Below are 288,358 nucleotides of genomic sequence, written 5' to 3'. Positions count from 1 at the left end.
GAATTTGGGATGCCCTTTGGGTTATGGGACCCAGAGGAAATTGCCTGGCCTTCTGTGGGAGTTACTGTGCTAGAAGGACCCCTAGAGAATTTTGATTGACCTTATGCACCAAGGGAATCATTGGAAGAGTTTCCACCAAGCACAGTTTTCTTATCTGAGAAAGGGGCAATGCCAAGTTGACCCCAGGTCCCAAATCTCTGTGGGTAGAGTAGCATGTAGTTTGGAAAGCTCAAGGTGAAGTAGGAAGATATAGATATAGATATAGATATAGATATAGATATAGATATAGATATAGATATAGATATAGATATAGATATAGATATAGATATATAGATATAGATACATAGATAGATAGATAGATAGATAGATAGATAGATAGATAGATAGATAGATATAGATATATATATAAAATATTGTCTCTATCTCTGCTCCTTTTTTCTTATGGGTTGAGAAAAGTTCTATAAGGCTAAATAAGCAGAAATATATGGCAAACTTTGTGAAATGTTCCTTGTTTCTTTTTTATTTATTTTTTATTTTTAGTTTACAACATTCAGTTCCACAAGTTTTTGAGTTCCAAATTTTCTCTCCCTCCTTCTCCTCCCCCTTCCCCACTAAGACAGCATGTAATATGGCGTAGGTTCTACATATACCTTTGCCTTAAACTTATTTACATAATAGTCAAGTTGTAAAGAAGAGTCTTAACCAACGGAATGAATCATGAGAAAGAAGAAATGAAACCAAAAAGAAAAACAGAAGAATAAAAAAAGAGAGAGCAAATAGTTTGCCTCAGTCTGCATTCAGACTCCATAATTCTTTCTCTGGATGTGCATAGCTTTTTCTATCATGAGTCTTTTGGGGCTGTCTTTGAACCTTGAATTCACAAGAAGAGCCAAGTCTATCAAAGTTAGTCATCACAGAAGCAATGTGTTTGTTGTTATGTACAATGTTCTCCTGGTTGTGCTCCCTTCACTCTCCAGGTTCTTATGAAGTCCATCTGCTCCTCATTTCTTTAGCACAATAGTATTCCGTTACATTCACATACCACAATTTGTTTAGCCACTCCCCAAGTGATGGGCATTCCCTTGATTTCCAATTCTTTGCCACCACAAAAAGAGCTGCTATAAAGATTTTTGTACCTACTGGTCCATTTCCCACTTGTGTGATCTCTTTGGGATACAGCCCTACAAGTGGTATTGCTGGGTCAAACGGTATGCACATTTTTATAGCCCTTTGGGCATAGTTCCAAATTGCTTTGTCCTTACTGGATGTGTTCTCACTTGATAGCTTCTATAATAACAGAGCTCCTAGTAATTCAGGAAGAGCATTCAATTAACTTCTAAGCTACAAGCTACCCATGTCCCTCTGTCGGAACACTCTTCCATGCTCCATCATCCTACAAGGGTCAAACATCCCCTCCTCCACCTTAGATACCATTTTTCCTCATTAAAGCCTTAAATCTGTTTCCTTTAGAAGCCTTTCATTCTCCTTAACCTTGAGTGTGGAGTGGTGTTGGAGTCACTTCACCTTCCCCTCTAGGAGAGAGATCAGCTTACACAGATAACTTGGCTGCGACAGAAATAGAAACATCACACAATGCATGTCACGGAACAGTTTTCCCTAATCTCCATAATGGTTGCGATTTCCAGCTTTATTTCTTGAACTATTGGTAACTGTTTTTAACTCAACCTTAAGTACCTGGTTAAAACTTTTTACAATCAATCATCTCTTGTTAATAATTTGACTACCTCATTCAAATTCTTTCCTTTGCCTCAACAACTCCACAACCACAACCACACCTACTTGCCCTTAAGGTTTCTACCAATCTAGTCTGTTTGACCAATTTGCCCTACCCACCCATCCACCCTATCAAATTGCCTAACCTAGTAATTGTTCCACTTACCTTATCTCATTTGGATTGGCCCTGAGTTGTATTGGTAGATGGAACTTTCACAACAATGAGATCACAGATCCATTTGAGTATTTCTTATATTAGTACATACCATGAGCCATTTGTTTTCTAATTTGGGAAAGACCACTGCTTATTTCTTTTCTAGCTCCTGCTAAGAGTTATCTAATTTTAGTTAGCACTGGTTAGATTTAATTAAGAAAGCTTGATTCTATAGCACCAAATCCATTGTATGAATTAATTAGGCTATCTCAATTAATCTTTGATCTTCCTAGATCTCAATAGTATCATTATATTTGATGACTAAATGCTGAGAATAAAGTACTACACCAACTACTCAGAAGATTTAGAAAGCATTGGTTATATGCAAACTCTGTCCACAATAAAATTGCAACCATGAGATAAGAAGGTAATAAATTTCAAATTATCCTACAGGGAACCAAGTAAATTGGTAGCCTATCTTTCTTTTTTTGCCTGTGACCTTCCCACAAAGTCATATCAGAGTGGGGCACAGTCTAAGTTTGATCCTTTAGAGTCAAAAGTAACAATGAGTCCCTACTATGCTGCATATCTTAAGGAGTGTGTCCTGCTTGCTGTGAGTTGCAGAGAGAAATGCTGGAATAGAAGCAGAGGCTAGGATTACTTACATCAGGTCTTGACTACAATCTGTTAGTCCTGACTCCACTATTGTCTGCTAAACAGAGAGAGAAAAGACACACCATTTTAGAAAAATCTTATGACTAAGGTTGCAAGATCTCTCCTCTGGTGGGGCTTTCTAGCCAAGGATCTGCAAGAACTACAAGCCAGGATGATGATCAGCCCTAACAGCCTGGTACAGCAAGCAACAAAGTTCAGGAATCAGCTTTCCTTGTACCCCACTGGTCCGGCTAAATGCCATAAATGCATCAAGTAAAGCCACACCCTAGTTAGAAAGCTCTATTACCAAGGAGCAATCTTTCTTAGCATGCTAATAAATTTCCTTTCCTTTCAGTTTGGCTATTCACATTATTTGACCATCAGTCTCTACAGAACCACTGGTGAGTGAAATTCCCCCTGGGTTCTCTAGGAATCCTAGCAGACAAATTTCCCAACAGAAGTCAGTCTACACATCAGTTTCCAGCAAAGTTTCCCTAAAGAAGACTGGTACATAAAAACCTACACTTTTAAAATGTTGAAGTTGCTTTAAAGGTTAAATATTACATTACAAATACTAACTACTCCTCCTCACAATAATAATAATAGCTAGCATTTATATTGCTCTTATGTGCAGGTGTTGTGCTAACTACTTTATAAATATTATTTCACATGATACAACAACCCCTAAGGGTAGATGCTATTATCCTCACTTTTTACAGTTGAGGGAACTGAGACAGGGGTTAAGTGACTTGCCCAAGGTCACACAGCTGGTACGTATTTGAGGTCAAATTTTAATTCAGGTCTTCCTGACTACAGGCCCAGCATTCTATTGCTACATTATATACACTCCAATGCTGGGAATAGCATTGGATAAACTGTATCAGTCTTAGAAAATCCCATAAAATGAAAACATTTGCCAAGTTTATACAATTATTCAGTTTTTCTTCTTGCAACACAGGACACATGTATGACTTCAAATTAGGTTAGTCGTCAAATATACCACCTCTGTAGAGTTCAAACTCCCTAGAACTAGCACAGCAGCCTTGGGAGGTAAGCTAAGGTAATAAAGTCATAGAGCTTTACAATGTAAAGTTTCTACTGTATAATATCTTTTGCCTGAAAAGTCACCCACACTAAAACAAGACAAAATGTTATCCTCAACTCCTCACTATCTCACCCCGCATCCACCCCCACATCCAAGGTGTTGCTAAGTCCTGTTGATTCCATCTTTGCAGCATCTCTCCAGTATGCTTCCTTCTCTCCTCTGACAAGGCCACCACTCCAGTGCAGGTCTCATTACCTCACACCTGGACTATTGTAATAGCCTGCTACTTGGTCTGCCTGCCTCAAGTCTCTTCCCAAACTAATCTATCTTCCATTCAGCTGCCAGAGTGATTTTTCTAAAGTGCAGGTCCGATCTTGTCATCCTGCCCTACCCCCAAAATAAACCCCACTGGCTCCCCACTACCTCCAGGATCAAATACAAAATGTTTTCAAAGCTCTTCAAACCTAGCACTTTCCCATCTTTTTAGTCTTCTTATTGTTGTTGTGTTTGTCCTTCGTTCTCGAAGAGGACCATGACATCAAGGAAATGATGGATGACATGACTTACAGTTGACTGCTTTGAGTGAGGGAAGGCTGTGCAAGGTCACCAGCCTCACTTTCTCCTCCAGAGCCATCTGGGTCTAGTGGCCTGATATTCACTAGGACGACTGGAGATGGCCCAGGATGCAATGGGAGACCCTGGCCCTTTCAGGCTAAGGTCTTTTCAGGTTCTCACCTTATTCCCCAATGCATACTCTGACACTTCATTCCTTGACATTTTCTCTGGCTTTCCCTCCAGGCTTGGAACACTCTCCCTCCTCCGCTCTACCTACTGACCTCCTTGGCTTCCTTTAAGTCCTAACAAAATCTTCTACAGGAAGCCTTTCTTAACCTCTCAATTCTAGTGCCTTTGTTCTGTTAATTATTTCCCATTTAATTTATATATAATTTGTACCTATTTGTTAACTTGTTGGCTCCCCCAATGGATTGTGAGCTCCTTGAGGGCAGGGACTGTCTTTTGCCTCTTTTTGTATCCCCAATATTAAGCACTTCCTGGCACATAGTAGGTGCTTAGGCAAAATGTTTGAATTCAGCTTTTTTCTGCTAGACAAATTAAACAAACAACTGACTTTGTCATGGGATTCAGAAGGCCAGTAGTAGAGAGCTGTCAGGGAGGGTCAGGAGGACCTGTGTCTTTCTTGCCTCTGGTAGTACTGGCTATGTGATCTTGAACAAGTGACTTCACCTCTCTTTGCCCCAGGCAACTCTTAGATTTCCTTTGTTAAAGAGTTTGCTCACCAGGATTTACCAATAATGCTCATATGGAATAAGAAATAAAAATAAAACTACCTAGGACAGTTTGTATGCCAGCCTTGAAGTACAAATCAAAGAATTTGCCATCATGTTTAAGTAGAAGAAAATGATCCTAGTTTTCAGCTGAGCCAAGCTACTCAAAACTTCAACAGTTGGACAACCCAGGACAATCTTTACCCCCAAAACACCTTATGAGTCCTCTCTAGCTAGGTGGAGCAGTGAGTAGAGCTCTTCATCTGGAGTCAGGAAAACCTGAGTTCAAATTCTGCCTCAGATATTTACTAGCTGTGTGATGCTGAGCAAGTCATTTAACCCTGTTTCCCTCCGTTTCCTCATCTGTAAAATAAGCTGAAGAAGGAAATGGCAAACCACTTTAGTATCTTTGCCAGGTCACGAAGTGTCAGACAGGACTGAAACTACTGAACGACAGCCTTATGAGTCTGCCCTATCAGAGATGTCATTAAATGATTTAAGAATGTCCTTTGAAAAACTGAAGACTACAGATATCCCCCTTACATAATTAGTCCCTTGCTAATTTTTTTATTATGACATCTTCTGTTTAACAAAAACAATTTTTAACCCACCTGTATTCTTTTTTTCAAAAAAGAAAATAATGCCACTGTGATTTCAAAATAAATAGACCAGAGTACTTAAGTGAGTTAAACAGTGAAAGGAGAAAAGTCCTCTTACGTTAACAAATATCCTTAAGTTACAGATTCTCAGCTGCAACAAGAAATGACACTGACATCTTTTTGGTAAAGTGCTAAATAGCTTTCCAAGTAACAAACAGAATATACTGTAGTCTTAAAAGGATACATTTAAACTTTTGACATACAAGGATTTTTTATAAACAGCTTTAAAAAGTCCTTCATATCGGTTCATTCAGCAGGAAAGTTTAGCAAATTCTAAGCTGAAAAGAAAAAAAAGGAAGAGGGGGCCTCAAAACGCATTCTCACAGTTAATGGAAAGAATTATATACGCTTGTGTAATATGAAAAAGAGTTTTCCATGTTCTGTCCCTGAAAAATAAAAATTTCCCTATATCTCTGACTGGAGGTATATTCAAAACTCTCCTTAACCAGTAACATAGCTTTTTACACAGCATTCATAGTGGAAGTTTCTCATCAGGCAGGCCCTAAATCAATGAAATCCCAGGTCCTGCCTCTGTCTCTATGGACTGCTTAAACAGATAACATTCCAAAGATGGTGACTGTAGAGCAACACCCCTCTAACTTCCCTCATATAGTCTGGCCTAGTAAATCAGATAACAGTAGATCACTTATTCTCATTTGGCTCAAGTTACTGCTGTGACTCAAGACTTCTAGAATATAGATGAAGTGCTATTTGTTCTCTGTACTGTGAGCAAAATAGATGTATGAGAGTAAGATCCTTTTAAATTGGGAGCTAAAAGCTCATCCTATGGACTGGAAAGAAAATGGGCCTGAGTTCTACAATCCATCTGAACTTTCTGACCCCACTGGCTATCATCCTGTATATAATCTTACATTTTCCTCCCCTTGTCTTTTTGGGATGCAAGGCAAATAGGGAAAGTCAGACAGTTTTAGAGCAGCTGAAAGACATTTGTCTAGGGAAATAGCACATATTTTGAATAACTGAATAATCCAGCTTTCCCAGCAGAAATCTAATCTCTTGATTTGTATTAATCAATAAGTAGCCAGGTAGCAGCAAACTATTCCCAACCTCTAACCTCATTTTCTTTCACCCCCATTCTCTTCAAGCCTACCCCATTCATGTCTTCTCCAGTCATACCCAACCAACTCTTCCACTGCACCCTCTGGAATTCCCATTCCATAGTAAACTAACTTCCCTTCATAATGAACCTTTTTCTCTCACACTTTCCATTCACGAGTCCTCCCTAAGCCTGGCTTCCCCTGATCCTCTCCAGCACTGGATATACTTCTTTCACCCCAACTCACTCATTCTAAAGAGGAAACCAGAATATTTTTGCTACCCACTGACATCTCCAAATTCTCCCTTTACCACCATCATTGGGTAACGTCTCCTCCTTTGAAACTCACTCAATCAAACTTTTCTACCATACCCAGTTCACAGTGGCTATTACATATTGACCCCCAGGTCATTTTCCTACATTCTCAAGGAGTATAGCACCTTCTTCCTCTTCCCCTCAACTCCTGGACTTCATGACTTCAACATTCACAATTATGATCCTTCAAACTTCCTAATCTTGCAATTGCTCAACCTCCCTAAACCCCACTCATTCACTCCTCCTCAGCCATTCTTAGTGATGGTCGCACAATGGATCTTACCCATGTTTGCCTTCCTTAATTAGAAACTGTGACATTTTTCTATCAGACCATAACCTCCTATCATTCCATATTTCCCTATGCTTCATCCCTCCTAAACCTTTTCCTTGCCCTCTTTAACACCTCTAATCCCTCTCCCCCTCAGTACTTCCTCTGACTTCACTTTCATCCCTTTCCAATCTCAACCCTAAAGTTAGCCATTTCAGCTTTACACTGCTCCCTGTTTACTACTACTACTACTTCTATTAATAACAATAATATCTAGAATTTATATAGTGCTTTAAAGTTTGCAAAGTGCTGGAAAGATGATGTGTATGATTCATGAGATCTCAGTATTAGGGTAGTTGAAGGGAATATGCATATATATATATATGTTTATGTATATATATAAGTGAATGTGTATGTATGTATATATCTATGTGTATATGTATGTATGTGTATATATATGTGTGTTTATATATATATATGTATATATATATATATATGTAAAAGAGAGAGAGCAGACACAGGGTGAGTTGAAGAAGAAGAGAAGATATCTAAAAGAAATAAAATGAAATTAAGGGATGAGAGAGCAACATACTGAGAGAGGGAGATAGGGAGAGATAGAATGGGGTGGATTATCTCGCATAAAGGTGGCAAGAGGAAGCAGTTCGGTGGGAGGAGGGGAGAGGGCAGGTGAGGGGGGAATGAGTGAACCTTGCTCTCATCAGATTTGGCCTGAGGGGGGAATACCATACATACTCGGTTGGGTATCTTACCCCACAGGAAAGGAGAGGGAGGAAGATAAAAAAAAATAAAAAGGGGGGGGGATGATGGAGGGGAGGGCAGATGGGGGTGGAGGTAATCAAAACAAACACTTTGGAAAGGGGACAGGGTCAAGGGAGAAAATTCAATAAAGCGGAATGGGTTGGGAAGGAGCAAAATGTAGTTAGCCTTTCACAACATGAGTATTGTGGAAGGGTTATACATAATGATACATGCGTGGCCTAGGTTGAATTGCTCGACTTCTTAGGGAGGGTGGGTGGGAAGGGAAGAGGGGAGAGAATTTGGAACTCAAAGTTTTAAAATCAGATGTTCAAAAAAAAAAAAGTTTTTGGCATGCAACTAAAAAATAAGATACACAGGCAATGGGGCGTAGAAATTTATCTTGCCCTACAAGAAAGGAAGGGAAAAGGGGATGAGAGGGGAGGGGGGTGATAGAGGGGAGGGCTGACTGGGGAACAGGGCAACCAGAATATATGCCATCTTGGAGTGGGGGGGAGGGTAGAAATGGGGAGAAAATTTGTAATTCAAACTGTTGTGAAAATCAATGCTGAAAACCAAATATGTTAAATAAATAAATTTAAATTAAAAAAAAGTTTGCAAAGTGCTATACATATTTTCTCATTTTATCTTCTTAATGACTCTGGGAGGTAGGTGCTATTATCCCATTTTATAGATGAATAAATTGAGGCAAAAAGTGTTTACATGATTTGCCCAATTTCATTCAGCTAATAAGTATATTAAGGCAGTATTTGAACTCAGGTCTTACTGACTCCCAAGCCCAGCACTTTATCCACTATGTCACATAGCTGCCAAATCCCTCCATTCCTTGTGCTATTGCCACTCATCTTTTGTTAGATTATCCCCACCATCCACCTCCTCTGCTCCTATTCATGGGCTGCTGAATGGAGCAGGAGGAAAATACAAAGTCATGGTTACCGAATACATTACAAATTCACTGCATCAAGGTAGTCCTTTTATTCCTCCCCATTTAATTCTCAATCTCATTCCCCACAAAAATTATTCCACACTAAATCTTCCTTCCCCAAGCCTCCCATGCCTCTTTCTGAGCACCTTCTTTCCTTATTTAAGGACCTTGTCAATTATACTAAGAAAACTGAGGCCATTCAAAATACTTTTCCTCTTCTCTCTTCTTCATTTCAAAATTCCTTGACATCATCCCCCTACTCTTTCCTCTTTTTTCCACCATTTGATGATGAGGTAGTTCTTACTAAGGCCAACCTCTCTACATTAGCCCTTAATTCCATCTCCTTCCATCCTCTCCAGCAGAATTCAACTTCAATCCTCTCTCTACTCTTCAACTTTTACCTATCTGTTCTCCCTAACCTTCCCTGCTAACTTTAAACATGCCTTGCTCTCCAACCTTAAAAAAATAAAAACCTTCATTAGAACTTATAAACCCCTCAAGCTATCATCCTCTCTGTCTTAGCCAAACTACTTTAGAGAACTGTCTATATTAGTGGTGTCAAAATCAAATAGAAATGGAGGCCACTAATTCTTACATAAGGATCCCTATAGGCTGCATGTAGCCTTAGTTTTAAAATATAGTATTATTTGTGTTTTAATGTACTTAGGTTTATTTTGTTAAATATTTCCCAATTATATTTTAATCTGGTTCAGGCAACACTTCCTGGTCCATTTAGCCAAGGGTGATCTGTTTGACAACTTAGGTGTACAATTTCCAATCTGGCCTCTAACCTCATTACTCAACTAAAACTGTTCTCTCCACAATTACAGAAATCTCTTCCTCACCAAATCTGATGGTCTTTTCTCATTCATCATCTCCCTTAACCTCTCTGCTGCATCTGACACTGTTAACTACCTTCTATCTCCTGGATACATTCTTTTCTTTGGATTTTTGTGACATTATTCTCTCATGGTATGTATATGACTGCACCTCTATCTCCTTTGCCAGTTCATTATCAATGGCGTTCCCCCTAGCTACGCATATTCCCTATAGTTTTTACCTTGGCCCTTTTCTCTCTTCTTTCTATACTCTCTCTCTCTCTGTCTCTCTGTCTGTCTCTCTTGTCTCTCTCTCCCTCTCCTTCTCTCTCTCTCTCCCATAGTTTTAATTATCAGCTGTATGCAGATGACCAACAAATCTATAAATCTAGTCCCTCTTCCTTTTCCCTTGAGCTTCAGTCCCACATCACTAGTTGCTTGTTGGACATTTCAAACTGGACGTCCCATAGTCATCTCAAACTTAACATCTCCAAAACTGAGCTTATTATCTTGCCCCCCAAAAAAATCTGCCCTCTTTCAAACTTCCCTATTTCTATCCAAGGCACCATCATATGTCCAGTCTCCCAGATTCATAACTGCAAGTGTTATCTTTAACCTTTCACTCTCTCTCACCCCACATAGTGAATCAGTTTGTCAACTTTACCATTTTTATATCCATAATATTTCTTTATTCTGACCCCTTGTCTGTCCTCACAGGCTTACCTCCTTGGTTCAGAGCAGGGGTGGAGCACCTCGAGGTCCTCAAGTACAGCTCTTTGACAGAATCCACACTTCACAAAACAAATTCTCTTAATAAAAGGATTTGTTCTGTAAAACTTGGGCTCAGTCAAAAGGCTGTACTCAAGGACCTGGAAGGCCACATGTGGCCTCAAGGCCAAAGGTTTCGCACCCCTGGTTGAGGACCTCATAGCTTTATGTGGGATGAAAGACCCTCACCAATTAAATTTACAATAAGGAGCCATCTCAGGGTGGAACAGAAATAAATTTTATTCAATTCTCGAGAATTGGGCATACACTGCTAGAACAAATCCAACAAGGGGGGTGCTTTGCAAGTGGCAAAGCACCCGTAATTATACCTAACACAAGGGAATTTCCGCCCACCTCTGACCCTTCTCACCATTGGCTGGGAGGTAGGCTTACAATCTGAGCATGAAAGCTAGACAAAGAACCGGGAAACTGAGGCACAGAAACTCCAATTCCCATTCCCTTAGTTAATGATTACAACTAAGGTGACATCTATAAATCTAAAGAAGGAGAATAGGATAAGGGGAGGGAGAGTCCCTCTCCATTCTTTACAGTAGAGAAACACAGGTCATTATGACCCTGTTCTTACTGAGCAAATCTTTAAACTAGAACCAGAAGAAAGAACAAAAAGTTTCAGGATAAACTTTCCCAGAGGCTGAGCCATCAGACTCTCACACCCTCAGAATTTTTCCACTTCCCTATTTCTTGATTGTTAAACATTTCTTAGTATAGATATAGATATATATATTTATACATATCTTCCCTGTGAAGTCTTCACATTTTATTTACCACACACAACTTCTCACCTAGATTATTTTTTAATCATATATTTTTTCCAATTACACGTAAAGACAATTTTAACATTCTTTTTTAAAAATTTTGAGTTACAAATTATCTCCTTCCCTCCTTCACCACCCCCTCTCTAAGACAGTAAACAGTTTGACATGTCTCATCTCAATTGTTACAGCAACCTCCTAGTTGACCTCCCTGTCTCGTGTCTGCCCACTCCAGTCTATCCCACACACTGCCACCAAGTGACTTAGGTTAAATGCAAATTTGATTTCTTAATTCCTTCATTTACCTTTCAAGTCCTTTACCACTTGGCCCTAACTAATCTTTCAATTTTTATAGAACATTACCCACACACACATACTCGGTAATCTAATCAAACTGGCTTTCTTTCTATTCTTTCTATACATTGCATTTCCCACCTCCTTTCATTTGCACTGGCCATCACCCATCCCTAAAATGCACTCCCTCCCTCCTCATCTCTCTTCCTTCAAAATGTAGTTCAATGACACCTACTGCATCAGGGGTTCTTAATCTGGGGTTTGTACACTCTTAAAAATAAATCTTGAGAAGTGTATTTCAGTATAATTGTTTTCCTTTCTAACCCTATACATGTTGTTTTAGGCATATAAAAACATTTTTCTGAGAAAGGATTACTGGGCTTCACCACAGAGCCAAAGGTTAAGAAACTCTATGTTCTTCATGAAGCCTTTTCTGTTCCCCCAACTTCTAGTGCCCTCCCTCATAACTACTTTATATTTATTCTCTACACATTTCTTCTTAAGTATGTGTCGTTTCCCTCTTTAGAATATAAATTCTTTAAGAGTAGGGATTGTTTACATGACTAATGTGGAAATATGTTTAACATGATTGTACATGTATAACCTATATCACATTACTTGCTGTCTTGGAGAGGGGGGAGGGAAGAGAGAAAGGGGAAAAAAATTTGGAACTCAAAATCTTACAAAAAATTAATGTTGAAAACTGTCTTTACATGTAATGGGAAAAAATAACAACTCTAGTTTTAAGAAAGAGTATTGTTTCATTCTTTCTATTTGTATCCCCAGCATTTAATAAATGCTTGTTAATTGATTGATTTATTTATATTTGATTCTCTCAGTAAGGGCTGGAAGAAGCCTGGAAAATAGCAACAATTTATAGCTGGCATTTCCCTCCTGAGTGATATATGTTATCATATATTGAAACACATTTTGTTTAATTTTCTAAGAAATACCATACTTTAGCCATGAAACTATAAAATAAATAGCCTGCAGCAAGGATAAAGCATATAAAGTAGTAGAAGACATTAAATACCAATTACTAATGGGTGACCTTTCACAAACTAACGTAACACAAAAGAGAAAACTGAGCCAAGAGAGCAAATTACAGGAGATACCCAGCTTAAAAGCACCCATGTACACAAACTGCTGGCTAAAGATAGCATCCAGGAGGAGCTCTCTCTCCGAGGCTTTGAAGCTAGAGAAGTATCTTCTAAGTGGTCTCAAAACTTTTTGGATTGGGCACCTCTATGAATAAAAGTTTGTGATCATGTAGCCCCAATATGTGTATATTATTTATAAATTATAAATGCATACAACCATATCAATGTATAGGATGTGATAAAACATACAGAAAAGTAGACATTAAAAAATGTAAGATAAAAATGATATTTAAAAATTTTTAAATTACATTTAACAGTTCAAAAAATTTTTCGTAAGGAAAGAGTAACGTGATTAAACGTATATAATTATTTTTTTAAATACAGTTTTACACTTTAGCAATGCTTCACAATATACTGAAAGTGAAAAAACAAGGGAGAAAGCCACTGTCAACCCCTCTGTGTTGTGAAGCCACCACTCTTTCCTCAGGATTCTTTGTACCCTGAACTTGACACAAGGCCATTAGCATCAGGATTGACCGAGAGTGTCAGTATCAACCCATATATATTAAATATTAGTCAAGCTTATTAAGCTCTATTTTAGTCTTAATCAGCACTTATAATTTGTTTTTCCAAAATGTACACAGGCACCAATTATATCTTGCTCTTGTCACATCCTGTTAATCAGCAGCAGCTGATTTGCTGTAAATAAACACTGAGAGCTAGGTAGAACCTGGGCCTTATTAAACAACACACGGGGAACACAGGTGCCAACATTCTGCTTGCTTAAGGAAGTTGGGTTATTAGAATTCTAGGCAGGAAAGAATGATTGATTGAAATGTGCCTCACTAATTTATTATGTCAACTCTTGTCTGAAATCTAGAGAGGCAGACTGTTGCAGTGACTGTACTGATTTTGGGATATGCTCATAAATAGCTTTCCCTGAAACATTGCTTTGTTCTGTGTCTCTCCCATCCCCTTTAACCCACCAACGAGTAACAAAGCAAATACAATTCTTTAGGAATTTTTTTTCTTTTAGGACACCATGACATCGAGTTGGTCTTCAAGATCTGTAACCTTTTTGGATGTACTTGTCAATTACTCAGGTTCCAAACCCTTTTTCTCAGTCACAGAGAATTTGGTAGGAATGTTTTTCTCTTTGGCTACCTTTTTTTTCTTTCTTGAATTGGGGATCCTGAGATGTCTGAGCTTTTGGCATCATCTTCCTCTTTTACAGGAGCATCTAAATTGTGCCCCAGATCTCTTTCTTCATCCAAATGGTCCACAGTTGGTTGTAATGAGGGAGTGATTTTTTCTGACAGACTTCTGAACACGGCCTGAGGTCATCTTTACCTGCAGGGCACCAAATGGCTGGCATCATCAGAGATCATATCAGAGACTGGCCACAGATGGTTTTTGGTTTCATCTAGGGGAGCTCTACAGGAATTGTATGTATCCTGGGCTAACTCAGAGGCCATATTTAGCCAGAATAATGGAGGTTGTTCTTAGAGGCTAATGACATAGAAGGCTGAGCTCCATCTAGAGATGAAATTTAAGCATCCCACTCTATTTTTTTTTTTTAGCAAAATGAAACTGAGGAGTCACAAGCAGAGCCAAGAGGACACTGGAACTTATCCCCCTTCGTTTTCTTCCTCTTTCTCAATTCCTTGATATGTCCCAGTTTTTTGGAATAATTTTCCTAGTCACTGTTTTCTTTTTCATAGGTTTTTGCATCACAAAAAGCTCTCTTTCTGGTATTTAAAGCTCTTCACAACCTGGTTCTACCTTACCTTCCCCATATTTTCCCCCTTTATGCATTCTTTAGTCTAACCCAAAAGTCCTCCTTATTGCACTCCATTTGCTATCTCTGTGCCTTTGATCCCTGCCTCTTCAAATTCCTGGTGTCCTTCAAGACTCAGACCAACATTCTATATGAAGCCTTTCCTAATCCCTGACCTACTAGTGCCTTTCCTCTCAAATTATCATGACTTATTTGTCTATAAATATACGTGTTGTCTCCTGCATAGAATGTAAGGTGCTTGAGGGCGAGACTATGTCACTTCTGTCAGTATCACCAGCAGCTTGCATTACACCTGGTTCTGGGTCGGTGATTGGAAAATGCTTGGCAATTGATTGTCACCTTGTGCCACATTGCCACATCAGCCATTCTTGTTACCACTGTACCCTTGCTCAGTCTGTATATGACCCTGCCCTCACAGCAAAGCCAGCTCTAGTGCCAGCTCCAGGCAAACAAGCCTACAATCTTCTAGATTCATAAGAAATGACTATACATGTTAGAGAACAACAGAGCTATGCATCCAGAGGTAGAAAAAAGTGGAAGGTTTTCACTAAGACCTTCTAGGTCATCAGAATTCCACTGTGGGAACTCTAGAAATGACATGTAGGAAATAGGGACACGCAGATCAATATAGCTCTGGCCTCTGATTTCCCTAATAATTTGTCCTGAGATGCCATATAGAACTAATGTGGTTTGGGGGGATTCAGGGAGCCCTGCCAAGGTCTGAAGTACAGGACAAGGTCATCTGGAAAGAATTCATGGACTCAGGCAATCTTTAAGTCAAGTTGGCAAAGGTTTATTTTTACACTATTCAGCGGACAAAAGTTCTTAAGGAACCTTCCACCTTAGAGGGGTACAGTTAAAGTTTATATAGGAAAAACTATAGTAAAACACGGACAAGTATACTAATTAGGTGATTCAAGGCAGGATTAGGGAGTAGTTAAGGAGTGGTCAGTTCTTAAAGGAACAAGCACTTTTTGTATCTATTCTGTAGGCATTTTACCCAGAGTTCACAAGGAAAAGCCCAAAGGGGGCCACAGAGAGGTGTGGATTTTAGGTGTGCTACATCACTAAGTTAACTAGCGGTCAGGGCAGACTGAGGATTGCCAGTCCACCACTAATCAATGTCTTGTTTGACAAGATAGATGTAGGGAATGTACATATATCTTAAGATACACATAACGAGGAGTCCAGGATGCATATAATGAAGTAGGGAGTTGGTATAAATAGTCCGGTGGGTAACGAATATCTTTATGAGCCAGTACAAAGCCAGGTCAAACTAATAATTCTTATAGAACAGGTTGTTACTATACTAGGGAGAGAGATAAGTGTTTTACTGGGGTCCACTCATGAGTAATTGCTAGGCACAGTGTCCTTGGGCTGAGGAGAAACTGATAGTGTTTTTGAGGCTAGGGAGAAATACTGTCTTGGAATTGGGGTTCTAGCACAGGCACCCAAGCACCCCATCAGAACCTCAAAGGGTAGGGAGGCAGGCTGGTGGGACATAATCCAGAAATAAAGATCAGCATGGGAATTAAATGTTCTGGGTAGAGACCAAGCAAGGCCAATCCCCTTACCAAAAAGTACAACAGGAGATAGTAACTGTCCCTGGCAAAAAGCCTCGGTTAGGTAACTTAGGCTGCAGAGATGAGTAAACCAAATAAAACATAGACCAAGATAAAGAATTACTATGGATCCAGAAATGCCCCAAAATCCAACCTAGGAGAAAGTTACAACAATTACAAGCAGAGACTCCAAAAGGGGAAAAATGGATTTTCTACAAAGACTAAATGAATACTTAGAAGAAACAAAGCAAGAGACAAATTAAAGCTCTGGAGGGAAAAATTGGAGAATAAAGAGCTAAGAACGGAAAGTGGCAAATATCCTCCAAGTAACAGACTCACTGACAATTAGGATAGACCAAACAGAAATCAATGACTCTATGAGACAGTAAGAAATATTGGAACAAAATCAAAAGACTAAAAGTAATAGAAGAAAAAGTAAGGTATCTAATATCAGAACCAACTGATCTGGAAAACAAGATTAGAAGATAAATTAAGAATCACCAGAGTCCCTGAAAACTATAATAAAAATGTCTGGATGTCTTATTTTAAGAAATATTAAATTAACACAACCAAAACCTTTAGTACAAAGGGACAAAGGAAAACTAGAAAGAATCCACCTGGGGCAGCTAGATGGCATAGTGGATAGAGCCCAGTCTCTGGAGTCAGGAGAACCTGAGTTCAAATCCAATCTCAGACATTTAAAAGCTGTGTAACCCTGGGCAGGTCACTTAACCCCATCTGCCTTCCCCCCCCCAAAAAAGAAAAGAATCCACCTTAGTATTCTGAAAGAAACCCCAAAACAAAATGTCTCAGTAATATAACCCTTTCTCAAAACAACAGCAACAACACTACAAGCTTCCAGAAAATAAAAGTTCAAGTACCAAGGAATCACACCAGACCTGGAAGCTTCTATTACATAAGAAAAAAGATCTTGGAATACAATATTCCAACAGGCAAAAATATGGGTTTATAGCCAAGAATAACTTCCCATGCAAAGCTGAGTATAATCCCCATAGGGAGAAAAATGATTTTTAATGGAATAGAGTATTTTCAAGCATTTCTGATAAAAATATCAGAGCTGAGTAGGAAGTGTGAAATGCAAACACAAAAGTTAAGAAAAACTTAGAAACATAAATGGATTTGAGCGATGGAAAAAAGTTATATGATGATATAGTGCTAAAATTCTAATAAGAGGAAAAACAAGTATCCCTTCAAAATCTTAATGTCTTCAAATGGTATTGAGAGAGTTAAATAACTTAAAAAAAAAACAGAGGACCTGGGGATAGATTCATTCTGTTCTGAAGGCTTTAGAAGGGGAAAGAGAAAGTATTTTAAAGGAATATACTAGTGTAAAAAGGAAAAAGAAAAAGGTCAAATGAGCTATTTCTCATCATTGGGGAATGTAAGAAGAATATGCAAACATGGAGGAGAGAGAAGAGAGCATTAGATGAATTTCACTCTTACCTAAACTGGACAAAGAAAGGCTAGACACACACTCAGCAGTATGGTGCAGAAATACATCAACCTTAACTGAGACACAAGAAAAGGGGAAAAAGGGAGGTGTTAAGAGAGGAGTTAAGAAAGAGGATAATACTAGGGAGGGAACAGTTGCAATTAAAACAACTTCCTTATCCTGAAGCAGGGATTAAAAGAGGAAAAGAAGTGGAATGAGGTCAGGGCAGCTAGGTGGGGCAGTGAGTAGAACACCGGCCCTGGAGTCAGGAGGACCTGAGTTCAAATTTGGTCTCAGATACTTGACACATGTACTAGCTGTGTGACCTTGGGCAAGCCACTTAACCCCAATTGCCCTGCCAAACAAACAAAAACAAAAAAAGAGAAGAGGAATGAGGAAGAAAAGAAAAGAAAAAACTGGGATCTAATGAGGTGCCTTTCAATTGGGAATTGGCTGACCAAACCCATTTACGAACAGCAAGGTTTTTTTACATTACATCTAAATTTACAATGGATTGCTAACTAAATTCTGGGCACTTGAAAATGATTGCCTCCATCAGATGTAGTTAAAATGACCTTTTAATTAGTAAACTAAAAATAACAATGTATCAGGTTAAACTAGGTTGAATTCTTGAGGGATGTTGTGAATTTTATTCTGAGAAAGGTAATGCTCAGCAATGAATTGGAAGTGTTTAAAACCTAAATACTGTCTTTAATCTTTAGACCAAATTCCATCAAAAAAAACAACAACATAGAATCATAGATTTAGAGCTAGAAAAGCTTTTAGAGGTCCTTGAGTTCAATCCTCTCTTTTTACAGATGAGAAAAATGAGGCCCAGAGAGGGTAAATCACTTCCCCAGGATCACACAGCTCTTAGTGTCTGAGAGACAATTTCAACACAGGTCTTCATGATTAGAAGTTTGGCACTCTAGAGCCAAGAAGGCGGCTGGAAAGCAGGGACTCACCTAGGGCTCTCCCCCAGGACCCTCCAAACACCCATAAAAATGGGTCTGAACAAATTCTAGAACTGCAGAACCCACAAAATAGCAGAGGGAAGCAGGGCTCCAGCCCAGGACAGCCTGGATGGTCACTGGGTAAGTTCTGTCCCATGGAGCTGAGAGCAGAGTGGAGCGGAGCCCAGCGTGGGCTGCGCCCAGACCAACCAGAACCAGGAGCCAGGCAGAACAGGCCCTAGCACCCTGAATCAGTGAGCTGTGGCAGTTACCAGACTTCTCAACCCACAAACACCAAAGACAACAGAGAAGGTTAGTGGGAAAAGCTGCAGGGACAGAATGAAAAGAGTTCGAGGTTCAGCCACCGCCCCAGGGGCAGTGGAGGTGGTGCAACTACAGAACTACAGCTGCAGTTGCTACTGGCCCCAGGCCCACCTGGTGGGAGGAATTAAGTGGCAGATCAGAGCAGGAGTGCAGAGCCTGCTTAGATCTCAGTCACAGTCCAGGTTGGTGGTTCTTGGGGGACAAGGAGTGCTGGTATGGCAAAGCGTGCTGGTGTGGCAGAGCTTTCTGTGTATAAATAGCTCTGAAAACAACAGCGCAGCCCCTCAAGTTTGGGACAAAGTACTCTCTACTCTACAAGCAGTCATACCCCGACAAAAAGCTCAAGGGTCAAGTAGTTGGCTGGGAACATGAACAGGCAGCAAAAATGGACTCAGATTCAGACTCAGACTTTAGAATCTTTCTTTGGTGACAAAGAAGACCAAAATATACAGCCAGAAGAAGTCAACAAAGTCAAACAGCCTACATCAAAAGCCTCCAAGAAAAACATGAACTGGCCTCAGGCCATGGAAGAGCTCAAAAAGGATTTGGAAAAGCAAGTTAGAGAAGTAGAGGAAAAATTGGGAAGAGAAATGAGAGTGATGCAAGAAAATCATGAAAAACAAGTCAATGACTTGCTAAAGGAGACCCAAAAAAATACTGAAGGAAATAACACCTTAAAAAATAGACCCAAATGGCAAAAGAGCTCCAAAAAGCCAATGAGGAGAAGAATGCCTTGAAAGGCAGAATTAGCCAAATGGAAAAGGAGGTCCAAAAGACCACTGAAGAAAATACTATCTTAAAAATTAGATTGGAGCAAGTGGAAGCTAGTGACTTTATGAGAAATCAAGATATTATAAAACAGAACCAAAGGAATGAAAAAATAGAAGACAATGTGAAATATCTCATTGGAAAAACCACTGGCCTAGAAAACAGATCCAGGAGAGATAATTTAAAAATTATTGGACTACCTGAAAGCCATGATCAAAAAAAAGAGCCTCGATATCATCTTTCAAGAAATTATCAAGGAGAACTGCCATGATATTCCAGAACCAGAGGGTAAAATAGAAATTGAAAGAACCCAATGATTGCCTCCTGAAAAAGATCCCAAAAAGAAAACTCCTAGGAATATTGTAGCCAAATTCCAGAGCTCCTAGATCAAGGAAAAAATATTGCAAGCAGCCAGAAAGAAACAATTTGAGTATTGTGGAAACATAATCAGAATAACATAAGATCTAGCAGCTTCTACATTAAGGGATCGAAGGGCTTGGAGTATGATATTCCAGAGATCAATGGAGCTAGGATTAAAACCAAGAATCACCTACCCAGCAAAACTGAGTATCATGCTCCAAGGTAAAATATGGCTTTTCGATAAAATAGAGGACTTTCAAACTTTCTCAGTGAAAAGACCAGAGATGAATAGAAAATTTGACTTTCAAACACAAGAATCAAGATAAGCAGGAAAAGGTAAACACGAAAGAGAAATCACAAGGGACTTACTAAAGTTGAACTGTTTTGTTTATATTCCTACATGGAAAGATGATGTGTATAATTCATGAGACCTCAGTATTAGGGTAGCTGAAGGAAATATACATATATATACATACATATATATATATACACATATACATATACACACACACACACACACATATAGACAGAAGGCACAGGGTGAGTTGAATATGAAGGGATGATATATAAAAAAATAAAATCAAATTAAGGGATGAGAGAGGAATATATTGAGAGATGGAGATAGGGAGAGATAGAATGGGGTAAATTATCTCACATAAAAGTGGCAAGAAAAAGCAGTTCTGTAGGAAGGGAAGAGGAGGCATGTGAGGGGGAATGAGTGAATCTTGCTCTCACCAGATCTGACCTGAGGAGGGAATAACATACACACTAAATTGGGTATCTTACCCCACAGGAAAGAAGGAAGAAGGAGATAAAAAAGGAGGGACGATAGAAGGGAGGGCAGATGGGGGAGTAGGTTATCAAAAGCAAACACTTTTGAAAAGGGACAGGGTCAAGGGAGAAAACTTAACAAAGGGGGACAGGATAGGAAGGAGCAAAATATAGTTAGTCTTTCACAACATGAGTACTGTGGAAGGGTTTTACATAATGATACACATGTGGCCTATGTTGAATTGCTTGCCTTCTTAGGGAGGGTGGGTGGGGAGGGAAGAGGGGAGAGAATTTGGAACTCAAAGTTTTAAAAGCAGATGTTAAAAAAAAAAGTTTTTGCATGCAACGAGGAAATAAGATATATAGGCAATGAGACATAGAAATTTATCTTGCCCTACAAGAAAGTAAGGGAAAAGGGGTTGGGGGGAGTGGGGTGACAGAAGGGAGGGCTGACTGGGGAACAGGGCAACCAGAATATATGCCATCTTGGAGTGGGGGGGAGGGTAGAAATGGGGAGAAATTTGTAATTCAAACTCTTGTGAAAATCAATGCTGAAAGCTAAAAATATTAAATAAAAAAGAGGAAAAAAAATTAAAAAAAAAAGAAAAAAAGTTTAGCACTCTATTTATTAAATGATGCAGCCTGTCAAATTAAGAGAATGAGATATACTACCAGTCATATGTTTGGTAGACCATCTTAATAATTCTTTTTTGAAAAGTACTGTGTAGATAATCTGCAAAGTGTATACTTTAAGTCATTTAATATTAAGCCTTAATATCATTTTTGAGTATAGAATAGGTCAAACCTACATAATCGGGGCAGCTAGGTGGTACAGTAAGTAGAGCACTGGGCCTGGAGTCAGGTGGACCTGAGTTCAAATCCAGCCTCAGACACTTGACACATTCACTAGCTGTGTGACCTTGGGCAAGTCACTTAACCCCAATTGCCCTGCCTTCCCCCCTGCAAAACAAAACAAAACAAAAAAAAAAACCTACATAATCAATTGCACATGATTCATGACACTTATGCCCCAACATTCCAGGGTACCTCTTGTTATCGAGAACAGTCATAAAATTCTCACATTAATGTTAATGAATTTTAACTTTTTTTTAAAATGAGCAGGGAACACTTTTAGGTAAAGGAAATAAAATAAGTGATAGGGGAAGGGAAGAAGCATTCATTAAGTACTTACTGCATGCCATGAACTAAAGGGCTTAGCAAAGTACTTTCACAAATATTACCTCATTTGAGTCTCACAGCAACTTTGAGAAGTAGGTGCTATCATCATACCCATTTTGCATTTGAGGAATCTGAAACAGACAGAGGCTGTTGACTTGCCCACAGTCACACAAGTAGTAACAGTCTAAGTCCAGATTTAAATTCAGGTTTTCCTGACTTCAGTCCCAGCCCTGTATCTACTGCACCACCTAGCTGCTTCTCGATTAGGTTTAGAGATTGTTATAGTGCCATAAAGATGGATAGTCATTGATTTGGGAAGAAAGTTGAGGTACAAACAATAGAGGAAAACAGTTAGCTACTAAATAATTATATTTATTTGACGCTCCCTTTCTCAACTTTTTCCCATTTCCAGTTCATCTTACAGATGTCATTCCCTTATTTATAAAATTCCTGTGTTTTCCACTGCCTAAAGAATAAAGTCCAAACTCATTAGCCTTGTGCGCAAAACCCTTCGGTCTTTATATCTAACCTCTTTCTGTTACCTATTTCTTCCCTTCTTACTTTCTCTGGCCACACTTATCTAATCCTTGTCCCTCAGCATGACATGCTCATTCCTGCCTCTACGTTTTTGCTGCAATGCTCACGTTAAAGCCAAAGCCTGAATTTTACTTTCTTCAAGAAGTATTTCTTGACATGCTCTCCCCACTAACCTTATGGATTACAATGTTCTCTCCTCCTCCTGAACTTCCTTACTTTTATTTCATCCGTGCTATATTTTATTATTATGTTTATATGTATATCCTCCTCCATGAAAGTTCTACTTCAATAGTCCATTGGTGGTGGCCTTGGGTTCTTGAAATCTATATAAACAAAATACAAGCACTGAAAAATTGGGAAGGCTTTGAGTAGCTATCTAGTGAAGGGTTGTGTATCTGTTATCTAAGGGTCCTCCTGGCTAAATCTGGAGAGGTTAGTCACAGTTAGCTACCAAATAATGAACTGTTTGGCCATAGTAAATCATGAAGACTACCTCCCAAAGCACAGAGGAATTATAATCCATATCCAGGGACACAATCTTCACATTAAGTACCAAAGTATATGTATATCTTTTCTCCTCAACTAGATTGAAAGCCCTCCCAAGAGACAGTAAGCTGTGCTGAAAACACTAGATTTGCAATCATTTTACTTGGATTTGAATGCTAGCTCTGATATAAATGATCTTGGGAAAGTCATTAACTTCAATTTGGGCCTCAGTTTCCTCATCTGCAAAATCAAAGGGAAGGGAGACATACATAGCCTGGATTGACAACATGCCCTAAAACTCAAGCCTATGATCCTATATCTTATTTTTTTTTGTATCACAGATGCCTCCCCTATAAGTGCACAATAAAAATGTTAATTATTGTGGTGATAAATATTATTACTACTACCAACACTTAAATATTAACCTTCCCATATATGTCTGATCCAACCTTTTTACATGATCAAAGAACACACAAATATTGAAAATAAACACTATCATTGGAAGTCAATTAAAAATCAAAGGGAATTCTGTTTCAATTAGTTGTATTTATTAATAAACAAAAACTGAACCACAATTTTGATGAATAATCACCCACATTTCTATGATGCTTTAAGATTTGCAAAGCTATCGTACAACAACAATAAGAGGTAGGTAGTACACGTTGATTTTATCCCCAAATCATGGACAAGAAAAGTGAAGCACTGAAAGTATAAGTGATCATTCTGAGGGAGAAGTTGATTGTAGGCCTTCTGCACCCAAGCTCAGTACTCTCTCTGCTGTGCCAGTTTTGGATCTATTAACAAGATCAAAGTGAGAGTTTCCAAATGCACCAAATTGTCAGAAATAGCATAAAATGCCATATACCCAAGGACTTAGGGGAAAAAAGCAGATAGCAAGTAAGCCTAAAAGACATCTAAAACATTTTCCCCCCTTTTTTTCTTTTATTATTTTTGGAGATAGTAAGTTTAGAGGGGGAAGTCCACAGAAATGCTTTGTTTGGGGGGGACAAAAAAGGGGAAACTTAAGGCTCCCTTACTCTATTCTTTGTAAGCTGTTCTTATTGTCCTAACCTAGGAAAGAAGGGACAGAAAGCAGATAGATATATCTTTCAGGAACCTAAGATATTGTGAAATTTTTTCCACTGGAGAATATTCAGGCCTTAGCACTATGCTATGTTAAGATTATCATGCATACCTTTACCCAAATTAGATTTGAGAATTTAATAACTATGCCAATCCAGTCATGTGTCTTAGATGAACAAAACGATCCTTAGTTTTCCAAAGTAAGCATCAAGCAGAGTACAAAGGTCTAATACATAAATTGGAGTCCACCTCTAAAATGAACATGTGCCCCTTATTTGCTGAGACACTCCTGGTTTTAAGCAGTGTATTCTGGTAGCCTGAAAAGCCTCCTCCTTCCACTCCCAATAATTCCCACTTTGAGGTCTTGGCTTTGCCTAGAGTTACTACAAATTTGAGGAGTCCTCTCTCCTCACCCAAATCCCAAAAAGAAACAATGTTTGAACTGTGAAAAGTCAAGGAAGGAGAGAAACAAAAAGTAAAGATATATCGATTGTATTTAAACACTTAAATACAAATTGAAATGGACAGGTTTGAAAATTCCCCAACTGGGGTTAGTTTACTAGGGTGCCCTGGCTCCTATATGAAACTAAGTGGCACCTGAGTTTTACAGGGACTCAAGAAGGCAATATGTGGGAGAGAAGGCAGGCTTCCACCTAACGCTGAAACAGTCCAGAATGTCCACATAAATATAACCTGTATTTGAACTCCAAAGGCCTGGACTCGGCTACTAGCCACTCCTTTCTGTACTTTCCACACACATGCATCAAACCACCTGCTCTACTGCAATGACAACATCCCCCCTTCTATTACCCTTCCAACCTGACCTTAGAACTCACTTTAACCATGTTTTATCTCTAAAAAAGTTAGGCAAGTGGGGTACACAGTGTGATTTGTCCTAAACCCTATACCTCCCAAGGGATGTCCCCATCCTGAGTATTCTTAGAACTGAGTCTTCCACATTTGCTGCTCTGCATAAAGGCCCTCATCCTCTTTCACAGTGACTTAACCTCTAACACATTCAGCTGGCTTTTACCTATTTTCAGGGGTAAAAACTCACTGCTTTCTGAAGATCCTAAACATTAGTAATACTAATTCTTCTCTGGCATTATCAAGCAACAGGAAGCAATATACACAGTGCACATACAACACGTTGGATTCAGTTCAATGGTATTTTAGAGCAGTCATACAATATTTCTCAGTGTTCTTCTGATTTCAGATGAGGGAAAAAAAAACATAAGGTAATATTCCTAGGTACCTAGGTAGATACTTTTAAAAAATGTGTTTCTTATATTTTTTAATAAAAAATGAATTTTTTAAAAAGTACTCTGGGCTCTCACGACATTATATTCTATGGACTTGAATTATAAGGGAATTTCTTTTTTTTATGAGTATTAAAAATTCTTCATTAGTTCTAACATGCAACTCATTAGGTGGTCCATTTTCCTTTCTGTAATGAAAAAAAAGTCCAATTCCCAAAATGGGACCTGAAACTCAAGACTTTAAACTCTAGCTTAAAATATTAGAATTAGCCTCATCTATGTTTTGCTGACATGGATCTCCTTGAAAGTATCAAAAACCTCTGGATATACCTAAATATACACATACATACATGTGTATGTATATACACACATACACATAAATGCATATACACATATGTGCATGTGTACATATGCACGTCTGTATATACATGATCTGGTCATTAGATACACAAGGGAGAAGAAGAGGAAGAAACGCGTTCAACTTTAGGACAAGGATTGAGTGTGTGAAGTATTTTAAAAAATTCTTTGATAATTATATTTCAAAATAATTGGTCTCCTTTGTAATGCATAGGATTATATGTATTTTACTCTGTATTTTATTTTGCATTTAAAACTTTATTTTGAGAAGGGGTCCATAAGCTTCACCAAGACTGACACAGAGGTCCATGCAGGAATGTGCTGGTAAACATTTAATAACTGACTTTCCAAAAACGCACAATACACTTTTAAGTTTAATCTTCATTGTTAACGTTTTCTCCATCAGTTTCTTAAGGCTAGACAATAAACAAGCTGATAGATCAAGCCCTGATTTGTAGATTTTGCCTATTTCTGATGTATAAATTCTCACACTGAGCATTTAACAATGAAAATTTAACAGTTGATTCTCCTGAATTGGTATGGGTTGGCTCCAACAAATCCCTGAGTCCAAGACCCAAGACCCAAGGTAAGAACCTCTGACTTAATATGTTTTCACATATACCTAGAGCATAGCAAAGGAGATCTGTCATCCAAAATAAGTCAGTTATATCTTTGAGATATAGCCCAAGAAGCAATATAGCAGAAAAATCTTAACATTCATAGATTATGTAATAACTTTCACAAAAAAGAAAGCAAAAAAGAAAAAAGATGAAATCTCCAGAGATGAAACTTCTCCAGAGAAGTTTTTACACTGCAGTAGGACTTTTGGGACACCCTGTATAACCTCCACGAAGCCTCAGTTTTCCCATCTGTAGAGACTTGTGGTACTTATTTACCTCATAAGATTTCTTGCAGGCATCAAATGAAATTTGTAAACTATAAAGCGCTATTAAAATATCAGTTATTATTATTAAGATTAGGACTTCGTACATAGTCTTCAAGAGCGGCTGACCAAAAAATTGAATACTATGCAGTCAACCTGCTAATGAGGCTCTCCGAAATCATATCATTTTTAACATATTGGTTATGTCTGCTGTGATTTGTCTTCATACAAACATTCTAGTATTTTTGTAGAACCCTTTAAGCTTTACAAAATGCTTTTCTGACAACCACCTTGGGAAGTAGATAGGGCAAACATTCCCAATGTATGGATGAGGAAACTGGGCTCTGAAAGGTTGTGACTTAACCACAGTCACACAATCAGTAAGTGTCTGAAGTAGGTTTCAAACCCATGTCCAGAACTTTATCTTCTAAACCAGTGAGAGCAAACTCAAATAGAAACATAGGGGCCACATATTGACTTAGAAAACTACGTTGTGTTGTATATTTATTTATTTTGTTTAACATTTCCCAATTGCATTTTAATCTAGTTCAGGCTGTACTTGGGCGTTTTTCACAAGTTTGACACATCTGGACCAAATGACCTTCATCCCACCTTGGTATGAATGATATCGGAAATGTTTCTCTCAAAAAGAAAACGGAAAAGAAGAAAGACTGGAGGACTTAAATTATCTTTTAGTTGAGACAGTCCATGATTCCACAGTTACATTTCACAATGATTTAAATTTCTTTTTAGGAAAATCACAAACCTGTATCTTCTTAACAAGAGGAAATAAAAAATTACACTTTAACATTAGACCTGACAGTCAATAAATCTGGGCTTTCTGAGTGACTCCATCTCCAGTTTCTGTGTCTTTGCATGCCTGGAATACACCTGTGACTCATAGAATCCTTCTCTTCCTTCAAGACTCAGATTAAATATCACCCCTACATGAAGTCTTTCCCGATCTGGCTGTGCTTCCCTCTCAAACTATTTGTCTTTAACTACTTTGTTTTTGTTTGTAGTTGTTCTCTTTGGATTTATTCTGTATAGACATATACCTACACCTATACATACATATATACATATATATATATACATATACATATATATATACACACACACACACACACACACACATACAGAGGCATCTAGGTGGCACAGTGGTTAGAGCACTAGGTCTGGCATCAGGGAGACCAGAGCTCTACACTTACTAGGTGTGTCACCCCTAGGCAAGACAATTAATCTCTCTCTGCCTCACCTACCTCAAGAAGTAGGACCAAATGAGACAATATTTATAAATATATATATATATATTCTTAGCACTGTGCTTAGCATAGAGCAGTTGCTTAACAATTACTATTTCCATCCTTCCTTCTTGATACATGTTCTTTTCTCCTCCATTAGAATATAGAGTACCTGAGGGTAGGGATTATTTCATTCTTTATGTTTGTATCCCTAGTGTTTAGTTCAGTCTAGCACAAGGTGGGTGCTTAACAGGATCACAGATTTAGAGCTGGAAGTGATCTAAAAGGCCATCTGACCCAACTCCCTCAAATTACAGAGCAGGAACTGGAATCTAGAGAAGTTAAGTAGCTTAATCAGCATCAGACAGGTAGTGATTAGCAAGGACAGAATTTGAACTCGGGTCCTCCCCAAATTCACTATGCTTCCAAATGCTTGTTAATTGACTGTTAATTCCCTCTTAGGGAACTCCTTAAGCTGATGAATTCACAGATATGGACCAAAACAAAACAAAAAAGTTTTCCAACAAAGAATAATTTACCTAATATGGACTAAGCACTGGCTTCTACTATATAGCAAAGACCTGGGAAATTGTAAAAGACCTGCAAAATCCTGGGAATTGTAAAAGCCAAAACTAAACTCCATTTTGTTTGGCTCTTTCCATTTTATGATTGTCTTCCATTTTGTGAGCTAAGCCTTGTTTTGCTGTAATATGATCATGAGAAAATTGAGACGTTGATATGACTCTGAGAAATTGGAGTAATAGGTGTTGACCACAAAATATTCCACACATTTTATGTTCTTTTCTTGTAACAACCACAGAAATCACAAGGTTTGTAAAGCTCTGGCCAATCAGAAAGAGAGAATGCCTGTGACTCAAGATTGTGTAAGTTGAGTAATTCCTCATTATTGACTTTAAGAAAACCTTGTTAACTGCCAAATCTATCCTTGTGCTTACTGAAGGGCCTGAGACCCGATTTTCTTATGCTGCTGTGTGCCTTGGTAAGAAATCGATATGCTCAGACTTAATTGCTTCAGTCCTTATCAATTTTATTCACAGCAATATATTATATTCTTTCCATTAATATACACTGTAATTTTAATATGAAAAAGATAAAGGATAGGTTGGTATAGGGAACCCCCAAACGAGGAAACTTCCTCTACCAATACAGGTCAATGCCTGCAACTTATAGTCTTTGATAGTTTTCTAGAGCACTGAAAAGTTGTATTATTGCCCAGAGTCACAGCCAATATGTCAGAGATGGGAAATGAACCCACATCTCCCTGGCTTTGAGACTGACTCTATCCACTACTTTATGCTGCTCTTACTACCAAAACCTAAACAGCAGGAGTTGAAAATATGTGGTTTAAAGCATCAAGAACCTCCCCAGGGCTTCCCTGGCTACCACCACACCTATTCCAATTAAAGTTTGGGTTCCACTTCCCTATGCATATTGTCAGTGGAAGTATGAGGAAAAAGAGACGAGCCACAGTAAGGGGCCATTGGACACCAAGATTTTTATCAACCCCATCAAATGGCTAAAGAGGAAGTATCTGAGGCAGGATTTCAAGTCAGTTCCTCTTGACTTAGTGGTAGTAGTAGTAAGTATCTGAAGCAGGATTTGAACTCAGTTCTTCTTGACTTCAAAGCTAGCACTGCACTAGGAAGACACCTCTAAGTACTCTGGCTAGATGGATTCAGTCAATCCTTCTGGAGTCATTATGCCAATCTATCCAGTGGAACTTAGTGAGTGCTTCTCCTTTTAGGTTCACTCAATTCAAGTTTATCACCCAGACTATATCCTACTAAGCAGTTATTTATTGGGTTTTCTGGGCAGTGAGGTGGTACACTGGATAGAGTGCTGAGCCTGGAATCAAGACTCATCTTTCTGAGTTCAAATCCAGCCTCAGACACTTACTAGCTGTGTGACCCTGGGCAACTCACTTAACCCCATTTGCCTCATCTATAAAATGAGCTGGCAAAAGAAATAGCAAACCCTCCAGCATCTCTGCTAAGGAAACCCCAAATGGGGGGTCGCAAAGAGCCAGACATGACTATAATGACTGAACAGCAATCGGGCTCTCAGGATATTCTCCCTCCTTTCTCAAGTTCAGTACCTGGATCGATCTCCCTCTTCACACCAACTCCTGCTCCTGCTCTCACCCCAGGAGACTTAAACACATGTGTTGATGTTCCCCCAAACACCCTAACTTCCCAATTCCTCCGTCCCTACTTCATTATCCATACCAGTGTTTCATTTCAATGATCTACGTTTCCAAAAGCCCTTTATCAGATCATTACTTCCTATCATCTTCTCTCTCCTATTCCTTACTCCATCCTAAGCCTACATTTCTCTGTCTCTCAGTGCTCTCCCAGACTGTGGTCTAACTTCACTTTCTGCCCTTCTCAATCTCAACCCTAGAGCTTAATCAGGTCAATACTTCATTATCCTTGGCTCTTGAATCCCTTGTCCCCGATCTATCAAAGCTCACACTTTACCAAACCGCAACCTCTTTGCTCCTACTCATGTGTGGCTGAACTGAGTTGGAGGAAATCATGATTCAGACTAGAACCACTACAAATTTATGCTATATGATATCAACAGAGACCTTACCATAGCAAGAAAATTCTATCCTTTTCTAATTATCCAGCCCACTCCCCATGGGAGCTATTCCAAACCTTCTCTCTTTAAGCCATCCTCTCCTTCCTTCCTCTCAGTGGAGCACTTTTGCTTTACACTTCAGTGAAAAAGAGAACATGTTCCATCTTTCTCCTTCCTGTTTATTGATTCTCTACATCCTAAAATGACTTAACATCTTCATACTTCATTCTCTCCTTCACTCTGGTTTCTGATGAAAAAGTGACCCTCCTCACCAAGGCTAACCTCATTAAATGTCCCCTTGATCCCATTCCTTCCTGCCTTCTCCAGAAGACTGTCCCTATAATCAGTCTCCTTCTCTCCGTAATCTTCAGTCTCTCCGAATCTCCTAGTCTCTTCCATACATATTACAAATATGACCAAGTTGCGCTCATCCTGAAAAAAAAAAAGCACTCATTACACCCTACCATCCACTTCTCTCCTCCTTTTCTCAGCCAACTTCAGTAAAGAAGTCTACACTTCCTCTCCCCTTTTCATTCTTCATGCCTTTGCATCTGGCTTCCAAACTCATTACTCAACTGAAATGCTCACTCCGAACTTACCAACAATTTTTAGATTGCCAAATCTGAATGGCATTGTTTCAATCCTCCTTTTTTTTTAACAATTTCTCTCCCTTTCTTCTCCTTGATATTTACTCCTCTCTGCATCTTCCTGACATCGACTTCTTGGTTTTCCTACTGCCTGACCCACCATTTTTGGTCTCCTTTGCTGGTTCATTATCCACATAATACCCCCTAACTGTGAGTGTTCCCCAAGGCTTAAGTACTGAGTCCTCTCGTTTTTTTCTTTCCATACTCTGTTAATACCCTTATGAGCTAGGATTAATGATCATCTCCACAAAATGACTCTCAAATCTATATATCTAGTTCTAGTTTCTCTTTGTAGCTCCAGCTCTAGTCTCAAATCTCTATTAGACATTTTCAACTGGATGTCTCAGACTCATCACATCAAAAACAGAATTCATTATCTTGTCCCTAAGACCCACCCTGCTTCCAAAATTCCCCAATTTTGTTTTAAGCACCAGCATCTTTCCAGTCACCTAGAAGTACTAGTGGATAAAACAGGCACAAGAAATATACTGGTATGGGAGACTGCGAAGCAACCAAGAGAAGTATGATTTCACTAGGTGCCTTGGAAGGATGACCCCCCAACAATCTACAAAAACAGGGAGATAAGAGTACCAAAGACAAATTTCACCATTTTCAACTTCCTATTTTTGTCTAGGGATGGCCCTGGCCAGCTGGGAAGTTTTACTAGAGGGAGGTTAACAAAGAATCCACATTTGACAATCCACCAAGGGCAATCTTAGTAGTTTTGTAGTCCACAGCTTTCCAGATCAACCAAAGGGTTAAGTAAACATGAACTTATTACTCCCCCATTTTGTGCTCAGCATTGTCATGTTTTGTAGCACAAAAATAAGACAGTTTCCATAGGAGGTTACAATATAAGTAAGACTCACATTTACAGAGCACTTTAGGGTGGGGATTCTTAACCACTAGTTTATAAACTTATTTTTAGTATATTTTGAAAATTGTATTTCAATATAATTTGTTTCCTTTGTATTTTATTGGTTTGATTATGTATTGGATTTTATTCATTCAGGAACATCATTCTTAGAAGGGACCCAATGATTTCATCAGATTGCCAAAGAGGTCTATGACACAAAAAGGTTAAGAACCTTACTTTAGAGTTCTTTCCTCAAAACCACCTCTTGAAAAAGAAAATTCTCCCCATTTTACAAATAAGGAAACTGAGGCACCACCAAGTAGAAGTTTTTGCCTAAAGATACACATCTCATAAGTGGCCTGTCTGGGATTTGAGGCCAGGACTTCCAGCTGGAGAGAAAAGATTCACACAGACAGAGCCTATAACACAAGATAAATATTTATTTAGTTCTGGCTATTAAGTGCTATTTGAATGTGGAAGAGATCATCAACAACAGTTATCTGGAAAGGCATGGGAAAGGTGGAAATTCTGCTAAACCTGAGAGATTGGTATGACTTTGAAGGAGAGATGAAAAGAAAGGCAGGAAGGTTAGACTGTTGATGTCAGTTTCTTTGGATAGTTCAGCCATGTGTTTGTCTAGAATAGACAAAATAACCTGGAAAGCAGATAAAGGTCACTGTATTTCTTTTTCTAAATATATTGATTTCAACTTTCAGAAGCAGCATAATTCTGTTATTGTATAGTAGGAATAGTATGTAGCATACTGTCTGGAACATGGCAGGTATTTAATAAATTCTTGTTGATTAATGGATAACTATTATGTTATTGTTAAAAATGATTCAAACACTAGAGTGGTTGTACAAATACACATTATATGTGTTATATATATACATCATATATGTATGCGTACATACACATAGTTGAGTGTATACATACTTCAGAGGCAGCTAAGTGGATAGAGCCCTGGGGCCTGGAGTCAGGAAGACCTGAATTTAAATCCAGCCTCAGACACTTAATAGCTGTGTGACCCTGAGGAAGTCACTTAACCTCGTTTGCCTCAGTTTCCTTATCTGTAAAATGAGCTAGAGAAGGAAAATGGCAAACCACTCCAGTATCTCTGCGAAGAACACTCCGAATGGGGGCATGAGGAGTGAGACACGACTGAAATAAAACTGAACAACAGAAATACATAGTTCCTGTCTTTTCCTACCCAGCCATACAAAAAATTATACTATTTTCTTTAAAACCATGGCAGCGCTAGTTTCTTTACATGGAGGTTTCCTTTCATCTACAACAATCACTGATTCCTACCTCTTCTTTTACAGAGGAGTTGCCTAAGCCCCAGAAAAAAAACAGGGGGCATGCCCAAGGTCACACCTGTGACTGCAGGGCTCTCTGCAAACACGTCTAACACGGTGCCTATAGTTTGGCCTTTAAAGCCCTTCACAACTGGGCCCCAAACGGACTTTCCTAGTTCCTTCATGCACTCCATACGAACTTCTTTCTGGAACTCAGTTTCGGTCTCTGCCCCTTCGCACTGGTGGTGGTCCCCCGCGTCTGTCACGCCCTTCCATTTTATCACACACCCCTCCCCCGCCCCAGGAACGTCCAGGCTACCTGCAACGGGTGAGGCTCTCCTCATGACCCCGAGTCGGCAGTGACCTCCCCCTAACAATTTTCTGTGTAACCTATAGATTTATCTGTAACTACACGTCTTCCCGAAGGAACGAAAGCGTGCCAGAGGCAGCGGCTGCTCCATTTGTGCGGGTGGGTACACACAGACACAAACACAGAGAGACGGCGCTACAGACACACAGAGGGACACACCCACTCACGCACACACGCTCGTCCTTAGCCAATCACTTCATCGTGAAACTGTTCTCTGGCCAATCAGGCTGCACCTCCGCCCCTCCTTCTACAAGTCCTTCCCCCTTTGCCCCTGGACGGCCAAGATTGGCGCAGGCGCAGTAGGAGGCAAGGACGCTCCCTCAGATCCTGTAAGTGAGGGCCCCCGGGCCTGTTTTTATGCTTTACAGGAAGACATTCCGGACAGACTTTAGCCCTTGACCTTTCCAATAAAATTAATGCGGAAAAGAGAAATGCGCGTGAGGTGGGAGCTCTTGGGGCAAAGAAAAGACAATGCCGAGGCCGGTGAAGCCCTCTGACACGCCCCGGCCTCTCAGTCCTCCTCCCCCTCCCCCCTCGGGTCTTCGCTCTGCGCATGTGCAGTCTTGTTTGGTGGCTTTTTGCAGGAGGGCCAGGCTGAGCTTGGGCCGCGCTGTTTGGAGCCGGACCCAGCGGACGTTAACGGGTTATCCGCCCAGACCCGGACACTTAACAGCTGCACCCACCTTAGAGATCTAGCCCGGCTTCCCCATGATATAAGTGGAAGCGTGGCCCAGAAAGGAGATTCATATTAACAGTAGCCATAATAATAAATATCTTTTTTTTTAAGGATGGTCCAGCGCTTCCCCTATGACCAATCAGAGCCTTCCCTCACCGCACCTCCGCGAGATAGATGTCGCTAGTGTCCCCACTTTAGTGGTGAGGAGAGGAGGGCTGGGAGATGTTGGTGCTCTCCCTCTGTGGATTATCTATCTCCTTTTTAGCCTATTTCTGTATCTTGCTTTCTATAGCCTGCTACTCCTGCGTTTCCTCGTAGTGCTGTCATTATAACCTGGTCGTCGTCATTTTATATAAGTGATAGTTTTTGTGTGACTCGTTTTTTTTCTTTTGTCCAAGAAGGAGAGAGTTTGTCCCCTTATCAGAAGGAACAAAAGTTTGTTAAAGGTTATACAAGTGGAGCGCAAGCTCGGTCAGGTCCTGCCAGACTGGAAGGGCTTTGAGATTGTCTCTCTGTCCCCAAGGATCAGACTGGCAAATTCAGGGATGCTTATTCCCAGAAGGCTTACCAGGAGATGAATTTTTATTTTTATTTGTTTATTTTTTACCACGTTTCACCAGTTTTTACAAACTGTCTACTGAATCAAAATTTGTGGAGAGAGTAGCCATGTTGATGAAATTAGGAATTTTTTGAAGTACTAAATAAAGTAAGCCTGCAATATAGTTTATTTTACATAACACGACTGATAAGTGGCAGATGAACTAATAGGAGTTCTTTTTTTGTGTGGCCAGATCTCACGATGCTATTTGGAAAATTTGCACAGCCATTACAGAGCTTAAAGAAATTTCCATGCTTCTGTCACAACAGACACTTCTGGGGGTGGTTGAATGCGGTGTTTAACAAGTAAGTTTCTTGAACCGAATAATCACAGGGATTGTGGCAGCTGAATGAATTCCCAACAGTACTATTTCTTGAATTAAAGAATTTTCCACTGCAGTTTAAAGAATGCTATAAAGCTGTAGTCACTTTTGAAGAGAATAAAAGCCAAACAGCAGTTTCTAAAATTAAAAAGTGAGGTACTTACAAGTAAGAGTTCAGAGATTGATGAAACTGATAATTTATTCTATTTTTTTAGTTAATATCCTATTTTTCAAAGTTACTGTTAACAAAATATGGAATAGGAAAAAAAAATAAACGTGCGCACCTTGAAAAATTCCTGAATGAAGTTAGAGGAGGTGTTTCAGAAGATATTTTTAACCAAAGCTGATCATCTCTGTCACTAAAGATTTATTTTATATTGTATGATAAGTTATATTCCATTTAGCAGTATACTACAGTACAATTCACTTGAAAAATGAAAACATAGGGAGATACCGGATAAGTATCATGCCTTTTTTCTTGAACTTCACTTTCTTTGCTCAGCAATATCTAATAGGGTGTTTTTTGCTGTTATTTTTAGATTTAAAGCATAATGAAATTATAAATGATCATAGGAAGAATTAATCTGTTTGCTTTCCCACTTTTTTTAACAGAGTAGATTATGAACGAATAAAGGCTGTTGGTCCAGACAGGGCAGCATCTGAATGGCTCTTGCGTTGTGGAGCATTGGTACAATACCATGGTCAAGAAAAATGGCAGAAGGACTACAATCATCTTCCAACTGGTCCTTTAAACAAATACAAGATAAAAGCAATTGATGCCACTGACTCTTGTATCATGAACATTGGATTTGACTACCTGGGTAATTACTACATAATTTTATAAGAAGTGGTTGGGAATTTTTCAGATTTGCAGCAGCCAGTACCTAACTTTGTTCATAGATATGGCTTATTGACCATATTTGTTGTACCAGAAGCGAACGAGACACACCACAGAGTATAAGTTTTAAGTGGAGAATTTATTAGCTGGCGGCCATTGGGGTATGGCACCACAAATCAATGGCAATGTGTTGGGGTGATGGCTTAGCTTATATAGGATATGGGGGTACAGAGTGGGGGGGGGGGGAACCAGGAACAAAGGTCCTGGCTGATCAAAAGATTCAGTCAGGTTATAGTACTAGTGGGATAATCTCATTTACATTCCTTGGTGGAGTCACAGAGCCCCAGGGATATCTGCTAGAAAGGGTCTGCCAGGTTATCCTTCAGTGGGATGGTCCTATCTATTGACATTCCTTGGTGGAGTCATGGAATCTCAGGGGGTTTGCTAAATGCCAAAGATATCTGAGTCCATTCTTTCTAGGGGTGCTTGTCAGTAGCTAGGGGTTTCTCAGGGGTTCCTAATTTTCCTTGTATTACATTCCTCACTTTCTTCCATGGGAATTTCAAATCCTTGAAAAAAGGAACGACCTGATGGGGCATAGCAATAAAATTAGGAGGCCAGCCCAAAACGCTAAGCAGGGGTGACAATAAAAGGAATGCTAGGTCGTTGGCCCCAGGGGAAAGCCAGACCTAGTTGGAAGACTCAAGGAGAGTCCAAGGAGCCTCCCCAGGTACTGCACTCCAGAAATTTAAAAAAATGGTATAAAACATCCCACATTTCCCCCTTTTTGGTCAAAGGCAAACTGAAAGTTTTGCCTAAAGACCAATTAAAGGTATGGAAAAAACTCTATTTTCCACAGGGTGAAGTTTTAAAATCCCTATCTAGGTGGAGTCAGGTTTTCCCTTTTCTGTATTTGGACATCCCCAGGGATGGGCAGAAATTGTAAACTAATTGTAAGTAAGGAGAGGAAACATAATAAAAATTCAGGAGAAACAGTCTTGGGAACACAAGGACGCAGAAGGGGAAAAAGCAGGTCTTTGCTCAGGTTCTGGTTCCGGATCCCGTGAGAAAGCCGTCTGCGTCCGGTGCTGTCCCTCTCAGGCTGTTGGAACCGTGGGGCGAGGCTCCTATACGCCCAGATGTCCACTTCTCACACAGGGTTCCCAGAACACATGTAATTTGATGATTAAGAAAGAAACACAACATAGGTCCCAGCCACGCAGGGCTAAGTTCTGCCTCTCTGGTTCAGATCTGGAAATTCTCAGACAATTTTAACTTACTATAACTTACAGATACTTTACAAAGAGGATATATTTTCACTTGTACCATTATCTTATACAATTTTCTTGTATTAGCATCCAAATTTAAGATCTTATTACCAAAACACACTTATCAGCTCGAATTTCCAGAATTGATAAATTTTTAGAGCCAACCATACACATCTGTACATAATTCTTAGGGGAATCAATCTGATCCTATTGCCTTTTTCAAAATTCGCTATCCCTTCCTTTTATTAGACATTTATCACATTACATCTTTGCCTTATTTGCTTTGCCTAATCATTTTCCCTTTTTGGAGGATGTTATCCCTATATTATTTCAATGTTTTATTTGGTCATGAACATAAGTTAAAATTGTAAGCTATTCATACCTATATCCTATTATAATAACTCAGAGATATTTCAATATTCATCTATTACCTAACAGATTTAGCATAGTGCTTACAAAACTTCTTGATAATTTAAATTTGCTATGAAAGAAACGAGGGACTATGCCATATATCTTAACAGAAGGAAAGAACTTCCTTAGCTCTGTTTGATTCCAGGCATGAGTCATATCTGATAGCCAATCTTATAGTCACCAGGTGCTGAAAGCAGGACTTAGGTGTAACCAGGTGGGGACTTTCCTTTTCAGAAAGGAAATAGCAGAGTTGGGAAATAAAGTCAGGAAGATCCTACCTAGACTGTGTCCAAGGTCGTCTTCAAGACTTTTCCCAGGCACAGACCTTTCAAGTTCTCAGCTTGCAATACCTGCCATGCCATTACTGGCTTCATGTGACCTAGTCCTGTAATCAGAGCTTAAGACAATATTAAATTGTAGTCCCATAAAATCTTAAATAGCAAATAAATACCCTTCAGATAAGACTGCCCAAATTTTATTGAGCTAATAATTATCAAATCAAGCTACATAACTTTTCCATCTTCTAAATACTTCCTCACACTCATCTCCAACTTACTTTGACCTTCTGAAACTATCATTCTCAGGACAGGAGAGGTTTAGCTAACTCCCATTTGTCCCCAAACTTTCTTATCTGCCTTTCCTATTTTCCCTCAACCTTAATTTACCTTTCCAAATCTTTCAAACCTAGTACTCAGTCTTCCTTTACATTTCAACCATAAGACAAAACAATTCCTAAGTTAGTACTTTCATTGTCATAACTGTGTATACTGGAATCCCATTCCAGCTTCTTAAACACACAAAGACACAAAAAAAGGGGATTTGTTTTTCGTGATAACTCATTCTAAAAAAAAGGAACACATTAAAAAGATCTGCCCTCTCATCTCCCCCTGAGGGTGGGTTCTTCTCCATCAGATGGCAGACTTCACCAATTAAACTACCAGGCCAAACCCATCTCCAGTCTTAGTCTAATCTTATCAGTTTTTTTAAAGAAGCCAGGTTGGAGGCTTCTTGGCCCCTACCATCCTCTTATTGCTGCCCCTCCCCTTTCCTTCTCTTCTGACAGGTGGGCTAAGGTGAAATTCTTTTCTTCTTATCTAAACTAAGGGCGGGGAGGAGTAAGGAATTCAGACTGTCTTTTGGAACCTCCTTACTCAAAAAAAAACTTGAATAAGACATCAAATGGGCCTTCAACCTCCCTCTCTAGGCTTCTATAGATAAGCAATAATTCTAATAAAGTTCTCACCCAGAAACTCCGAGAACTCACAATAGGTTTGAACTGCAACCAATTGGCTTACGGGTGGAAATTCAGCAGGCCTTCTAAAATTATACAAAAAGATTTTTACAGAACACTTTTCAAAAGTATTTTCCCTTCTTAAAGCAAAATAACCTTTAAACATTTGGATTCATTCACAAATTAGTCCATAAACCTCCAGATTAATATACATAAATACATCTTTAGATGACACAGGCTTGAAAATCATACCACTATATTTTTCAAGGTATTATCAGGTATTTAAAACTTGAAACAGATTCCAATTAATTACCAATCTAGTGATCATAACTGAGTTGGATAAGCAAATCAAATCTGACTCATAACCACTAGTGGTAACATTTTAATTTCTAAGGCCCAATACTCTCTGCATTGAAAAAGAAAAAGGTTACTGTTTATAAAACCACATTTTAACAAAATAGTTGATTTATAACAAGAACAATTTCAACTGAACTTCCAGACAAAACTTGGACGTAATAAATTCTTAGGTTACAGCAATTTTCCAACTTCTTAACCTAATGCACCTCTAACAAAATATTTTTATGTTATAGAAATGTAACGAAGCCCTAAACATTATTATGTATATAAAATTTGAACTACTCATTTCAGGCTAGGTAGATACATTTCTAAACCAAATATGACAGTTTAAAATTACCAACTTTTCATCACATCCTTTAAAAGCATCCAATTCACATATATCAAACTCAAATTAAAATACAGTATCATTTTAGAAATACAGAAACAATAAATTTCAGATGACACCAGTTGCATTTCCAGATACAATATAGGACTTGTTGGTCTTATTACTTCTGATATTATATATTAATGTATTAATATGTAAATACATGTATCACATATATTAATACATTAACATCCCAAATACACTTTATTAGGAACTTTTGCCTGGCCATGAATGAACTTATAAAAGAAAGAGAAACTTAATTTTGCACCCACTTTTTCCAAGCTTCATCTTAAACAAAAATGCCTAAAAGGATTTTTTCAGACTCCCAAGGAAGATAAGAGCAGGAAAAAAATCCCTTTTAGTTTTCTAAAGGCTCCTCCCTAGGTGGGGCCTGGCAACCCTCCCTTGAGGGCAAGGAGCCTACCCTTCCAAGCACTAACTAACCAGCCCTATTTCTTTACAAGTTTCCTTTTGGCTTCAGCTCTGATAACCTTTCAATGTGGAGGGTGGGGGAAGGGTGAGGCCAGGAGCAGCACATGGCAGCCAAGAGGAGCACATGGACTCCTGACTAGACAGGTAATCTCAAGCTGCTATTCTACAACCCCCCTAAATTCCTTATACAGGTTTTCTATCTCTCTCTTTCACAAATTTACATTTTAAACTTTACCACAAGGACGGGCTACAAAGGTACTCAGGGGCACAGGACTGACTGTCAGTCTGTGAATTTCTGTCCCTCTCCTCCTTTTGCCCGGTGGGGACGGCTATTTAAGTTTTTTTTTTTTTTTCCTACTGTTCTCCTGCATTCTCTTCTAATCTGATCTGGGAGGAGAGGAGTTTGATTTAACTGCTCTAACTTTTACTGCAGCCCTACTGAAAAGATCTCAGTGATTGTAATTAAAGTAAACTTCACCCCCTTGCTCACTCCCAAAAACCTCTTTTGTACTTGAATCTAAGGGAATCCGGGACTAAGACAAATGCGGGAGTCCCACTGAAGACTTTAATGGAGGTTTTAGCCAGAAGGCATTTGTTGGGAGGAGGTGTTTTCAGCAAGAGTGAGCTCCTGGAATGGATTTACAATTTCAGGAGTTCTTTCTTCCCAAATTCAACTAACCAATTTCCAAACTTTTTAACAATTTAAAACCCAGAATTTGCCAAATTTTAACCCATTCCCCGTAGTTCCACGTTGGCCAAACGGGAGCCACAAGGAAGGGAGTCTGTTTCCCTAGTGGCAGCCCGATTGGCTGCCTATGTTTCAGATTTTTTTTAACAAAACATAGACATTTCACAATTGACACAGACACGCAAACAGAGATGAACTCAAAACACAACAAAATTCACGGTGTGGATCGAATTGAAGGCTAAACAGGTCCCCTCAGAGGAAAGATTTCCTCCTCAAAGATATGACCCCCAATCTCTCTCACACCTCAACACAAAACAGAGAACCATACAGTGTGGGTGAAATCGAAAGCTAAACAAGTCCTCTCAGAGGAAAGATTTCGTCCTCAAGGATACAACCCCCAATCTCTCTCACACTCCAACACAAAACAGAGACAAACAGTATGGGTTGACTGAAAGCTAAACAAATTCCCTCAGAGGAGGGATAACGACCTCCAATCTCCCCACACCCCAAAACACAAAACAGAAAACCAAATGGCATGAGCTGATTGAAGGCTAAACAGGTCCCCTCAGAGGAAAGATTTCCTCCTCAAAGATACGACCCCCAATCTTCCCACACCCCAATAGGGAGGGTGGCGTCCCAGCCCCCCTAGCTCTGTACCACAGCCTCGTCAGGGTTTGGCATGATAACAGAGACCCAAATGGCTAGCCCCAAACCAGAAACCAAACCAGAAAAACCTTACCTCTAGAGGTCTAAAAAAACCAGAATTCTCCATAGGCCGAAAAGGGACAGGTCAGCAAAGAGCCCATTCTCTGAGACCATCAGTCCACATCAGAGTCCTAGGAAAAGAAATCCCCAGGAGCCAGCCCTCTGAAGTGAAAGAAGGTGGATCGGGGGCAGAGACTCCCTGTTGAGATCCGAAATTCTGTGTGTGTCTCCAGGGCGGTAACACATAATACCGCCTCATCTCGCTGGGGCCTCCAAAATGTTGTACCAGAAGCGAGCGAGACACACCACAGAGTATAAGTTTTAAGTGGAGAATTTGTTAGCCGGCGGCCATCGGGGTACTGCACCACGAATCAATGGCAATGTGTTGGGGTGATGGCTTGGCTTATATAGGATATGGGGGTACAGAGTTGGGGGGGAACAGGAACAAAGGTCCTGGCTGATCAAAAGATTCAGTCAGGTTATAGTACTAGTGGGATAATCTCATTTACATTCCTTGGTGGAGTCACGGAGCCCCAGGGATATCTGCTAGAAAGGGTCTGCCAGGTTATCCTTCAGTGGGATGGTCCTATCTATTGACATTTCTTGGTGGAGTCATGGAGTCCCAGGGGGTTTGCTAAATGCCAAAGATATCTGAGTCCATTCTTTCTGGGGGTGCTTGTCAGTAGCTAGGGGTTTCTCAGGGGTTCCTAATTTTCCTTGTATTACATATTGATGGACTAAAATTTGTTTTTTACTTATATTTGTTATTTAATTTTTAACAAAATTACAGAATATTGGCCTACCTTTAAACATTAAACACCAAAGCCTTTGGCATCCCTGCCAAACTTTAACCAATTAGAAACAGTGAAGACTTAAGGAATTAAGCAGTTAGGATAACTTAATCCGCACAGCTTCAATGTATGGACATTTCTTATACTCAAAATCTGGAGGCAGAATGGCAATTTGTAGTACTGTCTTTTATCAGGTTTCTGGATAATTTATACTTATTGTATTCTTTTTTTCAGAGGGCCTAGAACATGTGGAAGAAATAAAACTGTGCAAATGTCATTATATTGAAGATGATTGTTTGCAGAGGCTTAGTCAATTAAAAAACCTACAGAAAAGCATTTTACAGATGGAAATCATTTCCTGTGGGAATGTCACAGAAAGGGGTATTATTGCATTGCATCACCTAAGGTAGGAGTCACACAAAATTGCAAGGATAAATGTGATTTGATAATGAATAAAATGGTAAAAATTGAAGACCATTGGTGAGTAGAAATAACGTCATCGGATTTATAGCTAGAAGAGATCATCTAGCCCAACCTCCACGTATTACAAATGGGGAAACAAGAACCAGAAATGTTGTCACATAAGTGGTAAATAACATTACTTCTGCTGAGGAGCCCTGATTTTCTGACTCAAAATCCAGTACTCTTTCCACGTTACTAAAGTGGATTTGTTTTATGGAATCTTTATTGTTTTGAGAAATATATGATTTGAAAAACAGACTCAAGACTAACATACAGCATTTTCAAATAAATGAGTATTTAAAATACGTTCTCTGTCTCTTTAAAGTACAGAGGAATTAGGCATTTTAGACTGAAATTTATAAAATTCTGAGCCATAGCTGTCCAATAAGGAAATATTATACTTCAGTTATACAGAATCTCTGGTTAATGCGGAGTACCTGTGATTATGAAATGGATCTCTCAATAATCTCAGTGTCAAAGAAATTTTATCAGAGTTTTACTGAGTTTTATGAAGTTGATAACAAGCAGTAAAGATACTGTGTTGTTCTTAACACTAGGTAAGGTTTCATGTTAAAAAAAATATTAAAATCTGAATTCCTGCAAGAATATATATAATTTATTATTTTCTGGGTTAAGATTTTGTTTACATATTTCTGTGCAAAGGAGTTGTTGAAATTGTCATATAACACACAGGAAATTCTACCAAGTCAAATTCAGCTGACATCAACTATTAGGTTCTGGATTTAAAAAGACGAAAAGGAAATATTCCTCGCTCTTGGAGATCTTGTGTTCAATTTGCATCCATTTGGCAAGATAAATTATCTCAACAGAAGTATTGAGATTTTAAATGACCGTGAATATGTTGCTTCTCTTGTGAAATTTCATTTCAGTAAAAAATCTATTAGATTAATTGGAAAATCATTCAGTTTCTATAAGCAAGTCTTTTAGTAACATTCAAAAGCCAGAATAACATAGATTTGCATTCCAAATATCATTTTTTCAAAATCACTACACCATTCCGAACAATTATTATTTGTATAAGAATAAGTATTCAGGATGAGCCTATGATGATATTCTTTTCTTATTTTATGTTTACAGAAACCTTCAGTATTTACTGTTACAAGACCTTCCGGGAATAACAAACCTAGAACCTGTTAGTCAAATCTTTCGGCGTTCATTACCTTCTCTGCAATTAAAAATTGACCTGAAGTAAAAAAAACCCCAAACACATTAATAGTAGTGTTCACTTCAGCAGTTCATTTGTAATCAATGAATAGGTTGAACAAAAGCATATAAGGACTTGTATCTTTTGAAATTGCTGCTTCTAAGAGAGTAGAATTCACAAGTTAGACACAAGACATTAATAGAAGTCCATTGATTCATTTTTTGAACTTTTAGCGGGGCAAAAGGGATGCCAAGTCTGTTGTATGCAGAAATTCAAAACAGTAAGGTTATCGATTAGTAAGTAAGAATTTATGTATATAAAATTATATTATTCAAGAAAAGTGCAGAGCATCACTTGCATGCTAATATATTTCTCAAAGAAGATATAAAATTATTCACAATGCTATTAAAATATAGCTGCTCCTTATTTTGCATTTCAATCATTTGAATTTCATTGTAACAACTTATTGAATTTGACATAAATTCCACACTTAGAGGATTTTGAAGCAGTACTGTAAAGTTCTCCAAGCAATTGAACAATGTACAGTCTGCTGTTTTTCTTAGCGTGCCTTTCATATCACATGCATCAAATCATTCTCATCCCAGTCTTCTGTATGGGGTTTTTCTTGCTATACTGGCTTCTGCCCTTTGTTCCACCCACACTTTTAGATTATGAATAATCACCTATTTATTGTAAACAGGATTTTCTTTAAGAAATATGTAGGTGAGTAGCCAAACATCCAAATAGCTCAAAATAAATAAAAAGATAAGTATCATGAAGATTAAAGATGGTAAGAGTAACATTCTATTAGGATTTCTGTCAATATAGAATTACATTTATATGTAGGAAATTTTAATATGTTGATTAGAAATCTTTTGCTCTTGGCTACTCTTCCCTTTTGATCTGAGCTGCTAATTAGGATGCCATTAGGCCCAAACAATTCAGTAATAGATCTAGAAAACAAGAGTGAAGAATGATTACCTATACTAAGCAAATGAAAATGTTTTTTAAACAAGTAATTAACTTGAGTGTTTTGTTGTAATTTGCTTGGAGTGCCTAATTCTGTATTTAGTTAGAATGTTAGTTTTATTTAACTTGTGTAGTATCTTTTTTTTGCACTGTATATATATATGAAACACTTTAAAACTATAGACTTTTTTATTAGCCTTGCTTTAAAAGTAAATATGATTCAAGAGAAAAACTGGAGAAATGTGTTCTAGCAGTGTTAAAAAAAACTTTTGGATTAAATATTAATTGATCATAGTCTATCAATACATATTTATTAAGCACATGCTGGGCATATGAAGATAAATATAAAATAGTCCCTGTCCTCAAGAAACTTACCTTCTTTTGGGGAAAGCAACATGAATCTAGGTGAGTAACCAGATGGTTCAGTGAATAGAGTGCTTGACCTAGGTTCAGGAAGATCTGAATTCGTATCCAGCCTCAGATGCTTTCTATAACCTTGTAACCGCTTAACCTCTGTTTGCCTCAATTTCCTCATCTTAAAAATGGACGTAACAATAGTACCTACCTCACAAAGTCACTGTGAGGATAAAATGAAGTAACAAAGCCCTTTGCCAGTCTTAAAGCACTGCGTAAATGCTCTCTGTAGCTGCTGTAAGTAAATATGACCAGTAGGTGCTGCTAGGAGGCAAAATTTGGCTGAGCACTACCACTTTTTGTTTTTTAACTCTCTTAACAGGAGAGCGAAATAGCTAATTTTTTCCAAACCTTGCCCGGGAGAAAGGAGGTTTGCCTGAGGATGCTGTGGCCTAAAACGTCAGGTTTTAAAGACCAAATTGGTCCTGGGCTACCAGTCTTTGCAATTTTAGGACCTTCTAAGTTAAGATAATGAATAAACATCACTGTAAGGTCTCTCACTGTTCACGGAGCCCTTAGGTGAAGACAAACCCTTAGATATTGGACAATGATTCAGTTTGTAACCTGGTCAAATATTGTATGTTTCTTGCCAGCCACTGGCACTGGACATTTGCCCTTTCCCAAGACACACTAAACACACAGACATACAGTATAAAGCAATTATAACTGGCCATGGATTTTTTAATGTAAAACAAAATCAGGAAATAGAAATGATTTAAAGAAATAGCAGGAAAAGTCATAATAGCACCTAGCATCAGGTATCTGATAGAGAATTGCAGCATTGACTCAGTTCTTAAAGGGGTAAGTATCTTCCAGTGACTCCTAGTCCCAGCATCCTGGTTCCAGAGCTCACAGCTCAAGATGACTGCAGAGACTGGGCTGCACTGCCATGCCCTGGCTGCTGTTGCAAGAACGTTCTTTTTCTCTCTGTTTATCTGAGACAGATGACTTAAGACCCCCCATTACTGACTGTCTGCACCTGACTTTACTCCCAGCTCCATACTTGTGATTGTCCCCATAACTTAGAGGTCAGGACAGAGAGAATGCTATCATTTGGGTGCTATGAATTCCAAGATTCCCAGTTAGGATTGCAGAACTTTTTTTCTCCACTCACAGAGAAATCACTTTGAAACTGTTTCATTCTTCCCCAGAGGTTTTCAATCCATTACAAAAATAGCTACTATGTTGAAATTACAGGACACATCATCAAAATGTACATCGATAGTATGAAAAGGGGGAAGGCTAGCATCCCAGGCAGTGTCACCTGAGCCCTTCTTCACAGCAAATATATAGGGGTTGTCCCTACAGTCTTAGTGCAGCTCTAAGCTATTCAAGCCTGTATATTTGTTATTAAAATGTATATATTTGCTGTTGAAGCTGAAAGCTGCACTAAGACTGTTGGGACAGCCCATATAAGAAATACATGTGCTAAACAACACAGGCAAGGCATTGTGTGGCCATCTGCTTCAGGCACTACACGTTTAAATTATATGGAAAACATTACATGCGCATCCATATAACAAAACGGTAAGGTAAAAGTAACAGCAGCAACAGTGCATCCACAAAATTCAAAAACAGTAAAACTATATGCAAACAGCAAGAGTACATATAGACTAAAGTAGCTACAAGTAACTAAAGGAGCTAAAGTAAATGAAAAAATAAAACATGTAGCAATGCAGCTATTGAGTAATGAACATGCACTTCCATGCAAGGCACACATCACGAGTCAATGTTAGCATTGCCACTTGGATTCCTAAGTAACCATTTCACCAGTTTCTCTTGGGATAGTGTGTTTACTGGTCACTGGTCAAATGGTCCTAGATCTGCACCCTGTGACTTAGCTGGGATTGTGGCCTAATCACGATCTTTGTCAAAAATTGTAGACCTTTCTAACTAATCCAGAAATTGTAGAGGACCCAGGCTGATTTGCAGTGTTGTTAGACTCTATGGAGTGTGTCTGGACCCTAAGTATCTCTACTGTCAGAATATTAGGCATGAAAGGTATTGCTTTTGTACTCTGGTCTCTCCCATCCACTTGAACTAATTATTTGAGATAGTCTTTTTGATTGAAATACCTGTTTCTGAGCCATTGTCTGGATCAGGTGGTCTACATGACTGGCAGGGGGTTTCTTTTGCTCAGTGTCCACCGAGGTAAATGTTGATTCAAATCTACTCACTAGGTAGCCCAAATACCTAACAGCCAGCTGATAAAACTGGGTGTGATAAGATTACCTTACCAGGCAGAATCTCTGGGGCTAGTTAATACATCTCTCAACAATTAGGCATGAATAGTTTTCCATTGATCTACCAACTGGTGTGTCTCAATAAACACAAAGATTTTTGAGCAAAACTGTCACCTTATTGAAAGTCTCTTAACTGCCAAATCCAAAGCTTTTTTCAGTTCTCATTCTTAAGCTCTGTGCAGCCTTTGACGCTGTTCACCCTTTTCTGCTTGATTACTCTCTTCTCTCTAGGTTTTCAAACCATACGCAGAAAAAATTAGAGATAATTAACAGAGAGAGAGCATTAGCATTAGGGGGACCAAGAAATGCATCTCTAAGAAGGGAAGGAAGCCAGGGAAGCCAAGAGGCAAGAGATGAAAAGAGAAAGAATTCCAGGCACAGGGAATAGCCAATAAAAATACATGGAATGGGGAATGTAGGCCTTGTTCAAGAATCAGCGATGAGGCTGATGGGGGAAGAGAGTACACGAAAGGAAGCTGAAAAGGGAGGAGTGGGTTGCACCAAAGGGTGCCCTGCTTACGGTACAATGTTGGTTTAGTCAAAACTAAGCAGAGCAGCTGTTAGAAAATGAAGTTAGCCGGAAAGTTCTGATCCCTCTATAAAGAGAAGTGTTGAGCCTTCTCTAAAAGGTATGACCATCTTTGCTTATTCCAGAGGCGGGGTAAAGGAGTAAGCCGTGTAAAATAACTAAGTTAAGGAATTGGAAGGTAAGAGTGTTTGAAGGAGTATCAACATGCGTGTTCGAGCCTAGAGGTTTAAGGGCAGGAGTTAAGGATGAGAAAAAACTGAGCTAGTCACTGAACTCACTGAGGAAAGAAGGGGAGTGTCCTGGAAGTCAGGAGACAAGGGCTACTGGAATTTTGATTGGGTTGTAGATATGGAGAAGGAAAGGCAATATAAATATTTATATAGTAGCTGCTAAATATCAGGCCCTGTGCTAAGTGATTTTTATAAATATTATCCCATCTGATCTTACAACAACCCTAAGAGTTAAGTGCTATTATTATCCCTACTTAATAGTTGAGGAAACTGAGGCAAACAGAAGTCAAGTGACTTTTTGAGTGTCACATAGCTAGAAAATGTCTGAGGCCAGGTTTGGACTCAGTTTTTTCCGAATTCCAGATACAGAACTCTACCTGCTGTGCACACCAGCTGAGCTCTACTCAGTATAGTTTAAGTGAAGCTAAAGAGAGGTTAGTGAGCGATGGTGGTCCAGGGCAGTGTCATCGGGGAGTAAGGAGAATTCCAACTCTCCCACCTCAACTACAGAGTTGGGAGGAAGGAGTGAAAGTACAACTAGAAGACAAAAGATTTACCAAGGAGGCTATTTCATTTGGAGAGAGCCAGGCCTCAGTGAGAGACAGATTGAAGGAATGAGAAAGGAAAAGATTTAAAATGAAAGCAAGTTTGTTACCTGTAGAGCATCATTTTAGAGAGCTCAGTGGAAGGAAGGGTTAGTCTTAATATGGAATGTGGAAAGGGGGAAGAAGAAGTTGGGTTGAGGAAAAAAGGAATGAAAGATAGGGCAGAGGACAACAAAGAAAGGAATTCAAATGATGACCATGGGGGACGGAGGGATTCAGCATTACTAGGCTGGGGCAGGTTTGGCTGAGTGGGAGAATGTTCATCAATGAGGAATGAATTCAGGTAAGTCATGAACATCCTAGGGGTTTGAGGCAGAGGCCTCAGGGTGGAGTTCTCTCAGGGCCTTAGGCAGCTCAGGTGAGGAAACAGGAGACCTTGCAAGGTAGAATGGCATCTCTCCTCTTACCGTGACTGGTGGGTGATGGAATAGCATTCATTTTCTATCCTTCCCACCCACTGCCCAATTTAAAAGAAAACCAACCTAACAAATATGCATAGGCAAGCAAAACAAATCCCCTCATAAGCCACATCTAAAATTGTATTGAATCCAACTATCTTGCAAAGATTTATCTTTACAAAGATATTATCTATCCTCTGAACTCAGAGCCATAACTAGGAATTCTTACTCCTAGGCAAAGTTAGTTGATTCAGGGGATGGGGGACAAGATAAGAGTCAGTCAATAAGCATTTATTAAGTGCGTATTATGTGCCAGGAACTGTGCTAAACTCTAGGTATATCAAGAAAAGCAAAAAATGGCCTCTGCCTTCAGGAAGTTCACATTCTAATTGTGGAGAAACACATGAAAATGACTAGCTATATACAAAATATATACCGAGTACACAGGAGGTAATACAATAGGGGAAGGCAGTAGCTGCCAAGGGAGCAGGAAACGCCTCCTGCTGAAGGTGAGATTTAGAGTAAGTATCAAGCCAGGGAAGCGAACAGGTAGAAGTAAAGAGGGAGAACATTCCTCAAAAGACACACAGATGGGAGATTGAGTGTCATGTGAAAAGAAGAGCAAGTAATCCAGTGTGGCTGGATCCTGGACTTCATGGAGGGGAGTAGAGTATAAGAAGAATGGTATTACTACCCACTCCCTTGCTTTCCAAATGCTTTTTGGTGTTTCCATCCTCCACTAGATTGTAAGCTCCTTGAAGACAGGAACAGTGTTTCTTTTTCTTATTTGTATCCCCAGTGCTTGGCACATAGTAGGCACTTAATAGTATTTATTGAATTGAATTAAAGGGGCCAAGTTGTGAAGAGCTGTAAATGGCAAGCAGAAGACTTTATATTTGATTCCTGAAGTACTAGAGAACCACAGGAGTTTACTGAGCAGGTGTCACAAGGTCAGATCTACACTTAAGGAAAAATCACTTTGGTAGCTGAGTGGAGGATCAGTTGGAGTAGGAAGAGACTTGAGGCAGAGAGACCGAATCCGAAGGTCATTACAATAGTCCAGATGAGAGGCGATGGAGCCAGCACCGGACTGATGGCTGTGTGAGTAGAGAGATGTTGTGAAGGTAGAACTGATTGGATATGTGGAGTAAAAGAAAATGAAGAGTTGAGAATGGTGCTGAAGTTGTGTAGCCAGATGACTGGAAAGTTGGTCGTGCTTCTGATAGAAATACAGAAATTTCAAAGAGGGATAAGTAGGGTGGGGGTTAGGGAAGAAATAATGAGCTCATTTTTGAATATGTTGAGCTTCTATGGGACATTCAATTTAAAATGCCCAAATTTGATGATGCAGCTCTGCAGCTTAAGAGAGAGACTAGTGAAGGTGAATAATATAGAAATTATTTAGAAATAATCACTGAACCAATGGTAAGATCACTAAATTAGAAAGGTTAGCGCAAAAAGAGGAGAGGGCCCAGGACAAAGGCTTGGGAAACATTCATGATTAGTGGACATGACAAGGAGGAATATCCAGCGACAGAGACTGAGGAGTGGCCAGGAAACATGGGCATCCTGAGAACCTAGAAAGGAGAGAGTATCCTGGAGGAAAAATTATCAAATGCTGCTCAGAAGTTAAGAAGATTGGGGATGAGAAAAGACTTTTAGATTCAGAAATTAAGAGATCATGACTAACTTTGGGGAAGGGAATTTCAGTTGAATGATGAGGTTGGAAGCCAATTGCAGAAGTTTTAAAAGAGAGAGGGTTGCAAATGAAAGTACCTGAAGATAGTTTATCAGCAGTGTAGTCATGTCAAGAGATTATGTGGCCATTCTCCCAGAGAGTCCTGATTGACACCCCCACCCCCACCATTCACATAGGCCTATAAGCCTTGATCTCCCATCTCCCAGAAGGAGGCAGAGAAGGGAGGTGGCAGGAAGGGCAGGAGGATTCCAGGAAGGTAAGTCCTCTAAATTGGGCGACAGGGGCCTTAGAAGGGAGGTGTTCCAGGTCTGGGTAAGAGAGCAGGAAAAACATAAGATGTTAGGGATGAAAGGAAATGTGCCCCACTCTACCTTATCCCAATGTTGGTACTCTGGGGCACAGCTGGGGTCACCCTATCTGAAGACTTTGAAATTTGTTCTCTCCAAATATAGGGTACAATTTTGAACTTATATGATTGTAACTGCAAAATACACTACAAGAATAAAAGATGACAGATAATAGTCATTCAAATAGAAATGTGTTCATGGTGTATTGGCAACCAAAAAATGGGCTCCTTAGCACTTAGTCAACAAGTGCCCTTGACTAGTTTGGCTTTTTCCCCTGAACTGAATGCTGTTTGTATGTTGGACTGGAGTAAGCTTGTCGGCCCCTTCACCTTGCTTCCCTTGCTTAAGCTGATGGAAAGAACCTATGCTTTCCCGGTCAACCCCTTCACCTTGCTTAAGCAGATTGAAAGAACCTGTGCTTTCCCCGGCGTACCTTACACCCCCGCAGAAGCTGGATGGTTAAAAGCAGCTCCCTTTGGAGCCAGAGGCTGCTACAGCTACAGCCGCAGCCACAGCTATAGCTACAGCCACAGCTGAAGCAGGAGCTGCCAGTAGCAGAGCTGACCTACGGGAGGAAGCTGAACAAAGACTTCAGGCCAGTGGGTAATCTTTTTACCATAGAGGGGGAAGCATGATTTTGCTTTACGCAATCATGCTTCTCTGTAGCCTCCTGGTTACTCTTTCAAGGCATACTTATTGGGCCTGGAAGCTTTTGATCAATATATCAAAATGGGGTTGCTGGTTCATGGGTTGGTTACTGTGGAGCCTAAATATATGTTTTGATTCTTCTGCCTTCTACTTTGAGAGTTTCTTATATCCGGCGGTTCCGAACCTTTCAGACATGTTTATGATCCTCTTTGAGATTATAAACTCTGCCCTCCTAATACAATGGTTAGGCTGTATTAACATAAAAATGACAGTACAACCTAAATTATTTTAGAGATTTAGTGCTATACTAATCAGACTATGAAGGCATTATTTATAGAACAAGAAAAAATTAGAAAATTCCCTAGAAATAATGAAAGAGTAAGGCAGGAATGAAGAGACCTACCAATAGGCCTTATTCTATATTATAAAGTTGTAATTATACACATTATTTGGCACGTTTCAAACTGGATGATCTATAGGCATCTCAAACTCAAGTCCAAAAAGGAACTCATTTTTTCCCCAAAAAACCTTTCCCTCCACCAAGCTTTCTTATTTTAATCAAGGCCACCGCTGTCCTTGTAGTCTCTCAAATTTGCAAGCTTGCTACACTTGATTCCTCATTCTCCACGTTCCTGATTAATTTCCAAATCTTATCTTTTCTACCTCACAACATACCTTCCTTTCTTCTTGCACAATCACTACTCTAATTCAGGCCCTTGTAGCATCCTATCTGGAGTATTGCAATGGCTTCCTAGTTGGTTTCTCTACCCCTAGTCTCTCCAATACATCCTTCATACAATTATAGTGAGGTGATTTTCCTAAAGCCCAGATGTGACTGTCCCTTCCCTATTTAATAATCTACAATAGCTTGCTATTATCTCAAATACTAACTCTTCTATTTGAGCTTTGAAGATTTTTACTATCTGACCCCAACATACCTTTCCAGTATCGGTATACATTGCTTGCCTTCCTACACTCTTTAGTCCAGCCAAACTGACCTTTTAGCCGTTCCTCACACAAGATTCACTTCTCCCATTTCCATGCTTTTGCACTGGCCATCCACAATTTTAAAAATTGATACCAAAATTGGTATGCTGGAAAACAATAGAACAACCAAATTGGTTTACAGCAATGTGGAAAGAGTTGTTTTGGGGTGTGTGTGTGTGTGTGTGTGTGTGTGTGTGTGTGCATGTAAAGCACAGAGTAATTCTACCATTGGGTCTAAGTTGCAAAGAAGACAAAAGTGTAGGGCATTAATAATTAAGACAATAATCTCACATTTTATTGGTTTTTACATTTTATAAAGTGATTTCCTCACAACAATCCTATGACGTAGATGATACAAGTGTTATCAATAATTTTATCTAGGAATGCTAAGTAGAAACTGTTTATTACCATATGGAGTAATATATACTTGCTCTATGCTCCATAATATCTAACAGAGAAAAACAGAAGTAAATTCTACAGGGTGTTCCTAAAGTCTGGACACATAGGCAAAAATGCATATTTTCAAGAAATGAAATGAATGAAATTTTCAACAACATTTTATTTAATTGGAATATTAACAAATAACATCTTCAATATGATTTCCCTCATTTGTGATGCAAAGGTTGGTGCGTTTTGCAAGATTCACGTGAACGATGCAATAACTCCACATTGCCGTCAATTTTAACATATTCACTCAATCAAGCATGTTGCATCTGTGATTTTCATTGAGTACACCTTCTCCTTTAGCATACCCCAGAAAAAGAAGTCAAGGGGGCTAAGTTCTGTTAATATTCCAAATATTTCAAAATACGTATTTTTGCCTATGTGTACAGACTTTAGGGACACCCTGTATAATGCATCACCAGGCAATATATATCTAATGTCTGCCTAATGTCACTAATGGACCAGTAAAGATTAAGAAGGCAGTCTTTGTATCAAGCCATTTGGTATTGTTTTATGCATTGCATGTAGATAAATAAGCCTATGACCAGATTCAATTACCTCTCACAGAAACATAACTTTGCTCTGTTTCATAGATGTGCTATATTAGGTGAAAGAGTAGAGATGGATTAGTGCAAATCTGTCACCACTACTGGAAAACAACTCTGAATAGCTGTTCTATTGACAATACACTCATGATAGAGTTATATGTATAAGCAGCAACCAACACTTTTCTAAACGGTTTGTCTTTGCGGAGTAAATTAGTCTATACGCTGATTCAAGCAAATCATTTTTCAATGATCAATTTATGGATTATTTATCTGTAGTGTTTGCATTTGTTGATGTTACAGGTGGCCTTTGAATCTGAGTCAGACCAGCACTCTATCATCTACATCACACTGACTCAAGTGAACGCCACCAAATATTCAGATTAATGCCTCTTAATGTCTTTCTTGCTACCTTGTCTGTAACTTGGTCATGGAGGGAGAAAGAAGAAGGAGTTCCAATACTTGGTATTGGTTCTGCTAAAGAAAGACAGTTTGTACAAGTGTATATTTAATCCTAGGTTCCATCTCGGGGGATGGCTTTTGGAGTTGTTAGGCACCTCAAATTTCTACTGGATGCAGAAAGATTAAGTAATGGGACTAACATGGGATAATATCTTGGAATGGGTTGTCTAGGATGCATTGATTGTCATGCATATTAGAAAGATTTGTGGCCCACCAGACATGAAAGAATCATGCAGGTTCTCTCTGATCCAATCATTTGGATCCTTGTAGAATATTTCTATGCACAGTGGGGGTTATTTTTAATAATTCCTGTTTACATATAAGCTTTAGATAGGAGCTGGGCCTGTAGTTTCATTGATACAGGGAACTCTCAGATCAGGAAACCCTCTCAACCTGTGAAGGTTGGCACCTTCTCTGAAATTTCTAGTCTGAGAGAATTGCTTAGGGCACTAAGAGTCTAAGTAATTGACTGAAAAAGTGATACAATTAGAATGAAGCAAGACTGGAACCCAAGTTTTCTTGATTCCAAGGCTAGTTCTCCATCACTACACAATGCTACATCTCATGGTATAACTCCCCTTAAAGCTCTGTCCTCATGACACATTATCTTGTGGGTGATCTCTTAAAATAGATGCCAGCACAATGTGAGCTCCAGGAGGTTCTTACCCAGTGTAACAACAAAGCTACTTGCTGCTACTGTGACTGTGCAAGGTCAACAACACCAGCACACGGGAGGGCTGCTAGCACTGGTTCTTGGATCTGCTTTTCTAAGGAAAGCAACTTTAAGGGGTTAACAGTATCAGTTTAATTAAACATAGATACATCATTCACCTAGTTCAGGGGAAAAAGTCAGCACCCTGAACTTCAGAGCAAATACAAACAGAAATTACAAGCAGAAATTATATAAACAGAGCAAAATAACACAAATCAGCAGACAGGCTCCTAGCCTGTTACCAGAGTTACCAGAGAGAGAAGCACCAACATCTAGGTTTTAAAAGCTTGGGGGCTCCTTAACAACGGCTACCCAGAGTTTTGTCTGGTAAAATCATACAGTGAGCCCCCAAAGCAAAACCTCTCCTCCCACAGTTCTGAGAATTCTAGATTCTTGATTTGCAGTTCTCGATTCTGAGTTCAATGGCTATCCTCTGGGTATATGTACACACACACACACACACACACACACACACACACATACACATATTCCCTTCTTTAGGGCCCAAGAGCTTCACACCTCTCCCAGGCTTCATACCTCTCACAACCTAGTTAGCAAAAGGGTGTGGGCCTTCCTGCAAACAAAGGCAAGATTCACTCAAAGGCACTTGATTGCCTTAGTGCTGAGAAGCACTCTAAAAGAAAAAACAGTGAAAAGTCCCACATTGTTTGCCCTTACACCCAGATAAAACAGCGCTGGGGATGGGTCTAGTTGCAGGTTCCCCACCCCTGGTAGTGACTTTTTAGTTCAGAAACCAGTCTGGTAAAGTGTGGAAAGGTTCATCACCAGGTTGGCAACAAACTTTTCAGCCCCAGCACCTTTCAAAGACTATGTGTCAAGTCATTGAGAGATTGTAATCTGTATTGAAGGAAGAAATTCTCACACTAGTGAAATCATGGGCATTGGAAATAAGTATGTAAATATAAAGAACTAAGAAAGATAATTTGCTTTTTCAGATCCCTGTAATTACTCTTTTCCTCTCATTAATATATTGTAATAGAACATATTGTATTTTAAAAACTTTTTAAAGAGTATTTTAAATTTATTAATACTAAAAGAGTGAAGTAAAACTTTATTTTCTCCTTTAGATGGGAGACTATGGACATATGACATTAATAACATACATTCTATTGAAGAGAAAAATATAATTAGGATACAAACTTTAAATTATGCTAAAATGTGATGTGTCACTGTGTGGGTGTTATTTTTAGCACTACTGGAATTTTTTTTCCTGGACCTATAATTTCATTGGTGTAAATCTTCTATCAAGAGAAGCCAGCACTTTCTTGGCAGCTTAGTGCCTTTAAAAGTCGTGGGAGAGGGGAGGGAAGGGGCAGGCACTGAGAAATTAAGTGACTTGTTATGAGTTATACAGCAATTATGTGTCCGAGGTAGGACTTGAACCCAGTTGTCCTTGACTCCAAGTTCAGCTTTCTGCCCCACTATTAGATACTGCCTCTCCACACCACTGAAATTATGTGAAGTCTTTATAGTTTTTTATTATATTTTCTGCATTTCTGCAAATTCTATTTTGTTTTATTTTTTCTAGGATGCTCACTCTCTCCTTCCTACCCCTCCCTCCCTGAACTGCGAAAAATAAGAAAAACAAACCTCCTGTTAAAAAAAGAAAAGGAAAACGTATTCCCACAATGACTATACTCCAAAACTTTTAAAATTCAATTCTATTTCATTTTTCTGGATTTCTGCCAAAAAGAATTAAACATCAATTCAAAAGCTTCTGAGTCACACGGGAAGGTAGTAATTTCTTTGTGTGGTAAATAATCCTCTTTGGTTATGTATAGGATGTTTTAAATATATATATTTTTTTCTATTTCAGTCATATGTTATATAGATCAGGAAGATTGTCTCAACTGAGAAGGAAGGACAAAGGGAGCTTTCTCTTCCCCTGTTTATTTCTGAGCAGGCAACAACAACATATGTTCTCAATGATCTTAAGCACTTTAGTCCAAATGTGAACTATACTTAACACTCCTACAAAAGAACTTCACAAGTTCTCACCAAAAAAACCAAAACAGAAAACCAAGATCAAGGAGAGAGCGCAACAGGAAATGGATTTTTAAAACATTTGGAATGAGAGGAATGAAAAGTCATTGTGTTTTCAGGTTGGGAGGAGGGGAGCTTCAAGCTAACACAGGCATCAGAGGAACATTTGTTGGTATTTTGAGATTTTTCTTAAAAACATTTGATATCCAACTCCTTTTTGGTATCAAAAGTACAATCGGTCAGTATGATTGCAGTCCTACCTATGAGCATTACTGCTTAGAAAACCCCCCTCATTTACTTGACACAGAACAAACAACAAATTAAACATTGTTCCCTGGTTTGCTCAGGACACTGCCATCAAGCACCCAACTCCCGATCTTCCTTTTCTCTCCATTTCTTGCCAAGTTCTTTAATGATGTACATTCTGTAAAGATGGGTGAGCTTATACTTAGCCTTTTACAAAATTTGTGTTTTCGGGCATGTCCAGTTTCCTGTTACAGTAAGTTGCTTGTTTAATCCATTTTTACTGGGGGTCTATCAACTTCTTAAATGTTGGGAAATCTGTAATGAAGTTTTCTTGTGTTGCAGTGGCATTTTTGCTGGCAGGATTGTATTCTTGGTTAATTGTGGTAAGTACTCTTCTGAAAACACAGTAAAGAGAATAGGTTTATATTCTCAGAAACTTGTATCTGATTTAGATACGTAGATACACAGAGTGACATTCAGAAATGTAAGAAATGGGAGGAGGAGTTTTGTTTCCACAGAACTAAAGGTGTGCTTCCCTGCCCTCCCCCACCCCAGCTTTAGCAGAGACCAGGCCTCAAGGTCGGTCAGGTGAGAGGTCAGAGGCTTGTAAGCATGTGCATACTTTTTGAGAAGGCAGTCTGGGGAATTACAGAGGCCAAACCCACTTGAACCTGTTCAAGCTTATCTAGGGTCTGGTCTTGGTCAAGAATCCAGGCCTACTGATTTGCATCATTTGCATATGTTAAAGAGGGAAAGTAGCGGAAGTAAAAGAATATAGTTTAATACAAGGAAAATCTAACTTCACTTTTGCTTCTGTATCCTTATTGTCCTATTTATATAAACTGTATAACCTAGGAAAACTGTAAAAAACAAAGATTGTAAACTAACCATGACTCTAGCAGGAGTGGAGGGAATGGTTACCCCTGCTCCTGCAGCTATATCAGTGTGAGTGTTCCCGTGAGCACTACACCCGCTCTCCCGGGGAGTGTAATAAAATGCCTTCCTCTGCCTACTCTGGTCCTGAGTTCTTTGGGTGTGAATGGGCAAATCACATGGGTTTTCCTAAGGTCAAGTGAAGGGAAGCAACAGGCAGCGGAAGCTCGCCAGGCTTACTCCTGGATCTTGTCTTGGGGTGTCCTGTGATCCCCACTGCGGTGTTAAGAGGGCTACCACTCTGGATTCCCTTGGGGAACCCTGTGGTCTGCACGGCCTTCTTAAGGGGACATCACATGGGACTTCCGGCCCTGTCTCGGGAGCCTTGTGATCTTACTGCCATCCTAAGGGGCCATCACTTGGGTCTTCCTTAGGGTCTGACCCCTAGGAGGCCCTGTGATCCCCACAGATTAAGGGATGGCTACCACTTGGTCTTCCTCTGGGAGTCCTGTGGTCTGTACAGCCTTCCCTAGGGATTATCACAGGGTTCTTCTTCAGGACTTTGGCCCTGCCTAGGAAGTCCAGTGATCCCCAAAACCACGTTTCTCCAGTAAATTAAATAATCCAGTCTTAATCCCAGTAAATGCTTTCTACTATGCCTTGTGTGTTTTCCACGTTCCGTTGCAAAGTCTTCCTTTTCCTTGATGCTTTCAAGGTACCGAGCTTCTGTAGCTGCTCACAGGCCTGCTCCTTAGCAGGGTTCATGAGCAGATATCCCTAAAAGAAGAAACAACAAAACTCCCAGCATTCATTTCTTCCAAAAGGGATTAATTTTTCTGTACCATTCTTTTTTTCATTATGAATATTCTCATTGGCTTCTGGGGCACAGGAGCATACTAGTCAAATTTCATTCAAGCAATCATTCAATCAATGCCTATTTATAAAGCACCTCATATGGGATAGATACCATGCTTGGTGCTGGAGATGTGACTGAAATTCTCTCAAGAAGCTTACTTTCTATTAGAGGAGACAACACCTACATATGCAGTTCTAATATAAGGAACTGCTTCCGGCCCCAAGGGATGAGGAACTCTATGAGAGATACACTCTGTCTCCCTAAGGAACCCTTCTCTGTGATCTGACTGGGTTCAGTTCTGGGGAGTCTTGCATCTGATAAGAGGGGTACTAGATTTCCTTTTCTCACACCACATGGCTTCTTAAACCCCCATCCTCTTAGGGTTTTGGCTCATACCTAAGTTTCCCCAAAAGATGAGAGTAAGAAAGTACAATATGAATTAGGTATGGGTCAGGTATTTATTTCCTATATTGAAAAGAAGTGCTAAAATACAAAAGACTCTTTTTTTGCCTGGGCCCACGCCACTTTTAGCCTGCCGCGTGCTATATGCACCTTAGCACAGTGCCCCACACATAGTAGGCATTATATAAATGCTAGCTATAATTAGAAGACTAATAAAAACACTTCCCTATTGTGAGAAGTAATTTCATACTTCTTAGGAACATTTATTAAACCTATATAACCTAAATATTTGCAAATCCAACAAATTGCTTCCCCCCATTTTGGAAAAGAATGCCATGTATTTATCTTGAATGTATTTTTGTAGAGGTTAGGTCACTTGTCCGAAGTTACACAGCTCAGATTTAAACTCAGGCTTTCATTTTTCTAGTAGCAGCTAAGAGGCTCAGGAGATATGGTGCCAGGCCTGGAGTCAGGAAGACTCATTTTCCTGAGTTCAAATTTTGCCTCAGACACTAGCTGTGTGACCCTGGACAAGTCACTTAGCCCTGGTGGCCTCAATTTCCTTATCTCTAAAATGAGCTGGACAAGGAAATGGCAAATGACTCCAGTATCTCTGCCAAGAAAACCCCAAATAGGGTAACGAAGAGTTGGACATGACTGAACAACTTTTGTTTTCCAGAGCAATCACCCCACTCACTGTACATACCTAGACTATGGGTATGAAATCATATATGCATGTTATTTTTGTTGGTCAGTTTTGCTTGACTGTTTTATTTTATTACAAAGGAAGTCTCCTCGAGGTGACTTCCTGTTATAACAGGAAGTGACTAATATAAAAAAAGAAACAAAAAGAGTCAGGACATTTTAATGAGTAAAATTTTAAAAGGTGTACGTGAATTAATATTTGAAAAGTGGATTTTAAACATAATTAGCAGCAAATAAGAGGGGAATGAGAAAGGCGAAGACGAGTTATTTAAAAGGAATCTTTTATTAAAAGGAACAAAACTTTACAAAGCATATGATTAATCACTAATACATCTTTCGTGAAAATTACATTTTCAAGTACTTGGATTGGCTTAAAATGAATTAGAAATAACATTAGGAGCTAAAAGGGAACTTGGAGATCTTCTAGTTCAATTCCTCTTATCCATGAAGAAACTGAGGCAAGGAGCTTAAGGGACACACATTAAGTGCGTTGCCCATCCTCACTCCTAGTGAGCAGTGAAGTTGGCAACGGGGCGCAGTAGATAGAACACTAGACCTGGGTAATAAAGACCCAAGTTCAAATCCTGCCTCAGACACTTACTAGCTGTTTGTCCCTGGGCAAGTCATTTCACTTTTGTCTGCCTCAATTTCCTCAACTGTAAAAATGGGGATAGTAATAGCTCTTACCTCACAGGGGTTTTGTAAGGATAAAAAAGTGGTTTAATATTTGTAAAGCACTTTGCAAACATCAAAGTGCTTTATAAATGCTAACTATGATGATGATGATGATAGCATGATTCAAACTCAGGCCCTGTGGCTCTAAATCCAGGGCTCTTCCTATTACTCTCTTAGAGTGTAAGCTCCTTAAGGGTAGGAGGGATCATTTCATTTTCTTCATATCTATATCCCCCATGGCTAGCATAGTGACTGACGTGGTAGGTGTTTAATAAATTGATTGATATGCCACGCTGACTCTCTTTCCATGCACAAGGATATTTTTTAAAATAGTAAATGTTTATTGAATTTTTTGCTATTGCCATTATTCCCCAATAAATCCCCCCTCTCTAAAGCCCAGAACCCTCCCTTGTAACAAAAAATGTGATTAAGTCAAACAGGCCAATACCTCAGCCACATCTGCCCATCACCTCCCTGCTGAGAGAACAGAGAAACGTTTTTACAATCAAGTAAAGAGTGCTCGGAGTACTGATGCCTGTTAGATCGAGATTCCTTTGTGTTTATTGTGGTCATTACACAGATGTTTTCATAGTAATATTATAACAAAATTTGAGCTATTTTAAAATGTAAACAAATATAATTTAAAATAGAAAAAAAACCACTAGGGAGAATTTTCATTTCTTTTCTATAATAAACCGAGGAATTCAGATTTCCTAAGAACAACAGCTGCCCGCTGAGCAGCTGGCAATCTATCACTCCAAGCAATTGCAGCTCCAAGACAGGAATTAATGCTCTTACCTTCATTAGCGCCATAGCAAGATAAGAGATATTTGGAAATTTTGATTCAAGTGGTTGCTATAGTTTTGGTTTGTGGTTTGTTTTTTTTTTACTTGTAGCTTTTATCTAATATAAGGATACACTGAACACAAGTTCATTTTGCCTAAGAGAAAGCACCTTCCTGCTTCTTTCTTTTCGTCTTCTACTCCTTCCTTCCAGCAATTCTTCTCTATTCCCACCCCCCACTTCCAAGTTGACCTCCACATTCCACAAAGCCTCTTCCTTTTCTACTTCCTTATTATCTCCCCAAACTCGCCCTTTGCTTTTCCTCTACCTCTTGAAAATCCTCATTCAGAGAAATGTATCAGTTCAGCGAGTACACCATAACCCTTTGTCCCATCTAACACTGACTACCCACATGGTAGCTCCACATCCACTGACATATTCCCAAGTTTTCATAACAATTTTCTCATCATTCATCAAATGGGAAACGGATGGAGTAGAGGGTCTTCTAGGCCTCTGAATCCTATGGAGCCTGTGATAAGTCCTTTGAGTGGAATGCTGCACCGTCTGGCCTCATGCAACATTACACTGAGCAGATGGCAGACAAAAATAAGCCGAGTAAAAACTGTCCCTAGTCCTTTAACAGCATATCTTGCCCCGAACTATATTTTTCTCCCATAAACTCATATACATCTATTGGTTTTCTTTCTTAAAAAGGGGTTTCAAGTTTTTAGTTCTCTTGCTAATACATTTTTTCACCCAAAGCTTCACCTCCTTCTTAATTCTCTAGGCAAGGGATCTCCAAATTCTTATGATTTTTCCCTCTTATAAGTAAAGACCATTTAAGCATACAGCCCCCCAATATATATATTTGTTCATAAATTATACATATATACATCACTGAACTAATATGTATATCATAAAATGTATACAAATATAACTTTAAAAGAATGAGAAATTATTTTTAAAGCAATTATTTTACTTATTAATATTAAAAATTCTTTTGCTTCTACTAAAATAGTATTAATAACATTTTATTATAATATATATTACCATCTTAGAGCAATATGATTGAATATGCTTCCTAATTTTTTAATACCTTGGTTTAATGTTATGATAAAATGATTCAGAGGATTGATTATAAATTCAGTTTTTTAACACTTAAAACTAGATAATATAGTCTGAAAATTCACTTAACTATGGGCAAGTATTACATTACATTACAATATGCATTACAATAGGCTAAAAGGGAATCAGAGTTGGGGAACTTGTGGCCTTGAGGACACTTGTGGCCCTCTAGGTTCTCAAGTGCAGTCCTTTGACTGAATCCAAACTTCACAGAACAAATCCCCTGAATAAAAGGATTCTGTAAAACTCACTCAAAAGGCTGCACCCAAGAACCTAGAGGTCTTGAGGCCACAGATTGCCAACCCTTCCAACACAGTAGAACTCACCTCCTGTTATTTCTATGTACATGTACATAAGGAGTCTGATATACAGATCAAATGAGGGCATCAGAGCTAAGCCAAATACTAAATATTATGAATTTTTTTTTAGTAAAAAATATATAGAAATAGAGGTTCTGATATTTTCTCCTAGCTCTCCTATGGGTCATTTTTTGCATCTTCTGGGTGCACATTCCTCATTTGGGAGATCACTGATGTAGGGTAAAGACCATATTTGTACAGTATTGGTTGTCACTTCCTACAAAACCCTGCTGTTCTAGTCTAACACATAAGATGTTCATCAGTTTCCCTACAGCCATATACAGCCATTTCCCTTCAGTCACATGCTAGGGATGACCAGGAACAAACAGACAAGGAATGTTGACTGGAAGACAAACAAAAGCAGGCTGACTAAAGGGAATGAACACTGAAGGAGATATCAGTTAGAAAAAGGAAATTGCAAAGCTAGCCAGCCAACAGCTGAGCAACTTAGTGCTGAAGATTTACTTAAATACAGTGTACAAAGTGCAGATAAACAAAAGTGGTTGAGTAGGTTCATCCAAAGAAATATAACCTCAGTTAATAGGTATACACTGACAGAAATTGTAAACTGAACTGGGAGCCAGTCTCCATAGTAAATTTTCCAGTTTTGTATAGGTATCATCTTTGAATAGATCAAGACATAAAAGCCACTTTGCTGGAAACAGTTTCATTAGATCCTAGGAAGAAACTGGATCTTAATTCCTTTGTTTTCCTATCCTAGATTTTTTTTCTCAAGCTATTTTAGCGTTTATGTAACACCATTAATGGCTTTGTAGGTGGGTATAAACACCCCACACTATTTAGGGTCTCACATCTTATACCTAGGCCCATCAACCACTCACTCACGCTTTGTGATGTGCCCCCACACTGTTCCCAGGGATAGACCATTACCATATGGTTACACCGAAACTCTCTCAGGGTCCTAGGCATAGCCCTCTTGAGAGAAAATATACTTCCCCTACTCACCTCTTTACTCCTTCAGTCCCCATCTGATGTGTTTTCCTGCTATAGAAAAAGCCACTTATTGGGTAAGAAATACACCCACATGGTATGTGATATTTATACAACCAGTATAATAATAACACTTTTAGATCTTAAACATAACCACTTCTGTAACAAAACTATAAAAGAAATAATAACAGAAGAGATACCAATATATTAAAATCAACATATAAATAATAAAACATAGCACAATATACATGTAAATCTAAATCACACTCTCCCGAAAATGCACAGAATACCTCTGGTTAAGAGTGGACACACACTTAGATCTAACAGAGAAGCACATGAGGAAGGAAAATTTGTGTTCTCAGATTAACTCACAACTCTGGACTACAGGCTTTGATATTATCGGTCCATTCAAGAACATCCAAACCACACAAAACTGCATTTCTGATCACCAATTATCCTTATCACTCTTCAGCTGGGAAAATTCTCTTTGGTCTTCTACTTAGACATTCAATAAAATTTGAGGAAAGCCAAAATACATGGGGAAGTCAAAATATAAGCTTGGGTTAAGCAGTGGACCTAAAACATAAATGTTTTGAGTGGATCCCTGACTTGGGGGAACCCAACATTCCTTGTAGCCATCTCTGGCATTCCTGAAGAGTTACTAAAGTTAGGGAGGCATTCTGGGTTCGAACAAATTCTAGTCATATAAAGCTAGATTTAAACAGTATACTAATGAGTTTTCCAAACAATATGATAAAATATTTTCCATTTAGGAATATTTGAACCACACAAAACTGCTTCTCTGATTATCATTTATCCTTACCACTCTTTAGCTGGACAAATTCTCTTCAGTCCTTTACTTGGCTATAGTATTTACAAATTCTAAAATTAAAATCATTCTTAAAGGGTGTTTAAAAGTGTTATCTCAACATGAATAGCAGTTTTCTATAAGCCAGAGAATTGCATCATAAACTGACTCTGTTTAGGTTGTATAGATCATACCAGCTGTAGACCATACACTCACTTAGATGCTGCATCATCCAATCTGAAAGGCATTCACACTCACAGCAACGCAGTTCAGGCTGACTAAGCCAGGCAAATAAACCTAAACTGCTCACTAGGAGAGCAAAGCAGCTGCAAAACTCCTTCTGTTTTTCCTTTTCAAGCTAGAGGAGGCAGCAGAGAGCAACAAGCCCTTATGAGAAGCTTTACTACTCTCCAATTTAAATGAGAGCCTCCTGATTCTTAGTTACTCACAGCTTACCAAATCTCCCTTATAAAATCAACATTCTTTTAAAAAAATCATTCCTTAGTTTTTAACCATCTATACAATTTCTCATTTTTTTAGTTTTAACTTACATATAAAAGTCATTTGTAAATGAGCTGAGGAATCACAATAATCCATAGCTCTAAAGGTGATAAATACGGTACAATATTCATTTGGTGTCCTTAAAACTACTTCTTTACATTCATAGTTCTCTAGTTTTCAATAAATCTTTCTCTATCTCTTTATAACATCAAATTATTCCCACACAAATGAAGCATCATTCTACATTGTTCACAAGAGGACTTGACTCTTTATATTTATACCACACTTCATTTTCTGTCCCAAACTGCTCAAATACCATCCTAAAGCTATGTTTTTTTACAGAACATGTTAGCAGTTTTTATTATGACAAATTTCTTTTAGGTATCAAAATATTCATCTATAAATAGTGGCAATGTCTTACATCCTTTGACAATATAAATATTTCCCTCTATACAAAAACCCACTTTTTCTGCCATTTGTATCATTAAACTGTTTCATCTGAGAAGGGCTTTAAAGGAATAGTGTAATTTAGCTCAAGAATCTAGAGCATATCCTAGGACATGACAGTGACCAAGCACAATGGCAAATTACTAGAAAATGTTTACTTTCTGGTTGAGATGTATTTACATTGCAAGTTTTGCAATGGAGACAAGAGACTGAAATCCTAGAAATTTCCTCAGCACACGGAGCCTCTGAACCTGAAGCAGCTATTTTTCCCTGTGGCCTTCTGGAATGTCCCTCTACAAAAATGACCCCTTCTTATCATTGAGCTCCTCCCACTGCCTCCATTTTGGGGAGAGGCCCAGGCAGCCAACCTTCATTTCTCTCCCAGATATATGTCTGACTTTCGGAACTTCAGTGCCATGTCTGTACATGAGTATCCTCATTCTTCTCTTCAGCTCTCTTTAGAGCACTGTCTTCCCCCATTAGAATATGAGCTCCTTGAGGGCAGGGACTGTCTTTCTTTTTGCTTTTATTTGTATCCCCAGTGCTTAGCACAGTCCTTGGCACACAGTAAGTGCTTAATAAATGCTTATTGTCTGCCTGCAGGCCCAAATACATGATCCTAGATTTCATAGGAATGAGTGATATGTTTGAACCGCACTTTGAGAGAATGCTAGGAGAGAAGAGCCGGAAGACAGAGCTGGTTCTTCATCCTGGAGCTGTGTGAACAGGTAGGGTTAAGCAGTATACAACCCTTGCTTTTTTCTTCTGAGACTTTATTTGATGGGCTCCTGCTGCTGGATAGAGCGATGAGGTGTCAAAGAGACATCCAGAGAGATGGTTGGCAAGACAGTGCAAACATCTCTAGAAGCAACTAGTTTTTGTCTCTCCTTCCTTCCTGTGAGGAGAAACTGTAAAAAGAGTTGGGGTAGGGAAAAGGTAAAGAAGTTAATGCTTCTTGGTTGTGATTAATTAATCAGATTCTATTTATGATAGTACTGGTAGACATTTGGCAAAAGGCTTGGCATTTTGTAAAAGAATTTTAGTAAAGTGCAGTGGAAAGGAGAAAGAGCAAACAGTGACTTCATGTAATGGAGGCATATTGAAATAGTGTCTTCTAAATTATCAATATAAATTTCCCATAAATGGGAAGGTCTATAGACAGAGAAAGATTATTAACATAAAGGTAAAACTGACTCCTAGGCCTAATAGAGATAAACCTTTGATGCAAAAGCAAGCTAAGCACTGGGGATACAAATAAAAGCAAAAAGAAAGACAGTCCCTGCCCTTAAGGAGCTCACATTCTAATGGGGGAAGACAGTGCTCTAAAGAGAGCTGAAAAGAAGAATGAGGATACCCATGTACAGACATGGCGTTGAAGTCCTGAAAGTCAGACATATATCTGAGAGAGGAATGAAGGTTGGCTGCCTGGGGCGTCTCTATGCTTCCATGTGGGTTTCTTCTTCTTCAACCTACTACAGGAAGTGGAGCCAAGATGGTGGTGTAGCAGGAAGTCTAGCAAGTTTCCCATCTACATACACAATTTCTTCAAATAAATTTAGAAAATGCACCAGAAAAAAAAATCTTACTGGGAAACCAAAGAAAAACATCCTAGTGAGCTATTTTTTTCTAGCCCAGGTTGACAAACAAAGAGATCTGTGGATACTTTGGAGTCTATTCTAGGAGCACACCTCATGAGCATTCTAAGATAGGAAGAAGCTGTGTACCAGGGCAAGAAGAGGTCTTAGATCCAGCAGAGATTGACCTAAATGTATGTGGGGTGAAGGAACGTGCCAGTTAGTATCTTTGTTATTCACTGCTACCCAGTTCTGAGTCATAGATCCAGGGAAGACTTAGAAGGTGGGGGAGGGGGAGGTAGGTGGCTCAGTGGATAGAGTATCAGGTCTAGAGTCAAGAAGACTCATCTTCCCGAGTTCAAATCTGGCCTCCGACACTTCCTAGCTGTGTGACCTTTGGCAAGTGACTTAGAAAAATCTGCCTCAGTTTCTTCATCTGTAAAATGATCTGGAGAAGGAAATGGCAAGTCACTCTGGTATCTTCACAAAGAAAACTCCAAACGGGGTCGTGATGAATCAGAAACAAAAATGACTAAACAACCAGTAAAAAAGACTTAGAAGGGGACCTGTGCCTAAGGGGGACATTCAAGGAAGAGGAGTGATTAAAGGCCTTAAGCTATATACAAAACAAGGAGCAAGTCCAGAAGCAAACAGCCACTGGGGTGAACAGAGTCTCAGCTCCAGCTTCTAGCCTATGAATTGGAAAATTGGAAAAGAAAGGAGCTATGGAAGACAGAATTAGAAAGGGAATTAACAGCTTGGCACAAGAGGTACTAAACAGGGGTGGGTAATCTGCGGCTTCAAGGCCACATGTGGCCCTCTAGGCCCTCAAGTGTGGCCCTTTGACTAAATCCAAACTTCACAGAACAATAATAAATTAATAAATTTATAATTATATAATTTATAAATAATCTATATTATATATTTATATATAATATATAAATAATATATAATTTATAAGTAAGAAATTTATAATTATAAAAGAATTTGCTCTGCAAAAGTTGGACTTAGTGAAAAGGCTGCCGCCAAGGGCCTAGAAGGCCACATGTGGCTTGAGGCCACAGGTTCCCCACCCCTGTACTAAACCATTCCCAAGTAACAAACTACTGAAAATCAGAATGGAACAAATGAAAGCAAATGACTCCATGAGATAGCAAGAAATATTGTAACAAAGTCAAATTTAAACAAAGACTGAAAAATAGAAGGAAATATAAGGTATCTCATGGAAAACAGATCAGGAAAATTTGAGGATCATTGGAATGCCTGAAAACCATGACCAAAAAAAAAATCAGCCTAGACATCATCTTTATTTTTATATTTAGTTTAAAATAAATTTTACTTTTAATTTTCAGTTCCAAATTCTCTCCCTCCTTCCATCCTTTTCCCCACCCACTGAGAAGGCAAGAAATATAACACAAAACATATTTCTGTATTAGCCATTAGTTATCATATTTCAAGAAATCATAAATGAAAAATGTTCTTCAAATTAGAAAGCAAATTGGAAAAAGAACAAATCCACCAGTCACCTCCTAAAAAGACATCCAAAATGAAAAATCCCAGGAACATTATAGCCAAGATCCAGAGCTTTCAGGTGAAAGGAAAAAAAAATACTTTGAGCAGGCAAAAAGAAAGAATTCAAGAATTGAAGAGCTTCTGTCAGGATCACACATGATTTAGCAGCCACCACTGGGGAGAAGTGGAGAGCATGGAACAGCATAATCCAGAAGGCAAAGGATATAGGCTTATAACCAAGAATAATTTACCTAGAAAAATTAAATACAATCCTACAGGGGGAAAATGAATTTTTAATGAAAAAGAGGACTTCAAAGCATTCCTGATAAAAAGTGAGCTGTGAAAATTACTCCTAAGAAAAACAAATTTGGGGCAGAGCCAAGACATCCTCATGAAAACAGCGTCTCACCAGAGCTCTCTCACAAGTTCTGTCAGATGCCTCCAAAAAAAGTGAATCTGAGAAGATCTGAGGGAGTTAGAAGCCATTAGTAGACTGAGTGGGGCACATTTCCAAGCCAGGAGAGTCTGCAGAGTTGACAAGATGCTATAGGCTGGGATCCCTGTGTGCCGAGCTGCACTAGACCTCACCAAAGCGGGAGCAGCTGAGGAACTCAGCCAGTGATCCAGTCTGGGAGAAAGCTGGGCACACGAAACTGGCAGAGATCCGCAGGCCTCCCAGCACAGGACGGGAGTTTGTTGAAGCTATGGGAGGCAGCAGCGCAGTGCCTGCAGCAGCGAGACCCTTACTCCTGAGGCTTGCAGCCCAAAGGTTTGAAACTCGCCTTCTTGAACTTCCGGGAGTCATAATGGCCAGGTAAATGGCTCTCATCCCTCCCTCCCTGACCCAGAGAATACCTTGGAATAGAGGAGCCAGAAGTGGGGCTTCAGTAGCCAAATAGTGGGAATTCCTGAGTCCCAGAAGGGTGGAGCCAGCAAGGGTCAACACCAGGAACCCAGATGCGCCTTTGCACAGCCAGGGGAAGTGGCAGACACTGGCACAGACAACAGTTGAGACCACCTGGGCTGAAGAGCAGCCCCAGGGGAAGAGGAGACTTCTAGCAGCCAGACAACCCCTCCCCCACATCAGAGGCCATAACACACAAAGCCAGAAACTAGGCTCGCAATTCCCAGAACAAGAAACCTGGGACAGAGATCCCTGAGTCCCAGAAACAGAAATCCACTTTAAAGCAAGGAAAAAGCTAACCAACATGAGGAAGCACATGAAAAAACCAAGGACCATTAATTCTTTTTATGGAGACAGGGAATATCAAAATACCAATTTGGAAGAGGACAGCATTGATACTATACACACATCTGATACCTCAAAAGGGAATGTGAACTGGTCTCAAGCCCAAAAAGCATTCCTGGAAGAGCTAAAGGAGGTTTTTAAAAACCAAATTTGGGAGGTAAAAGAAAAAATGGAAAAAAAATCACTGATGAGAACAAATTTTTAAAAAGTAAAATCAGCCAAATGGCTAAGGAGATTCAGAATCTAACTAGAGAAAATGACACCCTGAAAGGTAGAATCAAGGAACTGGAAAAGGAGACTCAAAAGTAAAATGAAGACAGTAATTCATTAAAAATTAGAATTGAGCAAGTGGAAGCTAATGACTCTATGAGGCATTGAGAAGTAGTCAAACAAAATGTAAAGAATGAAAAAACAGAAGAAAATGTGAAATATCTGATTGGAAAAACAACTGACCTGGAAAACAGATCCAGGAGAGACAATTTAAGGATTATTGGTCTACCGGAAAGCCAGGATGAAAAAAAGAGCCTGAACAGTATCTTCCAAGAAATCCTCAAGGAAAACTGTTCTGAGGTCCTAGAACCAGCGGGGAAAATAGTCATTGAAAGAATCCACCAATCACCCCCTGAAAGAGATCCCAAATTGAAAACTCCAAGAAATATTATAGCCAAATTTCAGAATTATCAAGTCAAGGAGAGAATACTGCAAGCAGCCAAAAAGAAACAATTCAAATATCATGGAACTACAGTCAGGATCACTCAGGATCTTTCAGCTTCTACATTAAATGACAGGAGAAATTGGAATATTATATTCCAAAAGGCAAAGTGGGATAAAATAATAACAAAATTCATCTGGAAGAACAAAAGGCCCAGAATATCAAGGGAATTATTGAAAGGAAATGCTAGGGAAGGTGGCCTATCCATACCAGATATCAAATTGTACTATAAAGCAGCAGTCATCAAAACTACTTGGTACTGGTTAAGAAACAGAGTGGTAGATCAGTGGAATAGGTGAGGTACACAAGACACAGAAGTCAATGACTATAGCAATCTACTCTTTGATAAACCCAAAGAATCCAGCTTCTGGGCTAAGAATTCATTATTCCATAAAAACTGCTGGGAAAATTGGAAAATGGTATGGCAAAAACTGGACATAGATCAATATCTTACACAGTATACCAAAATAAAGTCAAAATGGGTTCATGATTTAGAAATAAAGGCTGATACTATAAGCAATTTGGGAGTGCAGGGAATCGTTTACCTATCAGATCTATGGGGAAGGGAAGAATTCATGACACAACATGAGATAGAGAACTTTACAAAATGCAAAATGGATAATTTTGATTATGTTTAACTGAAAAATTTTTGTGTAAACAAAGCCAATGCAAGAAAGACTAGGAGGGAAGCAGAAAATTGGGAGAAAATCTTTACAACTAGTGTCTTGGATAAAGGCCTCATCTCTAAAATATACAGGGAACTGAGCCAAATTTATAGGAATAAAAGCCATTCCCCAATTGAGAAATGGTCAAAGGATATGAACAGGCAGTTTTCAGAGGAAGACATTAAAGATATCTATAGGCATATGAAAAAATGCTCTAAATCACTGTTGATTAGAGAAATACAAATCAAAACAACTCTTAGGTACCACATCCCTCCTGTCAGATTGGCTAACATGATAAAACAGGGAAATGATAAATGCTGGAGAGGATGTGGGAAAATTGGAACATTAACACATTGTTGGTGGAGCTGTCAACAGATCCAGCCATTTTGGAGAGCAATTTGGAACTATGCCCAAAGGGCTATAAAAATGTGCATATTTGACCCAGCAATACCACTCCTAGGGCTATATCCCAAAGAGATCACACAAGTGGGAAAGGGACCTGTATGTACAAAAATATTTATAGCAGCTCTTTTTGTGGTAGTAAAGAATTGGAAATCAGGGCGATGCCCATCAATTGGGGAATGACTGAACAAATTATGATATATGAATACTATTGTGCTATAAGAAATGGGGAAGATACGGACTTCATAATAACCTGGAAAGCCCTACATGATTTGATGCTGAGTGAGAGGAGCAGAACCAAGAGTACATTGTACACAACCACAGATGTATTGATTCTGTGATGACTAACTGTGATAGACTTGGCTCTCCTAAAAGACTCATGATGGAAAGAGCTATCTACATCCAGTGAAAGAACTGTGGAGTCTGAATGCAAACTGAGGCAAACTGTTTGTTCTCTTTTTTTTCTCTTCTTTTTTGGTTTTGTTTCTTCTCTCTTGTGATTCATTCCATTGGTCATAATTCTTCTTTGCAACCTGACTATTGTGTAACCAAGTTTAATGCCAAGGTTTATATAGAATCTTTATGAGACTGCATGCCGTCTTGGAGGGGAGGGGAGAGAGGAGGGAAGGGAAGAAACTTTGAAACTCAAGAACATGTAGAACTGAGTGTTGTAAACTAAAAATAAAAAATCTAATAAAAAAAACAAACTCTAAGAATGTATATAAATATTTATAGCTTTTTTTGTGGTGGCAAAGAATTGGAAATAGAGGGGAGCAGTGGTGTCCTGATAAATGTTTAACAACCGGCTCTCCAGAAAAAAATGAAGCCATAACACACTTTTAAATTTAATCTGAGTAATTAATAGTTTTCTCTATCACTTTCTTAAGTCTAGAAATCAACAAAACAATAAATCAAGCCCTGATTTGTAGCATTTGCTAATTTCTGAGGTACAAATGCCCACACTGAAAATTTAATGTTTGGATCTTGAGAGGGGCTGTCAGCTGGCTCTAGCACAATTAGGGAATAGCTGAACAAGTTACGGTACATAAATGTAATGGAATACTACCGTACTGTAAGAAATGATGGGGATGGTTTCAGATGAACTTGGGAAGACTTGTATGAACTGATGCAGACCGAAGTGAGCAGAACTGAGAGAACAACGACACTACTTGTAAAGGGCAAACATCTTTGAACAACTGAGTAATGTAAATACCAACCATAGATCTGGATGATTAAAGATGAAACATTCCACCCATTACCTACCTCCTCATAGGAAGATGGACTCCAAGTACAGAATGAAATGTTTAGTTTTTTTTAAAACATGGCCAGTGAGGAGCTTTATTGATTATACATTTTAAAATAGGGGTTTTGTTTTCCTTTCTTTCTGAATTTGGAGTGAGAAGGTGGGAGGGAGACAAAATGGCTGTTAAATACATATATTTTTTGTTTTTGTTTATTTTAATTTTAATTTTTTTCTGATTAAAAAACCCTACTACAGCAAGAGAATATCTCCCTTACTATTGCTTGTATTCTTCACATGAAGAATCAGTTTTTAAAGTTTGCCTTTTTTCCCCCATTCCTTTCTCTCTCCTTTTATTTGAAACCTTCCCATTTCAATGTGCCTCTATTGTTTTCGTGACTTCTGAAGGGAGTTACTATTTTCTCCTTCTCTTTCCCTGCGCCTGGGCCTCACTGCAGACTACCCTTTTATGAGCATCTACACCTTTCCTCTAAACTCTACTGTATTAGTATTAATTATACAAACAAAGATTAGCAGCCACCAGATTTTCTTTTATATAAAGAATGGAATAAAAGATAGCTATTAAGACACAGTGAACAATGGAGAATACAGTTTGTTTAGAAAGGAACTAACTCATGATTCTGTCCAACGGTTAGCAACAACAGCAGCTATCAAAACCTAATAAGAAAAAAATCAGGGAAATAAGCACCCCAAGACCAGGCATGCTGCTCAACTCTGGCTGTCCTGTGGTTCTAAACATGGAAAATTACCCCTTTCTTTTGATTCCCGTTTCTTCAAATTTTCCCAAAAGTACAGTTCTGTTAGTCTGAATTCAAAGACATCACCAAATAAGGGACTCTGGCGTAGCATTTGTTCATCTCTACTCCATAGAAATGCCGACAATGTAGGTGCTACATATATTAGCAGCTATAGCTTAATATAGAGGCAGGTGGGTGGTGCAATGGATAGACCACTGGGCCTGGAGTCGGGAAGATTTGAGTTCAAATCTAGCCTCCAAATTGACTAGCTGTGAGATGCTGGGCAATTCAGTTACCACCTATTTGCCTCAGTTCCTCATCTGCAAAATGGGACACACTGGAGAAGGAAATGGCAAACTTCTCCAGTATCTTGGCCAAGAAAACTCCATGGGCAAAGAGTCAGACATGACTGAACAACAACAAATGACTTTTACATATATATGTATACATATATACATACATATATGTGTGTGTGTGTATATATATATATATACATATATATGCATATATATATATATATGCATACTGTATGGAACTGCTGTCCCCTGGGTGTGTAGCTAGCCCTACTCATTGCAGAAGCAAACTATTCAGAGTGAAATTTAACAAAAAGGTAAACTGAGGCACAGGTGTCCATGAAAGATATAATTTTATTAACGGGGGCATGCTACCTGCCAATAAAAGGGTCAATGGATGCCTTAGACAAAGACCCTAAGCAGAAGGATAGCACCCCCTTTATAGGTTCTGAGGAACACAGAACAAAGAGGTAAGTCACATCATGGGGTTAAGGGTAACATGATTGGTTACATAGCTGAGGTGTGGGGAACAATATGATTGACTGGAAGTTGGAAATGAAGGGCTAGCAACAGCCTCCTTCTTCCCTCCTGTGACTAAGAAAAGTTCATTGTTTGAGACTACCTGCAAGATAATGGTCCAGACTTCTTTGGGTAGCAAATCAGACATCCTTGAAGGACAGCTTGGTGGTATGAAGCATTTAGGCCCAACTCCCTTATGGCAAGCCACATCCCCCAAGGTTAGCAGAATTCCTTGAGGCAACAAGAAAACAGTGATTAGCAAGATGGATTCTGAACTAAGTTCATAGACAGAGAGCCAAGACTTCAGCAGTTACAGGACAAAGTCAATTAATTGTAAATAGGATCAATGAAAAATACAGAATCAATTTAAATTTTCTCAATACTTAAGTATGCTTTGACTATTGCCCATTCCCTCTTTAGGCTACACACTACAAAATAATATTAGGACAGTACTCTAAAGTCCTTGATATAATCTGCATAAAAAATTTTATCAATCTTTCTCAAAAATTCTGAATTGTCAGATCATTGTATTGCTGAGAAGAGCTAAGTCTACCGAACTCTTCTTCTTAGATGACTCTGGAGGAGAGAGTGAGGCTGACAACTTTGTGCAGCTGTACATCACTTAAATCTAATTCATTTGCAAGTCAAGATAGCACCATTGTCATGTTATTGGTCCTCTTTGAGAATGAAGAACGAACAACAACTCTTCCAGGAATTCTTGTGGAGCTTGGGTCCAATTGGTATTTTCCTTGAGGCTTTGCTTATGGCTGTTTTCATGCTATTGTCACCTGAGTTTGTGTCTTGGTCTTCCCTACCACCATAGTAGCAGGTCAAATTCTTTTTTTGTTGCTGTTTGCTCATTTTTCTAGCCCATTTCTTGACTTTGAACTTTATGTTAAACTTGTTTGCTCTTCTGGGGGTGGGGAGACACTGTCCCAAGCTTTAAGATTTTTTTTGAGTTGTTTGTTTTCAGAGCTATTTCTTGGGGCCCGGAATTTTTGGTGTGCATAATGGTAGTCAGAGTAAGAACATGCCCTATGACTCCACAGAGAATGCAAACTACTCCACTATTGCATGGGAAAATTTGCATGTGACCCTGGACCATCCTCGGCAATATGCCTTCTTTGTTCTGTTTCTATATAATACCTGGCCTGACCTTGGGTTGGTGCAGGGATCCACTATTCAGTTCTCTACTGCCAAGAACCAGTCTATTGAGGAAACTCCTCTAAACAACCCAATTAACCTAACAAATCTAATAAAGCCTATTACTAACCAAACTGGCACAATCCCCTCTTTCTTTGATATCTCAGTATTCTCTCGCAGGGTCTATGTCCTTACAATTGGCATACCAGGCCAGAACAGATTAGCCTCCTCACAATTGGCGTGAGTGACAGGAGATTCTTTCCCCCTACAAATCCTTTGTCTTTACGTGGTGTGTCCCTTCTCTCCTAGACTGTGCTCTAGTTTTTACCTGGGAAGGGCCCCTGTTCTCCTGTAGCTGCAATCCTCTGGGCCCTGGAACTGTGACCAGGTCTCCTGTTTTCCTGCAGCAGCAAGTGAGAGTGCTATTGTGGGCCCTGGAATGGTAACCAGGTGGTGGTTGTTGTGATTTTCCCTTTGTTCTCAAAGAGGACCATGACATCAGGGAAAATGATGACATGACTTGAAGTTGACTTTGATTTGAGGGAAGTAGGGCTGTGCAAAGTCACCAGCCTCACTTTCTCCTCCAGAGCCATCTGGGTCCAGTGGCCTGATATTCACCAGGACCACTGGAGATGGCCCAGCAGGATGCACTGGGAGACCCTGGCCCTTTTAGGCTACTAAGTACTAAATAGCAAGTGTTTTTCTTTTGGCCAGGAACCCTGAGGGTCTTCCCCTCCCAGTTTTGTTTTGTTTTTTTTTTTTGAGATTTTGATTAAAGGGGCCATCCCTTGATTAACTTCTTAAAGAGCCTCTTCACTGAATGGGCGTGTACCTCACTCAAAGTGAGAACCTGAAAAAACCAGGTACCTGAACACTTTCTAAATGGAGAAACATACAGTAGGAGCTCATTTGGTAGGAGTAATATCCTTAATACTCTATGCACTTTCCCATTTGTATCAAAATTAGCCTAGTTTTTCCTAAAACAGTATTGAAATTGACCTTGAGACTGAATTAGTAGGAGACTAAGACACTGCCAGTGACGTAACTTCCTAGCCACCTGTGTACCAAACATCTAGGACAAGATGTGGGGCTGGATCTCCTCCCGCTGGCTTTCGACCAGAGTCCAACGGTATGAACTCCACCGGGAAGCTGTGTTCAACTTAACCAACGCTTCCTCCTGGCTGAATACCTCTTCCCTACGCTAATTGTCCTCTTCCTGCTACGGCCAAGCAATTCTCCTTTTGATGACTATTACAGAGATTGTAAGTATCTCATTTCATTCCAATTTCAAACCTACACTTTTAGTAGTTTAGGACTGACTTGCCTCAGGTCCAGGCCATGACAACCCTGGAAGGACCCTTCCTTCTAAGTGATCAAGAGTGAGGAAGAACAGCTTTGATTAATTTGTAATAGAAGTATTCATTGAGTTTACCTTCGTCCAGGCTGAAAAGAATATCCTTAGAAGAAATAGATAATATTGAAAAGGTTTTAGGAAAAATGATTCTTCAGGGTGTGCTACAAGTTGAGACTATTGTTCTGCTTGGTTAATCACAATGTTTCCTGCACCTTGTGATCATGTTTTATCTTATTATGGAATTTTAACTTTTATTTGGGAATGTTATAAATTGTGAATGTGTCAGAGACAAGGAGAATTGTCTCCTTTCAGGTTTTTCTCTCCATGCAGAGATATTTAGAATTAAAATAATTTAATTAATAATTTTGTCTTCAGTAGATATCTATCTAAAAGGCAGACCACAGAATTTTTTTCTATCTTTCCCCAACCTGTCCTTGCTGGTTGGAGCTCCAGAGGGTGGCTGCTTCTCCCAGGTTCTGGGGTGTACTCGGTCGGGTTGTACTCCGAAAACTACAGCTCACGAGCCTCTAAAGGCCCATTTACAATCAGCCAGCAGGCACAGGTAGCTCAGCAAAACAATTTCCTACAAAGGTGTAGTAAGAAAAGTTAAGTACAAAACACCTCCTTCCCTCATAAACATAGTGTTCACTCTCCCACTGATACAGAGTTGGTGAAAAGAAGAGACATGAATTAAAGCTACTCATTCCTCTGTGGTTGCCACACCTCAGTCCTTTCTTTCCCTTGGAGTCTTCACAAAGCTTCCCTTTGGATACAGTATTTGCTAAGTAGGACTCTCAGCGGGGCTCCCAGGATCTGCCCCTCATTCTCCCTCACCCCACATTTTCAATCAGAAATCAAATCTTTTCACTTCTACCTCAGCCATCATCTCCACACCTCTTAAATCCAATCCCGTCTTTTTACTTATGGAGCTACCACCTTAGTTTAGGCCCTCATCATTTCTAGCCTAGATTTTTGCAATATTCCCCTAATCGATCTCCCTCCTTCAAGTTTTCCCTACTCTATCCTGCACAATGCCACCAAAGTTGATTTTCCTTAAGTGCAGATTTGACTATGTGATTCCCCTATTTAATAAGCTCCAGTGTCTGTCTCCCTGCTGCCTGTATGATCAAAGATAATCTCCCTTGTTACAATTTCCCTCCACCCCTGCCCCAACAAGGTTTAATTTTTTTCCCCCATCTTCTTCCTTTACAACAATAGCAGGATGTCAGAAAATTTCCCCTACTTTTCTTTTTAAAATAAATTTTTATTTATATCTCTTATTTTCACATGGCCTAATTCCCCATTCCCATCCCTCCTCCTCTCCCTCCCAGAGAATCATTCCATGTAAGTTTTTTTTTAATCAAAATAAAAAGAGTGTGATTCCCCTATTTAATAAGCTCCAGTGTCTGTCTCCCTGCTGCCTGTATGATCAAAGATAATCTCCCTTGTTACAATTTCCCTCCACCCCTGCCCCAACAAGGTTTAATTTTTTTCCCCCATCTTCTTCCTTTACAACAATAGCAGGATGTCAGAAAATTTCCCCTACTTTTCTTTTTAAAATAAATTTTTATTTATATCTCTTATTTTCACATGGCCTAATTCCCCATTCCCATCCCTCCTCCTCTCCCTCCCAGAGAATCATTCCATGTAAGTTTTTTTTTAATCAAAATAAAAAGAGTAAGTAGAAAAAAAAATCAGCAAAACCAATTAAGTTTTTTCCCCTGTGGCCTACAGCTTTGCTGAAGCCATTGTCTCAAATGCCTTCGCTTATTCCCAAGAGTTCTTAAGTAACTGTTATGTTATCAGCATCTTTATGCCTTTCTCTTGTCTCATTCTTACTGCTATAGCAGAACTATATTAAATAATAGTGGGGAGAGTGGGCAGCCTTGCTTTTCTCTTGTATTTATTGAACCATCATTGCATCCCTGGTACAACTCCGACTTGCCCGTAATAACTTAGAACATGCACTGCTATAGGTTGACAGGATTTTATTAAACAATTTTGAGTGACTATTGATATCCACCTGTAGTTCTCCTTGTTTACTTTATCCTTCCCTGGTTTATGTACTAGGACTACATTTGTCTCTTAAGTGGGGTTTGGTAGAATGCTTTCTCAACTTTTTAGAATAATTTGTGTACTATTGCTATGGTTCTTTAAAAGTTTGATAGAATTCTGTGACTCTATCATAAAGTCCTGAAGCTTCTTCCTTTTGTAGTTACTTTACATCTAGTTCTATTTTTCTGAAATTGGTTTATTGATGATGTTTATTTGGCCTACTTGTTTGGGTACTTTATATTTTTATAGGTAGTCTATTTCTTTTGTGTTTTGTTTTGTTAGAATGTAACTGCACAGTAAGTTCTCGCAATTCTTCTATTTGTTATTATTTTACTTTGTCCATATGCTCTTTTGTTGATTTGAATTTCTTTCCTCTTTAATCAGGCTGGCTAAAGGCTTACCGATTTTGCTAGTCTTTTCGAGAAACTACTTTTAGTTTTATCCTTTCTATATTATTTCTGGTTTCTAATTTACTTATCCTCTAATTTTCAACATTCTCTTCTTTTGTGCTTATCTTGGGATGTTTATTTGTTGGTTTTATAATTTTTAAATGCATTTTTAGTTTGTTAATCCCATTTTCTATTTTGCAAATATATTTCTAAGGATGTTATTTTTCGCTGAGGATTGCTTTTCCGATAGGCTTTCCTCCCTTCAACCCTCAACCCCTATTTCTATTTGTCAACCCTTTTCCTATTCATGAAGTAAGAAATGATCAAGATTCCTTCCCCCCCCCCTTTATTTGCTTATCTAATTCTCTCTCTTTCCTCCCTCTTGAGTAAATTTAATAACTCTCCGCCCCCCCCTTTTTTTTCTAAAAATAAGACTTATCTTGCTCTCTTCATTAACTCTTCCCTGTCTAAACTTTTATATTTTGATTCTGATTCATGGGGTTTATAATTTGTTCCTACCTTGGTTTCTTTATTTTCTTCATGGAGTTAAAGCTTCTACAGGGTGTTCCTAAAGTCTGGATACATAGGCAAAAATGCATGTTTTCAAGAAATGATTGAAATTTTCCACATTTAATTGGAATATTAACAAACAAATCTTCAACTTCAAATAACATCGTATGATTTCATATTCATATTCCAAGAGTGAATGTGCTAAAATTGACAGCAATGTGGAGTTATTGCATCGAGTTCACATGAATCTTGCAAAGTGCATCAACCTTTGCATCACGAATGATGGAAATCATATTGAAGATGTTGTTTGTTAATATTCCAATTAAATAAAATGTTGAAAATTTCAATCATTTCATTTCTTGAAAATAGGCATTTTTGCCTTATGTATCCAGACTTTAGGAACACCCAGTAAATCACCGATCTGAACGATTTTTACATCATTGCCTTGTAGCTCTTCTCCCCTCCTCCCTTTTTTCTGTTGTGCCATCACCGTAGAAGCACCAGTTCTTGTGTGAGGAAATGAAGATAAAAACATTTGTTCTGGTAGAGTTTTTCCTTTGTCTTTGACCAATGGTCTAATGCTAACCTCTACCTTCCAAATGTGCGTTTTCTTTTCCACTTGCTATGTAATCTCTCTGGGTATGTATTCTTTCATGTTTCTCAATGCCACACCACTAGATCCAGGATTTTGTCCATGGTAAGAAGCGGTCAAATACCCGGAGATTAAACCCATGCGAAGTTCTCCTCTTGTTACAGAATGCCATCCCTTGCCATAGGGTTCTGTGACCTGCCTTTATTTCCTACTTAGTCTCTTTCTGTATAGTGATTCAGGGACATTATATTAATTTCTCTTACAACATCCACATGAGAACCGGTACGTGGGTGACATTGGATAATAAAACCAATTGAGAAGCTTTCCCAACAGGTTGTGTGGAGTGGGGAGGAGTATTCTGACCTTTTTTTTAAGATAATATATCCTGTCATGCTTAGGAAATCAAGAATACACAAAGAGGTTCTCATTATGACCAGATACTTCTTCCCCAGCAGTGAACCATCTCAGAGTAAACACTGAGAAAGATAACAGTCCAATAACAATACAAAACCACTTCCTCCTTAAGCTCACTTAGAAGGGGTCTGAGGCTTTGAATTGCTCAATTATGTTTAAAAGGGTAATGAACATAACCCCACGGTGTGCCTCACTACCTTGATTTTCAGCCACTTATTTACGTGACTCAAAAAGAATCTGGGAAATATAAATACATGGTCACAAAAAGCTGGGGATGGGGTTGGGTGGGAGAGGATCCTTCACGGAGGAAAACAGCTCCGAACTACAACTATCAAAAAGAAGAGACTCTCTCCTACCTAGGAGAGGACAGACCACAGAGTTGAGGCCCTAAAAGAACAGAACTGGAGAATCCTTTTTTTTTTTTTTTGCCAATCCTAGACTAAAGGTCCCAAATCTCTCTGAAAAAGCACAATAGCACTCCACTTGAAGAGGGAGCACTGTTGAGACCGTAGTAGAAAGAACAAAGTTAACATCCAACTGAGCCTGATGCTGGAAGTGGGAAGAGACTTCAGGGGCTCACGGAAAAGCAAGCCAAGGGAATCCAATGGATTGACCCATTCAGCAGAGTGTGTCTCCGGTGAGGAAACAACCCAGTGCCTGAGCAATCTGCCCAGCCAGCTTGCAGCAGAGATGCCATCACCCAAAAGGACTAAGCCCAGCTGATGCCATGCTATGGGAAGCCAGACCAGCTTAGCAATGGGCAACTCAACCACCATTGAGATTTACACAATGAGTTTCGTTAATACTCCCTGGGGAAAGGGAACATGCAGGCCCTGCAAGTCAGAAGTGATGAGTTGCCTTGGCCATATGTGTTCCCTACACATGGGCCTTACTACTACTGTACCTTCAAGTTTTTGTTTATTCTACCCACACAGACTCTGTACATCTGTGAAAGTCTTACCAAGTTTTTAATAAAAAAATTTTTTTAATTAACTGTTATGCTTTTAAATAAATAAATGCCTTCTCTAAATCCTAATAGAATCTACTGGATGTTCGGGAGGTATTACATAGGGGGCTCATCAATTACTGTGATAGTGGTAGTCACCCACAGGGTTATTCCTAGAACCTGATGTAGCAGCTGCCCCTCATGAGTTCAAGTTGGGGGAATGAACACAAAGGGGATACTACACAAACTTCAGCTAATTTCCTTTGTCTCCCCAATCTGACCCTGCAGAATTACTGGCCCTGGAGCTTAGATGAATGTCTTTGGCTTAAACCCACACAGTGAGCAAATGAAGAGTCTGACACAGGGAAAAAGCAATGTAGTAGCAGTAGAACTAAGTTTGAGACCCAGCATTTACTATTTGGTCTGCGTCAGCCTGGTTGGTAAAATGGGGATAAAATGACCAAAGAATGTTACAGCTAGAAAAGACTTTAAAAATCATCACATTCAACCCTCTTAGTCAGCCAACATGCATTTATTAAGCACCTACCAGTGCACTGTACTTAACATCGGAAAAACAAAGAAAAGCAAAAATAGCCCCCACCTTTAAGGAGCTAACATTTTAATGAGAAAAATAACATGAAAATAAGTAGGTATGTACAAGACAGATACAGAGTAGATGAAAGTATCAGAGGGGAAGGCACTAACAACTGGGGGAACCAGGGACTCCTGGCAACACATGAGATTTGAGATATCTTAAAGGAATCCAGGAAAGTTAGGAGGCAGAAATAAGAGGGGAAGGAGGAGGGAGGGAAGGGGGGGAGATGGAGGGAGAGAGGGAGGGGGGGGAGAGAGGGAGAGAGGGGGAGAGAGAGAGAGAGAGAGAGAGAGAGAGAGAGAGAGAGAGAGAGAGAGAGAGAGATTCCTCTCCTGATGCATAGATGCAAGTGTCCTTCATTCTTAATAAGAAAAATCTTTACTAGACACTACCATCCCCTCAAACTATCACCCTATATTTCTCCTCCCTTTCCCAATCAAACTCACAGAAAAACCTATTTATTCCTGTGGTCTCTATTTTCTTTCCCCACTTCTCAGCCCTTTGCAATCTGAATTCTGACTTCACCACTAAACTGAAATTGCCTTCCAAAGCGACCAATTATTTCTTAATTACCAAACATGATAGTCCCTTGCCACACCACACTGCATGCCCCGCCCCACCCAATCTCTGGTTAGGCTTGGCTTTGACAGGGAATGAATGGGGTGGAGTAGATAAAGTTACTGGCTGATGGAGTGCTATTTTCACATATATGCAATATCCCATACACAGTGCCTGCCACACAGCAGATGCTTCAAAGGTTGTTGATGGGTTGATTGGTATAAGTGTGCCCCAAACAACATCATTTTGTAAGAACACTTCTTATGTTATCATCATATTGCACTGTGAGATCATAAAACCCTGCTTCAACATCTTAGGTCAATCACTTCTTTGTGATAGAATATTCCCAATACTGCGGATTCACCAAACTGTTTTTGGTGGAACCAATGCGCAAGGTCAGATGGGGTATCTTGTATACCTCTTAAGTCTGATGCCATCTGATGCCTCACCCATTTCTGGGCTATAGCATCAGTATTATGATAGTACCCTGCGGTGCAACCATGGTAGCCATTGTCTGTCTAAAGCTCTGCAAGTAGTTTGTGGACACCAATTATTAGATGCAAGGCACTGGTTAAATGTTTTTGGAATTGGACTAAAAGATTAGTTACCATATTCCCCTGTTAAAATGAAGAGTGGGAACATTGACATTTAAGGGAAAAAAAGTTCAAGTAAACGTAAGAAATAAGGAAAAAACTCCAGCATGTTTTTCAGAGAAATTTGCTATATGTAAATAAGGTTCCCCCAGTTTAATTCAGGTCACACGAAACCAAATTTCTTGGAGAAAAACCTTTTCTTTATACTATCAACGCTAAGTAAATTAATACAGACAACTGGAACTAATATGACTTTAATGTGGCATAGCAAGATGGCAGAGGGGAAAAAAAGTTTAAAAAGAATGACTCTAAGTTTGATTATTTTTAGAATACTGATTCTCATAATACATATTTATACTATCCCATCAGGAATTATCTTTCACTTAAAGGCAATTTTTTCTTCTTTACGTTACCCCAAGTGAACATCCACATGCATAAATGAAAACCCCAAGACACATGCATAGTTACTTTCTAGGTATTCCTTCTGGCATAGTATAAATAAAATATGTGTCATAAATAGTTAAATACTTTCCCTCCTACATTTGGAATGGCTAGATGTGCACAAAGATTAATGTCTCATGAGTTATTATCAATAACATAAAAGGAACACTACTTCTTGTCAAGAAGACACTTCCATGATACAGTCACACATATACACACACCCTTTTCTAATAATATTTCAATCATCACCATCGTATTGCCATATGCACCCTACAACATTATTAGTTTGATGTATGAAGCTCCCTTTTAAGGCAATCTGCATGAAATTGTATTACAAAATACTTTTTTGTTGTATAAAATTGCAATTAAACATGAAAAAACCAACAAACTGATAATGCTACCCATAACTCCTAACAAAGCACTAAATCTAGGAAAAAAAACCCTTTTTTTATACAACTGTAAAAAATTTTAAGCTGCTTTGCAACCATCCTTTACTAAAAGTTAGATACATTACACCATTCTAGCAGCAGATTAATAAATAAGAATTAAATATTCTATTTTACAAAAACATACAGAATGGCCTATTTAAAAGTAAAGAGATTGGGGGACAATTCCTACAAAATCATATTCGTTAAGGAAGAATAAGACCACATTCAAATAAAGAATTGTCAGTGCTAAAACCACTCTAGAGACAATCACATGAGTTACTTTAACATGCTATGGCACCTTGGTTGCAAATATTTTTTTTTTAAACTGAGCTTCCAGGAACTAAAAAGAAGACTATTTGTCTCATAGCTTTTATTAAGCAAACTTTATATAACCACCACATAGTGGCAAGAGATATAATAGCTGTTTCCAGCTACAGAAAGAACCGAGTCCTACCCTAACATACAGATCATTGAGATGTCACCTACAAGAAAGAAAGAAAATAATGTTTCAGTTTGTATTTCATTTCCTTGAAGGCATTTTTCATATGGGGCCATGTCCATTTTCTTGTCATTTCTGTGGATGTTGCTCAGTAACTATTTTCATGGCCAGCCAAAATGTAGAGATTGCTGTGTGCTGTAGGATTTTCTGTTGGCCTACTTTCCAAAACGACAACCCTGCAATTAAACCAAAACAAAAGAACTGTTTAGAAGTAAAAGCACATATTGCATGCTTCGAATAATAACAATGCATCAGAAATTCATCTCATAGTTCACATTCTCGTAAGACTACATAAGGAACACAGAAGGGGCATTATACTTGGCTTTAAATTCAACTCCTTAATAGCTTTAAAATTCTTTATATGGGATGGCTCTGGCAGGGACAAAGGAGGTATAGAGGGGGCAATTTTAGGCAATGCAAGTCAAAACACAACAATAAAATTTTCTTTTAAAAACCAAAAACACTGGAGTTTTGCTCATTCTTTAATAGAAACAGAAAATTATGTAATGCTAAAATTACATAATGCCTAGCTGGGAAAATCAGCGAAAGAGGTCCAATTCATCCCAAGAGATCTCTCACTTTCTCCCCTGCCTGTCTCTCTAGGGTATGTGTAAGCAGGAACAATTATGGACCACAACAGAATAACTTTTCTGAGGATGAGGGGTAAGTTGACGGAAAGAAATATAGAAGATTAAGTCTGACTACCACTGAAATTTAGGAACATGCAACAGAACATATCTCATACTTACATATGACGCTACATTTTGAGCTGGAAAGACCTTAAAGGGCATTTGGTTCAACTCCCTCATTTTGTAGAGGAAGAAACTAAGGCTCAGAGAGAGAGAAGCCAAGCAACACAATCATCACTGCACAACCAGTAAGAGTTTGAGCAGAACTTCTGCTCTGTTGCTAACAAAAGCCCTTAAAAACACCTTAAAAAATAGACTAACCCAAATGGCAAAAGAGCTCCAAAAAGCCAATGAGAAGGCAGAATTAGACAAATGGAAAAGGAGGTCCAAAAGACCACTGAAGAAAACACCACCTTAAAAACTAAACTGGACCAAGTGGAAGCTGGTGACTTTATGAGAAATCAAGATAGTACAAAACAGAACCAAAGGAATGAAAAAATGGAAGACAATGTCAAATATCTCATTGGAAAAGCCACTGACCAGGAAAATAGATCCAGGGGAGATAATTTTAAAATTATGGACTACCTGAGAGCCATGATCAAAAAAAGAGCCTAGATATCATCTTTCAAGAAATTATCAAGGAGAACTGCCCTGATATTCTAGAGCCAGAGGGTAAAATAGAAATTGAAAGAATCCACTGATTGCCTTCTGAAAAAGATCTGCCTGACCACTCTCTCCAGGATAGGCCGCTCTTCCTCTCCTGACACACTAACAGAGCGGACAAAGAGGAACGGGCAAACTCCCGGCTCTTTCATGGATCCTTCCAGACCATCCTTCCCTCTGGTGCCATTACTGCTTCCTCTGTCTTCAGGAAATTAACTGTCCTTTGGCTCAGTATTTCTTTCCACATTTATCCCTGTTCTCATACTGGAGGACTTCAATATTCCTGTCGATGTGCCCCTCGCATACCTCAGATTCTGAGTTCATCAACCTGCTTAACTCCCATGTTGACTCCTAAAACTCACATCTTCATTGTTTCAGGGAGAGTGATACCTTAGATCTCATCATCACAGTGATGTCCCATCTCCATGCTCTCAAATTCTCAAATTCCATTCTCTGCTCATAATCTGCTGCCCTCCCATCTTTCCTTCTGCCTTATTCCTCCTAAATTTGCTCATCGTCACCATTACCTTCTGTTCTCTTATACTATCACCTATGCTCTGGCCTCACACCCTACTTTCCGTATGGTTTTATTTTCCCCTGTTGATTTTTGCTGTTCTGTGATGCTACAGCTCATATTTTTCTGCCACTAGCCCCTGTGATTTTTTACAAATGAGTCTGTATACTAAAATGGGGTTGCCATTGGTTATCATGTTTCTCTGGTTGGCAAAGATCTTATGTTTGCTAGATGCAATGGTTTTTACACTCTTTTAGTCTTCTCATTATGGCCATTCACAAATGAGTCTGTATACTAAAATGGGGTTGCCATTGGTTATCATGTTTCTCTGGTTGGCAAAGATCTTATGTTTGCTAGATGCAATGGTTTTTACACTCTTTTAGTCTTCTCATTATGGCCATTCACAGAATTTGGGAGTAGGAAGTGACTTCAGAGACCATCTTCTAGTCCAGGGATGGGGAAACTCTGACCTCGAGGCCACTATGTGGCCCTCTAGGTCCTCACGTGCAGCCCTTTGACTGAATCCAAACTCACAGAACAAATCCTTTTATTAAGGGGGTTTGTTCTGTGAAGTTTGGATTCAGTTAAAAGGCCGCATGGAAGGACCTGGAAGGTCACATATGGCCTCGAGGCTGCAGGTTCCCCACTTCTGTAGTCTAATCCACACACAAAAAGAATTCCCACCGTAATACATCTGACAAGTGGTCATCCTATGCTTCAAGTCAAGAAGGGGGAACCTATCACCTCTCAAGGTAAGCTATAGGACCTTTGGGAAGCAACTTTCCTCTTTGTAGTTTCCCACCCACAGCTCCAATTTCTGACCTCTGGGGCCAAAAATAACAAGTCCAGTGACTCCTCCAGTAAATGCCCCTTGAAACACTGGAAGATGGCTGTGTATCTGCCCCACAAGTTCTGTGCTCAGTTCCCACAATCAATTCACATGAGACATGGACTCGCGGCCCTTTACCATCCTGGTTACCTTTCTTTGGACACTCTACAGGTTAGCAATGTCCTTATACCCACAACTAAACATAACATTCCATGTAGGGTCTGGTAAGAGCAGAGTAAATGGAATTGTTGCTTGTCTAATCCTGGAAGCTATGCCCTCCACCCCAAGATTACATAGCTTTTTTGGCTAGGACATTACACTCCTTACTTATATTGGGCTTGTAGTCCACTAAACCCCCCAACATCTTTTCAGAACCGCTGTCTACCCATCTCCTGCCCCTATTTTTTGCTATTGAAGCTGACTTTTTAGTACCTCAGTGCAAAACTTTACATGCATCTCTACTGGATTTCATCTTAATAAATTTAGTTCAATGCGCTTGCCTAAAACTCTTTTGGATTCTGTCATCTGGTATGCTGGAAGCTGTCCCTTCCAGCTCCCAACAAATGACTCAGTCACCTGCAAGTTGACGAGCTTTATCTAAGACACTGATAACAATGTTAACCATTCCAAAGCCAAGCACAGATCTCGGGACTCCTCTGGGGACCTTCTGCTAGGTTGCTATGGAACTTCTTACAATTGTACTTTGAGTTGCAAACCATCTGACTGTAATAATGTCTAATCCAAATCTCTCCAAATACCGACGAGAGTCAAAGTCTTAATTGAAAAAGGATGACTTGGCGTTGTTGTAACTGCATGCCTGTTCTCATCTTTATCCTTTCTTCTAACTTGATATTAATTTTTAGCTTTACTTTATATACAGTCAATGGACTGACTGCACAGGAAGCTCATTCTGACATGATCCCATATCAGTAGCCAGTTATTTCCTGTGTAGTATGATAGTCAATTTCATTTTTTTGTGATGTTATCCAGTACTTTTTATATTTTGGAAGAAAATATTCATAATATATAGGTATGAACTTCTGAGTAATCTACAAGGCTTGAATATCTTATTTCTTGATCCTGCCTTGTATCACCTTCACAACGAAACTGAGTATCAAACTTTATGCTGAATAAATATGCAGATCTTGCCAAGTTCTTTGTTTAATTTATTTCATCATTCTTTGTGATAGTCATTGATGAGTAAGTGGCATTTATTTTTACCATAGTCCTACTTATATTCATCATGAGCATTATGAGAGATAACCAACTATCTTATGTAAAGATTTTTCTTACTGCTTATGGAAACACAGTGAAACCAATTATTCTCTACCATTTACAATCTGGGTGACCTTGTACAAGTCATTTTAACTCTATGGGTCTTGGTTTCTTCATCTATTAAAACTTAAGGTCTTGTTAGGCTCTATATCTTTCTTATGAACTCCTTTATTTGCCTAAAAGAGGAAAACCTGTAAGCCATCCATTTTATTTCTCATTTCATGTCAATACTGATGTGGTTGATTTCTTCTAATACCTATTAATTTACTGGTTTTTAGGAAAAGATCTCATACCTGACAGTGCCAAAAGTTAAACAGATATTTACGAACTGTCTAAAAATGGTATGCTTTTCCAACGTTGGCACTGCAAGAAAGGGAGTAGGTGAGACTGTGTGCTATTTTTGATTTTTTTTATCATCTAATGGCCAACTGACTTATTTTGATCTCTATTTAAATAGCCTGGCCCTTAGACTATCTGTTATTGGGACCAGAAATGTACGAATTAAAATTGCAAATCACTCAATGAACAATGGTAAGACAGATGATGGGTATAAATATGTTCTAATAAAATACAGCATATGACTTTCATGGAAGAAGTGCTGTAAAAGCATTATCCAGGCCCATCTGTAACTGGAAGAAGAAATATACCAGTCATGTAACGAGAATGAGACCACAGATGGACACCCCAAGATATTAAATGATCGAGAAGAAGTTCTCTAGCATGTTATATGAACTTCTTATAGCATTTATGGAACTATATAGACAAGAGTCACATGAGATAGCATGGAGGGAGAAGGGAGGCCATGTAGACAACTGCCACCAGAAGATGAAATCATAGAGCTATCAAAGATCCATGTTTTAATACCTTTTTTTGAACTTCTAGAGGATATTATATTTTACTAAAGGAGAAACCTGTACTTTAAATAAACATTACTTGAAGGGTCAAATGACATTAAATCAAGGGCTTGTACAAAGGTCCTTTACTGGTTGTACTTGGTCAATAAACACTACCATAGCCTACATGGAGTAGGTTACTTTTGTGGTAGGCAAGGAAGAATGAATATTGCTTTTCATGTAGTCTAGCTTGAAAGAAAGAAAAGGTGGGGAGGGGAACAACTTCATGGAATGGTGTGTTTTGGGGTTTATCTTTAGTTTTCTCCACAAAGAGAGCCAAGCATCCCTAATGTAGACTGAGTTTCACAATAAACAAGGAATATTGTGTTCCTTTTGATGGACCAGTAAGTGTTGAAAATTCAACCTGATTTTAAAAATAATTGTTAAAGAACAATCAGAAAATTGTTTAGAACAACTATAGGGTTTGACAATCTTCACAACAAAGAAACATACCTTAATTTTAACTCTGAGTCATTGTGACTAACACTCTATGGGGACAGCTTCACTACTCATAATAGTAAGAGATCTCTAAATTGACTGACTAAAAATATTAGATCATCACAACAAGGTAATTAGAAATTTTCTCTAAAACGGCTGAGTATACCATGGGTTCCATTTTTAGACTTATTTATATGAATAAAACATTTGCATCCCTTTAATTTTTTAAAAAATTAGTTATTACCTGTCAGAGCCAAGCAAACGGAAAACTCTAGTTTCATCTGAAATCTCCTGGGTAACCTAAAAAACATTAATGGCACAAGTCAGTTTAGATAGCATGCCAAATCACAACCATAAAAGTATTCCTCATATATAACAGAAAAGTAAAGTAAGTAAAATTTCACAACAATAAGCATTTACTTAAGGCAACAATTCTTTCAAATCAATTCAGAATTTACTAAGACCCCAGGTGGGTGCTGTGAGAAATACAGAAGACATACATAAGTCACAGTCTCTGCTCAAGAAGTTTAGAGTCTTGTAAGAGGACTACACAAAGCAATTAGCAATGAATACAAGAATATGTAGAGTTTTGTGGGAACATGTTATAAGCAGTTCAATTATAAGTACTTCAGAAAAGTAGAGGCATCAATTCTACCTATGTATTCTATTCTCTTACACTTTTTGAGAACTTGTTCCATTAATGATATATCATCTTACTGTTTTATTCATTCCCTCTCTGCCTATAACCATGCTCAAATACCCGCTATCCTAAAAAAAACAAAAACAAAACCAAAAATACCCTATGCAGCCTTTAGCTCCTGTCCCATTTTCTTCCTTTCACTGCTAAAACTTCTCAAAAGATTTATCTATCTACTACCTCCACTTCTGGGTTACTCACTTACTTTGTGGCTCTTAAAATATGTTTTAAATTTTTTTTTCATCACTGTAAATCCTGATGGAAGTTCTTGAAGCATTTGACACAGCTGCCCATCGCCTCTCTCCTTTGGCTTCAGTGACAGTGTAGTGGCACCTAGTTCTCCTATTTCATTTTTAAAAATGATTTTACTGCTATCTTTTGCTTTTACATTACATTCACTTCTGAATACATTTCTCTCCCCCCAGCTGACCTTCTCTTATTAAAAAAAAAAAGATTTGAAAGAGAAAAACAGTTCTGCAAAACTGATCAACACACTGACTATATCTGGCAGAATATGCAGTATTCTACACACACACACACACACACACACACACACACACACACACACCCCTACCTATTTTTGACCTCCTTGGGGGTAAATGCTCAGAAAAGAGATTTCTGAGGCAAAAGGGATGTGCATTTTATTCATGAAACCTTAACTCCAAACTTATTTTTTCCAATTCATAGCTCCTCAATGTTCCTGCAGATCCTCCAACTTTGACTATTGTCATCTTTTATATTTTTCTTAATTTGCTGGGTATAAGGTAAAACTTCAGAGTTGTTTTAACTGGCATTTATCTTATTATTAGTAATTTAGGGTATCATTACATGATTATTTAAAAAGTTTGTTATTCTTTTGAGAATCATTTGTTCATATACTTGGATCATTTATACAAGGGGGAATGGCTCCCGGTCATATATTTGTGTTAATTCCCTATGTGTCTTAGGTATCAGACTCACATATACGATGCAGAGATTATTTTCCATCATCAACTGTTCCCTTCTTACCTTACTTGCATTGATTTTTCTTGTGCAAAAGCCTTTCGAGTTCATGTAATTTAAATTATTTATGTCATCTTGTGTTAAAAAGACCAAGCCATGAGGCCACAGATTTATAGCTAAAGAGGCCAAGAGGTCCTCAAGACAATCCCTCTTATTTCATTGAGGAAACTGCAGCCCAGGGAGGTTGTGACTTGGCCAGGGTCATACAGCTAGTGGGTATCTGAGGCAGGACTGAAACCTAAGTTTTCTTGACTCTAGGCCAAGCCCTCTGCCCACTACACCAAGCTGCCATTCAAATTTGTTTTTTAAAGACCAGTCTATTTAAACATGGAGAGGTTCTTTATCAGTAGGCTGGCAACTTGGGCATGAATTCTTTGGCCATAGCAACCTATTAAAATGTGAAATGACCCTCAGTCCTGAGGAAGGCCCCCTTTCATTTCTGAAAAGACTGTAGCAGAATGGCAGTAAAGAGGGAAGAGAATAGTAAGAATCATTTTAGATCCTCTACAAACTTTTATGTAGATATTTGTACTCTAAATAATGTTCAATAATCTGGACATACTACTGGAGGCACTAAATCGTATCAGTCTTATCATGACTGCTATAAAAGAAACTACAATAAAGAAGGATATTTCATGTGAACGGAAGCATAGCTCACAGGTACTTTATGAAGAGGTAAAGTAATTGGTGAATTTTGTTTTATTATACCCAAAGGCAACAAAGCATATCATTTCATGAGATATCTGATAATTAGATATTATGGTACTCAAGAGAAGCATGCGGCTTAACGTATTAACATAAGAGTCCAATGATGAACAGATAGATTATGACTATTTCATACTGTTTGTTTTTTTCTTAAAAAGTATAATAAATTCCCAAATCTTACTTTCAAAAGTGTCTTTCTTGTCTATCATTCCTTTTGTTCTTTTCAGTCAGTCAACATGCTTTTATTAAGTGCTTACTATGTCACAAGCACTGTGCTTAGTGCTGGGGATACAAAGAGAAGCGAAAGCAATCCCTGCTCTCAAGGAGCTCACATTCTTATGGGAGAGAGACGCACAAATAGCTAGGGACATACAAGATAGGACAGGGTAAACTGGAGATAATTTCAGAGGAAAGGCACTAATGTTGAGGAAGACCAGGAAAGACTTCCAGCAGCAGCTGAAACTTGAAACTGGGAGGCAGAGGTAAAGAAGGAAAGCATTGTAGGCATGGGGGAACAGTCAGTAAAAATGCATAATTGGGAGAGGAAGTGTCTTGTGAGAAAAACACCAAGGAGGACAGTGCTACTGGTCATAGAACAATGAGTTTGACATATTTCTACATCAAACTCTTTGTATATGTAAGTGTATATTTAACCATCTTTTGTCTACTTCAGGTAAGAGTGAGGTTCATCCAATACCTATTCATCCCACCCTAGTCCTTCATGTTTGTATGTTCTAATACACTCCAATTATGAGAAATATGAAGTTCCACCCCCCTGTTTATTCTTTCTACTCTATTGTATTTCTTTTAACCTGCCTTCTTTTTCTTGTTTTAAAACCCTAGGAACAGAACTAATCTATCCACAGTTCTTTTCCTTTCCTTATTTAACCCCCTTAATACCCTTTGAAGACATTAAGGCTCTAAAGGGACATTTGTTTCTTCTCATTCTTGAATGTTAGTGCTACATCAGGATTCTGTTCTAATTACTCAAATACATTTACCTGTCTAGGATTTTCTTGACACTTATCTTTCTAGTTCAAGATTCTTACTCAGCTCTGATCTTTTCATCAGGAATGCTTGACAGTCCTCTATTCCATTAGGGATCCATTTTTTTTTTTGATGTAGGATTATACTCAGCTGTATAGGCCAAGTTGTTTGCCTCTTCCTTTGTCTTTTGTCATATTGTGTTTTAAGATCTCTTCTGACTTATAGTAGAGCTGCCACGTCTTCTATAGTCCTGACCATGGCTGGTTAGTACTTGAATTTCTTTAAGAGTTACCTGTAATATTTTTCTATGACGTGGAAGTTTGGAATCTTGGCTATGGCATTACTGAGACTTCTCCTTTTGGAGTTTATTTCAGGAGGTGCACAGATGGATTCTTTCCGTCTCCACATGCTCTTTTGTTTGTAGCAGATCTCAACAGTTTCATTCATGATTTCTTGAAATAAAGGCATCTAGGTTTTTAAAAAATCATTACTGTTTTCTAGGCTAGTTGCCTTTGATATTAGATATATTTTCTTCTATTTTCTCTAGTCTTTTAATTTTGTTCTACTATTTCTCGGAGTCATTAATTTGTGTGATTTACTATAGTTTTCAGAAAGTCTTATTCTTAGGTAAGGTTTATCATGTTCTCTTTCGAGTTACTTATTCTCTTTTCCATTATATTTTAGTACTTTCATTTTTGTCTCTTGCTTCATTTCTTGCAGGTATTAATTCAGACATTGTAAGAAAGGCCACTAGTCTCTTCTTGAAGTTGTTAGAGTTACTGTCTCCTTTAGAGAGATTTCTAGGCTTGCAATAATTTTTTATAATGGTTGGTATTTTCTTTGATTCACTTATCTCTCCATATTAAAAGTTTCTGAATTGGGCTCTGGGCCAGGGCCATTCTCCATTCCCTCTTATACTTTGAATTAGGCTTTTACTTGGTATTGCCCAGTGCGTGGTGGGTTGGGGTGTTTCTGTATTGACTTTTACTTCAAGGGGTTAGGTCCTCCTGGATATTTGAAGTTCAAATCATTGAACTTTCAGGGCCCTCTCTGGCACCTCAGAGCCCTTGGACCTGAGGTGTTCTGGTCTGAGTGCTGTGGCCCCATGCTGGCTACTTCAGCTTCGAGCTGTTCTCCAGAACTTCCAAGGCACCTACCTACCACCCTCCCCCGGGGCCTGCTGCCCCAAAACACAAAGCCTGGGCAGTCTTCAGTCACGCTGGGAAGCTGCCTTGTGATTCTGCTGGTAGATCCCCTTTCCTATTGGCTTTGGGCTTCTGAGTGATAGCAGAGGTGGAAAGAGTAATTTCTCATTGGATTTCTTAATTATTATATGGTCTTTTGTGAATTTCGAAGTTTTTTTTTACAGGTATGAGGAAGATCTGAGGTATGTGAAAGCTTTTTTAAAAAGTGTCTAACAGATTTTATGTGTTACTTTCAAAAATTTCTTTCTTGTCTAGGCTACCTTCTTTAGTCAGTCAATAAATTTCTACTAAATGTTTCCTATGTTGTAAACACCATGTTCAATGCTGGGGATACAAAGAGGCAAAATACTGTATTACTTGACTGTGCTTATTTGTTATAGGAAAGGCTTATTTTTACTTGGAAGCAGAGGGTGGGGAGAGAATTAGGAGAGGAAAAAGGGGCTAACAACAGTCCCCAAAAGAGGAAAAATAAACAGTACCAATGAACCTTTTAAAACAATGCACAGAACAGTAGATGAAACTTCTGGGAGAGACAGTCAAGAACACCTTAACTGTTGGATTTATGATATACTTAAAAAAAAACAAGTGGAATGTAGTGATGATTTGCATTTTCATAAGCAACCTTTTCCCATCAATGTGCTTCTCCCGATGATTATCAGTTGATGTTAATTAACCAGGTAGACTTTATTAACTTTTATAAGTATTAATGAACGTAACAAAACAGCTGGTACAAAACATCCCCCCTAATTCAGGGGTCACAAGTCCGTAGAGAAGTCTAGGGGAAAGTGGGCTCAAGCTTAGAACCTGTGAGGTGCAAAGTGGGTAACCTGTAGCTCTTGTAATGGAAATCCTCTAGCCGCCTCGATGAGGCCTCCACGAAATCCCTCTGAATTACATGCAGTGTAGCTGGACTCCTTGTAGAAGCCTGAAGCTGCCTTCTCTCACTGTATCCACTGCTGGAGAGTGATGACAAGTTCAATTGCTAGTCAAGAAGGGGAATGGAGGGGCTGGAGGATGCACTCTTCTCCTCCACCCCAAGTGATTCTTTCTCGGGGCCTCTCCTCTGGGTTGGTCAGATATTCGAAAGCTGGAATCCAAACTAGCTTGATATTTTATACAGGCTTCAGAGGAAATGACTGAGTCACTGGCTGCAATTCCAATGAACTTCCTTACAGCATCATTTCATTTCTTCCAAATCACTCTTTCCAAATTTAGTAATGACTTTTCACTTAGTTTAATGTCTTTCATTGACTTGTTGATTGAATAAAGGTATTTTCATCTTATAAAGGCATCATCTTATTAGTTACTTTTATTGGGGGTAGGAGGATTGAATGATTCAGTTAACCCGTTCTCCCCCCTCCCCCAACCTTAAATGTATATCAGTACAAAGTAGAGACTCTGAATATACTAAATAAACTCACATAGAGACATAGACAGGTCATGTCCCTTAGGCATTTTAAATCACTAAAAATCAATGAAAACAATTCATAGAAACTTACTTCATCTGACTTGAAGCTTTTCCCCTGCATTCCATGTTTCCAGAAGGCTAACACACTATCTTGAAGGCATACTAAAAAAACAGAAAATGAAATTTTTAAACGTTTTCAGCATACAATGGTTTATTGTGAATTTTGCCTAACAATTTTAATAAAAGAAAGAACTAGGAAGTTCCTTTACTGTTTCATGCAAAATCCCATTGTCTAGACTATTAATTGTAATGGTGTTATGTTTTAGTGTTCTAGACCATTCTTGTAGCTAAGCCAATCAATTCTGAGCTTCAGTAATTTGTTGATAACAGTTCATATGAGTTTTCAAAACTATATACCCTACAAACTGATGACCTTAAAATCAATATTATTTACATATCTTTCATAGCCTACAGCTATTTCTTTAAATGGGTGAAACAATGAAAATACCATTCTTACAATAAAAATATACTACAGCAAAATTGTGATTTATTAAATAACTTCTCTATTGTTTCTCTTACAAAATTAAGTTTTTTAAAAAATAAACTTGTTCATAGGCTACAAGACACTAGGCAGAATCTAATATCTAATAAAATATCTAATAATTAGATTCCAATAATAGATTACCAACTAATTAGATAATCAATATTAAATAATGTGATCTGGGATTTAGTAATTAGGGTGTCCAAATAACAAAATCATTATTAAAATTCAAATGAAAATGGCAGGAAAAGGAAAGCAAGATGTTATCAGATAAAGTCCTTACAATAGCCCTGCTATATATAGAAATTAGATACCTTAAAAATTTAATTTGGAAGGGAAGTTGATTTTTTTTAAAGAAGAATATTCTAGCAGCATGACTTCGCCCAACATTTAAAATAAATCACAACTGATGGACTCACAAGCTGCTTAAAGAAAACACTGCTATCATCAGAGGCAACTGTGACTGAGAAGTAAAATGGGTTAGTGGATAGAAAGCCAGCCTCAAAGTCAGGAAAACTTGGGTTAAAGTCCTACCTCTGATTCATACTTGCTAATGTGACCCCAGCAAAACATTTAACCTTTCAGCACTCTGGGTAATTCTCTAAAACTGAAACTGCAAAGCAGGTGCCAATCTGGACTGGAAAAAGAACCTTTTAATGAAACCATAGGTTTGGTATAAATAATGACCATAATAGTAATATATGGGTCATTAGCCCAGATTCTGTTGTTGCTTAGACATTTCAGTCATGTATGACTTTTTGTGACCTTATTTGGGGTATCCTGGGCAGACACTGGAGTAGTTTGCTATTTGCTTCTCCAGTTCATTTTATAGATGAGGAAACAGAGGCAATTTAAGTGATTTGCCCAGGGTCACATAGCTATTAAGTGTCTGAGGCAGCATTTGAACTCAGGTCTTCTGGACTTTAGGCCCAGTGTTCCCCTCGTTGTGTCAGCAGCAACCCATGTTATAGCCAGAAGGCAGCCCTAGTATTAATGGAAAGTTTCATACAAAGCAGAGATAATCTGTTAAAGAAATAGGCATATTTGCAAAGATTCTGAAATATGCTAGCAGGTCTTGGCAATAACAGACACGAACTAATGGTCTATATTATATAGTTTGACTTAGCATCAAAACATCTGGTAGTATGGGCTTTTCTAGTTCAACGACTTTGATTCCTGTCCCCGAATCAGGTGTTTTCTCTGTTCAAAAGTTCTATTAAAGGATTAATACAATTTACATCAAGGTTAAACTCTCAGACTTGAATGAAAAGATGAATAAGATGACAGGGTTGGAGCTGGAATGGAAATCTATTCCAAAACTTCATTTACAGATAAGGAAACTGAACCCCAAAGATGTTCAGATAATAAGGTAGGAGAGCCTGGACTTGAACTCAGATACTGTCTCCAAGATCAGTGCTCTTTCCATAAGATAGTACTACTCTTCACATTCAAGTGACTAGCTTTATTTTCAAATACAATTTCCACCTAACAATAAAGCTTAAGTTTTTGTGACAATCATATCAATACAGTGAACTGTTATAACCCAAACATTTCTCATGTCCCAAAAGTGAAACTACCAAACCTTTTTAACTTCTCCTGATTTATGGCAATGTCAATTTTCCAAATTATTAAAAAAAATTCTAGTTCACAAAATCTTACTGTCAGTTGAACTTCTGTCAAACACGTCATTTAATGTGCCACACTTCAACCATCAGTATATAATTGATGAGATGAATATTTCTTATATAAATATTAGCAAATGTGAAAAATACTTGCGCTAATACATACAGACACACTATGCAATCATAATGATAAATTAAAGTAAGTATATTTGTCAGTTTAAAACTTCTGCTCTGTGTTCAAGGCAAGTGGAAATCTGACAGGTGTAAGGGGAATTTAAAATCACTGACCGTCACAACACACCAAGCAGAATTTTACAGATATGAAAGCCTTAATATATTTAATATTCTGTCACACCACACAAATACCTCTAAAGTATCAAAAGTATAGGGCTCAATATAACTCACTCGATGCAGTAAAGCGGACAATGAAGAGAAACAAATGAATGTAATTTCAAATTTTAGAATATATAGAAACTTTTAAAAATTAGCTGTGACCTAGTAACCTAAATATAGTTTGAACAAAACATGTCTTCCTACAATAAAATATTAAAGAAAAACTCACTGACTTACCTACAGATTCAATGCAAAAATCAAAACTTAGCTCGGAGGCCAGTTTCTTGCTTGACTTCAGTTTTCCTTGAAGATTTACAATTTTCACAAACCCTCAAAGAAAAAAAATCCACAAAAGTCAAGCATGGAATAAATATTATAGAAATAAATGTAAACTGATATACATGCAATAAGCAGGTACACAGAAAAGTCCTGATAAAGTAAAAATAATTATAACTGAGTCAAAAGTACCTTCTTTTCTCCTAATCAATGTATAGTCAGTAAAAAGTCAGGTTGTTGTTTATTTTAGAATGATTTAACATATATTTCTACAAAGAACACTTTTTATTAAGATGCCTCCTTTGGACTAAAAGTAGATTATTATGAGTTCCTTACTTATAAAGCATATAGGAAAAATTTTAGATTCTGTAGTTATGAATATTCATAAATACATCACTTGAACATTAATGCCAACTGAACTATGTACTACTTTCAGAAAGAAAAATGGGCCATTTCCCCCCATGATATCAAATTATTAGCTAACTCATAACTGATACAAAAGTGGACTATCATACTAATAGTTCATTTGTACAAAGTATAAAAATATTTTCTTACATTTTAATTTCCTTGGAGGAAATAAAATTGGCTATGAAATTTAGTAAGAGCTAAGATGAGAAATACACATTATCACCTCAACTTTCCCTAAGTTTTGCCAGCATATTTTCCATTTTGACAATGGCATCTCGTCTTTTTTAAAAACCAAATTCTCATTTATCCAAAACCATACTTTTTGGCTAAATATCCATCTCCTGCCTTATGGAATCCTGGTGGTAGTATTACTCCCTGATTGACTCAAGCTTGTTTCCTGGGCCTGGGATCTCCCAAATCCCCTTTTTTCTCTTAAGAAACAAAAAAAAATTCAGTAATTAAGAAATTTATGATTGTATTTTATCGATTCTAATTAGTAAAATTCTAATTAATAAGAGATTACCAGGTATTATTATATTTATAAATACAATACAGAGATTTCCCCCAATTAGTAACAAAAACACGAATAGCTAACATTTATATAGCACCTAGTATGTGACAGGCACTACACGAAGTGCTTTTTGAAAGTCTATCTCTTTTGATCCTTACAGCAATCCTGACCTGTAGTTACTATTATTAGTTCTATTTTAAAGTTGAGGAAATTGAGACAAACAGAAGTTAAATGCCTTGCCCAAGGTCACACAGTTTGTGGTTTGGATTACAGATGCACACGTTTGGGATTTTGAACTAAGGTCCTAGGACACCTTTCAAATACTAACTCCTACATGAAGCCTTCCCTAAATCACCCACGTCTATAAGGACCTCTATTATCAGATGGCATTGTTTTGCAACTTGCTAATGCGTTTATCAGAGATTACTATGCATTATAATGATCTATGTTTGTTTCTCATTCTCCTACTGTGTGACAAGCTCTAGGAGTTAATGTTAGCTATACTTTATATCTTTTTGCTTTACAATTATTTTAAAACACATTTTACCATATAGAATACAGTGAAATATATAAAGCACTAAAATTATTCTAAGCATATTTTAATTTCCTTGATAATTCATAGGGTATTTCATGATTTTATGAATATCAATGATCACTATATAATAGTGTGGGGAAAATGGTAATGTGACCGCTCTGGTTGTTTGTATGCTATTAGGATGCAAGTTGTTTAAGGGCAGAAACATTTTCTCTTTTATCTTTATATTTCCAGTGTTTAGCACGGTGCCTGGTATGTAGTAGCTGCTTTAATAAATTTTTATTCATTTATCAAAAGATGAGAGTTTATTGCAGCCATTTAGAGCAACTATGTAATACTCAATTTTTCTTATTCCTTGTGACTAGAAGATAATCCAAGAAAGGACACTGGGGAAGTAACAGCACCTGGGTACCAAAGTGCTCTCATTTGTAGGACAATGAGTTGATTTTAAATGTTGCTTCTAGCTTCAAATTCTATGATTCCATGAGATAATATTCTATGGACTAGTTCAGGTAAGTAATAGTGAAATTTGACAAAAAATATTACAACATAGACTCTAAAATATTTTTACTACTGTAGAGATGACTAAATTTTTCAATTAATTTGGACTGGGTTTACTATAGCTGGTGAAACTGGTCAAATAAGGAATATCTTATAGGAATCTGCGCTAGTTTAATAAATTCTACTATTCCTAATAAATTTTTTTAAGTTGAACCAAACAAACTAAACATTTAGGCATGAAAGAATATTTTTTGGACAACTGAATGGACATCTTATGGGGAATAAAGGTAATTCTGAATCAACTACCATACAATCATTAATTTTACTGAAAAAAAAAGATGACAACTGTCAACATGAATTAAAAAGGAGTAACCACAAAACTTTTTGAAACAATACAGTCAAGTTTTGCGATTATAGAAATTTTTACAAAACAGACAAGAATAGCACTTACTGTCTAAACACACTAGAACTGTATCTCTTTCCAACTGTGTCACATGAATGGAATCTAACTGCTGGTTGCCTTGATGAAAGAAAAAAAAGGTTATAATTATTGTGGAATCTTTAAAAAAAATTCAAAACACAGAAACTAGAACTTGGAAAATAAATACCACTTGAAAATTCTGCTGACTTTGGTTCTTTGGGTTTCAAGCTATGGACACAAATCTAACAGTAATTAACATCATCATCTTCATCTTTCTAGCATAAGATTGTATCTGAGTAAGAAAAGCAGGTATAAAAGCTAAAACACATCCATGAGGATTAAGTTAGGTCTGTCAAGGTATATGGTGAAAAAAAAAAAAAGGTGATTAAAGATGATCAAAGTAGATTTGCATTCCCAGACTATAAAACACATTACAAAGCAGTTATCAAAACCATTTGGTTTTAGGTAAAAAAGGAAATAGACCATTGGAAGAAATAACTACCAGTCAAATATGCAAAAATATGCCCCAAAATGCTTACTCTAGTTATAAAAACTAAAAACTGTGGAAAAGATTTATTATTTAAAGAATGTACTTGGGAAAACTGATCAAGTATTTGGCTGGATATCACACTATTACCTCAGTAAGTCCAGTTAGATGACAACTAAGCACAGAAAAGAATTGCAAAAAAATGGAAACGGAATAATGTATTTATGTCAATTGTGGGAAGAGATTAGTCAGCTATTAAAAATACAAGGAAAACAGAGAGAAGAGAGATGTATTTGATTATATTAAAATAAACTGCACAAATTGGTAAAGATGATAAAACATGGGAATAGTTAATGTTAGAGGGGTTGTGGAAAGATAAGCACACTAATGCATCGTTAGTGCTAGAGCTATAAATTAGTACAATCATTCTGGAAAGCAATTTGTAATTATGCTAGTAAATGGCTAAAATTTCCATAAATGTGGCCTAGAAACTGTGTTGCACACATCCCAGGGAAGTCTTTGACAAAAAGGCAACACACACACACACACACACACACACACACACACACACACACGAATTCTCAAAAAGTTCTGCTCTAAGTGTTTGTAGTAGCTAAGAACTGGAAACAAAGTAAATGCCCACTGATTTGGGAATGGCAAAACAATTGTGGTAAATGAATATAATGGAATATTATTGTGCTATAACAAAAAACAAACCAAAGGAATACAGAAAACACGGAAAGACTTACATGAACTCATGCAAGGTGAAGTAAGCAGAGCCAGGAAAACAATAAACACAATGACTACAACAAAGTAAACAGAAAGAAGACCCACCAAACAACAAAAACTGAATGTTATGAAATTATAACGACCAAATTTGGCCCCAAAGAAGACATATGAGAAAATACGCATTCTCCTTTGCAGAGGTGGGGAGGAGGAAGGTCAGGGGATATAGAACATTGGATTTAATAAGGTCAAGTTTGAAAAATACATGTATTGATTGGTTTTGCCAACTGTTTTTCTCTTCCTCTTTTTCTTTGTTATACAGAATGGTTCTTTGTAAGGGAGAAAAGAAGGGAGACAGGAAGAAATCTAGGCAACTTAAAAAGGTATCAGTAAAAACCTATTTAAAATAAATTAAGCAAAAAGCCCAATGTAATCAAGAGAAAGAAAACTGTCATATTTGTAGTAAATATGATAGATAAATCTAAAATAAATGAGGAATGATTAAAAATGTATATAGTAATTCCTTGCTCCTGGCAGACAAACAGGCAAAGTAACAATTTACAAGACACAAATTATTAGTGATTACTTGAGAAAAATGCCTAAACTGACTATTAATCAGGGATATAAATTGAAACAGCTTGGAAGTACCACTTCACAGATAATAGAATGGCAAAAATAATTCAGAGTTAATGAAAAAATCATGGTGAGGAAACAGAAAAATATGTACACTCATTTAGTTCAGGTGGAATTAAGTACTAGTAGAAATATTTTGGAAAGCAATCTGGCAATATCATAAAGTCACCATAATAATAATCACACCTTTTGATAAAATAACTTCATTGCTGAGAACATGCTGTGGGAATTGTTCAAAGGTTTTAGCAGTGGCATTATGTGTTAATTGCCATAAAACAAAAAACAAAAAACTGGAAGCAACAGAATAGCTAAATAGCGTTACAATAATGTAACAGAATACTAAATGCATTTAAGATAAACAAATACAGAGCCGTGGGGATGACAGAATCAGCTACTTCTAAAGCTTTTAGATCACAGACAGTAAGGGGGTTGGACAACTGGTCAGAAAATTACAGGAGTTCCTTTGCTGGCACTGGGTGCAGGACTCTGTTACATTACCCATACTTTGATCTGGGTGGCAGTCCCAGGGTGAAGAGGAGCACTAACACACCAGAGCTTGCAGGAGCTGCAGGGGAGCAGGGACCCTCGTCACAGTTTCAGGGTGAAAGAGTGCTTGTGGTCACTTACGGACCACAGCACAGGCAGTAGAGTAGGAAACACACCTGTCCTTAGACCAGGAGTCTGGAATTGGACTTAGACCATACCACCTTGGAAGAACTGAAAGCTTACACACCTCTAGAACTAGCTCTAAAAGCAGGTGCATAAAAAATCTGAAGTTTGGGACAGTGCCCCTCTACCCCAGGAACTGAGCCCAACTTAATATAAAGCTAAATGTCAAGAAGCAAGCTAGAAAAAATAAGCAAAAAACAAAAAATCCCAACCATAGAAAGTTACTATGGTAACAGAATATCGAAATACAAACCCAAAAGAAGATAACGAAATCAAAACTGCAATACCCAAAGCCTCAGAGAAAAAATTTGAATTCATTTCAGGGTCCTGAAAAAGCTGAAAAAGGATTTTAAAAATTGAATAAGAGAGGTAGAAGAAAAACTGGGAAAAGAAATGAGAGTGATGCAAGAAAATCATGAAAAAAAAGTAAACAGCTGCTGAGTGGACACAGCTGGTTTTAAAGCCAAGAAGTGCACTGAAGTCTTGTCACTGAAACGCTGACACTGCAAGTCCCCCACCATTATCTGGGAACTGTGGGATTCCTCAAGTTGCAGAAAAGGTGCCCAACCAGAGGGTAGAAGAGGGAGTTTCCTTTTTACCAATGAAGTCACAGGTCTATTTACAATCCTAATAATAAATTAGTTTTTTAAAAAAAGATGAAATTAGGAGATTAAAGGTGGGCTAGTTTAGATCCAATAATGAAGCTTCAGAGAAAGTGCTGCCCTGCATGGGGAATTTTCTTCATCACAGGTCTAGTTTCTATTTTGTATCTGTTCTGTTACTTCATATTCATGACAAAGAACAAACTTTTCAAGTAATTTATAACTTCATTATACATAATTCTCAACTAAAATGTAATTTCTGATGACTACAATGTGAAGGTAGTTAGTGTAAACAAAGAAAACAAAGATCCAATCATCTGTCAGACTTGGCCAAGAACCTTTCAGGAGCAGCCTGGAGGATCTTAGCTTAATCGACTATGTTAGTAGTCATCTTGAAATGGTTTAAAGGCAAAGATGCCAAAGTCTGAGGGCATCCTTTTTTATGTCAGAAGATAGTCATTAGATTAAGAAGTTAAAAATGTAAAGAGAAATGTCTATTTACTCAGAAAGAATAGCACAAAAAAGTTTCATAAGAGTTGACTGAATGGAAAAATACCCTGAAAAATTTGTGTAAATTCTTAAAAGAGCTTAAGTAATATTTTATAAGTTTGAACAAGTTGGCAATATTTCCTTAGTAAATCATCTTGTACTATGATAAAATAAACTAATTCTTCAGTAAAGCATCAAATTATATTTAAATGATTTTCTCTTATCATGGGGGGGGTAGGGAAAAGAGAGTATGTATTATAAAAACTTAATTAAAAGCTGAAAACTGGTTATTTTTATTTGTTTGTTTTTGTTACACATACAAACAACCCCCTATATTCTAAAAGGAGAAAAGAACTCTACTCACCTGCACCAATTTCTGTAAACCATGAAGATGCAGAGTTCAAGTTGATTGTCTCAAACTGAACAACCTGGCCTGATTCAGTCCCCTTGCTAAGAGCTACACACACCATGGGGTATTCTTGCTCTGGTATCACTAGCATTTCAAATACATTCAAAGGGCTTGGCAAAGGAAAATCAAAGTGCTACAGGAAAATAAATAAGAGAACTTTAGTTAAGTTTTTTCCTATCATTCAGACAGCTACTGAATATGCCAAATATGTATTCACTTTCTTGTAGGTGTAATTCCAGAAAGCATTACTTTTAACAGAACTTAAAACATGAAGCACATAATAGTTTCTAAAAATGTGTTGCACAGATTTGACTCAATTTTCAAAAATGTGAAGCTTCTTGGAAGTAGATTAGCTTAATAAACAATAAAATTAGTAAGGAAATTTTAACAAATGACATGAATTTTGACACCAGTAGTAGCTCTTTATAATTTATCAGAAAAAGAAATTATAAATATAGAGAGCATACCTTTATTAACATGAATTTCTGCATTGGCTCATACCACTGAAGCAAAACAATTCCAGACTGCAAAGCTCCACAGAGGTACTTGTGTCCTGTATAGGGGTTTCTCACTTGAAGGAAATATAAGACTATGAACATCGCATAATTACAGTAAGAAATGACACATCTAAAGGACTAATATCCAAGTTTTTCTCATATTATTCCCCTCCATACATTCCAGGCAAAACAAATTACTGTTTTTCCTTCAAACACACTGCACTCTCACTTCTACGTCTTTGCGCATGAGGTACCCTATGCCTGCAATTCCCTCTTCCCCTCTACAACCATTTCATCCATTAAAGTTACATCAAATGCCAGGTCCTTCAAAAAAATCTTAGTTAATCATGACCTTACCAACCATTCTGGAAAGAAGCAAGAACTGTACCCCAAAAGACACTAAACTGTACAGCTTTGACCCATGATAGCCCTAGACGTGTACCCCAAAAGAGATCAAAAAAAGAGGGAAAGGAGCCATAGGCAAAAATGTTTATACTGGCACTTTTTGTGGCAGCAAAGAAGTGGAACAAAGGGAGTATCCATTAATTGGGGAATGCCTCAAAAAATTAGGATCTATGAATATAATGGAATATTAACTGTAACAAATGTTGAACATGATGGACTCAAAGAAAACGAGGAAGATTTGTTTGAACGGATACAGAGTCAAGTGAGAACTTGAATAACCATCTGCACAATGACTGCAGCGCTGTAAAGGAATCCCTCAGAGCTCTGACTTCAGGCGGCCGGTAGAGAGGGGACGGACCAGACCAGACAATAAATAAAAAGATCAAAGTTGATAAAGATAAAGATAAAAAGATCAAAGTTGAGTAAAAAATTTGAAATGTCAAAAGAAGTCAAAAGAAACCTGGAAAGGTAAATGTCTTCAAAGGGAGGTAATTAATAGGAAAAACAAAAGATCTGGGAGTGGAATGTTCTATTATGAAGGTTTGAAAAGGGGAAAGAGATGGAAAATAAGAGGAGAAAAATACTAGTACAGAATGGAGGGAGGAGGGGAGGGAACTTATTATTCTCATACCTGGGATATGTGAGAAGATTGATGGGGTGAGTGGGCATCAGCCGTATCTCACTCTTACTTAAAAGGGACAAAGGAGGTCTGAACACATACACAAAGAGTTTGGTGAAGAAAAGCTCAACAGGGAAATAAGTGTGGATGGGGAAGGGAGATGTTAAAAATCAGGACGATTTTGGGGAAGAAACAGCTGCAAGTAAAACAAATTTCCTGATACTGAAGGAAGTAGTAAAAGAGAAAAAAGGAAATAAAAGCAAAGAACTAGGACCTAAGGAGGTACCTTAAATCACCTTTTAGCCAACTGGGTAAAGGATAATCAAACTGTGGCATATGAAAGCAATAGAACATTACTGTACCACAGGAAATAACAAGAGAGAAAACAGAAAATTCTGGGTAGTATGAACTAGTACAAAATGAAAGGAGCAAAATCCAGAGAACAATTTGCACAAGGAGAGCAACATTGTGAAGTGAAAGAATTTTAAAGGACTTAAGAACTCAGATTAATGCAATAATGGTGACTCCAGAGGACCCATGAAAAAGCATGATACCCACCACCTGACAGACAACTAACAGACACAATGTTTAGAAAGACATATTTTAACATGGTCGCTGTGTGGATTCATTTGACTTGATTACTACAAGAATTATTTCTCCCCTTTCTTTCACTAGGTTTTCAATGGGACAAGATTAACAACAGTGATGCCAAAAATAAGAGGAGTCATTAGAACATTTTTTAAATGTACAGAAGAGAAAGGGAGAAGTTCAGAAGAAAGCAGAGACAAGCAGTACAGTTCTCAGAGTAGTGGGTAGAATTTATTATATACTCTTAAAAAAGCACGTGCTATTCAATGGTGATGCCGTTTCACTGAGAATCCCCTTTTGTGCTCTGCTGTGTGTGTATGGAAATACTCGTTTTTTGGTATTTAAATTCAGAATAAAAAAATTTTTTTAAAAGATTATGGGTAATATTGAAAAAAAATTTAGTTGAGAATTAAGAATGAAAGTCATGTTGTAGTGGGCTTAGAAGGTACAAGGTTAAGAAATTGGGGGGGGTAATAATTAAATATAACTTTTTTTAAGCAGTTTGGTTGAGAAAGGGATGAGAAATATAGGATGATTATAGGTATCAGGAATGTTAGGCTCTAATGATTTTTTTAAAGAATGGGTGATACAGCAGAGAAGGAAACAGCAAATAGGGAAAGATGCAAGACTGAAGAGTTGTGGAGGAGAATAACGGTAGAGAATATTCTGGAGAAGATGGGACAGAGTTTCAAGGGTTCATATAGAGTGACTGGCCTTGGCAAGAAGAGCCACTTCATCACAAACTAGAGTAAAGGAGAACCTAGTAGGAGATGATATGATGGGAATATGTAATGAGAAGGAGAGAAGAGGGAGCTCATGGGTGAACAGGCTTGATATTCTTGGCAAAGTATGGGGCAAAATATGAAGTCCCCAGCTGAAAAGGTTACTATAGGAAGCTTGAGGAGAGAAGGGAAAGTTCAGAACAAAACTATTTTGTGGTGTGAAGCAGAGAATCAAATAGGGAATAAAAGAAATTGCTTTGCTGCTATCAGGGCCCAGTTCAGATGTACTAATATAAATTTGTAGTGGATCAAGTTAGCATGGTTCTAGTTCAAGTGCCTATGAGTTAGCAGGATATGAGCAGAAGGAGCTCTAATAGATAGTGGAAATAATCCAGGGTTGAGATTTCTCAATATATGAATGACAAGGGACAAGGGAGGGAGGAAATCAGTATTTATTAAGCACCTGCTATGTGCTGGGTACTATGCTAGGTGCTTTACAAATATAAGCAAGTGTGGAGAGTGTAGAATTAAACTAGTTTATTAAAGGGTTGAGATTTGGAAGGAAAGACAGTATAGCCAAAGTAGGGATGACAGTCTAGGAAAGCAGTAAGGGATAGAGGGACTAAAAGTCCAAAGAAAATTTAAAATAGGTTTTGGAAGAATAAGGTATAGGAAGAGATGGAGTTACAGATTATGTTCAGCTACAGAACTTCACCACTTGTGAATGACAGGAAGATCAAAATGGAGGAACAGGTCATGAGTTTAGTGAATCAAGAAACAAGGGAGTTAGGCTTTTTTAGTCAACAACCTATTTGCTGAAGCTTCCTAGAATGGGTAAAGGAGTCGGGGGGGAGGGAGTCTGTGAGCCAGGCAACTAAACTCACTGAGAAGGGAACAAGAATGTCCTGGAGACCAGTAAATAACAGTAACCAGGATCTGGGCTGAGTGATAAGATTTAAATTTAGGGGATCTCAAAGGAGAGGATGCTGAATGATGCTGGTAGTGCAAGAGAGTATGGAAATGGTAATGGGGGAAAAGGAATATTCTGATTATCCTTCAGGGATAATTGATTCAGGTGGAATGAAAAAAGATATAACTAACCCAAACTACAATAAAGAGAGAAAGTCCTTAGATAACACAGTAAAATGCCTTTAATACGCATCTAACAGCAATAGGACAAGGTCCTCAAACTTTTTTATACTATGATCTCCCAGAGATATCACCAAAAAAGAAAACACAAAAACCTAAAAACTCTGTAACTTTATTCCTGGACACTCATAAAATAGTCTTTAAAAGCCCTTATCCTCCAGTTGAAAAATAGTATTCTTACTTACCTATGCAACATTTGTGACAGCCTTTTGTATCGGGAATCTTTGTTGTTAAGGCAAACTTCCTGAAATTATGAAAAGGTCTTAAAATACTTCACTGTACTCTATGACAACAGATATTATATTATACAATACTTCTCAAAATTAAGATGAGGAACTTTCACTATCAACACAAACTGGATTATTTTCTTTTAATTGTTATTAGAGAATATACTTTTTGTTGATTTGGTTTTTAAAATGCTTTATTTATATCCTTTATCTTTACATCAGTCATTTCTGGAACTACCTTCTACTTTCACACCAGGTTAAATCCTCCTTTGTAATAAAGAAAACAATTAAGCATAAATACGTGATATAGTGACTCAATCTGACAATGTATCCAATATTGTGCCTTAGGAATCTTTTATATCTCTGTGAAATAATATTCCAATCCATTCATATGTCAACCATTCTCCCAAAGTTTGTTGTCATTGTTCAGTTGCTTCAGACTCTTCAAGACCCCATTTAGGGTTTTCTTGGTAAAGACGCTGGAGTGATTTGCCATCTCCTTCTCCAGCTCATTTTGCAGATGACAAACTGAGGCAAACAGGGTTAAATGACCTGCCTAGGGTCACACAGAAATTAAGTGTCTGAGGCCAGGTTTGAACTCAGGAAGATGAGTCTTTCTGACTTCAGGACTGGGGCTCTATCCAGTGAGCCACCTACCTGCCCCTAACAGTCATTCCTTGTGATTTGCTACCACAGAGGGTATGAATACATCATATATTAGCCTCTGTTTTTATCTTTGAGATATACGCCCAGTAGTATAACTGCTTGGTCAAAGTCACTTTTCTTATGTACTATATTCCAAATTTATAACTCAAATGGCTGAACCGATTCACAGATCCAACAGAATACGAATGTGTATGTCTTTCTATAACCCCTCTAACACTGATTATTCCATCATGGTTTGGCCCATCTCTGCCAATTTTCCTGATGTGAGGTGAAACCTTATTTGCTTTCATTTTTTAATTTACCTAGTAGTGATTTTGGAGTACATTTTCAAATGGTCATTTATGGTTTCAATTCTTTTGAAAACATCCTATCTTTGACCACTCAGCTACTGGGAAACGGCTCCAGCCTACACGTTACATATTTGTGTCAATATCAGACTCTTTCTGGTAAAATACATGAAGCAAATTCTTTCTCACTCCACCATTCTTCTTCTAATTCTATCTATATTGGTTTCATTCCCACAGAAGCATTTTACTTTTATATAGTCAAAGTTGTCTATTTTATCTTTTATGATTGCTGCCATTCCTTGGCTTAAGAATTCTTCATAAGAAACAAAAACAAAAATATTCTTTGTCTACCCGTAATTGTGAAAAGTACCTGATTTCATTCTTTCTCTCCTAATATCTTCCTATCTTTTGCATACAGGTCACATATTCATTTGGAGCTTACTTTGGCATATGGTACCAGACATTAGTCTGATTTCTGCAAAATTTCTTTTCTATTTTCCCAGAAATTCTTATCCAAAAGATAAGTTCAATAATTTATATTTTTGTGTTTATCAAACACTAGAATGCCATTCAATTCCTTCTGCTTTTTGTCCATCTAGGCTGTTCCAATGATCTAAATTGTTTTTTTAACCAGTAGCAAACAATTTTGAAGATTACTGCTTCACAGTATGAATTAAGGTCTGATATACCTCTTCTACGCTCCCTTCAGTAATATTTTCCCTTTTAGTCATTATATCCCTAAAGATTCTAGACCTTTTAGACACTGAAATAAATTCTGTTAACTGTTTTGTTTAGTTCTACAAATTAAAATGAATTCAGTAATATGCTCTGAAATTCAGTGGCACTGCACTAGGTGCATAAATCAATTTAGGTACCACCATCATTTTAAGTATACTGGCCCAGATTTACCAGTCAGAGTAAATACTTCTCTGCTTAAGAATGGTTGTAATAATATTTACATACATCTTTATTGTGTGGTGGTAGGCTAACTCTCAGATATATTATGCATTTTGTAGTAATTTTGAATGGAATTCCTCTTGTCATTTCTTCCTGATTTACAAATGAGTTCATTTTAAAATGATTATTTCTCAAAATAACAAAGTCCATATTTTGTACCTTGGCAATATTCGGTCTGGGAACCTGTGGGTTTGAATATGGGCAGCTAATCCTGGTTTTTTGGCTTGTTCAAACAAGGCTATTAGATTATGGGAATAGAGTTGAAAAGTTTTTCCTACAAAAGAGAAACATGTTATTTTTGTTATAGACATTCATAGCAGATTAATGCAATTTTCAAGTAAAAGTGTAAATATTTACCTTCTAAAAATGAAGAGTCCAGAAATGTTCAAAAAGCCAAAACCAAAAAATAGAAATTTTTAAAAAGTTAAGACTATTTTGAGAGAATTTCAAGTAGTAGCCAAAATTATGTTTTACAATAAGAAATTAAGTATTTCTTGGTAGTACATAACTGAAGCAGATTCTGCTTTTAAATTTTACTTTAAAGAAAATCAATTATTTACAGAAACATACACAACAGCTATGATCATTTATACCAATTGGTGATATAGCCAAAAAAAAGTGTAACATAGACTAATAAAAGCACCTTGTAACGAAATTACACCACATATCACTGATAGATTAATTTTTAATTAATCTCCACACATAGATTTGACCTTGTCACTCCAAAATTCATACCTTTAGTCTAGTTTTCAAGACTCAGAAAAAAAAAAAACAGGCACTTTGCAAACCTTCCTGGACTCATATCTATTCTCCTCCACATGAAACATACTCTAAGCAGACTGGCCAACTTCATGTTCCTTGCATATATCAGCACTTTCCTACTCCTGTCCTACTCATCCCTTAGGACCCAGCTCAAACGTCATCTCATCCAAGAAGCTTTCCCTGACCCCCAACAAGATACTATCTTTCCTTCTATATTCTTGCATAAATGTGCAGGTGGGTATATTTGTGTATTGCTGTCTCCCCACTTCAATCTCCACTAGATTATAAGCTCTATCGTAACAGCAGAGATCATATCTTAATTATATTTTTGTCTTTTTTGATGCCTTGCAGTTTCTTGTTCATGGAAGGCAATTAAATGGCTGTTAAAGAAACGAATAAATACATATTTATTAAGTACCTCTTATGTTCAAGACATTGTGCTAGGTAACCAGGATACAAAGATGAAAAATAAATGAAGTAGCAATGTCCTTAATAAATAAAAACTACCATTACTAGAACTAGAGAGGGAAGATGTGATGCAGGCTACTTAGGTCCCTTTACTCAGAGGAGGAGGAGACACTGAGAAAGGGAAAGCTAGAATAACTGATGAATATCCATGAGCGCAGGCCCTGACTGCAAAGAAATTCTACAAATTTGGCCTTGTCTGACCTACTAAAGATTGTTCCATTTGTAAGAAGTTTCAGCTCTCTTTGTCTAACACAGTTAAAAACTGTGAGGCCTGCGAGACTGTGAGTCATCCAGTGGTCACACAAACCAGCAGGCTGGATGACACATTGAGGAGCTGAATGAACAATTTCACCTTCCTGACAAAGATAGGACACCCAGTGCTTAGCAGTGAAGGAATGTACAAGTCTTCTTGAATACACACTATATGAGCATGTCCATTGTGGTTTGTTTGTATAGTAATTCAATAAACCATGTTGATAAATAAGCTTAATATGAAGCTTTCTCTACTTTCCTTAAAGTCCTCAAGTTGAATAGGACAGGATATATCTTATTCACACAACGCTTTTCTCTTTAAATATCTCCCCTCAGGTTAAAAATATTTGCAAAGTATTTTGCACTGTTTAAAATATATGCTTAGATATTCCCAACCTATCTCATTTGGCAAACATTTGGCAAAAACTCTATGCCAGGTAACTAGTATTTTGCTAATTTGACTCTTTAATACTAAAGAATCAGTATTAAAGTATAGGTAAATTTTTTTATGTTACCAGTTTTTCTGAGGTTGTTTTAGCAACATAATAGATTAATGCAATGTTTTTGTATCTTATTTTATCATAGGGCTGTTGAGACAACGTGGTATAGAATAAAGGGTAACAGATTAGTCCAAATTCTCCCATCAACTAGCTGAGGAACCTTCAAAAAGTACTTTTTGCCTCTTTTAAGCCTCAGTTTCCTCCACTGTCAAATAGAGATAACGATATTTGCAGGTTTGCTGTAAACCTTAGAAGCGCATTAGAAATGGGATGACCCATCATCATTACTATAGGTGATGGCGAGGAAACAAATACTACAGGCCGAGGGAGGCAATTCTCTGTGTTAATTTTATGTATTAATTCAAAAGGAAAAAATTCAGTGTTGAAAAATTCACACAGTAACTTCAGTTGAAATTTATTTCCTGTCTGTGAAGAAAAGGTTTCATAAATGAATGAGGAATAAAAGTATATTTGTACAGAGAAAAGTTAAATCTCAGAGAAACATCTAAATTCAAGTATGTTCCCGTATTATAGAAATTATTTAGACAAAATTCAAATGCTAATTCAATAATTTGTTCTATAATACAGGTTCCTGAAAAATCCCTACCAGGCAATACTTATTAACTCAATTTAAGTTACTATATGTAAGTAAAAATGTACCATTATATTTATTGAAAAATTCATTGTAATTCAAACTTTTCACATCAATGTAAACTGATGTTCCCACTGGTGAAGGAGAAATTAATGAGGCTGAATTATATTGGTATTTATACTTGGTAGTATAAATAGATGAAAAAGCACAGTAAGGCAATATAAACCCTAAAGGCCATGAAGCAATCATCTTATTAGACTTGTTTACTATGGATGGTAACAGAAAAGGTAACACTGATTTTTGGATGGCATATAAAATCCTCTCATTTTTAGTTAGAGCAAATTTGCATATTACAAAGCTATTTTACTAAGTTATATATCCAAAATGGCATTTAGTTTTAAGTAGTATAGACAAAATTAGTTGAATATATACCATGCTTACTTTTTGATATATATATATATTAGACTATAGTATACATACCTGATAATGACATCAATGTATTATTAATAACATACAGCCAGGTACACTTCCTTGGAAATAACTATAGAAAAAAATCATTATTTTAATATAATATGAATATACACAGGCATTTTTAATTCTCCCATTCCCATTTTGTATACCTTAAAATATGGCTAGAATAATTTCTTTCCTTCCTGACATTTTTATTTAAAAAAAAAAACTTTCAAAGAAAGCATGGCAAAGAAAACTAAGAAAAATCATCTTAAGGGCATTTGAGAATGAAAATAGAAGGGCCACAATGGAAAAGTTCTGCAATGATTTTTTTTTGTTTCTTTTTTTTTTTTTGAGGGGGGGAAGGCAGGGCAATTGGGGTTAAGCGACTTGCCCAAGGTCACACAGCTAATACATTTGTAAAATGTCTGAGCCCGGATTTGAACTCAGGTCCTCCTGGCTCCAAGGCCAGTGCTCTACTCACTGCGCCATCTAGCTGCCCCCTGCAATGATTTTTTAAAATAAAAAACTCTTTATTGTAAAACACAGCAAACAGCCAGCACACCTGAATGCTAACATTATAGTTCCAGATGTGCTTCTAGAGGAAGTAGAAATGTCACTAAAGAATACAAAAAGATGGAGAAAAGAGCTGGGTTAGACTAAGAGTACAAAGACAAGACCTGTGCTGGGAGGCAACACAATTTGAGGATGCTGAGAAATTCTCAAAGGTATCTGAATAAGGCATAGGAAAAAAAAAAAAAACCTTTAGCAATACCAATCAAAGGTAACCAAGTGAACATAAATAACCCCAGACACATATACTCACTCTCCCATATACATAAAATTTTAAAAACTAATCTACCCTCACACAGAAGACATCCTCAATATGCCATCAGAAGGAATAGACAGTCTTTCACAAGAGATAATATACAGGAGACCACATTTTTACCGTCGAATAACTGACAAAGATAAAGCGAATACAACTCTTGTGCTTTACTGTGCGTTGATCATAAAAGTAAATAAACAAATCACACAATTCTACGAAACAGAGCAAACTGCTGCCTTGAAATTTGTTCTCTTCCAGCAAACATATATCAATATTACTTAAACAAATGAAAGTGGCGGGGAATAAATGACATTCAGGGTCTTTCCCAGCTCTCAATCTATCTTATAAAAACCAAGGCTCAACCAAAGAGCGACAGACCAGGATCATGGTAGGTGTGAACAGACTAAGATATAACAAATAAAGAAACATAAAGAATGACTGGAGTCAAGGACACCAACAAAGAAATGTATGAAAAAAGAAGATGTGTTGGTTACATAACGAGAGAGGAATAACTAAGGGACGGCCCCTGCCCGCCGGCGTCCTGGCCATGTAAAGAGAAAGGAAGGAAGGTTCCCAGCATGTTGGATGGATCACCTTGTGGTGACCTAGAAGGGTTCAAAATGTGGCGGGTGATTGCTTCACTGAATTCATACCTAGACCACATTTAGAAGAGAATGAATGTTCAGTTCCAGGCAACACATCGGAGCAAATGCATGAACAACTTCAAACTGATGATGAAATCGTAGGCCCAGACCAGAAAGAAATGTGTCCGAGAAAACACTGCCAAGAGGGTGAAGGAACTGGCAATCATATCATATAAAGATTATTAAAAGAACTAGGGATGTCTAGCATGAAGCCGAAAATATTTAGGTGAAAAGAGAAAGCTTTCTTTCATGTATGTGAAGCGCTATTAGGTAAAAAGGGATCTGACTTGCTTGGCTTTTGCCTCTGAGGTCAGAACTAGAAGCAGAGGAAGAAAGTTTAAGAGAGGTAGAATTAAGTATGATATGAGGGGAAAAAAATAAAAGGACTTTCTACCCACGAGTGAAACAGAAGGCAGTGAATTTTCAATCACTGGAAACTTTCAAGTGGAGGCTGGATGATCACTTGTTGGAAATACCATAGAGAAGATTCTTTTTAAAATAAGTTAGACTAGATGATACCAAAAGCCCCTTACAACAAATTCTACTAGTTTATGGACTTTAGAGAATTACATAATTGTTTGTCATTATTACGAATAATTGATAATAATGATACATTAATATTAGGTAAGAGAGCCAGCCTTAGTGACAGGAAGATCTGGGTTCAATACCTGCCTCTGACATATACTCACTGTGAAATCCTAGGCAGGTCACTAGCTTTTCAGGAACCTAGACAACTCTTTAACAAACGCTGATTTGAATTGTTAAGAGAGAATTTCCTAAGTGATAAAACTTTTTACACCAATGAAATCACAGGTCTGAATTCAAAAACAAAAAGCCTTTATTTTGTGATGAATAATAAAATGAGAAGGTGTTTTTGAGAATTATATCAAAAATATTAAGTCTAGGGGTTCAATGAAATACAATCAACTGATTTTTCCAGTTAACAAAATTGAATTCTAATTTGAAAATTCTTAATTACCTGTTCCATTGTTGCCTCATGTAGTTCATTTAAATTCAAGGTATAAATACCATCTTCAGTTCCAAAAATAATGTACTGATCTAAACGGAAGAGATGAGAAGTTTTTGTAAATGAATTCCATCTAATTAGTGCTCTGAAACTGCTCCTTACAGAAAATGAAGCACTATTTTAGTTACTTATTATAGGCTACTTGTAGATTACACAGCAAAAGATCATCTGAAAAAAGGTCAATTTAAAAATTCCATACTCTTCTCAACCCTACTGTAACAACTGTTCTATTTCTCTAAAGGCAGCTACAACAAACTGCTCTCTCCAACAAGGGAAGCACTTACATAAAGAAACGTTTATCTGTTCTGCCACTAAGAAGTTACAGAGATTATTAGACTAAGGCTGAGAGATGTCTTAAAATATGAAATTATTGCCTCTTAGACAAGATCTAATCTTGCGACTGAGACTTTTGTTTCCTCTCTTTCATTAATCAACCTTGCATGTCATTAAAAATTAATATTTGTAATATTTTTATTTTTATATCACTTTCATTTCTAAACATATTCCTCCCTCTCTCCTACTCAGTGAACCTCGGAAACAAAGAACTTTTAAAAAGAAGTACAGTAAAACTAATCAACACATCCACTGAGTCTAAGGGTTTAGGCACATCCATAGTTCCCCACCTCTATAAAGAAGGGAGAAAAATGGATTTGCCCATTTCTTTTCTTAGGGTTCTGCTTGGTCATTATAAAATGCATGTATATAACATGTGTATATGCACTGAACAGTTTCATTTTTCATTGGCAGTGCTGTAAATATTGTGTGATGGTTTCCTGGTTCTGCCTATTTCACTCTGCACTGGTTCACATAAGTCTTCCCATGCTTCTCTCAATTCTTAATAATTCTTTGCTTCTTATAGAACAGTAATAGTACATTACATTCATGTACACAATTTGTACAGACATTCTAAAACCAATGAGCATTCATCTTATCTCTAGTTGTTTCCAGTAAGTGCTAATAAGAATATTTTAATGTATGTGAGATCTTCTTTCTTTCTCTGACACTAGGCCATATTTTTAAGGTGATCAAAGAAACTGTGAAAACTTAAATCACTGGATTCTTAATTCTATTGCATTTGGTATTTTGTTATGAATTTATAATAAAAAAATCCTGAAATTTTACCTTTTGTATCAGGATGTATCCAGGATGTTGCACAATTTATCTTCAAAGGGCAACCATCAAAAACCTTTGAAAAGCATGCTCCCATCTTTTAAAAAATAAATTAAAATTATTACTTACTTCAATATTGTCATTTCATATCTTTTTAGAAAATAACTCTGCTATAATTTGGGATCTTCAATCAAAGGAGCATGTTCATCTCCACCCCCCGCCACCCCTGCCATGTTCTACCTTTCGGGAATCAAGATGGCACTTAACTATGACTGTGACATACACTATATTATTGCCTTCCCAAATTTCTAAAGATTCCTAATTTATATTCAATGTGAAAATATAAGCTATTTAATTGTAGGTTATATTTATACAGTGAATATATTTACTGTGAAACCCTCTTCTAAGGTTGACATCAGAGAAAAGGACTAACATATTTATATCAGGCAAAAACTAAAGGTACTCCTTGACAAACAATTTGCAAAAGTACTGTTCACATAAATAGATGGACTGCATCATTCAAAGGGCAAATTCTTTGTAGACTAGAAAGTGAGACCCGTAGCCAAAACTGCTATTAGTAAGGTTAAAAACATTAGATAGTTGCACCTCATTCTTACTAATGGCTAGATAGTAGGTGTGCTTGTGATCAAATACAGAAGAATTTCTTCCTTAACACACACCGGTGTCTATTTTCCCATTGGCACAATGGTGGTTAAGTTGCCAGACTAAATGACAAAGCCTATTTAAGCCAAAATGAAGTGGAATACTACTAGTATTAGTTAAAGTCTTTTGCAATTAAAGAGGTAATCTGTAAACTTAACTTCCACAATTTCTATGAAAAATGTATTTCAAATTTCAAAATAATATTTAAAAATAAAAGTTTTGGAAAACAATACTCGACACTGGAATTCCTTAGGTTTATTGTTTTGGAAGATATGGTTTGACTTATGGATTATGACAAATAATGGTTAATTAGTAGCATTTATATAGTACTTTAAGGCTTGCAAAGCACTTTATGAATATTATCTCATTTGATCCTCACACAATTCAAGGCAGGTGCTATTTATTATTCCTGCTTTACAAATGAGGAAACTGAGGTAAACAGAGGTTAAAGTGACTTGCCTAGAGTCACACAGTAAGTGTCTCAGGCAGGACTTGAATTTAGGTCTTCCTAATTCCAAGTGCTGAACTCCATTCACTATGACACATAACTACTAAATCCACATAACATTGCATTATAAATAACTATTCTATTATCCTACTTTACATTTATACAATAATTTTCTTCGACATTGAATAAATATATACTGTTACCAATCAAATACATGACAATTTCATATTAAAATATTTCTTACCAATACTTTTGGGGTTGGTGGAAGACCATTGATGGCTGGTTTCTGTGGGGAAAAAATGTTTAAATATTCTAATATTTTATAAAACATGGAAAAACTTTATATATGTATATCTTAATTGTTAATCAGATATATCTAATTAATAACATAAGTATTCCATTTACATTGCAAATATATTACTTGCTCCAGATCAACAACAGCATGGAATACCTACAGGAAAGTCTCGCTTGTCCTTTTTTCGTGGTAATTGTGGTGCTTGTCCTAATCCTCCTGCATTTTCACTAATCAATTTCAAAACACCGTCACCGTTTCCTAAAAAGAATCATTAGTGTACAGAAAAATTACTGTATAAACAATTACACGTCCTTAATATGCATATTATTCTTTTTCTACAATATTATGTGTAATACGTAACGTCTGATTTGATTATGTTCTTTATTACCAGATAAAGACACACAAATCTAGTGCCCTCTTCAAACAAGTGCCAAGGCCGCATTATCACTTTAATAGCAGGCTTAATATATAAAAACATTTTGAACAGAAAATGGTTCCCAAAAAACTAACTGCAAATGGAAAAAAAATAGTCATTTTTTTAAACTTTTCTAATATTTATCCATGTCCCAATATTTAGCTCTGAAAAACTCAGTCAGCAAACCCTGTTACTCATACCAAGAGAAGAAGTCTCAATCCCAGGAATACAACTTTGTCGTCTCTGAACTTGTGGAGCTCTGTTCTCTGAACTGGGACAATATTTTATGGTTGATGACTTTTCTTCATCTGGGAAACTGTCCTCAGAATAATAATTTATCTTTGGCTAAAACAAGAGAAAATAAAATGCTACTTAAATATACTTGGATTAAACAGGTTTTGTTCTATGCCCTCTTCATTTGCCTACTTGGTGGTTTCATCAGCTCTTGGAGGTTTAAATATCATCTCTAGGCAGAAGACTCCCAGATCTAAACATATCCATCCTGAGGCTCTTTCCTAAGCTTCTGTCTTTAATTACCAATTGTCTTTTGGACATTTTAAACTAGATGTCCTAGAGATATTTTAAACTTACTATGTATAAGACGGAGCTCATTATCTTTCCGCCTAAACTCTTCCCTCTTCTAAAATCCTTTATTTCTGTCAAGACCTTTCTGTCAGGCCTTTCCAGTCTTCCAGATACATACACTTGGCATTATCCTTGCTTACTCATTCTCCCTCCCTCCACAGAGATAATAAACTGACAAATCTTATCATTTTGATCTTTGTGGCATCTTTCACATATTATCCCTTCTCTTCACTCCGAGAATGACCACCTTAGTTCAAGTCTTCATAACCTCTCGCTCAGATTACTGCAATAGCCTCCCAACTGGTCTCCCTGCCTCAAGCCTCTTACTACTCCATCCATCCTACGCAATGCAGCATAAGTAATTTCCTTTACATATTTTTTTTCCTTTTGAATATTTTATTTTTTCCAATTACATGTAAAAACAATTTTTAAACATTCCTCTTTTTTTAAATTTTGAGTTCCAAATTCTCTCCTTTCCTTCTACTCCTTGATACATCAAGAAATTTGATACATGGTATACATATGCAATCACGTAAAACATATTTCCATATTAAGGACAGTGAAAAATAGTATGCTTTGACCTGCATTCAGATTCCATTGGTTCTTTTCCTGGAGGGGGAGAGCATTCTTTACCACTAGTCCTTTGGAATTTATACAAAGGTTTGACAATTTGACGCCTCTAATCAATCAACTTCAGTGGCTTCCTATTGTCTTCAGGATAAAACACAAACTCCTCTGTTTAGCCTTTAAAGCCTTAAACAAAATAGCCTTGACCTATCTTTCCCACCTCATTAGACAACACTCCCTCTTTCACGTTTTGTGAATCAGTCAAACTCGTCTCCTGTTCCTCACTCATAAAATTTCACTTTCTGTCTCTATGCCGTTGTCCTGGCCATCCCACATTTATAGATCATACACCATTCTTTTTTTTTTTTTGGAGGGGGGCAGGCAGAGAAATTGGGGCTAAGTGACTTGCCCAAGGTCACACAGCTAGTAAGTGTGTCAAGTGTCTGAGGCCGAATTTGAACTCAGGTCCTCCTGACTCCAGGGCCGGTGCTCTACTCACCGCGCCACCTAGCTGCCCCTCATACACCATTTTTACCAGGGATAAGAGTCCCCCTTCTTCCTTTAAGATACTGCTCAAGCACCATCTTCTGCATAAAGCCTTTCCTGATCCTCCCAAGTGCTAGCACCCTCACTCTAAAACTACCTTGGCATTTCACTACTACATACTATATAAATACTATACATACATACATATATATATATATACACACACACACACACTATAAATATACATGTATATTTATCCACTTCGTATTTATGCTATATATATTTTATGTCTCCTCCACTAGAATGTAAGATCTTTGCAAGTAGAGATTAATTACACTTGTATCTCTAGCACCTAGCACAGTGCCTGACAAAGTGCCTGATGCTTAATAAATGATAAAATGAAAACAATCAATTATTCGTCATTGAAGTACTCTAGAGGTAAAAGTCATAAAAGCTTTTCTTTCTAATGACAGAGCTCACGAAGGAATCACTTAATCAACAAACATTTGCTAAGCCCCTACTATGTATGTGCCAGGCACTGTGCTAGGCACTAGAGATACAAAGACAAAAAGTGAACACGGTCCCTGACCAGGGAAGATAACATGAGGAGGGAACACATTACAGGGAGGTAGACATCCAAAGATGTGTCGTGTATGAAGAACAGAAGACGACCAGCTTGGCTAGATTTTACAGTCTATGGAGGAGGAATAAGATTGGAAAGGTAGTTTGAAGTCGAGTTGTGAAGAGTTTTATATTTCATCCTGGAGGGAAAGTAGAAACACAGATGTTTACTAAGGGAGTGAGATGGTTAGAATTGCATGTTAGGAAAACTGATTTGGCTGTCGGATAAAAAGATGGACTGGAGACAGGGAGACTTTTAGGAAGGGAGACTAATTACGAGGATAGTGGAACAGTCCCAAGTTACATAGTGATGAGGACCTAAATCAGAGTGGTTTCTGTGTAAGGGCAGGGAGGTGGTCACAGGTGAGAGATGTGGAAATAGAAAGGACAAGATGTGGTAAACTGACTGGATATGCAAGGTGAGTAAAAGTGAGGAGAGAAGGAGAACATTCAGAATGTGAACCTGTGTGTCAGGAAGAATGGTAGTTTCCTTAATCTCCTTCCAGTAATAGGAAATTTCAGAAGATGGCAGGATTTGGGAAGATTGGTGTACATAATGAGTTCTATTTGAGATGCCTACAAGAAATCCAGTTCAAAGTGGGTATTTAGTAATGTGGGACTTGAGCCCAGAAGACTAATAACACTAAGACTAGATATATACTGCAATTCATCTTAATAGAGATGATAACAGACCCTAACGAGGTCATCAGAAGTGAGAGGACGGTCTCAATTTCCTCATCTTTAAAATGAGGGAGATGGGTCTCTTCCTGCTCTCAACTTGTGAACCTACGTTAGATAAGAGAAGCAAGGGAAAGGTAAGAGACAAAGTTATAAAAGGTTTTGAATTAGAAGCAATGGATTTGGAAATTGTGCATCCGGGGTGCCACGCAGAAAACCAGGCGAACATCTTATAGAAATTTAAAGACATAGGTCTAGATTTTATGCTATAAATCTCATTAAGTTCAAAACAAAGAGGTGCCCTGAAGGTCGTACTATGGTGAGGGCTATATCCTAACCCCTTTCTCAATACAAATTAAGGCTAGATTTTCCTTAAAAGGTACTGAAAAGACTAAGTCTCCCTATCTCACCAAGGTAGAAATGCCATAGCCATTCATGGCCTTAAGCCCACTGATGAAAAGCACGAAAGCTCTGACATGCTCCATTTTTGACTAGGACTGGTTCACCCCTCCTTAGTCAACCTGGTGGTCCCCTACTCCTGGGGATCGCTTAACATACTGGCGCTGGATTTAGTGCAGTCACCTAATAGGCTTTAGCCCTATTGTAGCTTAGAAGTCCCAAGATGAAGCAATCCACCAACCTCAGCCTCCCATAGTAACAGGGATCACAGGCATCCGCACCACTAGATCTTACCTATATTATACAGTATATTTATTATAACATTATATTTGGAAAGTGACACTGTTGACTCATCAACTATACTGAGATTTTTCTCACTCCCATGAAATTCATAGAAGATACACACTGGAGAGCTTGTATTGCTATTTTTTCTTTAATTAAAAGAAAGTTTGCAGTTGAAGTTCAGTTTTTTGTATTTTGACAAAATTCAATTACTTACAAAATATTTTTAGATTTCACAATAATTTTGCAGCTTACCTTAGGAGGTAGTGGTGGTGGTACTGCATGTTTTAAAGTTGACCTAACACAAGAAGAATAGGATCTTTTAGAAAACATAAATTTAGGAAACATAAAACATTATCTTCTACGAATCAGAAAATCATTAGCTCTAGTAACAAATTCTGACTATAAAGAAATCTGATTCTCTTTGGAAGAAGAAACAAAAAGTACACCTTACATATACACAAAGAAAAAAAAATCTTTTAAGAAAATACTGCAAAGTCATCACAGTGTAAAATATATTTTAAATTTAAATATATTTAAAATATAACTACAAAGCAATGAGACATTCCAAAGGCTGAAAAGAAAACTGTCTCCTTATCATAGTAGTTTGAATATAGTATTATTTATATAATACTTTATGGTTTACAAAGCAATTTCTTAACAACCATTTCAAGTGTAGAATATTATTCCTATATTACAAGAAACTGAAGGATTAGGGGTTAAGTGATCTACCAGTGGTCACACAACTACTAAATATCAGGATTAGAAACCTTGCCTAGGGTTTTGTTTTACTCTTTTTTTAAACCAGTTAACTATTCCCCTTCTAATTTTAATGGCACTGATTTTTTTTGGTGCAAAAACTTCAAAGCCCTTCCTAACCTGACCCTTGCCCACTTTTCCAGTCTTCTTACACTTTAATCTCTCTATATATCCTCTATGATCTAGGGACACCGGTCTTGCTGTTCCTTGAGCAAGACAATCCAACTCCGGACTGCATTTTCACTGGCTGTTCGTCATCCCTGGAATTCTTTCTCTCTTTATCTCCATTCTCCGGGCTTTCTCTTCAAGTCCCAGCTACAATCTCACATTCTACCAAAAACGTTTCCCAGCGCCAATTAATGCTAGTTTATCTTAGGTGTTTGCATGCTGTTTTTCACGTCAGACTGTGAGATCTGTTTTGTGCCTTTCTCTTCATCCCCAGCACTTTACCTTGTGCCTCGGCTTAATGACTTGTTGACTTTATAGATTGAGGCCATGTACACATTTGGAGCTTACTGTGGTTTATGGTGTGGAAACCCTGGTCTGAACTTGATTTCTGCCCAGCTTTCCCAGCACTTTTTGTCCAACAGTGAGCACCTGGGATCTCTGGGTTTATCAAACACTATGCTATTATACTGATTTGTTGCTGAACCTTGTCTATCTAATCTCTTCCACTAACTGATTTTTTTTCCCCTATTAATCTTGATCCTTTGTGTCTAGCTGACTCCTTTAGTTAGTCTGACTGATATGGCACTGAATAGGTAAGTTAATTTAGGTAATATTGTCATTTTTATTATACTGGCATAGTCTAACCATGAAAAATTATCTTTTTACTCATTTAAACATATTTTTAATTCTAAAATAAAGCTTCCAGCCAGCTGGCACAGTGGATAGGGTTCTGGGCCTGGAGTAAAGAACACTTAAATTTAAGTTGGGCTTCAAACACTTGACTCTGGGCAAGTCACTTAACCTCTGTTTACCTTAGTTTCACCAACTGTAAAACGGAAATAATGCCTGTAAAGCACCTGGCATATAACAGGCACTTAATTCTTGTACCCTCCCCTTTCTCCAATCCTAAATAATGCTTTGTAATTGTATTCATATAGTTCCTGTGTAAGTCTTAGCTGGTGGACTGCTAGAATATTTTATACATTCTATAGTTAGGTGGTACACTGAAAGACCTGAATTCCAATCTAGCCTCAGACACTTACTGTGTGATGCTGGGCAAGTCACTTACCCTCTGCCTGCCTCAGTTTCCTCATCTGTAAAATGGGGATAAAAATAGCACTTACACCCGAGGACTGCTATGACAACGAGGCAATATATATATACACGGTACTTCATAATCTTAAAGCACTACATAAATGCTATTATTATTTCTTCTTGCTGGGCTTTATTGATAATATATAGCAAGGATGATTATTTTGTAGGTTTATTTTATATTCTAATACTTTGCTTGTTATTGTTTCAATATATTTCAGTTGACCTGATGGGGTTCTGAAAGTAGACTATTATATCACTTGCCAAAAGCAATCATTTTGTTTCCTCTTTCCCTACACTTATTCCTTTGATTTCCTTTTCTTCTCATTGCTAAAGCTAACATTTCTAGCACAGTAACAGTGGAATTAATAGATAGCCTGGCTTTAACCCTGATCTCTTTTGGAATGGCCTCTACTTACATATAATTTATATTACATACAATTATATAATGCTAACTCTTGGTTTAAAACAGATAAGAGTTGCCATACTTTTAAAAGTGCATTTATTTCTATGCTTTTTAATTGTTTTTTTAAGCTGAAATGGGTATTGTATTTTATCAAAACCACTTCAGTATTTTTGCCAAAAACAAAACAAAACAACAACAACAAAAAAACACCCCACTGGGGTCACGAAGAATGGGACACAACTGAAACGACTCAACAACAAATGCTCTTTTGGTATCTGTTGATATACTGATGTGGTTTTGATCGCTCTTTTATTAACATGGTCTCCTATGATTGTTTATCTTAATACTGAACCAACCTTGATTCCTACTACACATCCTACCTAGTCACAATGCATAATCTTCTTTATATGTTGTTGAAGTCTCTTTATTAACATTTTACTTAAATTTCATCAATATTAGAAATAATGATTATATATTCTTTGTTTTGCCTCTCCCTGGTTTAGGTATCAAGACATTTAGATCACATAAGTAACTTGGAAAGATGCCTCCTTTTTCTGTATTTGATATTGGAATTAATTGTTCTTTGAAGATTAGATAGAATACATTTGTAAATCTATCTAATCCTGGCATTTCCCCCTCTTTGGGGGTTACTTTATGTCTCGCTTTATTTTTCTGAGACTGAACTACTTAAATCCTCTGGTTTTCATTCTGTTAATCTTGGTAGTTTATTTTTTTTTTGAGGGGGGAGGGCAGGGCAATTGGGGTTAAGTGACTTGTCCAAGGTCACATAGCTAGTGTGTCAAGTGTCCAAGGCAGGACTTGACCTCAGGTCCTCCTGACTCCAGGGTTGGTGCTCTACTCACTGTGCCACCTAACTTCCCCTGTATTTTATATTTTTGTTAATATACATCTATCTCACTTATACTGGCAGTTGTGTGAACGTAAAACTTTCATTTTTGATAATGGCAATTTTATCTTCTTAAAAAAAAAATCAGACTATTTAATGGTTTCTCTTTTATTAATTAAAAAAAAGCTCTAACTTGAATTTCTATTTTGATGTTTAGTTGACCTTTTAAAATTTGTTGCCTTTCTAGATTTTTACAAGTTTGTATTTCTAATTCATTGCTGTTCTTTTGGAAAAAAAAAACCAAATAAACAGAGATGTAGATTTTTCTCTCAGGACTTTTTGGTTGCATCCCAAAAGTTATGGTATATTATATAACTTCTTCTCATTTTTTTGATGAAATAATGTTTCCAAGATTTAATCTTGGATTAACCAATCGTTTAGGATTAAGTTAGTCACGCTCCAATTAAAAGGACCTTTAAAATGATCTTGAATGAACACTTTTGTTGCACTGTGAATTAAAGGATATATTTAGAATGTTTGCGTATTTCCACATTAATCTGTGAGGTTTTTGTGCTCTTACACCTGGTCAATTTTTGTGAAATTGCCATGCACAGATCAGAAGTACATATATTCTTTTTGTGATCCCATTGAGTAAATTGACAGTATATTGTAACCTTTCTAAACTTCTCCTCAGATCCTTTTCTTCAACTTTTTGGTTAGATTTGACTAGATCTGAAAGGAATACACCAAAATCTCCAAACTCTTACAGGCTTACTATTTCTGTAAATCAACAAACTTTTTCTTTAAGTATTAAGAAGTCTGCCATTCAATACATATATCAAATATTGAAATTTATTATCTATGGTGTGTTTTAAGCATGCAATAATGAAGTTTCCCTGTGTTTTCTCTTTTAATCGTGTCTATTTCTACTTTTGTCTTGTCAGAGATCATGATTATTACCCCTGCTTTTTTGAGTTCACCTTAGATAACAGATTTTTCTCTAGTCTTCTATTTAAACTCTTTGTGAGTCTTTCAGCTTCTTATGTTATCTTACTGGCTTCTGGGAAGATTTTAATTAAAGTGATGTTCATGTATGTAGCCTGCTTAACCCATCTCTTCCTCTATGCCAGGCCTGCATAACCTACAGCCTGCCAAAGGAATTCCTCTACATACAAGAGGAAGGGGAAGGGAATAAGTAAGCCATTTACACAGAGCTTACTATGTGCCAGGCACTGTGCTAAGCATTTTTAAAAAACAAGTATTATCTCATTTGATCTCCACAACAACCTGTGAAGTAGATGCTACTATTATCCCTATTTTACATTAAGGAAACTGAGTCAAACAACGGTTAAGTGACTTGCCCAGGGTCGCACATCTAGTTAGTGTCTGAGGCCAGATTTGAAGTCAGGCCCAGTTCTCTACCCAGTGTGCCATCGTCTCGCTGCATTCTGCTTTCTAACACATTCTGCCATCCTTTTCTGCTTCATGGGTGAAGTCCAACACATTCATGTTACAGTTATAACTACTGAGTATTTCCATACCTCCTAACCTCCTATCTGCTTTCTTCTCTTTGTACCCACTCATGTGCAATAAAGAAAGTGGTTAAAAAAAAGAAGGAAAAGTTCAACATTCATTATTTGTATTTCATGGAATCTGTTCTGCTACACTGCCTCTCTTCTCCCCTTGTCCAGTTCCTTATGACACGTTTTCATCTTTTCTTCTTTTCCTTTTACTTCCCTCCTCATGATCCACCCCCCAGACTGGGAGTTTATTTTACTTAAATTACTTTCTTGAATTTACCCTCCTTCTTAATTCTCACATCATTCTCATTTCCCTGTTCCCATCTGATGTTGAGTTTAATTCATTTTTACACCAAATTCCCTATGTATGCTTATTTTCAGCCTTCCTTTCTCTGGTTCTGGCTAAAGTGATGTTCATGTATGTAGCGGGCTTAACCCATCTCTTCCTCTTTGTCAGGCCTGCATAACCTACAGCCTGCCAAAGGAATTCCTCTACATACAAAGGATGTTTTCCTCTACATTTTTCGCGGGCTACCAGAAATCCTCTGGCCTGCTGCATGCGGCCCGAGGACCCTAAGCAGCCTGTGGGCCGCAGACTATGCAGGCCTGCTCTATGTCATGCAGTCTTCTCTTGTACTTAGATTATAATAATCAGTTCAAACTCCCTTACTAATTTTTTTCTTCTCTAGCATATTCCTTTTTCCCTTTTTTTCTTATCATTAAAATATGATAAAATTGTCTCCATGACTCTTGAAGACATATAAAGTGCTGAGGTGACACATTTCTTTTCCCCCCTATTAGAATGGAAATACTTCATCTTTTCTACCATATTATGCTGTTGTGTCAGTAACTCTACCACAATTACTTGAAATGTTCATGACATATCAACTTACTGTTAGTAAACTGAAAATACCCACCTACTATACTGTGCATAAGCTATTTTTCAAAAATAAATAAAAACATCAAAATATATCCAGGTATATAACTATGAAAGAGCAGCTAGGTGGCACAATAGAGTGCCAGGCCTATCCATCTTCCTGAGTTCAAATCCACCCTCAGACGCTTACTAGTTTAATCTAGGGTTTAATCTGGTTTGCCTCAGTTTTCTCATCTGCAAAATGAGCTGTAGAAGGAAATGGCAAACCACTCCAGTATCTTTGCCAAGAAAACCCTAAATGGGTTCATGAAGAGTTGAACATGACTGAAAAACAACACATTAACTATGATAAAAAAATGTAACCTCATACTAGTATTCAGTCTGCAATGTTATTCAGGAACAACTGTACATTAACTACTTTCCCACTTGCAAGTATATAGATGAGCAACATATAAGAAGGTTTCTAAAAGGTCCCTGTTCTCAAGCGCTCACTTATATAGAAAAAAATTACCTAACATTATTAAGTCATTACCTGCTGGTGTTTGCACTATCTACAAAAGGATTCCACTGTAATGAAAAGTCTGTGTCACCTGATACTACCTAAGGAAACAAGAAAATACAATTTAATGTCATATACTGAATATAAGATGAAATACTGAGTGATTCAGGAAAAACAGTATTTCTATTCATTCAATCAATCTGTCAATATGCATTTATTGAATATCTATATGTGACAGGTACTTTGCTAAGTACAGGAGATACAAATTAAAAAATGAAATAATCTTTAATTCAAAAAGAGCTGGTATCCTAATGAAGAAACAACAAAAAGTACATATATAACTATACACAAAATAAATATGAAGAGAATAAATATAAATAAATACAAGTTAGCTAAATAAAATGTAGTTAGAGGAGAGAGGGCACTACCAATTGGGAGTTGAGGAAAGATTTCACATGGAAGATGGTATTTGAGCTGTATTCTTGAAAGAAGAGAGAGATTTTTAGGAGGTAGAGGTGAGAAGGGAATACATTCGAGGCATGGGGAATGGCTCGTGAAAATTTACAGAAATAGGACTTGTGCAGCATAGCAGAACAAAGAGTACTAGTTTAGCTGAAATATAGGGAGTAGTAGGGGGAGTGGAGTTAATGAAGAATAGGGTTGGAAAAAAAGGTGGGGCAACGTTCCAAGTCCACAATGAATGAGATCAAGAACAATAGTCCAATAGGACAAACTGAATATTGAAATGTTATGGTCTAGCTAAATCAAAACAATAATGTGAAAAATGTATCAGCTATTTTTTAAAGGATAAAGCAAAACTATAACTAGACAAGATTTCTAATTTTAAAATAGCAAAGGTGGGAGCAAGAAATGACAATAGAAAAGGAGAAATTCTCTTGAGCCCTGAACTATAAGTGAGATATTTTGCAAAAACAAATATATACTTACACCTATCTATTTATAGCTGTATCTACATATCTATATCCATCTCAAAGATAGAGAAAGTAGTTAAACCTTTTCTTTTCAAACTAAAAAATAAAGGCAAAGGTGAAAAAAGTATCAAATTAAAGAATACATTAAAAAACTGGAAGGCATAAAAGTAACACAGATAATTTAGTACAGTCTTTATAAGAAGTAGGAAAGTAAAATAAGCCCTGACATTCATTAGATGGGAATCAATTACCCAGAGACCTCTGTTATACAAGTCTAACAAGTTAAATAAATATTTTCATTTGGAAAGAGGACAGAGGATAAATCACTTTTTTAAAATGTGCTATCAACATCCATACCTGAAGGGAAACTCATGTACAACACTTTATAAGCATTCCAAATTAAAATTTTGAGCCTTATAATTTTCCATGTGTGAAATTAAATGATTGACATGAAATGAAGAAAGCTATTTTGTTTAAAAACGAAAACAAAACAGAAAAATTAAGACTCTTACCATTTCATCACGTGCTTCTGTTTCTTTTCTTAAAGGAGGTTCAAATTGTAGTTTGTCGACTGTAAAATACATGTTTAACAGATAATTGTATTTTCAAATGTTGGCATGCTCAAATTTTGATAAAACCTATAAGAATTAATCTGCGTTATAAGCCACCGTGGAAAAAATAAAAATGACAAAACCTAATGTTGTCTGGAAAAGAGATACACATATACGCATACTTTACAGCAAATTCTGATCAATACAATAATACTTTTTTAAACTAATTTTTTTTCTGGTATTCTACACGGGACATGAATATGAATACTTACATAAAGAAAGAAGAGGAAAAAAAGAAACAATGAATTTAATTATATCCAACTTTTAAAAAATGTAGTTTAAACTTAATTTAGCACATTAGTGCCAAGGCTATCTTCTATGTCAATGTGGCCCTGTGAATTTTCTTTAAATCTTTTTTTTATGCTCTTTTCTTTCTTTTTTAAGGTACTTTGAGATATTAGGAACTAGTTTAAAAATCATATTAGCTAATGTTTTAACTATTCTTCCTATCCCTCAAATCTCCTACTTTGTTTATCCAATAATTTTTTTTTTGCTTTCTATTGTGCTAATCTCTAATTTTCCACATTTCTATTTTTTTTAAATTTAGTCAGGGTTTTCTGATTTGTGGCTTTTCCAATTTTTTTTTTAAAGTTGTATGCCCAATTCATTGATTTACTCTTTCTATATTTTGCCGATGAAAAGACTGTGCAGTAAAAATATTTCCTTAAGGGCCGCTTTGGATGCAGCTAGGTGTTACAGTGTTTAGAGTATGGACTTGGGAATCAGGAAGACCTGAGATAAAATTCTGTCTCAGACACTTACTAGATGTGTGACCCTGTACAAGTCATTTAACCTTTCTCAGCCTCAGTTTCCTCAACTGTAAAAAGGGGATAATAATAGCACTTACTTCACATGGGTTGTTGTGAGGATCAAATAAAATAACACGTGTTAAGTGTTGCCAAACTTTGAAACACTATATGACTACTTGCTAAAATTATTATCCACAAAATCTTGGTACATTGTCTTTTTCTTTGATGAAATTATCTAGTCTTTCTAGGATTTGTTCTTTTGTCTATCAATTCTTTAGGATCATATTATCTATTCTCAAATTAATTTGAAGCCTTTCTTCAAAGGTCCCTTATTGATTAAAAGTTTTATTACATTGTGGCTGCTAAAAATTTAATATTTCTGTTTTTTTCTGTTCATGAAATTTTTATGTAGAGCATAGGGCCACATGTGGTCTTCAAGTGCAGAGATTCCTCACCCCTGGTCTAGCACCTGGTCAATTTTTGTAAAGATGGTATAAATAGCTGAGAGTTACGTATATTCTTTTCCTCTCCAACTCTTATTATATCTGACTCTTCTAAAGTTCCATTAAAGGCCTTTAACTTCTATTCACTTTTCTGTTAGATTTGTCTAGGTCTAGGACAGATATATTGAATTCTGCTTTTTTTCCCTTCCAATTTGATTAAATTTTTCTTTAAATATTTGTGTGCTCTGCCATGCAGCTTACATACATATAATCTCAATTCAACAAGCATTTATTAAGCTCTTCCTGTGTGGTAAGAACTGTGCTGCACTGGATATACAAAAGAAAGTCCCTTAAAAATGGCCCCTGACTTTAAGGAGCTCAAAATCTAATGGGGGAGACAACATGCTGTGTGGTAAGAACTGTTCTGAGCACTGGATATACAAAAGAAAGTCCCTTAAAAATGGCCCCTGACTCTAAGGAGCTCAAAATCTAATGGGGGAGACAACATGCAAATAGCCTAAGAAAAGAGGACAATGTGTGTGCATACATATGTGTATATTATATATGTGTTTATACACACACATATAAATAAAATCTGAAATTCTATACTACCATGTACACTCATTAATAGGTTTTTATCACCTATGCCCATCAATTATACTATTAAGCCTACATATACTATAAACAGAATCTGGTCTTATAAGTGCTAATAAACTAAATCTCTACATAGCATGCTTATTTACTTTTATTTGGTAGTTTAAAAATTGCTAGCTTAAGGGGGAGATGGCTTAATTCAATTTTGAATCTTTTTTAAGGTATATGATTACATCTAATTGAGGTATGCTGAAACCATAACGTCTATTTTTAAAAAAATTAAAAGTAACCACTGAAATAAAGAGAAACAACAAAACTTGAGTGCTTAAAACCTGTGACAATGGCACATACTTATATTATCCTAGCCTTTACAAAAAAATAACTTTTCTGTAATCTCTCTAAATATCATGTAAAGATATTTATTAATCTATAATCTACAAATTCAATAAACACTAATAATCTGCAACTAATTTTTTAAAAATAACACTTCATTTCCAGCATAATTCTTTGCTTTAACAAAATAATGAAAACATGTCAAACTAGGATGTGGTAATTAAGATTGTAAAGACAAGCCAATTTGTGTTATTATTTTGTCAGAAAATAATTTTGAAAATCTTTAATTATACATTCAGCCCTGAAAATTCTTTAAGAAATCCAAGAACTTTTAACCACACAACATTATTGACAAATTAAAATATATCATAAATACGTACAGTTTATCTCTGATGCTGTTCGTTCAGCTCTGACATTCCTGTTTGTAGACCGAATAGTATGACGGACAACTGCATGGGGCTGTAAATGTAACAATACAAAATAATCAAATTTTAAACACCCTTTCGTAATGTAAGTTCTCCAAAAACTTACTTAAAAACTATGAAAATCAAGTATAAGTTAAATGAAAATTCAAAGAAAATATATAATGGATACAGGGAATAATTTTCACAATTGTGTGATTGGTCAAAGTAATACTACAATTATTCACATAGTAAAGAGTAGACAACTTACAATCCTATTTTTAACATTTCATATCATTTGCTTTTGAAAAAGTCTTGCTTATTAATCCAAACTTCACAAGTGTGATTTAGGAAACATATATAAATTCTTGACTATTTCTAATCAGTGAGCAAACATGAAGAAATATGGTTTGAAAAAACTGGTGATTTTTTTCTACTGAGGTCCAACGACCACTTAAAATAAATCAATAATCATCAAACACTTAATTTTTAAAGAAAGAATTAAAATATAAATTATCATGAGACAACTGTATATAATAAATTTTAAAAGTTAAATTCTATAATATGTAAAGAAGGGAAATGAATAGGAAAATGAAAAGAGAAAGAGTAGGAAAGGAAGAAAAAGAATTGAGAATTAAAAAAAAAAGATGAGAGAGAGATATGTAGACTTTGTGGATTTGGGGAATACTGCTACTAAAGATTTTAAGCCATGTTGTGTTTTCACAACCACAGGCATTTATATGTACATATTTATCCACTCACGCCCACACCCACACATTTATCCTGAAGTCTGGGTGAAAATAAGCTGAGGACCACCTATGCTTCACCCTCATCAAGACTTTAAAGATAATGTACTTAAAAATCAAACCTGTCTTACTCTAATATTAATTTTCCAGAAATTTTTAAGCATGTTATTAAGCTTAATTGAATAAAATTGCTCATGGAAACAATTTATCTTGAAGATGCTAAATATAACATAAAATCATTTGTGTTTTAAAAATTTTGCAAATTAGAGAAACAAGAAAATATTTCTGATTTTCCATCATGAATTTTTTGGAGATGTGTTCTGAGTGCATTTGTCATGGCCAAACACTTTCATACTCTTGTTGGTTAACTGCAATGTTTATAAACTCCAAAAAAAATTTTGAATTGATAATTCCTTAAATAGATACAACAAAGTAAATATGTTATCAAAGTCTCAACTGAACTTTTGGCTAAGGATAGAAACTGGAGTTTTGGGAGAAGGTTTTGGCCAGAATAACATGCATTATTTATCGATCAAATCCTTTCTGAGGTAAAGAGAAAGACTATAGTGACGAATGAGTATAGAGATTGCACACGATGACCTATGCCTAATCCTAGTTTCTTAATGATTTTACTAGGGATCCAGATTATAAAACATTAATCTGGGGATAAAGAGAGCAGTATAAGGAACAGACTAGAAAAGGCAAGATTTGGCAGCAAATACAGATATGGAAAGTGCTGATTTTATAGGCTAATCGCTTTTGTGGGCCAAAATTTTTAACAGTAGTTTAAATTATATGATATAGATTATTAATTATATCTTTATGTGTATTTATTCTCCAATATGAGAGTACAAATGATTCCTCACCTCAAAATCATCATCATCTCCTTCAATATAATGCGCATGGTTGTCTGGATTATTTACTTTGTCCAACAATTCAACTGCTAGTGCCCTTGAGAGACCAGGCTGTCCTACAAAACTATGCTTGATAAAAAAAAAATATGTATATATATTCTGAGATTAAAATGTTATATATGTATATCACATTTAAAATTCATTATTTTACTTTTCTCATTCAGAAAGTGGGATAAAAGCAAACAAATGAACAGTTAATATGCAAATCAACTTTTAAAAACATTGAATTACGTATCATTTGTATACAATGTACTTATAGCAATGAAGTCCATAGCTGAGAGACAGAGTTCCTTTTGCAAAACTGACTGGCCCAACTATGAATTAGAGGTAAAACTTTGGCTACAATTAGTACTCTGTTTTAAGACACTGGCCAATGACCTCATAAATGTTATACATATTGGGTTGGTAGGCAAAAGAGTCTAAATGGTTCAGTGCAGTCCATTATCCACTATTGAAAAATCAACTCAAAGTACATATCAGTAAAGAGAATTATCTTCATATACAAAATCCAAAATATTTAAACTATGAAAAAAAAATTAAATAAAAATTATATCAAAAATGTTTCTTTGGGTGCCTGCAAATTCTGGCATTGATTTTTAATACAGACATCACTGTTCATGCTTACAGACTTGTGCTACTTTATACTTATATGAGAAAAATATTTGGTTCCTAGGAGTAACCATTACAAAAGAAAAACCGAATATTTCAATTCAAAGGAGAAAGTCATTTGTTCTAATGATACTTAAAAATTCTGAAATTTGAAATCACACACAAATATCATGTAATGAAATACTTACAGTTAGAAGTCTTTCAGCTGTTGGCCTCTTTTTTGGATTTTTGGTTAATGCTATTTTGACAAAATTATGGAATGTTGACGACCTTTAGATTAAAAAAAAACACATACAGACATGTTTCATTAGTATTGGTTTTATAATATTACTGACATTTCTCTGTAAATGTAATTTATAAAGTCTGTTAAGTATCAATATATACTTAAGACCACTCAGCACCATAAGGCTACAAAGTTTACACAAAAGTTCAACTTATTCAGTTGAAAACCTCAAAGCCATTATCCTTAAACAAGGATTAGACAAAGTAGCGTAACAATGCAAATACTAAGAATCAAACACCTTGAGATAAGTGGGGAGAAAAGAGTTGAACAATTAAGAATGCGAAGTTCTGTATTTTGTAATAAATGCATCATTCAGAAACCAGAATTTCCTTTTCATATTGCCTAGTCTGTGAAGGCATAGCTACGAGGACACCCCAGGTAGTCCTAGGGGCCACCTGTACCCTACTACACCTTTGGGGAAACGAAGAAGCAAAGACGACAAGTTGGGACCAAGAGTGATGCAATGGAAGGAGCTTTCTTGTCACCTTCAGGTTCCTTGGCCTAGAAGAGTGGCAGCAGTGTGTTGTAATGGAAAGAACACTGGCTTTGGCATGAAAGAACCTAGATTGATTCTGGTCCTGCTACTTATTTACCTGTGTGACCTTGGGAAGTCACAACTTCCCTGAACATATTTCTTCATCTCTACAATGAGAAGATTCGACTATATGGTCTCTGAGGGTACTGCCAGCTCTAATTTCTGTGACTACAGGCCACTCGAAAGGTTCTGCATGATAAAGGTGGCACTTTTGCTACTACCATTATACCTGTTAGGGGTGAGGAGAAAGAAGGAACAACTGGCCACTTGAGAGACAGACAGTGACTTTCTCCTATAAACCACCATAATTCATCAAAGTGATACCAAGGTACCAAAGTCTTTGACTTCGGAGTGTCAACTGACTTGAGCACCTTGAAACAGAGGCACTGAAAGATGACAAAGATACCTAACGGCTATAGAGGTTCTTAAGACAGTAGTGAGTTGTGGGGAAGAGATGGGGAAATCAACTATTTATAGTACAAATTTTTCATAGATAAATCCACTTTTAAAGTGAAAACAAAATTCCAATCAAAATCAACAAAAGTGAGACTAATGTAGCAAATTTGCTCAAATTGACAGTGAATGCAAGGTACTGATTATTTAATCTAGTGGACACGAATGAGGTCAAATTTGATTTGGCAGATGTTTGTTTAATCTCTATGATAGAGAGATTTGCTCCTATCTGTCAGCTGGCATAGGCTGCTTGCTTCAGTTTGAAAGTGAAGTGTATAAATTTAAAATTAAACTATCTTTGTGTGGAACTATTGGTTACCACCACCATCACCATTCGGTTCCCTATGCATTCAAAGGTTCTCCCTATTTTAAAACCAGCTTATATATCAAATTTATTCTGATTATAAGAATATTTAATTCCTGAATTAAGGCTTGTATCATTTCCAACTCATGATGACAGCAACTGAGTTAGTAATACTACGATTATTCACATAGCATATCTACAAACTTCAGGCTTTCTGATTTTTGAAGGATATCCTGAGGTATAACTAAATTTGAACAAGATATTTAACAGCTGAACAGTACACCATATCCACAGTTGAATTCATCTGTGACCATTAAAATACCATAATACTTGAGCACTTGAGATTCAAAAATCATTCACTGTAAAATGTGATGGGTTAAACATTCTTTCCTCAATTTTTTTTATTAAATAAGCCACAATAGAATATTTTATTGAAGAGAATTATGGTTATGCTGGTTAGTGACTTTCCTTCCAAACTATCTTGTATTTAACTGCTTTGTACAATTATTTCTATTTTCTATTTATTCTGCATATATTAGTGTATGTACTTGTCTCCCTTTAAGACGTAGGTTCTTTGAGAGGAGGAATTGTGTCATTCTGTACTCAACCATGTCACCTCTCTCTACTCAATAAACTCCAGTGACTATCACCTCTAGCATCAAAGGGAAGCTCTCTGTCAAAGTTCCAATCTTATATATCCCATGTGCTCTATAATACAGTGATAATGGCCTCTTGGCTATTTCTTGAACAATATCCTTCATCTCTCCATTTGGGGCCTTTTCATTGGCCATCTCCTATGACTTGAATGCTCCTCTTCCTCATTTCCACTTCCTTGCTTCAACCCCAGGTAAAATGTTACCTTTTAGAGAAAGCCGTTCCCAATCCTGCTTAATGGTAGTGCCTTCCCTCTGCTGATTATTTTGAATTTATCTTGTATACAACATAGTTGTTTGAACATTATCGTCCCTATTCCTATTGAACTGCGAACTTCTTAAGAGCAAAGATCTTTCTTTGAATCTCCAGTGCTTAGCACAGTGCCTGGTATATAATAGGCAGTTAATAAATGCTTGTTGATTATTAGCAAGGAAAATTCAGGAATTTAAGATGAAAATGCTTACTTTTATTTTAATTCATTCCTTTGGTTTTGTAAACCAAGCCCTCTCCCATCCCCACAAACCACAAATTATAAAGTCATATAAGATTATTAGGTAGGCTTTTCCCATTACTTAACAGATTTATGACAATACTAAGTATTTCTTTTTTAAAAACCTATGAAAATGTGTTGGACTTAAGAGTAAGGAATATCTAAGTTCAAATTCTGCCTCAGAAATTTACTAGCTGTGAGACTCTGGACATGTCCTGAACTTCTATCTGCCTCAGTTTGCTCATCTGTAAGTAGTGATAATAATAGCATCTTCCTCCCAGGATGGTTGTGAGGATAAATGAGATGATTTTTGTAAAGCCCTTTTGCAAACCTTTAAGTGCTATCTAAATGCAAGCTATTATGATTCTGATGACGAAGAAAAATGTTATTAAACAGCCATTCCTGATCAAAGTTAGGGCAGAGTTAGGATACATGTAGACAAGCATTTGAAATTTTAAAAAAATTAAATAAAAACTTAATTACTAAATTTTTTTCATTTCTGGTTTGAAAGGGAAAGTCACTGGAGCAGCTGAAACTAGTCTAGATAAAGACAATAACTATAATTTAAGTATCAGAAATACCAAACAAAGTTTTTTAACCTAAAATCTAAAAAACAAGGACCCACTATATCTTATTATTCAGATCCTCATATATCTTTAAGTACTGTTACTAATGAAAAAGAAAACTAGTGTTTACTTTGTAACTGTAGGTAGCATGCAACCCAACAAACTGAATCTGTATTTTAGAAGTGGACATGCAGGATGCCAAGATGAGAATTTTTCCAAAAAGAATTAAGTGCTTTTAAGAAAAAAGCAAATCAACCTTTTAAAAAGTTATATCATAGTACTACTAGGTCTGTGTACAAAAATATTTACAGCAGCTCTTTTAGTGGTGGCAAAGAATTAGAGATTAAGGGAATGCCCATCAATTGGGGAATGGCTGAACAAGTTGTGGTATATGGTTGTGATGGAATACTACTGTGCTCTAAGAAATGAGAGTAGGATGCTTTCAGAAAAGCCTGAAAAACTTACATGAACTGATGCAAAATGAAGTGAGCAGAGCCAGGAGGACATTTTACAACAATATTGCATGGTCATCAACTGTGAATGACTTAGCTATTCTCAGGAACAAAATGATCCAAGACAATTCCAAAGGACTCATGATGCAAAATGCTACCCACATCCAGAGGATGAAGTGAAGGAATCAGAATGTAGATTGAAGCACATATTTTAAAAAAAATTTTCTTCATTTTTTTTGGGGGGAGGGGGCTTTTTTGGTCTGTTTTGTTTCACAACATGGCTAATACGGAAATGTTTTGCATGATCACACACATATAATCTGTATCAAAGTGCTTGCCTTCTCAATGAGAGGAGAGAGAATTTAGAACTCAAAATTTAAAAAAAAAATGAATGTCAAAAATTATTTTCACATGTAATTAGAAAAAAATGAAATATTAAAAAGTTATATCTGTGACATCAAAAGTTACCTGTACTATATAAAGTTGCTTTTACAGAATTACTATGTTTTAAAAAAACACCTTAATTGATAGATATGCCACAGATGACACTGTACAGCTCTGGGACTTTCCATTAGGGGTTCAGGAGGAGTGGTCTTTTCTACTCCTAAGGTACGGCAGCTGCTCCCATGTGGCAGCTAGAGTAGAAACTCAGCTTAGTGAGCTTGAATGTGGGCCTATGGCTGTGTCTTCTACATTGTTTCTTCTTGATCAGAGATAACCAAATGCTGATCCCAACATGATTGCAGTATCCCTGGAGGCAGCCTTGTCAGTGAGAAAGGTTGAGGTTCTGGGTTCTCAATTAGTGTTGCCTGAACCCCCGAATGGGTCCCTTCTATGTCTACTGTAGTGCTCCTTGGAGGAGAACACTAACGGAAGGATAAACTCAATATCTGGCCTGGCTTGCTCAAAGACATGCAAAGACAATTAATATAGTGCTGAGGTGAAATGTAGAAAGTCTATTTAATAATCTCACAAACTGCATCATGTTTTGATGTTTTAAGTTTCAACCTCCCTCAAGAATAACACAGTAGTTAATACGCCTTTGTGAATCTGGGTGTACTAAGCATTTCCTTTGTATAATAGAAACAAACTGCTTTCCTATATCTGATCTACATTGTAGGTTGAATACCCCTCTTCTACTTGCCCTTTTGAGGAAGCTCTAAATATGAGCCAAAATGTAAGTATAAGCAAATAATTTCCCTTGGAGCTGTGAAGTGAGTGTGGAGAAGGAGAGGGAGGGTGAGAATAAGATGGAGAGGGAGGGAAAAGGAGGGGGGGAGAGGTAGAGAGAGAGAGTGCCAACCTGACCCTTGTTTTAGAAGGATATGCTCCCCAAGGACTGTCACCTGGTACATGGATCCTGAGCTGAGAGGGGCCCCAGAGTGGAAAGGGAGAAAGCAAGTAAGTTCCTAAGACCCTTGGGCCCAGTCAGTGTTATGAATGTTTAATTATTAATCGATTATGAACATGAAGCAAATTCATTCAAAATTACCTCCTGAAATGTCTGTCTAGTGGATATTCATTTATTTTACTCACTTTTAGTAAGTAATTTAAATTATTCAATGCAAGGTCCTTAAATTCACTCTGATCCAGAAAGATAAAGTGACTGCACTTAGGGAAAGACAGGGCTACAAATAATTCAATAACCCACCCACCCCACACCCCCTCCAAAAAGAGTATTTACCAATTAAGAAAAAAACTACCCTGCAAATAAAACAGAAGACTAGGCTACAGAAGCAGTTGTCGTTTTACTCTTAAAGGCAAAGCCTCTCCTATACATGGATGGACAGCTGCCCACGTACATGTGATATGCTTTGTCTTACTCAAGCTGAATAAGAATCATTACAGACTTTTGTGACAGCACATTCAAACAGCCACCAGATCCTGAAAATCTTAGGACATTTTTTCTCTAGGCTCTCTAACTTAGCACTACAGATTGTACTAACTTTTCTAACAATTTTGTGTGAAACAGAATTTTCTTCTATACCTACTATAAACACAACATATCAATCTTGACTGTGGTTGAAAAAGAATGGTATCCCATTTTGATTACTTACATTGAGAAACGAGTCCACTCAAAACAGTTTTGGATTTAACTATCAGGAAGGGCTATTATTTTTTAAAAACTAATGACAACAAAAGATTTAAGATAATGTAATTTTATTTAAATGTAATTGTTGAAAGTTTCAAATGATTATTTGCAACCATACCTGAGTTACGTCAATTTTGAGGAAGTTTCCCTTTAAAAAAAAATCAGATCATAGCGAACTTACCAAAATGAATGACATTGAGAAACAGAACTGACATCACGGCACTTTTAACTCCCACATGAAGACTACCTTTGAGTTTACATACTTAACATTCCCACGTGACAAGGAGAGCACACTCCACATAAACCTGTACTCACTGACCCCATGGGATCTGACATGCCATTGCCATCCTGCACCGTCAGGCGGAGTGAATTTGACACGTTACTCTCGTTTCTGTTGTGTTGGTAAGCAAGATGGGCTCCTTAGCATTTAGTTCAACAAGTGCCCTTGAATAGTTTGGCTTTTGTTCCCTTTGAGTAATTCAGTGTATTTCATTGAGCCTTACTAGGTGCTAAGCCCCAGGCCCAAACCCCTATTAGGAGTAAAACCTTAGTGGGTGTGGATTGGCAACTAAGGTGGGGCCCAAGGTGGGGCTAACTCCAGGGAGGGCCTAGTTTACATGTCTGGGACAGCAGAGGCTTTTAGACCACGTGGGTTTAAGTCACCTCTTTGTGAAGATTTTAGGTCGCATGTGTGACTCACCCCTTACCCTGAAAAAGATATAAAACCAGGGGCTGACTGTCTCTTCTTTGGAGCTCCTCCCTACAGCAGTGGCGGCACGCGTGACTCTGGGCCAGCCCTTGTTCTGACCTCCTGGGCTGAACCTAGATGTTGGTAACTATGAATCTGTATTGGGTCTGTCTGCTGATGTTTGCAATTTGTTTGTAATTTGCTCTGAAGTTCAGGGTGCTGGCTTTTTCCCCTGAACTAAGTGAATGACATTTGTATGCTGAATTAAAGTAAGCTTGTCAACCCCTTCACCTTGCTTTCCTTAGTTAAGCAGATCAAAAGAACCTGTGCTGCTGGCAGCTTTCTGGGTGCTGGCTGTGGGTGGATCTCACACCCCCACAGAAGCTGCTAGCCAGATTGTTGAAACATCTGTTAACTTTGATTTTAACTTTGTTTTCACTGTAAAAAATGGATGCATTTAATAATAATAAACAATAATGTGTCCGTTGCTCAGCCCTCCTCTGAGAGAGGACTCTTTCCACAATCCCTTTCTAGGCTTCAATTTCCTCAGCTATAGAACAAAGAAGTTAGGGGATGTATCTAAGGTCCCATCTAGGCCAAAAAAGTCTACGAATCTGTGCATTTTGACTCACCATTTTGTCTTTTCTTTTAGCTTTGGAGGTTGGAAATTGCTTTTTGACATTAAGAACAAAGCCCTGAAATGAAAAGTACAATTAAACAACATCATTAACGCATCCTAATTTTTATTAAAATGTCCAAGATCTATAATAAAAATAGTAGAGCAAATTCACTCAAGGCAGATTAACTTATGAATTGTACAAATAATAATACAAATACCAAATTTATATTGTACAAACAAGCTGGAAGCAGGATTAAGCAAGAGAATGAATGGCTCTCTGGAAATTACAAAGCTCCTTTAGTGACCTCAAGCTCCCCCTGGGAATAAAAGCCCATTTAAAAATATTCTCACAGGGACAGCCGCGTGGCATGATGAGGGGCAGCTAGGTGGCGCAGTGAGTAGAGCATCGGCCCTGGAGTCAGGAGGACCTGAGTTCAAATTCGGCCTCACAATTCGGCATGACACATTTACTAGCTGTGTGACCTTGGGCAAGTCATTTAACCTCAATTGCTCTGCCTTCCCCCTCCAAAAGAAAGAACAAAACAAAACAAAAAACAAAAATATTCCCAGTTTCATTGTAAGGCTAGAAGACAAGGAAGACAAGAGTAACCAACGAACAGGACAATGACTATCAAATGAAGGGTGAGCTGGTTGCTGCAAGCAATAACCAACAAAGAAGACTGGGAAAGAACAGGAGTCAAAGCTGCCACTGGAGAAATACTGAACAACAGAAGAAGATGGGCTAGTCCTGAGGCAAGGGCAAGGGGTGAGGGGTGGACGGTCGGGCCTCCTGGGCTTAGGGAACCAGGGCACAAATCCATCCATCTACGTACTGGACTCATCAAAGTACACATGGCTACACCTGGGTGAACGAGGTGGCTTCTTGTCTGAAGTGATGCCCGGGGAGCGCCTGCTTTGCTACCATGCTCCAGTTTTAGAGAGTTTCTGGGAGCACTGAGAAAGTAAACGACAGGCCCTGAACTCAGACATTCCAAACTATGGCTCTCTATACACGGCTGCTTCTCTCCAACTATGATGGTACAACTACTACAATACAAATGGAAAGAACCACACGTGAAAAACACAGAAGCAGATGCTACGAAATGAACAAACAGGAGAGTGACTTGAAAGAAGAGATACGAGAAGATGCAGCAGTCCTTTGCAGAGGGGCAGGGCCTCAAGTGCTGCGTGTATTTTTTATTTATTCTTCCGGGCTGCTTCTTGACTGTGGACTTCATGTAAGGGTTGAGCTCTGCTCACTTCTAGGGGGTGTCCAGCTCAGGCTTCTGCTGCTTTGCTGCTCCACCCCAGGAGCTGCAAGTTTTCAGGGCTTCCAAAGTGGTGTGACATGGGGAGATGTTCACAGCCTCACTGGCCTAAGCTGTGCAAGTTCCTGATGCAGGAGTGGGTCTGTTGGCTCGTGTTGTAGTTGAGTTTGGCTAGACTCTTGCTGTACTTGGTCAATGTTTGCACACTGGGAGATTCTGCAGGTTCAGAACAACTCAACTGCTGCCTCCCCTTTGGTCTTGGTCTCCTGTCCTTGAGTTTCCACTGTAGGCACCTGTGCTGGGCTAAAGGTTGGGATGGAGTCACTGCTCTGCTCCTGGGGCTACACAGGCTCAGGCTCAGGCCTCAGCCTGGGTCCTACTCTACACCTTGGATCTATGAGCCAGAACTGAGTGAGAGGAGAAAGATCTGCCAGATAGCACCCATTCCTGCTCCTGGTGCTGCTTCAAAGGTCCCCTGGGATCTTGCTTTGTCCCAGCGCTTGCTCCCCTGTTGTTCTCAAAGTCCCCTTCCTGTCCCCAGATGCTAGAACACTCCCTAATCCACTTTTGCTGCTGCTATTACCGTGCTGTGCTCCTGAACAGCAGCGTCCAAAGACATGTTTTCCTAAATTGCACTGGACTGGAGAAAAAAATGACTCATTATGAGTTTTTTCTTGGCTTTCCCAATCAGAAATTGGTGTAGCGCATTTTCCAGGTTGTTGTAGAGGAGGTGCATTGGAAGAGCTAGGCAAAAATACTGCTGACTGTCACTATACCACCCTGATTCCACCTCACCAAACTTTACTAACTGCTGCAAATATTTTTAGACTTGTTCAATGTATTGATCAATTATGCTAAATTTTTTTCTTTAAAAAAATACTATTTGTTGGTGTATGGAATGGCTCTATCCCTTAGGGAAGAGAAGAGATACTGGGGAAACCTATGGCAAAAACCACCACAAAATTTCTTAATAAAAATTATTAAAATTATGAGAGATAGAAGAGATGAGAATGAATTGTTGGATGTCCTCTACTGCCTCTTCTCCAAACCCAGGGTTTTAGTCAAAATTCACTCAGTTCAACTACTCCATTTTTCAGATGAAGCAACTGGGGTACAGAGAAGTTAAACTGACTGGGACAGTGGCATGCAGCAGCTGGTAAGTATCTGGGGCAACCACACCCAGGACACTCACATAGCGTTAATTCGTTCAGCCTTTCCCCAACAGAAAGTGCGGCCATAACTATTTCTGTTCATGTTTTTGTTCAGGTTTTCTATTTGATTGCTTTGAGGTATCACTGAGAAAAATAATGACAGCTAGGGGGCAGCTGGCGGGCGCAGTGAGTAGAGCACCGGCCCGGGAGTCAGGAGGGCCTGAGTTCGAATCCAGCTGCAGACACTTGACACATGTACTAGCTGTGTGACCTTGGGCAAGTCACTTAACCCCAATTGCCCTGCCCCCTCAAATAATAATGATAGCTAGCATTTAACTTCACTTTAAAGTCTGCAAAGCACCTTACAAATATTCTCTCATCCATCCCCACACAATCCTGGAATGTAGGAACTATTACTACACCTATTTTACAGATGAAGAAATTGAGGCAGAGGCTCAGGATCTGCCCGGGATCACACGGTATTCCTACGACAGTGTTAAACCAGGGTCTTCCTGACATCAGCTTCAGCTATGCATTATGCCAATCAGACTTCTCGGGCAGAGTTACAAACTGCTTTTCAGAATGGTTGGATCAGTTCACAACTCTACCAATAGCTCATTAGTGCGTACAGCCTTCGTGATCCTTCCAACAATTGTAATTTTCCTTTTTAGTCATCTTTGCTAATCTGATAAGTACAAGGTAAAACCTCAGATTTACTTTAATTTGCTTTTTTCTTACAGTTGTTTATAGCTTGCCTTTTTTCTTCTGAAAATTATTTTTGGGGGCAGCTAGGTGGCGCAGTGAGTAGAGCACCAACCCTGGAGTCAGGAGAACCCGAGCTCAAAGCAAGTCACTTAACCCCAACTGCCCCGCCAAAAAGCAAACGAAAATTATCTCTGTATCTTTTTACCATGTACTTATTGCTTGAAAGACTTCAATTCTCATATATTTGTATCAATTCCTTATATATATATATATATATATATATATATATATATATATATATATATATATATATATATATATATATATTGGATTTTAAGCTTTTAACTGAAAAATATGTCACAAGCCTTTTTCCTAGTTAATAATTTTCCTCCCAATTCTAATATAATTGATTTTATTTGTACATGAACCTTTTAATTTTATTTAATTAATATTGTTTATTTCCTGTGACACTCCCTTATCTTTTGGTCAAAAATTCTTTTCTTATAAATAGCTGTGAAAGACATTACTTTCTTTGCTCCCCTGATTTGTTTATGGTATGACCTTTCACATCAAGGTGATGTATCCATTTGGAACTCCATGTAGTGTTCTAAGCCTAATTTCTGCTAGACTGCCTTCCAATTTTCTCACGTGTTTTGCAGAATACTGAATCTTTAACCCAGTAACTACTAGCCTTAGATTTTTTCACACATTATAGTACTATGTTCAACTGCTTCCTTGTCTCATATACATAATCTGTTCCACTAAATAACTATTCTCTTTTTTAACCAGGACTCAATAGTTTTGATACTAGGGCTTTGCAGAATACCTTGAGATCTAACATCACTAGATCTGCTTCATTTCTGCTTTTTTTTTTTTCATTAATCCTCTTGAAATTCATGACCTTTCGCTTCTCCAAGTTGACTGTAGATATTTCTCTAATTCTATAAAGTAACTCTGGTTACTGATTAGCATGATATTGAATCTGTAAATTAATTTACGGAGTATGGATAAAATGGATAGTATCCATAAAATGGATAGAGAATAAAATTAAAAGTCAGAAAGACCTGAGTTAAAATTCTCCTTCAGACACCTACCAGTTCTGTAACCCCTCGGCAAATCGCTTAACCTTTCTATGCCTCAGTTTTCTCATCTGTAAATACGGATAGTAATATCACCTACCTTATAGGGTTATTATGAGGTTCAAATGAGAAAATATATGTAGAGCACTTTACAAACCTCAAATATTATATAAATGCAATAAACAAATAAATCATAAAAACATTGGACTAACCTTGCATCGCTGGTATAAATTCAATTTGTTCATAGTGTATAATATTCTTCATATGTTGTTATCCCCATTCTGCTAATATTTTGTTCAATATTTCTACTATGATCCTTAATCTATAGTTTTCTTTATTATTCCCTGGTTTAGATGATTATCTCATAACTGACTAAAAGATGGAGAGAATGTAATAAGATTCCACTGTACATTTTCTGTTTATTATGTAAAAGCACAGTGTACCACTGTTGCCCTTCCAGATATCAGGAAAAATAAGGAAGACCTCTAGTAACACTGAGGAGGACCCCTTGTAGATGACTTTTATGGAGGACATTGATGAGAACTGTCTAAGGTGGGCAGATGAGTAGGGGCTGTGATCTGCTGGCCCTGAAGGAACAAAATCACAGATCTAGTTAATATTTGAAGACTTTGATGGGACCTCTTGCTTTTTTTTTAAAACAATTTATGCAAAACTAGAATTGCTATTTGAACAGTTGATGGAATTCACTTTTAAGTCCATCTGGTTCTCGATTTTTATCTTTTGGAGTTCCTTTATGGCATATTCAATTTCTTTTTCTGAGACTGGTTTATTTCAGTTTTCTACCTCTTACATTGTTAAACTGGGCATTTTACATTTGTGTAAATAAGCATCTTTTTCATTTAAATTATTGGTGTTATTGCCATTTAGTTCAGGTAGCGAGGTAACTCACTGCATAGAACACTGGACTTGGGAGTCACAAAGACCTAAGGTGCTACCTCAGAGACCCTGCAAGTCACTTCACCTCAGGCTCAGCAACCGACTCTGTTAAATAAGAATTAAGAGTATCTACTTCACAGGGAAATATTTTAGCACCATAAATGCTAGCTTTCACCATCATTATTTTCCTATAACTTCTTTTATTTTATCATTTGTTATGAGTTTTCCTTTTTTAATTATGGTAATTTTTTTCTCTTTTATCAGATTACCTAGGCTTAATTATATTTAAGATTATTTTGAAAAAACAGCTCTTGGTTTATTTATCTGTTCATATTTTTTGTTTTCTATTTTCTCTTTTAATTTTCAGAATGTTTTTGTTTTTGATTAGGGTTTTTTAATTTGTTGTATGCATTTTAATTTTTTCCAGTAGCACTGCTAATTCACTATTATGGTATTTCTCTCTGGCTGATGAAAACACTTAATAAAATTTCTCCTAAGGATTACTTTCGGCTGCATCCTAAAAGATTTTCATATGCTCTCTTGTTGTTGTCTTTTAATAAGATTATATAGTTTCTTATTTTAATTTAAAATTTTTTATTATCCTGAACTTGACAAACATCAAGAAATATGAGCTCTTTCATATACAAAAGATAAAATGAAGAGTGAATTGTAGATGAAGCCATAAATCTTTATCACATACAATTTGCACTTCTTTTTAAAGAATAATATAATCTCAACACCTAAGCTTCAAAGCTGTCTTGCTTTTCTGTGTCTTCTTCTGAACACCCCTATATTTTTTTCTTTGAATTTAAAAAGATTCGATTATTCTTTCTCTTCTGTTCTTTCTTTTTTTGAGCAGTATCATTGCTAATACACCTCTTCCTCCCAAATCTCCCTCAATTTTAAAACAAACCAAACCAAAAAAAAAAACCCTTGTGTAAAATAAGAATAGCAAAGAAAAAACCCCACACAGATGGCTACACCAGAAGATGTCTATTTCCTCTCTGTTGGGCAGTGAGTAGCATGCTTCATCATGGGTTCTCTACAGTAGTGGCTGGGTCAAGGTTTTGATCAGAGTTAAATCTGAAAGTTCTTTTTTAAAAAAGTGCTATAGTTACTATGTAAATTATTCTTAGGGTTTTGCTCACTTCGCTCTTTACTCTGTTCATATTTCATACAAGATTTCTCTGAATACATCCCTTCTGAAATTTCTTGGCCCAATAATATTCCAGTGTATTCATAGTTTGTTTAGCCATCTACAATTAAGGAGCATCCTTGTAAGTTTTCATTTCTTTGCTACAACAAAAAGTGCTGCTATAAATATTTTTGTATATATGAATCATTTCCTCTTTATTTGATCTCTTAATCTGATGAGTATGAGTTGACTTCAGAGTTGTTTTAATTTGCATTTTTTTATTACTAGTGATTTAAAACATTTTCTTATGTTTGTTTATAGTTTGAATTTCTTCCTTTAAGAACTGCCAGTTCATACCCTTTGACCATTTATCTATTAGAGAATGGCTCTGGTTTTTTTATAAATCAATCAGCTGTTCCCCTAGTCAGAGTGCTGGCAAGCTCCAGGTCCATTTGCAGGAATTCATTCTCACTTTTCTGGCTTGGCTCTTCTCCATCCTCTTCAATCCTCCATACTTCTGTTTAAGGTAAAAATCACCCAGGTTCACAACATAAGCAACATCTTTAACTCCTTAGTCTCACTCAACCAACATATCCAATCAGCTACCAAATATTGCCTTTTCTATCTCCACAAAATCTCTTCTATCTGTTGCCTTCCCTCCACTCACAGTTATCACCTCTTTCCTGGATTATTGTAATAGGATCCTAACAATCACATGGCATGAAATCTCTCCACTCTCTAATCCATCTTCCATATATCTAGGAAAGTGATTTTTCTAAAGTATAGTTCTGGTAACATCACTCCCCTATTCAATGAGCTCCAGTGGCTGCTTCTTGACTCTAGGATCAAATGTAAATACTCTGGCATTTAAAGCCCTTCCCAATCAGACCTCAATTGACCTTTCTAGCCTCTTTACAGGTTCCTCCCCTTTCTGAATTCTACAATCCAGCCAAAATGGACTTCTCTTGGTCCTCATGCAAGACTTTCCATCCTCTGTCTCCATGCCTTTGCAATGACTGTCCACCAGATTGTACTTCCTCCTCACCTGTCTCTTAGTATCCCTAGTGTCCTTCAAAGCCTGGCTCACATTAAAAAACTCAGTTGTTCTTAACCTGCTGTATGTCTTGGACTCCCTGCCACAGACCGGTGAGACCTACAGATTCCTCCCTCAGGATAACGTTTTAAAATGCTTAAAAATAAAATACATAGGAATACCAAAGGAACCAATAAAAGCATTTTTTGAAACTGAGTTCACGGACCCCAGATTATGAACTCTTGTTTTTCATAAAGCCTTTCTCAGTCTCAAAATTACTTTGTATTTATTTTGTATATAATCATTTATCACACACATGCATATCTTCTTGACTGACAGAATAAGTCATTTAAATTCCTTAAATGACCACAGGGACTGTTTCATTTTTGTCCTTTTATCTCCGATGCCTAGCAGAGTTCCTGGCACACAGTAGGTGCTTAATAAATGCTTGATTGATTGGTTATAGTAAAAGAAAAAAAAAGAAAGAAATTAAACCCTAACCCTAATTTTCTTCCTCCCAAATCCAAAACTCATTTTTGCCAATAGCTTCAATTTCTTCCCTCGTCTCATTTTTTCCAGATCAACATAACTGATACTTGGTTTTTACCTTCATATTTTCCCTGCTGACCCCTAGGGAAGATCCATAGCAAAATCATCAATAAGGAAGGGAAAGGAAAAAAAGTTAAAGGTCTGGAAAAATCAACATGCCAGATAATCAGTTCTGAAATATATGAAAACCATTTTTGTGATCAATTCTTTTCTATTTCCAAAGAGGGGACAAAAGAAAGAAAAGTGGGTTCAGCTTCCAGAAGTTCAAAATGTAATAAAAACTTTCTTGGTAGCTGCTACATACTAGAATGTAATTATCAAACTGCACACTTTCCATCTTTATTTGTCTTGAGTGCCGCAGATATAACCCTATCAGAAAAAAGGGTTTAAACTAGATTATTTCAAAATTTCTTTTACAGTTTTATTATCCTGTGATTTACCTGAAAATAAAACTTGAAGTGTTCCAGTTATTAGCATTTCCAAAGAATCAGAGAAGATCATTATCCCAAAAATGTGTTCGCATTTTAATAGATACCTCATTGGATGAAGATCAAACATAGGTGGCTGGAGTTCTCCAAGTTCAATCGCTGTTATTCCTACTGCCCAAATATCACAAAGTTGGTTGTATCCACCATTTTTTTCCACTGCGGCAACTTCTGGAGCCATCCTGCAATATGTGTGTGTATGTATGTATAGGTACATAGATAATTCAATATAGTATCATCAATGAAAAGAAATTTTCTATTTTTAAAACTTAACAACTGAAATCTGTTCCTTATAGTTATATACAACAGTTCTTAAAAATGTTATCAAAGAAAATTAGAACAACTCCTACAGTACAAAGTGGCTCTAAAGTATAAGGATTTTTTCCCCTCACGTAGTCTTTTAAAACAATGTTTCTCAAATTGGGGGAAGGGAATATGCAGTTAGAACTTTTACAGAGGCCTAAAAAGTACTGACAGGAAAATCAACAAACAAGCTGTGTAAGAAAGATAAATTGTTCCTCCTTCCTTCTGGATTTTTTACCCCTACATTACCCTACTTAAATATCTACAAAGCTTTAAACAAGCTCTTGGTTACAGTCTTCACTGCCAGCCCTGGGAGCTCTCCTCTCTTGTGGTATGACTTCTGTATCTCTTACTCCACTCTTCTCCCCAGCACATGAGTAGTATTGGGAGCTGACAGTTTTTAAACAAAACAATAACAGAGCACTACTGATTTCCAGGAAGCACTAAACCTCACTGATTCTTCTGACCTTGTGCCTCATAAACTGGTAGTTCCCACAATTCATCTAGGCCCTTCTACAGAGCTATGATGGTACAAATAGTCACAATATCATCAACAACAAATATTTCCTGAGTACCTAGTATTTCAAAGTTCTGTGCTAGATGCTTGGGATCCAAAAACTGTAAGGGCAGGGGCAGAGAAAAATATGAGAATACTACTTTGATAGTTTAGTCATGGGACAAGGGCCTGAAGCAGGATGGCGGCAGTGGGAATGAAAGGGCGGATTCAAGAAGTAAAAGCTCTCACACCCACACTCTCAGTGGTGCTTATAACAGGAGAAATCAGGAATCATTACTGATTTATTATTGGGAAGAACAGGGCACTGAAAAACAATTTCCAATTGTATATATCAAATCCTAGCTTATAATCAAGCCAGAGAGGATCTAAGTATTCTGGCAATGTCAAATGATTTCTTTCTCTCCTAGATCAAGGGTTCTTAACCGTTTTGTATACTGCGGACTTCTTTCGCAGCCTTGGAAGTCTATGGACCCATGCCTAGAAATAATATTTGTAAATAGGTAAAATAAAACACATAGGATTACAAAGGAAGCTAATTTTATTGAAACTTAGTTGTCAAAATTCATAGACCCTGGGTTAAGAAGTAAAGCATCAAACTTTTACAAAGTTATATATATTCAACAGTCTTAAGGTAGATCCTAACCTTTAACAAATGATGAAATATTAAATCCAATTAAGACCATTTCTTACCAATAAGGAGTGCCAATGAAAGATTTCCTCTTTGCAATGGTAGCTGTTATTTTTGCAGCCACACCAAAGTCAGCTAAAAAAATAACAAAACGAAAAAACAAATTGTTACTTTCTAAAGAGATTTGGGGATTTTGTTCATCTTAATAGAAAAAAAAATGGCATCTACAACACAATACAAATTTAAAATCACATAGTATACAATGGAGACATGCAAATAAATCAGAGATGGAATATAAAACTAGAGCAGCTATCTAAAACACCATTATTTAAAGTTTAACCTTCTATTCACAAGGCTTGAAAACAAGAAAATTCCCTGACATTTTTTTTTCTTTTCGGAATTTATAGAGAATTTAATTTTTTTTTTTAAATTTTATCTTGAAGGAGCCTGGGTCTGTCTCCCTCTCACCCCTAGGCTGGAAGAACAATGACCACACTCATGGGGCCCAATCCCACTGCTGATTCATACCAAAGTTTTAGCTTACTCTTTATAATTTAGGTTGATTCTCTCCTTAGGAAGCTTACTGGTCTTCTGCTCCCAAGAGCCCCTCAGACTGATGCTAAACTTAGTGCAAACACTCAATCAGCTTTACCTTGACTGCAGCTCAGAACTCCCCAAGTCAAGCAATCCATCCATCAGCCTCAGCCTCCCTAGCACCAGCATTTTCAGCTACTCACACAAGTCTAATAGTAATTTTAAAAATTTAGTAATAAATTGGGATCTTAAAATAACATACCTAATTTAATGTCACCATGGTCTGTCAATAAAATATTTGCACCCTAAAGCAAAAAACAAACATTACTGAATTAGGATTACACATTTTTATGTCTTTTTACAGAAAAGCATATCAATTTAAATATTATTTTAACTTGCCTTGATATCTCGATGCATTTTCCCCTTAGTATGCAAATAAGCAAGACCCTAAAAGTGACAAAAACAAAATAAATATATACATCAATTAAGTAAAAAACAACAACAAATCAAAAATGTTCTATTAAATCATCAGCTTAGTAAGAAAACTGAAATATTGGGGAGGGGGACAGGAAGAGGAAAAGGGGAAAAAGTTTAATTAGCTCTGAGGGTTGCTATTACTAAGGCTTTAAAAAAATAAAAGTTTTTAAAAATCATCTGATCTGAAAACATTTAGTATGATTGTGACTTGCAGGGGAGTGAAATTGATAGAGAATTATGTATTATACCACATAAATATTTCCTTTTATTGATCACGGCTTAATACTTCTGAAAGGCTTTCAGTATGTCTCCTGGATGAAATTACCAGATTTTTACTAAATTATCATTCTCCATATTCAGAAAGGCCTACTTGGTCTTGCTAGTCCTTCCAGTAATTTCCTGTCTTCCCTTCTCACCATACATATTCACAAACAAGAAACTTTCCCAATCATCTTCAACTAAGAAGGGTGATTAAATATATTATGTCATAATACATAGTAAGGAGTAACAAATTAAAATATCTTTACAAAATGCATGGACTGGATCTTCTCCTTCCAGGTCTAAAATTCTATGACTTCTATTCTTCATACTACCTCATATATCAGGAGAGAGCTATGGTCTAATGGTAAGCATAAAAGTAGAGTAAAAAAAAGGTAGGGTATTTTCTCCCCAGTTAGCAGGGCTTGAGGGGAAGGGGGTAGGGAGAGTCAGTCTATACAGCAAATATACTCTCTCATTATCAAGATGCAATCAACTACCCATTCTTTGGTAGCAGTAAATAAGCCTTCCCCAATCTACAAGTTGAGAATGAAAGGACTTAAGAGTAATTAAATAATGATGGAGGACCAGAGGACAGAGTTTACAGGAATGTCAGGACTTTAAATTACTTAAGTCTTAACTCATGTTTTTTGGTTGTTTTTTCCTGTAGTATTCAATTCCAGTTCACTCAGCCAGAGCAGGTCTCCAAAGAACAAAAGTTAAACAAACTAAGGAATTTAAATGCAATTTAGGGAATTTGCATGTAAATTTAAAACATCATAGAACTGGAAGTTCTGTTTAGTTCAAGTTCTGGGTCAAATTCAATCGACCCAGTGGGTTAACTAGTCTAGAGAGGTGAAGTAAATGATTTTTTTGGCAGAACTGAAATTTGACATCTGGTCCTCTGACTCCTAATTCAGTGCTACTTCTGCATCAGGCTGCCTCCCTAAAAACTTAAGTTTATTTCTTTACATACTCTACATAAAACCTTGAGAACTGTATGGAAATATAAACCTCGATATGAAAAATAAATATTAAAACTGTTTATTTTCCATTCTAAATTAAGGTAAACACTCCTCATCCCCAATATTTAGGTTAAGAGATCAAAATTTAACCTTTGGCAATTAGGTTATGTGTTTAATTTGGAGGGTAGTTAAGCTTCAATAACTCTTAAATCTTACTTTAGATCTGAGATGATCAAGCCATATTAATGTACTGACTCTTAGAATATTAAAGTGGAGGCCTGTAGCCTTAGGGCTAAAGGAATAGCAAAGGGTCAAGCTATGGTTCTGCAAAGCAGAAAAGCAAACCTGGACCCTGCTTTCTACCACCACCATGCCAGGACGATTTCTAGAGTGAACTTCAGGCCTAGTACAATTCAGGTCACACGGATCTGTCCTGCTATTGGAGATGGAAACCAGCAAGGGTTGGGGAAAGCTGAGTCTACATGAAACTGTCTATAACTCATTCTTCCACACAGAAACAATACAACTAATTAAATTAGGGTGGAAGGGTGGCAAAGGGAAAAGTAATGCTAATAGTAAGCAAGAGACAAGGGGCAAACTGAGAAAGAAAGAAATCAAACATTCCCAGCATTTCCTATAGAATACTGGCTCCTTCAGGACAAAGATCGTTTTGGTTTTGTGTCCTCAGCACATAGTATATTGGCACATGGTGCTTAGTAAATGTTTATTGAATGAATAAGTGAAATTTTTTGTTAGGAGAATCTTGCTTGACTCTAATTAAGGCAGTAGCTCTTAATCAGAATTAAAGAATTTTAAAGTTGTAAGTCATCTAGTCCAGTGGTTCCCAACCTTTCTAAGTATAAGAAATATTTACTGATTGAGAAAAAAGCTACCAGAAATTCAGTTATATTTTTAAAGAATTTTTTATCAATTACAAAAGCAATAATATATACATATTGTGATACATGCTATTTGTTCAGTCTAAAGAAAGTACGCTTAGTTATTGATTCAAAGGAATATTTGGAGCCCCCATTAGAAAAACTTTACAATGCCTTCGCTCCAGCTTTGGAAGGGGTCTGGAGCCAATAGGTCAGGAAATCACTCATCTCATTTACTCAGAGAAAGATTTGGATAAGAAAGAATCAGTGACATATTCATGGTCATGCACCTTGTTACTGGAAGCATTGGGAATAAAATCTAGGTCTTTTGACACCCAATTCAAAGCTATTTCTACTACTTAAAGCCATAACCAGCTTTGAGAATAGCAGCAAAACAATCTGCTCACTGTTCTGAGTTCTCTGTGTCTGATGTGTGATAAGGATAGTGACAAGGACTAGACCTGTGATTTTATTGGTATAGGGAAGGTCAGCATGAAAACTTAAGAGTGGTGTCAAACCCAAATAGACAGGGGTCCACTAATTTGTACATAAATATTTCTGTAGGCCTGCATGTTGATTTAATTTTAAAATGGATGCTGTCTACGTCTTGTTGTATTTTTATTTATTTTGTTAAGTATTTCCCAATTACAGGTTTGGCTGCACTTGAGAATGTTGTGGGTTGGTCCCCAGGCTGGGAGCTGGTCCCACCCAGTGATGGTCTATAGCACTGGGAAGTTAAGAAACTTGCCAAACATCACACAGCCAGTATGTGTCAGAGGTAGGATTTGGCTTGAGGTCTTCTTGGCTTTGAGGTTAGCTTTCTATCTACGATGGCATGTTAAATACACACACGCATATGTTTATATCGCTGTACTATAGATTTCTCCATGCAGGAAATAAGAATTATAAAGACATTTGACTTTCTTTGCAATGACTTCTTGCTCAGCCAAAAAGTCTACAAATGGCATCAGTTGAAAGTTGTTTTTATTTCTAAACAAGCTAATAGAAAACAAATAAGGAGATTAGATATTTGGCATCTACTGCCATAAAAATCAACAATTTCCTCAATTGTAAATTAATATACCAAATAATAATTGTACTGATTTGTAAAAAAAAAAATTAAATTTAAAGTGATAAAATGATTATCTGCCAGGTTCAATAACAGGCTTTCTGGTAGGCTTTTATATAGTAACAGCACTGTTAATTAAAAAGTTTCTGCATTTGTTTTTTTTTTTCCTGGCTGATAAGGTTTTCCTGGGTCAAGCAAAATGTGTGACTGATGTTGAAAATGGCTAGTAATATATACATTAACTCATGGAAATCTTAAAAGCCACCAAGCTCTCCATGTTTTTCTCTCAGATGTCAAATCAACCCAACTTTCCTCAATGCTTTGGAAGAGGGACACAAGTATCTACTGGTAACCCACACCATAATACTAACAAGACAGTTTCCTCAAAGCACTAGTGGTACAAAAACGCTGAAGTATTGGGTAATGGTAATACACAACCAGAGCTGCAGACAGGACTGGTGGTCTTTTCACGCATTCATCTCAGTCCCTTGAATTCCCCAGCTCAAACCATTTGAGGCCCAGAAGTCAGAGGATATTCAAGCAGAACTGTCTTCCTCCCTACCCCACCCCACCTCATTTTTAGCAATTGAGTTTATGTGAACTCTGTCTATTCAGTAACCTAGCAGAGGGTAAAACGAGGCTCTCAGAATAAGGTAATAATTAATCATGAGATAACAATAATTTAGCTTAGCCATTTCCTTGCCCTTGGGCAGGACCATAACTACATTATAATATAGCTTTATTTATACAGTTTAATGTCAAATTATCTTTCCAGCTATATATAGAAGTACCTGTAATGTTTCTCTGCAAACATAAGCTATTTGTAATTCTGACAACGGTCCAGTAACTAGAAAAATAAAGAAATCACATTTTTACAGATCTAACATATAAAACAACAATCAACAGCACTATAATTTTCTAACAAAAACTATGCTAAATGAAAAAGGATAAACTAAAGTAATTTAAAATTATACGTGCAAGTGAAGCAAGCAAAATAATGTAAACAATAGACACAATTACTACAATAATGTAAATGTGACACAAAAATGAAATTGAACTTGGGACAGGGGTACATTGCATATATGTCAGACACAATGTGTTCCTATGGTTTTACGAAACTACTTTTTAAATCTTTTTAAAAGAGATTGCTTTGGGAGGATATATTTGGAAATGAAGGAGATATAAACAAAAAGCATCAATAAGAATAACATTTAAACTTTAAAATGCATGACACAAATTTACTATTTTTATGCCAATGGATTCCTTACAATTTTAATCCAATTTTAAACATATACTGCCTGCAAAAGTACCATAAGGAAAGAGGGATTTACAAAGGAAGCAACAAACATAATCCCTGTCCTAAGAAATTCACATTCTAATAGAGAAGACAAGACAACATAAATATTTGTATATATAAAAGAAACATTACATATATACACACATATATACTAATTTTACAATGCTAGAATAACTTAAAAAGTTTTCATGAAAGTCATATTTTCCTTAATGTCAATTTGCATTCTAATTTTAGTGTAATTCTTCCCTAGTTCCTTATAGATGAACCTATGTTTGGGACTGCCATAGGGCAAAGTTTAAAACCACAGAAAAGGCAAGTATAAAGTAAGGTGGGGAAGTCCCATGAAGTACTGAAGTTTCTACATGCTGCAAATGAGTAAGGACTAAATTCTAGGAGTACAATAAGAAAGGGGAATGATACAGACCGTTTGTATTAGACCTTAAGTTATCTTCAAATCTCACTTGCAATTTGAAATGATCAGACTCTATTTTAACACTGGCTGTTAGCGTACTAAAGCACTGGCAAAACCTGGTTAAGGCAGGGTCACTTTTTCAGAATCAGACTCCAGTGGTTTAAAATCTTGCCAAATATGAGGCCCACTTTTAAACTTTTTTTTCCAGAGATCTCCATAATTGGAAAAATTCAGGAAAAATATAGCATTACCACGAAAATCCTGATGAAATTCTGAGGAACAAGAATTTTCCTTCTCTAAAACAAAGGTCAGTGGTAGAGAGCTTTAAAGTGGCCTGAATATTAGACAATCTAAGTACCCACAAGTTTGAAGTTCCTAGAGAACTCAGACTCTAACTCAAGTTTCAATGTGTGTGTATAGTAAAGGGGGAAGGAAGAAAGGGCAGGAGGAAGGAAGTTTGAACTTATTCCCAGAATAATCTGCCAAACTCAAAGCAGAGATAGTAGGCTAAGGAATTCTCTGAGGAGAAAAAAAACAAAGAAGATGGTGTAGGACTATAAAAAAAGGTGGGGGGAAATGGAGGAGAGCAGGTGGGAAGGGATAAGAAGAGACAAGAGCAGAAAGCCTGGCAAAATATTTTCCTTCCAACAAAAACGAAATGTCCAAAATATTCATAATAGTCTTTGTGGTAGGAAAGAAATGATACAAATTTGCACAATTGATTGTGGAATAACTTAAAAAAAAATATAAAACCTGAAACCCCAAACACCCAACTATGGCAAATGAATGTAACAGAATATTACTGTGTGGTAAGAAATTGTGAATATGAGGAATTCAAGAAAATATATAATAGTTATAACAACTCATGCAAAGCAGAACCAAGAGAACATAATTACTACAATGATGTAAATAAGAAAAGTACTAAAAAGAAGTTAAAACTCTCAAAAACTAAAAAACTGGTGAAGGTCCAGGAGAAGAAAGAATGGATCATAACCTTCCTTTACCGAAGGTGTGGGTACAGGGAAACCACCTCATCAGACCTATCCCTGAGGAAGCAGCCGTATGTATCAACTGGAGAGTAGCAAGGGTACTACTGGTGGGGGAGACAATATTATAGTCTTCTTGGTTAAGTTGCTGATGTTAGAAGTCAAAGAGAAACCCAGCTCTCTTACCTCAGCAAATAACTGAAAAGATCAATGAAAATGAAAATGAAAAGAAGTGGAAATAAGTTTCTCCATTAAATCTAGTAGGCACGGACCAGACTCTGCAGTGAACCACTTAGAGACTAGAACAGAAGCTAGGAATTGAGGCAGGGTGGAGCCTAATATCAACTATCCCAGCCAGAACAGCAGAGACCACAGCACCTAGTTTAGAAGGGACAGGACCAAACAAAATCTATCCAACCCATTCAAGCATACCAGGGACGACTGACCCAGGCACAAAATCTCGAAGCAAGAAGAGAGGCTGAAAATATTAGTAAATAGAAGGAAATATAGAATACCAAAAAAAAAGAAATATTTTAGAGTTAAGAGAAGCCCAATCTAAAAGAAAAGAGTAACCCTGTACGTAACAAACAGTGGACTCAGAAAAAGAAAAAAATGGTTTGACCACAAGGAGTACAACAAGGCTGGAAGAAATGAAACAAAAGTTAAAAAATATATTTAAAATAAATAACAATTCAGGGAAAAATCTGAAATAAGAATAAAGTTTAGAAGATAACATGGAAAACTTAACTACATATCATTCTCCATGAAAACTACAATGAACCAAAAAGAACTAAATAATAAACTATGTGACAACAATAAATATTAGTACAAAGTTAAAAGACTGAAAATATATAAGAAAATCTTACCTATTATCAAAAACTGACTAGGAAATAAGATGAGGAAATATAATTTAAGAATCATCAGAGACACTGAAAACCATGACCAAAAACTACCCAAACCTAGATACCATATTTCAAGAAATTTTTTAAAAAGAGAACCAAAAAATCCTGTGTATAATAGCTAGCATGATTATTTCCAATCTTAAAAAAGGTTTAAATGAGATATGTAAAAAGCAAAGGAGGCATAGGCCATTATCATCTCCATTTTACAGATGAGAAAACTGAAGCTGAGAGAAGTTAAGGAATTTGCCCAGGGTCACATAACTACAATGTAAATGAGGTAGGATTTTAACTCATGCCTTCCTGTCTCCAAGTCCAGCTTTTTTTTTTCTTTACCCACTGTACCACTTGGCTGCCACATCTATTATAACCTAAGGGCTAAGGATAGAGAGGAACCTGTGATTTCATTAATAAAGGGAATTCCTAGGTTAAGACAACTTCAATGTAGGTTGGTACCTTTTCTGAAATTTATAATTTTAGACAGTTGTCTAAAATTTAGAAAAGTTGCCTAAAGCAGAGGGGTCAAGTATCCCTGCAATACTCTCAAGTATTGATGAACCTTATTAAGGTGTAATTAGAGGGAAAAGTTAACAAAATAAATAAAAATACAATAAAACATAGTTAACATTACATTTAAAAAATAAGCTAATATGCAGCCTGCAGGGAACCTCACTAGGTGTGGCTTGATGGCACCCATTTCTATTTAAGTTTAACACCACCAGCTTAGAGCACTGATCATAGGGTGATATTTAGGGTCATAAAGCTAGTATGAGTAAGAAATGGGAGACTTGAACCCAGGTCTTCTTGGCTTGTAGAGTGACTTTCTATCCACAGCGCCATGCTAACTCTAATGTTACCTAGAGCCAAAGAGCAAAGTGAAAAAAGGAAGAATCCACTGATTATCTCATCATCCTCAAGAAAACAAACAAAATTCTAAAGGAAATATATCAAAATGACATCACCAACTATCTAGAGCTTCTAAGTCAAAGAAAAAGCACCACAAGCAGTCAGAAAGAAAGAGTTCAAGTACCAGGGAACCATATGACTAAGCAGCAACTAGTAGATAAGAGAAAATCTTGGAATACAATGTGCCAAATGGCAAAATATAAAGGTTTCTCTAATCAATGATAATTTGCCCTGATAAACTACGTACAGTCCCTATAGGAGTAGGATTAATGGACTAATAGAACAGAAAACTTTCAATTGTTCCTGATGAAAAGACAAGAGACCAGTAAAATTTTGAAGGGCAAACAAAGGAGTCAAGAGAAACCTGGAAAGGTAAACAAACAATTGGAAGGGAATATATTATGATGACATACTCTAATAGTCTTCATTCTTCAAGGGTTACAGAGAGAATTAAATAAGACAAATACAGGCCTGGGTGGGGGGTTATGTTTTGTTTTAAGAGAGGAAAGAAAAGGAGGGAAAAAGAAATACTCTATGGAAGAAAAGACGAGAAGAACTTAACTGTGTCTCAAATGGAGCATGAGAGAAGAAAAATATATAAACATGGAAGAAAGGATGGAATGAATAGGCATCTCATGACTTCGCTTCTATCAGAAAAAATAGAGGTTGAACACACACACACACACACACACAATTTGGTATAGAGATACATTAAATTCAAAAGGAATACAGACTGGGCCAGGGAAAATGGACAAAGAATTATCAAAGGAAAAGCAGAGGGGAAAGGGAATGGTCAAAAACAATATGAACTTCCACTTTGGAAAGGCTAATGACAAAAGATGAATAAAAAGAAAGAAGGTGTAAGGAGATCAAGGGTCTGGGCTTATTGCAGAGAGGAGTGGCAAAGAAGGAGGAACAGATCACTTGAATTATAGGTTTCTGGTGTTGATCAGGTTCCTTATTTTTCTTTCCACCCCATTTTTTTTAATGTAAAGAAGGGGGTAGGAGATAAAGAGAACATAAAAGGTTATAATGGAAAAAAATAAACAATGATCATAAAAGTGAATATGAGTGGACAGGCTCACTTGTAAATGGAGAATAGCAGAAATATTTTTAAGGAGAATCCAATAATAAACTGTCTTCAATAAACACAGTTGGAACAAATATTCACACAGTTAAAATGAGGGTCTGAACCTAAAATATTATGCTTGAGCCAAATTCAAAAAAGCATGAGTAGCAACATGATCTCAGACAAGGCAACAGTCAAAGTAGAGACAGTTAAAAGTAATTACCATGAAAACATTACGCTTAAAGGTACTATAGATAATGAAACAATATTAATACTTAATATGCAGTCACCACGTGACATAACATCCAAGTACTTGAAAGTAAAATTAATCAAATTAATGGGAGAAATGGATGACAAAACTATAAAGAGTTGCAGTCTTAACTGTGTCCCTTTTACAGCTAGAAAAATCTAAAAAGAGATGAAGAATAGAATTTTAGAAAAGTTGGATTATCCTAGGTAATAACTGAAAGTAACATGTGTATTTCTCAGTTACACATGCACTTTTACAAAAACTGACCATGTGATCGGGCATAAAACCCTCGTAAACAAACAAAGAAAAGCATAAAAATTAAACATTCTTTACTCACTACAACACAAACACACACGAATAGTCAATAAAAGGTCTTTGAAGAAAGGAGTCAAGCCTAAGTGGAGACCATATAACTTAAACCTAAAGAATTTGTAGATCAAAGAACAAAACACAGAAACTATAAGTAATTTCAGTAAAGAAAAATGAGACAACATGCCAAGATGCTTGGGATACAGACTGATAGCTAAAAACTGCCCTGCCCTTGACTGCACAGCTGAAGCTAATCAGGACACCCAGACCATAAACATTCCAGGAAGTCTCCACAGCCGTGTTCTTATCTAGCTGGCAATTACTTATGCATTGCTATTTTCAAACAGTGGAGTTCTATTAAACATTCCAGTGACTATTTTCATATAAAACAACCTATATCTCCTTAACTTGGAGAGAGAAGTTTTTTTGGTTCCCCACAATGTATATATTAAAAGACTTGTGTTCAAATAGACCTTATCTATGACTCCTAACTGGTCTTCACTCCTCATCACAGACTTATGAAATTTCCATGATAAGATAAAGCAGTCCATAGGAAAAAATTAAAAACATTACAAAGCACAGGGCAAAAAAGAATCGTTCCTTAATATGATAAAGAATAGTTCTCCAACCAAAAGCTAACATTATCTTAAATGGAGAAAAGCCAGAAATCTTCCCAATAATATTGGACGGTAAAGCCAGGAAGACTACTTTTGTCCCTCTTAATTGATATAGTTCTAGAGATTCCAGCTACAAGAATATGACAAAAAGAAACCAAGGGAACAAACATAAGCCTTAAAGCATTTACTTTTTAAAAGAAGACATATGTGATGATTTACTTAAAGAATCTTACATATTCAAAGAAAATTTATTAGACTAATTAACTTCAGCAACACAGCAGGATAGAAACTAAACTCACAAAACCAGCAAGAGGTAAAGAGAAAAAAAATTACATTAAAAATAATTCTAGAATGGTTTTAATGATAGCTATCCTCCTCAGAGAAGGTGCTCTATTCTATGAGCAAAGCAGAACTGAAGTAGCTCAAAAGAAACGCGACATGCACAAATTTAGAGAATCCACCCCAAATGTTAACATGGATTTATGCCCAACCTGTGACAGAACATTCTGAGCTTGTATTGGTCTGATCAGCCACAGTCAGACACACTGTAACTTGACTCTAGAAGAGTGATGTCATTTTGGTCCTCTTCGAGAACAAAGGACGACAACCACCAACCAACCCAAAAAGATCAGAGATAGGGGGAAAAAATTCATCTGTACAAAAATATCTATAGAAGCATTTTTTATTGTTAAGAAAGAAATGGAATCAAAGTAGGTGCCCATCAATGGGGAAATGCCTGAACAAATGTTACATGAATGTAATAGAATATTATCATATCACAAGTAATGATAAAGGGAATGGATTCAGAGAAACAAGGAAATCTTAAGTGTAATGATACAGAGTATACTGAATAGAACCAGGAGAAAAATTTATGCAAAACTTAAGAACCATGATCAATATAACGGCCAATTACAATTCAGACAAGTAATGACAAATTGTGCTTCGTACCTCTTGGCAGAAAGGAAATGGACTAAAGGGGAAGTATGAGACTTACGTTTTCAGATATAGGCAATGTGCGGATTTACTTAGCGTGATTATATTTTTTGTGGGGGAGGGGACAAGAGAGGGCTTTTATTTGCAGGAAATGGGGAGGGAAGAGTTGGTTAAGGGAGTGAAGTATGATACTGAAAAAGGAAGAAAAAAAGACGTTTCAATTACTCGTTAATAAACATAAGAAAGCAAAAGAAGTTCAGAAGAAGTTACGGACAAGCAGGACAGTGCTGGGACTATCATAAAATTTTAATTACAAAAAAAGTATATAATGGGAAAAACCAAACTGCGTTCAGTTTCATATATAATTCCTTTTGGGTTTTTTTTTGTACATTTAAGTGTTTGTGTTTGTTGAGATTTAAGTCCATAATGAAAAAGAATATGAAAGAAAACAAAAAATTTTAAAAGAATATATCATACCAGTCCAGGCAAGACAACAAGGACCTAGACTAGACTAATAATGGCTGTACTCCTGCAAAGAAGAGGATGTCCAGTAGGTAGTATTTCCAGAGCTGAGCATTTGATTGCAGATGGGTGTAGGCGAAGAGTTGTAAGAGTACAGAGAGAGGGTCAAGGATGACTAAGATAATAAAACTGATACCTCCAGACTGTCTCTCTTCCACCATCACTCAGCAACCCCTTTTCCTTGGAGCGTTACTCATTTGTATTTATGTCCCAGTTTAACTCCTAGTTGTAACATTTTTAACTTTCAGGTCATTTTCCCCCTTTCCCAGAAAGTTCAGTATCTGGCTCAGTCTTTATTTATAACCTTATACCTGTCCTCATACCTGGAGCATCATTCATATCAATGTCCCATGAATACCCTGGTCTCTCAGTTTACCAACCTCCCAAACTCACGATAATCCATCTTTAGTCTGCCTCAGTTACATATATTCATCGTCATAACCTTGATCTGATCATCACCCCAAACTATTCTATCTACATGATCTAGCACTCTGAAATTTTCTCCAATCATAACCCAATATCCTTTGTCTTAATTTTTGCTTAATCTGTCCTAAGTCTATTCTTTGTCTTCACTATGACTGAATTTCTTTGCTCCTCTTCCTGTTCTTCTAGTCCATCATTTATGTTTTGGTGTTCCTTCTTCCCCTTTACAGATCTCTACAATTTTTTTTTCTCTTGGCAAACTCTACAATTATCTGGTTGACTATACACTGTAACTTACCCTTAAATCCTATGCTCCCTTGTTTTTTTATCACATCACACCCTACCAGACTTGGGTCACCCCTCACTGTCCACTTTCTCCATTCCTATTCACAAGCTGCTAAACACTCATGGAGAAAGTAAGCCATAGACACTCATCAAGCGGGTTCATTAAAAATTTATATTATCTAATTTCAACTTGGCCCTCATTGCTACATGATTTTTTCTCTTCCTTCACTATCACACTCCTTCGTAACAGCTATGCTAAACTTTCTCCTCCTTCCTCAACTCTCCAATACCACCTCCTCCTAACTCCTCAGCAGGAGGAAAATCTCACCTCCTACTCTACCAAGAAAACAGGAGACATCTGTAGCAAGCTCCCTTTTTTCCCCTCAACTATACACCTCAAAATCTCTCTATATCAGCCCTATTCTCTTCTCCTTTGTTTCAGTCTCTGATGAAAAAGTGGGACTTTTCTTTGCCCAGGTTGATTCTGCCACTTTCTCTCCTTTCACAGTCTCTACATCTAATTCAGGCACTCTGTGATCTTTATCCCATTCCCTTGTTTCCTACAAAAGCCTGCTTCCTCAATTATTCCCTTATTCAATGGATCCTCTCATCCCATCTATAAATATGCTCGGATTTCCCCACTCCTTAGAAAATCTTCACTCAGTCCCACAAAGATGTTCAAGTCATCATTCTGTATCTTTTCACCCTTCAAAAACCAAACTCCTCTCCCCAACTGAGAAATGGTCAAAGGATATGAACAGACAGTTTTCAGAGGAAGAAATTAAAGCTATCTATAGTCATATGAAAAATGCTCTCAATCACTATTGATTAGAGAAATGCAAATCAAAACAACTCTTAGTTACCACATCTCTCCTGTCAGATGACAAAACAGGAAAATCATAAATGCTGGAGAGGATGTGGGAAAACTGGAACACTGTTACATTGTTGAGTTGTGAACTGATCCAACCATTCTGGAGAGCAATTTGGAACTATGCCCAAAGGGCTATAAAAATGTGCATACCCTTTGACCCAGCAATACCACTTCTAGGGCTGTATCCCAAAGCGACCATACAAGTAGAAAAGGGACCTGTATGTACAAAAATATTTATAGCAGCTCTTTTTGTGGTGGCAAAGAATTGGAAATCAAGGGGATGCCCATCGGTTGGGGACTGGTTAAACAAATTGTGGTATATGAATATAATGCAATACTATTGTGCTATAAGAAATGAGGAACAGACAGACTTCATTATAACCTGGAAAGACTTAGATGAACTGATGCTGAGTGAGGGGAGCAGAACCAGGAGATCATTATACATGTCTACAGACACACGGTATCTGTAAGGACTAACTTTGATAGACTTGGCTCCTCTCATCAATACAAGGTTCAAAGACAGCCACAAAAGGCTCATGATGGAAAAAGCTATTCATGCCCAGAGAAAGAATTATGGAGTCTGAATGCAGATTGAGGCAAACTATTTGCTTTTTTTTAAAAATTCTTCCTTCTTTTTTGGTTTCATTCCTTCTTTCTCATGATTCATTCCATTGGTTATAATTCTTCTTTACAACTGGACTATTGTGTAAAGAAGTTCAACGAAACAGTGTATATAGAACCTACATTGGATTACATACCGTCTTGGGGAGGAGGGGGGAGGAAGGGGAGGGAGAGAAAATTTGGAACTGAAAAACATGTGAAACTGAGTGTTATAAACTAAAAATAAAAAACATTTTTTTAAAAAAGAAAGAAAACCAAAGTCCTGGAAAATAGTAATCTATAATCATCATCTCTACTTTCCCTCTTATCAACTTCTCATACCCTGGAAATACAGCTTTCAATTCCACTACTCCACAGAAATCACTGCCTGTAAGATTTCCAATGATCTCATAATAACCAGAGCCAACAACTATTCTAAGTTTTCATTCTTCCTTGAACTCCAGTACCATACTGCCAGATGCCTCCTGGATACTGCCACTGGATGTGCTATGGCATCTCAAATTCATCATGTTCAAATTGGAAGTCTTTATGTTTCCCTCAAAAATCATCCCTCCTCTAAACTTCCCTGTTTCTATTCTCCATAGTCTGACTGTTGACTCATCCTTCTCTCCAAACCCTCTATTATCTACTCAGTTCCCAAGTCTTGACACTTGTACGAACTCCACAACATCTTATGTAGCTGTTCCCCACTCTCCTTACACACAGCCTCTAATGCTCTAATTCAAGCCCTTATCACCTCTTATTGAGAAAACTTCAAAAGCTTCTTACTTGGTCTCACTGCTTCTAGTCTCTTTTCTTTCCAATGTATCCCTTCACACGGCTGCCAAATCCATGTTTTTAAATTACAGATTTGACCGTGGCACTCTGTATTCAAAAAATTTTCAATGGCTCTTTACTGTCTTTAGGATAAGATACAATACCCTCAACCTGTTCCTGGTCTGGCTCCCACCTTCCTATCTTATAAACTTGCTATTCCAGTCATATCCCTGCCAGATGTTCTCTTTTCATCCCATCTTATGTCTTTGCAGAGTGCTTGGGAGCACTCCCTCCTCAGATCAAAGAATCTTAAGCTTCCTTTAAAGCACACCTTGAGTGCTCCTTCCTACAAGAGGCCTTTCCTGATCCCCTTAATTATCAACTATCTCCTTAAAATTATGTTAAATACACTTATCTGAGAACTTGAATACATGGGACCAAGCAGAATGTAACCTCCTCGAAGGCAAGAACTATTTTGTGTTTTTGTCCCCAGTGCCTGAAACAGGGTCTTGTAGGTGGCAGGTACTTAGATGGCTGGTGAAATGGATTGAAGAAGGGGAAAACATAATCCAGGAAACATGAGTGAAGTTTGTTAAGGGTTTCATAGCCAAAGGGAAGACAGGTATAGCACCATAACATAAGGGAATGTCAAGGGAAGATTTTCTTGAAGACAGGATTAGGCATAAGACATGAGTTTATAGGCAGCCATCAGACAGGGAGCTGACAAAGATGACAGAAAGGACTGATGGACTACAATGTCCTGAAATAGATGGAAAGTGGGGCACAAGAAAAGGCTTAACTTTGGCATGTAGAAGGGTCATCTCATCTTCTGAAACTGGGACAGAGAAGAGGCCTTATGGGTGAAGAGATAAAAAGGTAATGAAGGAAGATGAGAAAGGTCCTAATAGAAGGTCTCATTTTATTCAGTAAAGTGCAAATCAAAGTTACCAGTAGAAAACATGGAGTTGGAGACTTCAAAAGAGAAGAGAAAAGTTGGGATGCCCACTGCAGGAAACATGATAGTCACTCTGAGGAAAATGAAAGGATTGACATGCAAACGTTACATCTCATTAAAATGAATTTTTAGTGGGCCCATCTAGCACAACTGTGTGACTTTCTTTAGTGGTATCTCATTCTTCAATAGTGAAATTAAAAAGACAGGTGGTAGGGATTACCCAGGGTTGAGGACTGGCAATATGTGAAAGGCAGAAGGACAAGGGGAGCAAGAGAATCCAGGGGAAATGGCAATGAGCAGTTAAACTGGCTAGCAAAAGAGTAATGACTCTATGAAGCCAAAACAAGGTGAAGGACAGGAAAAACAAGGCAAGCTTCAAGAGCTGGAGGTTATAATAAAGACGAACAGTTTTAGAAAGAATGGAGACAGGAGACAGAAGGAAATAAGATAATGATTAAAGAGATGAATTTCGGGAATCCATGACCATGGTGAATGAACAGTTTGAATTAATTGTAAGGTCTAGGACATCCCTTGTGGAAAACAAATCACACAAAGTGAGCTTGGTGAACTAGGATTCCAGGATGGTTGGAGAGACAATAAAGAGATCTTCAATCCCAAGGATGAGTGAAAGCATTGTGGTAAGGGGTAAGATTGTGAGGCAGCTGTTGAAGTACTTGATAAAGGAGAAAGAGTATCTACCTGGAGGCTAAGAGATGGTAGCAACAAGGATCCAGACAGGATGAACTTCAAATATGGGAGGCAATGAGTACTGGGAGCAGAGCGGAGGGTCTGGAAATGGCAGTGAGAGGCAAGGGTGATGCTTTTCCCGAACCAGTGGGCGGGGGACTTAAGAGTGACAACCAGTACTGGACAAGGTACTGGATGAGGTATTTCCTGAAAAATGATAGATGACTACAAGAATAGGGGAGGAATATGAGAAGAGATGTGCTATGAATGATGCAGATGATAAGGAGGCACAGAGTCTTGTACCTAAAAGTTGCCTTGGGTAAAGAAAAAAGCTTCCAGACGTCTCTCATTAAGTACTTTAAGTGTTAAAAACAGCCACCAAGGACAAGGGGTAAAAAATTTATGATACTTTAAGTGAAAAGCCAACACGGGCTTCTTATATTTCTTCCTTTCTTTTTTTAAAAGATAGTCAATTTTTAATGGCCATTAGCATAGTTTCATGACCTTTAATCACTGGATAAATGTCTCAGTGATGGGCTAGTAAATGTTTAACAACTATCCTGCTGAAAAAAACATACACGTGACACCCTTTTAGTTTAATCGATATTATTAATGTTTTCTCCATCACTTTCTTAAATCTAGGCAATCAACAAAAAATAAGCCAGCTTCTTATATTTAATAAAAGTTTATATGCATTTTTTAATTTTTGTAAAAAGTTTATATTTTTATACTTGTAACTTATCATGGACTTCTGAAGTGCTCTGCTTTCTAAGTCAAGCACTAGCAAGCTTTCTTTCTAAGCTGGTTCTACTTAGCTGAGTTCTTCTCAAAGCATGTTAGCACACTACTGGCCAGTCTAATTATTAAAATTCTTTAGAACTCTTATAGTACTTTGTACCGCTCTTATATACCAATCACAATTTAACCTCATAAATGGGTTAACCAACCCTTAATCAGAATAACCACTCAGGTGACAACTGGATAAACCAGTCAGAGCTGGTAACTTGTAAACTTTAGCTGAGTTTCTCCCAGCCTGGAGTGGTATTAAACTGGTTTATTCAAAAAATTCTAATTTCTAATGTATATAATATTACTGAAACTAGTCTTAAAATGCAGTTGTAATTGGACTACTAATACTTTCATTTTTCTATAGTAAAAGTTTTTTTTTCCTGTTTAAATGAATAAAAAATAGATCACTTTTATTTAGGTGGTAATTATCAAAAAGCTATTCCATGTCTAAGTACTGCCACATTTTAAAGATTCTGACAACATATATTGACAGTATTCAAAATGGTAGCTCAGAGCCCAGGCAATATCAAATAGTAAATTTAAATTTTATTTCACAAGTTTCTTGCTTTAACTTATTAAATTTTATTTTGCACATAAACAGATTTAGTAGAAAGCAATCTTCCTACTCTTAAACGCAGATAGTTAAAAGTTTTTTTTTCTTCTGTGTAAGTTTAAAAATATAAAAAAAAAAGTATACAGTACCATGGTAAATGTCTTGAAGTGATCCACCACCACAATATTCCATACAGATCCATAATTTTTCCCGACTATTATGAAAAAGAAAGAAGATGAGAAGTTAGATTATAGTTCTTGACAATTAAAACTTCCCTGAAAGGCACTTTAGCGTTTGGAGATTTTGGAATCAGAAAGACCTGAGTTCAAATCGTGCCTCAGCCATATGCTGACAGTATGACCCTGGGCAAATCACTTAACCTCTCAAAGGCCTCAGGCATATTTCTAGGATTCAAATGAAAGAATATTAGCTGGTTTGCATTGGTAGATAAAAGTTCCCTCACCTAGAGTTCTCTAGGCCGATTTAATCACAGGTCCAAAACAAAAAATGAACAAAAAATTTGTTTTTAAAGTTGCTTCCCTTTCTCTTCCATTCATGCCCTTAAGGCTAAGACAGGCAAGTATGCAACAGGGCAGTAGCCTAATAATCACTCTTTCATTAGAGGACCATAGAATCCTGTCCCTCCTTCAGTCAGACCTGGTACGTAGTAAACTTTAGCTGAGTTTCTCCCACCCTGGAACAGGATTAAACTGGCTTATTCAAAAAATTCTAATTTCTAATGTATATAACATTACTGATACTAGTCTTAAATGCAGTTATAATCAGACTACTAATACTTTTTCACATTTCCATTAAAGTGTTTGGAATACAACAAAGGCCTAAAATATTATTAGGCAAATGTCATTCAATTTGATTTAACAAAGACATGTTAAGGAATTACTAAGTTCAAAGCATTGTGCAAGGCCCTGTGTTACAGACCATATGGAAAAACTTTCTGACCTCAAGGTGCTTACTTCCAAAGAGAAGAAAAGGCAATGTGTACACAGATAAGCAAACACAACATATATACAAAATAAAATCAAAATATTTGGGGGGGAGGGGAGAAAGCATGTCATGGGGGAGATAGGATATCAAGAGACAGAAGTGAGGAGACAGACCATTCCAGGCACTGGGACAGCTTGTGCAAAAGAACAAAGGTGGGACACAAAGCAATGTCATCTAAAGAAAGATAAAGTAGCCAGTTTGGCTGGAACATAAAGTTTGTAAGGAGCAGCAATGTGAAATCAGTTTGGAAAGATAGATTAGAGTTAGATTGTAAAGGGCTTAAGGCACCAGAGGGGTACTTTATCCTACAGCCACTGAAGCTTCTGAAGCAGAGAGGAGTGACATGGATTAGCAAAAACAAAGCCAATGGTAATCTTGGTAATTTTTTTTAAAAAGAACTGCAGCTCTGTAACAAAAAGAGGTAATTTTCTGAAATAAGACTTTCTTCGGTTACTCTTTACATAACCATTTGGATAAAATTTTTGAAGGGAAATAACAGCTTGGAAAATAATCATCACTCTTTTTACATTTAAAAAAAAAATTCCTATCAACTAAAAAAAGGCTTAATAGCTTTTTAAACAGAAAGTCCTTAAAGTAGAAAAAGAATAATGCAAATCATATAATAAATGTACTTTCAAATATATTCTACTTCAATCAGAAATGAAGTATTCTACCTCCTTAGCCTAAATTAAGATATCAACAGCTATTTATTAAACTATTCTCCATCACTTTCAGAGAATGACACGCTTCACACAAGCAACTTTTCTAGATAAATGTGTAAGTACCAACACTTGAAACATTTTAAATGAAAATCTTTCTAAAGTACTGAAATACAGCATCCTAGCTTTTCTGAAGCACAGTACACAAAATATAACTTAACCTCACATTAGTAACTTAGGGTCCCCAAATCACAGAAGCCTATACCTGAAAGGAATTCTTCCTACAACATACTTGAAAAGTGGCTATCCAGCCTCTGGCCAAATACCACCAATGAGGGGAAACCCACTTCGTCTTGTGAGGCTTCTAAGGCACCTTAAATCTCTAAATCCAAGCTCCTATGAGAAAGTCCATTCCATTTTGGGAAAATTCTAATTGTTGGAAGTTTTTCCTGACACCAGGCCTAAATTTGCTTCTTTTTTTTTCTTGTGTGGAACATAAGATTTTAATGAAATACATATTTACAAATTACAATTAGAGTACATCATGTATTTTATGATTAAAACATTAAACTCCTTTTACATAATAATGATGGATAGATGTAAAGCTTAGGATTATTAAATTCCAATTTGAGAGAGTAAAAGAATTTGAATTTGGTTACCAACATGTTAAAATATTAAAAAAAATACAAGTGTGTGACAACATGTGTTATAAACATTACCAAAGGAGTCATTTATAAAGGACTGTAAAACATCAGGGGAATATTTAAAAAGAATAGCAAGTTGTACATAATAGAACTGCAGTTTCATATGCAATCATCTTTTTTATTATGCTATGTTATGAAATGCTTTTTTTTATTCCATAAGTTTAAAATCAAATTTAAAAAATATCAGAGGAAAGTTTATCTTAGGAAAATAGGCCTGATTCCTACTCCTACTTCCACAGAGTGGGAGCAATTACTGCTGGCCAAAAGCCATCCCTGGAACACGAGGTTCCAGAGTTGGGGGCAACTGACAAGGTTTGAGAACCCAGAAAAATATCTTAGGCAGAGTTCATGCTGCAAAATGATTTTTCAGAAAAATTTTTAAATCTCTCCCTTGAACTGCCCTTAATTGAGCAAATTTTTAAAAAATGAAAATAAAACTCTCATTTCATAGATGCATAATCTAGTAAAACAAATTCTCAGAATGCCCATGTCCAAAAATCTAAATTTGTTTCTTTGCACCTTTCACCCACTGATTCTGCTTCTGCAGTGAGTCTAATTAATCCTTCTTTTATGTGACGACTCTTTAAATGTGTGAAGGGTATAATTTGACCTAAGTCTTTTCTTTCTCAGACTAAACACTCCCAGTTCCTTCAACCTATCCTTCCATGATACAAACACAAGGCCCATTAGCATCCTGGTTGTCTACAGTTATCAATGTCCTTCTTAAACTATGGTACCCAGCACTGAACATCATGCTCCATGTGGCCTGACTAAAAGGCAGGGAAATCTTAAGACTTTCTTAATGCAGCACGAGATCATTTGTTTCCGGCCTCCACCTCACACGGCTGTGCTCAATGCATCCTGCCTTCGCCATCCAACAAAACTCTCACATGTTTTTCAGACAAACTACCAACGATGGTTCTGCCATTTTGTACCTTGTGAAATTTATTTCCTGAACGTATGTATATATTCTTGAACCCTTATGTTTAACCCTATTGAATTTCATCTCATTAGACACAACTCAATGCCATATACCAGGAGTCAGCAAACTATGGCCAGCACTCAAGCTAAGAATAGCTTTAACATTTTAAATAAAGTTTTACTGTATAAAACAAATGTAAAAGCCATGGCTCACTGGCCATATGAAAAACAGGCAGCTGCCAGATTTAGCCCTCAAGGCCATAGCTCACCCACTTCTGCCCTAGAAAAATTTTGGTTCCTACCTGACATTTGCTGGATAGCTGGAGCTATTATGATAAGCATGCCATCTATGCATCAGTACACAGGGCCTGGCACACAAGTGCTCAATAAATGCTTGATGCCTTGATGATACCTTCATCTAAGACACTGATAAAAATGTTAAACAGCCTTTCCTTAGTCAATGGGATCTTATTCTGTTACCAGTTCTTCCCTACACAGTAGATGCCTCCCATTTGAGGAAGGGCTAAACAACAAGAATGTTACAAGAATGTAACAGAATATTACCACCCTGTAAGAAATTATGAATGTAAAGAATATAAAAACGCAGAGAAGACTTATGTGAACCAATGCAAAGTGAAGTAAGAAGAACCAGGAAAACAGCATATCCTGACTACAATAACATAAATGGGAGGAAAAACAACATATACGTACAAGTGAAACTGAATGCTGTGTAATTATGTCGGCCCATATATGCCCTAAGCATTTGTATCTCTTTCCTCTGTTTACAAAAGTGAAGGGACTGTGAGTGTGCAACACTGAGTATGTCCAGTTTAGTTGATGCAGTGGTTAGTTTTGCTGAACTGCTCATTTTCTTTTTTATTCTTTATTACAAGGAGCACCTAGCCGTCTAGGGAAGGGAAATAGGAGGGTTCTAATGGAAAATAAAAATGTTCTAAAAACAAAATGCAGCATATATTAAAAATACCTCATGGTAAATAAATAGCACATGATTGACCATGGTTCCCTAGGGCCCTCCACTGAAGACCTTTTCCCTGAAGAAGACATTTATCCATTAAGTCCAGATATTTAACTAGCTTTGAATCCAAATCTCTCCATTTTTTCCAGAAGAATAATAAGAAATACCTTATCAAATGTTTTGCTAAAATGGAGCTAAACAATGCAAGGTTCAAAGACAGCTCCAAAAGACTCATGATGGAAAAAGCTATCCACATCCAAAGAAAGAATTATGGGGTCTGAATGCGAATTGAGGCAAACTATTTGCTCTTTTTCCCTTCTTTTTTGGTTTTGTTTCTTCTTTCTCATGATTCATTCCATTGGTTATAATTCTTCTTTACACCTTTTGTGTAAATAAGCTTATTGTGAAGGTATATGTAGAACCCATACGGGATTACATGCCAGTCTTGGGCGGGGGGGGAGGGGGGGAGCGCGAAAATTTGGAACTCAAAAACTTATGGAACTGAGTGTTGTAAACTAAAAATAAAGAAATCTAAAAAAGTAAATAAATAAATGAAACAAAAAAATAAAAGAGTTAAAACACATCTACAGCATTCATCTTACCCCACCAGCTTAATATTCCTTTTTTTTAAAAAGTCTGTCTAGCACAACCCTTTCTTGGTGAAGCAATGCTGGCACTTTGTAATCACCGTTTCCCTCCTAGACAATGATTAATCATGTCTTCAATGATATATTTTAGAATTTTCCCAGGAATCAAAGTTAAGTCTTCCCTTTTTTCAAAAATTACAATATTCATCCTTCCTCAGCGTTATGGTAGCTCTCCAGTTTTCTATAATCTTTCAGCAATACCACTTGCCAGGTCTTTCCATACCCAAGGGTGAAGTTTATTTGAGCCAGGTGACATATTCATTGAGGATAACTAGATATTCTTTTAGCACAAGCCTTATTTATCTTGGGTATCTCCATTAGCCATTTTTATTCAGTGACTCTGACACAAAACAGAAGCAAAGACTTAGCAGCTCTGCCTTCCCTCTGTTGTCCAATGTTAACACATCTATCCCAATCAGAGGCCACATACTTCCTTCAATCTTCTTTTTCTCCCAATCTAACTAAAAACACCAACAAAAACAAAATCAAACCTGAGCTGGCAGTGCAATATAGTGAATGGAGCACTGGGCCTAGAGTCAGGAAAATCTAGATTCAAATCCCACCTCAGATACTGATTAGCTGTGTGACCCTGGGCAAACCACTTAGCCTCTCTGTTTCCAAGTCCCTTCATCTGTAAAACGAGGAGATGGGACTTGACAGCTGCTGAAGTCCCCTAGAGAGCTAACTCTATGGTCTTAGAATCTCTCTTTTTTTGTGATCCTTGGATTGTCTTATCAACTTCTGATTAAGAGCTGCTGCACTCATGACACTTTTTAACCAGCCATACAATCCTCTCCTCAGTGTCCTCTATGACTTGCCCTTGCTTCTACACATTTCTTTCAAAATTCTAAGTTGGTTAGTGAACTTCCTATACATCCATATTGGTCTCCTCAGAAAATTTTCATTTATCCTTCTCACTGGAATTTTTTCCTTTAGACTCATAAGGATTTCATTACAATTACATTCATTACAAATTCATCTCCCCTTCATTCCTGGACTGATAGAATTTAGTCCACAGGATACTACCTATGCTTCCTCTGCAACCAATGAAATATGACTTTCCAAAATCTAGGGTGCATGTTATAGTATTCTCTGTCTCTCTCCATGGCGGGGGAGGGGGGGAAGGGTGAGGAGGGAGTATGTGTATGTATGTGTGTTTATATTATATCCAGTTTTCCTTTCCTTCTCTAAAACACACTTTAGGAAATTGTCCCTTGTCCAAAGGTTTCCAACATTTCCACTCCAGGAACCAGTCCCTTGCTATTATTGAGAATTGGATCCTGAACAGAATTTCCCCTTGTTGTTTTTTTCACTTTTTGAAGGATGGTATTATTACGGGAAATCGAAAAGCTACTTGCTTTTCTCCTTTTGGCAGAGAGAGAGAAAGGGCTCCAATAGATATCTGGATAAAGGAAATCTCCCATCACTACTATGTCATGCTTAGGTGACAGACTTGTGATGTTACCTAATTCTTCATTTATTTCCTGTGTCTGTACATACAGGTAGACCAATGAACGACAAAATCATTTCTGTTGGTCCCTTCTTCTACCTCTCTTACTTGATTTTCAAAATCCTTTTTGAGCTCTTCCATGGCCTAAGACTAATTCATATTTTTCTTGGAGGCTTTGGATATTGGAGCTTTGACTTTGTTATCTTCTTCCGAGTGTGTGTTTTGATCTTCCCTGTCACTATAGTAACTTTCCATGGTCAGAATTTTTTCTGTTGTTTGCTCATTTTCCAGTCTATTTCTTGACTTTTAAAACTCTTTGTTAAGGTAGGGCTCTGCTTCCAAGGTAGAGGGTGAACTGTCCCAAGCATCATGGATTTTGTGCATCTGTTGTCAGAAATAGTTCTAAGTTTTCAGTTCTTCCAAGGTGGTATGATCCAAGGAGAGGTGTTTACTATTCTCTTGGCCTGTCCTCTGATCTGTGAGTGATCACGAGCACTCTTTTCTTCCCTGGAACTGTGATGAGAGTCCCTGCTCCACTGCAGCTGCAAGCTCTGCTATGCTAGTGAGCCTGTAATATCCTTCAACCCCACTACTGTCTATGGGCTGAGAGCTCTAGAAGCAGCCACTGCTGATTCAGTGGTTCCCAAGATCTGCTCCTGGTTTGCTGGGGCCCAGTCTGTGCTGGAACAGCCTGCACTGGACTGCGCTCAACTGTCACCCAAGTGTGATGGACCTTTTCTACTGACCTTCTAAGTTGTCTTTTACTGGAAAATTATCTCGCACAATTTTTTTTGTGGGTTCTGCTGCTTCAGAAATTGTTTTATGGCATTATTTAAAGGTGTTTGGAGGGGCTTTGGGGAGAACTCAGGTGAGCTGCTGCCTTTTCCCTGCCACCTTGGCTCTGCCTCTGTTTGTCCCTTCACTGACCTAAACCCAAACACTTCATGTTTTCTCCCTCTGATCCTTGGATTTTCTCACATAACTATACTTTCTTAATACACAGTTGCCCCACCTCCTTTCTTTTACCTATCTTATTTCTTCTGAATAAGCTAAAATCCCTCCAAAGCCATATTCCAGTCACAGGTATCATCTAAATCTTAATATGTATGAAGTAAAATTTGCCTCCTTTTATTTGGACCTTTAGTTCATTTTGCTTGTTGCCTAAATTGTGGGCATTTGAGGCTAAGCACTTGAGGCCAAGGTTGCTTTCTTAGATTTTGTTTCATATTGTTAAGGCAATCAGACTTTTTGCTGTTCTCCCCTTTTGAGATGCTAAGACTATCAAGTCTCCCCTTTGTCTGAATTGGTGGGAAACCTTTTGCTGTCTTAGTCTGGGATTATTTCTCAGCACAGAGACAATTGGGAGTCACTGACTTGTACATGATGTGATAGTGGGGATGGGGAACTTTCACACATCCAGCCTAGGTGAGGTCAGAGCCCTCAGGGCTCCGAACAGGATGTAATTGAGGGGAACTTGGTGTTTGACTTTTGGGGCACACTCATGGAAAGAGTGTTGAGACTCTGGGCAAGTAACTGCCCCCTGCCCCCAGCTTTGTAACCCAGATAGATGTTGGTGATTCTCTGGTAACTATGAATTGTGATTTGAATCAGACAAGGTCTGTCTGTTAATGTTTGTAATTTCTGTTTGTATTTGCCTTGAAGTTCAGGGGGCTGATCTTTTCCCCCTAAACTAAGTGATTCATATATGTCTGTTTAATTAAACTGAGATTGTTAACTCCTTAAAGTCGCTTTCCTTAGAAAAGCAGATCAAAGAACCTGTGTTAGTGGCCTTCTGTGTGTTGGTTGTTGTTGGTTTTACGCAGCCACAGTAGCTGCTAGCCACACTGTTGCTATATATATATATCAACTTCTAGGTATCTCAATTTGTCTTCTTGCTTCATTAAAACTCCCCTCTATAGTAACTGGCAGGGTGGATATAGATAAGCAGCTATTCCCCTCCCAACTCTTTTTAATTTAAGCTTTTTAAAAATTTTACTTGCAAGATGCCTGACAAGTGCATTCTTACCAATTTTTGTTAAATGTGTTTTCTTTGCCATCTCTAATGTTTTAAAGCCACTGTCCAGGACTCCAAATCCCATTCTCAGACAACTTCTTTTTAGGGACCGTTTATTTCCCAAATCAAATTTTCTCTCTTTTTTTACTTTCAGTGGGCAACAATGAGGAAAACCTACGTCCCTATGGTCTTTAGTTTCTTGTGTAACCTGTGGCAGTATTCTTCAAGTACTTTCTGTCAGTATGCTATGTCTCAATAAGGCTTCAGAGGTTCTCTGTTAGGTTTTAGGTACACGTCAGTACTTTTGTTATCACCCTGGGTAGCCCTGAGCACAGACCTGTCTCTACTGCACTGGATTTTAACAGCTACTATCAGGGTTAGATGTCTACTGCTTTCAAGGTTTTTTTTATCTCTTCCCTTTCTGTTAGGAGTCACTTCTTGTCATTTTGCCTACCTGTCCAGCAGTCCTCATTTCCAATTTGGTACTTCTAATCTGGTATGTCCTAGGTAACCAGTCATGGATGATGTGGAACACATTCCAGTGGTAGGAGGAGCTCTGAAGTCTCTTCCCAACTTAAAGGTTTTTTTTTTATATGACAAACTTGTTATAAATGTGTTTAAAATAAGAATAAATGGACTCTGGGTTCTCTGTGGGTGAGACCAAGGTAAACCTTTACTTTATTAACTGATTCTCAATTGTTTCCTGGGTATTTATAGCTGCTAGATAAAGTGATCGCTGAACAAATAGGATGTTAACTGTATAGGGAAAGGGGAACCCTAGGAAAGTTGTAGAAATTTGAGAATTCCAAAGAAATAGTATGGAAATAGAAAAACACATGAACAACATGGAATTTGAAGGAAAGAGTGGTAACAAAAGGGGTTTAAAATGCAAACAGACATATTTTTTTTTACCTGAGATAGCTCCCAAAGTAAGCAACAATATTGCAGTGTTTACATTCTTTAACCATATATATTTCTTGTTGAATCAGTGAAAAATCATCTCCTGAAAAACAAAAACATTCACATCAGCATCAGACTAGACCTCTGTATCCAGAACATTTAAAAAGATATTTCGTTTTTATGGGTTAGAAAATACTAGATGGTTATGGGGTTAAAAAACAACAACTCATTTGCAAAGGTCAACCTCCCTCAAGTTATTACTGATAGTTGGCATCATATTCAATTATAATTTTACATGGAAAAAGGATATTTACTTCATAGAATAACCTAATGCAGTATGCTAGAGACTGGAAGAATGACCCTGGAGAATCAAAAGATCCTTACCCTTCTAAAGGTAACTACTTCTAAGTACTCTGCAGAAATCCTTTGGTCACTTCAGAACTGCAATTACAAGGCTCCCAACAGACTTTAGCTGTTATTCAAGGGAGTAAACAGGGTCAAGGATGGAAAGTAACAGAAATTATACTCTTCTCCCCTACCACCCCACAAAATTTTAAAAACTTTCTTTTAAAAGCAAAGAAATCAATGGAATTATTTCCATCCTGGTCCATTTTGAGTGCCAACTGGAGCCTCAAAACTCTTTGCAATGCTATGAATATTTTTAGAGAAGCCTATTTTATTTTGAGATGTTTTAAAATTAAAATAGCCATCAACTCATATAACAAAACATGAAAAATAAGAAATAAAATCATACACAAACCCCTTAATATAAAGCACTAATATTTCAACAAAGTAGTACCAAATAAATCAATACCAAATAAAAGGTATATTTACTGTACCTCTTGCCAAGTATTTTTAAAGTTCCAATAATTTTAATATACACACATATAAATCGAACATTATATTACTGTAAGTCAATTACAATTGTTCTGGTTTTTATGACACCATAATAATCCACTAAATTAAAAGACTTCAATTTATTCAGCCATCCTCCAACAGTGAGCTTGTAGGTTAGTGATTATTTATATTTTATTGTTATTTTTCTATTACAAATTAAGTATTTTTTATAGAGAGAGGTCCTTTTTGTCTTTTTCATGATTTTTTTTTGGGGGGGGGGAGTCTAGATCTGTAATTTCATTGATGTACAGAACTCTCAACATAAAAACTCCTTACACCAAGGTAAATTGGTAATTCACAATGCAACTCAGTTTTCGAGCATTTCTTCAAATACTAAAAGGTTAAATGACTTAATCACAAAAGTCAGGATGGTGGATTTAGAAATAGAACGGACCTTAGAAATCTTCAACTTGTAAAGGTGAGGTCCCTTGACAACTACAATTAAAGAATCAATGGATGTAATAAAGTAAAAGGCGCCGCTTCCTTGTCACAGGACCAATAAAATGGAAGGCTAGAAATTTTCTCCCATACTCAGGAGGTCTCAAACAACACCAAAAATAAGCATTACACAGCAGAGATAAAGCAACTCTCCACTGTCTAGGGTACCAAGAACCCAAACAAAGTAAAAATTTCATGAACTAAGAACAGAGAAAGCTAATAATCTCATTAAGCATCCCCTCCCTCATTATCTACTGTGCTGCCAGCAGTGGAGCTGCACAAAGCAGACCCAGTTGCCTGCAACACAACTTAAATCTATACCTGACCCCTCCATCCCCCACAAAGTGGCTGGGACCCAAACAGTAGAGTTGTTCAGGTTACAACAGCAACAAGGAACCTGACATCAGTAAGAGGCAGTAGCACTGTGATGCAACAAAATTTAATCAGAGAATGAAGAATCAGAGGAAACTGGGGCAGGACATGTGTATGTGGCAACGTGGTGGTGAAGTGTGGTACTCAGCATCCAGCAGGAGCCAGATGTCCCCCTAAAAATCGCTGAAGGCAAAATCCATAGATAGCAAACTGTGGATTGCCCAGCTTTGGGGTAAACTGAGACTAAAAGTCAACCCCCCCCCACCCCCGCCCCCGCAAGAGGACATCAAAAGGGAGAAAGTCAGAATGCAAGCAACAGGGGAAAATGAAGAAAAAGACTGAAATTACCAAAAAATCTCAAGAGGTAGAAAATTCAATTAAAGACCTTGAGAATAAGAAAATAGACCACAAATGATGATACTAATAACAGAAGAGAATGTATGGCCTCTAGATCAGTTAAAAGACTTCGAGCATTCATGAAAAAATATCTGAAGACAAAAGAAAATGTTTCAAATCAATATTTGATGGGGCAAGGATCTTGTAGAGCTTCAAAAAAAAAAACCAAACCCAAAACCCCACGAAACCACAGAAGGATGTTCCTGAATGGTTGAAAAGAGAAACAAAAATCCTGAAAGAAGAATTTATACATATATAGCAGAAATGGGAAGAACAGAAAAACTTGAGTCAATAATGGGAAGTCTCATAAGAGAAAGGAGAAGATAACTGGGGATGCAAATATAAAGAAGAGAGGGAATAAGTAGAAGAGAAGCAAAAGGCAGTAACATTAAAAGAAAGCACGATCACACTAAAAGCAAAGACAGGATGTTTAAATACAAGTTGAGGATTATACGTCTCCCAGAAGAACATGACAAGCCAAGAAATCCGAAGACCATAATGTAAGGGAGAAGACAAGCAAACTGTCCAGAACTTCTGAACAAGAACAGAAAACAAAGAATTCATCGATCAACCCTATGCTTCAAACTCTAAGATACTAAGAAGTTAAATTTAACAATTTCATTGGCAACCAAAAATTCTGCAAGCTAACAGGAGCTTGGAAATTCGGATAACACGAATGTACACCCATCAAAAACTACAGGAGGCAATGGAGAAATGCATGCAAAGAACAGAGACTCTCAAGATGCAGCCTAAAGTGACCTACCCTGCAAATCTAAGCTGAATCATAAAGGAAAAAAGATGGATGTTCCATAATAAAAGAGAATTTGAAATATTCCTAGAAAGAAAATCAGACCCCCCAAAAATTATTTATTATTTGTCTCAAATACCTCAGACAACAGAAACACAAGAGGGGCAAAAAAAATAGATCAACCGAGCACAACAACAAAATAACAACAGAGACACATTAAAAGATTTTTTTTCCTAAATACACTCAAGGCAACAAGAGTGAAAGCAGAAGTAAAATAGAAGTAATGGAAAGATAGGGCTGAAACATCACAAACTAAAACTCACAACACACTGCCTACAGGTACATTAATGGTTTTCACAGAATGGTTGGGCAGATAAAAAGGTAAGGAAAAAGAGGAATATGATGTACTCTAGTCAAGTCAAAGGCCAGCAATAAAGGAAAAATAATTCCTGTCATTCTCAGGAAAAAGTAAACCTACAAGAAAATGGACAAGAAAATACAGGAAGGGACTAAAAAGGGGGACAAAAAGGAAGAAACCTTGTTTTGGAGTGCCACTGATAAACAATCCTCAGAGAGCAAAGAAACATTCTATAAAGAGAGATAGGGATAGGATAATGGATATTATCTGCAGAGATCTGGTGCTTAGAGACTACTCATCTGACCTCAGAAATAGAATCAGAGCTCCTAACATTAACTGACACATAAAGAGTGCGAGTAAATGGACCCAGGGTAAAGATTTCAAGGTAAATGAGAGGAAAATGGCAAAGGAGAGTGAAAAAGTCAGTAATAAACTATACAACCAGGTACGCAGGTAGATAACTATCAACCATCAATATCTTCTCTATTAGCTATAGTTATCAGTATTTCTAACAGTGAGGCAAAAACAAAAAAAAGGGGCAGAGGGGGCACAAATAAGATCTGCAAGGCAATACCAGAAACTGTTTGAAGAGGGGCTCTCAAAAGTTTTAATTCCATGAGCAATGTGGAGAAGAAAGTACTAAATAAGCATAAAAGCTGTGAATCAAAGAACAAAAATCTAAAATAGAATAAAAAGGTCAGATAAATAATGAAAAGAATGAAAGAAAGAAAACCTTTTTTACACAAAGGCAGAGAGAACAAAACTAATGAACAAAAAGGAAGTTGAAAGAGAGAAGAGAGATGCAATTTGACTACTTAACTGTAAGGAAAAGAGGGGGAAAATTAGATATCTGGATAAAAGCAAGAAAGAAAAAGTAACTAATAAATAAAACTCCAAAACTATGGAAAAGCTAAACTAACTACAAGTGTGGGGGTTGCTTGAGGGTTATAGGGAAAGAGACTGTAGGAAAAGAATTGCCTTAAAATAGATAAAGCTAAAATAACTAAAGAAATAGTACTATTTTCATAGAGGAAGAGGAGGAAAAATCCCTAATTTGGGCAAGGGAAAAAAAAACCAATAACAGGAGAGATAGATGAAAGAAGATACAAACCTAACTCATAATTTTAAGTGTGAATGGATTAAACAATCCGATAAAATGGAAAAGTGGGATGGAATGAATAAGAAAATCCCCAGTCTTGGGGCAGGTAGGTGGCTCAGTGAGTAGAGCACCGGCCCTGGAGTCAGGAGGACCTGAGTTCAAATCCAGCCTCAGACACTTGACACACTTACTGTGTGACCTTGGGCAAGTCACTTAACCCCAACTGCCCTCCAAAAAAAAAAAATTCCCAGTCTGTTGCTTACAATAAACACATTTTAAAAACAAAGACACACAGAACATAATAAAAATGAGGAACGAGGAAAAAATTTACTACGCATTGTGTGAATCCAAAAACATCAATGCAATCATGCTATCAGAAAAAGCAAAAAGAAACATTCAAAACATAAAAAGGGATAAACAAGAAAACTACATAATGTTGAAAAGGAACACAGAGAACACACCAATTATCAATATAATATTCTTCAAATAATTTAGCATCTAAACACATAATGGAATCATTAACTGAACTACAAGAAGACGTAGTAACACAAACAATGAAAGATAGAACTGCAAAAACTGCTAGAAAAACCAGAGCTAAAAGACTTATGGTATCTGTGAAATGGGACTGCCAAAGAATATACGTATTTTCAGCACCACAAGGAACTTTTACAAAAACTGATCATGTATTGGAGCAGAGATATTGCAAATAACTATGAAAAGAAAGAAATCACCACCTGCACCTTTATAGACCATAATGCAATAAAAACAGCAATCCATTCAGGAAGCACAAAAAAAGGCAAAGACCCAAATGGAGATTTAATAAATCCCAAATAAGTGGGTCAAAGAACTAATTGTAGAAATGATTACATCAAAGAAAATGATAATACTGAAACAACATTCCAAAATTTCTGTGATGGATCTAAAGCAGTTATTGGTTGGGGGTAGGGCATTGGGAGGGGGGAGGAATCACATCCCTACAAACATACATTAACAAGACATAAAAAAGGAAATTAAGAAACTAATTATGCATTTTAAAAAATTAGAAAGCCAAGAAATAAACCTAAAGTACAAAAAGAGGCTATATTAAAAATTAGAGGATAAACTGGAAACCTAGTAACAATAGAAATGATAAAACTGGAAGCAGTGGAGACTAATGAAATTGATTTAACCTTTCTAGCCAATAAGCCAATCTGATTAAAAAAGAGACAACAGAAAAACCAAATCAACAATAGCAAATAAGCAAGGTGAAATCACAACAAAAGCAGAAGAAATAAAAATCATCAAAACCTATGATATAGTTATATGCCAGTAAAAACTGAGAACACAAAAGAAATAAAGAAGTATCTTCAAAAATATAAAATTAAAAAAAGACCAAATGGAGACTAAATTGAATTGTTTCAGTAGTGTCCGACTCTCCAAGACCATATTTGGGGTTTTCTTGGGAAAAATATGGGAGTGATTTGCCATTTCTTTCTCTAGCTCATTTTACAGATAAGGAACTGATGCAAACAAGATTAAATAAGTGTCTGAGGCTGGATTTGAACTCAGATCTTCCTTACTCCAGGTCCAGTACTCTATACGGGGAGAATTCTAGTAAAAGTTTAAAGAACAAATAGCACCCATGCTACACAAAGTATTCTCAAAAATGGAGAAAGGAAGGACTCTACCACAATTCTTTTATGAGACAAGTATAAACCTAATACCTAAGAAAGGACAGGAAGGATGAAACACAGAAGAGAACTACAGACAAATATCATTAAGGAATATTGATTAAATGAAATCCTATCAGACAGGCTATAATGATTTATCCAAGGGAATAATTCATTATGACTAAATTGCATTTATACAAGGAATTGAGTTCAACCTTAAGAAAGCGATAGGGATAAATTAATCATATTAAAATCTAAAATATTCAAAACCACACGATTATCTCAATAGCTACAGAAAAAGCATCTGACAAAGTACAATATTCACTTATGCTAAAAATTCTACAAAGTGTAGCTAGAGCAGGATTTTTTAAAATATCATAAAAACTATTTAAAACTAAAATCAAGCATCGTATGTAGTGGAGATAAACTAGAATTTTTTCCAATAAATACAGTAATAAAGCAAGGATGCCCACTCTCATCACTATTACTTCGTATCATGCTGGCAATGCTAGCAATAATAATAAAGGGGAAAAAATAGAGGCATAAAGACAGTTAAAGTGGAGATAAAATAATTCCCAATACTGATGATATGATGGCTTACTTAGAAAAAGATGGGTAGATACTAACAGTGCCAACGGGACCTATTTAAATAAACTACTATTTTGAAAAACTAGGAAAGACAACAACATAGACTATATGAAGGGCAATAACCACAAAGAGGAGGCCCAAAAGAGTCTAGAAACCACTTCAAACACTTAATCTTCTTGCTAATTAGAAATAAATATGTACTGGCCAAGAAAAACAATAGTTCAGAATTTTTAAATTTTTATAGAGGAAGGTGGTTTTAAGACTATTAATAGTTGTGGTGGGTAAAAAGGTGTGGAGAGTCAGAAAGACAAAAACTGAAGAAAAAGCCCACAAAAATGTAAAATAATGTTAGCAATTGAATAACAATTATTTTCTCCATCAATAATAGGAGAGTCACCATTTAGGCCCCCAAAATCAATGTCTAATGTAATACAAAGAAAAGGAAATGGCACCAAAGAAAAAGACAGAAATGATAAGTACACCAGCCCAAAGATAAGTTTTAGGTAGGAGGTGAAATAATTTTGAGGGTATTAAAGGATTCTCAAAATATCTGAAACAGGAAAAGATACTGAATTAGATTAGAAAAAAAAAAATCAGACACTATTAAAAGAGGCAATCAAGAGGGTGTTAGTAAGCACACTATGTTCTCTCTTTTTTCCGCTGCTACATGTATAGTCTATATCAGATTGCATGCCTTCTTAAGGAAGGGGGAGAGGAGAGAGGGAGGAAAAATATTTGGAACTCAAAATCTTTTAAAAGTGAATGATGAAAATTATCTTTACACGTAACTGGAAAAAATAAAATAGTATTATGGGGGGAAAAGTTCCTTATTTCCCTGACTCTTGTTCCTTACTTTTTATTAGGCAATTTAGAATGTCTCTGATATCCAACATTCTCTTCCCCTTGTAAGTAAGGTTTGTCAAAGTTCTCTCTGTGCTGGTCAATTTTCATCTGAATTCCCAGGCACTATACTATTAAAAATTATTTGTAAAATGCAACTTTAGAGGCTCTTCTCCAAGTCTCTCTCATACATATGTTAAAACCTTACAAGAATACTCCCTGAAAGATGCTACAACAGAGATAATTTTGTCCTATAGGCACACCAACACAGGGTATCCCGAAATCTCATTGCAATTTTAATAGTTTAAAACTGCACTTTAGCCTTTTTGAACACTGCATGAGCAAAGCATAAAACAAAAGGGATACATGCTAGCCGAAGGTGTTCTGACACTATCATGGAGTGTGCCCTACACAGAATCCAAATGGAGGAGGATATTCTAGAGATGTTGAAGTCCTCTAAGTATTTCGGGGCCTTCATGCTATTCCCCACACACACTATTTTGCATTTCCATGCCTGGACTTACCTCATTTCAGAATCATTCAGAATTCCTTGCCTCCTTCAAAATTCTGCTCGTGATATCTTTTACATGAACCTTTCCTGTTTACACCCCCTCCCCTAATGCTAGTAGTGTTCTCTCCTCCTCCTAAAAAAACTACCTTGTATTTATTTTATATACACTTATTTATGTACAAGTTCTCTTCTCCAAAGAATATAAACTCTCATAGAGCATTTGTCTGTATTCTCAAGTACTTAAGCACAGCTCCTGGCACACAGGACCCACTTAAATTCTTACTGATTGACTGAATAGCATGGTATAGAGATTGTGTGAAGTCTTAGAAAACTGCAGTCTCCTAAACAGGATTTTCATTCACTCAAAAGAGTTTGACATAAGAACTCATACAGGAAAAAACAAGTTAATATATTTTGCAGATTATCATATTCAATTGGAATGATAGCTCATGGAACTGGTCCATAATCACATATGTCTTGCACAGGCACTGCAGACAATGATCTGGAACCAAAACTGACTAGGAGGAAGAAAGCAATTTGGATGGCCTTTTGGAAATGGAACAATGCTTTTAAGGACCAAATTGTCTCTGTGAAACAAAGGTTTATCCTTTTAACATCAGTACTCTTCTGGTGATGCCACTTAGCCATAAATCATGAAAAAATTCGAGAATACATATGCTACAGCATTTAAAAAAGAAAAAGACTCCAATTAACTGTTTCCTTTCCCCCCTTAAACCATTCCCAAAGATTACTCCAATGAATATTCTGTTATATACTGAACCTTTGTTTCTGTCTTTGAGACAAGATTTGAGGAATCTTCCAGACTCCAGACTGGCCTTCTATGTACTATCCCATTCTGCTTCTCTTTATAATAAAATAAGGAAGCGGCTAGTAGGAGACAAAGAGAGAAAAATACACATAAAAATGTAGGTGGGGTTCAATGCCCTACCTCAATTATAGATGGTCCAAAGTGCCAGGGGTGGGGAACCTATGGCCTTGAGGCCACATGTGGCCTTCTAGGCCTTTGAGTGCAGCCTTTTGACTGAGTCCAAGTTTTACAGAACAAATCCTTTTATTATAGGGATTTGTTCTATGAAATTTAGATTCCATCGAAGGGCTGCACTTGAGGACATACAGGGCCATACGTGGCCTTGAAGCCTCAGGTGCCCCATCCCTGTTCCAGACACTTCAAGTGAATCAACTGACAGAGTGGTAAGCATTAAGAAACTTTCCTACAACTTTATAACAATGTAATCATACATAATTAGGTGGTAATGACTACTTTATCAGGTAAAAACTCTCTAGTTGGAGGAAGAAAGAAGGATTAGTCATTTCCTTGAGCCTCTGTATAAAAACAGCAAGCCTGGGAGTTTGGCCAGTCTTGAAATAGAAAACTCAAAGTTTAGTAGATGAGGATGCCTTGAGAAGACAAACCTCTTAGATCTTGAATCAGAGGGCAGGGGCAAGAAGAGGGTAGGGAATAGCTTTGTGACTTTGGGCAAGTCGCTTAATCCCAATTGCCCTGCCTTTCCTCTCAGAAAAAAAAAAAAAAAAACGGGTAGGGAGGAGAAATCAAGAGGAGTACTTTACTCCTTCCCCCAACCAGACAAAAGACAAAGTATCCAGTCAGAATCAAAGAAACATACAAAGAAGAGAAGGATGCTAATTATTAATTTTTAATAATTAAAAAGCTAATTAATTTTATTTTTAGGATCATCCATACTACTCAACACCAAGCTTTCTATATGTGCTATTTCAAACTACCCAAGTAAAGATAACATTCTTAAGAGTTACAGGTAATACTTTCCCATAAAAGATGATTTTGAAAATTATCAAGTCATTTATAATTGGTCTTTAATGTTTATCTTCTTATGTTTCTCCTGCGTCTAGCAGGTCAAATTTTCTATTTAGCTCTGGGCTTTTCTTCACAAATATAACAAAGTCCTTTAGTTCATTAAGTATCTTTTTTCCTCCATTTGGGATAACATACAGCTTTGTTGGATAAGTTTTTCTTGGGTTACAAGCCCAGCTCCTTTGTTCTTCAGAATATATTGTTGCATTCCTTTTGGCCTTTTAATGCAGAAGCTGCTAAATCTTGTGTTATCTTGCCTGTAGTTCCACAGTATTTAAATTGTTTTTTTCCTAGTTGCTTATAGTATTTTCTCCTTGACTTGGAAGCTTCAAAACTTAGCTATAATGTTCCTGGTAAGTTTTCATCTTGGGATCTTTTTCGGGGGGTGATCAGTAGATTTTTTCTATATCTATTTCATCCTCCCATTCCAAAACTTCAAGGCAGTTTTCCTTAACAATCTCTTGAAGTATAGTAGTATCTAGATTCTATTTTTGATTGTAACGTTTCAGGTAGTCCAATAATTCTTATATTGTCTCTCTTAGATCTTTTCTCCAGGTCAGTTGTTTTTCTAATGAGATGTTTCACATTCTCTCCTATTTTTTCATTCTTTTGATTTTGTTTTATTATTTCTTGGTGTCTTTAGCTTCCTCTTGCCCAATTCTAATTTTTAAGGAGTTATTTTCTGCAATAAGACACTGTACCTCCTCTTCCATTTGGCCAATTCTACTTTTCAAGGAGTTCTCTTCAGAACTACTTTGAAAGTGACATGCAGAATCAATTACATGCTCTACCCTGAAGTCCTCAGCAGATAGATTTCAGGGGAGTATGCAAATTTGGAAAGGAAAAATATTTTCATTTCAATATCACTGGTTTCTTTTATGATTCATTTAAAAACATTACTCTGAGAAAGGTCCAGAGCCTCCAACAGACTGCTATTGATATCCATGACACAAAAAAAGGTTAAGAACTCCTGGGATAGACATATTGAATAGCTGAATGCACACAAATTATATTACGAATTTATGAAGAAACCCAGTACTAACTATGACTAAAGGGCAATCAAACTGTGCATACCCTTTGATCCAGCAATACCACTACTAGGCCTGAATCACAAAGAGATCATAAAAAAGGGGAAAGGACCCACATATACAAAAATATTTACAGAATTTTTTTTTACGTGGTAGCAAAGAATTGGAAATTGGGGGGGGATACATATCAATTGGGAAATGGCTGAACAAGTTGTGGTGTATGAATGTAATGGAATACTATTGTTCTACAAGAAATGCTGAGCAGCCAGATTTTCAGAAAAACATGGAAAGACTCACACGAACTGATGCTGAGTAAAGTGAGCAGAACCAGGAGAATATTGTATACAACAACAACATTGTGTGATGATTAACTATGATAAACTTAGCTCTTCTCAGCAATACAATGGTCAAGACAATTCCAAAAGAGTCAAGATGGAAAATGCTAACCACATCCAGAGAAAGAATTATGTAGTCTGAATGTAGATGGAGGCATACTATTTTTACTTTTTCTTTTCTCTCTTGTGGTTTTTCTCTTTTGTTCTGATTCTTCTTCTATAACATGACTAATGTGGAAATACATTTTTTTAAAAAAAGAAACCCAGTCCTAGACAACACATATTAACAGAAAACAATATTAAATTAATACACTATATAGAAGTCAAGGGCAAATATTAGTGAGGAACTGCAACAAATTTAGAACTGGCTTGAAAACCAGTAAGTCTTTTGTGGGAGTTTTATAGTCATAATGGATAATTCTCAATTAAAAAATCTGTAAAGCTATTTAAGTAAAACTATAGTTAATTTTATGGAACTGAATTATATAGAGAGACCTAGACTCTTTCCAGTCACTGCTCTACTACCAACTAGTTGTATGAACTTCTGAAAATCATTTAAACTTTCTGAATTTTGGATTTCTTTATCTGAAAAAATAAAAGTTTACTATGAATGAGCTCTTAAAATTCTCTTATTGGGCTTGGCTTGGAGCAGAGATGATCAGGAGTATAACAAGTTCATGACCATATTTTACAGAAAACTTAGGAGATAAGAAATGGACATTTTTGGAAAAGTTCTTAGGTGTGCAAATGGTAGTTTTAAGTAAATAATATAAATAATACTTCAAAATACCATATATTATGTACTGAATCTTTAAAATAGATTTGATACCTATTATTTCAGTAGGAAATCTTTTTATTCAATACTTGCCATCTTACAGACTTTGTGACTAATAATTAAGTTATTAATTTTGGTGCTGAAATGTTTCCTATTGAAATCACATGGCTAGTGACGTGTATGTGACTCAGATGGGTTAATTTTTAGTCTATCCAGGAATTCTCTAATTAAGATTTTTCCAAGATCAGAAAAATAAGCTGCAGAGCATATTTCTAATGTATTTACGATGAAGGATGGCACTAGGCTAACTCACAGGGGGGATACAAATCAATTGGAAAATAGCTGAATAAGCTATTATATGAATTGCTCTTTTTTAAGACTTAAGTTCTAATATAGTATCTTATAAACAGTAGCTCAATAAACATTTGCAGACTGATTCTATATTATCTATATGTTTAAATTGCATGTGTGTTAAATTAACTGTCCATTAAAGGGATTCTCCCAAAGAATCATTATAGTCATATTCATAAATGTAATAATCATAAGGCTTCCTAACAAACCTGAAAATGGGCGGGTCTAAATTTTAACATTAATTAATTTCTGTTTCATTTGCAGTTTGTGATCTAAGAGGTAGGATGACACTAAGTTGGCTAAAGGTCTAGCGTTGACTGATGGTAAAACAATGAAAGTTGAAAAGACTAAGTTGGGAAGGGAAAAAAGATGAGGGATAAGGGAAGTAACTGGTAGAAGCTACTTGAGACCACTGGGAGGACAAAGTATTATGGTTTTTTGAAGAGTCAAATAAGTGTTATTAAAGGACAGTCATGCCTTTATGCCTGTAAAAATCCTAACCATATATCCTCCTAAGTTCTTTCTATAAAAGACACAAAGCAGCAAATATGAGTGATCTAAAAAGATAAGCAGAAAATCAAAGAAGGGGTTAGGATGAAAGTAAGCTTCCATTTCAAACATGTTCAGTACCTTGTAACAATTTCATTTGCAATGAATCCAAAATAATCCAAAATTTTCAAGGCTTTCAAATAAAAATATGGATGGCAACTGTATTATTAAAGTACACTCCATCCCATCTACCCCCCCCCAACAAGTTAGGTTCTTTTATTTTATTGGTTTAAGGAACCTCCAGAGTGAGTTAGTGCTCTCTAACAATGCAAATCAGCAACTGTTTTGCAACTTTCAGCCTTACAGAATTGCCTGAATCATTAAGAGGTTAAGTTATTTGCCCAGGGTAAGAGCCTATAGTATGTTACAAGGCTGGACTTGAACCATGCTTTACTGATTCAGAAGCTAACTCTCTATTCATTCTTCTTTGCCTCTATGTTCTATAACAGGCTTCTTCTCCCATCAAAATAATACAATACAAAAAGAAAATGTTAATTTAATAGTTTCTTCATATGGCATTACCTCATTCTGACTCATATAATGAGTTTACCATTTTTAAAAACTACATAGTCAATTCAAAATTATTGTAGGCTTTTACAAGAGTCTTGCTAGTGAAAAAAGTTTCTGTATATTCACCCTTTCCTTATTTTCAACTGTTACCAATAAGACATAAAAGGAGACTTGTTTCAGCTACAGTTTATTAAAGAACTGCAAGAAATGGCAACACATATTCTATCTCTGTGAACTACTGTCTCAGTACTTTAACAAGGGAAAAAAAAATTTCACTTACATAGGAATTATACTTCGAAAAATAGCAACAACTCACCAATCTGATAGCGACTGCTGACCAAAAATCATTTTTTTCAGTGGAGCAAACAACTCAGTTTCAAATCTCTGGAAAGGTATTTTCTAAAGTTGTGAGTAAGAGTCCCAAAACTCCCCAAGAAAGGTTTAAAAAACAGTAAAAGAAATTTCATTCTGATCCTGATCATTCACAATGTATGATAACTGAGATCCAGTTTATTTGTTCTATGAAAATAAGTTCTGCTTAAAGAAGATTAATATGTAAGTTGAACTACAAAGGTAGATATTTTATTTCAAACTGTTCTCGAACATTTTAACAGCATCTGTATAAACACAACTGATGTGCTAAAACTACAAAAGATTATCTGGTTCACTGGAAAACAGCATACTACTGTGGAAAAAAGCACCGAACTAGGACTCAGAAGTCCTGGTTTCAAGACTTGACCACTCTAGTTTCTCATTATATGATCCTAGGCAAGTTACTACAACTTTCTCAAGACAGGGATAGGGACCCAACTTCTGATTTTTATTGGTATAAGTAATTTCCTCTATCAATGTAAATTGGCACCACTCTGCTACTTAGTCTTAAAGAGTTGCCTGGAGGTTAAAAGTGACTTTCCCCAAGTCACATAAGCCAGTGTGTGTCAGAAGTCTAAGTCTTGAACCCAGGTCTTCCTCATTCCAAAGATGAGCACTCTATCTACTATACCCTCACCTCTCTGGTAAAATCTGTAAAACGGGGATAACGAAATATAACATCAATGTATGTTATATTTAGTATTAAAGGAGAGTAGGACTGATACCCTGCCGGTTCCCCATTAGTCATTTTTTTCGCATGTGAAATTATAGAAGTAGAACAGACAAGACTTGGTAACTGACTAGATATGGGGCGTAAATGAGGGTGAAGAATTGAGAGTATGATTCCTAGGCTGGTTTCCTAAGTATAAGGGCAGTGCTCTTTCTACAATACTACACTGTCTTCTCTATCAAACTGTGTACCTTCCCTAAATCATGCTGTTCAAAAAATGGTTTCTCATGCTTTTGGTTTTTAATACATATTTAATAACAAATTCATTAAACTTTTAAAATTAGTTGCCAGTGGAATGATAAGTATAGACAAGAGAAATGAGGGTTTTCTTAAATTTATATTTGTATTCCTTAACTTCCAATAATTTTCACTGCCAATGCTTTAGAATATGTAGATTTCTTTCTTCCATTTCTGTGTGGGGTAGTTTTTCCCTATATGTGTAAATAAAATGAATTCCACTAGATTGCTTTCATGAATACATTTTCTCAGAATTTCTGTTTGGTATTTAATCAGCACTTACACTGCAGTTGTTTAGCAAAAGCGAAGTAGATTTTGTTTTTCATTTTGGAAAGACCTTCAGGAACTATTTAGTTTTTAAAAAATCACAAGATGTTAATGAATTCCCCAATATTTAGTTAAGATACTTAACATAATTCTAAAACAAGCTACAGTACATTTCAGATATAAACTCTTTAACACTGCTCACAAGCTTCTTGAATTTGTATTGAAGCCAAAACAATACAAAAGTGCTTCCTTGTATGGATTTAACAGATGAGCCAGACTCGATTTTTATTTGGACAGGAAAAGATAACCACTTGCCAAAAAGACTCATTTTGTGGTATAGCAGAAAAAAAATTTTCTGAAAGTAAACTGAATAACTCACTAGCTACACTCTAAACTCTAGAGCAGGGGCCCCTAAAATTTTTTTTTGAAGCATTTTGATAACTGTTTCAATATAATTGGTTTCTTTGTAATTTTGTGTATTTTATCCACTTAAAAACATTATTCTAAAAAGGGGTCCATAGCTTTCATCATACTGCCAGAGGGTCCATGGCACAAAAAAAGGTTAAGGCCTACTCTAGATAGAACAATTCAAGATACATTATTAAAGTTGGCAATTTTTAGTACCCAAAATTTTAGACCCAACTTACTAAATAACTGTAACTACGAATAGTCAATAAGCTTATTAAGCACCTACTATAATCCAGGCACTGTACTAAGCTTTGGGGATACAAATATGAAAAAAGACAGTCCCTGCCATCAAGGAGCTTACAGTCTGATAGGGTCTAATAAAGTCTAATATAACACATAAAAGAAAGTTGAAAAGGCCTGGGGCGGGGGATGGGGGAAGAGATACCTGACTGGGCAAATCTCAAAGTAGTATAAGAAAAGAGAAGATGCTCTGAATTGAGTTCCCTCCTTAAATGGAGGCTTGGAGTTCTTGGCCCCCACCCTCCAATCAGAGAGGCAAACGGTAGTGATAAGATGGAGTACCCAAGGCTGATGAAATCTTATAGGATAATGAGGTTAACTCAATAATGGGCTTCCTGGGGCATGGTAGGTAACTCAGAGAAGTCCCAAAGTAGTACAGCCACATAAGAAATGAGAATTCCAATTGAGATATACAAGGTACATATAGGTTGATTTTACCTTCACATCTCTCTTACATATACATACCTTTCTCTCCTCTGACAATGCCACTACTCTGGCCTTTATCACTTTATACCCGGACAACTGAAATAACAGTTGGTCTCCCTGACTCAAATCTCTCCCCACTCCAGGCCATCCTGCATTCAGCTGTCAGATTCAGGTAAGATCATGTCATATTTGCCCTTCACCCACACTCAATAAACTAGAGATTACAGGTATAACCCGAGCCTTTATAGGACAAGATAATTGAGAGCCCAAAAGGTTCTAACTTGCCTGAAGTCACAGAGCTAGATAATTCACACTTACATAGTGATTTTAGATTTACAAAGTCTTTCCTCATAATACCCTTATGACTTAAGTAATATAAATACAAAGAAGATATTAAGAAGTTTTTTTCTACAAGCCCACAACAAAGGTGTTATGAAGAAATCTAAAATACTAAAGAGGATTCTTTGCCACAGACCAAGCATAATATATTATGTACCCTTGTTAACATCTTGACCTAAGTTTTTAACATCATTTTATCTAATACCTTATTTCCATATGATTTACCTATATATAAAGCAGATGGTTTGACAAAAGCTTTTAAAAGCTTGATTTATTTTGAGTTTTAAGAAATTAATATACATTTAAGTATCCATCAATGTATTCCTTTCTGAAACAGTTTTTACTATTATGTATAGAATTATATTTTTGATTTTTGCCAACTGCCTATGGAGAAGCTGTGTTTGACTTTTGAATAACAATATGACATGAAAAAGCATACTTCTAGATCTTTGGTCCAAGATAGCTGCCTGAATTGGAGGGAGAACTGGCAGTTAGCCCAGTGTAATATTAATTAAGGTGGGACTTTTTTTTTTTTTTTTACTGTTTTCTCTTTTAGAATGCTAAAGTAATCCAGTGCCTTTGATTAAGTCTTACTAGGTGAAAAGCCCCAGACCCACACCCATTTGCTGATTAGGTATGAAGCCTTCGGACTGTAAGAAGGGTATATAAGCTTGGAGGTTAGCATTTTATTTGGGGCTCCCACTCACTGGAAGAGTGTTGGTGTGGAGATTCTGGGTAGCCGCTGGAGTAGCCCTTCAGCTTTGAAGAAAACCCCAGATGTTGGTGCTTCTATGTTTGGTAACTATGTATGTGATGTCTTAATCAGACAAAGGTCTGTTGAATTGTGTTACTTGATTTGTTGGTCTTTTCTGTTTGTAATTTCTATTTGTATTTGCTCTGAAGTTTAGGGTGCTGGCTTTTCCCCCTGAACTAAGCGAATGATATATCTATGTTTGATTACAGTGAGATTGTTATCCCCTTAAGGTTGCTTTCCTTAGAAAAGCAGATCAAAAAACCTGTGCTGGCAGCCCTCTTATGTGCTGGTGTTATTGGCCTTACACCCGGACAGCAGCTGCTAGCAACACTGTTGTTACACCCGGACACTCTCCCCTCTCCGCGCTCCTCCCCCCCCCCCCCCCCCCCCCGCCGCAACACACATGCAAAGCACCAGAATAATGATCAAGAAGCTACAGTGGGTCTTTGACCACCTCAAAAACATATAAAAAGTCAGCTAGAAGCCTACTAGGAATAGGAAAGCCACTCCACCCCAAACTACCACCAGCCCAGACAAAAGACAGTACTCTTCCAGCGTGACCAAAGATCAGCCAGAGACACTTGAACCTAGAGGATTCTCTATCTCAAGATAGTAAGAATAAAGGGCTCCCATGAGAAAGCCCCAAGGTGATCCAATAGTAAGGGGTCTTGGAAGTCACTGGGAGTGGTAACAATCAGAGGAGTGGCAGCAGTGGTCAGACTAGTACTCTGCTGGTCAAGGGATTCTGAGGTCCCTAGCAATATGTCCTGAGACACCACAGAGTTAAAGATCCAGAGGAGCCTTATCTGAAGATGGAGGTCAGCACAGGTGAACCCAGGTACCCAAGAAAAGCAAACAACCTTGTCCCAAAGCACTACCAGGGATGAAGCCTAGTTTTGGTACAAAGCTACCAACTAATCAGGAACTAATGAGGGAGAGTCAATAGTCAATAAACTATTATGTGCCAAACACTTTCCTAAGCACTGAGGATATAAATAAGAAAAAGTCAGTCCTTGCACTCAAGGAGTTAGCAATCTAACGGAGGTAGACAATACCCAAAATGAAATAGACAATCTCCCCTCACCCCACATCCATCCACCCAATCGGGGGGAAAGGCAACTGAAGGTGCTAAGGAAGTGTGGAGAATCAAAATAGAATCAATCTACAAGATGAGCTTATCCTGGGGGAGGCATGATAGTCATGGAGTTGAAACCAAGCAGAGTCACTGATGGAAAAAAATGAGCTGATGGGAGATAAACACAAGATACTGACAACTTATAAAGAATTCTAACAGCTCTAAATGTACACAAAAATCTAACCTAGAAGAAAGAAATAACTTCATAACAACTGCAAGCAGAGACTGCAGGGGAAAAAAGGCCTTTCCGCAAAAATTATATAGATATCTGGAACAAATAGAGTGTTTTTTCATGAAATAAAAGCTCTAGAGGAAAGAACTGGAAGGGGAATAAATTTATTGACCATAATAAAATGGTAAACGTTACCCAAATAAGAGACTCCTTGAAAATTAAAACAGACCAAACAGAAACCAATGACTCCATGAGAAATGAAAAAAAAAATTTAAGCAAAAAACTGAAAAAAAAAAAATATAGGAAAAGTAAGCCTATAAGGCATTGCCTATCAAAAATAACTGATCTGGGAAAAGGGTCAAGGAAAAATAATTTAAGAATCACTGGTCTCTCTGAAAATCATGATTTAAAAAGTCTGGACATTAAATTTCAAGAAATCATAAATCAGAATTTCCCAGATCTGTTAGAACCATAAAGCAAAGTGAAAATGGAAAGAATACACTAAGCACCTCTTGAAAGGAACCCACCAGAAAAAAATCCTTTTAGTTAATAAGTATAGTCAAATAAAACATCCACACAGAATTGTGGTTTTTTTTTTTAAGAACAATCAATCAATATTTATTAAGCATCTACTATGTGCCAGTCACTGGAAGAAAGGTTGACCATAGCTATGTCTTTGCACACATACCTACACAAATTATATATTTAGACATCATACCCGTGATTTTATTGGTGTAGGAAACTTTTTTTTCCTTCATATTTTTATTATTTAATATTTTTAGTTTTCAACATTGATTTCCACAAGATTTTGAGTTACAAATTTTCCTCCCATTTCTACCCCCCCCACTCCAAGACAGCATATATTCTGATTGCCCCATTCCCCAGTCTGCCCTCCCTGTCACCCCACTCCCCCCCATACCCTTTCCCCTCACTTACTGAATTGGTTCTGATCTGAGGTTTTAAAAAGGTGACAGAAAAGGGACAGTGAAAAAAAAATATGTTTCTGTAGAAAAGAGGGGGAAAAGAGGGCAGTGGAACTTTTTATTTCTTATAATGGAGTGGTTAAGAAGAGCATATAGACATGGAGAAAGGGATAGGGGCAGTGAGCATCAAGTAAGCCTCATTCTTTTCTGAATCTAACAAAGGAGGGCTACACACACAAAGAGATTAGTGTAGAAATATATCAAACTCAACAAGGAAACAAATAAGAATATGGAATCAGGAAGATAATACTAAAAAGATAACAGTCACAAGCAAAACAAACTTTGTTATTCCAAGATGGGGGGGGGGGGCAGGGTAAAGGAAGAAAAGAACTGGAAACTAAAGGAGGGCGTTCATCCATTGGGAAACGGCTGAACAAATTATAAAATAAGAATGTAATGGCATATTATTGCCTTATGAGAAATGAGATGAATTCAGAAAATCCTAGATGAATAAACATATAGAGTGAAGGGGGCAGGACCAAAATAATTTGGAAAGACCTAAGGACTCCAATCAAAGGACTGACAAACCATTATTACCCAAAGCAGGTGATAATGCCCTCTGCGCGGGGGGGGGGGGGGGGGGGGGGGGGGGGGGGGGGGGGGAATGATGGGGGGGGTAGTAGCCTCGGGCACAATTGGGTGGCCTTGAATAAAAATAAGGAGGCAGTGGAAGCATGAGGAAAGAGAAGAAAATTTTGAAAATAAAATCTGTTGTGTGACAAAGTTAAAGTTGTAGGGATTAAATTATTTTCCAAATAAATGCAAGTGATAAGGGATCAGTGGTCAAGTCCACCAACAAGTCTTAATAAGCAGATGTTGGCAGGCAAGCCTATCACATATAGTCTGGAAGTACAGCATGCATAGGCAAGATTATGTGCATGTGATGACTTGTTTATAATATGATACTATATGGTTACATGTTGCAATACTGCATCATCAAAATTTCCATGCAGGAAAAACACACATAAATTTGCAATAAATTATTAAATTTAAGATGCATAATTTTTAAAAAATTTATATATTTTTTGAAATGACACAAATTTAAAAAAAAATTAAAGAGTTAAAAGATCAAAGTAGATTTCCAGGGGAGAGTTGAGTAATTTTTTTTTTAAGGAGACATTAGGCCAAATAAGTTTGGTGACCTCTGCTCTAGAATATGCACCTATCTCCTGACAGAGAGGAAATGGACTCAAAGTGCTGAAGGAAAAATACATTTTTGGACACAATCACTACATAAATTTGTTTCATTTGACTATGCTTATTTGTTACAAGAATTTTTTCTTTGTGTTTTTGATGAGGGGGAAAAAAGGACAGCTGAGGGTAATGAGGGGGATGCCCTCCCCCCCAAAAAAGACAGGGGCTATTTTAAAACATACACAGGAGGGAATAGAAGGAAGTTCAGAAAAAAAGCAGAAAAAGTAGAGTACTGAATTTACTCTCTACTTTTTTAAAAGCAAGGATTATAGCATAAAGATTCATGGTTTCATGGGGCAGCTAGGTGGTACAGTGAGTAGAGCACTGGCCCTAGAGTCAGGAGGACCTGAGTTCAAGTCTGGCCTCTACAACCCCCGAAGTGTGAAGGAGTTCCTTAATAAACTTTCTATAATATAATTATAGAGCAATGGCCAGCAAATGAGGAAAACTTATCACACAGACAACATCTAATAACTGACTGAGAAAAATCAGTCATGTCCCTTAGCTTCATGATTTCCTCCACTTGTATTCAGAAGAACCTGAGTAGGAGCAAATAAGGCAGAGGGTGGGAGTAATCCGGAGTTGGAATTTGGCAAGATACGTTTGGTAATAGGGACAATTCATCAAAGTATTCAAGAGCAGAACATAGTGTAGAGTTAAACTAGTTCGAAGGGTCAAAACTGGGAGGGTGACAAACATAGCCATAGCTAAGATACCTGAACAGCACTAAGGGAAAGAGGTCACAATGAGTAGGTTTAGGAGCAGTGAGACACAGGGAGAGATGAAAAGATAAAAGATCACAATCAGTTAAAGGAAATTTAAGGTTCTTGAACAAAGAAGTGGAATACATGTGGGTCATAGCAAGATCAAGGATATTATGATCTCTGTGTAGAAGAGTATATCATATGATTTGAGTAGAATTAAGGAACTGGGAAATTAGGATATTTGAGGGAACATCAACATATGTTTGAAGTTTCCTAGAATGAAGAAAAAGAGTTGGAATGGACAGGAAGACTGTAATCTAGGCACTGAACTCGTTGAGAAAGGAGGGAGAGTATAATGAGGATTAGACGGACACCAAAATCTAGACTGATAACTTTGGACTGAATAAACCTCAAAAGAGAAATTTCTGAGTGATAGGAGAACCTGGAAGTGGCAATAGAGAACAAGGAGTGTTCAATTCCCCCTGAATCAAAGAATATAGTCAGGACTGGAAAGGACAGCCAGGGATACAGTATCATCATGAGGTAAATTACTCTTTGTATGTTAAAGGACTTTAAAGGTTCATGACATAACAAAAGTTTACTTTGAACTGTAATTTTTCTCATTAACTATATTCATGTTACATATTTGGCATACCCATTGATATTCCAATATTTTAAACTCTGATTTATCAGTAAAAAGTTTTAATTAAAGAATATTATCAAAGAGATCCAACTAATTTTTAATATATATCGTACTACACTAAAAAGTACTAAAGCCAGACGTGGCTTTCTCCCTCAGTTCAAATCAAAATAGAGCAGTACAGTCAATGATGCTAGAACACGTGACATGAAGCAACTCAAAGGCAGAGAATGACTCATATTTCTATGATTCTATGAATCATATTTCCATGACAATCAAATGCACTGTAGGAGCCCAGGAACTAAGTGTTAGAAGAGATACTAAAAATATTAAAATAATTTGTACCTCCAAGGAAACAAAAAGGATACTATTTGTCATCCCAGAACATATTCTGGAAAGATTCCACCATTTGCTATTTCAATTATATGCCTAGCTAATTACATAAACAATTTTCTAAGTGATGTTTGAAACCCAAAATGTTTTAAATGCTTCAAAAATAGAATACACATTATGTATCTATATGCTTTCTCTATAGGTCAAAGTTCATAGGTCTATAAGAGGTAGAATGTTCTTTATTTAATCAAGTGCAGAAATGGATGATTTATTCAACTAAAAGCAACTTTTCTTATTAGAGATTAACAGACCAATATTGGTTATTATGTCTAGCAATGACAAAATTACTGGTGTTTACTATTTTTAAACTAAGACTAATCAAGTGGTATATTTCTGTTGGTTATTTTCCCCCAACACCTTCTGCACAAAAAGATGACAAAATGATATAAATAAATCAGTTAGTTGAGAATACAATTGTCAGTTGTGTTGTATAACCTATTAGTTTTGTAATTATAAAGTGATATTTTATTTTTATTTACAAACCCTCAGCATGAACAGTAAGCAAATTCTGAATTATTTTATTTACTAATTAAAGATCATCTCCATATACAAACCATGTTTAAACATAAATCAAGTAGCATAAGAGATTTAACTCAGTCTTAATAAACCATGCATATTTATCCTAGTGAAACATCTAAAAGCGCATTGACCTAATTTGGGAAGAAGGAAAACATAAAGGCAAGAAGATATAGGAAATGCTTTTTAAAAATATCATATTTGTTCATTCACTCCAGTAGAAAAATATGCATAAGAGTTCAAAGACAGCTCCAAAAGACTCATGATGGAAAACGCTATACACCTCCAGAAAAAGAATTACGGAATCTGAATGCAGATTGAGGTAAACTTTTTGCTCTTTTTCTTTCCTTCTATTTTGGTTTCGTTTCTCCTTTCTCATGATTCATTCCATTGGTTATACTTCTTCTTTACAACTGGACTATCATGTAAATAATTTCAATGTGAAGGTGTATGTAGAACCTATGTTGGACTGCATGCTGGCCTTGGCAGGAGGCGGAGGAGAGAAAATTTGGAACCCAAAAACTTGTGGAACTGAGTTATGTAAACTAAAAATAAAAAATTAATTTATAAAAAATTAATTGATTTAAAAAAGAAAAAGTATGGAAACGTGTGATGCGTAACATTTGTGGATTTCCCACCTCCCCAAAGAGGAGTTAATGAGGCCCAATCAAGCTTCTACAGTCTAGAGATGGCATCTCCATGACATTGGAAAGAGGGAGAGTGGACCAAGGTTTAGGAACCTGTGTTGTATCCTTGGGCCTGCTGGTGCAGCCTCCCCACTACTGCTAGTGTGGGAGGTGAAGGAGGGGTCAGTGAGAGGCAGTTCCTATGGTTTTTTTTTTTAACCTTTTGGATTCTGGGTATACTAGAGACCGTGGAAACAGCTAAAGTTGCTTTTCTTTGTGGTGCACAATTTCTGTTTTAGAGAGGTTCAAGAGGTTGTAGGGATCAGAGAAATATCTGGTCTGCCATACTGTTGTTCCCCTGACCCAGAACAGTATCTCTATCTTTTTTTTTAATGTCATTTCCACTGATGAAATGGTACCAGCTTCTGATGTTAAATCACTTGACTGGGCCAAGGTTGACTTGCAACATTTTTCAGAAGTAGGCCCACTTCTTTTCCTCTATCATGTACTGCCCTTTTGATTTTCTTCATTTATTCATTCATTCAATAAGCAAGTATTATTTGACTTCTGAGTGACTTTACTAGGCCCTGGAGAAGATAGTCATTGCTCTCACAGATCCTATCCTTCATTGCATCTATGCTGCATTTGACGAAAAAAAAAAAAAAAAGGAAGAAAGAGAGAAGGGAAAGGGAAGGGAAAGGGAGAGGGAAAGGAAAGGCAATCAGGTAAGTTAAATAGCACTGACAATATTGTGGTGGCCAAAGCAACCACAACGGGCTTTCACTGGTACTCTCAGCCAGTTCAACTTTCTTGAGAGTTGACGCGATGGAGATTTCTACACCATCTATAAAATATGAATAAACCTCTATTCTATATTTTAAAAAAAGAAAGAAAAATATACAGTTTTGAAGGATGTGAAACTTACCAGGCTCCAACTTTATGATTTTTACTGCAGCCAACTCTCCAGTATGTAAATTTCTAGCCTAAAATGAAAACAAAAAATTGTTTTAATCATTACAAAAACACAGTGGCTTTTTTTTTAACAATTTTTTTTTTGCAGGGGGGAAGGACAGGCAAATGGGGTTAAGTGACTTGCCCAAGGTCACACAGCTAGTAAGTGTGTCAAGTGTCTGAGGCCGGACTTGAACTCAGGTCCTCCTGACTCCAGGGCTGATGCTCTACTCACTGCACCACCTAGCCACCCCAGCATAGTGGCTTTATCAGTGTTGCTTATGAGAAAACTAGATTATAAAAATCAATTTTGTATTTTATCATGTTCTTTGTTTTAGAATATTACAAAAAGCAAAGGTATTAAACATAAAACAAAACAACACAAAACACTTCAGTTACTAAAATGAATTATAAGAAAAGTATAAAAACAAAGGGAAAGGTCATGTACTCCCACTTCCACTAATCTCTTCGATGATCTGATTATCAGGGATCCAGAGTAACTTGATGGACATTATGAATTTTAGCTTTGAAATGAGAAAATATTTGTTTCATATAAGTATAACCAGAACTATCATATTTTCACAGATCATTAAGTCAATTCTATATAAAATGGGGGCGGGGGTGAACATGAATAGCATACTAGGACAGCCGGAGAACCTGGTTCCTGAAAGGCATGAAGATACATAACAGAAGGCCCCTGCTCCCTGCTTTTGAGCATGTGCAGATAGTCAGTTTGTCATAGATTTTGTACTACTAGCTGCCTAGTGAAGAGAAGTCATTTTGACAGGCTGTGGAGCCAGAACAGGGCACACTCAGAAGCCCCTAACCAGCCACAACTCTCCTGCTGTGCTTCTTTCCTGCCTGCCTAAGATTCGGTGAGGCAGAGATGCTGTAAGCCCTCTCTGGAGAGAGCAGCTCAAAGCCTTTATCTCTATATGAGGCCAACGTATGACCCATGAATACAGGCCTCTGTTCTCACCTCTGTTTTTGTGTTCTTTCTAGATTTTAGGCAGGGTCCTGGAGACAGCTACAATAACCTTTAGAATTTTAAAATGTCAGAACAGTGAGCCACCAAAAGTTTGGGAGCTGGTGTGTCCGTTGCTAGGTTTTGCAGCCCAGCAGCAAAAAGCACTGAGGTTCTAACTCAACAGTGGCTGAGGAGACTCATCCAATAGGTATTCTGCATTTGGAAGGGAAATTTGGTGGAACTAATGCTTACAGTTAAATCCTGACCTTCCCATGTATTGAGGCAGTATGGGGAAAAGTGTCCCTAGATGTAGAGGGAAATGTTTGTATTTCTGTTCCTGCTCTATCTTCATATCCTTTGTACAAGAGAATTAGTATTGACTGGTTAAATGGAACTAATGGGAACTCAAAGTGATGGCATTAGAAAAAGTCATACCATCTTCATAGAGGTATACATAAGACCCTAAATGGGCACTATATAAATGGGCACCAGCGTTTGCTACAGGAGTGAGTCCAGGGTCTCACTCCATAATCAAGGAAAACTTAGTTGTTATTAACAAGATATGCTACCCATTATCACTCTTTGATAATTACTTAAAGTTATAAATTTCTAAATAGTTACTCCTATACGGTGAAATAAATGTGCTTAAATAAATAGCTATATGATTAACTAATTTTTAACCTAGAACAAAGGCCAATGTTCACTCTTGTTGCACGAAGCAAAAAAATCTGTATTATGCAGGTCACGTTCAATAGAATTTTAAGGAGATGTGAAAATATTAATCATCCATGATATTTCTTAGAACAAATTAACCTGGTTTCTTCCCTTTTCAGTCCTTCTCTGAGTAATTCCACCAACCCCTGGAGTTGTAAGGCTAACAATCCTTCATTTTTAAGGCCAAAAAGGAATCTGTGCATTCAGATTCCAGGAGGAATGAAGGAGAAAATCACTTCGGTGGATGGTAGGAAAAAAGACTCAAGGGTCACACAGAAAAAAAAAAAAAAAACACATAAAGTAGGAATTTTTCCTAAAAATACTATATTCATTTGATTCTTAATACAAATAGGTAATTTCATTCAATAAAACAAACACTAAAAAAGGTCCTATTTTAGCCAATTTAAATGGGGGAAAGGGAAATAAAGGAGAAAAGGACTGAAATAAAGAGAGAAAAGAAAGTGAAAGGATGTAAGAGGAATCATGGGGTCACAGATGTAGCGCTTGAAAAAACTTTCACAGCCATCTTGTCAGACTCCTCATTCAGCAATATACCCAAGATCACTTAGGTTGTAAATGACAAACCAGGATTTGAACCCCTCTTCTCAGACTCCAAATCCAGAAGACGTTCATTACACTCTGAGCTCCAAGACAGCAGTAACTGTTTTCTGCCTTTCTTTGTGCTTAACACAGTACCTAGTACATACCGTATTTCCCCATGTATAAGAAGCACCCTTTTTCAAAAAATGTGGGGTCTAAAAACTGGGTGGGTCTTATACAGTGGTTGTAGATTTTTTTACTTGCATTTCCTGCTTTTTTGCACTTGTTTTTGCTCTCACTGTTGTAGATTTTTTACTTGCATTTCCCGCTTTTTCGCGCTTGTTGTCTTTGCGCTCATTGTTTCGCATTTGTTACTGGTATATTAGGTTACGTTTTGCCCAGAAATGGCTCAGAAAAGATTTTCTTACAGTGCTGAATTCAAGTTAAAAGTGATCCAGTTTGCAAAAGTGAATGGAAATCATGCTGCTGAACGTAAGTTTGGTCCTCCTCCAACTGAGAAAACAATCCAAGACTGGCTACAGGAAGAAGAAACTCTACTGAAAACGCCATGGCAGAAGAAGGCCATGAGAGGCACGTCAGCAAAACAGCCTGAGTTAGAGAGGGAAGTGAAGATGTGGATTGAAGAACAAAGGGCAATTGGGATTCTTGTGTCCACAAAGATGATTCATCATGAGGCAAGAAGAATTGTTGATGAAAAAGAAGTTACTGATTTCAAAGGAGGATACAACTGGTGCTTCAGGTTCATGAAACCTGAATGGACTAAGCATGAGTACACGCACCAGACTTGACCAAAGATGCCTGAAGCAATGGGGCATGGAAATGTATGTTGCCCTACAAGAAGGGAAAGGGGGATGGGAGGGGAGTGGGGTGACAGATGGGAGGGCTGACTGGGGAACGGGGCAACCAGAATATACGCCATCTTGGGGTGGGGAGGAGGGTGGAAATGGGGAGAAAACTTGTAATTCAAACTCTTGTGAAAATCAATGCTGAAAACTAAATATATTAAATAAATTAAATTTTAAAAAAAGAAAAAAAAGATGCCTGAAAGCTATGAGCATATGAATAAAAACTGAGTTCAATAATTTTATGTAATACATTTCTTTTCAAATTTCAGGCCCCAAATTTAAATTAAATAAAATAAATAATTTAAACAAAATAAAATAAAATTTAAATAAAATTAAGGTTCACCTTATACATGGGGAAATATGGTACATAGTAGGCTCTTTAATAAATGCTTATTGACCTTGACTAACATTCCATTTACCAGGACACAGAAGAGGAGCCACAGCATCCTTATTCCATATTCTTGCTAAATTAGGGTTAAGTAAATCTCCTTTTGGCAACTGTTAATGACTTGCTAGTACCTTATTTCATGCCCAAATGAAATGTGAACTAACAGGGTACCAACATAATAAATAGTCACCCCTAACAGATGGGATCCTACCAAATTCCTTCCAATATCAAATATGGTTTTGATAATCCCAACAGAATCACAACAGAGAAAGAAAGCTAACTAAGCCAATGAACACTGATACAAAAATTGTAAATAAAATAACAAAGTATCTCAAGAAACATATCAAAAGATTATACTCTAGGACCAGACTAGATTTATATCAGAATTATAGGGTAGATTCAATATTATAACTATAAACATAAAAAGCACATTAAAAACAAAAGTCATGTTATATCAATAACTGTCAAATAAAAGCTTTTAACAAAACACAACCCCTGAAAAATACTAGAAAACAAAGGAATTAATGGAATCTTCCTAAATATGGTGAATAGTACCCATCTAAAAGCAAGATCCAATGTTGTATTTGATAGTGCTAGTAATGCTAGTTAGAGCAGTAAGACAAGAAAAAGAAATATCAAATAAATGCAAGCAAAGAAAAAAGTTATTACTTTTTGAAGATTCGATGATGTATAGAGGACCCCAGAAAAACAACTAAAAAATTAATTGAAACAGTAACTTTAGCAAGGATATAAAACAAATCTAAACAAAACCCAGAAGGAAGAGATACAAATAAAAATGCTTAGAAGTTTACCTACAGACAAAACCAGGCACTTTATAAAATGGATTTAATTACCCTCTCTAGGCTGATGATTCTTAAATCTACCTATCCTGCCCCAAACTCTCCCCTAACCTCCAAATTCTCATTTCCAAAAACCTTCTCAAACTGAATGTCCAGTAGACATCTTAAACTCAACGTCCAAAACAGAACTCATTATCTTTCCTCCTAAACCCTTCTCTCCTGACACAGTACCTGGAACATAGTAAGTACTTAGGTTTACTGTTTGAAAACAATTGGAAAACATCCTGAATGGAAACAAAAATAGACCTAAATAGAGAAATAGTAATTGCTCACTGGTGGGCTGAGTCAATATAATAAATTAACTAATTTAGCATCATACCACACTACCAAAAGATTACTTTATGTAGCCAGGGGGAGGAAAAAACAATAGTTGAAAGAATAAAATGTCATAAATTTTAAGAGAAATAATAGGCAGGGGGAAGGGAATAACAGAACCAGGTAACAAATTATACCACCAAGAAGTCATCATCAAAGTAATTTAATACTAGTTTAAAAACAGAGCTCAATCATTGGAATAGATTAGGTAAGGGGCATACAGAAGAAAATGAACCTAATGTGCTGGTATTTCTATTGTTTCAACTAGCTTTTGTTAAATCACTACAATTTTCCAAGTATACCATAATATAGTCTGCAAAAAGACATAGCTTTATTACTTCATTGCTCATTCTGGTTCCTTCAATTTCTTTTTCTTCTCTTATTGCTACTGCTAGCATTCCTAATATAATATTAAATAATATTGGTGGTAATGGAAATCCTTTCACTCCTAATCTTACTAGGAAGGCTTCTAAGGTAAATGCCTCTTGTCATTTTAAGGAAAAATCATTATTGATTAGAGAAATGCAAATTAAAACAACTATGAGATATCATCTCACACTATCAGATTAGCTAAAATGATATAAGGGGAAAATGACAAATGTTGGAGGGATACTGAAAAACTGGGACACTAACAACACATAGTTGGTGGAACCATTTTAGAGAGCAATCTGGAATTATGCCCAAAGAGTTATAACACTGTGCCCTTTGACCTAATACAGTGGTAGGTCTGTTTCCCAAGGTGATCAGGGAAAAAGGAAAAGAACCTCTTGTGTTCTGAAATATTTATAGCAGCTCTCTTTGCGGAGGCAAAAAACTGGAAATTGAAGAGCTGCTCATCAACCAGGGTATGGTTAAACAAGTTTCTGGTATATGACTGTGATAAAATATGATGAGTAGGCTGATTTTATAAAAACATATAAAGACTTGCATGAAATAATGGAGAGTGAAAAGGACAGAACCCAGAGAATACTCTGTATACAGTAACAGCAATATTGTACAAAGAATATCAATGAACAAGTTATTCTGAATGTTAAACTCAAATCAACTACAAAGGACCTAAAAAAGAAGATCCTATTCCACCTCCACAGAAAGAAATGACAAATACAAGTATGCATAGCATAGTTTTATATACCAGCATGTAATGGCAAGCAAGGTGGGACACACACACACATACACATCAAATGGTGGCCTTCTCTAATGTGGGATAGGGAGGGAGGAAAGGAGACAGCTCAGAACTTAAAATGTAAGAGAAAAAATTATATATAATATATATTTACATACAAATATATATGCATATAAGTATATATGTATAAAAAAAATGAACCTAATAGTCTAGTATTCTATTCACCCGAAGACCACAGTTTCCTCTGTTAGGTTTCACTTTTGATAGAAGTACTAGAAAGCAGTTTAGCAAAATTAAGTGTTAAACTAACATCATATACCATATATCAAGATAGAGTTTCAAGCCAGACAAATGTAAATGGTCAAATCATAAATAAATTCAATGGGGGAAAGGATAAGAACTGATTATAAATATATAAAAATAAAATGCAAAAATACACCCGGAATAAAGGAAATAAAACTCATGAAATAAAACTGATCAAGCCATTTAAGTAAAAAAGAATCTGGCAAAAAATAACAAATTAGACAATGAAAAAAATACCTTTTGGTTAGGGGAAAGTTCTTGAAGGGACAGAAAGGATTACGGAAAAGAAAATGGACAATTTTGGTTCCATAAAGCTTGTGCAAAAACAAAACCAATGTAGCTAAAATTAGAAGAGAACCAGTTAACTAGGATAAATTCCCTGCAGCAAGTTTTTTTGATAAATGCCTTATTTCTCAGATCTATAAGGAACTGATTCAAACTGCAAGGGAAGCACACATCTCAGTCTTCTGCATTCATCCTTTTCCACTGGAGGGAAAGTCACTTTTAATCCACAAAATTCAAGTCCTTCTGGCTGTTTTGAAAATTAACTGAGTTATGAGGAAATCCCCTAGTAGAACTTGGAGGTGGTTTAAATTAGTAGTCTGAAAGACCCAGGGACAGCATAGCCAGTGATCCTAAAAGGCAATTCACCAAAATTATCAAGGTGCAGTCTGAAGGACATAAAGGGTATTCCCATTAGTCTCTTACTGCTAAATGTTCATACAGTTAATTCACCAATTAGTCCCCCAGAGGCTGGTTGGGGAAAGTGTCAAGGTAAATAGCTATCATTGGGAAAGGCAGCACCAGAAGCATCATCAGAAACACAGGAGAAACTCGAGGGGTGGAGCCAAGATGGTGGCTGGAAAGCAGGGACTGGAGTGAGCTCCCCCCCAGGTCCCTCCAAAAACCTATAAAAAATGGCTCTGAACAAATTCTAGAACTGCAGAACCCACAAAATAGCTGAGGGAAGCAGGGCCCCTGCCCAGGACAGCCTGTTTGGTCACTGGGTAAGGTCTATCACGTGGAGCTGGGAGCGGAGCCCTACAAGAAAGTAAGGGAAAAGGGGATGGGAGGGAAGTGGGGTGACAGAAGGGAGGGCTGGCTGGGGAACGGAGTAAACAGAATATATGCCACCTTGGAGTGAGCAGGAGGGTAGAAATGGGGAGAAAATTTGTAATTCAAAGTCTTGTGAAAATCAATGCTGAAAACTAAAAACATTAAATAAAATTAATTAATTAAAAAAGAAAGAAAGAAAATAATCAGAAACACAGGAGCCAGCCAGCCAGCCAGTGCTTACGTTCCTCTGCGCTATCCAATTGTGTGTCCCCACCCACCCAACCTACACCTGCCTCTACCCTCTCTCCCCTATCATCCAGTTCAAAATACTTCCCATCAAGTGTAAAGAGCTGTTTAGGTAAGAAACGGGGGAGGGGAGGGGGCTGCCACTAGCTGGGCAGGGAATGAGACACTCAATCCACCTAACACGTGACAAAAATCTTCCTTAGCCAAAGCAGGGGAAGTACAGTCTGGGCATTGATTCAATTGAGTACACCTTCCAAGTCTTGTTCTTGTTGCAAATTTATGGTCTGAATGTTGCTGAGAGGTAGGAAGGGATAGGGGACACTCTAACCTCGTCATATGCCAGATATTTTGTATGCAGGTGATGAGGAGGCTACTTTAATGGCCTGAGCCAATCAAATCTCAAGGGCAGTTTCAATACTTCATAAAGAAAAACTATCCTAAGAGAAGGTGTAATTCTTAGGATTCTGCTCCTAATAGATGGCGCCTAGTAGTTCTTCCAGGCCCATGGACCTGAACTCACTTGGAATGCTACCAGACCATCTCCTTGCTTGTTAATCTGGATTGCGAACATTTATATCCTAACCTTCCCTGTCCAAAGGCCATTGTCCTCAGAAGAGAAAACAAAAGCAAAATAGGAGCTGATCACCTGAACTGTCTCATAATCTCATTTATGTTGAGTAGAAGCATCATGTTTCAGGAAGGACAAACTGTTGACAACTCAAAGAAGGGCATTCCTGATAGGAGGGTCCTCAAAACCATACCATAGGAAGATGGGCTAAAGAAATTCTAAAAGATTTTGGTCTGGGGAAAAGAAAACTTGAGAACAGGATAGATTTAAGTATCTGAAGAGCTGTCATATGGCAAAGGTTTAGGCTTGTTCTGCTTTGCCTCAGAAAGAAAAATTAGAACAACTGGCAATAATCAAAAGCGGAACAGAAAGTCTTGGGAAAAAAAAGCTGGACATGGCATGGATATTGTAGAATGGAATCTTGGTCAAGTAAGGTAGAACTAAACAGCCTCAAGTTCCTCTGAGCGGTAAGATTCTGTGACTACTCTAAATAATGCTCACTAGCCATCCCTATTACTTTAGGGATTCAGAGAGACCTCAGGCTTTAATCCCTTACTGAAGATTCCAGGTCATTTCAAAGCTACACTTACTGGCCTTTAAGTGTTGTTTGAGGGAAGTACAACAAAATAGACCAGTTCAAGATTGATCCTAATTAAACTACTGGAGCCTCCAACTCCAAAGGCTCCAAGATTAATTGGTTATTACAATATCTGCACTGACCTACATAATGAAGTTGTAAAAATAAAATAAGATCATATAGATCACACTCTAAAAAAAGTAAAATTCTTATATCATTGCAATTAATAACAGCAACGGACATTTATATAACACTACATTTTCGAATGTATTTTTCTCATCAAAAAGCCTTGTAAGATAGGGAATATGGAAACTGTAAAGAGATTAAGAAGCTTGCCTCTTGTCACACAGCTAGCGTCAAAGCTAGAATTCAAACCCAGGTGTCCTGATTTGTCTAGCATCCTTTCTACTATACCACACAGACTCTTCCAATAAATATTATTATTTGTGAAAACAGCATGGCATAATGGATAGAATACTGGGCTTAGAGTCTGGAAGACCTGGGGAGAGGAACTTGGTGACCCTAGAATCTCTGTCAGCTTCAGTTTCCTCATGTGCAAACTGGGGATAATAATAGCACCAGGTTGTTATGAGGATCACTATGAGCACTACGTAAAAACACTCTGTAAACCTTAAACTGCTATATGAATTTGTCTGTTCTCATTACTAATCTCTGCCCATGGCATGCAAATGAAGGTTTCTGACCCGAACAAGCAGTGACATTTACTTTGCAACAGTCAAATAGAAGGACTTTTTTTCACTACATTTCAGTTACAGAGCTTAAAGAAAGCATTTTTTAAAATGCCATTGATCGAATTTTGGAGTTGGGACTTCAGAAGCCATCTAGCCCTACTTGTACCTGAACAAGCAGCCCTTCCACAACATCCAAAGGGTCATTCAATTCCACTTTCTGCCAGATACCATTTCCCCTCAATCTGCTTCTCTGACACTTCCGCCCAGTGCTCCAAGTTCTGTCTGCTAGAACCAAGCACAACAACTATTTCTCCTTTGAGTAGCTAATTTCATTATAACTGGATCATATTAAGGTGAAGTACTGACCATAACAATATTTTGCTGTCATGAGAGCTGACCTATAATACAAATTTGCAGAGCTTTAAAAAAAAAAGCCCTTGGGGGAAGGAGGAAGACCTCAGTCTACATAAACAACAGGATTTTAAGTTCTAATTTTATGACTTTTAAATAAACTAGGAAAAAAAATTCACCAAACATCCAATTAAACATAAACTCAATTCAATAATCATTTATTAAGTACCTACTATGTGCCTGGCACTGTGCTAAGCTTCTCAGATACAAATATAAAAAAAAAAAGTAGTCTCTGCCTTTAAGGAGCTTACAATCTAACAGGGGTAGAACAACTGAAAAGGAGGTGTGGAGTAGACAAGGGATCTTGTTCAAGGGCAGCAAATGGAATAAATTCAAAAGTCAAGTTTCTGCCCTCTATAAAGGAAAGCATTGGGAGGAGATTGGTACTCTGCCCTGTTGCCCTCCAATCAGGGGGGCAAAGAGGCTGAGAGGTGGTGAATAAAGGCTTAAGTGAACAGCAGTAGTGCTGAGTTTATAAGTGATGAGCTTATCCCAGCACAGACATCTTGCTTCGAGGAACAGGGCAGCAGCTGCAGAGCCAAAGCTTGACGGACAGGACTGAGGCTAAGGCCAACGCAAAACTGATCTTGGCAGTCCTATGCTGTCTTTCACTACTCTTCCTTTCTCAAACCCCAGTGCCACCAACATGTTAATTTAGAAACAATTTGCTGGAAACTTAACAGTAAATTTTAAAGCCTAGGAAAAAACAAATATTTTGAATGGACACACTGAAAAAAGGACAATTAAGTGGACCCAGAATTGAACGGTAGGAGAGTTGGTTGGATAGCATTTAGGGAATTCCAAATTTCTTTTAATGACCTCAAACTTCCCCCTGAAAGAAAATCTCATTTTTTAAATATTAATATTTTTCCAGCATTGTGTACCTGACGAGACAAAAACTATCCAAAGAACTGATAATATTACCCAAAGAGCAATGAAAAGATATATGGTGGGTGTAAGTATGCTGTAACAAATTTCAAAGATAAGGCATCAAATTTATGTGCAAAATGGAAGATGGGTTGATCACATGGTGAAAATGAGGGACAACCCACACATTCTCTGGTCTCTTTTCAACAACAACAAACAAAGGAGATTCCAACAGGTAGATTCCCTGTGGAAGAATTATAGGAGGACACAAACAAGAAGAGTTCCATAGATAAGCAGGCATGGATTAGTTACAATCTGAATCACTGGTAAGAATATATTCATCTGACAGTGATGGACTTTGATCCACTGGGGACCAAAAAATAATTTCAACTACTATTATTCCCGATTGTTTTAGGCAGAATGAAAATAAGTGCAGGTTAATCAAGAAATCACTAGCAAAATGAAAAAGCAGGCCTCCGAAATTTTATAGTATCAGTCAAGTGACAACACTGCCAAAAGAGATTAAGTACCCACACACAAGTCTTGGAAAGATTAATTCTAGTGTCAGTAAAATTAGTCATATGTTGATGAATCAGATTCTCCGGCAAGATTTTCACTGTTACTGTAGAGTAAGAGTATTTATAATTCATCTTCATTTGAAGACAGTAAAATTACAAAAGAAGATAACTCTGTAGTTATGAAGTACCATAAGATTAACAACAATAAGCACTTTATAAAAACCCTTTTTTTTCTACTTCAGGCTAATTATCAGTTAAAATGTTTGCTTTTAAAGGTAGAGTACATCAATATTTTAAATCTGAACTGATAAAGTTTTGTTATATTCCTAATCGTAGAAGATGAAGCACTAAGACCCAAAACAGTATTTAGGAGGGGCTTTTTTTGTTCTTGTTTTTTTTTTAAACTGGACCTGTGATTTCATCAGTACAGTGAGTTCCCAATACAGACTAGAACCTGTTCTGCAATTTAGGGTCTCAGAATGGTGGCTGGCACAAGGGAGAGGTTAAGTGACTTGCCCAGGGCCAGAGGGAGGACTTTAAACTCAGGTCTTCCAGCCTGCAAGGCCCATCTCATTCCCACTATGCTCTACTGCCTCTTATTTTTTTTTCCAATCTACAATAATTTTGTTGTAACAGAGAAACCAGGCTGCAAAAATTATTACATTGGAAGGTGATCTTTTCAAGTTTAAAGTTTGAACCCGGCTAGCAACACAGAGAAGATTACAATCACAGCTCAAAATACTCATCTCCCAGGACTGACTGCCCCATACAGACCAGGCACAAGACAGGTTATTTACTGTACAAACTGATGAGGTCTGGTGGCGTGATGGCAGAAAGGGGGACGATTAAAAAAACTTTACAATGATGCCAATGTTAAAGTGCAGTCATTTTGCCGAATTCTCCTCCTCCATGTTTTGCTAAGAAAGGGGAGGAGAGAACATGCTCATTTTTTAAATTACATTTTACTTAATTCTCCGAGTACATGCATCCTGAAGAAAGGGTCTGAAGGTCAATTCAAGCAAGGGAGGGAGAGAAACTAGGGTAGATTTAGACCTCTGAGTCAAAGGGGAAGGACAGAAATATAAAAATGGGAGAGGAGAGTTAAGTTAAAAAAAAGTTTTAGATGTCCAATGGGTCAGAGCCACCTCCCTTTCTGTTATTTCTTGAAGCCAAGATGCTGCATAGCAGCAGCACCTAAGATTTTCAAAAACAAGCTCTGCAATCTGAGGTGCATCATCAGTCATGGGAGGTCAACAAAAGGCAGGAGTTAGAACTGGGCAAGCCTTTATTAGAAACTTTTAGCACCACAAAGATTTCTGCAACATGGGCCAAGTGATATTCACTACGTAGATTAAAGCTCCTGAACAACACGGTAAGGCCAGGAGATCTAAGAGCCGGAGAAGGGAGAGGGAGAAGAATTCTGGTTTTTGGTAGTTATTGTAATCACAAAATGTTGTGTAAACACAAAGAGAGTTGTGGAGGGTGGACTGGGGAGTGAGTTTGGGTTAGATCCACAAAGCTCCAAACACTCATTTCAGATGCCTTTGGCCTACTCACCTGTCTTTTTCTGAGATACTTTCAATGGCTGAGCATTATTCTGTTGCCTCTTATTCAGAGACTGCCTTACATAATTTATTTTCAGGCTTTCACAGGGCTTCTTATATAAAGGTATCAATCAATCATAGAACCATATGAATAAATCTGAGGAGAGGCAGTGTGGTACAACAGAACGAACACTGGGTTTGATGTAAGAAGGCCTGGGCTCTGACCTTTATTCTACCACTTCACCCGCATGGCTGAATGTCCCTACGCCTCAGTTTCCTCATCGATAAAAATATACGAGGGGTAGAAGAGATGATCTGTTAGGTCACTTCTACGTATGACCCTAAGACAAAATAGAATTTTTAATTCAATCACATCATGCAGAATTACCAAACACTGCCTACTAACAAGGAGAGTCAAACTTAGCTATGGCAGAAAAAAGGCAAGGAAAGACTATAAAAGTAAAATCCCTGGTGATGGGGAAAATACCTAATTTTAATCTGTTTTGATGATATCCTTTTGTTCCACCAAAATGAAGAACTGATGGGGCAATTGTTCAAACACTGTAATTTTCCAACCAGATTTCTAAGACAGAAAGCTGTACCAGGCTCTTTTATAATGAAAGGCACTGAGGTCTTTTAGAAAGAAAAAAATACATTTCCTAAACAGAGACTCTACACATTCAACTCATTAAAGAGATCTTTCAGAAATTAAACTGCACAACTTTAGAGTAAGATTCAGACAGTAAATTCATTTACAATGCTGGGGTTTGTATCTATGTGTTCTTTTGGATCATTATCTGTCATTATTTCTCACCAAAAAAAAAAAAATGGACAAAATTTCCTCAAACCTTTCTTTAAAAACTTTTACAGAATAAGACTCTAAATGATGAATACCATTAGGAAAGAGAATAACAGAAGTATCATATCACCCAAAGACAACATACACATATTTCTTGTTCCAAATCTTTTCATATATTTCAATAATAGAAAACCATTCGTATCCCTGAACTTTTCAAGATTTTAGAGCATTTACAGCACTAGGTTTGGGGTTTTTTTTTAATGTGCCACTTCGTTAAGCACTGGAGATATGAAGAACAAAATAATCCTTGATCTCAAAGATCTCAGAGTCACTCAGTGGGGGAGACAACATACAAACAACTATGTACAACTTTGAGACTCTACCTCACACCATGCAAATTAATTAAGATGACAAAAAAAAAATGGAACAATCATTATCAAAAGGGCGCTAGAAATCTATACACACAAACACACTGTTTGCAAAATGGTAAAGTAGTCCAATTTTTCTTTATATTAATTTTGAAGTATGCAAGAAAAGTAACTCAACAGTATATACCCTTTTTGCTCTAGTGAGCCTCCTTTCTGGGCTGTCCAGGAAAGTCAAGGAGAGGAACAATGGTCCAATAGAAACCAAAAAAAATCAAAACAAAGCTTTTTGTGGAAACAAAGAACTAGAAATTAAGTAGGTGTACATTAATTGGGAAATAACTCAAAAACTATAGGATTCAAATGATCTGAATGTAGTAAAATTATACTGTACAGTAAAAACAGGGAATATAAGGAGTTCAGAGAAACACAAGAAGCTCTGCAAGAATTGATACAAATAAGCAGAGCCAAAAGCACAACATACAAAATGTCTAACACAGCACAGTAAATGAAAAGTAAAACTCTTGAGTTTGACTCAGAAAACCAATGAAAATTCAGGACGATAGTTAATGAAATATTTCTCTCCATCTTCACAGAATAGTAGTAGGGAGACTGCATGGTAAGATTTGGCCACAATATCAGCTAGTTCTGCTTATTTGTTACTCTTTATCACAAAAAAGGGTGGAGGGGCTGGAGTTTTTGTTTTCCTTTCCCAAAAATGTTCGCCCCGTAAAGACAAAATACATCAACAGAACATAATTTTCTAAAAGAAGAATAATATTTCAAAACAATGTCAATATTATTTGTTATTAACAAATTATGAAGTAGCCTTGATAGATGAAAATGATAAACCGCCTTACAAATGAAAATCTATCCTTTATTTTCAACAGCAGTGTCAAGTTTTTAATAAAATGTTTTCTAAACTTTCTTTTCTTTGCCAATTCATTTTCTCCCATCCCTTAGTTCATATTTTCAAATAAATTTCCCACCCAAGAAATATTTCATCTTAAATCCTCAGATTCTATTTTGAATTCTTGAAACTAATAAACTAATTTTAATAAAAATGTCACAAGGAGGACCCCAGTTTTATAAACCAAGTAACTATTCACATCATATATGATAATTAAGTCTGGCTAAAGCATAATTCTATTAAAGATGGATCTACTATTGCTCCCTTATGAGTATTTGACTTGAAGTTTTTAAACAAATAAAATATACTATTTAATTGCAAGGAGAGGTAGTCAAAATAAATCTTGGTTGTTTTATAGTTGGAAAGAGAATAGATGCTCAAACCTGAATTAAAATAGCTTTTGCATCTATTATGACATCAGGTTAAGGCTGCTGATCAAATGTATAGGTATGAAAGGACAGCCCTCCCATTCTATTTTTGCTACTCATAGTCATTCCCCTCACCCCACCCACCCACGGGATTTCCAGGATTAAAACACTTCAGTAAAGTAGCCCAAGTCATCGATCTTAAATAAGATTTATACTCAGATTCCAAATGTTAGCTAAAGATAAGAATGGGACACCAGGGAAATTAAAGGAAACATATACATTACATTTATTATATTAAACATGTCACATATCATGGTATGCATAATGTATTATATGATACAGAATTACATAAATGCAATGTTATATTATTAAATATACCATAATTACATTGTATAATATATAATGTGCAAAAAACATAATATGTTATAGTTTATTCATATTCAATATACATCCTATAACATATATTGCATATTGTATATATAACTGGGCCTTTGTTTTAGACACATTCAGATCATCTAATACCGGCAAAGTCTGCTTCAGGGAGAAGACATCCTGTATGTTCTGTTCCCCTACCACATGGGTGACAGTAGCATCTTTCAACTGATGTAACTTTAAAACTGCCAGACTAGGATAATCTCAATCTTTTTTCTCTGCACTCTTTTCATCTACAGCTTCCTGAGAAGATGGAGATTTATCTACAAGTAAGGGCACTACAAATTGAACCAGTTGAGATAATGGGCTACCTCCCCCTCCCACCCTCTTTTAGGCCTCATGGGCCTGAGAAGCAGGGCTGAGGTTTCTATTCTATTTCATAAATTCTTCTCAATTTTGGGTGCGGAAGGCAGAATCCCCATTGGACCCAGAAACATCAAGTCATGGTGACCTGGGAGCCAGGATTCCAGGCTGAATGTTGCAAGCAGCCAAGAAGTGAAGTTAAGAAGGCCCTGAGAAGCCAAGGTGCAAGCCCAAGGGGACTTTGGACTGTGCTATGAATGAACTGAGCTAAACTGTGGAACGAATCCCCATCTACTCAGAAGATGAATTAGTGCAGGAGGGATTTAAGCTCTCAAGTGTAAGGGGAATATGCTTGTATTTGTTGTATCTTTAAAGTAAATATTCTTCTGTAAAAGTTAATCCAACTGTTAATGGTTAAATGTGACTAGGGTACAAGGGATCCCTTCCTACAACTGAAGGAACACCACTGATGGGGTTTTGAGCTCTTGGCAGAGAGCCTAGACACCCCCAAACCCCATCAAGGGCAACAGAGGGGTAGGGGTGAAACGTAGCATCATTGGCTTGAGATAAAGTAGCAAGGTTTGGGGGTATTTTTTGGGCAGTTGGGGCGGGGGTGAGGAGTTCTCAGATGAAAGTCAGGTCTAAAAAACCCTAAGTATAGGCCCATTTGTAACAATATTTTTAACTGGACAAGGAAGATAAAAGTACTTTATCTTTAGAATACAGATTTACCAGAATGAAAGAATCTTAAACTTCTCCGCTGGTCTGGGGAAGCCCATTTGTATTCACGGTTGAATAGCTCTACTTAAGAAAGTTCTTTCTTATGTTAATGCATACAGAGGCTGACAGCAATACAAAATAACAAGTATTTCTTTCTTTCCAAAATAAGGTCATTAAAGCTTTGAGCTTTTACTGGGTCATTTTTGGGAGATACCTCCACACATATTAAGCCCCTCCTGGTAAGAAAGGAAAAAAAAGTTGAGGGAAACCACATTATTCAGAGAACACAACAGACTGTACATGTGAAAGAGTTTCCTCCACAAAAGCTAGAGATGTGGAAGGGCTTCAGACAGAGATGCTGAAATGTAAAGGGGAAAAAAATAAACATTCAGAAGAAAAGTAAACATTTCGCTACTTAATAAAGATTCTGAGGCTTTAATGGCTCAACAAGGCTGTATATTATCACTTTATTTAACTTATAGGTAATTACAAATATATGTGAAATGCCAGGCTGGGATGAGTCAAAAGCTGGAATTAAGATAGTCTGGAGAAATACCAACAATCTCAGATATGAATAATGATATCACTGTGATGGCAGAAAGTGAAGAGGAATTAAGCCTCTTGAGGAGGGTGAAAGAAGAGAATGTAAAAGTTAGCTTAAAGCTTAATATGAAAAATACTAAGATCTTTGCAAGTGGTCCCACCACCTTCTGGCAAACAGTGTCAGATTTTATATTCTTGGTCTCAAAGATCATTGCAGATGGTGGCTGCAGCCAGGAAATCAAAAGATGCTTGCTCCTTGGAAGGAAAGCTATGGCAAATCTGGACAGCATACTATAAAGTGAAGACTTCACCCTGCAGATAAAGGTCTGTATAGTCAAAGCTATGGGTTTTCCAGTAGCAACGTATGGCTGTGAGAGCTGGAATATAAGGAAAGCTGAGCACTGCAGAATTGATGCTCTTTGTGGTGCTGCAGAAGACTTTTGAGAGTCTTGAATAGCAAGGAGATCAAAGCATTCAATACTTAAAGAAATTAATTCAGGATCATTAGAAGGTCAAATACTGAAGTTGAACCTTAGATACTATAACCATATAATGAGAAGATGGGACTCACTGGAAAAGACCCTGAAGTTGGGAAAGATTGAAAGCAAAAGGAGAAGGGAACAGCAGAGGATAAGATGGCTACATAGCATCATGGAAACAACTTGGATAGATTTTAAGAGATGGCGGAGGATAGAAAGGCCAGGCATCCTAAGGTCCATGGGGTTACCAAGAGTCCGACGCTGAACACAAATATTCAGGCAATGAACTTGCCTCCAAGGCACATCCTGACTTCATACCTTTCATACGATCACAATGTTGTACCAGAAGCGAGCGAGACACACCACAGAGTGTAAGTTTTAAGTGGAGAATTTATTAGCCGGCGGCCATTGGGGTACGGCGCCACAAATCAATGGCAATGTGTTGGGATGATGGCTTGGCTTATATAGGATATGGGGGTACAGAGTGGGGGGGGGAACAGGAACAAAGGTCCTGGCTGATCAAAAGATTCAGTCAGGTTATCGTACTAGTGGGATAATCTCATTTACATTCCTTGGTGGAGTCAAGGAGCCCCAGGGATATCTGCTAGAAAGAATCTGCCAGGTTATCCTTCAGTGGGATGGTCCTATCTATTGAGATTGCTTGGTGGAGTCATGGAGTCCCAGGGGGTTTGCTAAATGCCAAAGATATCTGAGTCCATTCTTTCTGGGGGTGCCTGTCAGTAGCTAGGGGTTTCTCAGGGGTTCCTAATTTTCCTTGTATTACAACAAAAGGCTAAGAAGTAACTGACTGAACTGAGACTGATCACTCTTAAGGATAGGTGGAGAGCCTTAACAATGGCTGAACAGAATTCTCCCACCTCCTACCAGAAGCTGACAAACTTAAGAAGAGAGGCATTTGACCTTTTCTTCCAATCCTCAGCTAAAGATCACTGCCCTACCTAAAATAGAGCCACAGAATTCCAAATGAAAAGAATACTCCAGCTGAAGAGAGTGCAGTATTACCTAGCTCGGCCTGTGGCTGAAGATAGAGACTATAACTACTCATCAAAGGGCAAGCCCAGAGAGTCCCTCGGATCAACCCTGAGATCCAGAGCCCAGAAACCTAATGACCTGCCTGAGCCCAGACAGTCAACTGATACTTAGTGCTCAAGTGTAGCAGGAGTGAGTATGTTAACTTAGCTTTAACTTAGCATGGGCAACTTCATTTTGTCTTAAGCAGTGGTTATCATGTACGTTGTTTATGTAAGACATACATACGCCTGATAAACACCTGCTAATAATTTAGGAAACTGAAGCTTTGATTGGTAGTCTCTTCACCATCGGTTTAGGTAACCACCAATAGCAATCAGAACTTGGATGTAACAAGGGAACGTTGTTGTGAACACTGATATGACCTTTTAAGTATGAGGTTGGTGGTTTACTTACAGAGGATCTGAGGTATGAATTGTTGAAAAGATCGCTGCAAACTGTCAATAAATAGAAATTGTCTGATTTGGTGTTTCCATCACACCATTTAGCATACTTAATGATAAGTGAGTTTGGAATATACCCTGTGCATTACACCAAGCCACCTGTCCAGCTCTATCTGGCAGTCACTGCTCAGAAGCTGAATGACTTTCCCTGCCCAGTCCAGCAGGCAACCAGTGGCTGAGTGATTTGTCCAAATTATAATGGGAGATGAAACCACAAGAAGAGAAGGTCTACGGACCAAGAATCAAATATAAATTATTTGCTTTTAGTTTTTTATCCTATATGATAAAGGGAGCACCTATTTTATGTAGGATAAGTCAATCAAATCTCAGTAACAGTTTCAATACTTTTTAAAGGAAAAAAATAACCTAATTTGCATTAGGAAACAAAGGGGGAAAAAGGTTCTTCCACAGGACCTTATACCACTTAAATTAACTTAGGGCAGTTGTTAGTCAACTGTGATCTGAGGGATGAAAAGAGCCTGACATAGGCAATACTGAAGGTGACGGAAGAAAACTAAACCCAGAAAGACAGCAAAAACAAAACAATGTATCAGCCACCCAAAGGAGTAACTGGAAGACCAGAAATCTTAAACTTCACCTCTCTCCCCTCTTTTGAAGGACTGCGTCCTGGCTCTAAATGAGTTTGAACTGATCCATGTGATTGGAGATGCTAAGTCTTTGCAGTTCATGATGATCACAAAGTTGATTATAAGCAGGAGAACTACCAAGAACATAATGACTACAGCAAAGATGACACTTCCTACATAGTCAGGGAATATTGATCTGTACCCTGGTTTACTGTCCTCTGGACAAATAGCCACAACCCACCCTACTTCCTGGGTGCCCCATGTGGCTGTGATGGGGTTTAGACTGTGGGAATCCACTTGAACCTTGAATCTTCCCACTTAATCTGGCTTTTCATGCCCAAGTAGCCTAGTCTTCCATTGTCTGGTTTCCTCTGGATTGCCTTCCAACTGTTTCCCACCCTACATCCTGATCAAAATATCTATTATTGTATGTCAACTCCAGGTAGCCTTCAGCTATTTCCCACCCTGGAGTCTGACCTCACCAAAGTCCCATCGAGATGCTCCTTAAGACTCCACCTCAAAACCCACCCCCCTACTCCTCCTCTAGTCACCCCAGATTACTGACCACCCCTCAATCCCTCCCACAGTCTTTCCATATATGTCATCTTGCCTCCATGAAGGCACTCAGATTCAGTGTAGCTCAGTAGATTGAATCCGGCCCACTTGTGAGAACAAGCATCACAAATGGTGAGATTTCTTAAGACACCCGTTATGGCAAACCTTTAATAAACTTTGTTTTTCTTTGGCTGAGAAGGCTTGAGTTGAATTCATTCGGCAGGACCAGGCATGGCGGTATTTTGGGGTCTTGAGCACCACTCAACCCCAAACCTCATCATTTCGGTTCCCTGAGACCGGAAATACTGCTCATCTCAAGTTCTTCTCCAGCCAAGCCTGGAAGGTATGTAAGCCTCCCCCTCTCCCTATCCCCTTCTAGCTCTCCAAGTACCTTGGAGATGTTTTTCTCCAAGTACCTCGCAGGTCCCAGTAGGTCAGACAGCTAGAAGGCTGTCTAGTACTCAGCTCAGGTAGTTCTCGGTCCAATGGTTATGTTGGAGGCCATGGACCTAGGCACAGCTTCTTGAGGCATGGAGGACATGGACAAATACCCCATCCAGAAGTGTATGCCAGAGTCTTTCGATTCTCTCAGCTGAGAAATTGGGAAAATTTGGGGTACTTTTTTGCATTTTTTTGATCTTAGTTTTGTCTCTCGATGCTTACTCCTAACTTCTCCTTCTTCCAGCCCGAACACCCATAATGGGCCAATCCTTTTCAATTCCTACAAGTTCGCCCTTGGGTTGTCTTTTGCAAAAATGGGAAAAATCTAGTTTCTCTAAAAAACTTAAAAAGAAAAAGCTGGTGTTCTTTTGCAACACTGTTTGGCCTCAGTATCACCTAGAGGGCCACAAACCACAGCCCGTTTTTTTTTTTTGGGGGGGGGACTTTAAATGAAATATTCTCTTGCAGTTTAGAATTACGCTGTCACAGAGAAGGAAAATGGATAGAAGTTGCCTACATGATGGCCTTAGTGGAGCTCTCTTGGAACCCTGTCCTCAGAAAAGATGGTAAGATGCTCGTAGGTAGAGCTGTCCCACAAAAGGGCAATGGGAGTGAACAGGACATTTTGGACGACCCCCTTCCTATGGCCCCCAGGGCTTCGGCCCCAACCCCTCCTCCTGCTCCCCAACCTCCCCCCAGCCCCCTTGTTTCTTGTGCTCCCCCTTCCTTGGCAACCTCTGCTCAGGCCCCAACCATGGGTCTTGCTGAGGTGGCTCCCTCTGAGGCCCCTTCCTCTGAGGTGCACCCATTTGGGTCTCTGGGGAATCTTCCCCTCTGACCCCTACCCCTCCTCAGGTTATCAACTGGTTTGGCTAGCAATAACCCCATGAAATACCCCCCAGGAACAGCTGTTGTTCCCACTAGTGACCCAGGATGGAATTATCAAAAAAGTGAGGATAGAGAAAAGAGAGAATATGATAATTTGCCTGTCAGAAGGCCTAAGAACAACATTTCAAAAGCAGATAAATTTTCAAAAAATTAGGGAAATTACTCAGGGAGAAAAGGAAAACCCTGCCATTTCCCAAAACCAGCTAGTAGAAGCTATTAAGAAGTATACAAATTTGGATCCTGATTCTATAGAAGGGGCAGCAATCCTTAACATGTATTTCATTAATCAGTATTCCCCAGATATTAGGAGAAAACTGCAGAAACTGGCAATGGGACCCCAAACACCTCAGGCCCAATTACTGGAGATGGCCTTTGGAGTCTTTAACAACAGAGACTTAGTCAAAGCAGAAGAAAAAGAATGCAGGGAAAGAGCTAGAGACAAAGAACATGCTCAATTCTTAGCTGCTGCCATGGCCAGGAAAAGACCCAAGGAGGGCCCCTCCAGGGTGCCCCCTTGGAGGAAGCCTGTCCACTTGAGCAGTGGGGAAACCTGCTTTCGATGCCACAAGAAGTGTCGCGGGAGTACCTCTCTAGGGCTAGGGCGCTCCCCCAGAGGAAGCCCTCAGAACCAATGCCTCCAGGACCATGCCCACATGACCAGGAGGGATACTAGAGGAAGGATTGTCCCCAAGCTTGGAAAAGTGGTAGAGCCGCCCCCCAGTATCCTGTCCTCTAGTCTTCCCAAGAACGGGGGTTTGGCGGTGCTCCTACTTTCTCCACCTCTCTCACCGAGCCCTGGGAAAAAGCAAGGCTGAAGGTAAGGTTACCCACTTTATCATGGCTACGTTCTCCTGTTTTAACTAATTACTCTGGCCCTACCTGCCCCTTGACCCAATGGGTCATGGGAATCAAAGGGAAAATTAAGGGATGTCTCCCAACATACCTACCTACTTGAGGATCTGTTGTTTGAATACTCCTTATGCTCTCCTGGCCCTGCTCCCTTTTTGGGAAGGGACCTGATGGTGAAATCGGGGAGCCAATTTTTTCTAGTTAAACCTCACATTTTTGTTTTCCCTCTTTACCAGATCTCCCCAAGTTCCCTCAGAGGTGTAGGAGACAGTTGAGCCAATTGTTTGGGATCAGGGAATTCCTGGGCGACCTACTGCCACCTCAGCCATAGTTCCCCTCCAAGATCCTAAGTCAGAGTTGGGAGAGCAGGTTCAGATGTGAAAGAATTCACTCATACCCTCTCTGTGGCCATTGGGAGCTTTATTGACGCAACAGCAGCGGGCCTGAGATTTAGCAAGGAGCTAAACAAAGGCCCTGATGTAGGGAAGGGACCAGATTTATATAGACAAAAAGCTATACAGCCTGTAGGATGATGATGTAATTTCTAGAGTTTCTTACTGGAGTTTTAGGGACAGGATAAGTACAAACAAGGTGAGGAAGGTGGTTGCTTTGCAAGATAAGGAAAAATGTCCATGAGGGGGACAAAAGCAATTCTTTTGGTACAAGCTGTATGGTTTTTCAAGATAAGGGGGAAATGGACCTCAAACCCCTTCAGAGATCCTGGGAAAGTGACCCTTACTAACCCTTAGGGCACCGTTTATATCCACATCATGTCCCCACTCAACCACTAGGCAGGAGAAATCTTGGGGGGGGGGGGCAAAGGTCACTGTCTTTAGCAGCTGCTTCCTGATGAACTAGGGCGAAGAGTCCATTTCAAGGGCCCAGCATAGGTTGAGAAGGGGTGGTCAGCATGGGGGTGCACAATGCAGTGCCAGCTGAGTCCAGGGTGGAGAGAGGCAAGCCACTGGGGACACCAAGGGTAGGGGTTGGTAGCCTAAAAGCTGAAAGTGAAATTTCTGCAGGCCAGAAAACGCAAAGTGACCCAGGACATTAAACAAACATGGACCAAATATAAGAGCAAGTAAAATGATTAATAACGGGGTCAGAATGGAGGAAAGAAGGGAGGAAATCATGACCCCCAAGAAGAGGTAGGGGGAGATATCAGGCTAGAGTGGATGTCTGGTATCCAAGAGGCTGCCTGTAATGTCCTTCAAGTGCTCAAAGGATAAATTCCATGCAGAGTTTCCAGGGAATAGGGGGAGAGCGGCTATGGGGAGTAAGCTAGTATCCTGGGACTGATGTTGACACACCCAGCAATCCTGTATTCTGCCCTGCCCTGCAGAGTTCCCTATTTGAATTAAGGCATTACACTTCCAGTCCCAAGGAAGCAGGCCTAACCTAGGCACAGGTAGGAATCAGTAGGCTAGGAACAGAAGTGGTTCGAGGTGGGGCCCAGAACACAGCATAGCTAGAAAGCACACAGGCAATTCCCCGTGCAGAGGGGCTTCAATGCATAGTCTTTGATCACTTTTCTGGCTACTCTCATCCTGCCTCCTGCTTGTTTCATCTGCCTCAGTACCACGGTCTGCCTCACTATCCACCCAAATGTTTTTGAGAGAGGGACAAAGGAGCTGTCCCTGCCTGAGTAGGGGTAGGGAGGGGAGTAAAATGAGGCTGAAGCAGCATCCAGGGGATGAGGAGAGTGTGGAACAGGCATCCTTGTTGCATGACCAGCCAACAGTCCAGGAGACACAAATCTGACAGACGAGTTGGATATGCAGGCCCCAAACAGAAGGAACATTACAAGTGACAAAGAAAGAAACCAAGAGCCCTATGACGCTATTATTTACTTTGGTCACACAGGATTTTCTGATCTTGTTATTTTCTCAAGTTTCCACTCTGATTCCAATTCCTTCAGGAGGATTGAGGATCCAACTCTATACATGTAAATATAAGTAACAATGCTTTTGCAGGTGGAAGCTTTCTACCCTTGAGTTCAATAGTTATACAGATGAATTCACTTATAAAAGACTGACTTTTACTCCAGTTATCATAAAAGACTTGGGAGGGGACAGCTAGGTGGCGCGAGTAGAGCACCAGCCCTGGAATCAGGAGGACCTGAGTTCAAATCCAGCCTCAGACACTTGACACACTTACTAGCCAAGCTGCGTGACCTTGGGCAAGTCACTTAACCCCAATTGCCCTGCCTTCCCCCTGCAAAAAAAAAAAAAAAGATTTAGGAGGATCCATAAGTAATTCCAAAACAATGCATATCAATAAGTTGTTTATAATAAAACACATTTGTACCACAGAACACACAGTATAAACAGGTATTATTTCCAAAATGATAACAAACTTTGAATAAAATTGACTTTTCTATTACTAGAAAAATATTCCATGTTACCTCCCTCTAAGCAATTTGATTGCACTGAAATTCTTTTCTCCAAACTGAAGATGTTTCTGATCTAGTTTCAGGAATTAACAGAACAGCTGGGTCCCTCAATCGGTTGTACCAATACCCAATTTTGAAATATTTAAGGACCTTATTCCATACAGACATATATCTAGTAACAGGCAGATGACGAGGCCAAATACCCATTTACTAAGTTGTTTAAGATATAAAAAGGAATATAATTTTAGGCTGAATAGCTCAAATCTTAAACGTACACTTTGTACCTTTGTTTCACAAACTTCTTAATCTTTCACAGGACTAAGCAGGAGTCTCAATTTATCCAACTGTTTGCGATATGGAATGACTACACATTCAGATTGAAAAAACCAAGATTTCACATACTTAGATTGTGCTCACATCTTATTCTGACCACTTGCTTTGATTACAGAAATTTGCCATAAAAGGGAAAGACAGAGACATGATTAGACAGTCGCATTCTCTCTGAGTAGCTGGTGGCATTTCTCTCAAGTGGTAGATTATTGGCTATTGATTATTGATGGATTTTTAGGATCCACCAGATAACTCAAAACTCAAAAAAGTTTGTAATGGTCCCAAAAACTCTTACCTCCCATGGCAAGTTTCACTAACCAAAAATTTTACTAGGACTTACATCTCCAATTTAAATTTGTCCTTGTGCAAAATCCAATCACCTCTATACACTTGCAAATTATCAACATGCCAAGTTCTTTGGTTAAGAATTCCATAATTCAAACCCTAAACCCCTCCTCTAGTCACCCCAGACTACTAGACCACCCCTCAATCCCTCCCACAATCTTTCTGTATAAGCCTCATCTTGCCTCCATGTGATGAGGGTACAGTCTCTGGGAACCCCCTTGAACTGTCCTTGAATCTTCCAACTATATCTGGCCTTCCCCTAAGGCCATGGGCCTTGCATTATCATTGGGCCCAAGTCTTCTAGCCCTCTCTTGTTCAGCTGCTTCCCACCCTTAATCCTGATCAAATATCTATACCCTAGCCCAGTTACCCTAGCTCTCTTATTGTCTGTCATCTCCAGGTATCATCTCAGTTATTGCCCACCCTGGAGTCTGACCTCATCTCAGTCCCATGACGCTCCTCCTTAGACTCCTCCTCAAGACCCTCCCTAAACCCTCCTCTAACCACCCCAGACCACCCCTCAATCCCTCCTACAATCTTTGTGTATATAAGTCTCATCTTGCCTCCATGAAGGTGCTCACATTCAATCTAGCTCAGAAGATTGAATCTGGCTGGCTTGTGAAAACAGACGTCACAAAGGGTGGGACTTCTTAAGACAACCCATTATGGCAAACCGTTAATAAACTTTGTCTTTTCCCTTGGCTGAGAAGGCTTGAGTCAAATTCTTTCGGCAGACCTGGCGTGTCAGTACTTTGGGGTGTCGAGCACCCCTCAACCCCAAACCTCTTCACATGAAGGTGCTTGATTGAATCTGGCCCATTTGTGAAAACAGGCATCACAAATGGTGAGATTTCATAAGACTACTCATTATGGCAAACCTTTAATAAACTTTGTTTTTCTTTGGCTGAGAAGGCTTCAGTCGAATTCATTCGGCAGGACCCAGCATGGCATATTGAGCACCCCCCCCACCCCCAAACCTCATCAGCTGGGTAGAAACGTAAAATCTTTGTCCCATTACAGACTTCTGAGGAACTGCCCCCCTCTTCAAGGGGGCTAGGTAGGTAGACACTGGCCCTGGAGTCAGAATGACTCATCTTCCTTAGTTCTAATAGGGCCTCAGACCCTTTACGAGCTGTATGACCCTGTGCAAATCACTTGCCTCAGTTTTCTCATCCTGTAAAATGAGCCGGAGACAGAAATGGCAAACCACTCCAGTACATTTGCCTCCAAATAGGATAAGAGTCAGACATGACTGGAAAATGACTGATCAATAGTTGCCCCTCCAATAGCCCTTCAAGCCCTCCCTCAGGGGGAGTTATCTAATAACCACTGGAAGTTGTACTAGCAGCAATGTGGAGAGGCCAATCATTTCTAGATCATTAGTAAACAAAGGGTCACAGTGGGCCTGCCTTTGATGCTGCCCACACTAGTGCCCATTCTTCTGCAGCCCATGTCTCTATTTGCTGCCCAAGCCACAGCAGCCTGCACCACTGCCACAGCTGATGGCCACTGGGGCTGCTGCTACCACCCACTGCACAGCCTGCTATTCTTGCTGGTTATTGGGCAAGGGGCTAAAAAGAAGCCCTTAAGGTCTCATACACCAACCGGGAAGGTTAACATTTTTTTAAAAATCAGGTAAGAGGTAGAGAAGTGAGTGAAAAAGCAAGTCATCATCAAAACAATTTGGTACTAGTTTATAAAAAGAGAGAAAGAGGTTGATCATCAGAAGAGACGAGGCATATAAAATAGAAGCAAATTAATCTAATAGCAATGCAGCTAAAATGAGAAGCAAAAAAGTTAAGTGGGAAAGCTCTTTGCAGCAAGTTTGTCCAGAGTTCAAATTTGGTCTCAGATACTTAACTAGCTATGAACTATAAGACACTGGGCAACCTCTACCTACTTTACTTTCCTCCTCTGCAAAATGGAGATAATAAAACCCCCTACCTCCCAGGATTGTTGTGAGGATGAATGAGAACTCTGTAAAGCACTTTGTAAACCTTGAAGTACTAGGTAAGTGCTGGCCATTATTATTGCTCTGTGCCAGACACAGGGGGTACAAAGGCGAAACAAAAACAAACAGCCCAGTTCCGTCTCTCCAGGAGCTCCCAGATTAAGGCAGGGAGGGGGGGGGGGGGGCGACAAAATGAAAAAACTACTATGTATAAGCAAGATACAGACACGATGAACAGATGAAGCATTTAACTGAAGTGCTTATTATGTGCAACCACTGCGCTAAGCACTAAGGATACAAACAAAACCAAGACAGTCCCTGCTCACAGCCTCAGGGGGAAGGAATCAAGTGCAAGTCAGATGGAAAAGCCCCACAGCCCTTAGGATGGAATGGCAAAGCAGGTGATAATGCCTCTTCTCTAACGTCATTTCCACTGATTAAATCACATCACTTGCTGATACTGAACCATCTGACAATGCCAAGGGCTCTGAAGATAAGAACTTTCTTTTCTGGGTCCTCGGTAGCCAGGGCTGCAGCACTGGTAGGAGCCAGGCTGCCACGCCCCCCCTCCAGGGGCTGCTTATCAGATAATGGCTGAGGGCACTGGGCTGGAAGCACTGCTATTCCACAGGCTCTTGGGTTCAGGATCCTAGGCTGTCTCTACTGAGTTCTGAGGGGAGATAGTGGTCAAGGTGTTGGTAGTTTGATTTGCCTGGGACAGACTGCCTCCCACCAGTCCCCACATGGCAGCCCCGCTACTTCAGCTAGGCGAGCTTGCCTGCCCTAGGAAGGGCAGTTGGTTGGCAGTTGTTAACCATCATTAGAGAAATAGTAGAAACATTTAAAAAAGGAGAAAAGAGACTATAAGAAGACGGGGGAGTGTTTGGCTCTTGCAGAGCTCCTATCTTCCATATCTGGGAGAGAGCTCTGCAAGTGACTCAAAGAAACAGTGATGAACAAGATCAAGGACAAGCAGCTGTGGGCTCCTTTGTCAAGCCAGAGATTGCACAGGTTTTAAGTGTCCCACAGAGGAACTCCGCAGAGACAAGTCAGGGTAGGTGGCAGCCCAGCAGCCCATGCTTGAGCCGGTGACGTCCATCACTGCCAGGCAGCACTTCACAAGCAAAATTACTGGAGTCTGGCAGGAATCCTACTAACACAAGCAACAATAGCTGGTTGAGACCTGTGTGATTCATAATAAGAGATAGAGACAATTACAGATTCAAGACTGTGCAATGTGGAAACAGAGAAGGAGCCAATGCCAAAGTCTAAATTAAGCCACCAGGAGACAGAGCCAAAACTTGGGAATTCCTATAGAAGGTGAAGCATAGTTTTAGCTACCACATCCAGAACCAAGGAGGGTTTGCTTACATCATCTTTAGAGCATGGGAGGGAGCAGAATCTGACCCAAGCACAAAGTTCCAATCCAGAAACCCAAGATGGAGATGAGTAAATGGAAGAAAATCCCAAACACAATAAAATACTATAGGTTGAGAGAAGCCCAAGGGATAAACCTAGAAGAGAATAATGGTACAAGTCCAAGGTGAGCTTCAAAAACTCAGGGAAAAAGAATGTCCTAGTCACAAGGATGACAACAGCACTTGGAGGAAATAAGACACAAAATGCAATTTTGAAGGAAATAATCAGTTAAGAAGGGAAAAAAGGACAAAATTAATAGCGCAGGACAGACAGTAGTAACGTTACCTAAGAATTTAACTCCTTCAGAATGAGTTGACAGTGATCCATGATCATGAGGACACATGAAGAGTATACAAATACTGGCAAGGAGCCAGGTGGAACCAGCAGCACACGAATCTTTCATTTGAACTGGATAGAGAAAGAATGAAAACACACACACATTCAAAGAGCTGGGAATAGAAGTACACAGCACTCAACAGGAAAGTGGAAGAGTAGAAAGAAAAGGTAGAAGGTGAGGGAGTACTCACAAGTTCAATGTTGCAATGTGGAGCAGTAAGGAGGAATTAGAAGGAAAGAAAGAACAAAAACCTGCAATGGAAAAAGGGACAGTAAGAAAAGAGGAGGAGTAAAGTTGAAACAGAGAATGAATTGAGATCACTAGTGTGAAGCACATGCCTCTTACCAACTTCCGGGCAAGGAGGAAAGAGGGGGGTCAGGGAAAAATACAAGGTCATAGGGCAGAGGGCAACATACCATTTACAATCACAACCACGAATGTAAATAGGATGAATGGGATAAATATACCCATAAAATGGATGGAAGACAGCAGAAAGGATTAGAAGAATCCAACACAGTCATTTAGAAGAAATACACTTGAAATAAAGATTCACACAGAATTAAAAGAAAGCACTAAAGCAAAATCTATTATGTTCCCCCTAAACTCAAAAAAGCAGAGGTAGCATTCAAGATCTAAGGACCTCTAAACTTTGGAAGGTGGAGGAATCCCCTTCTTAGAGGCCTTCAAGCAGAGGCTTAAAGATCCCTCATCTAGTATATAATAGTAGGGATTCCTTTCAAGAACGGGTTGGACTGGATTGCTGTAAAGTTCTTTTCCAACTCTACAATTCTGTGATACAAAATCAGTCACACATTCTCCAAAAGTCACTAAATAAAAATTAAGAAGCCCCCAAAAAACTTGGAGAGACTAGATAAAGTTTTGTAAAACTTCTGCTTCCCTAACAGCAAAGCAAATGAATACTATGAAGAATGCCATTAGGTAACTTACAAGACAGTTAATTAAAACATCAATAACAATAGTAATAGTCTGTATTTATGAAAAACTTTTTCAAAGAACTTTGCAACCTAATAAAGCAGACAAGGAAAATGCTAATAGTCTGTTGCAACTATTTTCACACAAATTAATTTAAAATTTTCTAGTATTTCAAATGTAATTTGTCAGTAAGAACAGCACTGGACTGGAGTCCCAAAGGCCTTGGTTTGAGTTCTGGCTTTTCCACTTAATGAGTGACCTTTAGAGCAGCCTTTTATCTCTTTGTTGCTAATTGTTTCCCATTCTTCCAAAATGCTTTCAAGATTCTTCCCACAAGAGTATTACTGCTCAATATTGTCTCTAATTTTTCCACCTATATTTGAAATTAATTGTCATGAATATTGTTGTCAAGAAAAATTTGCCAGAGAAAATGCCAGCAAGTCACCAAGATTAAACTAACTTACCTGACGAAGAAAGCAGAATCTTAGTATATCAGATGTAAGAGAGTATGGTGTATTTCAAATGCTTGCACCTACTTTTGAGTTTCCCCTCAAACTTAGAACAATTACACATCCTTCAGATTTGATCAGCGCTTGAAATTTATAGGAAATACTTGTTCTAACATAATAAAAGCAGAGAATATTGCTGCTAAAGCTATACTGAAACAAAATAATGGCTGGAGCCTGATTTCTAAAGACAGGAATTAGTAAACCGCAACTCAGAATTTAAATCTAACCTAACTAAAAACTACAAGTGGCTTGCGGTATACTAACTGAGGTATTCCAAAACTAGTCCCATGAGACTGAAAAAAGGTAATGGGAGCCACACATCCTTAATTCTCCCAAGTTTTTAATTTAGTTGGAGTAGAGACGGCTCAGATAGCCCAATAAACTAGGTAAGTCACTTAAAGCTTTTTCTAAACCCTTTCCAAATCCTTCCCCACAGCCCCTTGTATTAAAAGTGCCTCACCAAGGCTACATCATTAATAGTACAGTTATATAGCACTTTAGTATTTACAGTCTGCTTGACATAAATTATTTCACTCAATCCTTGTAAATTCTGTTACTATCAGCAATACAATATCCATTCTACAAAGGAAAAAAATTAAAGTTCAGAGATGTTAATTGACTTTCCAAAAGTCATTCATTAAGCAGCAATGTCAGAATTCAAAACCAGGCCTTTGGGACTCCAGGGCTCAATTATGATCACACGGAACTAACCTGGCTCAAGAATCAATGAAAATATAACGTCTGGTCTAAAGGTAAAACATTTATTATTATTACGTACCAGGCACAGTGCTAATAATGCCTGATTTATCAAAGTCTATTGTTGGTCTATCAAAAGGACACAAGAGCAGTAAGTATCTTAGGATACAAATGTCAGATACTGTACAGGTTTAGTGGAAGTCAATTTCAGGAGTCAAAAAAAAAAAACTGTACTAGTTGGTATTACCTAAAGCATTGCTAGCTCCTGTGTTCTTTCTACCCCATAAACTTACCTTACTGAAAATCTCATTGCAATTCTTCTCAAACTCCTCCTATCCTCCTAAATTCCGGAGCCCTCTAACTGGCTTAGGTGATGGGGCAGAGTACTCCAATGTGATGTTCCCTATGGACTGACAATTGGACACCTGCCAGAGAATGAATATTCAGATACCCAATGCTTTCTAGGAAAAGGTCAGAGTAGTTGGCAACAAACATCCATCCCTTGTAGCTTTAACCTGACTCTCTACAATAGTGTTCCCTAATCACATTTATAGATCACTGGGTCTATTCTAAATCCTAAAGTCATCCTAGAACTGCACTAGAAGAGGGCAAGGTGTTCTACAAGCCAATTCCAAGCCATCCAGGGAATGCCCATATATTAAAGTCCTACCCAAGAAGTCAATGGGACACCCTAAGGCCGAGCTACAGAATAATATGAAAAGTGCTGTTCTGCAGCAAATGCCCTGCTAATTTGCATTTGCCCACTGTAACCTGGCTAGGGCAAATGTCAGTACACTGACTGCTAACTGATCCTTGCAGTGCCAGAACAAGGGTTCACAAATGCTTAGCTGTGCCAAAATTCTATTGAAAGCTGGTAAGTAAATTTACAATGGTTACAAATATAATTTGCCAATTTTAAAGCAGTCTTATTTATTCCTCATATTTTTCCCCTTCTTTCCTTTCTTTTTTCTCTCTGCTCTTCTTCACTTTCTGCTCCTACTCACAACATCACATCTCTTTGTATCATTCATAAAATACAGAAATATTGGAAAACCTGTGTGTGGCAACTCTTGGTATGGAAACTCCCTGAATCCAAATTCATCACTCTATCCAGTACATGTCTCTTGTATCCAAAAGAAACCAAACAACGACAAAAAAAATACCCAACCCACAAAAAAAATACATTCACTAAATCTTTATATAAGTAACCAATACATGGATTTTATAATCTTATCCATAAAAGGAATATTTCAAGGCTATATTCAGAAAATTGACTTTTTTATATGAGGTATAATAAAGTAATAGCTAATGCTAAATAAGTGATAAGATTTCCTCTTACAAACTGCTGAGTAATCCCAAAAAGACACTAAACTTATTAAAACAATACAATCTATTTTTAGAGGAATCAGAATCTCTGGCCTCTAATGTGGAAGAGAGAAAAATTCTCTTTTATGGTTGTAATGAAATACATTATATTCTAGCAAACATTTATTAAGTCTGTGTAATAATGCAAGTTTGCATACTATTCAATTATGCAAATACAGGAGGGGTAGTGCACAAAATTCAACTCAATGTACTTGTCTGTTGGGGTGGGGGGGATGGCAGGAGTGGTACAATGCTCTTCCTAAATACATTTATACAGCAAGACTAATCTACCAAAAATTCAAATGTACTCAACTTCTCTTTGGCATTTTCATTCTAAAAGTATGTTAGGGAAGGAAAAAAGTGAGCATGTGTCACCCACTTTATTAATCTGTGGAATTCTTACCACCTTTTACTAAGATATAATAAAACCAAAATAAAATCTGCCTTGAGTTACACAAGTAATCTTTAGTCGGAACTTAGATACTGGAACACTTCTTCATTCCTTATTCATTTCTTTGAGTCGTCTACAGTGGCAATAAAAAGAAGAAATGGACTTTAAAGAACTGAAAGGTGGTGTTTACATTTTGGATTTCCTTCTCTCTACTTTAGTTTGATACTTTTTTTTTTTAAGACCAGGCTATTTGCATCCCCCAGAAGGAAAGAATGTGGAGATAAAAAGAGAAGGGAGCCAAGTAAGGGATGACAGCGATATGGTGACTGCTCCCTCAACCCAGGTGAGCTAGAGGGAGGAGGGAGAGGACAGCAAAAGGAAGGATAAAAGGTGATTAGCAAATAAGTGGATAGAAAGGAGTTAATGACTGGCTAGCTCTTCCTTCTCTTCCATCAATACCCTACCTACTCTCCCTTTCATTTAAAGCCTTGCCTACCCTGGCATATACCAAGCAGGTAAAATCTGAAGATGCCTCTTCTGGCATTAAGTAGTAGACATTTCAAGAACTAAGGAGAGAGAGGAAAACAGGAGAAAGGATTATGAGAAAGATACTTTTTCTTGATTTTCTTCTCAAAAATTTGTGGTAAGGGAAAAAGAGGTAGATAAAGTTAAAAATATTCAAAATTAAAAAGAATTGATTTGCATAGCTCTGTGCCCAAACATATGCAGATGAAATTCTAAAAATTAAACGCAGTACTAAAAATAATCAAATCACTAAGACTAACTGTATTTCAAATAAAAGGAATATGTATGAATTAATGCACCCATTTTTTCAACTGAAGAATACACACAAGACTAAAACTTAGCTCTATCCTAAGCAGGGGTCCAACAGGGATAGTGATAGAAATATTGATACTCATTTAATATCAATTTAGTAACTTCGATAAGGGCCAGAGCCTGAACGAATCAACCAGAGGAAAAGTTTGGACCTAACAAGTTCTTGGTTCTCTGAGTAAACTCGGAGAATACCTCTTCTTATGTCAACAAGCCCAGATGGGGCTGACTTAAGAACATTCTTTCCTCTGTTCACAGCCATTCAGGAAGACCCTTAACCCAAAACACTATCTTGAATAATAGGACTTTTTCTTATCTTAATATTGTATAGATATATACTACGTTATGGTATGGTGATGACAAAGAAAACACAGATGTCCTGGATCATAATTTCAACGGACATTTTGTCATCTCTCTTATCTTACTGCATTTACAACCTATCCAATTAAGAAATTTATTTCTTATTCTGTGATTAAACATACATGGAGATCATACATTTTGAGTGACACAAACATGCTGAGCTGGAACTGTCCTGAAGTGCATTTAAGCCTTCTCATTCTTTTGTTCAGACTGTCAGATAGCTGCTGGCTTTAAGAGAATAAACAATGTGAATTTACCTATCGCCTAGCTTGTTTGCCTCCTTTAACCAAACTTTTAAGGTCGAAGATATGAATTGTTAATATTAAATAGAAAGCAAGAAAAAGCAAAACAAAAAACAGAAGGTATGTTTTTACTGGTACAATAGAATATGTAGAAAACCGCAACTGATTCCAAACTAGTCCGTTGGGCTGGTCAGGACACAGATAAGAAAAGGAATTAGAATGTGAGTTCCTCGAGGTCAGGAACTGTGTTTCTGCCTTTCCAAGTATCCCCAGATGCATCCATTCCATTACACCGTACAACAAAGCACATATTCTTTAACATACTATCATTATTCACCTCAATTTTACACAGGCCTGTCACCTGATCCACTCCATTAATTTCAGAATGTCCAGGGCTAAGACTCTGGCAAATATAAATTAGAACCACCTTTTCCACAGAAAACCGACTCCTTGAATTAGAAGGGAATGTAAACAACATGACTTCCCCAGTCCAGTCAGAAGCCACCCCTAAAAGCAACCAGCTTTTAATGTCAATTCCGTAGGAAAACAAATGGAAACCTATCTGACTGTGTGTAAACTAGCCCACAATGAAAGTCACTTTATGATAAAGCTGTTGTGGATCCCACAGGCTCAAAGCATTTAATACCAAATAACGAGGAGCACGAGAGGCTGATCAATGAAACCTCGTATTGGATTCTTCCACGGAATGCAAGCACACAAGCCTTACAGACACACACACACACACACACACACACACACACACACACACACGCCCCCTCTTCCCCCGGATGCAACAATGAAAGGTCACACACCCTGGACAGTGGGGAGGCTTAGAATGGTCCCCAGGGAGTCAGAGGCCCAGGTGTTCGGCCGCGCCCCTCACCTTGTACACATCCCCATAGGTGCCGCTGCCCACCCGCTGGACCAGCTCGTAGTCATGCTGGGGATTCCGCCTTAGGATGTCCCCGCTGGGTCGGCCCGGGGCCTCCATCTTCTCTCGGGGCCGGGCCCCCTCCCGCCGCTGCCCGGGCTGCACGGGGCTCGGGCTAACTACGAGGGGCTGCGGCGGCTGCGTCTCCCAACATGGAGCTCGAGCGATTCCCGGCGGTCTCTCTCCGCGTGCGGCGCCGCCTGCCCCTGAGGAGAACGGGAAGAGAACGGAGTCAGCGCCACGGCCAAGGCTGGAGGCCCCTGGAAGCCGCCACGCGCGATCTCCCGTCGCCCCCCCCAACAACCCCAGCCTGGCAGCGCTCCCCCCGGACCCGGTACTCCGAACCCGGCTCTCCTGGCCCGCCCCACCCCGCCCCCCTCCCGGCCAGTGCTCCGAGGACCCGGCCGCCGGCCCCTGCACCCCTCGCAGCGTGCCTCTCTCCGTCCTCTAGGCTCCCCGCAGCCCTCCCGGCCAGCCTTCCAAGCTCCGGCTCCAGCCTGGCCGCCGGCCCCGCACCCCTCCCTGAGACCGCTCCCCTCTGCCTTGTCCGGCTCCCTCCCGGGATATCCCGGCCCAAGCTACCCCTCTTCGCCCGGGGCCCCGCACTCTTCCTGTCCGGTGCTCCCCGCTCTCCTCCAAGCACCCCACACTCCTCCTGGCCCGAGCTCCCCTCTCCGCCTCCGCCCGTCCCAAGCTGCAGCCTCGCCCCGGGCAGACGCGCCGCTCGGAGTCGGAAGGCAGCGGGGAAGGGGCGCTAGCGGGCCGAGGTGGAGTGGAGGCAGCGGCGGCCTCGCGGCCTGCGCGCAGCCGGCCCCCCGGCCGCAGCGGCCCGCAGATCCTCCCCGCCTCCCAGCCCGGAGTGCGGGCCCAGCTCCGGCCAGTACCTGGAGCCGGGGGCCTCGCTCTTTGTCTGGCGCCGCCGCTGGCCAGAGCGCGCCCGCCCGCTTCCTTCTCCCCGCTCCCCGCCGGCCGACGCGGCCGCTCCAGGCCAAGGCTCGGAAACCGCGAGGCCTCGCAGGGGGAGAGAATTCGGGGTCGCGCCTCCAGCTCTGGCCGCCTCCCCCAACCTCGCCGCAGTCCCCACTAGCGGGTCTGGTCACGGAGCCGCCCGCCCCTGGTCCGCCTCCTGGACCGTACGTGTGTGTGCGAATGTGCCTGTGTGTGCGCGAGTGTGTATCTGAGTGTGTATTCCTCTCCCACCCGCTTGCGCTCCAGCCGCACGACTCGAGCGCCACCCAGAGGTCCCGGCGAGCCACTACAGCTCCTACCGCCTCTGGAGCCTAGGGACCTGCCCGGGACCCGCCCGGCCCCTGCGGGCATCCCACTGCCTCTACCTACTGTATTGTCGGGAAAGGCGAAGGAGGGAGACCGAGTGGGAGAGGGATCCAGCTTCTGGGGAAAGAGAAATGGAAGGAACTGTGCCCAGGATAGCATGGCACTGGGGGCGGAGGACAGGGAAGTAAATGCCAGGTGAATTGAGCGGAGGCACACCCTACCCCACCTTCTTGTTTTGCAAAGCGTCCCCGGTGTTGCCTGCATGGGTTAGCTCGGAACACCTGCACAACCTGTCTCTCGACTGATTTCTCTAGAGGAGAAACTTTTTTATGAAGGAGCCTGATTATCCATGATGTCCCAATTGCCTTGTTCAACAGCTTGACAACCTTTCTGCCACGCCAAAAATACAGCTTTTGTAATGTGTGAAATCCTATCCAGTTCTGACTTAGCCACATGATTAGTATGTGACTTTGGGCATCTTATCATATTTGACTGTTTCTCCAGGTCTGTGTCAAAAAACAAAAAAACCCCTAAGACTATGAAAGTTTTTCCTATATATTTACTGAGATGTTTATGAACCACTTATAACATAAGAAGCTCTTAATGAAGAGCATTATCAAAAGTGTTAAATGTTCTTAAAATAGTGGCAGTTAAGTCATCTGAGTCATGCTGTTTGTCCATCATAGTCTTTGATCAAAAAGAACAAATTTAATCATACCCATGATTGACACAGATAACAGAAAAGGAATATGACAGTTGTTGGAAGAGCAATGGGAGAATATGCATACTAACCGATAGAGGTGTGACTTGATTCAAACATTCTGGAAAGCAATTCCGAGCAATATCTGAAAAGTTACTCAATTGCGCACACTCTTGTACTGAGTTATGGCACTATTAGGCATGTAAAAAATATGGAAAGCACTCATATTTATAAAAATATTTATAGTAGCACTTTTTTGCACTTAATAGTATTTTATTTTTTTCCAATTACATGTAGTTTTCAACATTCACTTTTATAAGATTTTGAGTTCCAAATTTTTTTTCTCCCTCCCTTCCCTCCCCCCTCGCCGAGACAGCAAGAAATCTGATATAGGTTATACATGTACAATCATATAAAACACATTTCCACTTTATTCATGTTGTGAAAGAAGAATCAAAACAAAAGGGGAAAACTACAAGAACAAAAAAAAACAAAAAAAGGTGAAAATAGTATGACAGTGTTGCTATTACTGTGTACGATGTTCTGGTTCTGCTCACAATTCACTCAGCATCAGTTCGTGTAAGTCTTTCCAGGTTTTTCTAAACTCCATCTGCTCATCATTTCTTATAGCGCAATAGTATTCCGTTCCATTCATATACCACAACTTGTTCAGCCATTGCCGAATTGATGGGTATCCCCTCAATTTCTAATTCTTAGAACTTTTTCTTGTTTGAACAGGGTACTTATCAACTGGAGAAGAGCTGAACAAATTATGGTATGAGAATATAATTACTGAAATAAAAGAAATGACAAAAGGGATGAATTCAGAGAAACTTGGCAGGACTTATAGGAACAAATGACACTGCTTTCCTCTGGTTCTACTCCTACCTGATTCCTCCTCCGTCTCTTTACCTGGATCTTCATCCATCTCACACCCATTAACTTTGGCAGTTCCCCAAAACTCTGTCCTGGTCACTCTTCTTTTCTCCCTGAGTACTGGTTCACTTAGTGATCTCATCAGTTCCCATGATTTCAATTATCATCTATATGCAAATGACTCTCAGACCTATTTATTCAGATCTAACCTCTCTCATGACCTCCACTCTCACATTTCCAACTGCCTATTAGTCATCTTAATCCAGATGGCCTATAAACATCTTAAACTCAACATGATTGAATTCATTGTCTTTCCATTAAAACCCTTCCCCTTCTAAACTTCCCTGTTATTGTTGAGGCTACCACCTTCCTCCCAATCATTCAGGCTTGCAACCTAGGTGTCATCTTCGACTCCTCTTTCTCTCTCACCCCCCACATCTAATCATTACCAAGTCCTACCACTTCTACCTTCATGATAACTCTTGTATATGCAGCCCTTCTCTCCTCTGACTCTGCCACTATCCTGATGCAGGCCTTTATCACCTCACACCTAGACCACTGCCCTCGTCTGCTGCTTGGTCTCCCTGACTCAAGACTCTCCCAACTCCAGTCCATCCTCCACTCAGCTGTCAAACTCATCTTCCTAAAATACAAATCTGACCATGTGACCTGTCTATTCCAATGACTCCTTATTTTGTCCAAGATCAATTATACAATCCTCTGCTTGGCTTTTAATGCCCTTTATAACCTGGCCCCTTCTTACCTTTCCAAGTCTTCTTACTCCTCTCCACATACTCTGCGGTTCAGTGACACTGGCCTCCTCACTGCCCCCCTGGCTGAGACACTCCACCTCCTGACTCATGTTTTCACTAGCTGTCATCATGCCTAGAACGCTTTCCCTTCTTGACTGCCTCCTAATTTCCTCAAAGTCTCACCTTCTGCAAGATCTTCCCACACTTCTTTAATTTTCCCTCTATTGATTGTCTGCGATTTATTCCACATGTATCTTTTTTGTACATGGTTGTTTGCTTCTCATTTCCCCCATTAGACGATGAGCTCCTTAAGAGGATTTGGTGGGGTTTTTTTTTGGGGGGGGGGGGCGTGTTTTGTTTGCTTTTCTTTGTACCACCAGAGCTTAGCGCAATACCTGGCCCATAGCAGTCAAGTTATAAATGCTAGATGCCTGACAGTGACTGACTGAACTAATGCAGAATAAAGTGAGCAGAAATGAGATATTCTGGGTCAAGTTCAATCTGGCCAGTCCAGTGATTCAAGGTTGAGGGCTAAAAATACAATGAGGTACTCTTGGATCCCAAAATGCAATTGAGCCAATTTTACCAACAAAAGATTAAAAGAATACAACTTCAAAGTTAAAGAAACAGAGAATACTACTTCCTTCTGTCTCCACAGTTACCAGGGCAAAAATCCAGAAACATGACCTAAAAGCAGTTAGAGCTCAGGAATAACCTCTATGGCAATTTCCCTTCAGGTTAGGCTTCATACTTTTAAGTATCAGAAATAGTCAAATGGCCCAGTCCCCTATCCCCTATTGCATGATGACCAGGGCTACCCAAAGAAAAAAAAGAAAAAGTAAAGGGGCAGGGGTTGGAAAAGGAGAGAAAAAATACACTGGCCACAATCTGACAGGAGTATACACAAGATTCTACCTTCAGTGGTTCATAAGCAAAGTGGCATAGGAGCATAGGCTAGGTCCCTCTTTAACTTTAGCCCTCAACGCCCCACTAGCTACCCACAAAACACTAGAACAGTTCCTACCATGCCCCACCCCTTGGAGGTAGGGTCCCAAAAATTTTCTAGGGGACCTTCCACGACTAACAAATCTAACAACTATAAGAGTTTGATGCAAATAATAAAAACATAAAATACAAATACCTTCTTTAAAAGTAAGGGAACAATGCCAGGGGCAGTTAATAATAAGCCTTCTAAAGCTAAAACAATATTGATGGCCAGAAACAGCACAAGGAATATTAGGCCCACCAAATAACAGTATCTCCGATGCTATCACCTGATCCCATTACAGGTCTGGATCAAGTAAACTGAGATAGCTAAATGGACATAGTACTCTTGAATGAAACCAATCCTGAGGCCTAAGTTGATTCCAGGACTCAACAATTCACACACATCCCCAAACTACCAGCTAAAGTTTCCTCTTTAGAAGCCCCATCAAGGGTATGGTACCAAATGTTTGTCCCCATGGAAGCCTCTAATAAGAGGTTATCCCCTTCTATGTATGTTGGGTGAAGAGTCCCCTTCATTTTCATACGAGGATTCCATACCATCAAGTTGGCTAAAGGATTCCCTTTGTTTTTTTCCAAATTATCATTTGCCATTATAAGAAAAAGTTTTGCCTCTCCTATCTCCTTAAAAAGCAAAACTTCTCCCAGTAGTTACACCCCACGTTCCTCCAAACCCTTTCTGGAGTATCTATCAAAGCCATTCCCAGAGAAGGGCAAGGGGGACATGAAAGATTTCTAAGGGTTACACAGAAATCTTTGAGGAAGGGGCAGAAATGTTGAGACCCAAATGACCACACAGAGGATGGAATAAGGAAGAGCTCGTGTAAATTGGGACTACGTTCAGGTGTTGTCATCCTAGTCAACTTAAATAAGTCCCCCTGAAGGCTTGATACAAGAAACTGCCAGAGTAGAGATCCCTCCTCCCCTTTCCCAATAATCACGATGTGATGACAAAACTTGTTTTAAAAGCCTGCCCCAGTGTTCTACAATACCAGCTGCATGATCTATGGAAAATAGAAATTCCAGCAAATGTGATTGTGACAAAGCCCAATCTTGGACTAATGGGTACTGTGATCAGAGACAGTGGCAGAGAAAACTCATGAGGAAATAGATTCCTTGATAATGGCTGGTATTGCACAGATTTAACTCACACTAAAATCCCTTATCCAAAATATGTATCAGCTACAGTGAGGGCAAACCTTTTCACCCTGAGATGACAAAAGAGGGCCAAATAATCCACTTGGTAGAGACAAGTTGAGAAAGACATACGATCATGCCATACTAATCCTTCAAAGGTGAACTGATTGGCATAGAGTATCAATGAACAAAAGTATCAGTACCATCCTTAGTTAAGAGGGTCATGCACCCACTATAACATAGTATTATAACCCCTATATCCAGATTAAAGATGACCTCAATCCCCAATATTTTCTATTTTTATGAGAACATCAACCTGATTCAGCAGAAAGTGTATAATGTCCAGATGCTAACATACCCCACAAACTATTACGTTTAACGCTAACAAACTATTACATGTGTTGGGGGGCATCAGCAAAATTCCTCTACTGGTTCTGACACCAAAGTGAAGAGCTTTATTTAACAAATCCTGTTCTCTTCAAACTCCAGACCACGCAACCAAACTCTTGGCCACCACCAGTATAAATAAAAACCTTGTGTGCCCTGACTCTTAAGGTTCTCTCATGGCCAGCTTGGTCCATTAAAGGGACCTGCCAAGATCCCTTTCCCTCTAGTTGTCCCCATTTACTGAATTTATGGTTAATAAGATGCTTCTCTCATGATGGGCAGAACTATTGGTGTAAGTAAGGAGGATTTGGTTATTTTTTCTTAGAGTTGAGTTCTCAGGATCAGAACAATCTCTAGTTCCCAGGTGTTAGATAGTATTTTATTTATAAATATATATATTTATAAATACATAAATTTATAGTTACATATAAATAAATATTTATGGCTTATGACTTGTAAACATTTCCACCACTGCCACTGCACAGTGAGATATGGAGATGATATAAGTGATATTTACCACGCTTGCACTGAATGATATTGCTAAAGTTAACCTGTGAGACTATTGCTGGCAATATGCCCTCTTTGTCTTTGCCCTATAAAGCAAATGGGCACTGGTCAATGGGTGGGAAATATGACAGCATAATGCTGTGCTTGCCTTGATCAGCCCCACCAAGACTTGGGGAGATTTGTGATTTGGGTAATGCAGAGAGGAATGCATATACCTGCCTCAACCAGCCCCCACTGAGGCTTGCGGGATTTAGGGGAGTGCACAAGGTGGAATGCCGTGACTGTCTTGACTGACCCCATCAAGATATAGGGGATCCTGTAGGAGTTGGTGCTCCCACTGTCAGAAACCCATTGAGAAGAATAGACTAGAATAAAGTAAGATAATTTAAGCCCTTATTATGACTCCGTTCCTATCTTCCTGTCTGCCCGGATCAAGAGTGAACCTGTGCTAATGCTAGAACACCTGCTAGCAGCCCTCCTGTGTCTCCCGTGTCTCCACCTGACTTTTACTTGATGTAGTAGGTGTTACCTATGTGGTTATCTATGAAACAACAGGCCAAGCAAAACAATATTACTAAAGAACTATGTCCTTGTAATCAGGGTTCCATAACAGAGAAGATAAAAGGATTAGGGCTGAGACTAAGCCTCTCACAAAGTTGCAACCTCTTCATGAAGTGTACTAACACCAGATGAGCACAATCTAGAATATACTATTTCTATTTAAAAAAGGAAGCCTCCATTTGTTGAAGGAACCATCTTGTATCACTCAGCTCATGACGAGCAACTCTGAGTAAAAGATAAGAGAATGAACCTGCATCATTTATTCAGTTCCAATTAGGGCCCAAATATAGAGCAGTTTAGCAACAGTGGATGAGAGTGCTGGGCCTCGAGTCAGGAAGACTCATCTTCCTGAGTTCAAATCTGGGAATTAAATTTGATAAATCACTTAACCCTGTTTGCCTCAGTTTTCTCATCTGTAAAAATGAGCTGGAGAAGGAAATGGCAAACCACTTCAGTATCTTTGCTGAGAAAACTCCAAAATGGAGTCACAAAGAGTCAGATACAACTGAACTACAACAGGGCCCAAGGGTAGGAAAGCAACTATTTTTCAAATGTAGTATTTTAAATGGCCACTTCAGAACACTTATGGCTCCAAAACTCTAATAATACTTGATCTTGTCTTGATTTGGTGCCTTTCAGATTTTCTACTCATACTGGAACTTATGGCCTCACAGAATTTTAAGGACCTAAAAGACTGCTGGATAGCCCACTTTAAATGTTCCACGGATACAGCCTGACGTCATCCCTACTTAAAGAAACATTTGTGATTAACTGAGTAAACAGGGGCTATCAAGATACCCAAGTGGGAAACATAAGATCTCCCAACCCAGAGTCCAGTAAGCCTCTGAGAATCTGTGGTGAGACCAGTGTGTTGGTAAACAAAATGGGCTCCTAGCACTCAGTTCAACCAAGTGCCCTTGAAGAGTCTGGCCTTTGTTTCCTTGATTAGATTTGGGAGTCCTTGGAGTTCTCCTTGCCACAGGGGAGGGCCTAGTTTACACGAGTTTGAGTGACATGTTTGGGACCACATGGGTTTAAGTCAACTCTTTGTGCCGATTTTAAGTCACGTGGGTGAGTCACATGTGTGACTCACCCTTGACCATGAAAAAGATATAAAACCAGGGGTTGGCTTTCTCTTTTTCAGAGCTCTTACCCACAGCCATGGTGGTGCACGTGACTCTGGGCCAGCCCTTGTTATGAGCTCCCGGGCTGAACTCAGATGTTGGTAACTATGAATTGTATTTGGTCTGTCAATGTTTGTAATTTGTTTGTATTTGCTCTGAAATTCAGGGTACTGGCTTTTTCCCCTGAACTAAGTGAATGGTATTCGTATGCTGAATTAAAATAAGCTTGTCAACCCCTTAACGTTGCTTTCCTTACTAAAGCAGATCAAAAGAACATGGGCTTTTGAAGCATGCTGGTATCGTGCTTGTTGTTGGGCTTGTGTTGGTCTTTCACCCCCACACCAGCTGCTAGCCAGATTGTTGAAACAACCAGAGACCCCTATTTCCAACAACAGGGATTAATTTTCCCTAAAAAGCAACAAAGCTGTGCCTGGGCCTTGATTGGCCCCTGCCTCCTCTGACACAGGTTCTTAGCATCTTAGAACATTAAAAAGTCCTACTCATATAGATTCAGGGGGATTCTGAGTTGGTATATTTCTGAAAGCCCCCTATCCTGCTGATCACAACATATGGAGAACAGGACAGGACGCTGCATCCAAAAAAGCTAGGTGCCAGTGGATTCTTCCTGCATATTCTTGTTGTGCTAGAGCAATGTAAACCTCCTTTGGTTAATCATTCAGTGATTTGCAAGTGCCTCATTTTGTCCCAATTTCAAACAGAAAGAGAGGGCTAATGTTAAGCCAACCCCTAACAGCCTCTTTCCTAGTCTGCAAAGTATCACTAGCCTATCATGGAGTACATCTAAAATCAACTGGTTTCTCCCCATCCAATGTATTGTCAAAAATTTAACTGAGCGGACTGGGCTTTGAATTTTCATAAGGTTGATCTCCTACTCCTTATCTCTCACAGGAGGAACCATTTGATCCAGTGGCTCTGTCACCATGTCCTCACCTGGTTCAATTAACATTACATTGTCAAAGTAATTAGTAATGGAAATGCATCTGAGGCCATCTCCAGTCATCCTGATCCATATCTTGCCACTGGACTCAGATGACCCTGGTGGTGGGAGTGAGGCAAAGATGACTGCACGGCTCTGTCTCACTTAAATCCAATTCACTTGCAAGTCAAGACATCACCCTCCTGTCATTGATTCCCTTCAAGAACAAAGGACAAACAGCAACAACTTATTATTTTAAGGAAAGTTTCATTTATTCCTATGCTTTCTAGTGTTTTTAATAGGAAATTGGTGTTGTGTTTTGCCAAATTTTTCTTCTGCATCTATTGAGATAATCATAATGTTTTTTGGTTTTGTTATTGATATGGTCAATTATAATAATAGTTTTCCTAATATTGAACCAGACCTGCATTTGTGGTATAAATACCTAATCATAGTATATGATCTTTGTGATTTATTGCATCAATCTCCTTGATAGTATTTGAAATTTTTGCATTAATATTCATTAGAGAAATTGGTCTATAGTTTTCTTTCTCTGTTTTTGCTCTTCCTGGCTTAGGTAGCACCACAATATTTATGTCACAAAAGAAATTTGGTAGTACTCTTTCTTTGCCTAATTTTCTAAATAGCTTATATAGTATTGGGATTAATTGTTCTTTAAATGTTTGGTGGAATTCACTTACGAATTTATCTGGTCCTGGGGATTTTTTCTTAGGGAGGTCATTGATGGTTTGTTCAGTTTCCTTTTTTAAGATCAGGTTATTTAAGTATTCTATTTCCTCTTCTGCTAATCTGAGCAATTTATATTTTTGTAAATATTCATCCATTTCACTTAGATTGTTAGTTTTATTGGCATGTAATTGGGCAAAATAGCTCTCAATGATTGCTTTAATTTCATGTTCTTTGGTTGTGAATTCACCCTTTTCATTTTTGATACTGGTAATTTGGTTTTCTTTTTTTTAATTAACAAATGGTTCATTTATTTTATTGTGGAGTTTAGTTTTTTTTTTCCTTCATAAAACCAGCTCCTAGTTTGTTTATTTGTTTAATGGTTTTCTTATTTTCAATTTTGTTAACCTCTCCTTTGATCTTCAGGATTTCCAATTTGTTGTTTAATTGCAGATTTTTAATTTGTTCTTTTTCTAGTTTTTTTTAGTTGCATGCCCAAACCTTTGATTTGCTCTTTCTCTATTTTATTGGATATATGCATTTAGCAATATACATTTTCCCCTGAAGTACTGTTTTGGCTACATCTTATAAACTTTGGTACTGTTCTTTTTAATGAAATCAAGCAATTTTAATGCAAAATCAGAGCTGAGTAGGACTTCTGAAATGAAAACACAAGCATCAACAGAAACCTGAGTAGTTAGCAGAGACGATAGGATGTGATTATGTCAACATTCTAAGGGGGGAAAAAAGCAAGTGTCCCTTCAGAATCTTAATGTTCTCAAAGGGTATTCAGGGAATTAAGAAAAACAATGGAAGCAAATTAGTGGAGCAAGGAAAAAATTACCTGTCATCTATGAATAGAGGAAGAGTTCATGAGTAAACAAGAAATAGAGAGGTTCATAGGAGGTAAAACTGATCATTTTGATTACATAAAATGAAAGCATTTTTGCACAAACAAGACCTATGCAGCTAAAATGAGAAGAAAAGCAGAGAACTGGGGGAAAAAATCTTTGAAGCAAGTTTCTCTAATAAATGTCTCATTAATAAAATATATATATATATATGGAACTTAAGTCACATTTATAAGAATAAAAGCCACTCCCCAATTGATAACTGGTCAAAAGATATGAACAGGCAATTTTCAGAGGAAGATATCAAAGCTATCAATAGTCATAAGAAAAAAATCCTCTTAATCATTAATAATCAGAAAGATGTAAATTAAGATAACTCTGAGGTACCACCTGACACCCCTTAAATTTGTTAAGAAGACAGAAAAGGAGAATGACAAATGCTGGAGGAGATGTGGTGCACTGATACAGTGTTGGTGGGTCTGTGAACTAGTCCAACTATTCTGGAAAGCAATTTGGAACTATGCCCAAAAAACTATTAAACTGTGTATATCCTTTTACCCAGCAAAGCTGCTACTAGGGCTATAATATTTATAGCAACTCTTTGTGGTAGCAGAGAAGTGGAAACTGATTTCCCATTAATTGGGGAATGGCTGAACAATTTATGGTTATATGGATATGATGGAACACTACTGTGCTATAGGAAATAATGAAAGGGATGGTTTCAGAAAAACCTGGAAAGTTTCATATGAACTGATGCAAAGTGAAGTGAGCAGAACCAGGAAAACAATTTACATAGTAACATCAATTTAATAAAGATCAACAGTGAAAGACTTAGTAATCCTGATTACTACAACTGTCACAAATGAAATTAAGGTAAACTGAAGCACAAAGCTCTGAGCACAGTTAACTTAGTAGCAAAATACAAATTTGCCAATAAACAGGGTCTCAGCCTCCTCAACAAGCTAAGACCCCAAATGAGGGCTGACTAATCATTTTTTATAGACAAAAAAGAAAAGCATCTAAAATTTAGAAGGCAGCATAATAAACGGGGAAAATTATATGACTGGCTACAACTCAGGAATCTGGGGCTAGTAACAAACCCTCCCATCTTGTCACTAAGAAATTCTGATTGATTTAGTCCACCTGCAAGAATGACTAATGGCATATAGATAACAGATTTCTTCTAATGGTACAAGTACAGTTAGTGGTATTGAGAAAACAGGTTTTCTTTTAATTAATTTATAGGCCTGGTATAGCAATGACAGGTTTCTTTTAGTTAAAGTGATTTATAGGGAAACAACTTCTAAACTTAACTCAGAAAGGAAGACTGAACTTCTGAACCTAATGAACTTCTGAACTTAATACAATGACAAAGAAACATGACATAGGTGGCTATACAAAATGTCTGCAGTGAATAGAATAGAAGCAATTACAAAATAGAATGAATTTAGTCTTTTCATAATGACCCACCACAATTCCAAAGGACTCTTAAAAAAATATGATCCACCTTTGGATGTAAAACTGATAGACTCAGAGTGCAAATTGAAGCATTTTTTTCTTTTTCTTTTTTTTTTCAGAATGTTGTTTTGTTTTGCATGACTTCATATTTGCAATGGTTTTATATTTCTTGCCTTCTCCATGAGTGGGAAATAGGGGCAGAAGGAGGGAGAGAATTTGGAACTGAAAATAAAATAAAATTGAATTTAAAAAGAAAAGTTGACCTGGGAGTGAATTGTTTCAGTTCAATGTTTTAAGAAGGGAGACAAAAGAGGGTGAAAGGAAGTGAAGGAAGGAGGAAGAAGAGGGTGGAATTTGTTATTTCTCATAATCTCATAAATGAGTGTGAGATTATACAAAGGAATGAGAAAGGAGTGGAAGTGAGCATTAGACGAACCTCACTCTTTTCAGAAATGGACAAAGGACTGAATGTAGACATACAGACACACATAAAAGTGCACATACATATACTCCATACACTGTAAACAGCAAATTCAATGTAGAAATACATCAAACTCAACAGGGTACAAGTGGAGGAAGGAGAGTTAACAAAGGGGATAATGTACATGAGTGTAATGGAATATTATTTCATTGTAAGAAATTAAAAATGAAAAAAATTTTACCTATTTATTTAATACCATAATCAAATTACTAAAAACAAAATTCATTTGTTAGAACAAAAGGTCAAGAATTTCAAAGAAACTAGAAAAAAAAAGGAAAGGAAGAAGGTTCAGCAGAACCGATGGGGTGATAGGACCTGGACCCCTAAAAGGAAAAGCTCATGTCTTTGCCCTGAACTTCCCCACACTGGCATTTCTGCCTGTGACATCTGGTCCAACCCAGCCTACCTCGATACTCAATAATCCTTTTAACTGTCCTTTCACTGTGGCTCCCAGACCACTTAACTCCTTTCATTGTGTGTACCTGGATCACCCCAGGCAATTTGCCACTCCTTAATCCCATCCAGATCTTCTCACTGTCTTTTCTAGTATACAAATACCAATCTTATCCCATTAAATTGGGCAGATTCCCTAGGAATCTAGCCTGCTTCTCTTGGTGATACAATACTTAGTAGGAACTCTGCCCACTCCTATTGGCATTACAATAGTGCAGACTTACTAGGAATCTTGCCCGTCTAACTGGTGTTATAATAAAACCTCACTACTCTGACTGAAAGAAGGCTTGAGTGGTCAAATTCTTTGGAGGCAGATGCCCTTACCCTTGCATTTTGGGGTTCCCAGCACCTTCAACCACAACAGTGTCAGACCTCAAACTATACTATATAGCAGTAAATATTAAAATTATCTGGTACTGGCTAAGAAATAGAAAGACAGATCAGTGGAACAGGATAGACATACAATACACAGTAGTAAAGGACTATAGTAACTTTGTGTTTGACAAATGTAAAAATTTAAGTTTTGGGGATTAGAATTCATTATTTGGTTAAAAAAAAAAGTTGGGAAAGCTGGAGAACAGTTTGGAAGAAACTGGGCATAGGTCAATATCTTAAACTATGTACCAAGATGAGATCAAAATGGATAAATGACCTAGATATAAAGGGTGATATCACATGAAAATTGAAGAACATGGAACATATCAGACTCATGAAGAAAAATTTATGAAGAAATAAGACATAGAAAGCACAAGGTATAAAACGGATAATTTCAATTATACTAAATCAAAAATTCTTGTACAAATAAAACCAATGTAGCAAGATTAGAGAGAAAGCAGAAAATTGGGGAAAAAATTCATAGACTGAGGGAATAACATACATATTCAGCTGGGTATAAATATCTCTCTTACCACATAGGAACGTAGGTATGGCTGACAGAAGGGAGGGCAGATTTGGGGAGGTAAAAGTCAGAAGCAAAAACACCTTTGAGACTGGACAGAGTGAAAGGAGAGAGAGAGTAGGATAAACAGGGGGGAAACAGAATGTAGGGAAATACATAATAATCACAACTGTGGAAACAATTTTACAGAAAGTTTTTTTGATGAAGACCTCATTTCTCAAATATATAGAGAACTGAGTCAAATTTATAGAAATAGGAGTCATTAATTGATAAATGGTCAAAAGATATGAATAGTTTTCAGACAAAGTAATCAAAGCTATCTATAGTCATATGAAAATATGCTCTAACTCACTATTGATTAGAGAAATGCAAATTAAAACAACTCTGAGCTACCACCCCATAACTATCAGATTGGCTAATATGACAAAAAACAAAAATGACAAATGGGGGGGGGAGTGAGAAAATTGAGTCTGTATACCAAAAAGATAAAAACAAAAAAGAGAAGGACTTATATGTGCAAAAATATTTATAGCAGTTTTTTTTTAATAGTGGCAAAGAATTGGAAATTGAGGGGATGTCTATCAATTGGGGAATGGATGAACAAGTTGTTGTATATAATTGTGATGGAATACTATTGTGCTCTAAAAAATGACAAGCAGAATGCTCTCAGAAAAACCTGAAAAGATTTACATGAATTGATGCAAAGCGAAATGAGCAGAACCAAGAGAACATTGTATACAGTAACAATAATATTTTATGATGATCATGTTCTTAGCAATACAATGATCCAAGACAATGCTGAAGGACTTGTGATGACAAATGCTATCCATTTTCAGAGAAAGAACTGCTAGAGTTTGAATGCAGACTGAAAACATACCTTTTCTTCATTTTTCTTGGGGGTTTTTTTGGTCTGTTTTCCTTCACAACATGACTAACATGGAAATATGTTTTGCATGACTGCACATGTGTAACCTATATCAGATTGCTTGCCTTCTCAATGTGGGAGGGGAAGAAGAGAGAGAATCTGGAACTCAAACATTTTAAAAAACAAATGTTAAAAATTGTTCTTACATATAATTAGGGAAAAAATAAAATATTAAATGGAAAAAAAGAATTGCTGGACCACATAAAAGCCATGATTAAAAAAAAACAGCCAACATATAATATTTCAAGAAATTATAAAACTGCCCCAAAGGGTAAAATAGAAATGGAAATAATCTACCAATCACCTCCTGAAAGAGATCCTAAAATGAAAACTCCCAGGGATATTATAGCCAAATTCCAGAGCTTCCAAGTCAAGGAGAAAATATTGCAAGCATATAAAAATAATTTAAATATTGTGGAGCCACAGCCAGGATCACACAAGATTTAGGAGTTAGGTGTGCCAAGTAAAAGGAGTTTCTCAAAAAAGCAAATTGGTCAAGGAATGTCCCTCATAGTGAATAAGGCAGCACAAACCAACACTTTAATCCTTTTTTTCTGATCTAAATTTTATGGTGATTCATGCTCCCTTAAAACACCTTGTCCTGTGGTGACTTGTAAATATGCAGATCACATCTGGAACGTTGTGTTCAGTCCTGCAAGCATTTACTACATGCCAGTCACTGTGCTAAGTGCTGGGGATACAAAGAAAGGCAAGAGTAGTCCCTGCCCTCAAGAAGCTCATATTCTATTGGAAGAAAAGACACGTAGATGACTAGGTAGATATTAAATATATACACATCTAAGGTGTATGTGTAGGGGTCTGTTTCATTATACAGACACAGCTTGTAGGTGGCACGGTAAGATATGATCTGATATCTGGTGTACCTTTGCCAAGGGTAAAAGGAGAGGGATAGCTATGATCTAGAATTGCGAAGGCTGAGTGATCTTTCCTATATCCAAATATTAGTCCAGACATAGTTGCCACCCTTCAAACACTTCCCTGATCACTCTCAAAGAGGGAGAGTAGACCTTAATTTGTGCTAGAGTTTAGCTCCTTCCCACAAAAGGCTGGTTACATAAAGAACCATCATGAATGGCTAGCAAACCTCTTTATCAAATAAATCAGCAAAAAGAAATTGGAGAAGTTATATCAGTCATATCAAATACATAAAGAGTAAACGTGAGCTCTTCAGCAGGGAGTAAGATAAAACAGCTCAGCTCAACTGGTGAGGAAGGGAATAAAATACCTGAGGAGTGCTATCTTAGCTAGAAGTCAAAGAATATGATGGGGGCCAGTTACCCTACATGTCTATGGTTCTTGCTTCAGCCTGCCATTCAAAAGTCTACTATTCACCTCTCTCTTGACCTGTCGTTCTTGAAGTCCTGTTAAGGTCTTCTCCAACCATTTGAAGTAAGTCCCTTCTCCCTTCAGTGTCACAGTTCACCATTCCCCCAAGTGAATCATATCACTTTCCATGTAAACAGTACATGTAACAGGGCTGTCCCTTAGAAAAACTACCACAGGCTTGAGCAAAAGCAGGATTACATAGACATGTGCTTTAGGAAAATCACTGTGGCAGCCCAGTAAAGGATGGTTTGAAGAATGGTAATATGAGGCAGAGGCTAATTATATGGCTAATTAGCAATAGTCCAGGCAAGAAGGACACAATCCCAAATGTGTTTATAATGGAGGTTGAAATACTGAAAAAACAAACAAACAAACCCAACGAGAATGAACTGGGAAAGCGGCTGACTTAGATCAAGTGTACGCAGGAGAGATCAGCACCTTTACTAGGGATGTCCCAGTGAGACTGGAAGACTTTCTTTTGTTTAAATTATTTTTTTCAATCAGCAAAAATCTACCCTCTTTCCCTTCTCCCCCCTCCCTACTGGGAAAGTAAGAAAAACAAGGGATGTTTGGTGTATTTATGGCCTATTATAAATAAGCCATAAATACACCAAACATCCCATGTCAGGAAAAAATAATTCTCAAATTGGCTGTGTACAGAAAATATCTCAATCTGTACCCTGTTACTTTTCTATGGAGAGGTGAGTAGTGTGTGTCACGAGTCCTCTGACATTAGAGTTGGTCATTGTTCATCAGAATTCCTAAGCTTTTCAAGATTGTTTTTACAATATTTTTATTATATAAATTATTCTTCTAGTTCTGCTCATTTCAATCTACAAGTTTTCCTGGGTTTTTCTGAAGCTCTTCATTTCTTATAGAACAATGGTATTCCATCATATTAACATACCACAACTCCCCAGTTGATGGGGATTTTCAATTCTTTACCATCACAAAAATATTTTCATACATATAGATTGCTCCCCTCTTTCTTTGATGTCTTTCAGGCATATAGACCTAGTAGTATGAAGTATATAGTAGTTTTACAAGGTCAAAAATTACAGACAGTTTAATAGCTTTGGGAATATAGTTCTGAATTCTAGATTGTCTGGACTTTATTCATAGTTCCACCAACAATGTACGCATGTATGTTTTTCCCATAGCTCCTCTAGAATTTGTTTGCCTTTTTCGTCAATTTTGCCAATGTGAGCATATGAGATAGAGCCTCAGAGTTGTATTTTTCTAATTATTAGTGATTTAGAGCATTTTTTTCAAATGGCCAAAACTAACTTGAATTTCTCCTGAAAACTATCTATGTCCTTTGAGCATTTATGGTGTGGAATTACTTTTACTCTTATAAATTTTTATCAGTTAACTATTTATCTTTAGAAATTAGAATTGCAGAAAAGTTTGTTGTAAACATTTTTTCCCCCAGGAACTTAAGACTATAGAGCTCTGATCTAGGACGCAAAAAAATTTTCCGAGCTCTGCTATGCTTTAGGAGAAGATAAGTGTAAAGTGCTTACTAGAGTGCCTGACATATATAGTAAGCACTATATGTTAGCTATTTTTATAATTGTCTAGTGTTTTTTTTTTCCTAGCAGAGTGTTGCTTCAATTATTTTGGTATATACGGTACCTTTCTTTGTTTATTTACTCAGCTCCAGATATGTGCTAGGTAGTGGGATGGCTGAGTTAAAGGGTAGAAGAGTTTAATAATTTTCTTGGATAATTCTAAACTTTCGCGGAAAAGCTAGACCAACGTACAAGCATGCTCCCCCCAATACTGGCCTTTCCTACTTTAATTCGTCTTTGTTCAGTTGATGAACCTAAGGTGAACTTGCAAAGTTTTAATTCGCATATTTAGCAACTTCAAACATCTTTTAAAATGGCTGATATTCGCATTTAAAAAGTTTTCACTTGAGGATAGATTGACAGGAGCCGGGCTGCTGCTCACGCGCAAAAGACGAACGCCACCAGACTGGGACCGGGGTCCCGGGGGACCTCGAGAGCATCAGGACCCCACAAGTTACCGAGAAGTAACAGGCAAAGACGCTGCTCCCCGATGCCTTCTACTGCAGGGAAGAAATGAGATCGGTTCCCCCTCTCCCCCGGGGTGGTCAGAAAAACTTTAGGGGCTCGAGCTGAGACACCCGGGCAGCGCCTTCCTCTCCACGATTCCATGTTCCTTCATCACGGCGAGAGGGACTTGTCTAGAAGAAGAAAAGCGCTGTAAGACAACGCTCCGCCCAGCAAATGCCGATCCCCTAAAGGTTCGGGCTGCCAAGGAAGAAAAACAGTAGCTGACCCGGAACCTGATTCAACAGCGCAACCGGGCCCTGACGTTTAGAACCTTGGACGGAAGGGAATAAATGTTCCGACTGGCCACTTTACCCAGAATTCCACAAGATCCAGAGTCTTGCTCTCCCCCTCCCCCCGTGGGCGGGGCAAACAAGTGAAACAATTGCGGAAGTGCCTAGAGTCCAAACCTGCTTGCTCTCCCCGCCCTCTCCCAGTTCTCTGCCAACCAATCCGGACTCACTCTTTGGCTAGAGTCACCAATCGGAGGAGGGTTGCGGGAAATTGAAGTTGCCAGGAAGTGGGAGTGGGCGTGGCCGATTCTCTTTAAAAACCGTGGGTTTCGTTTTCGGCAGGCTAAGTGATCTTTCTTCATATTCTCAAATTAGAACTTTTAACTATGAAGTTTTCAAAACAAATACAAAGTATCAGCCATTTAAAAAGTTACTTAAGATCCCTAATAATAATAGAAAGAAGATACTTTGCTGTACAATCAATGAACATTTATTAAAGGTCTGCTATGTGTCAGGCTCAGAGCTAAACCCTGGGAACACAAAAGGAGGCCAAAAACAGTCTTTTCCCTGAAGGGCAAATCTAAGGGGATGACAATATGTAAGCAAACATATACATGCAAGCTGGTTACTTGTTATCCTTCATTCTCCAAGAGGACCAAAATGACATCACTATGCTAGAGTCAAGTTTCAATGTGTCTAACTGTGGCCCATCAGACCAATAGGAGCCGGGAATGCTCTGCCACAAAGAGTCTGTGTGAACATTTGGAGTGGAGTCTTTATATTTGCTGATTTTGCCTTTCTTTTGAGCCACTTCAATTCTGCTTCACTCATAGAGCTCAGCAGCTTCTCTGACGTGGGCACGCCATGCTGTGCCAGTGTCTCCCATGTCACAAAATCAATTCCAAAGTTCTTAAAAGAGACCTCGAGAGTGTCCTTGTATCGTTTCTTCTGACCACCATGTGAACGCTTGCCCTATGTGAGTTCTCCACAAAATAGTCTTTTGGGCATTGGAACAACATGGCCAGCAGGATAAGATACCAGACGCTGAAGTCCTCCTTTCTCGAACTAAACTGTGAAGCATTCAAACTCTATTTCAGAGAGTGCCACGAAACAAGGCATATACAAATCGAAGTTATATACAGGATAAATATATAAAACGTACATGCATACAGGATAAATAGGAAATAACAGAGGGAAAGCACTGGAATTAAAGTATGGAGAAGACTTCTAGTAAAAGAAGGGGATTTTAGTTGAGACTTGAAGCCAGGGAAATCTAGTCAGAGCAGAGGAGGGAGCACATTCCAGATATGGGAAGCAGATAGTGGAGCAGCCAGGGGGCCAATGTCACTGGATCAAAGAGTGTGTGTCAGGGTGTAAGATGTAAGAAGACTGGAAAGATAGGAGAAGGTAGGTTATAAAGGTCTTTGAATGTCAAATGGAACATTTTGTTTTTGATTCTGGATACAAAAGGGAGCCCCTGGAGTTTATTCAGTAGGGGGTGTGACATAATCGGACCTGCATTTTAGGAAAATTACTTTAGTGGATGAATGAAGGATGGCTTGGGATGGGGAGAAACTTGAGGCAGGTAGACCCATCAGCAGGCAATTACAGTAGTCCAGGCCTGGGGGGATGAGATCCTTTACTGGAGGGGTGGCAGTGTCAGAGGAGAAAAAGGAACATATGGAGAGATGTTGCAAAGGTGAAATCAACAGGCCTTGTGAGGAGTGAGGGGTAGTGAGGAATGAAGGATGACAACTAGATTGAAAGCCTGAGGGACTGGGAGTGTGATGTTGCCCTCTACAGCAATAGGAAAGTTGGAGGGGGAGGGGAGGTTTTATCAGGAGAGATGAGTTCCCTTTTGGACAGGTTGAGTTTCAGATATTTACTGGACATACAGTTTGAGATGTCTCAGAGGCAGTTGAATATTAAAGATTAAAGGTCAGCTGGATAACTAGATTTGTAAAGATGATAATTAAATCTATAGTAGCTGAAGAGTTTCGAGGAAGATGGTGGAGTAAGCAGTAAGTCATTCTCACCCTCCCTTACAGACTTTGAAAAACCCAAAGAATATTGCCTCAGGAAAAATCCTAGAATAGCAGAGCCAGCAGAAAGAGGAGGTGCAGCAGTCTTTTAGCTTGGGAGGCTAGGGGGATTAACAGCAAAGGTCCTTCTTGCTGTGGCTGAAGGGGACCAGTTCAGGACAGAAGGCATCCCAGAAAGGCATCAGCAAGCCCTACCTCAGTGGACAAGCAGGAGATCCTGAGCCCCAGGGTAGAGGAGCAGGCAAGCATCAACACCAGGCACCTACCAGCTACCACCACCAGCTCCAGCTCAGCACCAGGTAAACTACCAGAACACTACAACATCCAGCTACCAGCACGTGAGGCCCCAACACAGAAATCAGTAACCAGGCCCCTAGCCCCCAGCACAAGAAGTCTGGGACAGTGCTCCCTGGGCCCCAGAAGCATTTTAAAAGCCAGAAAAAAGTCAAACAACTTGAGCAAGAAGAATCAAAGAAAAACAATGACCATAAAGAAATATCTTAGTGACAGGGAAGATCAAAACACAAATTCAGGAGAGGTCACATCCAAAATCTCAAAGAGGAGTATGAACTGGTCTCAAGCCCAAAAAGCCTTCTTGGAAGAACTCAAGAGCTTTATCTTTTACCTTTTATAACATATTCTGAGATTTTCTTTTCTTCATTCTTGCCAGGTTGAGTGTGATTTTGACTGTGGTTCCTTGGTACTTCAATTCTTTTTTTTTTTTTCTGGCTTCTTACCATATTTTTTCTTCGATTTTGAATCTCTGAACATTGGCTGTGATGTTGGTGGGTGTTTGAGGTTTTGGAGTCTCTTTCAGGAAGTGACTGGTGGATTAATTCTATTTCCATTTTATCCTCTGGTTTTAATAATCAATTTTCATTCATGATTATTTGAAATGGGATGTCAAGGTTTTTTGTCTGATCATATGTTCTTATGAAATACATTGATTCTGAAATTAAATCTCTCCAACCTATTTTGCATAGCCATTTTTGAGAGTAAATACCTTACATTTCTTATTTTTTCCAGTCCTTTGACTTTGTTCTAATCTTTTTTTCTTATAGCTAGTAACAGGGTATGGAACCTGAATCTCTAAAAAAGGTCCTTAAACTTTCCTACAAATTTCAGCAGCTCAGATCCCTGATATTTGCCTGAGGCCCATCTCAGTATAATCCTTTCAACTATCTTTTTTTGTAGCAGCAGACCCAGACCTTACATCCTTAATCCCATCAAGATCTTTTCACTGACCCATTTTCCCTTACCAGTTACCCAGTTCACTCTGGAGCTCTAGACTGGAAAATAGGTCCCTGCCCTCCTAGCACAGAGTGAATGTAAATACTAAACAGTAACTGTTTCTCTTTTGAGCAGGAACCCTGAGGATCTTCCCCTCCCAGTTTGATTTTTTTTCCTTGAGTTTTGATTAAAGGGGCAATGTCTTGATTAAGTGCTTAAAGAGGCCTATTCACTAAATGTACATTATCTCACTCAAAGTGAAAACCTGAAAAGACCTTAGCCTAAAAGCGTCAGGGTCTCCCAATGCATCCTGGGCCATCACCAGTCATCCTGGTGAATATCAGGCCACTGGACCCAGATGGCTCTGGAGGAGAAAGTGAGGCTGGTTATGACCTTGCACAGCCCTCCCTCACTCAAATTAAAGCCAACTGCAAGTCATGCCATCATTTCCCTGATGTCATGGTCCTCTTCAACAACTAAGGACAAACACAACAACGTATAAAAGTTTCATTCTCAACCCCATTAAGCGCAGACTCACTAGAAATCTCGCCCACCTGACCAATGTCTTAATAAACTCGATACTTAGACTGAAAGAAATCTTGAGTGGTCGAATTCTTTTGAGGCAGACCCCTGATGGGGTACAGGCTCTGGAAACCACCTTGAACTCTTCTTGAATCTTGCCACTTGATCTGGAATTCACCTGAGGCTATAATCCCCTCAACTGGCCCTTCATTGTCCCTATGCCCAATTCTCTGTTACCCTTAATCTAGCCCAGGCCTTCATTGTCTGTTACCTCCAGATTGCCTCTCCCCACTTCCCACCCTTGATCCTATCAAACCCCATTGTCTTGGTTCCCGGCCTCTGTAATGGTAATCAGGGTGGGACTTTTTTTTTTTTTACTGTTTTCTTTATTGGAATGTTAAGGCAGTCAAGTGCCTTTAATGAGTCTTGCCTTTGTTTGAATCCTTTTTTGTTTTGGAGTGCTTCTCAGCACTTTTCACCCAACTTCTGTGTGTTTCCCGCTGCTTTCTGTACAATATTTTGAACCTCTGTCCATAGTTCTTCAGTCATTCTTTCTAATGTAATACAAGGAAAATTAGGAACCCCTGAGTAACCCCTAGCTACTGACAAGCCCCCCCAGAAAGAATGGATTCAGATATCTTTGGTATTTAGCAAACCCCCTGGGACTCCATGGCTCCTTCCTGAAATGTCAATAGATAGGACCATCCCACTGAGAGATAACCTGGCAGATCCTGTCTGGCAGATATCCCTGAGACTCCTTGGCTCCTTCCTGGAATGTCAATAGATAGGACCATCCCACTGAGAGATAACTTGACAGACCCTTCCTGGGAGATATCCCTGGGACTCTGTGACTCCACCAAGGAATGTAAATGAGATTATCCCACTAGTACGATAACCTGACTGTATCTTTTGATCAGCCAGGACCTTTGTTCCTCTTCCCCCTTACTCTGTACCCCCATATCCTATATAAGCCAAGCCATCACCCCAACACATTTGCCATTGATTTGTGGTGCCGTACCCCGATGGCCGCCGGCTAATAAATTCTCCACTTAAAACTTATACTCTGTGGTGTGTCTCGCTCGCTTCTGGTACAACACTACCAGATCTAATCCCTTAAAAACTATTTATCATCTCTACTAATTATTCATAATGGATGTTATTTAGGTCATACTTGTATGGTCTGATGGTTTTCCTTACTTTCTTCAGTTTAAGTCTAAATTTTGTAATAAGAACCTCATGATCATATGATCAAGCTCACAGTAAACTGCAGGTTTTGTTTTAACTGACTACACAGAGCTTCTCTACCTTTGGCTGCAAAGTATATAATCAATCTGATTTCTCTATTGACCATTGTTTCAACAATCTGGCTAGCAGCTGTTGTGGGGGTGAAAGACCAACACAAGTCCAACAACAAGCATGCTACCAGCAATGCTTCAAAAGCCCAGGTTCTTTTGATCTGCTTTACTAAGAAAATAAACGTTAAGGGGTTAACAAGCTTGTTTTAATCCAGCATACAAATATCACTCACTTAGTTCAGGGGAAAAAGCCATCACCCCGAACTTCAGAGCAAAATACAAAAAAAGTAAAAACATCAACAGACAGACCTTGTCTGATTCAAATCTCAGTACCTAGTTTCCAGAGTTTAACAAAGTCCCAACATCCGGGTTTACAAGCTGGAGGGCTCTTAGCTACAGCTGCCTGGAGTCTCCGCATCAGCGAAGAGTGAGAGCCCTGCGCAAATGGCTCTGTCTTCTCTTCTTATACCATTTCAGACGTCATCAACCTGTCATCAGAATGACCAGAACTTAGGCTGCTATGATTGGCTCTTGAGTTAGCACCTCCCCTTAGTACCCTGGGAGCTTTACACCCACATAGGCTTAGCACCTAATAGGGGTTTGGACCTGGGGCTTAGCACCTAGTAAGACTCAATGAAATACACTGAATTAATCAAAGGAAACAAAAGCCAAACTCTTCAAGAGCACTTGGTTGAACTGAGTGGTAAGAGCCCATTTTGCTTACCAACACAACCATCTAGTGATGGCCATGTGTAGAGTCGCCTTTTGGGTTGTTGAAAAAGAGTGTTTGCTCTGATCAGTGAGTTATCTTAAAAAACTCTATTAGTCTCTGCCCTGCTTCATTTTGAACTCCAAGGCCAAACTTGCCTGTTATTCCAATTATCTTTTGTTTTCCTACTTTAGTATTCCAATCTCAATGATGACTGTGACTTTTTTGTGTGTGTGTTATTTCTAGAAGCTATTGTAAGTCTTCATAGAACTGATTAATTCTATCCTCTTCAGCATAAGTGGTTGGAGCATAGACTTGTATTACTGTGATGTTGAACAGTTTGTCTTGGATTTGAACAGATATTATTCTGTCATTTTTGAGATTATACTCCAGTACTATTTTTCTCATCCTTTTATTGACTATAACAGCTACTCCATTTCTTCTAAGGGATTCTTGCCCACAGTAGTATATGTAGTGATCACCTGAATTAAATTCACTCATTCTTATCCATTTAAGTTCATTGACACCCAAGATGTCAATGTTTAATCTTTCCATCTCCTACCTGACTACATTCAGATTACATTGGTTCATAAATCTTTCATTCCATGTTCCTATACAGTATTGATCTTTACAGCATCAGACTTTCCTTTCGTCACCAGACAGATCCATAGCTGAGCTTCCTTTTAGTTTTTGCCCACTCTCTTCATTAGTACTAGAGCTACATGTGGTTGTCCTCTGCATGTCAGACACCTCCTGATCTTGGTGCTCATCTTCTAATGTCATTTCTTTTATCATTTTGGTACTGTCCATGGGGTTTTCTTGACAAAGATACTGGGATAGTTTGCCATTTCCTTTTCCAGTAAGAGATCTCTCTACTCTGACCTGCCTGTCTTGGGTAACCCTGCACAGCATAGCTTCATTGAGCTACATAAGTCATTCCACCAGGACAAGGCAGTGATACAGGAGGAGACTTAGAAGCTTATGTAACTCAGCTTTAATTCTACCAACAGTATTTGAATTCCAGAGAAACATGTATGTGTAGGAATATGAACTTTTCATATTCATAGGGTCATAACATTTAGAGCTTGAAGAAATTCCTTCAGAGGCCATCTGGTCCAACCTCATCAGATGAGGAAGTTTTGGCTGAGAGACTCTAAGTGATTTACCCAGGATTATATAACTAGGAAGTACCTGAAGCAAGGTTTAAACCCAAGTCTTCCTAACTCCAAATTCAGCACTTTATCTACTACAGTACATTGCCTCTCATTACACCATTATTCACTAACCTCACTTTTTTTCCTGGGGTCTGCAGTCCACTGGTACAAATGCTTTTTTAGAAGAGTATATGTTAATACAGAGCTAGTTGAAACTGCTTCTCTAATTTATCTTGGAAATCAAAAGGAGCAAGACTTCAACACAACATTGTTGTTTAGTTGTATTTCAGTGATGGCGAAGATACTGGAGTAGTTTGCCATTTCCTTCTCCAGATAATTTTATAGAAGAGGAAACTGAGGCAAACAGAATTAAGTGACTTGCCCAGGGTCATACAGCTAGTGTGTCTGAGGCCAGACTTGAACTCAGGAAGACAGTCTTCCTAATTTCAGGCCCAGTGCTCTTTTCACTGTACCATCTAGATGCCCACAACACAAGATAGTATATACATTAAGATGGAGTTCACAGAATCACAGTTTAGTGATTGCCTTTTGCTTTAGCTACAAACGTATAGGATAGTCTCCTCTTAATTAGCCAAGTAAGCTCTAGGTCCCTAACCTAGAAGAGACTTGGTACTATTCAAAGGAAGGCCAGAGATCTGCATTTCTATGTTTCAAAGCCTTGTAGATGTTTTGTTTTCAATTGTCAGTTTCTTAGAAGTCCTATTATAGATAATAGTAAATCGTAATTTAGGGCCTGACAACCACAGGTTGAGACCCACATTAGGGGATTTCAACAAACGTCTACAGAAGATTCTTGAAAGACCTTTTCAAAAAAGTTCATAAAGGACATGGAGTCCATTTGACTAGGGTATTTCCTGAGCCATCTATAGGCAGAAGTTTTGATGGCCAACAGCCTCTTCTTCTCCCATGTGGAAAAAAAATCCTTGGCACTTTTCATTTCAGCCAATGTCTATCAGAGACAATTTTCTAATACCCAAGCATCCCTGGTTGTAGGAGATCCAAACAGGCACAATTTCTTCTGCTGTTTGGAATTTTCACCCAAGCAATATCTGCTCACATTTATAGTAATCACAAAGCAAAAGACAAATTCCACAGCAAGATAGCACAGAGGTAATGTTTGAGTTTTAGGTTTTTTAAAATTAGCTTAAACCAGACAATTGTAATGTCAGCGGTGGCCCAGCCTTGGAGAAATGTGTTCGTGAAACCATTCAGTCCGGTCAAGGGTGAATGAAGAGATACTGCAACAACAACTATTATGTCAATATATTGGGAAACACCCCATTTTTCAGAGCTAAAGCCCAGCAAACAAACTGTGCCCTAACCCTGGCGTGACAACTATCCTTGGCACTCGTCCTCTGGATGATCTCATCCTCAGCAAAATCTCAGAATTGTTTCTGGTCACCCTGCTGTGAAGCATACTTGTCACACTGTTGCTGTCACCCCTCACTGTCAGGGCTACAGCTCACTAGCTGTAAGTATAAGTTTTGAGATCTCCCCACACTAAAGCAGGTCTCCCACTCTGCACATGTATTCTTGGCTTGCAAGACCTTTCCTTCACTTGGAAATTAAACTTCTATGTGATTCCTGATACTCCTGTCTCTAGCCTGCTCTGTTTGGCTCCAACTACCCACAGGTTAGAGGCTGGTTCTGGTCCACTTGACGACTACTAGCATTCATGTAGCACTTTTAAGGTTTGCAAAGAGCTTTATGTGTATTATCTTACTTGATTAAAGATTGTCATTTTTAAAATAAAGAAACTGAGGTTAACAGAGGTCTACTGTGTGGCCCAAGGTCACGTTGCTAATAAGTGAGGGAGATTTGGACTTAGGAGACCCAGCACTCCATCCATGTCACTATTAACCAAAAAACATTACTACTTAGTCTAGTCATCTAATCTTAATTTCAAGGAATCAGGATTGCTTTCCTAAACATGATAGTCTGTCATTATAAAAACTGATTTAGGCCTTTGATAAGAAAAAGAAAAAGAAATCAAAGACTTCAGAGCAGAACATTCCCTTTTTGGCAGTGACTAAACATTGATATAAGGATGTTCATTCACCTGGGACCAAGAGTACTATCAGCTTGTTTCTTAATTTCAAAGAGAATGAAAAAGAGGCGTAGTAGATGTGCTTTCACACCCTCATCTACCACCTTTCTTTTCTCTTGAAAATAACAATGAAATAAAAAGCCTTGGTAATCTCCAGGCTGGTGCCTAATATTGGTTGGTTCTGGTTACTATTTATTTTAGTTTATTGTGATAGTAACATACAAAGGAAAAACAAAATATATTGCTATAGTTTGGGGACAGGATTGTACCAAAAAGTGCTAAGTGCTGTGACTAAGAGTTGTCAAACTTTAAATTATTTATATGATCATAGAACAGGAATAAATAGTTTTCGTTATTTTTAGGGTAAGATGGCATTTTTATGGTTTCCTTAATACAGAAATAAAAATGATAAACCAGCTTTTTCTTTTTCTTTTTAGATTTTTTATTTGATATTTTTTAGTTTTCAGCATTGATTTCCATAAAATTTTGAGTTAAAAATTTTTTCCCCATTCCTACCCTCCCCCCCCCCACTCCAAGATGGCATATATTCTGATTGCCCCATTCCCCAGTCAGCCCTCCCTTCTGTCACCCCACTCCCCTCTCATCCCTTTTCCCCTTACTTTCTTGTAGGACAAGATAGATTTCTATGGCCCATTGCTTGTATATCTTATTTCCCAGTTGCATGCAAAAACAACCTTTTTTTTTTTTTTGAGCATCTGCTTTTAAAATTTTGAGTTCCAAATTCTCTCCCATCTTCCCTTCCCACCCACCCTCCCTAAGAAGGCAAGCATTTCAACATAGGCCACACATGTATCATTATGTAAAACACTTCCACAATACTCATGTTTTGAAAGACTAACTATATTTCCCTCCCTCCTATCCTGTTATTCAATTTTCTCCCTTGACCCTGTCCCTTTCCAGAAGTGTTTGCTTTTGATTACTTCTTCCCCCATCTGCCCTCCCTTCTATTGTCTCCCTTTTTTATCCCCTTCCCCTTACTTTCATGTGGGGTAAGATACCCAATTGAGTGTGTATGTTATTCCTTCCTCAAGTCAAATCCAGTGAGAGCAAGATTCACTCATTCCCCCTCACCTGCCCCCTCTTCCCTTCCAACAGAACTGCTTTTTCTTGCCACTTTTATGTGAGATAGTTTACCCCATTCTATCTCTCCCTTTCTCCTTCTCTTAATATATTCCTCTTTCATCCCTTAATTTGATTCTATTCTTTTAGATATCATCCCTTCATATTCATATGTGCCCTCTGTCTATATATATATATATATATATATATATATATATGTATGTATGTATGTGTGTATATTCCCTTCAGCTACCCTAATACTAAGAAAGGTCTCATGAATTACACACATCATCTTTCCATGTAGGAATGTAAACAAAACAGTTCAACTTTATTAAGTCCCTTATGATTTCTCTTTCTTGTTTACCTTTTAATGCTTCTTTTGATTCTTGTGTTTGAAAGTCAAATTTTCTATTCAGCTCTGGTCTTTTCACTGAGAAAGCTTAAAAGTCCTCTATTTTATTGAAAATCCATATTTTGCTCTGGAGCATTATACTCAGTTTTGCTGGGTAGGTGATTCTTGGTTTTAATCCTAGCTCCTTTGACCTCCAGAATATCATATTCCAAGACCTTCGATCCCTTAATGTAGAAGCTGCTAGATCTTGTGTTATCCTGGTTGTGTTTCCACAATACTCAAATTGTTTCTTTCTGGCTGCTTGCAGTATTTTCTCCTTGATCTGGGAGCTCTGGAATTTGGTTACAATATTCCTAGGGGTTTTCTTTTTGGGATCTTTTTCAGGAGGCAATCGGTGAATTCTTTCAATTTCTATTTTACCCTCTGGCTCTAGAATATCAGGGCAGTTCTCCTTGATGATTTCTTGAAAGATGATATCTAGGCTCTTTTTTTGATCATGGCTTTCAGGTAGTCCAATAATTTTTAAATTCTCTCTCCTGGATCTATTCTCCAGATCAGTGGTTTTTCCAATGAGATATTTCACATTGTCTTCCATTTTTTTCATTTCTTTGGTTCTGTTTTATAATATCTTGATTTCTCATAATGTCACTAGCTTCCACTTGCTCCAATCTAATTTTTAAGGTAGTATTTTCTTCAGTGGTCTTTTGGGCCTCCTTTTCCATTTGGCTAAATCTGCCTTTCAAGGCATTCTTCTCCTCATTGGCTTTTTGGAGCTCTTTTGTGATTTGGGTTAGTCTATTTTTTAAGGTGTTATTTTCTTCAGTATTTTTTGGGTCTCCTTTAGCAAGTCATTGACTTTGCTTTTCATGGTTTTCTTGCATCATTCTCATTTTTCTTCCCAATTTTTCCTCTACTTCTCCAGCTTTTCCAAATCCTTTTTGAGCTCTTCCATGGCCTGAGACCAATTCATATTTTTCTTAGAGGCTTTTGATGTAGGCTCTTTGACTTTGTTGACTTCTTCTGGCTGTATGTTTTGGTCTTTGTCACCAAAAAAAGATTCCAAAGTCTGATTCTGAATCTGGGTCCATTTTTGCTGCCTGTTCATGTTCCCAGCCAACTACTTGACCCTTGAGCTTTTTGTAAAGGTATGACTGCTTGTAGAGTAGAGAGTACTTTGTCCCAAGCTTTAGGGGCCTTGTGCTGCTGTTTTCAGAGGTACTTCTACACGGCAAGCTCTGCCACACCAGCGCTCCTCCTCCCCCAAGAACCGCCAACCCAGACCACTACTCAGGTCCAAGTAGGCTCTGCACTCCTGCTCTGATCCCATGCTTAATTCCTCCCACCTGATGGGCCTGGGGCTGGAAGCAACTGCAGCTGGAAGCAGCCCCAGAGCTGCACCACTTCTGCGCCCCTGGGGCTGGAGCCAACTGCGCATTCCTTTCACTACATTCTAGCAGTTCTACCCACTAACCTTCTCTGTTGTCTTTGGCATTTGTGAGTTGAGAAGTCTGGTAACTGCTGCAGCTCAATGATTCAGGGCCCTGTGGCCTGTTCCACCCGGCTCCTGGTTGCTTCTGGCGTGGCTTATTCTGGGCTCTGCTCCCCTGTGCTCCCAGCTCCATGCAATAGACCCTTCCCAGTGACCTTCCAGCCTGTCCTGGGTTGGAGCCCTTCTTACCTCTGTTATTTCTTGGGTTCTGCAGCTCTAGAATTTCTTCAGAGCCATTTTTTATAGGTGTTTGAAGGGACCTGAGGGAGAGGTCACACAAGTCCCTGCTTTCCAGCTGCCATCTTGGCTCCCAAATAAAAATGATGAAAAAGAAAATAATTTTGTTTTCCATCTCCTGCCCTTCTTGATTTCCACTGGGACAGCATGCCTTCCCCAGGATAAGTCCATCAGCATAAAGGCGAAATCTCATCCAACAAATCTCATCCAAATGCATCAACATCTTGATTCAACTTTTACATTCAACACCTCAGCATCCTTAGTTTCCTCTTCTCTCTGATTAGGAGTCTGGAGGATGGAGCAATAAATCTGCCCCCCTCCACCCCCAAAGCTTTCCCTTTATAACAAAGGGCTCAGAACTTTCCAATTAATTTCTGCTTTTTTTTTGACTCCATGGACATCATGCTTGCCCTTGTACCAAGTACACTCTGCCTTTCCACCCCTTTTTCAGCATCCTTTTCTGTATTGTTTTACCTGTTAGATGGCCAGCACCTTGAGGTGAGGGGCTATTTCTTTCCTTTTCTGCATCCTCAGTGCTTAGTACAATGCCCGGTACATAAATAGGTGCTTAATTTATTGATTAAGTTTATTGATTATAGTAAAATTGAAGAGTCTTTCAGATGGCAAAAATAAGCCTCCCTTTGTCATTCTAAATTTTAAGTAACTATTCTGTTAGATTTCTTTGAATCAACATATAAGCTTTTATCTGGAGAAATGTTTTGTAATAACTGATTTTTAGTTAGGAAATACCAACTACTGATGCATAGGCATTTTTCCCCCTAGATTAGGGTTAATCAGTTTCCTCAGGGACCATTTAATGGATTTGGAAGAGATCATACAATCAGTTCTCTTTGTAGATGATACTAAACTCTTCTTGGTATTGAAATGCCAAATCTGTGGGGATAAATTACAGCAAGACCTAGGGAAATTGGTAAAATAGGGCAGAGTAGTTTTTGTATAGGTAAGATAATACATTTGTAGAGGGTAACCCTTATAAATTAATGTGCTATGAGTGCAGGGTCTTCAATGATAATCCTTCTGAGATACATAAATTGTTATCTTTCTCTAAAAGTAACTTGTGTGTTTTAAATACAGCATATTTTGTAATGTAAAATTGAATTTTTTATTCCATCTTTTGGAAAACTAGCTAGAAAGAAAAGCATGAACTAAAGAAAGACCCTCACAAAAGACTGAGTTTAAAACTAGGTAAAGGTATAAATTTAACACATTAATGAATTAAATAATGTTGTAAAGCTCAAGTTTTTCTAAATGCCTTTGAAAACTTCAAATACTTAAGGTAATTACAATTAAAAAGTATTACAATTTTTTTTCTTAGACACAAAGCATTGTGGTACTTTTAAAGTTACTCAAAGCATTCAACTTGAACAATTATATTGTCATATCACTTCTTTAATGATAGAGGGGAAATGAAGAGGGCAAAAAAAAAAAAAGAATGAAAATAAAAGAAACCTTCTGTGAAAAGAACAGAGCCTCTTCATTGAGAATAAAAGACAGAACCCGTTTCTAAGGCATATAACCTATTCCATTGTTCTATTAGTTCAGACCTTGATAACTTCTGGTGTGCCAATATTTTTGCTTTCCTTTTGAAACGCTATATGTGTTTAGTGGTCACAGTGGGAAAGAATTTTCTGATGATGCTCACCTGTACCATATCATGTTATAAAGATTTTCTGTGACACCTTAGTTTTTAAATAGGCTCAGACTTCTTCTGCCACTGGAATTGGCACGAGAATTGCCAACTACTTTATTAATTTTTGATTCGTCTAAATCCAAACTTCCTAAAGAGAGAAGTGTTTAAACCGACAGTCCCCATCACAATCTCTGACATCTAATACAAGTAATTTTAAAGTCCTAATTTATGTGATAAAAGTTATCCCCCAATTTATAAATGGTCAAAGGATATGAACAGGCAGTTTTCTAAAGTAGAAATCAATAGTCATATGAAAAATGCTCCAGATCTCTAATTAGAGATTGTGTTAAATTAAAGCAAATTAAAGTAACTCTGAGCCTCAACCTTACTCCCACCAGATTATCAAATAATATTCATAGTCAAGATTGAATAAGGGTCCAGAGTTTAGGAAACAATTCAGTAATCAGTTTACTTCCTCAAACACAGCAATAGACCTTTAACTTTTGGCACACCTTGGAGAATTATTTTCTTAAAACCATTCAGCCCCTCTTTGAACTACTCTCTTCAAGGATTCTCCTTTCCAGCTGGTAAATATTGCTCTAATTTCCTTTAACTGAACATATCAAAAAGATTTCTCCTTCCTCTTTGAAGGAAGGATCATTAATTTCATCTGGTGGCAAGATATAGATCAGCACAACTGGAGATGACCCTGCAATGGGAGACCTTGGCCTTTTTAGCTAAGGTCTTTTGCATCTTGCCACTGAACCCAGATGAAAGTGAGGCTAGTAGTGGCATTGCACAGCCCTGCCTCACTTAAATCATCACCTTCCTGATTTCATTGCCCTCTTCAAGAACAAAGGACAAACAACAACAATTATCCTCATTCATTCAGGACATGGAGAAAAGGGCTAGGTGAATCAAACAAGGGCTCTTTCCCTTTGACTGATCACTTCCCTAATTACTTCAAGGGAAAAGTCCATTCTAGGCTGATTGGAGAGAGGGCAGAAGGACATTGCTTCAGAATTAATACTTAAAGACTGATGAGGTTTCTCCTTCTGATTAGTGAACAGGCTTCAATTGATGGTTAAAGAAGAAATACTAAGTTTTCCCTTTCAAATTAGACAAAAAGCTTCAGACTAGGATAATTTTCAAATGCTTTCTTAATATTTCATCCATTTCCACAATATGATGTTTTACTGTAAGTGAATGTGGTGTTACTGATTTGGGGCAAGGGGTGGAGAAGATAAATTCTTTATCATTTAGAGTCCACTGCAGCAGTCAAAAATAGAGATGGGAAAATGTAAGCACTACTTCCCTTCAGATTAACTCTCCTAAGAGGAAACCTGTGGGTAAGCCTTGTCTTTTGAACTAAAAATCTACCAGTGTGATATAGGGGTTTTTTTGTGTGTGGTTCTCCACCTACTTTTCCCCTCCCTGCATTGGTGAGTGATAGTCAAGTGTGGTGAACCTGTGGCCTCCAGGCCACATGTGTCCCTCTAGGTCCTCAAGTGCAGCCTTTTGACTGAACCCAAATTTCACAGAACAAATCTCTTTAATGAAAGGAATTGTTCTGTAAAACTTGGACTCAGTCAAAAGGCCACATCTGAGGACCTAGAAGGCCACATGTAGCCTTGAGGCTGTAGGTTCCCCACCCCTCTTGGAGAATCAAGACCATCCTGGAAAATTTGGGACAATTGGTTACTTAATCACATTAATTGGTGTATTCATTTTATTTTAAAATGTAGTTTATTGTGTTTCATAAAATTATGGTAATGTCTATTGTCAATCCTTTCAGATTATTTGAACCCCAATAATATCTAAAAGCTTCCAGACTGCTTTTGCTCTATTCTAAAAATCCCCTTCTCCTGCCTCAGCAACTTCAAAGATCTGGAGTATTTTTATTGTCTGTGGTGACACAAAGTCTGGCAGCCAGAGCTGTGGGCTAGAGACATTTGCATCTCCGAGTGACCCTACCTTGTCAATTACCTTGTTTACCTGAGAACTTCCTTTCTTTTATATGATCATAAACTGCAGCTGAAAAAGTTACTTAAACATTTGTCTGTCTTCCTCCAGTCAATCAGAAGCTTGATTCCATGATCATGTACAAGTTAGCTTTAAAGGGAATAAATAAATTTTATTTCACCTAGTCTGTTTGCCTCCTTTAACTAAACTTAAAGGTCAACAGTTATGGTACCTTGAACTGCAGATGGAAATGATGGAACCAGGACAAGGAACTGCAAGCCCAATCTTGACAATGCCATGCTTAGGCACCTCAGGTTTCATTTTTTTTCCTGGAATCTTGGCATTGACGAGGTGGGGGTAAGTTGTCCTTATTCCCAGATTCCAAAAAGGACTCCCACAGGTTTGGTTGAAGTCTGAAATTCCCTTTAAGCTAGCTCTGGGGGCAGGGATCAAATCTGTGGTAAAACACAGATCTGCGGTGAAACACACATAGATCCCCTGGAAATGAGAATCGATCTAAGAAAATTAGCTATGAGTCAATCAAAAATAAGATCCCAGATCAACTAGGTGATCACAAATACTATCAGCACTGGTGTCAGTTAACTAGAGATAGCCTCAGGTTATGTTAGCGGCAATGGGGCTCTTTTGGACCAAAGTTACTTTTTCTTAAAACCAAATTAAGTTTAAAGGCCAACAAAGAATCTAGCCAGGGATGGGAATGTTTTTCACCTTGGGTTTGCTGAGACTGTTGAGTGAGACCCTTAAGGCTCACAAAGCTACTTCAGCATCACCCCTTTCCCCTTCCCCCTTCCTTTAAGGGCTCTGTTTTTATCTTGTGCCCTATTCCTGCCTCCTTTCGCTTAAAGGATCTGATTCAGGGGAGGATGAATGCACTTTGTCCTTACTCCCTTGCCTTCCCGTAAAGACTCTGATTCAGGGGAGGATAAAATGCATCTTGTCCTACTCCTCAACTTTCCCTTACCTGCCCTAGTCCTCCTCCCTCTCTCCCTTTCCCCGCTTGCTTTAAGGGCTTTTGAGAAGGACAGCTACCCTCTGGATGTAGGATGTGGAGAATCAGAAAAATCAGGAAGGGCAAGGCTTCCCTCAGAAACCATAAGGATGCTAATAGCCAATTCCCTCTCTGTTGTTAAAAATCTGAGCTTAGTTTGTCTTGTCCTTTTTTGTCTTTCAGTGTGTGTATGTGCTGTGAAATGAGTCTATTTTGAAATGCAGGCAGCCAGAAATTTCTAAGGCTGCAGCTAGGAAAACAAAGACTCTTCCCCTTGTAATTCCTAGTCTGGTCAACCCGGAATTACGATGGAAATAGAACTAAAACTTTTTAGCATATTCTGGATTTAATCATTAAAAAGTTTGGAAATTGATTCATTGGAATTTCCAGAGGACTCCTGAGACTATTGATCACTCCAGGAACTCTCACTCGTGCTAAAACACCCCCTTCTAATCCTGATCATTTATCATTCCCCACTCCCTCCCCAGAGTTAAGAGGATGTCTCAGTGTGGGAATTTTTAAACAGCCACAAGGGTTCTTGTTAATCTCTCATCCTAGGTCAGATTAAGAGAAGAGAATGCAGGAAAATTTAAATCACTCTTCCCCATCTGGCAAAAGGAGGGGAGGCTCAGCAATTCACAGATTGGCAACAGCTCTGACAGTCCTGTGCCCCTGGACACTTTGAAGCCCATCCTTTTGGGCAAAGCTTAAAAATGTCACCCAGGTTCTATACATTTCACCCATCCTGTCCCCAGAAGGTGCAAACCACCCTACACTCAGTAAATTCTGCAGTTGTGGGGGGTGAGGTAGATTTATTGGGACTGTGGTTAGCATTTCCTAAGCTCCACCTCCAAAAATTGTCTTCACTGAGAAACCGGCCTCTGTTCTAGGTAAACTTCATACTTCTCTGTCCCAGTTGCAAAACTGTATTTTATCTCTGTTTGACCTGTTTCCTGATTTGTAAAGGGAAAATAGTAATGGTGGTTGTTATGGGATTGAAATGATATTGTATAATGCTTACCATAACGTCTAGTATGTGTCAGACATAACATTATTATTATTTCTTTCTAATTTTAATGTAATTGTTAACTTTTGAAGTGGTTTTTGAATACCAAAAGTAATAAGTTGAATAATTTCTATATGTGATAATCTGGAAATGCAATTGATATCATCTGAAATTTATTGTTTCTGTATTGCTAAAAATTATATTGTATTTTTAAAATTCTCTTAGATTGTGAAAATTGAGAAGACCATTATGTGATGGAAATGACATTATAGCAATTTTGATCTGATTTTGATATATGTGAATTGAGTTTTTTTAAAGGAATGTGATAAAAATTTGATGATTTGAAACTGTTATATTTGGTTATAACAAATAATAATAATAATAATACAGATATTTACTATGAGAACAGACTTTCCATGTGGAATCCCATATATTATGAGAATATATGTGGTGATTTAAAGTTATAGTTTAGGAACTGAATGATTATTTAGAATTGCATCTACCTAGACTGAAAATGGGTAATTTAAATTTTACATACATAATAATGTTTAGGGCATTATTACATTTCTATAGTCTAAATATGAATGGATCAAGATGCTGATAGCTTAAGAAATTATAAACTTCCAAGTTTTGTCTTTATCTAAATGGAAGTTCAGTTAAAATTGTTTTTGCTATAAAACAAGTATTTATACAAAGGCCTTGTTGGGTCCTCTTGTAATCTCTGTCAATTCAAGATACATTGTAAACTGTTAAAAGTAAGAGTATTGAGTCTTAGAAATTAAAATGTTACCACTAGTGAGTATGAATCCAGATTTGATTTGCTCATCCAACTAAGTTATGATCATCTGATTGGTAATTAGTTAGTTCTGTTTCAAGTTTTAAATACATGATAATTGCTTGTGGTGTGATTATATTTCTAAATTTCCTTGTATTGTGAAATTTGATTAACATTGCATTGCCTATGTTGTTGGGAAAATAATTCCTCTTACAATCTAGATGTTATTAGATTAAGAATTGTACTTAATTAAGAAATTGAGGTTGTTAACTGAACCAAGGACTTTTGGCACCATCTAGCCATGAATTCTTATCAATCTTGTGTAAAGTTTTCAGTGTAGAGGAATTCCTATGGAGAAAGTTTTTAAAGTCCTGGTAAACCTTGTTATTGTGATAAGGTTAATTTAATTGGATATGTAATTTATAGAAGCTAAGTGTCCTCCCCATTACAACACCTTTTTGACTAAGGAAAGGTTTTTGCTTTAAGGAAGAAGAGAGAGACATATATCATTTTAAAACTTTCCAAATAATTTTCTTCAGAAAAGTTTAGTGACTATTTCTCTTAACATCAGGATAAAATTTTAAACTGTTTTTAAGGAAAGGAAAATACTTTTAGAAGGGATCTCTTGTGCAATTTTTAGGAGGCCTACTCTGAATTTGTAATCATTCCATGGCCTAAGCATATGTAAAAGATTCAATTCCTGAAGTGTCTCTTTCCTCCAGAATGAGTGTAATTGGGGAAGAATAAAAAGGGTTGAGAAACAACGATGTGTATCTATTCAGTAGTAAGATCAAAGTCAAGAACCTCTTTTGTTTAAGGCAGATAAGCAGGTTTGGGGATAAATTGGAATTATCCAAGCCCTTCCTGTCTCCTTCATAGTTGTTATGTTGAGAGAATCTGAGGTAGTATTTTAGAAGACGGAAAAGTTGTGAAACTTGATTTGATTTGATGTTCAATCAAATTTAGGATGGCCCTATCTGAAGGACAACAGCAGACATTTATTTGCTGTTTAAGACTTTATGGGACTTCAATTCACTAGAATGGCATGCACTACAGGCCGAGAACTACTCCTAAGCCCTGCTTTCACACAGAGCTAAGGAAGCTCTTTCCTTCTGTTAAGATACATTAAATTGTCCCTCTTTCCTTTCATAGCAAGTTTGTAATTTGACCTATGTTCATGGAAAATAAAAATAATAAATATAGAGATATCTTCCAAAAGGAGAAATGATTAGACAAAGTAATAAGACAAAGATATAATGTGATAGATGTCTAATTCAATAGGAAAGCAAAATTTTGAGAAAAGTAACAGGATCAGATTGATTCCTCTAAGAATTATATACAGATGCATATGATTGGCTTCCAAAAATTTATTATGCTTTGGTAAATAGATCTTAAATTGGGATTTTTGCACAAGATTATATAAGATAATGGTAAAAGCAAGATTACTTCTCCTTTATTAAGGTAATTGTCTGATAATTTTAAAAGGTAGATGAGCTCATTTTATGGTTGGACCTTCACATTTTATGAGATTCTTATACCGGGTACAAGATTTAAGTAAGGGTAAAAACAGCAGATGATATATAAACTGAAATTCTCTGAAGTTTCAAAAATGGAAAACCAAATTTAAATGATTGTACTGAGTTATATTAAGTAAGAATTATCTGAGAATAATCAAATGATGGGGGAAATTGGTACTCTTGTATAGCCATGGGAAAGATAATATTGTTTCTAAATGTTAATGGGAATAATTTGGACAAAGGAAAAGGAAGTCTGTGAAATAAAGATACAAATGTAAGGTTGAATTATTATGCCATGGACTAAGGCTAGGATTTAAAGTTATCTTTTATCTATGTGGAATAAGGTCCTTAAATGTTTCAAAGTGATATAAGAACAATTGGGTATTAATACAAATTGTGCAATTAATTGCTGGAATTAAATCAGAAGCATTTTACCTATCATATTTATATGGTCCAATTTTTGAATTACATGCAAGGATGTTCCTTAATTAATGTGAGATTATAGTCATATCTTAAACTGATTATTGGAACTTGCTATTCAAAGACTTAATGGGACAGTTAACTGGCTGTTTTTCTGTGTCTGACTCCAGGTGTGACTATCGAGGCTGACCCAAGATGCCAGCAGCCCTGGGGGGGCAGGGCAGGTATGAACTGCAGGTATGATTTTGTGGTAAAGTTGAGAGGGCAACTGTTTAGCATGTGCTGAGGTGGTAACCTCTTCACTTGATCCCCTTAACTGAAACCTGGCAAACTAAGCCTGGATCAATGCACCTTGCAGTTTGACACAACTTTGGCCTGGAATTGACAGGAAACTGGGGAAAATATGGTCCCCTTACTCTAAGTCCCTAATCTCTTGGTGGCAAATTTCTATAATCAGAAGGTTTTATACATACAGTAACAAATCTATTAAAATTAATTGATTATGGAACATCTTAGGTTACTGTAGGCCTGGAACTAGTGTTCCTGTATAATTTAGGGTTCTTTAATTCTTGGTAAGGTATGAAGACAATTATGTCAAGGACTTGTCATGCCTATCTAAAGCTTTGTTACAATTAATAATTTTAAAAGAAGAATGGGTTGTGGTTTGTTTTGTAAATGCCATCAAAGAAACATGGCATGACTAAAAGGTTAAGATTTTTATATGTACTGTGTTAAAAATTGGTGATTTAATGTATTTATGTATGTACTGGAGCCTGTTGTTAATTTTGTAGTGAAATCCTACCCTCATGGTGGGAAAATTAATAATGGGATAATGTAAAGTATAAGAAACTGGGTTCTGATGTGAATTTCTTAAACATGACTATTGGTCAAAGTTTCAGATTTTGAATTTGTAAAAATGATCAGGGTGTTAGAATTAGAAATGGTAACTTAAAATTGTGCTAGGGTAACTTAGGTAGGAGAATGGAAAGAAAGCTGGTTCCTACAAGAAGAAAAGAAAAAGAAAATGCTGAAATGCTATGCTGGAGAGATGACTGCAGCAGATGGCAAGGACCAGAGGACTTCATCGGATGATGCCCCCCGTATAAGAAGAGACTCTTGAATCTTAAAGGGACAATTCCATTATTGTTTTCTCCTGTTACTAAGGGTCCGACTAGGGCTGACTTTGGCCCACAAATGTTCCACTGCCTTAGTTAACAAAATAACACTGTCCATGGTTGTTTTCCCTCCGTCTGAGGGGCCCACTCCAGACACAGAGATTAGCTCGCCTCCCTGATCAGCAAAAGAAGAACTTTTTTTTTAACTTCCTTTCCCATTCCCTGAAGGAGAGTCATTACCTCTCTTGGTCTACAGGTGTCACCTCCTCTCACCTTTGACCAAAAGGAGGAAATGTCAATCCTTTCAGATTATTTGAACCCCAATAATATCTAAAAGCCTCCAGACTGCTTTTGCTTTATTCTAAAAATCCCCTTCTCCTGCCTCAGCAACTTCAAAGATCTGGAGTATCTTTATGGTCTGTGGTAACACAAAGTCTGGCAGCCAGAGCTGTGGGCTAGAGACATTTGCATCTCTAAGTGACCCTACCTTGTCAATTACCTTGTTTACATGAGAACTTCCTTTCTTTGACATGGAGATCATAAACTGCAGCTGAGAAAGTTACTTAAGCATTTGTCTGTCTTCCTCCAGTCAATCAGAAGCTTGATTCCATGATCATGTAAAAGTTAGCTTTAAAGGGAATAAATCTATACGAATTTTATTTCACCTAGCGTCCTTTAACCAAACTTAAAGGTCAACACCATTTACCTGAAGAAAATCTCTAGCACCAGGACCAGAGATCAGGTATTTTTGTCTTATAAATAATTTTTGGTGCCACTCATAGTGACCATTTGTTACTGAATTGCATGGTATCCATAGATCCTTCTACAATACAACTGGGGTTCTTAACCATTTTTTCATCATCAATCCCTTTGTCAGTCTAGTGAAACCTATGGACTCCTCAGAATAATGTTTTTAAATGCATAACATAAAATACATGAGATAACAAAGGAAACCAATTATATTAAAATACAGTTGTCAAAATCTTAATGGAAAAAAAGGTTCAAAACCCCTGCACTAAGCACATAGTACAGTTGTCATGTCTTTTGGAGGGGGGGGAAGGGGAGAGAGTGACAGATCTGGACTTGTCCTTTTATAGATGTTGGTAAATCCCTCTACAGACACAGATCAACATAGTTTTAGGGAGCTGCCTACAGGCACTGAGAGGTTTAATGATTTGCCCAGAGTCACAGAACCAATCTTTTTCCTGACTCCAAGACCTGTTCTCTATCTAATATATATTGGATATGGCTTTGATCATGGATCATGGAATCAAGCTTCTGATTGACTGGAGGAAGACAGACAAATGCTTAAGTAACTTTCTCAGCTGCAGTTTATGATCTCCATGTCAAAGAAAGGAAGTTCTCATGTAAACAAGGTAATTGTGCCAGCATAAAAGCATTCAACCAAATGTTAACTTACCACTTACCTAGTAAGCCCTGCCTTTCCCCTTCCAAAAAAAAAGTGGATGAATGGAGAAAAACATCTTAGTATGAAGTTTCTCTGATGAGGTGATATCCAAGATATGTAAAAAGTAAATACATACATATGTATGTCATATATGTATTTTTTGAGAGTGGAAGGCAAGGCAATTGGGATTAAGTGACTTGCCCAAGGTCACACAGCTACTAAGTGTGTCAAGTGTCTGAGGCCAGACTTGAACTCAGATCCTCCTGACCCCAGGGCCAGTGCTCTACTCACTGTGCCACCTAGCTGCCTAGCTGCCCCCATATATGTATATATAATTATATGACTAATAGCCATTCCCTAATAGATATGGGGTCAAAGGATGTGAACAAATAATTCTGAGAAGAAGAATTGTAACGTATTTACAACCACATGAAAGAATGCTCCAAATCAGTAATAATAAGAGAAATACAACTGAAAACAGCCCTGAAGTTTTGCCTTACACCCTTAAAATTGGCAAAGCTGACAAAAAATGACAATAATTGAAGTTGGAGAGGTTGTGAGATGACAAGCAAACTGATAGATTTTTGGTGGAACTGTGAATTAGTACAACCATTTAGAAAGCAATTTGGAGTCATGTCAATAAAGTATATAAAATGTCCATATTCTTTGATCCCGAGACTTCATTACTGGGGTTAAACACTATGGAAAGTGCTGATAAAAAGAAAGTCCTCATATACACCAAAATATTTATAGCAGCACTTTTTGTGCTGGAACTGGAAGCAAAGTAGATGCCTACTGATTGACTGAAGCATGACCAAACAAACTGTGGCACATGAATGTAATAGAATATAAATGTTCTTTAAGAAATAATGGTGGAGGTAAGAAATAATGTGAATACAGAAAAGCATGGAAAGATCTCCAGGAATTAAGGAGAATGAAGTATGCAGAGCCAAGAAAACAATTTACACAATGACTACAACAACATAAGTGGAAAGAACAATATAGAAAATAGAAATAGAAAATGGAAAAAACAAGTAAATGTAGCAAAATAATAAAAATCAAGCATGACTTGAATGAGGAGATATGAGAGGACACCTCCAACTTACCTCTTCTCTGTGGAAGGTCCACAAGTATTGCACATTGCACATATTTTTGGACTTTTTCAATGTATTGATTGCTTCTCCTGTTTTTTTCCTTTTTTTGTCTTTAAAAAATACTATTTATTATATGGGATAGTTTTCTGGGAGGGGAAAGAGGAGGGACTCTGGGGAAAACCATAATTATATAAAAACAATAAAAATCTATTTTTAAAATTAAAGAGAAGTTATTACATTTTAATTACATTATTATAGTTGGGGGTTTTTAAATAAGCTACATGGCAAACGTTAGTGATCCCTGTTATGTTTGCCTATGTTTTTAGAGGCATAAATTCTTGAATTTGAGAGATGTTTTTGTTTTTTTTCTCCAAAATAACATAAGGCAATCTATGTTTTCAAATGATATTGTTTAGGGGAAAACACAATTGCTGCAATGGTAATATTTCATAAATGCTTATTTATATAACTTAATTTTAAAGACCTCTTTCAAAAATAAGAAAAATGTCAAGATACTTTAAAAAGCTAAGGAAAGCAAATAGAAGCTTGAGATGGCAAGATGACTATAGTTACTTTGTCATGCTTGTCAGCAATTTTATCTTCAAAGAATTCATCCAGGAACTTATTTTAGTGAATAGTAAGTTTCCTTTTGTACTGCTGACTGAGTCCTCCACAAACTTTTATCTCGGCTGAGCGTCCTATGCAACAAGGCAGTCCTTTTACTACTCCCCAACTGATTCCCTATCCCAATCTCCACATAAGGTATTTCAAATCTTATCTAAGTATCCTGTGATGCTCCAATCAGCTCAGGACCATGCTTCATACTTTACTTAGAAAATTGAGGTCATTCACCACAAGCTCCCTTTTCTCCCCTCCTCCTCATCTCACAACTCGTTAATCATCCTTTACTATTTCCTCCTTTACTAAAATAAAGTTCCTCCTGAAGAGGTTGCCTTTCTCCTCACCAAGGCCAATTACTCTACATGTACCTACTATCCCTTTCTCTCTTCTTTATGAAATTGTCCCCACAAGCATCTTCCCTTGCTAATATTCAATCTCACTATCTACTGATTCTTTCTTTGTTGCCTACAAATACACTCAAGTTTAGTATCTTTAGAAACCCTCATCAGATCTTACTATGACTGCTAACTATTGTTCAATACTTCTCTTCCTCTTTTTGGCCAACATTCTAGAAAATGTCACATATAAATGATGTGTTCATCTTCTCTCCTCTCACTCTCTTTTAAACTTATTGCGTTGTGATCTACTTCATCATTTAACTGAGCTGCTTTCTCCAAAGCAACTAAGGTTCTCTTAATTCCCGAAACCTAATGGCCTCTAACCAATCCTCATCTCTCTTTTTGGAAAATTTGACTCCATTGACCAGCCCTTCTTCTCTGCGGATTTTTTTAATGACATTTCTCTCTCTTGATTCACCTCTGACCTATCTGACCAGTCCTTGCCTGGATTATCATCTATATTGCACCGCTAACCGTGGCTATACTCAGAAAGGCTCTCTTCTCTAAATAATAAAATTTAATGAATACTCGTTGATTAATTCAGGAGACCTGGGTTTGAATCCTGGCTTTAACACTTTATTAGCTGTTTGATTATGAACAAATTGCTTCAGTTTCCTCATTTATAAAATACTTTAATAAAATATAATACTTTTACAACGTGACTCTTGTAAAGAATCTGCTTTATAAACCTTAAAGTACTATATAAATGTTTTTCTTTCATATATGCCATACTGTATTCTTCCTTCATGATATCTAAGAAAAAATTCAATAAACCTATATTTTTATTAAGCATCTACTATATGCTAAGTACTTGGGATATAAGATTATTATTCCTAGAAGAGATGAAGCAAGAATTTTTAAGAGTTTGAAAAGTTTTTTTTTATAAATGAAATGAGAGTGCTATAGGAAAAAATGGAAAAGAAATGAGAACTATGGAAGAAACACTTGGAAAATAATGAATAGCTTGGCATAAGAAGTCCAAAACCTTGGCCAAGTAACAAATCCCCTGTAAAATAGAATGGATCAAATAGGAGTCAATGGCTTTATGAGAAAATAAGAAATATTAAAACAAATTCAGAAGACTAAAAGAAGAGAATGTAATGTGTATATGTAATTAGAAATAGCCTTTAAAACATACTATTTGCTCTCCTTTTCCTTTGTTGTTTTGTTTTGTTTCTTCTTTCTCATGGTCCCTCCCATTCGTTCTAATTCATCTTTACATCATGACTAATGTGAATATATGTTTAATATGAATGACAAGTACAGTCTATATGAGGTTGCATGCAGTCTAGAGGAGGGGAGAGGAGAGGAAGGGGGAGAAAATTTGAAACTCAAAATCTTATGGAAGTGAATGTTGAAAACTAAAAATAAATAAACAAATTTTTTTTAAAATAGCCTTAATCAGAAACTGAGAAATTGACAGTATACTGCCATGAGTAGAAAAAGAAACTCAAATTGGTATTACTGATGTTGGTAAAAAGAGATCATTCCTGTAGTATAGTATCTTGATCTTATTTTGCAGATTAAAAAAAAAAGTATTTTGGAATTTGATTATTGCTCAAAAAGAGAGTTTTAGTTTGATCTTGACTTTAATTTTCTGTTACTTTTTGTCAAAGTATCTTAGCTGACAGGACAAAAATAATTTTCTTTATCTGATGAAATTGTTCCTGAGACTCAGATCTTTGTCAGATCACATAACTGTCATTGATCCTTTAATTGCCAAATTGGATAGCCTTTTCTCAAAACTCATCCTTTTCAGCTGCTTTGTAGATTTTGGCCCTGTTGACCACTCTCTCCTCTCTGATTTTCCATGCCACGATTCTCTCTTTATTATCGTCTGACCTGTCTGACCACTCTCTCCATTTTCTTTGCTGGTTTATCATCTGTATCTCATCCCTTAACTGTGGGTGTAGCCTAAAGCTCTGTCTTGGGCCCTCTCCATCCTCTCTCCACCACTCTTCTCTTTCCCTCTTTGTTCTTTCTTTCTCTTTTACTCCCTCTCCTAGGTGAGTCAGTCAAAAAGCATTTATTAAATGGCTATTATATGCCAGGTACTACGCTAAGTGCAAGGGACACAAATAAGAACAAAAAGACCAGTCCTTGCTCAATCCTTGCTATGTACGTGTGTGTATGTATGTATGTGTAGACGTGTGTGTGCAGACATGTGCATGTATGTGTGTATGTATGTACGTGTACACGTGTGTGCGTGTATATGCCTAGACTCTGTTAAGCTCTTGTCACACATCACAAACTGGTTACTGGATATTTCAGATTGGCTGTTCTACAAACATCCCATTTGTCTAAAACTTAATTCATTATTTTTGCATGTCCCCCAACCCACATCCCTTCCAAAATTTCCTGTTTCTATCAAAGATGCCATCATCCAGTCACCCAGGTTTTCAATCTCAACATCATCCTTGACTTCATTCAGTCCCTTGTATGTTGGTCAATTGCTAAATTTTACTATTATCTCTTGTATCTGTCGCCTTCTCTGTGCTCGAATGGCCACCACACTATTCTGAACCTTCATCACCACTCAACTAGACTACTGCAATGGCCCCTTCATTGTCTTTGCTTCAAGAGAGGCTTCTGCTCTCTAATGTATCTTTCAAACAGCTGCCAAATGACTTTTTTTTTTTGAAGTTTAAATATATCCATGTAAGTGTATCCCTTACTCAGGATCCTCCAGTGCCTCTCTGTTTCCTCTAAGATCAAATATAAGCTCTCTCTTTAGTTTTTAAAAGCACTTCTCAGCCTTATTAGACATTTGTCCCATTTCTGCACTTTGGTTCACCCAAAATGTCCTTCTTCCTGTTTCTTGTATACAAAACTGTATCTCCCATCTTTATGTTTTTGCGCTGCATGTCCCTCATGCTGAGCATGAATCTCCATCTCATCTCTGGATGAGATCTAGAATCTCATCTAGAATGGCCTTTCCTTCAAAACTCTGCTCAAGCAACACCCACACAAATCTTTTCCTGATTTCTGCCCTGCTAGTAGCTTCTCAAAAATTTACCTTATGTTTATTTTTATATATTTATCTATATTTTGATGCTTTATCTATGTACATGTTGTTTATATTTTATTGTTGTTCAGTTGTGTCTGAGGCTCCAAGGGGAGACTCTTCATTTGAGGTTTTCTTAGCAATGATACTGGACTGGTTTGCCCTGTCCTTCTCCAATTCATTTTACAGATGAGGAAAGTACAGTAAACATGATTCAGTGGCTTGCCCAAATTGACACAGCTAGTAAGTGTCTGAGGCTGGATTTTAACTCGGGTCTTCCTGACTCTAGGCCTGGTGCTCTATCCACTGGGCCACCTCACTACCTATGTGTGTGTGTGTGTGTGTGTGTGTGTGTGTGTGTGTGTGCATGGGAGAATGGAATAATAGAGAGCTAGACTCAAATCCAGGAAGTTCAAAACCTGCCCCTGACACATATTGACTGTGTGACCCTGGGTAAGTCACTTAATGTCTCAATGCTCCAGACAGTTTTCTTAAGAGTGTAAGTTGCAGAATAGTTCCCTGTTTATACTGTTATTGGTAGAATTTCCTAAACCAATGAAGTTGTAGGTCAGCACCCCATCTCATACCACCACCCCCCACCTCAAATGGAAATTTGAATACTCACTGCACAGCCAGTTAGTACACAGGCCAGGTATTTCGGGTATAGTTTATAAATGAATCTTTAAAATTTTTATTTTTCTAATAAACAAAGATCTCATTCATATAACAGTTGGTCAGACAAAACTCTTGATAACTGAAAGATTTAAACAGTTTGAAGGACTAATGAAACACTGTGATTATAAGTGGAGTCAAAAGATTGTCTGGATGGATTTCAAGTTATGGTTTTCAGGTAAGTAGCTGTTTTATTAGAAACACAACTTTAAAAAAGACTGTACAGTTTTTTCCTATATTAATATAACAATGTCATTTAATATGTGGAATAGGATTCTGGGTTTTTTACAGAAGCAATGCCAATCCATAGTAACAGTAAGTTTGAAGTTGAGTTTCAAATCTGGTATTGCTGGGCACTTTTTTGAGTTTTGATTAGGTACTCTT

At 37.8% G+C, this 288,358-nt stretch overlaps 2 protein-coding genes across 3 annotated transcripts; one reads left to right on the top strand and one right to left on the bottom strand.

Moving 5' to 3' along the window:
• The first annotated feature begins 33,695 nt into the window (after window positions 1–33,695).
• DMAC2L (distal membrane arm assembly complex 2 like) lies at window positions 33,696–44,990 on the top strand. The gene is made up of 5 exons (XM_036752930.1): window positions 33,696–33,745; window positions 34,884–34,995; window positions 35,625–35,833; window positions 42,332–42,503; window positions 43,658–44,990. Exons 2-5 carry the CDS (start codon window positions 34,892–34,894, stop codon window positions 43,770–43,772), a joined length of 600 nt encoding a protein of 199 aa, XP_036608825.1. The 5' UTR covers window positions 33,696–33,745; window positions 34,884–34,891; the 3' UTR covers window positions 43,773–44,990.
• A 39,012-nt stretch (window positions 44,991–84,002) lies between these two features.
• On the bottom strand, window positions 84,003–241,699 carry MAP4K5 (mitogen-activated protein kinase kinase kinase kinase 5). 2 transcript variants are annotated; one of them, XM_036750443.1, is made up of 33 exons: window positions 241,360–241,699; window positions 240,428–240,681; window positions 205,128–205,185; window positions 180,723–180,813; window positions 171,584–171,648; window positions 158,086–158,141; window positions 154,047–154,094; window positions 153,910–153,952; window positions 153,176–153,248; window positions 151,716–151,847; window positions 143,377–143,439; window positions 136,416–136,497; window positions 135,571–135,687; window positions 133,938–134,016; window positions 131,340–131,398; window positions 129,929–129,996; window positions 123,983–124,025; window positions 120,310–120,454; window positions 119,855–119,952; window positions 119,644–119,685; window positions 118,301–118,385; window positions 117,131–117,210; window positions 114,712–114,772; window positions 112,015–112,017; window positions 111,817–111,931; window positions 109,706–109,764; window positions 106,008–106,111; window positions 105,496–105,673; window positions 101,556–101,624; window positions 99,111–99,203; window positions 96,469–96,539; window positions 90,618–90,673; window positions 84,003–85,308 (listed from the first exon to the last, which is right to left on the bottom strand). In XM_036750443.1, exons 2-33 carry the CDS (start codon window positions 240,533–240,535, stop codon window positions 85,221–85,223), a joined length of 2,532 nt encoding a protein of 843 aa, XP_036606338.1. In that variant the 5' UTR covers window positions 240,536–240,681; window positions 241,360–241,699; the 3' UTR covers window positions 84,003–85,220. The 2 variants fall into 2 exon arrangements, with proteins under 2 accessions (XP_036606338.1, XP_036606339.1); XM_036750444.1 differs by lacking the exon at window positions 112,015–112,017.
• Between the last annotated feature and the right edge of the window lie 46,659 nt (window positions 241,700–288,358).

The sequence above is a fragment of the Trichosurus vulpecula genome, chromosome 3 (genome assembly GCF_011100635.1).
Source record: "Trichosurus vulpecula isolate mTriVul1 chromosome 3, mTriVul1.pri, whole genome shotgun sequence".
Classification (NCBI taxonomy): Eukaryota; Metazoa; Chordata; class Mammalia; order Diprotodontia; family Phalangeridae; genus Trichosurus; species Trichosurus vulpecula.
This window is presented reverse-complemented; position numbering and strand designations above follow the sequence as displayed.

What these genes read in the sequence shown, in the direction of transcription:
- DMAC2L (XM_036752930.1), top strand. Translation starts at nt 34,892, where the DNA reads ATGCTATTTGGAAAATTTGCACAGCCATTACAGAGCTTAAAGAAATTT. An exon ending in CATTGGATTTGACTACCTGG is followed by an intron (nt 35,834 to 42,331) that starts GTAATTACTACA and finishes TCTTTTTTTCAG; the next exon opens with AGGGCCTAGAACATGTGGAA. An exon ending in ATTGCATTGCATCACCTAAG is followed by an intron (nt 42,504 to 43,657) that starts GTAGGAGTCACA and finishes TTATGTTTACAG; the next exon opens with AAACCTTCAGTATTTACTGT.
- MAP4K5 (XM_036750443.1), bottom strand. Translation starts at nt 240,535, where the DNA reads ATGGAGGCCCCGGGCCGACCCAGCGGGGACATCCTAAGGCGGAATCCC. An exon ending in AGGACAAGCGAGACTTTCCT is followed by an intron (nt 119,686 to 119,854) that starts GTAGGTATTCCA and finishes TTTTCCCCACAG; the next exon opens with AAACCAGCCATCAATGGTCT. An exon ending in GTTTACAGAAATTGGTGCAG is followed by an intron (nt 101,625 to 105,495) that starts GTGAGTAGAGTT and finishes TCTTTCATCAAG; the next exon opens with GCAACCAGCAGTTAGATTCC.